We start from the raw sequence: 288,358 nt of genomic DNA on the forward strand, positions 1-288,358 counted from the left end.
AAGATGTTATGTGGACATGTGTCCGGAAACACTTAATTACCATGTTAGAGCTCCTTTTAGTTTCGTCAGTATGTACTGTACTTCCTCGATTCACCGCCATGAATTCATACGGGATACTCTACCTGTGCTACTAGAACATGTGCCTTTACAAGAAAGACACAACATGTGGTTCATGCACGATGGAGCTCCTGCACATTTCAGTTGAAATGTTCATACGCTTCTCAACAACAGATTCGGTGACCGATGGAGTGGTAGAAGCGGATCAATTCCATGGTCTTCATGCTCTCCTGACCTCAACCCTCTTGACTTTCATTTATGGGGGCATTTGAAAGCTCCTGTCTATGCAACCCCGGTACCAAATGTAGAGACTCTTCGTGCTCTTATTGTGGACAGCTGTGATACAATACGCCATTCTCCAGGGCTGCATCAGCACATCAGTATTCCATGCGACCGAGGGTGGATACATGTATCCTTGCTAACGGAGGACATTTTGAACATTTCCTGTAACAAAGTGTTAGAAGTCACGCTGGTACGTTCTGTTGCTGTGTGTTTCCATTCCATGATTAATGTGATTTGAAGAGAAGTAATAAAATGAGCTCTAACATGGAAAGTAAGCGTTTCCGGCCATATGTCCACATAACATATTTTCTTTCCTTGTGTGTGAGAAATGTTTCCTGAAAGTTTGGCCGTACCTTTTTGTAACACCCTGTACAATAAGTAACAGAACATATAATTTCAAAAAATGAAGTCTATTTGTTGATGATGTAATGGGTGTCTCATTACTGAATGTAAACTAGTAATGTTTTAGAGACTATTAGTAGAAGTTAGTTTCAAAATATAATTTTCTTAGTAAATTAAATAATCATATGGCATTATTGGCTGGGAGACCCCACCGGGGACTGTTTGGCCCACTGGTGCAAATCTGTGTAGCTGCATAAAAGTACTGGAAAGTGTCACTTTATAACCACGGGAAGATCACTTCCAGAGGGCAATGCTACCTCATGAGTCCAGACACATTGCTCTCACATAAATTTAGCAGCACAAAAAGTGGTGGCAGTATATCATAGCCACAGTCCAACACCAGTGCAGCCCTGCCAGAAATGAAATGCTACATGTCATTTTTTTCCATCTTACGTTGAGAATACACAGTAAGGAATTAATACTTGAAATATTAGGCACAAGTGGTCTTGTCTCTATTGTAAATCTTTTCTAAGGTGACATAAATGCTTTTCTGCAAATAAAACCATTTTATTAACTATTGATATACTAACTATACCTTTAACAGGGAAAGTTTTGCTGTAGTCACTGTAACTGGATGGTGAAGCTGTAGGCTTTCTGAGTAAAGGGGTAGAGGTTTGATTCCATGTTAAATTGGAATAGTTTTTTTCTCTCCCTATTTCTTCCCTGCAGTAAGAGACATGAACCACTGAAAAATATCCCTCTATTACAATGATAGGCAGTTCATTTTCCATGCTAAAAGGGACAATTTTAGACTGTAAATAAACTTGTGGTACAAAGTATTACAAAACTGATGACAACATTTGCCATTGTTCCACCCACATGAAATGGCTCTGACTTCTGCAAGAAAGTTATGATAATACCAGGTGTTTGAAAATGAATATTGGAGTTTTAAGACTTTGTAGCATTTATTATATTCAACTTAAAGTTATAAATAATACACCAAAAGAAAGAGCAACTCAAAACAGTTTTTCTTACAAGAGTTCAATGTGAGCACCATTCGTTCGTTACATTGCACACATTGAGTTGATAGGCGAATTCTTCCCAGAACTTGATTAGTGTGTCTGGAGTAGTTGTTGCAACATCTTCAATCCTGTTTCTTACGTCGGGTAGATCAGCTGGTAGCAAAGGCACAAACACATGATCCCTTAACTCCCATAGTTAAAAATCACATGCCGTCAGATCGGGTGAATGTGGGCACAAAAAACATTCACATTAGTGGGGTCTCGTTTCAACTGTGCCATATCATGGGGATTTGCTGGCCACCAGATGCGTACATTGTATGAGTTTACATTTCTACTTAGGTGAAATGTCGATTCACCAATGAAGAGAAAATGACCCAGGAAATCTTCATCATCATGCAGCACCATTTTGTTTGCAAAGATGGCTCATACACCATGGCCTGTAGGCTTTACAACTTGTTACAAACGCAAATGAGAAGCATTTAGTTGTATTACCTTAAAAGTCTCCACACAGACATCACAATAATTGCTAATTCACGACTAGCCTTGCAAACTGATTTCTTGAGGCTATGCATGAAAGACTTTCTCACTCATTCAGAATGTTGTTCAGCCACTCCTGGCCATCTTGTACTCCTCCCTTCGAAAACACAACTGGTGTCTTCTGACTGATTATACCATCTACAGATGTTGTTTGGAGGATTAGAATGGAACTTAATAAAGAATGCATGATGCACTGTAACAACAGATTCAGTCCTTGCTAAGCTGTAAAACCTAAAAGCTTTCTGTTCACTAGTTGCTAGTTTTGTTATTAGCACTTTCTAAAGGAAGACGAAGGAAACAGTGCATGCACACAGGTATACAATCAAAACTGCTGGCATTGCTCTTTCATTTGATGATTTATTTATAATTGTAAGTTGAATGCAATATACTCTACAAAGCCTTATGAGCTCAATAACACCTGGTATAACAGTAATAAATTAATCCCTCACAGTCTAGCTGCACATCTTCATTCAACAGGAATCGTCAACCCTTCAAGGCATTTTTAAGGGACTGAAGTTGTGATAAACCCATGGAGAGAAATCAGGCTTGAATGTCCCAATCGTTATCCGTAATGACTGAGGCTGGCCTCCCAGATCGACGGCATTTTACATTGTATCACGACCAGCACAGAATTTTGTATACCATTCCACAATGATGGTTTTTGATAGATGTGAACAAAGCTGACCATCCAGTCTATACAACAGCAAAAGCATGAACACTGAGGATCTATTATGATTATAATACTGAATTATGGCAAGGGGAGGCTACATTCACCAATTTCAATGCAGTTAAAAACAGTGACTGGCAACCACTCAAAGCCTTTTAATAGGGAAGAGGACACTGGGCCTTAGTTTTTGGGAGAAAAAAATAGCAATGCTTATCATTTCATATTATTATCCAGCCTGTTTCTTCCTGGACTTTGTATTGACAATGTGTCAGCTGACAAATGACATAAAAGCATGGACTTATACTTTGCATTAGGTTGCTGGAAGAGGAACATGGATTGTATTGATGAAAACACTTGCATTAATAATTAGTTACTGATTAAAAACTGCCTGAAGGATAAATACAAAAGTAAAATGCATTAAGATTATATGTAGCTGCATAGTATTTTATCCCTACCTACATTATAAAAGTTTCTGTTAGAAGCCCACAGTGTCCAGAATCAGTATGCCAATCGGGCAAAATTGCTGTGAGCACTGGGGCAATCATCTCACCGATACACCAGGGTGAAGACACCAATTTAGTAAAAGACTAATAATTAAAAGCTCAGCATAGCTATATATTTATAAAAGAAAAAGATGACACATAAAAGTACATGTGAACAAAGTCAAAAGAATAACTTAACTTAATGGTGTACACTCCACCTCACATCAGCATGTGTTCGATGGGCCGTGTCCCGTCGCAAACTGCGGCAACCAAACGGTCGCTCGCTTACCAGCTAGACACGCTATCTATGCACATGCGCAAGAAATAGGAAGTTACTTAATGCGCATGCGCATAAAAATACGAGAAAGCCCGTATATTCCCAAACGTGGATCAACGTATACCAAAATTAAAATGGACATAACCCGAGACGAGCTAAATACAAGATAAAACCTAAAGATCAGCACACAGGGTTACTGTATCTCGGAAGAGTAACATACATGATATTGCTGATTATGACAACAACAAAAAAAAAAAAAAAAAAAAAAAAAAAAAAAAAATATTATTATTTTTTTTATTATTAGAAGCTGTATTCATAGAGTTACAGCTATCCCTCTTGCACCAGATGCGGTAGAAGCTGAACTTGTCACACTTGAGAATATTGCTATAAATAATGGCTATAGACCTCAGTTGGTAAGACAGATGTATAATAAGAAAGTAAATGGAAAAAATATTACGTCTTCCACCCTAGGGGATGCGGTAGATGACAAACAGGTGGCAACAATATCTATCCCTTACATAGGCAATATAAGTTACAAATTGGGGCGTTTACTCAGAGCCCATAATTTCAGAATCGCCTATTCTACTAACAACAGTCTACATAGGAATTTAATTCACTCCTTGCAGAGTAAGAGCGATAAACTTTCCAAATCAGGAGTATATAAAATTACATGCGGGGATTGTCCAAAATTTTACATCGGGCAAACAGGGCGAGCTCTGGGTTTCAGATATAAAGAGCATATTCCTACGCGAAGCGGTGACGGTACTAAAGGCTCTACTTATGCGGAACATCTTGTGCAAGCGGCTCATGCGCCGAGCCCTCCAGTTAACATTGAGCTACTTCATGCTGAGGTCAAGGGCTTAAAATTAGATATCTTAGAAGAAATGCAGATCTTTAAGCATCTGCAACATGATAGAGACAATATCCTCAATGACCAACTCCTACTAAGAAATAAAAAATTTTTTGATGGTTTTGCGCCGTTACTTCGTTCTTTTCACTCGTAGTTTTGATTATATGGCGAGCGCGGTTGGCCAAGCTGTTCATCTTCTTTTTATCTTTTTATTCTTTTTACGATGTAGGTGGTTTTAGCCCGGTGAACATCTCACGTTTTATCCCTATATCCTTATCTCCACGACGTCTTTAGACTACGTCCCCACAACCCCCCTCATTTGACTAACTACTGACTATTCATACAGCTTCTAATAAATAAAAAAAATAATAATAATATTTTTTTTTTTTTTTGTCATAATCAGCAATATCATGTATGTTACTCTTCCAAGATACAGTAACCCTGTGTGCTGATCTTTAGGTTTTATCTTGTATTTAGCTCGTCTCGGGTTATGTCCATTTTAATTTTGGTATACGTTGATCCACGTTTGGGAATATACGGGATTTCTCGTATTTTTATGCGCATGCGCATTAAGTAACTTCCTATTTTTTGCGCATGTGCATAGATAGCGTGTCTAGCTGGTAAGCGAGCGACCGTTTGGTTGCCGCAGTTTGCGACGGGACACGGCCCATCGAACACATGCTGATGTGAGGTGGAGTGTACACCATTAAGTTAAGTTATTCTTTTGACTTTGTTCACATGTACTTTTATGTGTCATCTTTTTCTTTTATAAATATATAGCTATGATGAGCTTTTAATTATTGACAAAGGTCTTTATAGACACGATTGAGTTTATTGTTCTGAAGAAGGTGTAGTTATCTACACCGAAACCTAGGTAAACACTAGGTGTTTTTTCGCAATCGAGGCGGATCTCAGTCCATTAATATATTAACAAACAATTGCTGATGCGCTGCAATGTTGAAGGTTCTTTTAGTAAAAGACCGTGTCCTGTTGAGCGAACAAGTCCTAACTGCCTGCTGTAAACCCTCATCCGACAGGAAACATTGAGCCTTCAAGGCCTATTTAAGAGAATAAAAGTGTGATAATCACACGGTGAGAAATCAGGATTGTAGGGTACGTGCTCGACTGTCCAGCTTGTTATCTATAATGAGTGAGACTGGCCTCCCAGATCAAATGGTGTCTTACATCATATCACAAGCAGCACAGAACTTGACACACGATTCCACAATGAAGGTTTTTGATGGACGTGCTACTCCGTACACATTCTTCATTCTCTGATGGATATCTACTGGTATGTGTCCTTTGGTAACCAAGAAAAGAATAAACCAGTAAGTAATGACAGTGCCGACTTCCATATAATAGTAGTAGAATGCTTCAATGTGATGACTGTTGACCTAGGGGCCTAAATGCTAGTGGACAAGACTGGAGAGACTAAACTACTTAACTTCTTTGTAGGACCAATATACTGAAATGGGAAAATCATCCAGGAGCAATTTGTCACATCAGACATTACCCCAAATGCAGTGGCAGTATTCTGCTGCAATGGCTGACAGTTTAACAAGGTGAGTTATGTCTATGGTAGCACCATTTGTTCTATAACAACCAGTTAAAACGCAGGTTTGTCAAACACTTGGAGCATCCTACTTTGGGAGACCAGCTATACTGTATTCACAAGTAATGCCTCATCATCAACAATAAACTACTTGTGACTGCTTCATTGCTCTTATGAAGGAAGGAAATTTTACAGTGATGGAGGGAACTGGAGAATCAAGTAGGCACTGATTTGAAAGTAGTTAAGTTTTGCAATACCACTTTAGCTTGTTTCAATATCATGACTTAAAAAGCCTTTTCTACACCTGAAATCCTACAAATGACATGGATATATTTTTTTTTTTATTTTCACAGATATGTGCTGAATATCAATAAGGCAACATACTCTCAATATTACAAATATCTTTTAAACTTATGAATAGTGCTGTACAAACTGTAATGTGTTTGGCTCCTATGTAACACAATGAGCAATTCAAATTTCAGCAGCTACCACTTTTTGTCCAGTCAAATACACACCAGATCTGGGTAATTCACTTCACTAGCTACAGTTCCATTTTCTTTTTCCTTTCCTCCAAAAGTCACATCTGAATCTGTACTCCATAAGTGACCTTAAGGTGTGGTGGACGGTACTTTTAGTAACACTATATTTTCTTCCCTTTCTTGTTCCACTCATGAGCAGCATGTGGGAAAAATGACTGTGGGTAAAGCTCTGTATGACATCTAATTTTCTTATTATAATTCTCCAATGGGTATGTGGGAGAAAGTAACATGCTGCCCAGCCCTTTTTGGAATGTAAGCTCTCAAACTTCCAACGAAACCTCTTGTGATGTCTGCACTTAACTTTGTTGAGCACATCTGTTACTCTCTCCCACTGGGTAAACAACCCTGTGGCGAAATGTGCCACTCTGCACTGGAGTTTCTCTCTGTCTCTCTCTTTTTAATAAAGAGAACAATACTAAAGAATCAGTCCTACAAGTCTTTTGTAAATCACTTTGTTTGTATTTGAATTACTTTACTTGAAGATACTCCCAACGGATCACAGCTCAGTATCAGGTTGCCCTACTATTTGTTTTATGTGGTCAAGCCAGATGGTTACTCCAAAGTATTTTACGGTAGTTGTGTTCCCAGTGATTTGTCTCTAACAGTGCAACTAAATGTATCACTTCAACTATTTATGCACAACATGTTATACTTATTTACATTCAGTCCACCAGTCATCAATCTTCTGCAGGTCGTCCTACCTTTCACCAGTCTTAAGGCATTGAAGCCTTCCTATAGACAACAGCATTGACCCCAAATAGCGTCCAACATTATGCACTACAATGCTACATCATTAATATAAATTGCAAACAGTAGCAGCCTGGTAACAACTCCCTACAGGTATCTCATCCAGACTTGTTGCCAGTTGAGTAGTTTTATTTGACTTTCTGTTCCACAATTGCTCTTATCTTAATACCTACCATTATAGCTCTCAAGCAGTAATCGAAAGGAGGAACTGTATTACACCATTTTACGGCAAAATAAATTCAAATGACCAAATTCAGTATTTCGACCTTCTCTCTTTCATCCTGTTTTGGTGAACTTGTGCCTCAACAATGAGGATATTGAGTGTAGAATGACTTCACACATTGTCATTCTTATTGTTAAGGTAGGTTATGTGCAGATCTACTTTGTTGCCAGAGCGATCAATTCATTGCCCACATGTCCAGATACTCATAAAAATACCACCACCTTCCCTAAATGTGCCATGTGAAAAATAGAACTCTTGACTGGATTCTGTGCTGAATGCAACAATGGATGGCTTCCAGTATATCTAGTGAATTGGAACAAATGAGAATTTGTAGTCCGAATACATCTAATCAACTTCACTGCTTTCATGCATCAAAGACATTGAACTCATTTGGAATGTTGATGATGATGACACAACAGGTACGAATCACAAAGAAGCTGAAGTCGCTCCTCACATACATCCAGCACTCAAAGTTGCCACTTGAAGTTGAAGTGCTGGTATGGTAGATATGATGTACATGTACAGACAAATAAATGATTACAATTTCAGAAAAAAAAACTATATGTTTTATTCAAGAGAAAGAACTTCAAAAACTGAACAAGTTCATGAAATGTTGATCCACCTCTGGCCATTATGTAAGCACTCATTTGGCTTGGCATTGACTGATAAAGAGTTGCTGGATGTTCTTCCGACAGATATCGTACCACATTACTTCCAATTGGCAAGTTAGATCATCAAAATTCCGAGCTGGTTGGAGGGGCCTACCCATAACGCTTCAAACATTGTTAATTGGGGAGAGGTCAGATGACCTTGTTGATCAAGGTGTGGTTTGGCAATCACAAAAACATGCACTCTTGCTGTGTGCGGGCGGGCATTACCTTGCTGAAATATAAGTCCAGGATGGCTTGCCATGAAGGGCAAAAAAAGGAGGTGTAGAACATTGTAGAAGTGCCACCATGCTGTAGATGATAATCCAAGGGTTCTGCTGTGAAAAAAAAAAAAAAAAAAATAAAAAATGGCACTGCAGCCAATCACTCCTGGTTGTTGGACTGTATGGCAGGCTACACTGTTCTGTGGCATCTCCGGATAAGTCTTCACTTGTCATTGGGGCTCACATTGGGATTCCAGGTCAACAATGTATCTGGAGATGCTCCAAACAGTGGTGGCATACAACCTGATTGTTGGCTGCCATATGACCCAATAATCAGGAGCGATGGTCTGGTTGCCACTTCTTTTCATAGAAGCACCATTACTGCACAGTAGTACATGCCCCCTTTTTGTTACCCTTCATGGCAAGCCATCCTGGTCTTACATTTCAGGAAGATAATGCCCATCCCCACATGGCTTGAATTTCTAATGCCTGTCTTGAGGAGAAAAACCAATAACTCTGAGGGAATAGGATATAGTTGTAGGTAAACAACTAGAATTCTCTCAGATAGAGATTTATTAGCACTTCGCTTCTACACAGATACAAGTCCGGAGGCTAACTGCCATTAGCGTCCAACATACTGCCCAAAGACCTCTCGCCAAAGATAGCACACTTACACACTGAACAAATATCAACATTTATGGCACTCTATGCCACAACTCTATCAATCAGTGCTAAGCTGAGTAATGCTTCTATACGGACTAAAGATGGACCAAAGTGTTATTCACTTGCCCAGCTTGTGAAGCTCTTTCTCTTGAAAAAATCATCCAGTTTTTCTGAAACTGTATTTTTTTTTCTTCTCCTGTACATGTTCCATCACATTCACCATCTTCTGTCCCATTCAGATAATTCCTTCATAGTTCATCATTTGAATGTACTTTATAAAATTTAACTTGAAAATGTGACTTGAGCTACCTTCCCATTACAGTGCAGCAGATTAAAAATAGCTCCCCAACCCATAGAATCTCGGGTGTCAGTTGTCTCCACCATTGATGATGAACTGAGAACCTGTCCAAACAAAGAGCCATTTCTTGCTTCACCAAAATGCAGATTACTTTATAGTGTGGGTGATTAACAAGTTCTTTTCTTGGTGTTAAGAGGTTCTTTTGCAGGTGCTATGGTCAACAAGATGCCTTGGTGGTTTTACATCAACAAGAACCTGTCACATAATGAAGAACTTCCAAATGGCTAGCAGCAGCACACAGGCAGGGTATCTGACTGATTCTATATGCACCTGTTGACAATCTAGCTCCTCGCGGAAGTTAACTTCAATAAGTCGTCTATTATAAAGAAAAGCATTTCTTGTCAAATGCTTGGCCCTGAAACCTCATTGAACCATTCATTTTCAGAATGGCGTTTCTCTTGAACTGTGAATGTAAATACATCTTGAGCATTGGGATATGGACATTTATATGTTTCTTTGGTTACAACCTATAATCAGTGTATATTGCCCACTCCTTCAAACTCTTAATAAGTCAACTCCAGGGCTACAAGGAGCAAAATTGTCAATGAAGTGGGTTCTTCTTCATGATGATACTGACAGTGATAATGCTTAGGATGGTCCCCTGACAAATATTGTGCCCTTGCTTAAACCTGCCTGTCTGTTAGAAAATTAGAGCTGAGGCAAGAACGACAATACAATGATTAGGAGACGGTCAATAAAGCTCCAACAGTGGAGTTGTATAATGATATGCATCAAAGTGGTAACATAGATTTTCTCAACATTGAAAAACATATCTATTGTAAGATATTGGCTTTTGTGGGAATGTTGGGTGGGCTAATAGCTTTCTTCCATATACCGCTGTGAAGAATGAGGTTGGTTTCTTTTATTGGCCTTGTAAGCTGTCAAGATGTGGTGTAATGTATTTTATTGTGACAATGCATGACATAACAAGCCGTGATTCAAATGTCAAATAGGCAGTTTTAGAAATACTCGTCGTCGTTATAATCCAAATAGCCTTTCTTGTCTAGTATCTGTGGTATCAGAAGGATTAATCCTTGCTTGTGTTTCAATTCAGTCACATGTCCATCACTGTCTGCTGAATGTCTCTCTCATTGGATAGAGAATCCATGGCATCTTACACCTATTAACTAGGCACCACCCCACAAATCATCCTTATTGGTCTCCTACACACGTGTAAAACTTTGTTGTACAGTTGATGGTGTTGAACCATCTCATTCTTCTTAATAATTCATGGCATTTTGCTATAGCTACATGTAAAGCTGTGATTACTGAGTATAAATTGTACAGGTTCTTTTTTCGCCACTACTCGATCTGTTTGATGTGTCTGGTTTGGCAAGTGGTTATCCTTTTCTCACTGACTAGTGACATTAATAGAAGGAGAGCACATCAAGAGACTGATGACACACAATTACACACTATTATGTTGCTTGCAATGCCTGACCTCACAGCAGCAATAAAGTGTGTGTCCTGCACTGTGTTTAGAATGCATAGTTGTACCTTTATACACTCAACTGCTTGACCAACAAATAGCATGTTTAGTGGATAAAAATCTCTATTAAGAAGAAATAGTCAAGATAGTTTGCATCATTGATGGTTAATGGAGTAAACAGTGAGGCTTTTAATTAGATGATGCAATGTTCCAGATGTTGAGTTGAGAGTACATCATTCGGTCCTTGTAAGAGAACCAGTGCAGCATGGTCCAATGGCTTAAGACTTTTAACTTTATTGTTTTCTGTGGACATTTCCATTTTGCTGCTGATGACTTTTTTTAACTGTATGTGGGATGAAATGTATGCCTTGGTTTTTGTTTTCTGATGCACTTTCTACTAACAATGTAGGCAAGTGTTTGCCTAAGGTCACAGGTAATGGGACTAATTTATCTTTGGAGTCATACTTGCAGTTTCAGGTACAGGTATCACTGTCACCTGCATATCATTATGTATAGAGCCTTATCTTTTATGTCAATTTCTTCCACTGTTGCTGCAAGACAGGTTGATATTGATAGCTACCTGTAATGCTTTGCATTCCCTCCACACTCTGAATAATCTTGCTTCCATAATTTTCTGTTCACCTAACTAAACCAAGCATGTACTGCTCCAAACATGGTAATCATCATTAAAATTGACACTAGTCAGCACAGACTACCATGAACAAGTTTTGTTCGTCCCGTACATGTCAGTAGGGATGGGAAAAATCAGTTGGTTAAAATTGGCACCAGTGTTTTAGTTCTGAATAACTGATATTTTTTTTTGGATTTGGTCATAAAAGGGGTTCCTCTTCTTTTAGTAGAACGGGAGGGAGGACAACACACACACACACACACACACACACACACACACACACACACACACACACACACACACACACCAGCATATCAACTTTTCAGAGCAGCAGTCTTAAATCTTCTGTTTTTAAATAATACTAAAAAAATGAATAATCTTTATTCATGGAAAATTCACACCACTTTGAAATATTTGATTTTTGTAGAAAATGGGAAAAGTGATCAGCACGGTTTTAATAGCAAGGCCTACGATTAGAAACCAGCAACAAACACTATCTAAGAATTGGTACATCATTGCAGTGACAATTATTTACCTCTTGCCATGTAGTGTGGCCTATTAGACAGTAAATGTGAATGAATTGCCACCACCTGGTATATTTGGTGTTTTTTATTGGTATCCTCGGACATCAGTTGTGTTGCAGAATGGTACCACCCGTAGATTGGAAGAGTTTTATGTAATGTGTTAGCAATGAAGTACAGTGGAACCTTGCATAGTGAGCACAATTTGTCCCAGAATTTTATTGGTGCTGTGAAACACTCGTTAAGCGAAACATTTATCCTGTATAAATTAACGTAAAATGCGATAATGTGTTCCATGCAGTACTTTGTGCTTTATTAGTCACGATACATAACTAATTCTTATTTTACTAGGACTATTTATAGTCATTTATTTCTGCAAACACTTCAATACTTGGCGAAAATACAACACAGCATTACCATCAAATAAATTTGTAGTGTGCATAGCCACTGCTTTAATGGGGCAATGATTTTCGGTGTATGATACAACTGATTCCCATGCTTTCGACATTTCTCTTATTATGTCATAAGACTGCTGCTTTGCTTTTACCACCTCCTCCTCTGAAGAACTTCTCTCCACAACTTCCTGCAGTAAAACACACGACAGCTCTATAAGCTCTTCGGTGGTCATTTCTTGCTGTGATCTCCCACAAGCTCATCGATATCATTGTTATCCAATTCTAGTCCCACACTCTCGATCCAAGACACAATCTCACTGACTTTTCATGGGTACTAACTCAAATGCCTCAGAGTCACATTAGACAACACACTCCAGCCAAAGCTTCTTCCAAGCAGAAGTGCAAGTTCTCTTGGTAACCCCTTCCCACAGCTTTTTGATCATCTTGACGCAGGCAACGACACTGAAGTAGTATTTCCAAAACTCTCTGACAGTAAAATTGGTAGCTACAGTCAACTCAAAAGTAAAGCTCGAAGAGTGCTTTGGTGTAGAGTTTCTTAAAGTTAGTAATCTGCTGACCCATAGGCTGGAGTAATGGAGTGGTGCTGGGAGGCAGAAATTGGACATGGATGAATTGAAATTCTTTAAGGGATTGGTCTTGTAGGCCTGGAGAATGAACATGATCATTGTCTGTGTCAAGCAAGACATAGAGTGCAGATTCATCTCAAGCAAATATTTTTTTCACTGAAGGATCAAACACTTCATTGATGCAATCTCAAAAAAGATCAAATGTCATTAAAGCCTTGTTGCTGGACCTCCACATCACATTTAACCTGCTCTTCTAAACTTCACTTCTTGAAGGCATGTGGAGTTTCTGAATGGTAAAAAGCAGCGGTTTAATTTTCAAATTGCCCCTTGCACCAGCACAGAATAGCAGCGTGAGACAGTCTTTCATTAGCTTGTGACAGGGCAATGCATTCTCCTCTGTTATAAACATACGCTTCGGCAGAATTTTCCAGGAAAGATCCGCCTCATCACAATAAAAAAACCTGTTGCAGCAGATAACCCCTAGAATATATGAGCATCTTCAAGATGATGATAAAGTTCTCTGCTGCCTTTGTGTTGGAGCAGGCCACCTTGATGTGATTCTCCAGTGAAATTAATTCTCACCTTCTCATATGCGATGTTCTTGTTAATAGTGTCACATTGCAATAGCTTTTCACTTACCAATTTATGGAGCAACTTTTCGACATCGTTCAGAATACAAAACTGTTGTTTGGATACTCTTGCCACTCCCGTTGAAGCACCTACCACCTTAATCTTGTCCTTGTTCTCGAGAATAGTGCAGATAGTTAATACAACTGATTGTATGTGCTTGCTAAATCAGCGACGCGGACACCACTTTTGCTTATTTCAATTATTTTGCATTTCATTTATAAGGCCATTTACATTCTCTCGTGGTTGTCTTCTTGCAGCTTTATCTCCTGGGACACTTCTATGAAGGTTATTAAAATTTGCACATAAAAAACATTGTGTTAACACAAGTTTAGAAAAATGTGGGAGCAAAAGCTGTACCAAGATGGGAGCAGAAACAGCACTAAACCAGGCTGCAATACATACTAAAGACGGTGTTCATATACCAGTGCTGACAATGAAAGCTGTCCACATTGTTTAATGTTTCCCCGGCAGCAAGTGAACGGCTGGCGATGTCACACTAAATTGTCGTCACTCGTTATGTAAGTAATTTTTTTAAAAATTTGTTTTGCTTGTTATGTGAATTGTGCATTATGAGAGGAGCCCATTAAGCAAGGTTTCACTGTACAATACGCCATTTGCTTAAGACCTTAAAAAAGGGGTTATGTGCAACCAACTAGTGACATATAAGGAGAAAACACCCACAATGTTCCTAGGAACAAAAGGTAAATCTGATTGATATACCCATAATTTTATTGATGTGCTATCAACTTGCGATAATAGCTGAGCCATTAACTTTTTAGTTGCTTCAGGATGAAAAACTTATATCATCCATAAGTGGTGATACAGAGAAGTCATCAACTTGGGACCTTTCACCCTCGCTGTCGCCTCACCCATCTCCTTCACCTTCACAAACATTTATGGATACAATGAGACCAATTTCTGCTGCAGCCTCAACCTAATATTGACCATGATCTCCTACTCCTTCACCTTCGTTGGAAGTTTTCAGTGTGTGTTCAAAATCTACATTTGTTCCTGGAAGCAAGAAAAAGGTTTGGTTATTTCAAAAACCACTTTTTGAGTGGTTTTAACATTCAGGTTTAACTGGAGATGAAAAGTATCACTGTAACCAAAACCACTTGTTTCAATAACAACCATCCCAACATATAACAGTAGTATAACCTACCTATAGAGAATAGATTAGTGCTTGCTCATGGCATAGCACTTCTATTTGACAAGCAGTGATTCATTTGCACATTATAATTATTGTATATGGAGTTTTTAACACTGTGTTCCTGGTTCCAATGATTTAGTTAACTTGCTTCCACAGTTGTGCTACGAACACACTACAGCAATCAATGGTGTTCATGCCAGTAGATGTATCCCGCCTTATCTATCGTTTTAGACCATCAGTGCAGAAGGTTGTAGCACCCAGCAACACTTCACAGATGGAATATACAAGACACTGGAATATCATAGGGGCTACAGAGACCTTAGGGCCCTGGAATAGGTCAGTCCTAAACAGTGATTGAGGGACTATCCAAGAGGGGTGCAGGAGGAAATACACAGGGTTCATTCCAGTGAGTGGAAATAGACATCCTAACGGAGGGAAGTGAGCTGCATTCCGAGTCGCATTCCAACCGGCAATCCCACCCGAGAGCGGATATCAGGAGGGAGGCATCCGTCATTTGCAAACAGGACAAGGTGCATGGGATCGTCAGTGCACTGTTGAATGGCAACTGACTAAGAAACCAGGAGTTAGCTCTGTCGTATTTATAGAGGAGGAATCCCCACTTCTATGAAGAAACTGGCAACAGGACTAGTGCAAAAGACACCGATAGGCAGATGCACCGCTTATGATGATCAGGGTCAAATAGTTTCAGAGTGAAAGGAGCTGCCAGGCCATAAACCTGACAACCATAATCTAGTCTGGACAAAACCGGGTCATGATAAAGTTAGAGAAGAGTAGCAAGGTCTGCACTCCAAGATGTGTAGGCCATGAGGCGAAGAGCATTAAGCTTCTGCATGTGGGTAGTCTTCAGGCAGTGAATATGGGGCAGCCAAGTCAGCTTTTCATCAAAAATAAGGCCGAAGAAATGAGACTGTCCTACATCATCTAGGTGCTGGTTGTTTTAATGAAGTTCTGCATTAGAGTATGCTGTGGGTCGCCGGTAAAAATGCATAACCTTGGGTTTTGGAGGGAGAAAACAGGAAGCCATGGGAGAGAACCCACATAGAGGCCCATCAGACGGCACCTTGAAGCTGCATTGGATGCAAAATTCACGGACATACAATGTCGGAGTAACCAGAGGCCAGAGGCACAACAGAGTTTCAAGCCCATTGATGGCAATGAGGAAGAGTGTGACACTTAACACACAACCCTGTGGCATACTGTTCTCCTGGATCCAAGGGCTACCGAGTGAAATGCCAACTCGAACCTGCAAGAGCCAGTGCAATAAAACTTGGAAGGGGGGGGGGGGGGGGGGCGCGAAAACCCCAGTCATGGAGAGTAACTAAAATATGACGGTGCTAAGCTGTGTCATATGCCTTATGTAGGTCCAAGAAGACCACAACAAGGTGCCGGGAATTAGTACAAGCCTCTTGGATTGCTTGTTTCCAATCGGAGTAAATTGTCAGTTGTGGATTGTCCTTCCCAGAAGCCACACTGATACAGGGACAAAAGGCCCCAAGATTCGAGTACCCAATATAATTTAAAGCTAATCACCCTCTCAAGCAAATAACAAGGTATGTTGGTCAGGCTAATTGGGTAGTAGGAGTCGAGAGACGTTGGGTTCTATGCCGACCTAAGGACAGGGATAACTACTCTGTCTCACCATTGCACTGGGAAGGCATCTGTGAGCCAAATGCAGTTGAAGACGCTGAGGACATGTTGCCACTGGGTAACGTTCAAGTGTTGGATCATCTGGTTTTGGTTGGAATCTGAGTCTGGGGTTGTGTCATGTGAAGAGGTAAACCCAGCACAAATCCCCATTCAGTGAAGGGGTCATTATAGGAGCTCGATGAGGGATGAAACAGAGGGGCATTTGTTCAACGCAGCATTTCTGCTGCAGAAATGTAGCAATAGAGGAAGAAGACACTGATGCAGTCGCAAAGTGTGTTGCGAGGTATTCTGCAAGGACCGGTGGATCAGTTCACAGACTTATCTATAGGATACGACCCTGGAAAGTTGATTGTCACTGGTGGTCCAAAAAGCTACAGAGCTTGGACCAAACCTGCAATGAAGAGGCATACATTCCCAGGGACAAAAAGTTGCGCTCCCGGCATTCCTTTTTTACTCTACTTAATAAGGTAGTGAGCCTTAGCATAGAGACGCTTGAAAAGGTTGGTCTGTGAATGGTCTCTAAAATCATTACAGCATCCATTGGCGGTCCTGGATAGCGACTGCTACATCCTTAATCCACCCCGATACCGGTCAATGAGGGGGACCTGTGATGGTATTGTCAGCAGCATGAAGAGGAGTGGCAGACACATCTCACATAAATGTAAACAGAGAGAGAGGTGTCGAAGTGCAGAGAAGACAAATATAAAGACCAATTGGCTCTGTACAATGCCCAAAGTGGGGGTTGTCTGCCTGGAAGTGGCAGGGGAATGACTGAGTCACCTGAAAGTGGTCACTGTCAAAGATCATCATAGAGTAACCAATGCAGGGAAGCCACAAGTGCAGGGGAGGAGATCGTGAGATCGACAGCTGAAAAGGTGCTGTGAGTGGCACTGAACTGGGTAGGGGAACCATCATTAAGGAGATACAAGTTAAAATCTGCAATAAATTGGTCAATTAGAAGAACTCTACCTGTTGAAGCAGCACTCCCCCACAAGGGGTGGTGTGCATTGAAATACCCGAGGAACAGGTTTGGGGGGCAGGAGTTGCTGTATTACGGTAGGCAGGTCAACATAAGGGAATGGCCTACTGAGAGGAGAACAGATACAGCAAATGGTGACTATTGGGGTTGTTTGCATTCTTACCGCTATTGCTTTCAGTTTGGTATGAAACGGGATCCAGTCACTAATGACACTGACGCAAACAGAAGTGCACACCCCTCCAGACGCTATCCCGGGGCCAGCATGTTTCCGATAATGCCTGACAGCCATGAAACATTGGAGAGTGGTCATCAGGGAAGTGCATTTCTTGAGGAGCTAGACACAATGCAGAAAAAGAGGAAATGAGTCGTACTTCCGGTAAGTGATGGTACTATCAATTAAAATTCCCCTGGATTATCAAGTGGCAAAAGCCAGGTTAGACATAAAAAAGCCGAGGGGAGGTCATGTCACTGGGTCAATGGTTGTCACTGACAAGGATTGGGTGACATCCATAAAAACTGGGTCTGATTCGTAATGAGCACGAGGGGCAAAGCTCTATGGGATGCTAGGGAAGCCTTGTCCTCAGACTTGCACTGCTTCTTCTTCTTCTACTTCTCCATCGGAGAGACGCAGGAGGTGTTATCAGTGAGGGAATAGGTGGCAGCAATGTTGGATTGGAGACAAGAGGGAAGTCTTTGCTTTGGGGCCCACTGAATGTGAGTCCCTCGTCGGACCCAAGGTTGCAGGCTTCCTACCTTGAGAACACCGGGCAGAGGCGTTACCAATGTGAGGGTTGTCTGCCTGGCAGAGGAAGGACAGGAGTCACTGGAGGGGGTGGGGGGGGGGGGTGAGGGAGGAAAGAGAAGGGCAGCAGGATGGGGGAGGACTGAGGCAAAGGTAGATGAGATATTCACAGAGTGAAGTCTGTCAAACTTCTTCCAGGGCTCAAAATAGCCGAGAGGGTCGAGGATATTTATTTCCTGGATTCTTTTTTCCTTGGTATATGATGGACACGTTGAGGACCAGAGTAGCTTATACAGTTACATGGTTGGGTACAAGGGCTCCCCCCATGAAGAGGGTGGTCACGGTCACCACAAATGGGAGTGGCATTGTATTGTGACGGCATGTGGCCAAACTTGAGGCAACAGAAGCACGCATGGGAGATGGAATGCATGGTTTGACATCCCAGATGTACACCAATAACCTTGACCTTCTCGGGCAGGGTGTCTCCCTCAAATGTCAGAATGAAATCACCGGTGTCTACATGATGGTCCTTAGGGCGTCTCTGGAAATGGCAGACAAAACAAATGCCATGTTGTTCCAGATTAGCTCTAAGTTCATCATCAGACTGGAGAAGAAGTTCCCTATGAAAAATAATACTGAGTCATATCGAGAGACTTGTGAGGAGTGAGATTCATTGGCACGTATTCCAAAGGGTCAGAGGCACAGAGGGAGGCTCACTAACTGGCAGAAGTTATCTTTATAATGAAGGAGCCAGATTTCATCTTGCTTAAGGACTCAAACTCGTCCTTGACATTTCCACAAAGAAAAGGGGTTTGGTGGTAGCAAAAGTCTCTGTTTCATTCCTGGTACAGAACAGGAACTGCGGAAAGCATTTAGCCCCAAGCCAGCGGTCCTGGCCCTCCTCCCAGGGATGTCCAAGAGGGGAAAAGCCGGGAAGGCAGAAACTGGAACACAGACAGAACTTTTCCTAGGAAGAGATGCAGCTGTGGAAGAGAGGCCAGAGAATTTTAACACTTTTCATGTGCCAAATGTTTGCCCTGGTTCCACCCACTCAGAACAGGGCTCGCCTAGTGGGCGCCATCCAACCACAGCAACGGGGCTAGACAGTCGTTGCTGGGAGTTCCGCTCCCTGAAAAGATGAGCAACCACTCCTCAGCTTGCACGAGACGTTCAAGGCACGGGTAATAGCAGTGTGATTCCTATGGTGTCGGGGAAGGGGGCAGCCAGATGGGTACATAACAGCCCCGCTATCAGATGGCTACTGAGCTGATGGCCTAGGTGAAAGGGCTATGGCAGGGAGGGAGGGGAAGGGAGAAAAGGGGGATGAACCCACACCAAAGACATTAGGGAAGGAGTTCTTCCCTATCTGGCTCACACAACAGATTTCAAATTTAGATATGGAGGTCTAAACCCCGAGGGGGACCAAAATAGGAAGGCCAAAAAGGAGGAAGAAAAGCAAACAAACCAAAACTGCAAGACAAAGCAAAGTCAGGGGGATAGCTGGACCTATATAAATCACATCACCATCACAAAAATAGGAAGGGGCAAAGGTGAAGGAATAATAAATAAAAAACAGGGAGGGAGAAGGAAAGGGAATGTAAGCTAGACCAGACAAGAAGAAAGACTGCAAGGACCCATGTACTCACAAAAGATTTGTGAGACTCGGGGGGGGGGGGGTTGGTCTTGCTGAAGGAACGGGTTACTTTGCAGGATGCAATTGGATTCATGGGATCTGATAGTTACTTCAATCATCTGATGGTGACAGATAGTGGTAGACATTACCAAGGGTTCTATCTATTTGTAAGTAAACATTTTATATATGAAAATACCTCCATGCCCTACCTCTGTTGGCAAAAAGGGTGTATAACCTTAACATAGTTTCCAACAAATTTGTACCCTGACACTAATGTTTAACAGGACGTATCTCTCCAATAGTGTGTATCAGCACCCACGCTACCTCTGTGCACTGTCGGAATCAGTATGCAGTGGTAAAAATGTGTGTGTACTTAAATTGCACATGATACTTGCTGCACTTGACTGTCACATCCCAGTTACATGACATGGGAATACCTGTTTCCCTGTAATGATGAGAGTTCACACACACACACACACACACACACACACACACACACACACACACACACACACACACACACACACACACACACGACAATCCTGTCAAATACAAAGTTGCTACGGTTCAATGCCAGGAAAATTGCTAAAAAATATCCTCTTAACTCTATTCTCAGAAATTTGAAATATGTAAAATAAAAGACCATTCATTCATTGTACATGTATATAAAATATAGCTTCATGACTATTTTATATAAAAAAAGAGCTGCCATACTCTATTATACAAGTTTGAATTAACTGATACTTCATATTTAACAGTAGCAGCAGTTTGCACCATTATTCCAGAGATACACTGAAACTGTCAACAATCTTAACACATTACAATAACAGTATATTCCCTCATTCTTAATGATCTAATGAACTACATTTAAAACTTAAATTCACATAAGTGTATGTATATTACATTTTCACTCTAAATACAACAAAGCATCATATGGAAGATACTTTTTACAATTGGTAGAACCACAAAGGCAAAGTTTGTTGCTCTTTACATTACATTCAGCACTGCTGTTACCTCCATAATCAAATGTTATTTCTTCACCAGGCTGTATCACACTTGCAGCAAAGATACCAATTTTAGGAATTAGCGTGTTTGTTCTCACTGGGATGACAACTGAATTCGGCTGACAAGAATGATTGATATAACGACCAATGTTTCCAATCACTGTAGGATCAACACAGGTTTTTAACAAATTACCATTGGCTAAATGTTCATTCAAAACAAATATATAGTTCATGTCACTGTCACTTTGTGACTGTGCTCTACGTTTTGCTTCCTCTATTCCTATTATTTCTCCAGCATATTCACAGATAAATGAACCTACAGCAATTTTCTTTGTTGTCCTGAGTCCCATACCTTTCCCATTACCTGTCATACATATCTCTAGCCCATCCGCTGGACCATGTTGACAAATTCTATTTCCACATCTGGACTGATGTCCACAAAGACACAAGGAGTTGCACTCCATAATACAACCAACAATCCTCTCTGGCAACAAGCACCCGTTTCCATCATAGCTTCTGTTGTAAGATCTTATACATTCACAATCCAATTCTGAAACACAAATACCATTTCTGCAGCTGCATCCCACAGCATATTGTGTTTCAAAGTCTTCAATATTAGCTCCTGGGCCTGGTATGTTACATGGTGTATAAATTAGACCTTCAATGGGATGGTTGTAATTGTCAGCCAGATTTTCTTCATCTCCAGTTAGGATCTCACTGTCCAGTGAGCTAGATAAAACATTGTCACACATAATCATAAAATGTCCACTTTATTTATTTTAAAAACATCATAATTTTCATCATCAATATGTGTAGAAGCATTTCTCTCACACATGCCACTTTGTGTGGTGTTGATAAAACAGTTTCGTTCATATGAACAAATTTTTAAAATATCAGCACTGCTTTTTGTAAAAAAATAGAATCATACAACTATTAATTTGCCTTCATTGCCATCTTCTCATCACTGTAAAAGAAAAGAAATAAACCTGATATTAGAAAAATGAGGCTATGTTATGCAGCACTATAATGAATGCGCAATAAAACACCACTTAATCAAACATACATGCATATTACATGCAAAGAGTAGCTGAAGCAAAATTGTCAGTATACTTTGGCAGTAATAATTAATTTATCTTGCAGTAGATAACTGAACAACTATACTAGTTAACATTTGCTGTGTAACAGATGAAATGAGACAGTGTTGTTAGTTTACCTGAAAAGGTAAATGGCAACACAAAATACAGCCATTCAGAAATGCCACAGAAAACATGCAGCAAATAGCTGTTGGAAAGAATAGCAGCAACTATGAATATACAGGGCATTTCAAAAAGAATGACCCAATTTCGGACAGCAATAATTATGAAACACAGGATGTGCTGGCACAAAAATGTGAACTGTTTGAATGGGCATGGCCTAGAGTTTCAGAAAATCGGTGTTAGATGTCAATCAATAAATACATATTCTCAGTTTGCAGTCAGTCAGAAGTAAGATGGTGTCTATCTGACAGAAGGAGTTGATTGTGTTGCAGCTTGCAAAGACCGAATCAGTGATTTCGGTCCAGTGTGTTTTTTGTCGGTGTTTTGGTACTGATACACCTGCACCCAAAAACATTTCTTTGGTGTCACTAATTTGCATAGACCAGATGCTTATGCAAAGGTTGACCTTTCACTTCATCAGATGGTGGAAAGAATTCCTTTCTTTCTTGAGGAAACCGCAGTGACTGGAATAAACTACCTTTAAATGATGCAAGAACTGACTTTTTCCACAACTTCAGAACGACTATGCTGACATAATTTTGCAACAGGATGGAGCTCCACCACACTGGCACAACAAAGTACACCATTTTCTCAACGACACACTGCCTCAACGCTGGATGTGGCGCACGAGTCTCCAAGACACTGCCCTGCATTCTTGGCCTCCAAGATCGCAAGGCATGACCCCATGCAATTTTTTTCTATTTGGGATGTGACAAAAAGCCTGTTCATCTCCCCTTCACCTGATGATGTAAAAGAAGTGAAGAACAGAACAACAACAAGGGCCAAAACTTGTGTAAATGCTGATACCTTGTGTGAAGTTTATGATGAATTTAGTTATTATCTAGATGTTGTTCATGCTACTGTTGGTGGACACACAGAGCAATTGTGATAGCTTAGTTTAAACTTTTAAGATTTTGTGAGAATTTCACATTTGATCTCATGTTTGTAGTGTGTTTCTATCAATAAATATGGAGTTTTGAAATTAGATCATTCTTTTTGAAACACCCTTTGCCTTCAGGACCATGACCATATCACAAGTCTACAACAAAAGAACATGAATAAAAAACAACTGTGTCATAATTATCATTAAATAACACACAATTAACACTGTGAGACCTGATAATTATTACTGTTATCATTACAAGTCAAGGAACTTGCACAAATTTAAAGTAAAAAACGACATATAATAAATTCAGAAATGCTCTGTTTTTGGGGTTGATACTTTCAGTCTTTACAAATCCCAAGTATTTAAATGACAGGACAAGTTCCAGAACATTACCACAGATGATTTATTCAGATATTAGCACTGCCGTTCGTGAGTATTGTCTTGCATTTACTCACATTTAAGGAAAACAGATACCAGTACACCAACTAGAATACCATTTTAAGTTTTTCCACTTTTTGTTAAAATAATTCAGCAATGTTGTGCTCACAGACACAACAGCACTGTCGGTGAAGGATATGATACTGTTGCCGACCCTGATAAGAGTATGTAGTTCATTTTGACGACAATTTTTGGTGAAAACCTGTCATTCAGCACAAAGAACTGTCAGTGAAGTTTTTCCAAGCCTATAGTGTATTTGAGGGGTAATCCATATAACTATGATTCACTATCAATCAACATTGTGGTAGAGTGCCAAATGCCACTCAGAAATCTAAGACAACCAAATTTATTTCACTATCTTAGGTCTACTTTTCCCTAGATAACATGACTGTAAAAAATGAGCTTGTTTCACCATAAATTATTTCTTGAAACTATATGGAGTCTTTGAGAGAAGCTACTTATCCTCAACAATAACATGTCAAGTCATAGAATATGTTGTAGAACTACTTTAATTCTCACAAATAAGAGTTCTGAATACCATGGTATATATATTTCGAGTTGTTACTTGCCAATCTGTATATGCTGCACCTCATAAAGCTGTCAGGGATATTCTGTCAACATGACACAAACGAATACATTCCCACAAACAACACTGCTAACAACTAACTGCATTCAGTAGTTTGACTGCTTTGGTGCTTGATCCATGAGAAAACTTCTTGCAGTAACTAACAATCAAACTATTTTTAAGAATTGTGTGTTGTTTAAGCTGAATAAACTTTAAAAAATTTCCCAACAAATGAGCTACATAAGTTTACATTTTGTAGCTTTGGACCACAATAACACAGTGAAACCATATATTAAAGGCCTCACCAAATTACATGAATCTTAATGAAACACAAAGAACAATAACAACAATGTGACTATGTAAGATGTTAATTCAAAATTACTGACTGTGGGCAGAAAATGGTGTATGAGCTGCTTACAATCTGTTGTCAGGAAGCATCCCAATATTTGTAGGAATGATATGGTAAAACACACAAATTTTTTGTAAGGTAGGTGAGTAGTAAACCACAGTAGCCATTGGTTTTGTGCCAGAAAAACTTACAAATATTTCAACATTAGAAAAAATATTAAAATGTAAATACACAAAATGACAAGATAAAATCATAATAGTACAATGACATTAACATTTTGGCACTTCTCCCAGAAAAAGGTTTGCTCTCTAAGCCCTACAATATAAACAACATCTAGACCCATACACACACAACTATATTTTGTTCTGCCATTACAAAGTGGTACATCAACATCTAGTTCTATACTCAGCAAACCACTGAAGAGTGCATGGCAGAGGGTACAACCCATTGAGAATTACTTTAACAAACAAGCAATGTGGTGATACGTTGCCAAGCAGACTAGCTAAACAGTAAAAATTCTAACCTCTGATGTTAGGAAACATGAAAATAAAGCAAATGTGTATCTAAAAGTTATATAGTTTGTGTGCAAACATCTTTACACTAAAAAGGGGCGACAATCTACGTGCCCAAATGTATGAATGGGAAGCGTGAAACAGAGTTGCTGAATATATTGGGGAGGGAGGGAGGGAGAGATGACAAACTGGTGCAGAATTGATATTATTCAACTGAAGAGGTCATGAAAGCTGATATGAAAATATGAGAAGGAGAAAACACATACTTATGATTACAGTTTGTTATTTTAATTGAAATCGTGAACTGTGTATCAATTATGTATCCAGTACAGTATATCATATTAACGATATTTTAGGGGGAAAAAACATTACACCATTTTTTGTGTTTTGACGTGTCTATTGTACATTAAAGTCAATTCTTGCACGAGACACTAAACTTCCCATATATTGTAATTGGAAATAAATACAACTGTGACTGCAATTCGATAAACAGTAAATTAATGTAAAAGCACTGGATAAACGGGACGTAATAAATTTATCTTGACCTTGGCGTCAAGGTTCACTTTATCGTAGTATCATGTACTAAAGCAACTTGACATTTAACAGACAGCTTTTACAAGATAAGCCGTAAGTACGGTGGCGTTAAACGACGACTCATTAACAGTAGTCTTGTGTTATTATTCTACAGTTTTTTTTTTTTTTTAAATTGAACTCCACATTTCTGTGACTGACTTCGCCGCCAGCACACACCACTGTACACAATAACTGGCGGGGGGGACGTGTGTGAAAAAGCACAGCATATATGCAGAAGTTGCGCGTCTCCTACTACACATGACATTTCAGTGTTGATTTTACTCCCTGCAGAGGTTGTGTACCGTATATTCCACGCGGAATACAAACGTCATTATTTACTTATTTCACAATGTTTTGATGACATTATGGTTACGCACATTCAAATCACATATACTGCTAAGTGATTGGGAAACACGGTTTTACTGTGTAGTACTGTAAACTTTAGTCTTAGTCCAGACGAAGGTAACGCAAGACACCGCCTCTTCCGAATGCTCTGTCAACTTGAACACTGAAGATAAAGACGACGAAACAGCTGATTTATGAGTGGAATATCTGTGAAGTGAGCATTAAAATGCGCAGAATAGATTTCGTATTCGTTCGGAAATGCCAATACACATTGGCCGGCCTCGATCGTTTTTTCGAGGAAACTGCGGTTTCTTCATGGAGGTAAAAGGAGGACGAAGGTGGCACTACACACTTAAAAGTGTGTACACGACGATCCACCGCGATCGATACTGGTCTAGCGCGACAGCCATCTAGCGGTTAGACGGGTGAAACTACGAACATAAAGCAGACACATAATCCGCGCGCCAGAATCAAGAGCAGTTCTAAACTGTCGTCAATCAGCGCATGCACACCTGCGCAGAAGGCGGCACCGCAGTGTTTTCTGCTAATTATTTGCTTATTGTTCGGTGACTAGAGGAAATTTTCAAATTTCTTTCCACTGGTTGCTTCATATTCTAGAAATGGAATGAAGTTAACAGGCGTTTAGAGGTGTAATTAAGACATACAGCAAGGGAAGGTGTATACATGACCCGCTGTATCATAATAAGGTAATTTGTGAGTAATGTAGCATATAAGGTTACACGGTGATTTTTGATTGTGCTCAAATGGCTCTAAGCACTATGGGACTTAACATCTGAGGTCATCAGTCCCCTAGACTTAGAACTACTTAAACCTAACTAAACTAAGGATATTCCACACATCAACAGACGAGGACTGCAAAACTCTGAGTAGTACTCTGAAAAATAACGCAGGTGCACCTTTAAGTAATGGTCCTTAAGAGTTGCAAACCACTGCAATGCAAAATCCACAACAACTTTTGAAATGGGCTGTGCAATTCTGTGGTTGAAAGTCAGATATTCTCCAGTCGCCAGGAAACTGTTACAGCCATCCAGAAACACAACAAGCCACGTACCGCTATTTTATCAGTGATCTAGGCTGGTATGATAACGAGACGTATAAACATGTGATTTAATTCTTACTTTTGAGAAGCCGAGGTAACCTCCCTTATGACAGTATCGCACTTGCTAATTCCACCTTCTATCATAGACAGCAGAATCTCGAAACAGTGGTGGTTAGTGAGAATAAATTCTAGGCGTTCACAAATTTTTAGATTCAGAAATATTTGACAGAGTGAAATTAATAGCATATGCTGTACAAGGGTTATGCTATGCTTACCACAAAATTTATAAATCTACAGTCACTGCCAACTATAACAACATTAATAATAATGATTGTAATAAGATACAGCAGGCTCCTGTGGCCGAGCGATTCTACGCACATTAGTCTGGAACCGCGCTGCTGCTACGGTAGCAGGTTCGAATCCTGCCTCGGGCATGGATGTGTGTGATGTCCTTAGGTTAGGTTTAAGCAGTTCTCAGTCTAGGGGACCTCAGATTTTAAGTCCCATAATGCTTAGAGCCATATAATACGATGCATAACTTCTCTGAGAAAAGAGTTGTTTTGTGGAATTTTGTTGTTTTGTACATAATTATGTACACTTCGGGGCAATAACGAAATAATGCGTAAGCTTCCACAACTGGCCGTTCCGCATTTTAGTGTAAGTGAGAGTTTTTGTGCTTTTCTATTTTTTCGGGCAAATGTGCAAGATCCCTAAGAGATGTATTAGTCCACGAATTTACTTCCGGACTGAAAAATCAGATAGTTTTACGCTGCACCCATACAACTTAAGCTAACTGTACATTTCCTTGTTAAATGTTCACTTGTAATCACGCTTACTCAGTCAAAGGATAAGTTCTAGGAGGCCGTAGTTCCTTTGCGGTAACTTTTCCTGGTAATTTAATTTTCTGTCCCCAGATTGGGATTTTCATTCTGCAGCGGAGTATGCGCAGATATGCAACTTCCTGACAGATTACCGCTGTATGCCGGACCGAGACTCGAACTCCGGACCTTCGCCTTTCGCGGCAAGTGTTCTACCTAATGAGTTACCCAAGTACGACTCACGGCCCGTCCTCAAAGCTTTACTTTACTGTTACCATTTAAAATAGATTCAACATAGTTCATGTTTACACTTCACATGAAAGCCAAATTACCGCCCAGTAAACAATCAACTCCAAACACAAATTGTCGCAGGCTTAGTGGCCGTGCGGTTCTAAGCGCTACAGTCGCAAGTTCGAATCCTGCCTCGGGCATGGATGTGTGTGGTGTCCTTAGGTTAGTTACGTTTAATTAGTTCTAAGCTCTAGGCGACTGATGATCTCAGAAGTTAAGTCGCATAGTGCTCAGAGCCATTTGAACCATTTTGAACCACAAATTGCCGTTTGTGGAAATGGTTAAACTCAAGTAGCAATGTCTACCAACATAGTCACTTGATTAGAATAAAATGAGACGCTGAGATCCATATGGCTCTAAGGCACACAGCTGTCAGTCCCACAATTAAGCGAATATCAGAGAAACCATTGATACAGCTTTTCGTGAATTTTCATGTATGCAATGTGGGCCCACAGCACAGATAAACCTGACTCACCATAAAATCAACAGATTTCAGAAGCATGAATAAATCCTACAGTCTTACAATGGACGGTGATGTTTCTCACAAGGGAAACTCTCACACACACCCTTCAGATTTAGTGGGAAGAAGTCTCGATAGCCCGTCTGAAACTGGACGAAGATCAAGCTTGAAAATAAGAAGACGGTGTACTGAATAATACCAGGTGATCAAGAAGTCAGTATAAATTTGAAAACTGAATAAATCACGGAATAATGTAGATAGACAGGTACAAATTGACACACATGCTTGGAATGACATGGGGTTTTATTAGAACCAAAAAGTACAAACGTTCAAAAAATGTCCGGCAGATGGCGCTTCATCTGATCAGAATAGCAACAATTAGCATAACAAAGTAAGACAAAGCAAAGATGATGTTCTTTACAGGAAATGCTCAATATGTCCACCATTCATTCCTCAACAATAGCTGTAGTTGAGGAACAATGTTGTGAACAGCACTGTAAAGCATGTCCGGAGTTATGGTGAGGCATTGGCGTCGGATGTTGTCTTTCAGCATCCATAGAGATGTCGGTCGATCACGATACACTTGCATCTTCAGGTAACCCCAAAGCCAATAATCGCACGGACAAAGGTCTGGGGACCTGGGAGGCCAAGCATGACGAAAGTGACGGCTGAGCACACGATCATCACCAAACGAGGCGCGCAAGAGATCTTTCACGCGTCTAGCAATAACGGGTGGAGCGCCAGCCTGCATAAACATCGTAGTTCCAGCAGGTGTTTATCAGTCAGGCTGGGGACGATGCGATTCTGTAACATATCGGCGTACCTCTCACCCGTCACGGTAGCAGTTACTGTCGTTTTACTGTCCAGCGCCATCTGTCGGACATTTTGTGAACTTTGTTTTTCTTTGGTTCTAATAAAACCACATGTCATTTCAAGCATTTGTGTCAAGTTTTACCTCTCTATCTACATTATTCCGTGGTTTATTAAGTTTTCAAATTTATACTGACGTTTTGATCACCCGGTATAAAAAAATAGTGACAGTGAACAGTCCCAGTTAACAATTGCAATATTAAGCGCGAATTCAGAAGCGTGGCATCACGGTGTTTTACGGTGAATCGGGCTAGCCGTGTTCAAAAATCCTTCGTGCCATATGCTTTTATTTTATTTTTCTTTCACACATTATGAACTGTCCGTCCGGTCACTGAAATGTCTGTTCTCTTCCTGTAGTCTTGGCAGTTGTCAAGCTACACACTGGTAACAAAATATGAGTCATGTGGTACGAATACGTTACCGTCGCAAGTAAATGTGATGAATAGTGAGAGCAGGCGAGATACCACATAGACATCACACAGAAATGGAAACAACGAATAAACGGATGTAAACTATGTTACAACAAAGGAATTCAAGAGTCAACACTTCAAGCTTTGACAGAACACAGATAAAGTGTGTGATTGTTAAACGGTTGCGTTCATTTTTTGCAGCTTATGTTTTCATCAGTTCCTTGGGGGTGATCTCCCTCACCAGGAGTACAAATTGGTTGCATCAGTAAGTGTTTCCTATCATATGACACACGTTCTGTCACTAATGCTGTGTATGACACGCCAGGCGTGTTCACCAGTGGAGGATTCGGTTGAGTTTTTACCAACAGCTCGCGATCCTCATTCAAAAGCCACTTGTCTTTTCGGCTGTTAACAAAGCAGTTGTGCAGAATGAACTGTCATAGGTCCCTTCCATACACCTCGATTTCGAAAACGGACGTTACAGCACTACACAGACCAAAATTTGAATACAGCGAACAACGGAAAAAGATTGGTACCCTGGGGATTTGATCACGAGTCGCCTGCTTGGTCGTCGAATACCGTGTGAGCTTGCTCTGTATTGACGTCTTTTCCTTGGACCATTCACAAGTTTTTTTCCCCATTGTCCATTACACCTTCATCCTGTTTTCATACTTGACCTGTGTTCAGGTTTTGACCTGCTGTCCGCTGGGCCCACTTACCACAAAATCGCAGGGGGTGCGATTTATAGTTCCCCTTGTCAGCGACTCAAGTAGATTACCACAACTCATTCAGAAACCTGCAAAATATGTTTACTGTCAGTACAGCTTTAACATATACTGACGACCAATTTGATTTTACAGCAGTATATAACGAGCGGATTTGCGGATCTCAAGAGTGTGCAATCATCTAGCAGTATTCATGCCGAGCGAACGGGAATAAAAGTCTGTCGCAGTGTGTTACCTACCACCTGGTGGCACTGACATACACTTGAGTGGCAACGGCTAGCTGTGCACATCGTGAGCCGTGCACGTTGTATTTGACCCGTATGGCAGTTGCGCATGCCCAAAAACTCCCTAAAACGTGCACAACTGAGGGTGTGCTTGTGACACTGTTGCCAAATTTCATGGTCTTGGCGCGGTATATATTAAGTACTACGTCTTTCAGATTGCAGCGTCTATGTTACGATTAACATCGTTCAAACAAAAATAACAAATAAATCCGCTAAGTGTCGGAAGTTTGGGTGCTCTTACAAAATGAATCTTATTACACTCCTGGAAATTGAAATAAGAACGCCGTGAATTCATTGTCCCGGGAAGGGGAAACTTTATTGACACATTCCTGGGGTCAGATACATCACATGATCACACTGACAGAACCACAGGCACATAGACACAGGCAACAGAGCATGCACAATGTCGGCACTAGTACAGTGTATATCCACCTTTCGCAGCAATGCAGCTGCTATTCTCCCATGGAGACGATCGTAGAGATGCTGGATGTATTCCTGTGGAACGGCTTGCCATGCCATTTCCACCTGGCGCCTCAGTTGGACCAGCGTTCGTGCTGGACGTGCACACCGCGTGAGACGACGCTTCATCCAGTCCCAAACATGCTCAATGGGGGACAGATCCGGAGTTCTTGCTGGCCAGGGTAGTTGACTTACACCTTCTAGAGCACGTTGGGTGGCACGGGATGCATGCGGACGTGCATTGTCCTGTTGAAACAGCAAGTTCCCTTGCCGGTCTTGGAATGGTAGAACGATGGGTTCGATGACGGTTTGGATGTACCGTGCACTATTCAGTGTCCCCTCGACGATCACCAGAGGTGTACGGCCATTGTAGGAGATCGCTCCCCACACCATGATGCCGGGTGTTGGCCGTGTGTGCCTCGGTCGTATGCAGTCCTGATTGTGGCGCTCACCTGCACGCCGCCAAACACGCATACGACCATCATTGGCACCAAGGCAGAAGCGGGGGCGGGCTGCACGATGTTCGGGCGTGAGCGGAAGACGGCCTAACGGTGTGCGGGACCGTAGCCCAGCTTCATGGAGACGGTTGCGAATGGTCCTCGCCGATACCCCAGGAGCAACAGTGTCCCTAATTTGCTGGGAAGTGGCGGTGCGGTCCCCTACCGCACTGCGTAGGATCCTACGGTCTTGGCGTGCATCCGTGCGTCTCTGCGGTCCGGTCCCAGGTCGACGGGCACGTGCACCTTCCGCCGACCACTGGCGACAACATCGATGTACTGTGGAGACCTCACGCCCCACGTGTTGAGCAATTCGGCGGTACGTCCACCCGGCCTCCCGCATGCTCACTATACGCCCTCGCTCAAAGTCCGTCAACTGCACATACGGTTCACGTCCACGCTGTCGCGGCATGCTACCAGTGTTAAAGACTGCGATGGAGCTCCGTATGCCACGGCAAACTGGCTGACACTGACGGCGGCGGTGCACAAATGCTGCGCAGCTAGCGCCATTCGACGGCCAACACCGCGGTTCCTGGTGTGTCCGCTGTGCCGTGCATGTGATCATTGCTTGTACAGCCCTCTCGCAGTGTCCGGAGCAAGTATGGTGGGTCTGACACACCGGTGTCAATGTGTTCTTTTTTTCCATTTCCAGGAGTGTACTATGGGACTTAACGTCTGAGGTCATCAGTCCCCTAGAACTTAGAACTACTTAAACCTAACTAACCTAAGGACATCACACACATGCATGTCCGAGGTAGGATTCGAACCTGTGACCGTAGCGGTCGCGCGGTTCCAGACTGTAGCACCTAGAACCGCCCGCCAATCCGTGCTCTTCGAAAGCAGCTGCCACTGGCCATGTTAGTCCTCACGAGGTTCCGAAATTCTTGCGGATCTTCGGGCTTCACGGAAATAATGTCAACGGATGACGTTCCAATACGTCACATGGTCTCCCTTGTGTTTCGTGCGGTAGAACGAACGGCTTTACAAGAGATACACAGGTCTATTTGCGTTTTGCGCGTTATTACCATCTACACATGTGCGCCAGGTGCATCCCGTGTGGATGGTGTAATATGTCAACGTGAAAACCGGCGTGTGTTATCCATACGCCCGCTTCGAGCGCTGGTGCATAGGTGTACGTTTTGGCGCATCGTGTATAGCTCGCTCAGGATAAGGTGGCCGATGCGCTCTGACCAGTTTCGTCCAAAAAAGAGCTGGTAGAGTTAATTCCTTTGTCAGAAAAGGGGAGGGCGAAGACGGGCATTTGCCGCCTTTCGGCCGGTCGGCGATGACAGAACCAACACGCACGCCCTGCAATCTTTCTCAAACGATTTTACAGGGCGTAATCAGCAAAAAAATTTCATTTTTGCTTTATCTGTAGCTTTACACGTCAGGTTCATTATGATGTGCCCATCATTTCGTTAATGGTCATAGTTATTGGGACATGTTTGCAATGAAAAATAGGGGTCGCTATGATTTTACGTCTGGTGGATATTATGTAATGTGTTGCTGAGTATGCTGACATATTGAATTTTTCTTTAGACTTAGTTGTCACCAATCTTGAGAAAATTGATCTGACGTAGCGCACTCATTTGCGTTCGCACCGCGTCAGCAATAAAGCCAGAGTGAAATATCCACAACATTCCTCAATTTCATAAAAGGTTTGAGATATCGAAATGAGTTTTGGCAAATGACAGCACACAAATGGGACAGTATTTTCCTGTATGGTTATCATGCAAAACGTCATTATCTGCCGTATTATTCCACTAACCACCGACTTTTCCGATGAAAAAATGTAATTTTTATGGTCCATCGATAGCTCGTGAAACGAGAAATACTATGGGTTTTGGAACAACGTAAGTGAAGTCATTACAAATCTATTTTGTCCCTAGAATGCCCTGTTTCATAAGATGCTCACCTTACTTTTCCTCAGTTCGTCACTTATTAAACTTAATAACTCACTGTTTCTGAATAGTTTCGCAATTGCGTCTGCACAACACTTTTGTGGGGTAAGACTGTGTAAACTCTGGCGAGCTTTGGCAAAAGATGCTAATTTAAATATGGCGACCAGATAAATGTATAGGTTTTACTCAAAATTCCCCACTCGTGACTCTTCTCTGAAAGTTACAAATGGTTAACAAACCAGGCGTAAACAAATAACTGAATTTTCGCGAAATTCTTTCTAGGTACTAACCAAAGAAGAGGTGACAAATCATTTTGGATGGTCACCATGCAAGTGTGGGCGTGGAGAGACCCCGTTCAATATTTACCAAAAATGTGAGTGTAGGCTTCAGTTTAGAAGAGCATTTCCCGTACAGCGCTCTGAGCACCCCCGCCCCCCTCAGCACTGATGCTCTCGCGCGCTTCCCCAGCCGACTGCGCATCTTAGCGGCCACGGCATTTTGCGCGCACTGTAATAGGGGCTTATTATGATGCATTCACGCTTGTCGTCACGCAACCGTCGGTTTTTGAGCGTCGACGTACAGAAGAATTCCTGAGCATTCACTCTATATTTCGCAGTTCATGATAGATCGTCATAAAATGACGAAATGTAGATAAAGCAGCTTGCAGTGATTGCTGTTGCACTTGATGGGGAGCAGGATAAACAAGAAAAATGAAAAATGTTATAACAAAAAACGAGGCTGTGAAGGAGAGTTCCATAGTCTCTACAAGGAGCTGGAAAAAAAGGGGGTCATCGTTCTATAAATATTTATGAATTTGTAAACACGTTTTTTTTTTACCTTTAAGCAAGAAACAAATAAAAATTACTAAGAGAAGTTCAAGATTTAGGCGTCCAGTATCAACACAGCAGAAGTTGACTGTTTGCCTAAGATATGTCTACATGGGCAGTTTACTGAACTAAAAGACCGAACGAGGTGGCGCAGTGGTTAGCACAGTAGATTTGCGGCTCAATCCCGCGTCCGGCCACCCTGATATACGTTTTCCGTAATTTTCCTAAAGCGCGTCACGCAAACGGGGGGATTGTTCCTTTGAAAGGGCACGGTCGACTTCCCTCCCCATTCGTCCCTAATCCAACGAGACCGATGACCTCGCTGTTTGGTCTCTTGAACCAAATCGATCCTGAACTGAAACAAACATGCAGGTGCTACTTGCCTGCAGCAACAGGAAACTATCACGTGACTCCGTCAAGTGTGAATCCAACTTAACGCCGCACGTTGTTTTGAAGCCAGAGTGGTCGGAGCCTGCCGCCAGTTTAAGTAGCCCGTAACATTAGCAGACTACTGTTTGCGATCGCTACTTGTTCAATATTTCTGTTGTGTGAGCACAATCGTTTTAAATACTGAAAATCATAGAGTTTACGTGAATAACGTACTGTCAGGACGGCAATTTCGAACGTTTATTTTATTTTATTTTACAGTATTTGCTGTAGTAATGCGACACATTTGGCCACTTTAACGTAATTTGTTTTTTGCTGCTATATTTCGGATAACCAGAAACGTAAGGAAGTGATGAGAGTAGCATGCTTTCGTAGGCCATTTAATTCAACTTCAACGGTATTTTTATCGACAGCAAATTAAACTGGAACTCCGAAACCAATGCTTGTTTGCCTGCTGGTATCGGTACTGCTTCTTGTTCGTTAAATTTTTCAGCTTTCAACTCGTATGCACATTTTGAGTGTTCACGTTTGCAGAAAACTTACCTACATGTTCTTTGCTAGCCCATAACCGTGTGCAATGAGGAAACAAGCAAGGGATTCTATCGTATCTTGTGCATGCCAAAAGTGAATGGTTACTGAAATGTCAAAGAAACAGAACTCCATGCGATAAAGAGTTCTTGTTTTATCAGATTGTCAGTATATTAAAAAATGGCTCTGAGCACTATGGGACTTAACATCGATGGTCATCAGTCCCCTAGAACATAGAACTACTTAAACCTAACTAACCTAAGGACATCACCACAACACCAGCCATCAGGAGGCAGAGAAAATCCCTGACCCCGCCGGGAATCGAACCCGGGCGTGGGAATCAGTATATTAGTCTCGCTGTAGTTTACTCATCTTCTCACTTCGAAATCTTACCTAAGATGCGTCATTCAGCGTGTGTCCAATAATAGCAACTTGCAGGTTTGAAAACGATAGAATTTTTTAAGTATCTTCCACCGTTACTGGATGCTATAAATGTAAGTAAGTGACTGGTCTCAAACGCTTAAAACCCCTTAATGTGGATATTTTGCTTTAACATGTATGTGAGTAACTTTTTGGTAATGATAGCCTAATCTGTGTAAGATGTAGGCCTACCTAAACAAGAGTAGCCTATTTGCTTTTTTTCCCGGGATAGGGATATTTCTCGGCAGTAACTCTGCCAGATTTTCAGGAATAACAAAACACAGTATAATTAGAATGTACGTCTACTTTGATCATCTGCTTGATTTTTCTTTTGAATTTCACTGTGAGGAATTCGAAGTATATAACTCTATACCATGCTTTGTAATATGGCAATAGTTAGTTCATGTTCCATGAATCATTTGCAAGATAAAACGTAGTGATATGGAACGAGCCATGATAAACTGGCAATTTTTATTTTATGAATGTTTCCATGCTGATCGTATTTTTTAAAATTAAAGACAGACAGATATTAGTAATTTCTACACATCACCTTTTACACATTACAGTAATAGATAATCTTAAGCAGTGATAGGAGTTATCAGGGAGTTACGTTTTCAGTTTAGTTTCGAATTTTACTTTGCTGTGTGTCAGGCATTTTATGTCAATGAGTAAGTGATCAGAAATTTTGATTGCAGCATTGTGAACTCCTATTTGCGCTATGGATAACGTTAATGTGGTGTAATGAATGTCATTTTTTCCTTCTAGTATTGTAATTACGCACATCGTTGTTCCTGTTGAAGTGCACTGGATTACTTACAACATACAACAAAGTTAAGGAAGGAATAACTATATTTTGAAACGGATGGATTACTATTCACACACCAAGCACGAGGCGGGCACACGAAAAGACAGTGCATATGAATTTCCAGCCAAAAGCCTTCTTCCAAAAGGAAACACAGCACACTTACACATTCCATCACACCTATTAAACTCACGTACACATGACCGCCGTCTCCAGCTGTTCTAGCCAGAATCTTTTTTAAATGGGGAGGAAGAGTGACCAATGAATAACAGTTATCGGCGAGCGGAATTTAGGCCATCAGATGCTGCCCCCAACAATCAGCGCGGTTGAGTAGCCATGTTATGCGGGACCGAGACCATTGATACAGTGTGGCCCAAATGTCGGAGCGTTTGCGACTTGTAAGGGATGAAAGACATATGAAAGAACGGACACTGAGTAAAGTAAGGCAGATCTAAAGTCAAATGAAAGAAATAAAACCATTACAATAAAATTAAAAGTGCAATAAAAATTCACTTCTACAAAAGAAAATATTGCTTTAATTGCAATACTTACGAATGAAATGTGATTCCTTTATATTTTATACTGAACCAACAACGTCTCAACAAAAGCACCCAACACGTCAGAGTAACGTCACGGAAAAGTATCACCGCGGTGAACCTAATGTTTTGGGCTATTAAGACGGTAGGCGTCGGCATCAAGTTTGTGACGTAATGACACGTCCCTTCTTTTTTTATTGCCATGTTTTTTTTTCGCAAGAAGATTCTCAGCTCTTTTACGCGGAATTGCACATATGTAGGGATCGCTTGTATATTAGAAAAGGAAGACAAACTAGCGAGAAAAGTCTCATTCAATTAAGAATTACTAAAGAGAACACAATGTTACTAGCTCCATTACACCCCACAAAAAAAGGTTTATTTAGGCTTAAGTTTAGCTTCCACTCAAGTGCAGTTTTTTGTGCAATTTTATCAATACCTTTCCCTTCAAGATTTATGGGTTTTCTTTACATTTTGTTTTTGGTTTTTGTAGTTCACATACCTTATTTGTACTTCGGTTCGCTAGTGAAACTACATAAATATTGACCATTAATGCTTGTAAAACTGTTTACATACAATTCTGAGAGCTACTTTTCAATAAATAAGGCTGCCACAAATACATATTTAAACAAACAACCCCAATAAATTACTTGATGTACACTTCACAAAAAAAGCATTTTGCTCTGCTGCAGTGTCTGAAGGTTTCAGCCATTTCTTTATAAAACGTTAAATACAAATAAATTTCTCTTAATAATTTGTCTTAATAATCAACGGTCTTAGCGGCAGAAGAGGAAGCAGTATATTTCCCAACGGTGTTGAGAGTGGAAGAACCGAGGGAAGCAAACTCCTAATGAAATCACATTAAACCCAGGCGCGACGGTTCCCATATCGGGCGGCTTCCTGGTCAGCGTCTGATTCCATGTTAGGGACGGCTGTTCTAGTTACTTCAGGTCTCACCAACTTGGTTTTATTTTTGGGTACGGTTTTACCCTATCCCACAAATCTAAACTCGTGCAACTGCCATCATGGCACAACGTACGAAAACTAGTACCACAGCCGCTTCAATCCGGGGCCAAAATTTTGGTTCAAGTAGGGCAGTGGATTCTGTGGGCCCTACACCATCATGGTTGGATCAGTCGGAGGATCCATCACTCCGCAAACTCAGAAGGAGAAATATTTCCTTGGTACACTTAACACCCTACTGAAAATTGGAAAACAAAAGGAACTGATCAAAGTACTTGTTGAATACAAAATCAAACTTCTAGCAGGCCAAGAAACAAGATTCACAACAGATGAATTGTCAGCTATGGGCAGTTGCAGGATACTGAAATGTCATCCAGCTAACAAAGTTAAGAAAACAGAGAAAACGAAGAATGCAGCGTTAATCCTTGGAACTGCATCCTTCATTCATAATTCTATAACTGAATCTATAGTAGATTTCATATCTCCATCTCCTAAGCTGTCTATAGTAACTCTTGCAAGTGGAAACAAATTATTCACCATACTCAATGCCCATGCGCCAATCAATGAAGACAATAGAAACAACTCAGAGAAGGTAGAAGAATTTTGGTCTCAACTCGAAAAAGAACTGTTTAGAACCCCAGACAAGCATGTCAATATCCTTATGGAGGACTTCAATGCACAGATTGGAAAAGAGAGAAATTTTCGGAGCATTATGGGCAAATATGCAGCTCACAGAAGGACAAATAGAAATGGTGAAAGATAGATTGATGTTTGTGAATCATTTGGAATGAAAATTACGTTCGCCCATTTTAAGATGGCTCCAAAGCAGATGAAAAAATGGCGATTACCCAATCCCATGTTAGAAGAATTTCAGATTGATTACGTAGCGACCACCAGCCCGAAGGAAATAATGAACGGCAAAGTGCAGAAAGTTGCTAATTTTGATTCCGACCATTATCTGACAAGGGCCAAAGTGAAACCAAACCCCGGCAATCGGAGAAAGAAAACCCTCAGAATACAGAAGTACAGAATTGAAAATCAGTGAAGAAATAGTTGTGAAGTATCAGTATAAACGTGACACGTTAAACTCCAACGAGTGGAACAAAATGGCTCAATAGATTCAGGAAGCAGCGAAACAAACAATTTTCCTTGCTAAGAAAAAGAAACATCCATGGTGGGATGATGAATGCGAAGATGCCCTACGGAAGCGTTCTGAAGCTTGGCACAAGTATAATTCTACCAAACAGAATTTCGAAGAATTTAAAACCCAAAGGAGGAGGGCAGCAAAAGTATTTAGGAACACCAAGCGAAGGTTTGAAAGATATCAATTAAAGGAGCTAGAAGAGAATTTCCAGAAGAATAACACCAGAAGCTTATATCTGACATTTAAATCAAAACTTAAGAGGTTACTCATCACCCAACATCTGTTTCAAAATTGATCAGGGCAAATTGATTATGAACAACAAACAGAGTTGTGAACACTTGGCTAGATACTTCAAAGAGTTGCTTAACTGTGACCCACCACCAGAAAAATTAAACTTCCAGAAACCACAATACAAACTTCCTGATCCCACCCCACCAGATGAAAAGGAAATATGAAAGATTATCAGGGGCTTGAAAAACAACAAAGTGTCTGGCAAAGATTCTATTGTTGCAGGACTTCAGAAGTAAGCAGGAGACAGTTTCCCTGAACGACGACTTGAAAGACTCTTTCAAAAAATCTGACTCATGGGAGAGATCCCACCTCACCAGATGAAAAGGAAATATGAAAGATTATCAGGGGCTTGAAAAACAACAAAGTGTCTGGCAAAGATTCTATTGTTGCAGGGCTTCAGAAGTAAGCAGGAGACAGTTTCCCTGAACGACGACTTGAAAGACTCTTTCAAAAAATCTGACTCATAGGAGAGATCCCAGACGAATGGAGAGATGCTGCCATCCATTCCACTGCACAAGAAAGGAGACAAATCCAAAGTCAATAATTGCAGAGGAATATCACTTCTACAAGTAGCATAAATGATCCTTGCCATTGCTCTCAAACATAAAATAGAACACTACATAGATCAACAATTAGGTGAATATCAGGCCGGATATAAGACAGGAAGATCGTGTGCAGAGCTGATCTTTACCATCAAAACCTTAATCAAAACAAAGACACTAGCAGTTGATGAAGTTTTCATGACATTTGTAGATTTTAAAGAGGCGTCCGAGTTCGTTGATAGAGACACATTAATAGAAGTGCTAAAAGAATTTGGGAAAGGTGATACGACAACAAGGCTTATTCGGTAAACAATAACATACACCCGATCACAAATTTAAAATTTTAGAATTGTCAGAGCCATTTGAAATCAAAACAGGTAAGAGACTAGGAGACGGCCTCTCTCCGATCTCGTTCAACTGTGTTTTAGAAAAACTTATCAGGGAATGGCGAAAAGAAATGAGTCAGTTCAACTTTCCAAATGGAATTAGGCTAGGCCGCATGGAAACAGCAGCGAAAGCGCGATTGCAAATATCTTTTGAGAAGACACAATAAATGAACATAAATGCCACTGATCCAGTCTGGACAATGAGGACCAAGTATGACGACATCAAAAGAGTTCAAAAGTTCAAGTACCAGATTCTTGACTCCAAACAACAATGAAAAGGCAGCAATTGAAGAACAGGCAAAAAAAAAAAAAAAAATGGAAATAGCATTCAGACTGTGTTAGAACACATACAAATCTAAATCACTCTCATACCAGGCCAAATTCCAACACTACAGCACAGTCGTCAAACCTGAATGTTTATAGGCATCTGAGACAACAACCAGGAAGGGACTTTCAGACTTGGAAAAGAAAGAAAGGTAATTCCTTATAAAGATGCTTGAGCCAAGAAAAATATCTACTGAATTTACGCTCAGTCTAAGATCAAATCAAGAACTTTAGCAAAGACTTGAAAATATCATCACCACAATGAAGAAAAGAAGACTGTCTTTCTTAGGACATATTAAAAGAATGGAATCAGAGAGGCTCGCCAACAAGATTCCTCTCTTCCAGGAGAACTGGAAGACAAAAGTTCCATGGGTGAAAGAAGTGCACTGGGATCTAGAAAATTGCGGGAGAACGGCAGAAAAAATTGTGAAGAGGCATATCTTTAGGGAAAAGATTGCGGAGTTGAAGGATTTCTTCGAGGAGAAAACGAGGAAGAACAGAGTATTCTCTGCAGAAGAACGTGCACGAGTGAGCCAACGGATGAAGGAGTACTGGCGAAAGAGGAAGAAAGAGAACTTTAGAAAGTGAGGGAAGTTGTGTAAACGTAGCCCATAGATGGTTTTAACGAAAATAAATAAATAATAAGTTATCAGACACTTCCCGCAGTGCTTTTTTCACTTCAAGTTGCAGCCATGTTGCAAACCATTTCACTGTAAAATATTAAATTCGATTCCGGTATGTCTAAAAATCCACTTTATAAATGTAGCACTGGGCAAGTAATTTAGTACGCTCATGTCGTACAATTCAGACTGCTGATCTTTCACCATTCATTATGACAAATTTTAACGAAAGGTAAAAATTTATCACAAATAACAAAAGTAACGAATTACAACTGATATCAACAAGGAAAAGCACGACGAAACCAAGTATGGAGACGAGCGCAAGGTTATGTATCGGCAAAGGTTATTAAAAGGTACGTTAGGTCCGAAGCGAAGCGGACTCCAATTGGCTGGCGTACTGACATCACTATAGGACCAAAGCGAGGCAGCGGCTCTTAAGCACAAGTAACTCGTTATAACTGCAACGAGAGGCAGAAAATTATTTAAAACAGCTAATTTACCTGTATAATTATTAATAGTGGGTGAAGAATGCCACTGCTGGTATTCTCTCTTTCGTGCTGCTGACTTTTGTAATTTCAGTTTCATGTTGAGGAAGCGCATGAGAATGGAAAGCCTCCTTCTGACATATAGTTTGAGAATTTCGGATGAAAAATCGGCATATTTGGTTTGGACAGCAGCACAGATTTGTTTCGCCACATTTTTTCCTTCGAAATACTTCGCAAACCGTTGAATACATTAAAAAGTATTCAAACTGCGATCCTCTACGCAACCAGTCATCTGTCGGTATTGTACGCTCACCGCGAGGTGCAACTTTAATACAGGCAAAATGTTCCACAGCTATGGCATAAGGCCTTAAAATATCACTAATGGTGTACCCAGTGTGTCGTCATACCACTTTTCACTATGCGCAATGAAGTCATCCATTTATCTGAATCCTTCTGCAGAGCAGCAGTCAGGTCCATCTCTGACACCTGATTCTTCTGGTGCAGATAGTAGAGGAAAAGTAATACCCTGCAGTTCTCTTTCACCACCTACCTTTTTTAGTGCGTCGCTCATATTTGGCAAAATTCCTCTGAACTGATGTGACACCAAAAGTCCGTCACTGTCATCTGCCTCTAAGGAAGTTTCATTCGCATGAGTATTGTGCCCGAGTAGCAGCCGTAATCGATGCTGCACTTTTATTGGGGAAGGATTCAAGTGGAAATGACAAAGTCCTCTTATCTGGGAGCAAAGTTTTCCAATGCGTCTTGGTTCAACCGTGCAGTAGGAATACATTTGATCTGCAGAGGCTGAATATCAAAAACAATCCAAATAAAGAGCGAACAGTTGTTTCATGCCTTTCCGGGGGAGCAAACGATTTGTACTGCGCACTTTTTCAGCACACGTATAGTGACATCGTCGTGCATCCCATAACAACATGACGCCCTAGTCTTGTCCTTGAATTTTCGGGAAATTACGATGTTAAATGCGTCGTTTGCAAGTAAAAAAAAAATGTATCTTCAGGTACGGTACAGTATGGCTTTAGCCGTGGTACTCGAAAACGATGCATTGCTAAATAAACCCTTTGACGTTCTCTGCCCTTTACAGTGAGATGAATAAGTGACAGTTTGGGGCACAACTTCATTTCTCTTCTATTTAATGCGAGCAGCTTTCTACAACGGATTTATCATCATTTTCACACTGGAAGTTTTATCACGTCATTTAGAAAGTGGTTCCTCATTGATTTAAATAATTGTGGATCATCTGAAAACACTTAGATTCGTTTATTTTCAAACTGTGGATTTGGAAAGCAGGAATTTTCACATCAAGATCTTTTCAAACAGATCTATCTTTTGTACCGAGATCGCACACTATTGCAACAACATTGTAGCCAACATCTTGTATGGAGCAAGTGATAGTGTTTTAACTGATCAGTTGTTATCTGTGTGTCCAAATCATAGCAGGCTGGTTGCATCCATCCTGAAAACAAACTGGGTATCATAATAAATAACACGCCCGCTATACAACACGATCTTCAACTAAATAGTATCAACACTACTGTCTACTTTCATTTCGTCGCATGAAAGCAGTTCAACTTTTGACAACACATATGACTGGGATCTCATTAGCTGCAAAACATGTGTAAGGACACCAGGAAAGCATCTGAAAGAGCGTGTTCTCCATCTTGTCAGTGTTGATAATCCTGGAAATGGGAAACTGTCTTGGTTTATTTTAGAAAAATTACACTTCCTAGATACAGTACTATGAGTAACTACTTTTTAATGTCCTCTCTTTGCCACTTTGCTAGTTCTTTCCACTTAGCAAGCAGTTTATCTGCGTTCTTGAAAATTTCAGTCACCTTCTTCTGCACTCGCTTCTTAGGATAGTTTTGCTGACGTTTTATTTTCTCAACACAAGTTTTCACATTTAATTTGAGGCATTTCTCACAATGCCCCAGAATTGCACACATAGCTGCCAGTCTGCAGTTCATATATTCTCATTTTCCTATGAGTTTGCTAAGTTCACAGATTTGTTTACTGTCAAACTCGCACACATTTCTAAGCTGTTGTGTGATCTAATTTATTTTTTTCTCTCCAGCCGAGTTACCTCTTACACTGGAAACATTTCCTGGTATATTTACACCCGGTACTGCGCCTGGTTTAACCACTTTCCCAGGTGGTAGATTAAGAAGTTCTGCTCTCATGTCATGAACGTAATCATCACGTATGAAATGTGATGAACACATTGCTGATGTAACACTGAAGCTATGTTTTCGGTGGCGCTTCGTAGTTTAGGCCCTCTGCAGTTGAATATCTCTTGGGAAAGAAGGGTGGATTATATTCCAACCCTCTGTCCTACTGTACGACAGACACCCGGTTACAGCAGAGCTAGGCATTTTACGACAAAACTTTTACTAAACACCACAAACTAAAGTAAACAACACGACTGTGCCCACACGATGGCTCTTTCGTCGTTCTCGTATCCACACGTTACCTCATTTTGCAACTAGCCTGCCGTGAATCTCCTCCTTTGTTTGGGAGCTTGCATTGTGTTTACCGTGATGAAAAGGTGTCAGAAAAAGAAAACGCAAAAGCGATTGTAGGTGAAAAGTATGCAAACAACAGAGGTACGAAAAATACAAAGTGATGACAAAGTTATGTCTGCAAATTTCAGAAGGTGGCCATGACGAGATTTTAGATTTTCTGGTTTGGAAACTGCAGCAATAAGGCTGGCGATAATATTTTATTACGTAGTAACTGGCGACGTACATACTCGTTGGAATTATGTACTCGTTTCAAAACAAAGCATTTCAGTTCTTTCGAAGTTGTAACTTGTAATGTGGAATAATTGTAATTTATTATTTGATTGTTTTATAATTCTTTTCACTGTAGAAAATGCCTGAACCTGTAATTATCAGCATATTTTGTTCCTAGACAAAATTACAATTTGTATCTATAAGTACAAATTTTATGTATAATTGACTCGTTCCATATCCATGCAATGCCTTTGCACACTGGATCAACGTAAGAGGCATAAATAAAAATGATCATTCTTGAAACTGAGAAATACTTAAGGGAGTTTCTTCGTTGTTATGTGAAGGTAACTTTACTTTCAATGCGTCATTTGTATTTAATCATGAAATATGATACGTACATTAGCATCATCGGACCCGACAAATTTGGGTATTTCATAGACGCCCGAATCCACTAGAAAAGTGGCTGTGTTTTTCAGTTTCGATTTTTTGCACCATCAGTGCGCTTCATTTCTATTTGTAGTAGTTTCTTGAGGAGCAAGTCATATCCCATCACTACTTTAGTTCAGATGTCAGGCTCCTCAGTAGCGCTTTTAAGTCGCCGTAGCGTGAATATTCGTCCTCAGTTATCATTTCCACTTTTCATGATTTTTTTCGTTTTTCTTCTCAGTTTCACTACTTCGAAAATTAAGGTATCTAACTGTTTACACAAATGTGTTCAGAGACTTTATCTAATACGTGACGCTCAAGGCAACACATTGCAAATTTTTATTCCAATAGTCTTCAGAAGCGGCACTGCACACTTTTTTTTTTATCTGTAATCGTCTATACACTTAAGTTTGCTTCCTTTGGAGGCAAAAGTGAACATAAATCGCTTCACAGCATAGTCTCAACACACTACACAACCGTAATAGACCACCAGCTGCCCGTCGTCCGCCAAAAAGCGCAAAGATTCCCACCGAAGGCGAGTAGCAATGGGTTCACTCGCAGCCCCCGTTTCCATGAAAATACGCGAGCACAAAAGCTCATGCGTAGTTCTGCTATCGGAAATTTATGCGCATGCGAAAAGTTGCACACACAAAAAATATTTGGACACATCTTACGCGCCTCAATGCGCTTGCTGCGCGCTACCCAAGTGCGCTTATAATGACGAGATGCGCAGAACGCAAAAAGGTTCAGCGAACCCTAAGAAATGAGTGTAACCTAAAGTTCATAAGATAAAGACAGGCCGTGGCTAGGGCATGGGTCTGAAGTGGATATAAATTACATTTTCGATAATACTAATGCGTAGAAGTACGCACACACATGGAGACTAGAATGAGATTTTCACTCTGCAGCGGAGTGTGCGCTGATATGAAACTTCTTGGCAGATTAAAACTGTGTGCCAGACCGAGACTCGAACTCGGGACCTTTGCCTTTCGCGGGCAAGTGCTCTACCAACTGAGCTACCCAAGCACGACTCACGCCCCGTCCTCACAGCTTTACGTCTGCCAGTATCTCGTCTCATAAGGCTGCAATCGTCGTAAGAAATACCACCTTACTTCACTGCCAACCCCCCCCCCCCCCCCTTGGCTCTTTGCGTCATCAAAATATTAAGAGAGATATTCACCATTTGGATTTGGAGATCCTTGTGCTTACCGTGTTCGCAGTTAAAATTGTAGGATGTAAGGTCCGCCAGTTATGCAAAACACCGTTTTTTCCAAGTTCCCAAACATGTTTCTGCACAAAGCGTAACTGTCAAACAATTACACTGGGTTTTGGTGATATGCAAAGTGCTGTTACGACCTTATTTCTGAAAATACGTGTTATATTTACGTGTTGCTGAGACTAAACGGCTTCCCACACGAAAATATGACAAGCTACCTGTAATAAATAATACACAGACGAACCTGAAAAATCATGCACACCAAGTGTAAAGATTAAATAAAATGGAAACGCACTGACGATGGCAAAGTGGTGCTGAAACATGTTTGGGAACTTGCAAAAAAAAGCCGTGTTTCGCACAAGTGGTGGACCTTACATCCTACAATATTAAAAGAAATGTTGAATTTTTCATTATGTTGAATTTATCTGCAATTTCTAATTAATATAACAGTCTTAAAAATAAATTTGCCACGAAACACGTTGACGAGCCATCCTGATGCGGTACGTGGTTACTCACTGCAGTGGTGTGAGAGCGAGCCAGCTCGCACTAGTAGCTGGGATGAACTGTTAAAGACTTCTTAGTGTTCCTGTACCTGTGAAAAGCCGGTTAGCCCGGCAAGAGCCCCGGGCTCCTTGCAAGCGCTCCAATTCCTATTTGACGTGTTAGAATGAAAATATTAGAATTTAAATCGGTATTTACGGCATCGAAAATAACATCCAACATATCACACAGACAATTTGAAACCGTACTTTCAGAACGTGTTACAGACCTAATTATCGGAAAGATGTCACATATTGTTTAACTAGAACCAGAACTGCATCTTTAATGTGGGAATCGGATTCTTTAAACACACCTCTAGTAACGCCTCAAAGACAGACCTACTCGAATCTGTTTTGCTGAAATTATTTAACGTTGTGCAGGCGTACGTCAATAAACCTTCAGTGACTCATTCAGTATACGTGTGAAAGACAAACACAAAGTTTAGTGTAAGATACTCTGAACGCCTAAAGCACTGAAAAGTGGAAACATATACGTGCACATTTGCAAATCACTTCATGTAACAGAATCACAACCCTATAACAAATCCCGACCATCCTGCGTTAAAGACAACGCCGGTAGGCAGTAATAATTTATAGACAGTTGATGTCTACCTACCACAACGCAAAAAGATCCACTGCAGTAACTTCAAGCATCTACAACTACATCTACATGATTACTCCGCAATTCACATTTAAGTGCTTGGCAGAGGGTTCATCGAACCACAATCGTACACTCTCTCTACCATTCCAATCCCGAACAGCACGCGGGAAAAACGAACATCTAAACCTTTCCGTTCAAGCTCTGATTTCTCTTATTTTATTTTGATGATCTCTCTCACCTATGTAGGCTGGGCTCAACAAAATATTTTCGCATTCGGATGAGAAAGTTGGTGACTGAAATTCTGTAAATAGATCTTGCCGCGACGAAAAACGTCTTTGCTTTAATGACTTCCATCCCAACTCGCGTATCATATCTGCCACACTCTCTCCCCTATAACGTGATAATACAAAACGAGCTGCCCTTTTCTGCACCCTTTTGATGTCCTCCGTCAATCCCACCTGGTAAGGATCGCACACCGGGCAGCAATATTCTAACAGAGGACGAACGAGTGTAGTGTAAGCTGTCTCATTAGTGGACTTGTTGCATCTTCTAAGTGTCCTGCCAATGAAACGCAACCTTTGGCTCGCCTTCCCCACAATATTATCTATGTGGTCTTTCCTACTGAAGTTGTTCGTAATTTTAACACCCAGGTACTTAGTTGAATTGACAGCCTTGAGAATTGTACTATTTATCGAGTAATCGAATTCCAACGGATTTCTTTTGGAACTCATGTGGATCACCTCACACTTTTCGTTATTTAGCGTCAACTGCCACCTGCCACACCATACATCAATCTTTTCTAAATCGCTTTGCAACTGATACTGGTCTTCGGATGACCTTACTAGACGGTAAATTACAGCATCATCTGGGAACAACCTAAGAGAATTGCTCAGATTGTAACGTAAGCCATCCTTGTCACTTAAACAAATTATTTTTCCAGGTTATAATCCACATCTAAAATTTCTGATAAAGATTTTACCCACTTGAGGTTTCCAATAAATCTGCGATTTTGTCCATAGATATCTAACTTTATGTCGGTTATGGTTTTTTATGCTAAGGATGCCACAAAGTCCGACTTTGAGTAAACTTATAAGTTTCGTTATGGAGAAAAAAAATATATTTAATGGGTTGACGTCCGAAATATGTACCTTCAGCTGACGACTGCCACTGTGACCGCGCACGTAGTGGCGTACTGATTTGAAACAATTGGTCGTCTTCGATTGATGTCGGTCGTCGACTAAAATCCATCGATATCGGTGCCACTGACATCAGCCTAGGCCGCGCGTTCACAAAGGCACCGACAACGATTTTCCGAAGCCGCTGCCACAGGTCGCTCAGTAACATTGGCCGACAGCTTGATCACGGTGCATCCGATCTTCCTCGTCAGTTTGTGGCAGGGTCAAGGAGGTGAGGTTAGGTTAGGCTAGAATCTGTTATATGTAAGACGTATAGGTTAGATTTTAACCTCCAAAGGTGGGATTGATACAACGCCTTTGTGTTTGGAGAAGAGTGCTTCAGTGCGGCGTTTGCTATAAAAAAAGATAGCGAATGCATGTAAATAAGCTATATCTGCCTCGAAAAGATAGTCGCGAGTACTGTACGTAGTCATCAGTTATTGGAATTAGGCAACAAATTTTATGAAAATGAGGTGAGGTGAGGAGGGAAATGCCATGTAGCAAGAGTTTAAAATGCTTTAACTTTGTGTCAGCATTTTCCTTCTCCCACCACTGATTAGCGTGACAAAGAAGAGCTTACTTTGAATCTAAAATGCCGTTCTTGGTGGCTTTCGTATTTACACGTGTATATTAGGAAAATATGTCGTTTTAACGATACACCGCTTTAAAGCTCTCTCCCAAAGACGTTGTTCCGGGCATGGTTTAGGATGTGAGACTTTTGTACATCAAGGTTTTGCCAATGAGGTTACGAACACACAACGGTTAAGTTACGACGTGAAGACAGATTCTGTTTCTATTGTATGATGCACGGATAAAACTTGTGTGAACGTAAAGAAGAATTATTTAATTAATGAAAGTTGGATCTGTGAGATTTCATGGCAGCTCACTTTATCCTAAAAATGGTGAAAATTAATACAACAGTGGCAGCATATTCAGATAGTCAGATTCTAGAACAGGAAGCTTCTGTGGTCTTTCAAACACTTGCTCATTTGGTTTGAGAAAGGAAGTAACAAGGGTTCTTGTGGCAGTATTATTTCAGCTTTTAATAAAGGAAATCATCTATAACTTACCACAGTGTCTTTTTAGTGAATATGCACAACGCACAGCTTCAAAATTAGGCTTAGTAAAAAATTAACACTTCGTAGTATTTGGGGTGCAAGAATTAAGAAATTAGCTTTTAAATTAGTCTTTAGGGCATCGTAAATACCATCCAACATATCAAACAAAAGCTATGAAATTGTACTTTTCAGAATGTGGTTTTGGCTTGAATACTGGAAACCCTCTATTAGCATAAAAACGGCAGTAAGCAGCAATAGTAATTCGTAGGCAGCTAATGTCCACCTACTACGACACAAAGATCCACTACAGTAACTTTAAGCATAAGAAGCCAGCCTTCTCATTTGAAAAAAAAAAAAAAAAAAAAAATCACACCTAAAATTTCCGACAAAAGATTTTGCCTATTTGTGGTTTCTAATAAATCTTCTATCTCAGTAGACAAATTCCGAACTATATACCGTCTATGATATTTTTATCCTCAGGATGCCACAAACTCATTCTCTCTTGGTTAAATATAGGTTTCATATAGCTCATATGTGAGAACATAGATCGACTTGACCAAGGGACATAAACTGACTGAATTTCACCGATTATCGTACGAAGTCTATATGTTCGGGCGATGAGGTCGATTACAGTATGACCGCGCTCATAGTGGCATACTGATTTGAAAAGATCGACCGTCTTCAGCCACGTTTGCGGAATACACTGATATCGATGCCTTTATGACCGCAGCCTTAGGCTGCGTTCACAGAGGCACCGATAACGGTCGTCAGACACCGTCGCCCGACGTAGCCCGGTAACATCGGCCGACAGCGTGGTCACAGTGAGTCCGATCTCCTTCTTCAATTTTTGGCAGGGTGAAGGAGGTTCTGTTAGGTTAGAATCTAGCCTACGTGTGAAGTAGGTTAGATTTCAATATCGCAGGGTGGGATAGATACCACGACGCCTCTGTGCTTGGATACGAGTGCTGCATAGCTGGTTCCACTGTTAAAGAAACGCCGAATGCACGTGAATGCGTGTTTCTGTATCGTAAAGAATGTGGCGAGTACTATACACTCTGTCCTCAGTTATCGGAATAACTAGACAAGTTTTACGAACATGTGAGACGACGGGAGATACGTTGTTACATAGGTACCCGAGATAATTCATGGCGACCTTCAAAAGCAAATTAAAACGATGTTTCACTGTATTTCTTTAAAGTTGTGCAGATGTACGTCAATTAACCTTCAATGACTGTCACTTAGCACACGAGTGAAAGCAAACATAGTGTAGCATAAGATATTCTGAAAACCTAAAGCACTTAAAAGTACATACCGTACTCCACATCTGCACACCACTTAATATTAAGATTTATAGACAGCTAATGCCAACCTACTACAAAAATGATACAGTACAGTAGCTACAAGCATGATACACCACCCTTTTCACTTGAACAATTTATTTTTTGAGGTTATAATCTATGCCTAAAATTTCCAATAAAGATTTTGCCTGTGTGAGGTTTCGAATAAACCTGCGATTTCGGTCCTTGGATTCCGAACTATGTTCCGATTATATTTTCATGCTCAGGACGCCACAAATTCACTTTTTCTTGGACTAAACTTATCAGTTTCTCACACTCCATATTTCGATCTGACCGAAGAAAGCAAACTGCTTCGAATTTCGCCGATTGTCGACCGAAGTCTGTACGTTCGGGAGATACTATCAGCTATAATGTGACCGCGCACGTAGTGGCGTACTGATTTGAAAAAATCAGCCACCTACGGCCGATGTCGGTCGTCGGCGGAATCCAGAGATATTGGAGCCGCTGTGACCGCAGCCGTAGCCGTGACGCGTACGTCACAGCATGTGCCACTGCAGGTCATAAGACCCTGTAAACGGTAGAACATTGTCAAACGTAACTATGTCTGCCAAATATTTTACCGCGCACAGCGCAGTTTGACGTGTTTGTCAAGCATAGATCGCGCAGGACGTGTTCCAGAGAAATTTTGATTGACAGGAAGATGCTAGAGGTACCACACCTTCCCAGCCGTATATTGCGCATGAAGAGCTTATGAAAAAATCAATATTTTATAACGCATACAGTGACATGCAAGAGGAGTGAAATGAAATACAATAAATCGAAGTTATCTGGTTCTTCCACGGGCGATGTGGGCTATATGTTGCCACATTGCAATGCTTTAATAACCTGTCATTAGAGGACCCAGCAGAAGTGAATAAATAGTCGCAGACTTGAGCCTTCTTTTTCAATGTGAGGGTGAAGTAACGTTCACTGTCCTTCCGCAGAAAGTAGATGTAATAATAAGGTTATGAGTGAAACATTTCCATTGATAGATATCCAGTTACATATTTCTCATTTTAAACCATTCTCTGGACCGGCGTATTGTTTCCTTCTTCTTTAAACACGGTGCCAGATGCAATGTTAGAAAAGCTTTATCTGCTTTTGTAGCCATTCCCACAAGTGCCAAAATACAACGTACACGAAAAGCGTCTACTTCAGAAGTAGTACGCGTACGATCTTGTTTGATACATTCGTGGATAGACAAGAGCGAACTTTACAGTAAGTTTGGTCTTTTAGGAGTTTGTCCACTCGAAGACATTTGTCGTAATCATTGGGTTGTGAGCGTAATGTTTCCTTTAGCGTATGGGTAAAGCTCTAATTTTAAGCCATTCCCTGGACCAGAGTCTTATTTTCTTCTTCTTCTTCATTAAACAGTCCCAAACTGAATGCTAGGACTCCTTTGTCTGCACTTGTCGCCATTCTCTCTACTATCAAAACAAATACGAACACGAACAGCGTCTGCTTCAAAGTGAGGTTAAACTGACACATTGTTTACGTGTACGGGCTCGTTGGAAAATCCGTGGCTAGACAAGAGCGATTTTGTCAAACACTTTTGATCGTTTGGGGGGGTGGGGGTGGGGGGGGGGCTTTTACAAGTGCCGGCAGCAGTCTCCGACGGGGAGCGAGGAACTAGTTCTCACGAGTTATTCTCGACTGCGTGTTTAAATGCAAGCACGCTCTCGATACGCAAGACACAGCTAAGAGGGTAACTACCTTTTCAATTACATAATGACTCCCTGTGAACTCTGCACGGAGTCGAGCGTTTGCCAAATCTGACGGACAAGCCAACTAGTGTGACGTCACAAGTTAGCTGCAGGGGTCCGTATTTCTCGTGCAACCATAACGTCTTTCTGACATCACACGCACATACTGCTATCGAATATCGTTAACGTTCGATGCGGGGTGCTTGGGAAGCATATTGGATTCCGTAACTTCGCATCGTAACTTGTATGCACTAAAAGTATGCCACTTCAAAGCAATGGCACACTAAAGATTTATAAAAAACACATCATTCTTGATACGATTTGTTATAATTAAGCGTCACATAATGACGTACTGGCGGTTAAAGCCTTCATGAGATCTAAGTAACAGTAGAAATTGCAAGGTTTCGCTAAGTCATTGTGGTTATAAGCGTTTAGTTACAGAATGTAGTGTAGCTTTGTAGCAGGTTCGCATGCTGCCATGTCTGCGTATTTTTTTTTTTTTTTCTTCAGCTTCACGCTTCAACAAGGTTCTGGGTCTACCTTACTAAGTTAACAGAAGTATGTTCTGTAATGTACGACGTAATATGAATTGTCAATAACTTTCAAATCAGGCATGAAACACGCAAATGCGAATAAACATTCAAAACACGTTGATTACCTGGTAAAAATAACTACCAAAAGACTAAAAAGAATAGAACGGACTGACACATTTGCAAAAGAATTAAAAGGCAACTTAGTTTGTCATCTATAAAGTATAACAGAAAATTTACGGGCTGGTTCTTCCAGAACACTTATTTGGCAAACTAAAATGTTTAAACGAAGTACATCTTTAACCAGCAATATGACGTTTTTCATAATTTTGTTACAACAAATTTTACCAATAATGGCGCGTTTTCGAGAGATTCTCTTTGTTCTGAAATACCATTTATTCACAGGGCAAAAGATAAATGGGGTGCTGCTTTAAATTGCCTGCGGAATTTCTACTTGTACTTTCTAATGACAGACCAACTTCTGACAGTAGTTTTCACAGTTTTTAAACGTATCTTTTATTGAGAAATCTTGATGAACACTGTTGAATATATAAATTATTGGAATCAATGTTGGACTTCAGGTTTTTTGCTAGTAAATCGGTAGGTCGCCTCATTTTCGGCTTTGATGAAGGTATACAGGGTAAAATAGTGCCACTTTTTGATAAGTTGCGGATTTAATTGTAGCCAATAATTCTCCTTATCCGTTGCCCAGCCACGTGAATGCATAACTTCAGGTTTTTATGAACGGCACAACGTCTTGGTTACCATATACCTGCAGCAAATAAAAAGCATAACCTCTTAGCCGAGTTTCCACACCCAACATTGCCGTAGTCCATTCGGTTTCAGTGCGTTTTCATTTCATTTCTGAAAAACGCGGAAACGGTCCTCGGCAAGTACACTTTCGCAGCTTAACCACAACAATGGCAAACCTATGTTTAATTTTCTGCAGCAATCTGTGGGCAACATTTGCAAACCAGTGAAAGGTCCCACAATCTTAAAATGATCTACAAAGGAGATTCCTTACATATCACTTGCGAGGCCAGTTCTAGAATATTGCTCAAGTGTGTGGGACCCGTACCAAATATGCGTAACAGGGAAATTTGAACGCATACAGAGAAGTGCAGCACAAATGGTTTCACAGGTTTGTTTGATCCGTGGCGGAGTGCCACAGAGATACTGAAGGAACTAAACTGGTAGACTCTTGAACATAGACATAAAATATACCAAGGAGGTCTATTAACAAAGTTTCAAGAACCGACTTTAAATGCTGACACTAGGGATATACTACAAGCCTCTATGTAGGGCTAATGTAGATATCATTAGGATAAGATTAGAATAATTACTACAAGCACAGAGGCATTCAAACAATCATTCTTTCCATGGTACATATGTGACTGGAACAGAAGGAAGCCCTAATAACTGGTACAAAGGATGTACCTTATGCCATGCAACTCAGGTGGTTTGCAGAAAGATGTAGATAGTCAACAGACAGCTCTTTTTGTCTTCGATACAGAATGTGACATCAAAATCATGTCACATTTGTTGGAAGTCTTGTGAACTGTGGGTTACCCAAGAAATGATCTTTGGGGGTCACGTGATCAAAACATATGTAAGCCATAAAAACTTTTTTCCCAGGAAACCTTGACGGTGCCATGATGTAACAAACAGTGTGGATGCCGCCATTTGCGATGTATTACGGATTGTTTTGACAGTCAGTGTGAACTGACCTTAAGGATCACAAACACCATGATCATCCAAATGCTTTCAGCACAGGCATTCTCCCGGTTCCAATGGGTTACGGTTCAACAAAATCTATCCATGTGATGGCCACTGGATGATCACGATTCGACTGACCAGAGGTATTCCTTCTAGTTTAATAACCTTGCTTTGTGTTTTCAGTCTCATAGCATTCTCGTTGATGAAAACAACTGAACAAGTACTGGGTTCTTGTTAGACTTTTAAGGATTTGGTACTTCTCAACCTTGCGAGAATTTAATACATTCTGGTGCAATTTTATTCCCTGAGGAACTTTTCTGCAGAAGTGTGGTCTTCATTTGACTTCTGGGATACTGAAAGAAAAAGGTCTCATTTTCCATAACTCCACTTTCAAAATGAATAAATTTTACCTCTTCCATACAAGAATCAGACCACAAGATCCAATAATTGTTGGACACATACTGTACTCACTGCTATAAATGACACACACAAATTTACTTGACGCACTTTGTAGGGGAGGCAACACAGATAGAAATATATCTGCTGCACTGTTAAATATAATTGTATTGGCAACGTAAAACTGCATATGAATTTCATAACCACTGGACACCTTGCAGCCAGCCCTTACCAACTTAATCAGTGATAATTTTTCTTGAAATCAGTCAGTTTCCAGCATTTGTAATGTTTGGGTATTTACTAAATTGTATTTTATTAACACTGACAATACATAGCAGATAATTAGTACCAATCAGCAACAAAATTTATGTTACCAAAATCAATGAGACAATCTTATCAAATCTGTCACTATCCATACACATAATAAAAATTGGTGTATGTGTTTTCCACATCTCCTAAACCACTGGACCGATTTCAGCCAAATTGGTACAGATACGAGGGCTATGCCTAAAGTTTTTAGCAGCCCGTAAACCGTAAGGTGGAGGACAATGGGGTTGTTCTCATTCGAAAGAGCGATGTTTTTCTACCTTGGGACGTGAGCGCGCAGGCCCTAGCTAGCGGTGATCCCTACACAGCGCGGTAAGAAAGCAAAGGCAGTGCTGAGCTGTCGCGCCATGATTTTTTACGATTATAAAAAGGGTTTAAGTGCCGAAGAATGACATTCTTCTTTGCTGCTTGTTTTTGGTGAAGCTTCCTCTTCTAGGGCCACAATTGGAAATTGGTTTCGCGAGTTTTACAGGGATCGGCAGTCAAATGAAGATGAACCTCGTCCCGGTCAGCCACCAACAGCTGTGACTTCTGAAAACATTGATGCTGTGAGGAAAATCATCAAAGAAGATCCACATCTTACATTTTGCGACATTGAAAGGACCCTAAATATTGGACCAACAGCAGCACATACCATCGTTCATAGTCACTTAGGCCTTACTAAGAGATGTGTCCGTTGGATGCCACATTCCCTGACAGAAAGCCAAAAGGAGATGAGAGTGGACTGGTATTGTTTCATGCTCGAAAAATTCAATGGAGGGATGTCACAAGGCACCTACAATATCGTCACAGGTGACGAAACATGGGTCTACCATTATGACCCTGAAACGAAGAGTCAGTCTTCTGTGTGGTGCTTTCCAGGGAAGGAACCACCCACAAAAGTACGACGAAATCAGAGCTCTGGAAAAAAGATGGTGACAACTTTTGTCACAAAGATCGGGCATCTCACCTCTGTGACTTTGGACACACGTCCTACAGTCAATGCTGAATGGTACATGAACGACTGTCTTCCAAAAGTCATCGCCACATGGAAGTCACAGCATCCAAAGTCCAAGAGTGGGCACCTTCTGCTGCATCATGACAATGCATCTGTGCACAGGGCTGCCAGAATGATGGACGTTCTGGAGAAGGAAAAAGTGCGAGTGTTACCCCACCTCGCTATTCATCTGACCTGGCCCCCTGTGACTTCTTTCTGTTCCCTAAGACTAAGGACAAAATTCGAGGGCAGCGGTTTTCATCAGATGAAGAGGCCATTGCAGTGACATCCCAAAAGAAGCTTGCACTGCCACATTTTCTAAGTGGTTTCAGAGAATGTAAAAATGTATACATGCTAATGGAGAGTATTTTGAAAAGTTGTAAACGTTTTTTTGCAAATAAATTTTTTTCACACATTCTGCTAAAACCTTTCGGCATAGCCCTCTTATCATTTATGGTCTGGTAAGAATTACTGTGAGGGTAAGAATAACCCACTTATCGAGTGGGTAAAAAAGCAGTGTGGCCTACGACGTGAGAATACCCATACTTTAAGTCATCCCGTATTTGAGAATTAGTGACATGCAACGAACTGTACACACAATTTCAAACCTATACGAAAGTTTTCCTTGCTGACAACCCCCAGAAAATGATGAAAGGAAAAATGTTTATTGCTTCCTACTTTTCTGCTGTTCATGCAATGAAAGTACCACTTTTGGCATGATGTTATGATTTACTACTTCTTTACTAATAACTGTATTCGTGATACATTTTACAGACAGTATGCACATATACGATTGAACGCAAGTGCGAAATTATATCACTGTACAACACGCAAATATGGGGATACAACACCATACATAAAGAATAAGGTGTGTGAAAAACTACCCCATCATGCATTTAAATTTATTATTTCCTTGCTCCTGCCTCTATTCGCAAACTGTATCCACATAAGCTACTGAACATACCTACAATATTATATCATTCTATGACACATAGTTCAGAAGATATGAGATGCTTGGAAAACTGCTGCATTGTGCAAGACATTTAAATTTATTATTAACTCCTTTCATTCTTCAGTTAACACTTTGTATCACTGCTGCTCCAAGAAGTGCCAGTCACAAATGTGAAGCAGAAATATTTGACTTAATTTCATTCATCAGAATCAATGTTTCTGGAAAGCCTGCTAATGTAATAATGAGAAACAGCACCAGTTATGTTTTTTTCATGCTTAGCACGACCGATTTCAAGAAGTTCTCATAGTCGTGAGCAAATATTTAGGAGTATTTTGTGTGTTGTGCTGCCTCTCTAGCATTGTAGCAGTCTTTTTGACGTTGCAAACCCTGGTACGCACACAAAACTACAATGACATCACAGCTGTCGGCACATCACAATGGCACTGCAGTTGCATAAGTGAACACCTAGTTTTCAGTGGTGTCCTAAAATGCCACAACTTTTGTCTTGACACAAATAGTTCAACTCAGTCATAGTTTGTGACACCACTTGTCTTCCACCACTGCTCCATGGTGGCTGAATTTTAAACATGAACAGCCAGTTGCAGTTATTGTGGAGTAATTGCACAAGTGGCCAGACAGTATTTGAAAACAAATGATGTACCCCACAACCATGAATGATTGACTTCATATGTAACCAAAAAAGCGTGTCATATAAACCTCATGGTTTGCTAGACCAAGCACTGTACAAATTGTGAATTACAAGTGGGGGAACAGCCCCTGAATGTGATGTGGCAGCTGTTCAACAACAAATTAGTTATTCAACATATCGACATCAACATACGCAATAAGATTATAAAATATTGAAAAAATGGCATGTTTGTAGGTGATGTTTACATGCTATCTGTGGGTTAGTTTGCCAAAGCAGACATCATTTTACTTTTCGAGTTTTATTTCTACTATAAAGGTGTTTCTGGCACCTGATTTATCCCTGAGCGAAATCTATTTTCCGATCCAACACTAGAGTTTCTTCTTCCTTGTATTTAACTCTTATCACAGCTCTGATGCCATAACATGTACTATAAAATTGCATGAATGTGCAAGAGAGAGAGAAAAAAATAGGCTTTACTTGATATTTAGTGTAAGCTTTTGGCTTTAGTGGTAATCCTCAATTGCATTTAAGCTCAATCAATAATTTTCATACAATACTGTCGTGTGCCTCCAACTACATGCTGCTTACATTATGATAGTCATACATTCTGGTAGTGAAATGGTCAGAAGGATCTTGAGTCATTTGTTCTGTCAGCTGTTTTGCTGTCATGTGGTTAATGCTTAAAAAACATAATTTTGCATTGATACATTAAGTTTGGAACCATATGATGATCAATATATCGACAAATGATGTCGTATCTAAGTACATACTAAGATGTGCCTGTGACTGTCAGTTCAGTAGCTTTAAGTAGAGTGGGTAAGTTTCACACAGTGTTTTAAGGGAGAAATCCTCGTTTTGGTTTTAACAATCTGGCCGACAGCTCTCCCTCACCCAATGCTTACTCTCGGCATTCATAGTGCTATCTCCCTTTATTCTTGCCTTCACCACTCTAAAAGTCATGTTTCTATAGGCATGAATTTCTTACACGTGCATTCTCCCACCACTACCCAGTACCCTTATGTGCATGTTAGTGTTTCTACACACCTGAGTTGGAAACACAAGATGGTGACAAGTGAAATTATTTGTGTGGGAAATGAACAGCTTTTAGCTGTTGATGGAAGACTATATGGACCCATAGATGTTGGATATGAAAATCGGGATATCGTAGGAATCATTTGGCAACATCAAATACACTAATAAGAGTTTTCTAATGTGAGCATATTTCGTTTGAAAGGTGTTCTTTAATGAGTAAAATTAATTTTGAAATATTTTTGAGCAATATTTCTTGATATGAACAAAGTATCAAACAATGGGAGCTCCAGGCAGGCATACCAAGAATGTAGGAAAAGGCAGACTGCTACTTACCATAAAGAAGGCAGGTCAAGTTGCAGACAGGCACAATTAAAAGACAATTACGTATAGCTTTCGCCCACAGCCTTCGTCAGTAAAAAACACACATGCACACACACACAACTCCAGTGTCTCGGCCTGAGATGCTGGAATTAGCACGTGGGTGTCATCATATTTCTTTCTTCTTCATTTGAAACAAAAGCTGGTTTTGTCACATGGTATTCAAACATATTCAACCTTTTTCATGTCATTCATCCATAACATCTTATTTTTTCATAACACATGTACTTGTAGGTCTTTTTGACATGAATACTTCTTTAAGACCAGAGCCAGGTATGGGAAACCAGTAGTGAAACAGAAGTGAAACACTTACGTTGTAATGCATTTTGTTGTAAGTCCACTAAAATTATGTCATTTGTTATGAAGTGACGTCATTCGCAGAGTATGTAATTAAGATCTGTTCATTTTTTCTTGTTTATTGCGCAAAGGGAAGCATGCGGTGTGAGGCCAGTAGCAACTAGCACAAGTGAGTACTATACTGTTGGCAGTATCGTCAGAGCTTCTGCTGTGCAATTAAGGACAGCGATTGACTTTCATACAAATGTTTTGTTTGTTTGGAAAAAAAGTATAAATCACCAATGCCTTATTTACTGTGTCCGTATTACATGTGATTGGATATTGGCAAGGTGTGCTTTCTGACATTCCATGACCACGATTTATGGCTCAAAACAAGCAATTTTGAACACACTTTCATTTACTGTAGAGAAATATGACAGTTAAACCCCAAATAATGTTGTTGAAATTCAAACAGTGTGACAAACGATGAAACTGGATAAACAGTTCATGCAGTGTAGTTAAGTAGCTTCAGCTCCAAAACAAGGTTTGACACGTTTTTTCCTGTTATGATCTTTATACTGATATCTACTGAGTATGGCAACACCAAAAAGGAAAATGAAATAAGGGAAAACTGAAAAGAAGCTACAGACAAAGCAGAAAACATTAATTTGTAGCGGGTTGGCAAGATGACGACGAATGTAAGTGGTATTAATGACAGAGCCAAATGGGAGGGAAGCACTCTATGCATATTTCCATGGTGTTAACGCCACTCAAACACAACGTCTCGATTCATGGGACATGACGGGTAGTGCATATTTTACTTATTCTTTATTTATTACAAAGTGTTTTTGTCACTGGTACTGCTGTAGCTGTTCCTGGTTGCTGTATAGGAACTGTTAGGCCATCGTTTGCTTACATTTCCTTTTATTTCTTCATAATAAAGTTTTTCGCTTCTGTGCGAGCTTTCAAATTGATGCACCTTTCGATTGTTGTGTAGGCACATGGTAAAAACTGAGTTGGCAATGACCAACTCCAATGCTTCATTTGTCATGTTTCACAACACCATAGACAATTTCCAGTAAGACACTAGATTCTATACATAATTTGTAATTACAACTTAGTCTCACACTTCTTCATTTACGTGAAACTTTCATTATCTTTTGGAACCATATTAAAAGTTAAGATTTTCCCAGTACCAAAAACCTGCCACCCTGAGTGGAAGCATGGCTCACCTCCTCCTAGAGCTGGCCCTGCTCTGACATTTAGTTAACACATTATAGTCACTAATTCATACATGCAACTCATTTTTCTTTTCTACAACTGCATAGAGAACGAACCCTCACTGTTTAATGGGAGCTTATGGAGGCAGTTGATTTTACTTAGCATATTGAAGTTTTATGGAATAGTAGTTGAAGTAAGATGAATTTCCACAACTACATATACCTGGTTTGTTAGTGAAATTGTTTAAGTGAATGTGTGTTTATGCTATTTGTGTCGAGAATGTGTCATTCTATTTCATGTATTTCATGGTGAAGGCTATACAGTTTTTCGTGCCGTTTCTGGACATCCACGTCATCAATTCTGGGTGGGCAGCTGTAGCATGTGCATCACTGTTGCTGAGTGAGGACTTGCAACTAGCATAATTGTCTTGTCGATGTGCACAACATCAAGTGTCTAGATTACAACGCTCTGCTGAGGCTACAGCTGAGAAGCTGTGTCGGACTATGAGGCTCTCTTGCTCAGATCGCAATGTTCAATACGTTAATAAAGTAAAGAGAAAGGGTGCAGATGTTCCATCAATAATTTATGACCTATGCCACAATGAAAGTGTCTTCCTGGTGCATTTAGATCTTTTAAACAGCTCCTAAACTATCAATAATATTGTGCAATATATTTATGGTGGCTCCATACAGCAACTCGATATTGCGCAATATTAATGTTAAATAGCAAACAGGGCAGAAATGGATGTCGGCTGTTATTTGGCTCTCGGGCTGGCTTTGCACTCATGTATGGAAATAAGGAACAGTGAGGAGAAAAAGTAATGGATAAAGGAGTGCTATAAGAAAAGAGGCTGAATGACGTATGAAAATTTCCTCAGTTACTAGAGGATAGGCGAGTTAAATGATTATTGGTTGTTTCTGAGGATGGGCACTTACTAATTTGATATACTTTTGCAAATAGTTACACCTGCAATTGTGACTATACCTGTGTAATATTTATTTAGATCCAATTTTAAAAACAAGAAGTACACACATTTTATTTAAATTGCAATAAAAATTTCTTGCCCTTGCAAAAAATTCATGTCATCAAAGTACCAAAATGTTTTTCCCAGTGGCTCGTAAGTACCACTTATATTGCACTTTTAATTCTGGGTACATTTTGCCATATTTCAACAACAACTCATCACATTGCTCTGTTTTCCTTTGACCTTTGGTATACTTGTTTGATTTAACACACCATAAAGCTGGCAAAACCCTATATACTTCCAATAATACTAAAATGAACATGCATTCTGCTGACTTCAAAGCCTATTACATTTCACAACATAATAAATTGCACAAAAAACAGTCTGGCATACACAAGTGAGCTGAGAAAAGTGTGCAGTATGAGCCAGATACTATACAATCCAAGCCGTTTGCTTAATAAAATCTAATTACAGCAAATCTGTCAATATATTGCACAACCTTCTCAAATTGACAATCCCACTGGCCACTTTGCGGCAATATTTGATCGCAATAACGTTGCCAGGGAAAGCATACAGCAGTTAGACTGGGATGAGGTGTACCGTGAACCCAATGCCAATTTAAAATATAATTTATTTCATGACACTTTTGTAAATGCATTTGAAAACTGCTTCCCCAAGAAAATAGTTAAATATACTCGTAAGAAACCATGTAACAAACCATGGCTTACTAAGGGTATAAAAATATCTTGAAAGGGAAATGTATCTGACAGCAGAAAGAGTAGTGACCCAGAAACTATCAATCTTTATAAAAACTACTGTGCTATATTAAGAAAAATTATTAAAAAATCCAGAAGTATGTGTATCATGTCTGAAATCAGCAACTCTGATAATAAAATTAAAACAATCTGGAATATTATTAAAAGAGAAACAGGTCAACCAAGAGCACAGGAAGACAGTATTACCATCAAATTGAATGAAAACTTTACGAACAAAAAGTCAGAAATTGAAAATATTTTTAATAATCATTTTCTAAATGTTGCGGATATAGTAGGATCCAGGTGTTCATTAGAAGATGCTAAGCAGTTAATGGAAGAGGCCATACCTATGCAATTTGATACAATTAAAATCTCATCCACTTCTCCCTCTGAAATTAGGAAAATAATAAACTTGCTTAAAAGCAAAAACTCACATTTAATTGATGGCATTTCCAGCAAAATACTAAAAGTTTGTTCTCAACAGATAAGTAAGAATCTCAGCCACCTGTGTAATAGCTCTCTGGAACAGGGCATTTTCCCTGATAGACTGAAATATGCTATTGTTATACTTTTGCATAAAAAAGGGGATAGATCTGACTCCTGAATCTAAGATGGCGACGCATATAGATGTGGTAGTAAATAGGTCCATAAATTGCGAGTATTTAGCGTCAATAAGGTGCAAGTTATGTGACAAAATCGTATCAAGTGGCATTAGAATTTGTTCAGTGTTGCATATTTGGTATCATTCGCAGTGCTTCACGAAAATAAATCAAGAGAACATTTTGTGTACGTGTGGAACAAAGCGTAACGTATGTCTGGCAGCGAGTGAAATGTGCCACGCAAATTGTGAAATCATAGTGCTTGAATCACTGCAGAAAGAACTAAAAGTCACAAGAGAACATGCTCTGTTGTTGGAAAACATTATTAAAAGTCTATCTGACCCATCACATAAAGAACTCGGTCAACTTCAGAAGTACAGTGAAACAAAGAAATGTGCAAAACCTAAATTTGTTTCCAGTGAGTTAAAAAATCGAATTCAACATCTTACTACGGATTGTGACCTTAAAAATGTTGTAACAAGCAACTCACACCAAGACTACGAATCGGAATCGGCGGACAGGAAATTCACAAAGCGTAATAAGTCAGTAAAACGTAACTATCTCGATGTTGCAAACAAAGTGACTCCTAAAAACTTTAGTAGGCCTACAGTTTTGCTTGCTGACAGCCACGGAAGAGGAATTGCAGGAATTCTTTGTTTCCAGCAGGATTTCAATGTTACAAGTGTTGTGAAACCTGGAGCAGGCCTAAAAGAAGTTTTGAAAGACTATAAAAACAATAATCACGTGACACAAAGTGAATGCATTGTAATATTGGGCAGTGCAAATGATGTATATAGCTAATAGTAGCAAACAGTGTGCTAGGAGATGCGCTATGTACAACAGAGGATCAAAAAGTTATTGTTGTAGGCATATCACACAGACATGACGTTACTGAATCTTCTTGTGTGAACAGAGAAATCCAAAAAGCAAACAGGGTGTATAAAAAGATCTACAAGACCACTTCAAATGCTTTTTTCCTCAGTATTGACGATCTTGAAAGACAGCACTTCACAACACATGGTATGCATTTAAATAAATGAGGCAAATCGCTGCTCAGTCAAAAGATCAAAATGGTAGTGGATAGCGTTTCTCTTAGATGTAACAAAAGTGATCCTATTCCACTCCCACTGGTAAAGGACGCCTGCAAAGTATCTTCCCTACCATGTACTCCAGTTGCAGCAGTAACACATCAGGTATCACTGATTACAAAAGAATGTGCCGGGAGAGGAGAAGCTGTAACTACAGTTACAACAGGTAGAACACCTCATTCAGGAACTAAGAAAACATAAACAGTAAAACCAACAAGTGATCCAGCTGTCCATTCTGCAGCAACATTTGAACTACCTACAGTGGGAACCCAGCCACTTAGATCATGCCATGAACAAGAAGAAGCCAAGAGACCTCCAAGAGTAGAAGCAGTATCAAGTGTAACGAGCAAACGGAAAACTGTACCTCCATTATGTCTAAATGATTTTTTAGTAGAAGGCAGCAAGCGGAAGAAGACCATAAGATAAATAGTGCCACAGATTTAATAGCCTCTCAGCAAAATAGTGCACCTGTAAAGAAAGACAGGTTTGATTTTATAATCTGTTATCTTAACTTTGAAGGAGTAAGGGATAAAGAATTTATTGTCAATGACTTTGAATTAGAAAATAAGTTTGATATCTTTTGTTTAAGTGAACACTGGGCTAGTGAGAGTGAACTTACATTTATTAAATTTGATAATTATAATCTAGCCAGTAGCTATTGCAGAAAACTGCATTTAAGAGGTGGTGTGGCAATATATGTTGACAAGTCACTTAGCGGTACAGTCAATAGATTAGATCTAGATTTTCTGTGTGATGAACAGAACTTTGAAGCTGCTGGTATAGTAATAAACAGTTTTAAGTTAGTTGTAATTTCCCTGTACAAGTCACCTAAGGGTATAACCAATGTATTTTTAGAAAAACTGGACCTGCTGTTACATGTACTTACAGATACTAGATGGATACACTATGATATTGTGATAGGTGGAGATGTGAATGCTGAATTCGATGTCACAACACAAAAACTTACTGTCACTGAACTCCAAAAGCTACTAAGACAGTGCAACTTACATTCAGTCAATAACAAGCCTACAAGAGAACATGCATGTCTTGACAATATTTTTGTAAATTTTAAAACAACAGAAGAATCATGGTTTGTGACAGTATTTCCATGTTCTGATCATGATTCAGTATCTTTAAATTAGACAAGTAGGTTCCCCCTTCATAAGAGTAATGTAAATAAGCTTGTCCCAGAAGTTGTGGTCACTAGACCAGTCACAGATGAGAAAATTGACAGGTTTTTTATGTCCCTTTCTAACAGAGATTGGTTTGGCCTGTGTTATGATGTGACACATTATAGTCTAATTTGATAGGTTTTTCAAAGCGTTTTTGGGACCCTTTAATGACTGCATACCAATAAAGTAATGCATGGTAACTGACAGAGCCCTAAAAGCAAAAGTTCCAAATAGACAAAATACATGGTATACAAAACAGCTGTCTACTATGAAAAATCAAGTTATGTTGTTGTACAATATTTATAAAAATCTGAAAAACAACCATGCTAAATTAGCCTATGTTAGATCTAGGAATGAGTACAAAAAAGCAATTGTGGAAGCCAAACAAGCACACAATCTCAGAAGTATTGAGAAATCCACCAATAAGTGCAAAGCAGCATGGACTAATAGATAGTGCCGCCAAAGATAAAAGAAGTGACAAAATTAGTATCTCTGCCCAGGAATTATATGACTTTTTTATTAAATCAGTTGAGGAAGTAGGAAGTGCTATAATTAAACCTGATATTAGCTCATCACAGTTACTGTCAAAAAATATTGCTAGGTCATCAACAAACACAAGTACCTTCAATTTTTTTGAGGTCTCACCTGGTTTTGTGTTAAGAATAGTGAAGCAGTTAAAATTATCAGACAGTGTAGACATATATGACCTGTCTTGTAACATGCTGAAGAAAGTAATAGACTGTATAGTGTACCCCCTAACATATTGTATAAACAAGTGCATACTGGAGGGTTTTTTCCCTGATGAGCTTAAACTGTCTAGGGTAGTCCCAGTACACAAAAAAGGAGATAAAAATTCTGTCTCCAGTTACAGGCCAATATCCATAGTCCCAGTTTTTTCAAAAGTTCTAGAATGCATAATTTACCAACAATTATCTGTTTACTTTGATAACATAGGATTAATAAGTGGATCACAGTATGGCTTTAGGAAAAACCTGCCAACCATTGATGACATAGACAATGTTGTTAAATACATCCATCAAGTATTTGAAGAATGCTTTGCTCAAGTGACTTTTTGTGATCTAAGCAAAGCATTCAACTGTGTAGAACATACAATACTACTCGAAAAAATGGACTTTTATGGTGTTAAAGGTAACAACCTTAAGGTATTAAGATCATATTTACAAAACTGTAAGCAAGCTGTCTGTGTTGGGAAAGAAATATCCAGTATAGAACAAGTTAAGGTAGGTGTTCCGCAGGGATCTGTGCTGGGCCCTTTCCTTTTCCTAATAATGATAAATGACCTGCCATCATTTATTAAATCCGGAACAGTACTCTATGCTCATGATACAACGTTTCTGAACAGCAGTAATGATCTTAAAACGTGTTACAGAGTAAAATGGGCAAGCTTCACTCTGGTTTAAAGCAGATGGGTTCTTGCTTAATGAAAGCAAAACCCAGCAGATGGTATTTAGTTTAAAAGACAAGTTTCCATCAGATGATCCTAGTTGTGTTAAGCTTTTGGGGGTATATTTGGATGATAAACTTTCTTGGAAGCCACATATTAAGTATATTACTGGTAAATTGTCTAGAGTAATCTATTTGTTAAGGCAATTAATGCACTGTGTACCTAAAATTATGTTAGAGTATCTTACTACTAATTTTTCCAAAGCATCATATCCTATGGCATTATTTTATGAGGAAACTCTACTTGTGTGCTGATATACTATTGCTGCAAAAGAAAGCTAGTAGGATAATTACAGGCTCTCCATACAAGGCTCATTGTAAACCTTTGTTTACTCAACGAAAACTCATGACAGTAATAAATCTATATATTTATTATGTTTTAATCTACACAAAAAAGAACTTACCTAAAGTAAGACACAGGGCAAATATACATTGATACAGCACTAGGACAAACAGCTCTATCTATACGCCCTACCACAGACTGTCAAAATCAGTTTACAGTTATGAACTTATGGGCCACAAATTATTTAACAAACTTCTACAAGCTATACAAAATGTACCAGAGCAACAATACAAACACTTTATGACTGGTTAGTTGTAAACCCATTCTACAATATAAAGGATTTCATGACCTGTGATACTAAACTGTAAAGTTCTTAACAATTCTGTTCTTTTATAGCACGTACTGTACTGTATTGTACTATTTGTATGAGTTTTTCTATTGCTGTAATGGTTTAAAGACGATAAAATCTACCGACCAATCTCCCTTCTAACAGCTTTAACCAAAATTTTTGAGAAAGTAATGTATTCAAGAGTAGCTTCACATATCTGTAAAAATGAAGTAATAACATAATGTCAGTTTGGTTTCCAGAAAGGTTTTTCAACAGAAAATGCCATATATACTTTCACGAATCAAATTTTGAATGAGCGGAATAACCCAACACCACCCGCTGGGATTTTTTTGTGGTCTCTCAAAGGCTTTTGATTGCGAAAATCATGAAATTCTGCTAGACAAGCTCAAGTATTGTGGCATGAGTGGGACAGTGCACAAATGGTTTAATTCGTATCTAACTGGAAGATTGCAGAAAGTTGAAATAAGCAGTTCTCATAATATGCAAGGATCAGCACATTCTTCAAACTGGGGAACTATCAAGAACGGGGTTTCACAAGGGTCAGTCTTGGGTCCTTTGTTGTTCTTAATGTATATTAATGACTTGCAATTCTATATTCATGAAGAGGCAAAGTTAGTTCTCTTTGCTGATGATATGAGTATAGTAATCACACCAATTAACTGATGAAATTGTTAATAATGTCTTTCAGAAAATTACTAAGTGGTTCCTTGTAAACGGACTCTCATTGAATTTTGATAAGACACAGTACATACAGTTCTGTACAGTAAATGGTATGACGCCATTAATAAATATAGACTTTAATCAGAAGCATACAGCTAAGGTAGAATATTCAAAACTTTTGGTGTGTCCATTGATGAGAGATTAAATTGGAACAAACACATTGTGATACGCTGAAACGTTTGAGTCCAGCTGCTTATGCAATAAGGGTCATTGCAAAATTTGGTGATAAACATCTTAGTAAATTAGCTTACAACACCTATTTTCACTCATTGCTTGCATATGGCATCATATTGTGGGGTAATTCATCACTGAGGAATAAAGTATTTATTGCACAAAAGTGCATAATCAGAATAATAGCTGGAGTCCACCCAAGATCATTCTGCAGACATTTATTTAAGGATCTAGGGATATTCACAGTAGCTTCTCAGTATACATACTCTCTTACGAAATTTGTTAGTAACAACCAAACCCAATTCAAAAGTAATAGCAGTGTGCATAACTACAATACTAGGAGAAAGGATGATCTTCACTATTCGAGATTAAATCTAACTTTGGCACAGAAAGGGGTGAATTATACTGCCACTAAAGTCTTTGGTAACTTACCAAATAGTATCAAAAGTCTGACAGATAACCAAGTATTTAAGAAGAAATTAAAAGAATTTCTGAATGACAACTCCTTCTACTCCATAGAGGAAGTTTTAAATATAAATTAAGAAAAAAAGCAAACAAAAAATTAGAAAAAAATGTTATATTAACTTAATTATGTTGTTAAAGTAACTTAATTATGTCATGTATTTGAAAATTTGAATTGTTCCACATCATTACGAAATATCGTATTCATGATCCATGGAACTAGTATTAATCTAATCTAATCCACCAACATCTCTACACATACATTACTGCAATACATGGCAATACACTGATGTTGTCCACCAAGGATGGAGAATATTTCATACTGCAGGGCAATGTGACCTTGAGCTATAAATGCTTACCTCTACCTCTCTTTTGTTTCCTACTGCTCTAACCGACCTTGTTAGTCACATGTCCGATAGAGAGTAAAACATATTCATAGAACTCTTCTTATAGCAATATACCATCAGCTATCACCATCATTACCATAGTCCTATAAGACAGTAGTACACCAGAATAAGCTTTCCATACAAGTCAGCTGCCTGTGTAACAAGGTATTTTATTTACCCTCATTGGAAAAAAATTACAAGAACAGACAACATTTCTGTCATAGAAAATTGGTGGCCATATTATGTTCAAATCAACCTGGATGGCTCAAAGACATCAGAAGGAACAGGGTATGAATTCTATTGCCCATTAACAAACCTATGGGGAGATACAATGGAACTTCTATTTTATATTATCTAATTTTATGTTTCTTGTGATTCTACATCATAAATTCGTTGTCCCTGTGAAAAACCTATATGATAATGCTAAAAATTTCATGATTTTGCGTTTTTTTTTCTACAAAGGTTTACTTAATTCTATGTTCTTACTCGACGGCTCACTTGACCTTGTCCCATTTTCTTCCTATTGACACTTCATGTGACTGAACGAGTTATAAGTGGCACAAAAAGACACAGTTCATATTGTGGGTGGCGGCGGAGTTACAGGAATATTTTAGGTCATTGCGGAGAGGTGAGATATGAGAGGAAATACTGGCATATCCATGATTTGTATTGCCAAAACAACTGCCCACATTTTCCTTCACTGCACAATGATTATGGTTTCGGTACATTTCACACTATGTTTTTGCAGGAACTGACATCACTCTAACATGGTGGAGCTGTGAAGGTGACCAGGGACGAAGCTCTCAATATGTCAAGCACTATAGTGCCAAATCAATGTTTATGGATGTGTTAGTGACAGAAGAATCTCAGTTGTAGCAAGAACTCTTTAGGGGAGTATGTTTGTGGTTGCACAATGATCAAAATATTTGGGACAAGGAAGAATATGAATGTCATTGCTCATTGTTTCACTTGCACCAACTTACCCTGTCCTCTTAGATTCCTGGCAAACCACACACTCGGAAACTGCTACATGTTCAGAAAGGAAGAGCAAAGAATTTGTGACAAGAAACAATATGAATTTTATTGTTGCTCATTTCACTTGCAGGAATGTAAGTTGTCCTCATAGTTTTCTGCCTAACCCCATACTCAAAAATCACCACACATTTGGAAAAAAACAGGCAAATATTTATTTCTTTAATCATAAGGAATTGTTCAATAACATAAAATATTGTAGAACATCCATAACAAAGTTCCAGAACGTTAACAAAGTTTCACAATGCTACGTTAAAAAAAAAAAATTATATGCAGCGAGTTACAAGCCTGCAACCTCAAACTCGGCTAATTATGACACTATCCATTACACTACAGCTAATTCATCTGACTTTTGTATTGTGCATTAGTTATCATAAAATATCTTGAAGCCTTACATCATTGATGATTGATTGACATTTAATTATAAGTGTGATGTATTTGCAATGCACTTTCAATGCGTAACTGCTTTGCAATGGCAGACTGCTGACATGTGTCACTCACTATGAAGGAAATGAACAATCAAAATGTACACAGTTCACATGTGGCGTTCGCAAGTTCTCGCAAAAGTAGACAGTCGAAAGCCCACTAATGTCATCACTGCAAAATGTAGCATGAAGCCACATCCACAGTCACTGGAAACATATTTTTGTTGGAAGCACTGTTTGCTAAATTTGTTTCTGACTGCATTTCTTTTTTCTGTTTCTGTCCACACTGGCAGCAAACATTTCTCAGTGTATTCACATCACCTGCAACACTAATTTGTTGCATTGTTTTTGTATAGCCCACCACATCATGTCTAGGGACGAGGAAACTTTTACTATGTGCGTCGTTCAATTTTTTTTTTAAGCGTCTCTGTGTTTCGTTGTTTTACAGAGTAAGGTTGCGTTTATCAAAGAATTTCATAATTGGTTTTAAAACTCGGATATTATTTTGTTGGAGAGTTTGTAAAGTAGTTGGCAATGGCTGATAAAATCAGATTTGTTGTATGAAATTGATTTGCTGGTTTGCATAGGGCCATCATATTTGGAGAGTGAAAACATACTGTACAAAAACTGGTGGGAAAAACTTATTACATATGGGAACTGCATATGGAAGAAAGCTCTTGTTTCTGTAATTTCTTTTGGGTATCATCTATAGATTTTGAATTTCTGGCAAATATGGTATTGCTTTCTTAAATAAATAAATAAAAATTTCAGGAACGCAATTACAATGGGAAATTCATTGCAGAGCCTTGAGTTTCTATTTCACATTTTGAAGTAAGCTACGATATCGATCTTGTTTTCTTCCTCACACAGTCTTTGTCGGTATGTTCTTGTAGAGCTTGCTTCATATATTCCACAAGCAGCCATCAGCCTGGTATAACAATAACATCTCAACAGACTACTGCCTCATCCAATGCAATTTTTCGAACACAAAACACCTAACAACTCTACAACAGATGAAAAAATGACACACAAACATAAACTTGCACTGTACAGCACTGACATGTGGTTGCCGGCTTGAAGCCCTGTTTCCTTTGATCTGTACTGACGCTACTACAGATAGATGTTACTGTGTATCGAAAGATGTTCCTCTCCGGTGGGACACCTCCTTGACGAAGCACTGTCCATGCGGTTGGAGAGGCTTGCGTCTCCGCATGAAGCTGAGGGCTATGCCGAAGGTGGAGGACCTACTGCCACTAAGGCCTCAGCCAACGGATGAGACTACGAGCGTCCCGCAACGTCGCATCTTCCCTATCTACTCCTAGTCCTACCCAATTCCCTTTCCCAACCCACGGTGTGATACGGAAGTGGACGTGGCTCTGATACCAGAACCCTATTTATACAAAGGGGGTGTATTGGGCCTTGATGGCACTGGAGGTAAGCTGATTTACGCTAGAAATCTAAGAAACTCCAGAACATACATCTATGTAAGAAATGGAATTTCAGGCCAATGATGGATTTCTGCTCCAGGGACCTAGTGACCATTAAAATGCAGCGATGTGAGGAAGGTATCACGAAGGAAATGATTTTGGCCCAAGCATACCTTCCTTACGAAGATAACTCTCCTCCTCCTTTGGAGGTGAGGAGACTGGTAGAGGCTTACCATCAACAAGGTGACCAACTGCTGGTGGGATGTGACGCCAATGCCCACAACCTAATGTGGAGCAGCAAGGACACCAACAGTAGAGATGAGTATCATCTTGAATTTCTTTTAGCTAACAACTTGGAGGTTCTGAATAGGGGTAATGAACCTACATTCAGGAATATCAGAAGGGAAGAAGTAATTGACGTAACTTTTGGTTCCATGATGATGGGCAGCTATGTCAAACAATGTCGTGTGGTGTTAGAGCCATCCTCACTGGACCACATGTACATTAAATTCTAGGTTGAAATGGGGATCAGACCGACCATGACCTATAGGAATCCCAGACTGTGAGACATATAGGAGGGACCTTGGCTTAGGATTATCGGAAATTAAAACCTCAATAAGGAATCCAGTAGAGTTTGAGGAAATAGCAGGGGCTATTACCTCTGCCATAGTGACCTCATATCACGACAACAGCACAGTCACCAAGAAATGCACAAATAGGAGTGTGCCTTGGTGGAATGATAATTTGGAAATTCAAAGAAAATAAGTACAAAGACTGTTTAACACAGCGAGACGTAACTGCAAGACGTAAAGGACAATGGGCTAAATATTGTGAGGCCCTTGTCAACTACAACCTTGCAATCAGACAAGCAAAGAAGAACATCCTGAAAGGCATTCTGTGAGGAAGTGGATAGCACGGCTGCTCAAGCCAGACTTCACAGAATCCTCACTGGAGTACCAATCAATCCAGGAGGTATGTTGAGGAAGGATAATGGGGAATATACAAAGAGAACACATGAGACACTGGAACTGCTCCTCAAAACTCACTTTCCTCAATATGCTCTGCCAGACAACAAAGACCACAATGTGATCCTGGAGAGACAATGATTCTCAGCTTGGTTGGTTGGTTCAAAGGCGGGAGAAGGGACCAAACTATGAGGTCATCGGTCCCTTGTTCCAAATAAAACAATGCCACTAGAGTGAGAATAAAATGAACGAAACATAACACAAAACAGAAAGAAAGAAAGAGAAAGCCACACGAACAAAGAGAAGGCAACAAACACTAAAACGAACAAACGAGGACAAGAAAACAAGAGAGATTCTAGGAACAGAAGAGAGTAAAACACGAAATCAGATTACAGTGGCTGGCCAACCTTGAGAATAAAAAGGGAAAGCCAGCCACTTTGCGACACATTAAAACCTCCACCCTAAAAGCACTAGGGTGGGAGGACACAGAGGGACAAAGGACATACACTAAAACCTACACAGAAGTATAAACCCACTCTCATGGATAAAACGTAAAACTAAAGCTGCTGTGGAGGCACTGTCACCTAACACCAAAGGCAGGGTGCAGGGAAAGTTAAAAGTCGGCCTCAGAGTGGCTAAAAGTGGGCAGTCCAGCAAGAGGTGGAAGACTGTCATTTGGGAGCCACAGCGACATTGAGGTGTGTCCTCGAAATGGAGTAGGTAACTATGCGTTAGCCACGTATGGCCAATGCGAAGATGGCAGAGGACAACTGATTCCCTGCGAGAGACCTGCATGGAAGACTTCCACACATTCATAGTCTCCTTAATGACACGCAGTTTGTTGTGCGTGCTGTTATGCCATTCCGTCTCCCAAGGCTGAAAAACCTTGCGGCACAATAATGATTGCAGGTCAGTTACAGCGATGCCGATCTCCAGAAGTGGTTTCCGCGTCACCTGTTTGGCCAGCCTGTCGGCAAGTTCGTTGCCGGGAATTCCGACATGTCCTGGGATCTACACAAACACCACGGAACGGTGGGACTGTTCCAGGGCGTAGATGGACTCCTGAATGGATGCTACCAGAGGGAGATTCTCAGGCAAGGAGTATGTAGACTTTAATAAAATCTAACGGCCGGTGGTAACATTCCAATCATTCAAGTCACCTGGGCCAGATGGAGTTTTTCCAGATCTCCTGCAATAGGCAGGAGAGAATCTCATAAGAGTCCTATGCAGATTATTCAGGATTAGCCTAGCAGTAGGAATCATTCCTAATCCTTGGAGGGCAGTGAAGGTTGTCTTCATTCTAAAGTCAGAGAGAATTAATCATACCAAGGCCAATATATTCGGAAAACTGGTTAATGTATATGTTGGGGAAAGGAGGCTAATTAGGAGCCCCTCTACATTCAAACCAACACAGATATCAACCACGTAAATCATGTGAGACAGCTCTCCACCAACTCGTTGGGAGGGTGGAGAAAGCACTTCACTTCCAAGAAATCGCACTCTGCATCTACCTGGATATCGAGGGGGCCTTCCACAACACAACCTTCGATTCCATGGTAAGGGCAGCAGAGGTGCATGACCTAGGGACCACAATATGCTTAGTGGAAGGAAGGTACAGGCTACCATGATGAATGAAAAGATGATAATTAACACCAGTAGAGGCTGCCCACAAGGAGGAGTTCTGTCCCCTTTATTGTAGAATCTAGTGGTGAACGAACTCTTTGAGGAACTAAATTCCAGACAATGCTTCTCCCAAGGATACACAGATGACCCTGTCATAGTAATACTTGGCAAATTTACTGACACAGTTAGAAATATGGCACAAGGAGGATTTGGACATTGTGCAAGATTGGTGCATTAAACAGGATTTGAGTGTTAATCCTAAGAAGAATGTTGTGGTGCCATTTACGAAGAGACATATCCAACACTCATCACACCAAGGCGTTGGGGCAGGGATGTACGGAGTTCAGCCAAGCATGGAAGGCATCATCTCTCTAGGAAAACTTGCCTCTGTATTCCAAGCTGAATTACTGCAATCAGGGAACATGTGGAGGAGAATATGCATGGGTGCTACAATGACCATAGCATCTACATCTATTCAGACAGTCGGGCAGCTCTGAAATCACTGGCAGCTCCTGCAACAAGATCTAAAATTGTCGCAGACTGCCACAGGACTCTGGTGGAGCTAAGGGGAAGCAATAGGATAAACCTAGTGTAGGTCCCTGGCCACTCAGGGATCTGTGGCAACGAACAAGCTGAAAGATTGGCCAGGATGGGGCAACAACTCATTTACTGGACCGGTACCTTTCCTGACAATCACCAAGGCTATGTTCAAACTAGAACTACGGAACTGGCTCAGGAAACAGCACATAGAATATTGGACCAAGGTCCGTAAACAAAAACATGGTAAGGTAATGATGTCCGAGCCAGGTTTTAAAAGAAGATCTGTAATCCTGGGATTGAAGAGATAAGAGATCAAACTCATTACTGGACTGAGAATTTAAAAAACCACCTACACACAATGGGTATAACGGAAAAAGACTCTAAATGTAGGATCTGTGATGAGAGTGGAGAAACTGCATGGCACCTAATCTTCAAATGCATGGCATTGGAGAGTAAAAATACAGATCTTCGGGACAATTAGACCTGACGAAATTGTGTCTAACAAAAAAATGGCAAAGGGACTCCTTGCACTATTTAAGAGCACTGGTTGGCTTTATTAGATATACAGGGAGTGATACCGCACCCCCAAACTCGGTTTAAGAGTGGGCAGTGGTGGGTAAGACCTAAGCTGTTTTAGCTTCCCTATCAATATCAAATCAAATCAAATCAATTCAATCGAAAGATGTTTCTAAATGGCATCCATTTCAAGTAGCCAGAAACATGTATCAAGCTTAGTGTGTAAGCGGCTTGAAGTCTACTCGACCCTATTAAATTGGCTACAGAAGGAATATACACCCCCACATTACAACGGCTTTCACTATAATTCACAGTTTTTGTTTTAATTTAAAAATTGATGCTCATTACTGTTTGCTTTTTTCTGGGTGAACACAAAGAAAAGATGTCTCAAACGTGTGTTTTAATGTATAATTTGTGGTCAAATGATTGGAAAATAGTTTGATTATGTTGACCCCGGTACCAATTTCAATTTATGACAAGTTTTTACTCGATGTTTACATATCTGTGATTTTTTAAGAACTGATGAAATTCATTACCACATCTTGTTGTATAAACATTGTATTGTACATTGCTTCAATTATATAGATTTTATACAATTATTGGTGAAGATTATGATTTTTAATCATATATGCTAGTTACATATGTTTTTGTTCATATTTTGGTTGTCCTCGGTTCTGAATTTTGCTCAATTTTGTGGTATTAGCATTCATGAGGCTGTGGGATATGAAAATAATTTCCTAGAACATAACTCATACACACATGACCACAGTCTCTGGCTGCCAAGGCAGACTTCAAGCAGCAGTGCATGATGGGAGAAGCAATCTAGGTGGTGGGGGTAAGAAGTAGCCTGGGGCAGGGACAGGAAGGGATAGCAGGGTAGGTGTAGGGAATGATAGAGCTGCTCCCACACGCAGCATTTTACCGTCCCCCACTCCTACCCTCCTATCCCCCCCCCCCCCCCCATCCCAGCCTCCTACTTAACTACACCAGTCAGATTGTTTCTCCCATCATTCGCTGCTGCTTGCAGTCTGGTCTCTGCAGCCAGAGGCTGTGGTCGTGTGTGTGTGTGTGTGTAGTCTAGTTCCTATGAAGGCCATTTTGGCCGAGAATTTACTTGTTTGACAGTATTTTGTTGTGCCTATATCAGGGTATATAGGTGGACAAGGAAAAAAAATATCCCAGATTTTCCCCGGATTTCCCAGTTGAAAATACACTTTCTCCCGAGTGAAAAGATGCTTTTCCGCGTTAAGTGACATTATATTCTTCCTGCAGAACTTATCAATCCTTTGAATGGTTAGGATTTTACACACAGGCGTTGAATTTCCCAGCACTTTAGAAAATGAAACTCAGGGAAAAAGGCACATTTTGGAAATATCTTTGATGTGCAGGAACACGTACACTGCGTATTTTCGTATTACGAAAGTATACATTGGAATTCCACCAAACACCACATGTTACTTTCCGAATCATTGAAATCGAGATTGTGATGCGTTTCTGTAAGCCAGTCATAGATCATCATGTGATCTCGGTAGCCAATGACAACGGATATTCAGAGCATAGGACACGTGACGTAGTCAGTCAACAGCAACATCAGTTACATAGCACGAACACACAAACAGGGAAAGTTAATAGTTTAAATTAATATACATAGTGTTGCTACAAGAAAAGCAAAGCGTTCACAAATAATATTGGTCTCTAAGGTTAATAACCTGCAAGAGAAGCTAAGCTTTCACATATAATGTTGATCCTTTTTTGTACGTGTTACACTTTAAGACATATCACACGACTGGAATAGAAGGGAGAACCGATAGAGGTACTCAGGGTACCCTCCGCCACACACCGTCAGGTGGCTTGCGGAGTACGGATATAGATGTAGATAGATGTAGATGTAGATGTGCCAGTAAAATTTTTAATAATGACACAAATGTTTGATCTTCAGGGTTCAAAAGTCTTCTAAATGGCTCGTCATCAAAGAGTTGATTTTTAAATGAGAGTAAAAAGCTCTGTGATCTATGAAATTCATGGTACATTGTCGCACATAGTTCAACTTACGTAAAAGGAGATTTAGTTTGAAAGTAATGCGGCCTTTCAAACCACCATTCACAATATTTTCCTGCGACCTGCTAGAAACAGATTCGTTTCAGCAGAGAGCGCAGATAACAGGCGACACGGCACTTGTGCAGCTACCATGATGCAGGAAGCCCGTATGTACGTACGTGTAAACACTGAAAGATCATACATTAAGTCATAAAAGAAACAAGACATTGGAGGATACTCCAAGAGCATCGGAATTTTGTGAACCACATTAAAATGTGCACATTCGTATGTCCAGATTCCCAATGAAGTAGACCTCGACCTGATATTAAGCTTTTCAGTGTGGTTTACGGGATGTAAATCTTCTTGGAGCACCGGTACTGTATTATATCAGGTTTGGTTCTTCATTACGGCGTAATGCCATATGTACTAGAAGATGAAAAAGTGCACTTGAAATGCAGCGAACAGTTGAAACTAGCCAATATTGTGGAATTAAGCATTTCGTTTCAAATACATTGGCTGCCTTTGCAGAAAAGGTTAATAAAAGTCAAATTACTTTAGCAAACAGACAAAAATAACTGTCAGAAAGGGGGGAATAAAATAAAATCTGAAACTAATAAGATATTTTAGCCTTCCATAATTGTGTGAATGTATTTTAATTCACTTGATAGCTCCTGGCCACAGATATCCGTTTTGTTTTCATTTGACTTTAGAGCAAACGAAGGAGACAGCAAAATCACTAAATGTAAACATGGGTCACATGGAGACTACCCACTATAGCTCAGACTGCTCTGTGCATCAGCCCCGGATCTACGATATTTGCTAACTGGGTCAACACTAAAAAAAAAATCGTATTTTCAAAAATGTGTTCATCTTGTAGCGCACATCTTTCTGAAAAGTCTGAATCATAAAACATATGTGTTTGAGGGCATGTATTATAACAACGCTTATCATTCGCAAACCCAGTCATGAATTCATCCATTCGGTTTTACTCTGCTCAGCTCGTATAGCCCCGTCTCCTTTTGTCTGCAGAAAGTTTATTTCTAGATGCGAGGAGGATTCTCCTGACAGAGACAGCACATACACTATGCGTGCATTCAAAAATCGACTTATGATTCATTCAGAAACCAACTTAAAATGTGTTCAAAAATGTTCAAAAGCCAACAGAGATGTGTTTCAAAATCATATGAATAATTGATAGACCAACGTGCGCTAGATGCTAAGCGCTTTGTGAAACAAGCTTTTTTTCCCCCCCTCAAGAGTATGAATTTGGCACCCCTTTTTCCCGGTAGCATCTAGCTACTTGCTGCGACTGCTTGCACAGCCAACAGCCACAATCCTGTAGCCAGAAGCGAGAGAATCTACTACTCAAACGCGACTCAACTGCGCATACGCCTGAGCCCACTTGTAACTGCTGAAACGAATCTAATGTAAATAGTTGTGACTTCATGCTCATCGGAGGTAATTTGTTGTTATGAAGCATTGCATAGTCTTCCTAAAGCCTTTGACACATTTTGCTTTGGCGCAATCTTGCTTGAGCACTGTGTGTTGTCGTCGTATATGGCGCATTTCCTTTGAAATTTAAGTTATTTTCCTTTTTTTCTCTCGTTTCTGTTTTGTTGTTGAAGTGTTATTCTGCAGTAGCAGGATACAGCAATACCCTTTGTTAGAGTATCAGTTCTTACTAGTCAAAATTACAAAAATTTAACAGAAAACTAAAACAATGAAAAATTCCCGGAATTCTAAAAAATTCCCGGTTTTCTCCCAGATGAAAAAATTCCAGGTTGTTTCCCGGATCTCCTGGTTGTATACACCCTGTATATGCGACTCAACATTTCTGCTAATTTCAAAATTTTAATCGTAAAGGACTCAAAAAGTACTCTCCTAAGGACAGATTAACTCATATTGGAATGCGACAAATTCTGATTATATATAAGAAATAATGAGTCTGCTTCATACTGCAAAAAAAAGTTGATATCGATATAAACCTCTTGTGTATCAAAAGGACATGGATGCATCTTAGAAAATGAAATAGCTGACAGATATGCTAAAGGAAGTCAACTCAGGGCATATTTCGCCCTGTAAAGATTTTATATGGAAAATGCACCATGAAAGAAGGGATGAATGCAGCAGGTAGTGGACAATTATCTAAAGGAACATAGGAAGTTTCTATGCTTGTATTCAACCTCAAATCTCTAGACAACTATGGTTCAATGGAACTAGAATGAGCAAACGGTACCAGAGCTTGATAATAAGAATGTTATTACCGCATGGATGATATCCCAATCACTTTTATAACAATGAAGTTGTTGATTCTCCAAGGTGCATCCAACAGAGTGAAGAAGCAGCCAACATAGGCCAAGTATTTTTGGCTTGCCCCAAATAACAGCCACAGCCAACAAAATTATATTAACAATGAAAAATCTAGGATGGAATCTACATCTACATCTACATCCATACTCCGCAAGCCACCTGACGGTGTGTGGCGGAGGGTACCTCGAGTACCTCTATCAGTTCTCCCTTTTGTTCCAGTCTCGTATTGTTCGTGGAAAGAAGGATTGTCGGTATGCTTCTGTGTGGGCTCTTATCTCTCTGATTTTACCCTCATGGTCTCTTCGCGAGATATACGTAGGAGGGAGCAATATACTGCTTCACTCTTCGGTGAAGGTATGTTCTCGAAACTTTAACAAAAGCCCGTACCGAGCTACTGAGCGTCTCTCCTGCACAGTCTTCCACTGGAGTTTATCTATCACCTCCGTAACGCTTTCGCGATTACTAAATGATCCTGTAACGAAGCGCGCTGCTCTCCCTTGGATCTTCTCTATCTCTTCTATCAACCCTATCTAGTACGGATCCCACACTGCTGAGCAGTATTCAAGCAGTGGGCGAACAGGTGTACTGTAACCTACTTCCTTTGTTTTTTGATTGCATTTCCTTAGGATTCTTCCAATGAATCTCAGTCTGGCACCTGCTTTACCGACAATCAACTTTATATGATCATTCCATTTTAAATCACTCCTAATGCCTACTCCCCCGATCATTTATGGAATTAAATGCTTCCAGTTGCTGACCTGCTATTTTGTAGCTAAATGATAAGGGATCTATCTTTCTATGTATTCGCAACACATTACACTTGTCTACATTGAGATTCAATTGCCATTCCCTGTACCATGCGTCAATTCGCTGCAGATCCTCCTGCATTTCAGTACAATTTCCTATTGTTACAACCTCTCGATCCACCACAGCATCATCCGCAAAAAGTCTCAGTGAACTTCCGATGTCATCCTCCAGGTCATTTACGTATATTGTGAATAGCAACGGTCCTATGACACTCTCTTGCTGCACACCTGAAATCACTCTTACTTTGGAAGACTTCTCTCCATTGAGAATGACATGCTGCGTTCTGTTATCTAGGAACTCCTCAATCCAATGCACTTACCTTGTTCATTAAACGACTGTGGGGAACTGTATCGAACGCCTTGCGGAAGTCGAGAAACACGGCATCTACCTGTGAACCCGTGTCTATGGCCCTCTGAGTCTCGTGGATGAATAGCGTGAGCTGGGTTTCACCAGACCGTCTTTTTTGAAACCCATGCTGATTCCTACAGATTAGATTTCTAGTCTCCAGAAAAGTCATTATACTCAAACATAATACATGTTCCAAAATTCTACAACTGATCGACATTAGAGATATAGGTCTATAGTTCTGCACATCTGTTCGACAGATGGGGATGACCTGTGCCCTTTTCCAATCCTTTGGAACCCTACGCTCTTCTAGAGACCTACGGTACACCGCTGCAAGAAGGGGGGCAAGTTCCTTCGCGTACTCTGTGTAAAATCGAACTGGTATCCCATCAGGTCCAGCAGCCTTTCCTCTTTTGAGCAATTTTAATTGTTTCTCTATCCCTCTGTCGTCTATTTCGATATCTACCATTTTTTCAACTGTGCCGACAATCTAGAGAAGGAAGCACAGTGCAGTCTTCCTCTGTGAAACAGCTTTGGAAGAAGACATTTAGTATTTCAGCCTTTAGTCTGTCATCCTCTGTTTCAGTACCATTTTGGTCAGAGAGTGTCTGGACATTTTGTTTTGATCCGCCTACCGCTTTGACATAAGACCAAAATTTCTTAGGATTTTCTGCCAAGTCAGTACATAGAACTTTACTTTCGAATTCATTGAACGCCTCTCGCATGGCCCTTCTCACACTACATTTTGCTTCGTGTAATTTTTGTTTGTCTGCAGGGCTTTGGCTATGTTTATGTTTGCTGTGAAGTTCCCTTTGCTTTCGCAGCAGTTTTCTAACTCGGTTGTTGTACCACGGTGGCTCTTTTCCATCTCTTACGATCTTGCTTGGCACATACTCATCTAATGCATATTGTACGATGGTTTTGAACTTTGTCCACTGATCCTCAACACTATCTGTCCCTGAGACAAAACTTTTGTGCTTGAGCCGTCAGGTACTCTGTAATCCGCTTATTGTCACACTTGCTAAACAGAAAAATCTTCTTACCTTTTTTAATATTTCTATTTATGGCTGAAATCATTGATGCAGTAACCTCTTTATGATCGCTGATTCCCTGTTCTGCATTAACTGTTTCAAATAGTTCGAGTCTGTTTGTCACCAGAAGGTCTAATATATTACGCCACGAGTCGGTACTCTGTTTATCTGCTCAAGGTAGTTATCAGATAAAGCACTTAAAAAAATTTCACTGGATTCTTTGTCCCTGCCGCCCGTTATGAACGTTTGAGTCTCCCAGTCTATTTCCGGCAAATTAAAATCTCCACCCAGAATTATAACATTGTGGGGAAATCTACTCGAAATATTTTCCAAATTGTTCTTCAGGTGCTCAGCCACAACAGCTGCTGAGCCCGGGGGCCTATAGAGACATCCAATTACCATGTCTGAGCCTGCTTTAACTGTGACCTTCACCCAAATCATTTCACATTTCGGATCTCCGTCAATTTCCTTCGATGCTATTGCACTTCTTATCGCTATAAACACGCCTCCCCCTTCACTGTCCAGCCTGTCTCTGCGGTATACATTCCAATCTGAGTTTAGGATTTAATTACTGTTTACGTCTGGTTTTAGCCAACTTTCTGTCCCTAGTACTATATGGGAGTTGTGACCGTTTATTAATGAGAGCAGTTCTGGGACCTTTCTATAGATGCTCCTGCAGTTTACTATTAGCACATTAATATTGTTATTCCCTGTTGCATTTTGCCTACTCCTACCTTGCCGCAAATCAGGAGGCGTCTTGTCGGGCCTAGGGAGGGAATTCTCTAACCTAAAAAACCACCATGTGCACTCCACATGTACTCCGCTACCCTTGTAGCCGCTTCCGGCGTGTAGTGCACGCCTGTCCTATTCAGGGGGCCCCTACATTTCTCCATCTGATAGCGGAGGTCGAGAAATTTGCACCCCAGCTCTCCGCAGAATCGTGTGAGCCTCTGGTTTAAGCCTTCCACTCGGCTCCAAACCAGAGAACCGCGATCGGTTCTGGGAACGATACTACAAATAGTTAGCTCTGATTCCACCCCGCGAGCGAGGCTTTCCGCCTTTACCAATTCCGCCAACCGCCTATACGAACTGAGGATGACCTCTGAACACAGGCAGCAGGAGTCATTGGTGCCGACATGAGCAACAATTTGCAGTTGGGTGCACCCAGTGCTCTCTATCGCCGCCGGTAGGGCCTCCTCCACATCTCGGATGAGAGCCCCTGGCAAGCAGACAGAGTGAACACTGGCCCACCCGCCTAACATTGGAGCTCCCAATAACTAATAAACCCCTCACCCCGTGTGCCTGCTCGGTCCTTGCTGAAGGAGCAGCCACATGTCCACTCACAGGCAGAGCGGGCGATGCCACACGGCCAGCCTCCACATTTACCCTCCGCCTCGTGCGCTGCTGAACCCGCCACTCCCCTTGGGGAGATGGAGGCCCAACCGCACCCGGTATCCGCGAAGATGTCTCGACAGCAGGGACAGTCGGTGAAGCATGTAACACCTGGGGTGCACCTTGCGATGCACCAGACTCCCCACTGCCGCTACACTCCCAGGCAGCAGCCTGAAGATGGCTGACTGCAGCCATCAACACACTCAGCTGTTCGTGAAGAGTGGCCAGCTCCTCCTGCGTCCGTACACAGCAGTCACACATCCTATCCATCCTAAGGAATCAATTTACTGAAGAGACTTAATCAACTTTTAACTAGACTGCTAATTCACTAAAGGCGGCTAATTATAGACTAAACTGTGATTGCTAGCCACTTCTTGTAGAAAACAATGAAAATAGCACTAACTGTCTCTGGACTGTATTGAAAACAAACACTAGCACTACTGGCACTATGGCTGACTAAAGGGACTCTCTCTGACTGTATTCAAAACAAACACGAAATCTATGGAACACTATTAATAGCACTCGACAATTAAAGCTTCCTAAAAGCAAAAACACATGGAAGAAGAAGTGTCAAGTAAGAAAATTACATTTAATACTTAAATTAAGGTAGCTCGCTCCACAGCAGACGTGAAGCAGATGGCGGTTAGGACAACACTAACAATATTATGAAAAGGATAGATATACAAATATATACACAACTATTCTGGTCAAACATAGCTAAATACTGACGTCTGTATTTTTGAGGTATGTTACAATAATGTGATAAATCTATTAAAAACAAAGATTCCAAGACTTACCAAGCGGGAAAGCGCCGGCAGACAGGCACAATGAACAAAACACACAAACACACACACAGAATTACTAGCTTTCGCAACCGATGGTTGCTTCTTCAGGAAAGGGGGAAGGAGAGGGAAAGACGAAAGGATTTGGGTTTTAAGGGAGAGGGTAAGGAGTCATTCCAATCCCGGGAGCAGAAAGACTTCCATTAGGGGGAAAAAAGGACAGGTGTACACTCGCGCACACACACACATATCCATCCGAACATACACAGGGATGGATATGTGTGTGTGTGCGCGCGTGCGAGTGTACACCTGTCCTTTTTTCCCCCTACGGGAAGATTTTCCGCTCCCGGGATTGGAATGACTCCTTACCCTCTCCCTTAAAACCCACATCCTTTTGTCTTTCCCTCTCCTTCCCTCTTTCCTGAAGAAGCAACCATCGGTTGCGAAAGCTAGTAATTCTGTATGTGTGTTTTGTTCATTGTGCCTGTCTGCCAGCGCTTTCCCGCTTGGTGAGTCTTGGAATCTTTGTTTTTAATATATTTTTCCCATGTGGAAGTTTCTTTCTATTTTATTTACATCATCATTAATGTGATAAATCCTTATATCACTCATATTTAAGAACATTGTAAGGAATGTTAGCAATTGAATCTTCAGCTGGCTTGATTTTTAGCGTAATATTGATGATATTATGAAAAGAAACATTGCTACTCACTACATAGAGGAGATGTTGAGTTACAGTCAGGCACAATAAAAAAGACACTTAAACACGTAAGCTTTTGGCCAAAAGACCTTCTCCTGGAGCAGACAGCGCGCGCGCCCACACACACGCACACACACACACACACACACACACACACACACACACACACACACACACACACACACACACGTGCGCATGTGTGCTCTCCCCCCCCTCCCTCGACCACTGTCTCTGCCTGCTGAGGCCATACATTTGTGTGTGTGTGTGTGTGTTTGCTTGCTTGCTGCCTACTCCAGAACAAGATATTTTGCTCGAAGGTTTATTTGTTTAGCAGTCTTTTTGTTATGCCTGTCTGTGACTCAACATCTCCACGGTATGGTGAATAGCAATCTATCATTTTCATAAGATTGTCAAACTTTTAATATAAGTTGAACCAGCAGTAAATTCAATTGCCGACATCCCTTACAGTGTTTTTAAATATGAGTGATATAAGGATTTATCACATTATTGGAATATATCTCAAAGACACAGACATCAAATATTTAGCTACATTTGACCAGAATGTTTGTATACCTATCTGTATATCACATTAATGTGTAATTTCAATTTTGTTATAGATAATTATATCAGAATATTTAATCTAAGACTTACCAAGCGGGAAAGTGCCGGTAGATAGGCACAATGAATAAAACACACAAACACACACACAGAATTTCGAGCTTTGGCAACCGGCGGCTGCTTCGTCAGGAAAGAGGGAAGGAAAAGGAAAGATGAAAGGATGTGGGTTTTAAGGGAGAGCGTAAGGAGTCATTCCAATCCCGGGAGCGGAAAGACTTACCTTAGGGGGAAAAAAGGATAGGTATATACTCGCACACACACACGCATATCCATCCATACATACACAGACACAAGCAGACATATTTAAAGGCAAAGAGTACGGGCAGAGATGTAAGTCAAGGCGAAAGTGTGGGGGCAAAGATGATGTTGAATGACAGGTGAAGTATGAGTGGCGGCAACTTGAAATTAGCGGAGATTGAGGCCTGGTGGATAACGAGAAGAGAGGATATATTGAAGGGCAAGTTCCCATCTCCGGAGTTCGGATAGGTTGGTGTTGGTGGGAAGTATCCAGATAACTCGGACGGTGTAACACTGTGCCAAGATGTGCTGGCCGTGCACCAAGGCATGTTTAGCCTAGCCACAGGGTGATCCTCATTACCAACAAACACTGTCTGCCTGTGTCCATTCATGCGAATGGACAGTTTGTTGCTGGTCATTCCCACATAGAAAGCGTCACAGTGTAGGCAGGTCAGCTGGTAAATCACGTGGGTGCTTTCACACGTGGCTCTGCCTTTGATCGTGTACACCTTCCGGGTTACAGGACTGGAGTAGGTGGTGGTGGGAGGGTGCATAGGACAGGTTTTACACCGGGGGCGGTTGCAAGGGTAGGAGCCAGAGGGTAGGGAAGGTGGTTTGGGGATTTCATAGGGATGAACCAAGAGGTTACGAAGGTTAGGTGGATGGTGGAAAGACACTCTTGGTGGAGTGGGGAGGATTTCATGAAGGATGGATCTCATTTCGAGGCAGGATTTTAAGAAGTCGTATCCCTGCTGGAGAGCCACATTCAGAGTCTGATCCTGTCCCGGGAAGTATCCTGTCACAAGTGGGGCACTTTTGGGGTTCTTCTGTGAGAGGTTCTGGGTTTGAGGGGATGAGGAAGTGGCTCTGGTTATCTGCTTCTGTACCAGGTCGGGAGGGTAGTTGCGGGATGCGAAAGCTGTTTTCAGGTTGTTGGTGTAATGGTCCAGGGATTCAGGACTGGAGCAGATTTGTTTACCACGAAGGCCTAGGCTGTGGGGAAGGGACCGTTTGATATGGAATGGGTGGCAGCTGTCATAATGGAGGTACTGTTGCTTGTTGGTGGGTTTGATGTGGACGGATGTGTGAAGCTGGCCATTGGACAGCTGAAGGTCAACGTCAAGGAAAGTGGCATGGGATTTGGAGTAGGACCAGTGAATCTGATGGAACCAAAGGAGTTGAGGTTGGAGAGGAAATTCTGAAGTTCTTCTTCACTGCGAGTCCAGATCATGAAGATGTCATCAATAAATCTTTACCAAACTTTGGGTTGGCAGGCTTGGGTAACCAAGAAGGCTTCCTCTAAGCGACCCATAAATAGGTTGGCATACGAGGGGGCCACCCTGGTACCCATGGCTGTTCCCTTTAATTGTTGGTATGTCTGGCCTTCAAAAGTGAAGAAATTGTGGGTCAGGATGAAGCTGGCTAAGGTGGCGAGGAAAGAGGTTTTAGGTAGGGTGGCAGGTGATCGGCGTGAAAGGAAATGCTCCATTGCAGCGAGGCCCTGGACGTACGGGATATTTATGTATAGGGAAGTGGCATCAATGGTTACAAGGATGGTTTCCGGGGGTAACAGACTGGGTACGGATTCCAGACGCTCGAGAAAGTGGTTGGTGTCTTTGATGAAGGATGGGAGACTGCATGTAATGGGTTGAAGGTGTTGATCTACGTAGGCAGAGATACGTTCTGTGGGGGCTTGGTAACCAGCTACAATGGGGCGGCCAGGATGTTTGGGTTTGTGAATTTTAGGAAGTAGGTAGAAGGTAGGAGTGCGAGGTGTTGGTGGGGTCAGGAGTTTGATGGAGTCAGGTGAAAGGTTTTGTAGGGGGCCTAAGGTTCTGAGGATTCCTTGAAGCTCCGCCTGGACATCAGGAATGGGATTACCTTGGCAAACTTTGTATGTAGAGTCGTCTGAAAGCTGATGCAGTCCCTCAGCCACATACTCCCGACGATCAAGTACCACAGTTGTGGAACCCTTGTCAGCCGGAAGAATGATTATGGATCGGTCAGCTTTCAGATCACAGATAGCCTGGGCTTCGACTGTGGTGATGTTGGGAGTAAGATTAAACCTTAATTGATAAAGCAGAGTATGCCGCACAGTTGGCCACTAAGGAGGATGAAGAGGATGATATACAGTATGGTGCAGGGTGCTTCTGAGTGACAAAAAAAATTAAGTGAGTTACAGCCTTTTGAAACTTTACAAGTCGCTCCTGAAAAGTTACATTTCCTGTTGCACTTTTCCTTAAATCTTAGAAAACACTTCGAGTAGAGTGTTCAAATTTTCAGGGAGTAAAAACATACATGTCTTGAGTCTACTGAACTAAAAGAAGAACATAATGTTCTGTATAATTAAAATTATTTAGGATAACATAATACTGTTCAAGTGTGTGGGACCTGTACCAAACAGGACTAACAGGGGATACTGAACATATACAGAGAAGAGCAGTGTGATTGGTCACAGGTCTGACTGATCTGTGGGAGTCTGTCACAGAGATACTGAAGGAATGGAACTAGTAGACTCTTGAAGATACATGAAAATTATCCTGAGAAAGTCTGTTAACAAAGTTTCAAGAAAAGGCTTTAAATTGCGAATCTAGGAATACACTACAATCCCCTATGTATCACTCACATAGTAACTGTGAGGATAAGATTTGAATAATTACTGCACGTGCAGAGGAATCCAAAACAATTATTTTTCCCGCACTCCGTATATGACTGAAATGCGAAGAAACCCTAACAACTGGGTACAGTGGAATGTACCTTCTGCCATGTTCTCCACAATGATTTGCTGAGAACTGATGTAGATATCATATATAAATATATAGGCAGAAAGGATAAAGGGCAGTGACTTTTTCTTTTTTTCTCTCTATCTTTTTTTTGGGGAGGGGGGGGGGGGTGCTTGGGGTGGGAGCTGGGCAGAGCTATATTGGGCAATTAATGTTAAAACTGATTTCACAAGAAACACACAGTTCTTGAACAACTGACTATAAACAAGCACGGATGGCCATTTTTTTTCTATTTATCAAGCAGCACCACAGGTAAAAAGGAAAAGTACTCACTGTTACTGTTTTCTTTTTATTTCTTCTTGCTCATTTCCTTAACACATTCCTGTCTTCTATTACCCTTCCTTACCTGATTATTTTCTCTCTACAATTTGCTAATTGTTTCATGTATCTCTGATATTGCACATTTTTGTCTTCTTTCTTTATACTATAATTTTCAGACAGCACCTCACATGTGACTTGTCAAACAGTCTATCTGTGAGTTATAACTGTCAAGATTTCCAAAGCTGGTCTGCTGTTTGTCTTTCATTGTTTATTTCACCATCTAATAGTTTTTTGATTAATCTCATTTAACCTTTTCCTCTCTTTTGTGACATGAAGGAACCTCTGTCTCTGAATGCTGCAAAACATCTTAAGAAAAGAGATAAAACATAAAGACACTTTGGCACATACCTTTGTAAGGTTCTGCAGGCTGGCCTTGATTGAATTCAGGCCAGGGACAGGTACAAATCTGGAACAGCCCCAAATAACAAGTCCCACCACTGAGGCTTTCACAGTGAATTTGAGGACTCTACTTGTCAGTGTTGGAGGAGGAATGCGCATAATTGGTGGAATGTCTTCTGGAGATACCTTTCCCCAATTCTGTACAATACCTGGCACATGACCAATGCCAACGACACCTACGACTCGTGATGGTATAATACCTGTAATTAAAGAGAAGCAGAGTCAATTATGCTACAGGAAAGTTAAACAAAACACTCTTAAAATTCATAAGATATGGATTTTAGTATCCATGGAATTTAGCATCTCTTGGGATGTGTTGTGGAGAAAGGGGATGCAGAAGGTGTAGCAAAGGAGTAAGTGAAAAGAATACACTAGAATGATAACAAAGTCAATGTTAGAAATCCGACCATGATATTGCCCTCCCAGTGTGTGTGTGTGTGTGTGTGTGTGTGTGTGTGTGTGTGTGTGTGTGTGTGGTGGGGGAGGGGGGAAAGGTGAGCACACATTTGTGTTTGCTTTGAGAAGTAAACTCAATACTAGCTACACAGCGAGTGCTGTTTCTTTAGTTAAATATCTGCTACACAGCTGTTTTACATTATAGAGTTAATTGTGAGTATCTTTCATAGAATATATGGCTTTCTACAACTACTCAGATCACTCAAAAGCCACAGAGACTGACCGCATAGAAGCAGACCAGCATTATTAGTGTAAGCTTTTTTTTTAACAATGGAAAGTCCAGTTTAGAATATCAACAATACTGTGAAAAGGCTGGAGCAGCCAGTCGTGTGTGAGGTGTACTTGCTTGGATGAATGTGTGTTGTAATCCCCCTCCAGAAGAAGGTTCAGCCAAAAGGTTATATGTAACAGTCTTTTCATTGTGCATGTCTGCAACTCAACACATCACCTTTACAATGGGTAGCACTCTGTCCTCTTTATAATTTTTTTCTTTTCTTAAGCCCTATTACACCAGAAAAATGAAAGTGAACACAAGCAAACTGAACATTCTCAGAACATTCCATTTCACTAGTGTTCACTACCATTTGCATTTGAGTATAAACAGAATACTAGTTATGGTCAAAAGCATGTAGAGCACTTTTCATTTAGTTGTGATTCCAGCCTTTTTTGTCCTCATTCCAAAACTCTGTACATCAGTCAGCAGTGTTCTTTCACTGCCTGCTCACTGTTATTGTACAGAAAACTAGAAGCAATATCAACTAAGGAAAGGCTAGCACTTATGTTATGGTTCTTAACAACTGGAAACAGCTGTGCTCGTAAGTATTTGTTTCACATTTCACCCATTCCCAAGCTTGTGTTCTTTCGACTCCGTTCCCACTTCAAGGGAGCAACTAATAATTTTATTCCCAACTTCTCCAACATTGGATTGCTGAGTGCTTTTCCAATTTTCAATCAAGCACAATTTTCTAGTTTAGCATTTTGTGTTCACAACTTCTTGGTTCCCCAAGCATCTGTGAAATTCATATTCTTCTATTATCAACATTATTTTCTCTTCTGGATCACTCCATTGCTTGCTCAGCTCTTATTTTATAACAAAAGGAGTTCATGGAAGAAAAACATAATACTGTGAAAGCAAATGCTCTTGTTGCTCACAAAAGGCAAGAGGCAAAGTGGAGTGTGTTAACTTACTTTGAAGGACTGGCAACCAGCGGAACAAGCACCACCAAGTGTGAAATGAACATGATCCAATGGTGTCTGCTAATGCCTGCCCATCATTTACATCAAAAAGAATGTTTTATTTGCTGATGTTTGTTCACTGTTGTTCACTGTGGCTTAAGTCAGGTTTACTGGCAGTATAAGAAAACACAGCTAAGCAGTAAGGATGGTGTCAGGGCCCCATTCGATCTCTTGCAACTTCCCCATTCTTCCAACTGATATGATGGGGACCCCACCATTTCCTCTCTAATGCTAATATATTTACCTGAGAGCAGCACTTAACGGTCAATGTCCTCAATTATTTTTTTTATATTTTTCAATCTGTGCTCCCCTACAGTGCTTGTCCACTGCACCCCGCTTCTAGTACTATGCAACTAATTTCCTAATGTCTTAAAATACATCCTATCAGTCTATTCCCTCTAATAGTTTTCCACATATATTTTTTTTCTTGCTAATTATGCAAGGAACATCCTCGTTTTTTATATCAGTCCACCCTTCTGTAATGACACATCTCAGATGCTTAGATTTGCTTCTTTTACAGTTTTTCCCAGTCTCAACCACACAAGTTCACAAGATTGCAGCTGTTGTTGCCATTCAGTCTTACACCTTTAGGAATCTGAATTTCTTACTTGCCCCCCAAATCCTGGTGTCAGTGCAGGTCAGGCATTTTAGTGATTGGCGCAATCTGGAGTCTTTCCTTTACAAAAATGGTGTTGTATGAGGAAGAGTACAATTGCTTTCCATATTATATCACTTACACTGAGTGTTGCCACCTCATAGTAATTTAAAAATGTGCATATGCTCTTCTGATTGCTAATGTTGTATATCACTCAAATAAAGTACATTCTTTCAATCATTTTTGAATAAAAACAGTATTGTTTAACAAAACAATGCATTACAAGGAAAAAAGTAATTTAAAACTCTACACACAACCTGCAGGTGTTGGCTGCTGAAGATCTGCTGCTAGCTGCAATGAATGTGTCAAATAAATGTCTCTCTCATTTACAAACACTGTTGAAAGGGCGGGAAATTCCCCAGTCATTTCTGCCAACATTTCCTCCAACAAATCGCGTTGTTTGCAACGTTCAACCTCTTCTTTACTGCAAAAGATACATAAAAAACTCTTTGTTACTTAAAATATATTAGAAGGAATGTTAATTGGAAACATGAAATCAACTTAAAAATACAAAGACTAGGAAACTTTCTTCCTTTTTTATGTCTATCAATGTAGACCGTTATTTGATGCAGCAATTTATTTTCTGAAGATTCTCATTTTTCTTTCTTTACTTCAGTGCCCTATACTCCTGCTTAAGGTCAGCCTGTATGGCAGAAGCCTGATATGATGTATTTACAGGGGGACATGGACTACCCCTGCATTATTGGGTTGGACTGAAACCTATTCCTCTGCACTGATCAGTTATAATAGTTGCTGAACTTCAACAAGGTTCTGGGTCTACCTTACTAAGTTAATAGAAGTATATCCAGTACCTACTGCAACCTACATCTGAATCTGTTTAGTGTATTCATATCTTGACCTCCCCATACGATTTTTACCCTCCACACTTCCCTCCAATATTAAATTGGTCCCTTTATGTCTCAGAATATGCCCTACCAACTGATCCCTTCTTCTAGTCAAGTTGTGCCACAAACTCCTCTTCACTCCAATTCTATTCAGTACCTCTTCATTAGTTATGTGTTCTACCCATCTAATCTTGAGCATTATTCTGTAACACCACATTTCAAAAGCTTCTATTCTCTTATTGTCCAAACTATTTATCGTCCATGTCTCACTTCCATACATGGCTATGCTCCATACAAATACTTTCGGAAACGACTTCCTGACACTTAAATCTATACTCAATGTTAACAAATTTTCCTTCTTCAGAAATGCTTTCCTTGCCATTGCAAGTCTACATTTTAATATCCTCTCTACTTCAACCATCATCAGTTATTTTGCTCCCCAAATAGCAAAATTCATTTACTACTTTAAGCGTCTCATTTCCTAATCGAATTCCCGCAGCATCACCCGATTTAATTCGACTACATTACATTATCCTCATTTTGCTTTTGTTGATGTTCATCTTATATCCTCCTTTCAAGACACTGTCCATTCATTTCAACTGTTCTTCCAAGTCCTTTGCTGTTTCCGACAGAATTACAATGTCACCGGCAAACCTTAAAATTTTTATTTCTTCTCCATGGATTTTAATACCTACTCCGAATTTTTCTTTTGTTTCCTTTATTGCTTGCTCAATATACAAATTGAACAACATCGGGGAGAGGCTACAACCCTGTCTCGCTCCCTTCCCGACCACTGCTTCCCTTTCACGCCCCTCGACTCTTATAACTGCCATCTGGTTTCTGTACAAATTGTAAATAGCCTTTCATTTCCTGTATTTTACCCATGCCACCTTCAGAATTTGAAAGATAGTATTCCAGTCAACGTTGTCAAAAGCTTTCTCTATGCCTACGGATGTTAGAAATGTAAGTTTGCCTTTCCTTAATCTATTTTCTAAGATAAATCGTAGGGTCAGTATTGCCTCACGTGTTCCAACATTTCTACGGAATCCAAACTGATCTTCCCCGAGGTCGTCTTCTACTAGTTTTTCCATTTGTCTGTAAAGAATTCGTGTTAGTATTTTGCGGCCTTGGCTTATGGCTTATTAAACTGATAGTTGGGTAATTTTCACATCTGTCTACACCTGCTTTCTTTGGGATTGGAATTATTGTATTCTTCTTGAAGTCTGAGGGTATTTCGCCTGTCTCATACACCTTGCTCCCTAGATGATAGTGTTTTGTGACGCCTGGCTCTCCCAAGGATGCCAGTAGTTCTAATGGAATGTTGTCTATTCCCGGGGCCTTGTTTCGACTTAGGTCTTTCAGTGCTCTGTCGAACTCTTCACGCAGTTATCGTATCTACCATTTCATCTTCATCTACATCCTCTTCCGTTTCCATAATATTGCCCTCAAGTACCTCGCCCTTGTATAGACCCTCTATATACTCCTTCCATGTTTCTGCTTTCCCTTCTTTGCTTAGAACTGGATTTCCATCTGAGCTCTTGATATTCATGCAAGTGGTTCTCTTTTCTCCAAAGGTCTCTTTAATTTTCCTGTAGGCAGTATCTATCTTACCCCTAGTGCGCCTCTACATCCTTAGATTTGTCCACTTGCCATCCCTGTTTAGACATTTTGAACTTCCTGACGATCTCATTTTTGAGACTTTTAATTCCTTTTTGCCTGCTTCATTAACTGCATTTTTATATTTTCTCCATTCATCAATTAAATTCAATATCTCTTCTGTTACCCAAGGATTTCTATTAGCTCTCGTCTTTTTACCTACTTGATCCTCTGCTACCTTCACTATTTCCATCTCAACCCATTCTTCTTCTACTGATTTATTTCCCCCATTCTTGTCAATTGTTCCCTAATACTTTCCCTGAAGCTCTCTACAACCTCTGGTTCTTTCAGTTTATCCAGGTACTATCTCCTTAAATTCCCACCTTTTTGCAGTTTCTTCAGTTTTAACCTAAAGTTCATAACCAATAGATTGTGATCAAAGTCCACATCTGCCCACGGTTAGGATATAATAAACTTATTGCTCTTACAAAAACACTAAATGCAGATGGATATGAACATATTTCACAGCATTGTGTATTGCATACATTAGAGGAACAGTTCAGAGATGGGGATTGACTGTATCAGCATGACAATACACACTGACATAAAGCAGTGCATAATGGAACATCTTTGCGATGAGGGGATGAGTTAGAATGTCAACTTCACTTCAGACCCCAACATCACTACCTTCTCTGGTTTTAGGTTTTGAGGAAGAATGGGCTGCCACCCTCCACAGATATTCAGACATCTCATTGAAAGGGTCCCCCCTCCCCCCCCCCCCCCCCAAAAAAAGTTCTACAAATCATAAAGATTAATAGTGGACACGCCTTATATTAATGTCAATAGGTGCCTGTATAATATTGACCAGATAATGTATTACTTACAGAAATATATTTTAAAGAGAAAAGCTATGAGAGATGACACATTATTTACAAAGTTATTTGGCACTACTATACCTGATAGGTTCCTTAGAAGTAAGCAAATGCCAGGTCAAACGGAGAGTTTGCCACCATGACAAGGCAGCCAGCGCACGTTGCAAAGTTATGTGAATTGGCCGGTCCCCCATGTGCAATATGCAGTGTGGAACTTTTTGTGCCTTTGAAGAAAAACAAGAAAATCTATCAAAATAAAAACTTTTCTTGAGTTACACTAAGAAATTTTACTAACTATAAATAAGCAAAAGCATGGTAGCTTCCAAAATCAAATGAAGTAAGCAACAAATCAAAACGTGTCAGACGATAGTAAATGCTATGTGGAAGCCAATGCTTCACTTTAGAAGGCTCTTTTGGCATAAGCTATAAATGTAATGATAATACAAAACAGAAAGGTCTTACCATCAGAAAGTAATAACCGATATGAAGAGATGCTGAGTGCTCATGTGATTTTTAAAATAAACTGATGGAGGCAACAAGTATGTGCTATACCCTAGAGTTCTGTCTTTCACGGTTTCAAAAATTAAGAACTGATACAAAACTTTAGAATTCTATCCTCTTACTCTTTCATTGAAGGCAAAGAAGGCATAAGCAGAAAGAAAACACATTGAAAAATGGAAACGTACAAAATAAGAAAGAAAGCACATACCTACGAGCCCATCTGCAAGCTTGGAGGTAAGGGCATTGTGGGGGCAGACGGAATGAGAGGGAACATCCAATGAAGCAAATAAGAAACCTATTTGGAACAATGTTTAAATGGCACTTTCACACAACTATTTCAGTTGTAATTTAATTTGTTACTTTTTTTAAGTAATATTACAGTACTATGAGATTAATAACAGCAAATGAAGAAAGATAAGATTCTTGTGTCACTTCAAATCACAGACAGTGCAAGAGCTCAGATTGTACAAGACTGTGGCAGGAAAGATGTAACTTTTTTTTCTTTGGGGGGGAGGTGTTAAGCTGGAGTTCACTTTATGTGATGTAGAGAAGTAACACTAAACATAATCTGGTTGTCTGGCTGGAGATTTGAATCCTACACCTCCCACATATGACTCCAGTGTCCAGTACTTTAATTACAGCCCAGATTGGTGAATAAATCGGACAAGGCTTAACTGAGCTGACTGGTGAAGACTATCATAACCACACTAGCTTCCCAAGAAAGCATATATCTGTACTTATACTCAACATCATTGGATGTCTGGTTAAAATGCCATGCACTATCTCCTTTTTGTACTATAGATGCTAAAACTACACACACACTAAAGAAAATTTCAATGTTCCAAGGTGCTTTATATACAGATGACACTGAAGAGGAATACCGATATGTGGCTAAAAATTATTGCTACATCTCTGTATTATAGAATATATCTTGTACTGATAAACAATGAACATGTCTAAATTCCTTCTACATTAAAGCACTCACACAATACACTGTGTATGTACACTGACTCTTTCCACATGATTATGATGTATGATGCAAATGATCCATGGAACATAAAACAAACTAACCAGGTAAGTGAAAGCATTAGTTTGCTTATGAAGAATAAGAAACACACTAAGTAATAATGAGTATGTACAAATATGCCAATTTCTGATTATATCTGGAGCACTAGCACCAGTTTTAAATTTAACTAACTTTCTAACGCGGACTTTACCTACGATACACCCCATACACTACTGCTGCAGCTGCTCTCTCTCTCTCTCTCTCTCTCTCTCACACACACACACACACACACACACACACACACACACACACACACACACACACACACACACACACACACACCGGGAGGGGGAGAGGGAGGGGGAGGGGGAGAGAGAGGGGGGAGAGAGAGGGGGGGAGGGGGAGAGAGAGGGGGGGAGAGAGAGGGGGGGGAGAGGGAGGGGGGGCGGAGAGAGAGAGAGAGAGAGAGAGAGAGAGAGAGAGAGAGAGAGAGAGAGAGAGAATGGCACTTAACACTATTTTATCTATCTTGAGAGTTTATGAAAGTGCATGAACCATAGAGCCCCACTCTCAGATTTCTTTTTTGTGTAATTTCAATTAACATTTTATTATGTTTAAGGATTTACTGTAAGCTACAACATTTCAATAATACTGCAAGGAATTTGTAATGGTCAGAAGGCAAATGAATAAAAGGCTGTAAACGTTCCCTCACACAATTTCATTAATGTAACAAAAAACAGGTGACGTCCTGTCATTTGTGAACTGCTTACCTCAGCAAAAGCTCGTCGAAATTCACCACCTGGAGCCATTCCCAGCTGCTTTGTCAAGTGTGCTGACATGCTTAACAACAGTATGTACATCAGTCCATGAAATAAGCCATTCTGCTTAATAGTTGACCGAATTTTTTCTGTAAAACATATAGACAAAAATGTTTGCACTGTGTTACCATGAAGCAATTGTACTTATAAACAATTACATCACTAAAGTATAGCTTTCAATTTCTGACTAACTTCATTGTCGAGTAATACTTACATTAGTGTGAAATGTGCTTGGTTCAGTCACTTAGGGCTTAATCATTTTCATTATATACTGTAAATAATGATGGCAGCATACTGCAGGTGCCTTATGGATAATTTATACCCGCACTAACATTAATATTATAGAAACAGAAATAGCGGGGGGAACGTACCTCTGAAAAACTTTATGAAATACAAGGCCTTAATATTCACTTGTTTTTGAATGCTCTTTAAGTAAACTTACACATCAATGGTAGACAATAAAAACCTCCTAACTCTATCTGTCTGTGAAAGTTCGTAATTCCAGTAACCAGTCACTCCATAACCAAAGAGAGATTTGAAAGTGCATGGATTTCTCCAATCTGTCAATAACTACATGTAGCGACTTTCTATATCACTTTATTATTTTTTTAAGAAACTGATTCTGCTTCACCTGCAAAACTTAACAAAACGGAGTTACGAGGTTCCCATTGATATGTTATTAAGCTGTACTTGTTACTGTCTGGTTAAAATAACTTGGTAATTCACAGTGAGGACAAATGATCATATAAACAAACATTAATGTATGGGAATTATCTGTAATCAGAATCAAGTCTTGGCTCGTTTAATAGTAACATATTACAATTACAGAAACGACACTTTCAAATGAAATATTTTTTGTCAAAATATACTAATGGGAAACAAAAGCACAACATATCTTACTCTTAAAATACAATTGCAATCAACTACTTGTAATATGGATCTACAGCCTTCATAATTTTTTAAGATGATGCCATGTTTGCTTTTAGCTTTTACAGTTAAAAATATGATGTCATTAAAAGATAAAAAAAGTAACTGCAATGGCTATTATTTTAATACACAGGAATTTATAGAAATTCATTAAGCAAAATTGTTCGTCTTGTTCCTGAGAGATAAAACACTAACACAAGGAGGGCAAAGAAAGCTAGAGAAGCTACTATCAACTGGCTATGTAGATGTGAAATTACAAAATTTTACTATTAATACCTCATGGGGAAGTCATTAAAAACTAAAAAGTTAATTCAGATATCCAATGAAATTCTTTTTTAGCAATGTACTATTTGCAATAAATTTGGCAAGGATTTGCTCTCTGAAAACAAATTATTGAAAGAAGCGTGAAATCAAATAAGAAGAGAATGAATTTTTTTAGTGGACTATACTAAATATTTGGATAACTGTGGAGCTAGCATAAATAATTAAATAGTTTAAGTGTTAAAGACTATTGAACAATAATTTTAAAAAGTTTGAAGATGGCCCATATAGTGACAGACAATAAAAGAAATACTGAAATTCAATTAAAATAATTTTGTGTCTGACATTTCAACTAATTTAGCACTGGGAATAAATATTCCAATAATTTCTGTTTTTATTGAAATGTGCTTGTCTTCTCTAGAGAAACATATCTCATTTAAAATGTAGCAATTTGGTACACTGTGCACCATATGCCAACCCCACAATATCATGCTTCAAATTCATAGTGACAAAAGTTATTTCAATCATATTACATTATCATTATCATAAAATAATCTTAAATTATATCTTACACATGAATATTTATAAAAAGTAGCAAACCTCATTAAAGTGTAATTTGTGTATGAAAACAGATAAGAGTTGAACAGATGAATGGAATGGATGAGCACTCATCTCATAAACAGCAAACTTCCTCAAATACACACTGTACTTTAGTGTCGAGAATACTTCAGAGAGAGAATTATTGTTATTATTGTGTGTGCCTAAATTTCAGCCATTTCTATAGCTATGTCTATTTCATTTCCTTAACTGGCACATATTTTGAAGATATGGACTTTTTATTAAATTCAAAAATTAATGCCTTTTAAAGGACTGTGTAAAAGTAACCAATCACTACTGCACAGTTGAAGTACTCTCTCTCACTTCCCCACCCCCTTGCTACAGTCACTCAGCCAAATGCAGCCCCACTGGCATGGTGAGAGGACCAAGGAAGTTTGGAGGGGCTGAAAAGGAGACTGACAGTTGGAAGGGAAATACAATAAGTGATTGGGGATAGATACATGCCAACAGGATGACCCCTCCTCCCTCTGTAGAGGTGGCAGGGGAGATCTGTATGGTACATGATGGAATGAAAGAATGGGTTTGGGAAGCGAATACAACAGAGAAAGTGTGTGTGGGGTAGATTAATGTTGAGAAGATGGACGCATGAGAACAGAAGTGGAGGTGGGTATGTAACTGGCCTAATGAATATTGAGGCCAGGGGTTCTGAGAAGAAAGACAGTATTGTAAGAACAATTCCTGTCTAAATAGTTCAGAGAATTTGTTATTGGTGGTGAGAGAGAGAGAGAGAGATGCGGGAGAATGGTGTGGCAGGAAATCCAGATGGCCTGGTTTATGAAGCAGCCACTGAAGTCAAGCGTTTTTTGATCAGCAGCATTTTCTGCCACTGGTGGTAAACTTCTTTTTTGGCCATAGTTTAGCAATGGTCATTCATTCGGGTGGAAAGCTTGTTCTTGGCCATGACCACATAAATGGCTGTGTAGAAATTACAGGTGAGCTGGTATATGACACAATTGCCTTCACAGGTGACTCTGCCTCTGATACTACACAAGTTCTCAGGTCAATAGTAAACCGTCTACACTGACAACATCCAGCTGAGCATGCTGCGGAACTTGAGATGAACCCACTTTCATGTCACACATATTGTACCACTAGTATCTCCTCTCAATACACATTTACTTGGAAATGGCACCATCTGATTTAATTTATGCAGGTGTATTACCTTTTGACCTTTTGGCTGCTCCATATTCCCTCCCCCCCTTTTTTGGCAATGAAATTCCTCTTGCCCTGTCAGCTAGTGTTCCACATTGATGAGCATACAACAGCATGTGCTATAAACATTTTACAAAATGCCGTACATAAAAAGAGAGATTTTTCTGGGGATCATAACTCTTCTTCTATTGATAACATGGAGGGTCAAGTGTTTTGTATAGCCCTTGGGATAGGACCATTTGTATATTCAACATAAGGATCATCTTACTGCTAACTATCCTACCACACAGACTCAAAGTTGGAATATTACACACTTCCTCCAGCTTACGCAAATGGAGCAAATCAGTTGCTTCTTCTTGCATTAGACGCAATCTACGGTATGTTTTAAAGGCCTTGTGGGGGCACCTTTAAGTTAATGGTGGTTCCTCAAAAAAGCCTGGAAAAACATTTGTCACAATTTTTTTTCTTTTTTTACTGTCAGCGTTGCGTATCTAAAGAACTAACTGCAACAAATTGCTCAAATTTTAATGGTATATTCTCCAAGCATTTATTTAGAAACGCCATCGTCTAGTTTTCAAAAATATTATCTACTACTGAGAAATACCCCAAAAACACGTTTTGGGTACCAAAACTATGCCTTGTATTCTGAGACAGTTGCGTAGAGAAAATGGTTGACATTTTTATGATACCGTATTTTAAAGACTATGAGACGCACTTTTTTCTTTGAAAAATTGCCTCCAAAATGCAGGTGTGTCTTATAATCAAAATTAATATAAAAATGTCCAATGCTTGATTTAAAATTCCTACCAGTCTTAAAAATGGCCATTTATTCGCTCCCATGGGAAACCTCTCTTTATCAGGCAAGTTGGATCCAATTGGGAGCTGCAGTGCACCGATGTGATGAACAAGAGCTGCAGGGATTCACAAGCTTGCTAACACTGTATCCCTCCTTCCTGCGATCACAAACCCAGAACACTGTTTACCCTATGATGCGTTATTGCAGTCTACGGTGCCAGTGAATTTGAACCGAAAGTGATTTGTGTTTTCAGCAACAATATAATATTTTTGTTAAAGGGTATTTGTATGATGCGGGCTATAACGCTAAAGTAATAGCATATACAAAAGAACATGGGAAACAGAACAGCTGAGTGACATTTCTGCCGTCCACCATTAGCAAATAGAGGACTGAATGCAAAATGGCTGAATCTAGAAGATGTACTGAAATGGATCCACGAACACCATCAAATTGGCATTGGAATTAACACAAAAATGTCAAATACACGCTCGTAAGCTAGTGCAGCAGGTTTATGATATGTCATGGACTTGACAAAACCAAAATATCTCAGAAAATGCCAAAAGACTACGAAGAGAAAATTCAGAAATTTTTAGACAACATAGTTGTGTGGAGATAACAGCTTACTTATAATCAATTATTCAAAATGACAGTCACAATCAAATTCTTTATTTTGCCGCCAAGTGGTTTCAACCCGCGATGGGGTCATCTTCAGGGCAATTACATCATTTGGTCGCTCACTGGAGTCATCTTCCTGCCTGTGCAAGGTTTGTAACTATGCCCTGAACATGACCCCATCGCGGGTCGAAACCAGTTGGCGACAAAATAAATAATGTGATTGTGACCGTCATTTTGAATAAATGATCATAAGAAAATCCATTGCTTTATTATTCAACAACAAAAGAAAACCAGTGTGGAACTAAACCAAATAGTGAATATGGACAAAACTTCTCTGACATTTGATGTGCCAAGAAACAGAACCATTTGCATGGAAGTTGCTAAAATTTTAACTGTAAAAAGAAGTGGACACGAAGAAATGTACTACAATGTTGCCCTTTCAGGTTGTGCTGACAGTACTAAACTTAATCCAATGATCATTTTCAAGCACAAAACTAGGCCAAAATATTCTGAAACACTGTTAGGTGGTGGTGTTCATGTACATGACAAGGGTTGGATAGACAAGGCTGGTATGAAATTATGGATTAACAGAGTGCGAGGGGGAAAAAAAAGAGGTGCTTTATTGAAGAAGAGCTCTCTTCTTGTGCTAGAATAGTTTAGTAGTCAGTTGGAAAATTCTGTGAAAGAGAAACTGAGACAGGAAAATACAGGGTTTACTGTTATTCCAGGAGGGCTTACTCCACAATTGCAACCTCTTGATGTCTCAATAAATAAACCGTTGAAAGTGTATATGAGAGAGGAATGGAAAAAGCAGAAAATGGCTGAAACCCAAAATGAATTCATGCTAAAGGGAGCTTTACAACGACCTACAATCAAACAACTGTGTCAGTGGATAAAACAATCCTGGTCTAGAGGGAGAGATGATGTTATTTTTAAATCTTTCAAGAAGTGCAGTATAAGTAACATTCTCGGGGGCAGTGAGGACCATCTTATATATGACGAGGACAATGATCATGATGAAGAGGAGGAGGGGGAAGTTCAGATGATGATTTTCAGGGAATTTAAAGGTCACTTCCGTTTTATAAACTAAGAATATTTTTATCCAGTTTGGCTTTGCAATCCATTATAAAAATGTTGTTTAAAAAAACAAAGAAAATGCTTAATAATTAAGGTACATCGTGTAGTCTGTAGCATCTTATAGTCCATAAAATACAGTATACTTCCAAGATCATGATCTCAAACAACGTAGAAAATTTTCTTGCCAACTTTACCCACTTCCAAGATACAGAGGATCAGAGTTACCCTAGTTGTACGTGTAAAATAAGATGAGGTGAATGTAGTTTATAAAGTCCGCCTTAGGCATAAAGTTAGTTTCGCGTTATTTCAATTTCACATATGTTAACTATCAAAATTTTATTGACCCATAAATTTCCTTTCATATAAGTGACTTGCCCCACTGTAGAGGCTTATCTCACGAGGAGTAAGACAGATACTGCCCACAGGAAAATTAAAGAGACCTTTGGAGAAAGGAGAACCACTTGTATGAATATCAAGAGCTCGGATGGAAACCCAGTTCTAAGCAAAGAAGGGAAAGCAGAAAGGTGGAAGGAGTATATAGAGGGTCTATACAGGGGCGATGTTCTTGAGGACAATATTATGGAAATGGAAGAAGATTTAGATGAAGATGAAATGGGAGATATGATACTGCGTGAAGAGTTTGACAGAACACTGAAAGACCTAAGTCGAAACAAGGCCCCAGGAGTAGACAACATTCCATTAGAAATACTGACAGCCTTGGGACATTCCTGACAAAACTCTACCATCCGGTGAGCAAGATGTATGAGACAGGTGAAATTCCCTCAGACTTCAAGAAGAATATAATAATTCCAATCCCAAAGAAAGCAGGTGTTGACAGATGTAAAAATTACTGAACTATAAATTTAATAAGTCACAGCTGCAAAATACTAACGCGAATTCTTTACAGTTTCTAGCATTTGTAGAAAAAGCTTTTGGCAATGTTGACTTTCTTTCAAATTCTGAAGGTGGCAGGGAGCAAAGGCTATTTACAATTTGTACAGAAACCAGATGGCAGTAGACAGGGTTGTAGCCTCTCCCCGATGCTACTCAATATGTATATTGAGCAAGCAGTAAAGAAAAGAAAAGTTCGGAGTAGGTATTAAAATCCAAGGAGAGGAAATAAAAACTTTGAGGTTCGCCGATTACATTGTAATTCTGTCAGAGACAGCATAGGACCTGGAAGAGCAGTTGAACGGAATGGATGATCTCTTGAAGGGAGGCTATAAGATGAACATCAACAAAAGCAAAACAAGGATAATGGAATGTAGTCGTATTAGGTCGGGTGATGCTGAGGGAATTAGATTAGGAAATGAGACACTTAAAGTAGTAAAGGAGTTTTGCTATTTGGGGAGCAAAATAACTGATGATGGTCGAAGCAGAGAGGATATAAAATGTAGACTGGCAATGGCAAGGAAAGCGTTTCTGAAGAAGAGAAATTTGTTAACATCGAGTATAGATTTAAGTGTCAGGAAGACGTTTCTGAAAGTATTTGTATGGAGTGTAGCCATGTATGGTAGTGAAACATGGATGATAAATAGTTTAGACAAGAATAGAATAGAAGCTTTCAAAATGTGGTGCTACAGAAGAATGCTGAAGATTAGATGGGTAGATCACATAACTAATGAGGAGGTATTGAATAGAATTGGGGAGGAGAGGAGTTTGTGGCACAACTTGACTAGAAGAAGGGATCGGTTGGTAGGACATGTTCTGAGGAATCAAGGGATCACCAATTTAGTACTGGAGGGCAGCGTGGAGGGTAAAAATTGTAGAGGGAGACCAAGAGATGAATACACTAAGCAGATTCAGAAGGATGGAGGCTGCAGTAGGTAGTGGGAGATGAAGAAGCTTGCACAGGATAGAGCAGCATGGAGAGCTCCATCAAACCAGTCTCAGGACTGAAGACCACAACAACAACATCCTCACATCCTGGAAAACACCTTTGCTCTGCTTATCCACTAAGGATACAGCAGTTTCTTACTTCTTGTGTCCGCCTCTATAGCTGTGTTGTCAACACAACACAACACAACACACACACACACACACACACACACACTGTTGCAGGGAACCAGGGGTTTAATTCTCGATGCTGCCAGGGACATTTCCTTGGTGGGAGGACTGGACCCTATACAGCACCTGACCTTTTTTTATTTTTATTTTTTTTTACAGAATTTCCTTTCATATGCATTTTCCTTACCTTTGTGCACTTATAAAGGATTTCCCTGTGCAACTTATTATTTACTTTGCACTTGGTTATTGTATTTGACCTACAGAGTATCAAAGTTTCACTGTCATTAGTAAGCTGGAAATTACATCTCAGCTGTTAAGGCCTAATGCTACGTTAGCATTGCTTGCTGCAACTGTTTCTACTTCTCCTTCCATTCAAGGTACTGTCCACAAATAAGGAATACTGAAAGCTAATGATTGGGTGAGCAAGGGGAGTGGTGCTCTCCACAGTTGATGCAAGTGGGAGGTGGCCCACATGGAGCATCTGGGTGCAGTGGACATCTGCAGTCTCTACACGTAGTGCTGGAAGTGCAGCGGGAACATATGTCCCCAAAATTGCAGCGCTTGACGCACCACATAGGGGGAGGGATGTATGGTTTAACGTCACAGTGGTAAACCATCACCTTGACCTTTTCAGGCAATGAATACCCTCAAAGGCCAAGATGAAGGCACCAGTAGCAAACATGTTGTCTTTAGGTCCCCTGTAAATGCACCAGATGAAATGAACACCCTGCCGTTCTAAATTGGCACGGAGCTCGTCGTCAGACTGCAAGAGGAGGTCGCTATGGGAAATAATCCCCTGGACCATGTTGAGGCTTTTATGGGGAGTGATGGAAACAGGAATATCATCCAGCTTGTCACAGATGAGTAACATTCGGGAATGGGCTGTGGATGCTGTCTGAATCAAGACTACGCCGTTTCGCATCTTGGACAGCGCTGTCACTTCTCCAAACATATCCTCAAGGCATTCAACGAAAAACTGAAGCTTTGTCGGCAGAAAAGAGTCCCCGTCGGTTCTGCTACAGACTAAAAACCGAGGCGAATATGGCTCTCTCCACTCTGTAGCTCTACATTCCTCCCATGGTGTAGGGAAGGAGGGAAATGATTTAGGGTCATACCTGTCAGCATTGTATTCTATCTTGTCCTTAGAGATTGCTCGTGCCATACAGTCACCAGCAAGAGATGACTTCATTGTGGGTCATCTGCGGGGCTCTCCCCACAGGTGCCACCCAGTCACAGCAAAGGCCAACTGGCATGATGGCCATTGCCGAGAGTCCTGATGCCCCGGGAGGACAGGCAGTATGTGGGCGGTTTACAGCTCAGGCATCAGCAGTGCGATCCACGTGCTGTCAGGGGGCTACCACCAAATGGGTTCATGAAGGCCCCATCACAACGGACTGGCTACTGTGCTAGATATTGGGTGCAGAGAAATCCAATATTGTCATGGAGATGAAAGAGGACAGGAGACAATGGATGATGACATACCCTGAAAAGTGTCCTCACCCAAATAGTTGAATCGCAGGTGGAGATGCAAAGCCATGACAAGGGATTCAGGAGATCGAATCTAATGGCAATCGTGCACCACGCCGTTCCCCATATGGCCCGCACTTCTGTAGAATTTGGAAAGCGACAGGTCAAACCATAGAATGGGACCTGAACTCATAGGGCCAAAAAGTGAGAGATTCCTTTTAGTTGCCTCTTACGACAGGCAGGAATACCTCGGGCCTATTCTAACACTCAGACCCGCAGGAGGGTTACAGAAGTGGTCAAAAAATGTATGGTGAATTATTTAATCGACAAGAACTGGATTTCACAGGAACCACTGACAGCAGTCTGATATCACAATGTGATTTGTAGTCTGTTTCTGCAGAAGAGGGTTCTGGAAGTTAACATCACATTTTACATGATGATCTTACAGCCTCTCTCCTCTTCCTGCACTTTTCAACTGAAATAATACTGATTGCACACTTTGACTTGGCCCCTTAGTGAAGGATTCTGGGAGCAGAAGCTTGCTATCAGCTCGTAGTCCACTGGCTACTGAGACAAGCCCAGTTTCCTTTTCCCAGAGCAGCCAGCTCATAGCTTAGAAAAGAAATGAACATGTAGTGGACTGATGCATTGCAGAAGTGACGCTGAAGTTTTCTCATTTTTATAAATAATATTAGCAATCACTATACACAACAATGCACATAGAACAACACTATGTTCACAATGGCTACTTATTGTTACGGCACACAACACTTTTACACAGCTATGGTTGGCAACAAGCGTAAATATATTGGAGTGCCATGAATACAGTCACCTTCTACCTTCCACCAATCAGTAAAAATGTGCAAGCAGTATATAAACTGCCTGTTCATTAGAGGACCTGAAGATGATGAACTACTTCTTTGCTGAAAAACTGTGTAGTTTCCACAACAGCATACAACACTATACTCGAGAGCCTTCCAAACTGTTATTACAGTCAGGAAACCCTATAACAGTGCCTTTTCTGGTTGTTGCAAAATAATTTGTTGGACTAAGCCATTTATCTTCTATCCAGCAACATTTTTTTTCCTTCCTTCTTTGAAAGAAGAAGGGTCAAACTATTTTAAAATGGTTTTAATTCCCTCCTTGTGAGTATTTATTACAGTCAATAATTTTTGTTTGTAAACACATGACTTCACTAAATACTTCATGTCATTGTGCACATTAATATCTCAAAAAGGATAGTTGATACTCACCATATAGTAGAGATGCTGAGTTGCAGATAGGCACAACAAAAAGACTGTCAGAAGTGAGCTTTCAGTCAACAAGGCCTTTGTTGAAAACACACACACACACACACACACACACACACACACACACACACACACACACACACCTGACCACACAATCTGTGGCAGCTGAAACCAGAGTGCCTTCTGACTGACTGACTGCCACGAGGCAGTTTGGCATCAGCTGCCTGCCAGTGTGTGTGTGTGTGTGTGTGTGTGTGTGTGTTTTGGTTTTGTTGTCTATTTTCAACATAGACCTTGTTGGCTGAAAGCTCACTTTTGGCAGTCTTTTTGTTGTTTCTATAACTCCGACTCAGCATCTCCACTACGTGGTGAGTAGCAACTATCCGTTTCATAATACTGTTACATTACATCCTGGATTTTCCACTGTTACAGCTATGTACAATTTAATTCTGATGTTTGGACAAAGAAGCAAAACAATTCAAATAAATTTTGTATAGTTGCATGTATTTAAGCATAAAAACAGGAAAAAAGAAAAGCATCATTACATCATTACATTTGTCTTTAAGAACAATTACCTTCACTTTCAAAGATGGTACAGCAAGCAATTTAACAATCTCTAGATGGTACAGCAGGCAATTTAACAATCTCAGTATAAGTAGAAGCAGAATTTGAATTGTGCCAATTTCATAAATATTTTAAGGCACAAAATCTACTTTTAAAGCACTGGGAAAGCTTTGCAAACACGTGAACACCCTTCCAGAACAGTGAGATACTGCCCCACTACGATTCACAATTGGAGGTGTGTGTACACGTGTCAACTTTATACACTTTTAAAAGTGTAAATGCAGAAGATTCTGCACATCTGATACTTACTTTTATTTGTCAGTTACTTCTGTGCGTAAAAAGATTGCAGTTGGATTCTGGCATCACAATTAAAGAGAATATTTAGATCACCACCCCCAGTTTTAAGGAAGAAAGATGAAAAGCATTTAATCTAGGATGAGTGTATTAATTTATGAAGGGAAAAAAAAGAATAACAGTAATTTTTTGAAAGTGTTTTCCACAGTAATAGTAAAGTCCTGCATACTGCGGAAAAGAATATCTTACCAAAATTTATATTTTTAGCTTCTTCTAAAATAGTCTTCTCATCCAACTGTAAAATATTGACACGTGCTCTACATAATTCCACTAGAACGATGTGGGGCTGCACAGCTCTTATTATCTACAGTATAAACAAATCCTTATTAGCCAAAAGTTAAAACAAAGTAACAGTGAAATGTGTATCTGTAACATATTCTGATAATTATGACAAGGACAGAAAAAGAGAGAGATTGAATTTCACAAAAGATGTAGTTTACCTTCGAGACATCTTCCTGACTTTCCACACTGAAGTGTGCAGTGCCAATCAGATATACTTTGGCACCAGTTGGTGTTGTCAATAATGTTACTGTATCAGGCAGATTTTTGTCAATGGACGTGTCATATGCTGATAGAGCTGTTGGAAGTATTGGTATTTTCTTAGTGTCCAAATCAGTATCATTGTCTTCTATATCTGATTCCAGTCCAGATGCTACACTCTCTTCTGCAAATGATTATCAAAAATTAGCTCATCGTAATTTTAAGGTAAGAAAGACAGCTGCAGTAGTCATATATAGTTGACAAAATTCGCCCGAGTACATTAAAGAGACTGTAAAATAATCATCTGAGCAGCTTCAAAACAAAGATGGATGAAATCACTACCCTGCACCATTGGCATGTACCTCTCCTAAAAAAACAAGAGCCCACTGTTGATGCAAATATGTTACTTCTTTTTGAGTTTATTACTGTCTCTCTTAAGTTTAAAATCTTATTGACAGAAAGTTAAACTTCAGCACATTAATCATCAGTTACAAAATATTACTTTTAATAAAATTCTTGGTGATAATATAACAAAATAATTTCATGTAATTATAATGCTACATTTCTCTGCAATTCTCAAGACTATTATTCAACTGGCCAAATTCTACAAACCATTGAAATACCAATATTACCCTCATACTTCGTTTTGAAATCAATCTAACAAAATGAAAGTATATGATTTTTTGTGAAATTTGTGTACATCAAGACAAATGGTGGCAATACTCATAATGAAAACCGAAACACCATCCATTTTCTCTATTTATCATCACTGAAATACTTACCAAAGAATAGATAACATTTCCCATCTCAGCTCATTCACTTTATGAATCATCAGAAACTGTATATGGATGGGAACAGGTAATATTATAGCTTTCTTTTACTTGGTGAACTGTGTGCTACTATCATTTTGGCTCTACAATGCATACTGAAATGATTCACTTCTGGGGAACGAGACTTACTGAATCAATGCGCTAGATTAGGGCACAAAAAGAATCTCTGGCTTTCACAGCCATTCATAACATGTGGAAGGGCAACATAAAGTCTCACTCTGCTGCTGCCAACCCCTCCCCCTCCTCCTCCACCCCCAACTTTCTTCCAAAGTCCACGATTATGTTCCTTCGAATCATTTTGCAGAATAACAGAAAGTCAGAGAAAGGCTTATGTAAAGCTTAAGATCTGTTCCAGAAGAAACACATTCACTTTGTGGCAAAGTATCCACTGCAAATGACGTAGTAATAGTATGTACTGGGCATGGATTGAAAATTGCTCTTTCTTGATGATTTACTGTTGCATCTATGTCATCCCATGTATCAAATGCACCAAGATAAGTAATATATTCTTGACAAGTACAGTCAAATAAAATGCTGTGTATTCCAAAGGCCAATCTGGTCTTGAAAGCAAACATACTAAGAAGAAGTGCTACAAGGATATGTGGCAATGAATTCTTGCTATATGCTTGGACACATGGGGTACAGAGGAAATTGATATGCAGCAGAAATAAAAATACTACACTATTCTTAAGCTGTTTCCAGTTTACCTGAAACTATTTTTGGAAATGTTGGATATTCTTAAACAAAAGGTTGTGGCAGATATACTCCAACTAACTGTACAGACAGCCTTTTTTATTTTTTGTTTAAAAAACTCTAACTTCATTAATACATTACTTTCACACAGTTTTCTGAAATTTACAATAGACTTCTAATACCATACAGGGTAAAAACTACATTCAGTACATAAATTAATACTTTAATTACACTTTTTACCCTTGATATGAAATTTTGCTCTTCTATTTTTAAGCACCAGTGGCATCTTTGCTGGATTAAAGAGAAAAGTGAGCTCGCCACTACATTCACTAAAACGTACGCAGGTATCCCAGTTAAGCCAAGGAAGCCTTACAACTTCTAAACAGCTTACATCTATCTCACAGCCATGAGCTTGTATTTCTGTGTGGTTTGCCTACACTCACTCAACTATTATGTTTGGAAGCTTCACCACAAGGTAATATTTAAACATTATGTAGATTGGGTCAAACTTTACATATGAGAGAGAGAGAGAGAGAGAGAGAGAGAGAGAGAGAGAGAGAGAGAGAGAGAGAGAGAGAGTTCTAATTATGTTACTGGATTACTTCTGAATTGATAGTGAATAACCTAGACAATATCTATTTCTTTTCAAGAGTATGAACCAAAAGTTTCTGTCATATCAGAATCCTTTTATTATCTTAGCCAGTATCTTTCTAAGGCCAATGTAGGCCCATGTTCTTGACCAATCTCTCACTTTTCACTCCTTCGTAATTTTGTTTTTCTTCGGTATTCTCTAATTATATAGAATTTTGCAGGTCAAAACCTTATTCAGAAATTAATGAAAACATGCTGATTGCTACCACAAATTGGTTAATAGAAAAAAAATTAGGTGACAGAGGTTCTAGGAAATTTCTGCACAGTTTAGATTAACCCTCGCAATACAAAGGGTGGGGGGAGTACTTTAGGTACACATTTTGAAAATACTGGAATCTAATTAGTTTTTTTATATTTTAAAACTCTTAAAAAATAATGTTTTTAATGATTTCTTCTACCGGAGACCAGAAATTTTTCAGTTAAACTTAACACAAGAAGTGAAGTATTAGTAATATATGTCACTTTTTCCAGTGATGTCATATACGATATTTTCAGCTTTAGGGCTTTATTTACATGCTAATATTTCTTTAAAAAGTATGCTGAGAGTTAAAATGAACAAAAATTAATGAAACTTGTATTTAAAAAATTTTTGTGGTTGCCATAGAACAGTTCGTAGTACATGTTACTGTAAGTACTGTGATACTACTGAGAGTGTGCTAAATGATATTTTTAGTTTTTGTGCCCTACTTTCACATCTGTAACTCTTTGATACTTGAAAATGCAAATCTATAGGGTCCTTTCTGTTGACCTAGAATTGAGCAGTGTGGCAAGCAGCAAGGATTCACAGTACAAGTACAGGAAAAAATCCAAAAATTCTTAATTTTTTATTAGATCACACAGTACATATATTTTTTTTGTCATTTTTTCTGTCTGTCTGTCTGGCTGTTCGTCTTATAAGACTTCTTTTTCTTTCAAGTAGATTGGTGTATCAAGTTCAAATTTGTCATGTACTTAACTCTATGGCCCCTTGGCAAAGTAAAAAATTTAAGGTTATAAGTCAATGCAATTGAAAGATTCAGTCATTTATGTCACATATTTTGGCACTTGCAAACTCACTCATCAAAACCCATAAGGTACTTCTCACTGACGCCGAATCATGAAATTCGGCTAGGAGCAATGATACACAGTACAAATAAAATTAAAAAAATCTGAAACTAATTAAATTATTATATCAAATAAAAATATCTTTCTGCCATTTAAATTTTAGCAGTAACACTACACAAACAGATGTTTTGATATTGCTTTAAGTAGTTCTACGACTTACTGGAGCTATTTCATTTACTTAGTTTGTGCCTTTTCCTATAAGACTTCAGGTTTAACAGAAGTTGATAGAGAGGCAGAATATTTTCTCCACACAATTTATATGAAAGTGAAAGGCATAGAATATCAAAACTCAGCAGCAGGAATAAATAATTATGATGCACTTCAAAATACACCAGAACGATTTTCTAATTCAACATCCTGTACTTCTTTTATTCTTGTTAGTCCATTCTATCATATGAAAATATACACCGTGTTGCAACATTTTAGCCTTCTTAAAATGTAAACCAGTGTTTTGGTGCATTTTCAATAGATCCTTCATAGATCTGCAAATCTAGCTACACATACTTTTTGTAAACGGCAACTAGACCAAGGACTCCCTATTTCTGGACTGGCTGAAAATGTTACACTAAGGGCTATCTGTGTTTTGTGACAGTCAATATTGGCAATCTCAAAAACCACTACATATGTCTACAACAGCCATTATGAAGTTGCAGTCGTGTTAGGCTGCGACAAAGCAGTAAGCATATGTGTAGGCCCAGTACTGTGTGACAGAAGTGCAACATGTTCTGTCTGTGCTTCCACTCTCTCATCAGTTGTCTATGTTTTGTGTCTGACTCTCAGGACAACATAAACAAGGTTCATTCCCAATTAACAATTACTTTGTTTTCAGGTACTCCCTCAAATCAGTCTTCAATATCAATATTTCAATTTGCTATTAATGATGATGTAAATAAAATTGAAAGAAACTTCCACATGGGAAAAATATATTAAAAACAAAGATTCCAAGACTTACCAAGCGGGAAAGCGCCGGCAGACAGGCACAATGTGTGTATGTTTGTGTGTTTTGTTCATTGTGCCTGTCTGCCGGCGCTTTCCCACTTGGTAAGTCTTGGAATCTTTGTTTTTAATATATTTCAATTTTCTATTTTAGTTCAACACATTTCGGAGCTATAATTCAATTTTGAAGGATTGATCTGTTTCGAGAATCACATCTGCTTCAATTTATCATAATTTAAATCAGATTTTCCACATAACATGCTTTAAGTGAAAAAATTCTCTGGTTAGATACTATGGAGGTAGACAGTTCTCATGACATATTTAGGAGAAATTATACAAAAGGTACAGTCAGTGATTTAACAACTCTCTGGGCTTTTCGTTAGTTGGTTTTTCTTTATAGTTGGTCTGGCTCCTGCTGTTCAAGCAAACAGTAACATCCTTAATTAATAGTACTGGGGAATACAATAATACTCTCAAGACAAGGGCTACCACAATATTATTGCTGCAGCAAAAACATAAAAATATTTTTTTTAGAAATGACACTTTGTGCAACACCTAAAGACAAATATACAAGACAGACAGGTCAACATAATCACAGAATTCATCTCAATATTCCAATACCATTTTGGGAAAAAGATTTTCGCTGAGGCTGTTCTCCTCATATTGAAGTATGCTACTAAAGATAAAGGAACCAGTCTTTGTGCAAGTGAAGTCTACCTGTGATCAAACTTATCATGTGACTACAATAACCCAGAAAAAAGTTCTGCATACAGTAAACTTGAGAATTTTGTAATTGTAGCAACAAGGGGACAATCATTTATTCTAAGAGACTATCAAATGAAAGGAATACATAAAGTGGGTAGCATTTGCATCGGTATAATGTCTTCCACACACTTATCTATGCCTAGCAGGTAGGATTAAAAATGTTACTATACTGCACCACCATACATGATGCAAGGCTAATATGCCACAATCAAAAGTCTGCTTCTACAAGGGGAAGTCATAAAATAAAGTCTCATAAAATTTAATATTTTGTTTGTCTGCAGGTACATTTTTTCCATTCTGGTACACACTGAAATCCCCATGCTAAGGTAGTACAGCACACTCTCGAGGAGGCAAAACATAGCACCACAGCCCATCTCCAGTTTATCAGTTGCCTGCCCCATTCTATTTTGCTCCTCTACCAGTGTACTGCAGAACTGTGGCACAGTGATGTCAATGTGTACCAAGACTACAGACAAATAACTACATTACACAACTTGAGTTTTTTGTAAGGATGTGATTAAAGCTTTATGATTATCCCTTGTATGTGTTGAATGGTACAAAACTTTTACGTGTCCACCACAGTACAAGAAGCTAAATAACAATTCCTTTCCAAAGATGATTTGTTTTCAACATTATGTCACTGTCTATCTGCAAGCCCACGTCAGTCAGAGACGTTGGATCACTGGAAATAACTAGTCAAGGACATGCACTCATTCTCTGCAGGAGATGAGAGAGAGAGAGAGAGAGAGAGAGAGAGAGAGAGAGACGTGAAGGCAACAAAATGAGATTTCACACCCCTTGCTGAAGAGGTCCTTTGAAGTAGAGTTCCTTCTTAAATGAAACTATCGACCTGCCCTGGCTTTGCACAGATAGCACTAAGTATATATGGTTGGATGACTTGTGTGGCATAGCAGTAATAATGCACAATCTGTTTTACTCTTTGATTTTTGTAAGTATTCTTTGTATTGACTCATGTTGTTCAGTTGATTCATGTTCGAGCTTTAGTTAATAAAAAGTTATTGCTTGACTAATACATTGTACTTCTTCAGCAGACGGAGATAAGCTGTAGTGACCAAAGTAGTCACCCCGATACAGCTCTACCCCAGCATGTTGAAGGCCACTGGAAACCTCTGAGCTTCTTCTCCAATAAGCTTGTCATCACAAGTGATATGGAGTGCTTACGATAAGGAATTTCTGGCAATTTATGAAGCTGTCAGACATTTCCGGCCACAAATGGAAGCCAGGCCATTCACGGTTTTCACAGATCACAAGCCGATTACTTTCGCCTTCAGTAGGAACAAGGATGCCTGCTCACCACGACAATTTAGACAACTTGAATTCATCGCTCAATTCACAACTGACCTGCAACATATAAAAGGATCTGAGAACGTCATGGCAGATTTCCTGTCTCGGTTGGATTCAATCTCTCGGACTACTGACTACAAGTAGCTAGCTGCGGCACAAGATACAGACCAATAACTCGTCGAATTCTGTTACGACAGTATATGTGGGTTATGTCTGCAGCAAAGACAACCTGCTGGTGAATGTCTGAGAGTTCGGGCGATGTATCACAGGGAAAACCAAGACCTTTTGTACCTACGAAAGTGCGATGGCAATTATTGGCAGCGTCCATGGGCTGGCTCATCCAGGAATAAACACCAGTGTTAAACTGATGACGGACAGATTTGTGTGGCCCAACATAAAGAAGGACTGCCATAGTTGGGCAAAAACATGCTTCGACTGTCAGAGGGTCCAGGTTGGACGACTCATGCACAAAGCACTTGACACAACATTTCACACATGTGCACCTGGACATCGTGGGATCTCTATTGCCATCGGAAGGATACTATTACCTCCTCACTGCAGTGGACCGCTCCATCAAATGGGCAGACACGGTTTCATTACCAGACATTTCCGCAGAAACGGTGACACGGGTACTTCTTTCGACATGGATCACACATTTAGGCTGTGGAAGGGGATTTTAAATCATTTTAGTTCAGTCAATTTGCATAAAACATTAATAAACTATATACACAAATCTTTCTGGTGAACCAGTTTACCTATTAAAACAGTATCAAAATCCCTACAGTAATTTCTTGAGGTGAATGTTCACATACACACAGAAAAAAGTGGTGGTGATGTTAATTTAGTAACATCTATAGATAAAAACATGGCCCAGTATTAGCTGCATCTTTTTCTGGCCTTGTCCTTAGTTTATGGAAGCCATAGGAACACCAAAATTTGCCGTCTGGATAGGAATTTGACATCCGCTCCTTGTAAATGTGAGTCCAGTGTTTTTGACCACTGTGATGTTTCACTCAGAAGATGATGTGATGTAGATGATACCAACTGAGAAGCAACTGCAATGTGTATCCTGCCATTCAGTCATCTAGTAATACGGTTCTGTAGCTGGAAGTTCATATGTCTCAGAATCTGGCGGCAGAACAATCCCTTATAGTCACATCCAAACAACCATACAGTATTCAAACTGGATTACGTCTTTCGTAAAGCAATGGGTCAATGAGAAACAATACCAAATGGAAAACACAATAAAATGAAGAGGCAGAAGGTTTTGCAAATATTAGGGTAGAGGTGCTAACAACTACAGCTGAAGGGGAGTGAATGGAAGAGTTGCAGTGGCAACAAGGCATGGTGTGACGTAGCATATAGCTCTTTAGCATATCTGAACATTCATGTTTCACTGCTTAAAGCTTGTTTAATGTCAGGCGGCTATGAACGGCCACAATGAAACATTCAGGACCCACATTTGCTGAGTCATGAGCAACACCACACAGATGAAATCATCTGGAGCCCTTATTGCTTCAACCTAATTCAATATCTCAATGATTTGGATTCTTTACCCAGCCTGAGTGTCAATATGGAGAACAGGTCAGAGATATTTGGGCTACATACTCCAGCCACAGCTTGCTTCTGGGTTAGGCACTGCCCCTGTAGCAAGCATATCACATGGAGCCATCCACTGATGAGAGACTCGGTGTAAACACCATGGCCTGACACTTGACCGTTTTTGAAGCCTTTAGTTACGCACCTCTGAACAGTAATTCTGATCTTCCTACATTACATTTGTGATTTTGACAGCTCCATTAACTGCTGAATGCACTAAAGATGCTGTCATAGACCTAAGGAATGACCTGTTAGTTCCATTGGTCTCTGCATTACCACCAATGTGAGTGGTCATGAACTGCGTTCTACCTATGTAGAGTAAAACAGGAAGGTGGCGATAATAACTTTCCATACACAAATGAATTACATACATTGGCTGTGTGTGAGCATTGATGTAAATCAATGGGAAAAGTCAAAAATTTGTTTGGGGCAGAATTCAAAGCCGGATCTCCTGCGTACCAGGCAGTTGTTTTGACCGCTAGGCCATCCAGACACAATGGTCATCCACTACCCTAGCATGCCTTCCATCAGAACCAAATTTTCAACTCATCCACATATGATGAATGTATAGCCCCCTTTTCTTCTAACTGTGCAATTATTCCAATGAAGCATGGATTTGAGTTTCTAAAGTTGTGGCAGCAGCAGCTTCAGCTGCAAAAGCAACAACGACTGTAACAGTAATAAAAACAGGGGCAATTTACCCAGCAACAGCAGATATTCCTGTTACAACTGCTGCAAAACCACAATAGTAAGCAGCTGCAGTTTTCTCACCTCCCCCTCTACCATATGCTTGCTTAAATGAGGCAAATGAGACTCGAGAGGTCTATGTACCTCACTTTATTCTCATTGCAAGGCAAGTCAAATAACTGAGCCTGAACAAAAGTGTATGCTCTTAGTGTCTTTTAATAATAAATTTCACAAAGTGGTGCAGAAACTACACCCATTCTCAAATCCTAGTAGTTAAGAGTTTCTCTGAGGTTTGTTGTCTGCGCCACAGCTAGGCTACAGTTTAATCAAAGTCTTAAGCGATGTGAGCAATCCTGCACAACATGAGCTGCTCACTTGCAAGGCATGGCACACAAGTATGCTTTTACCTTTAAACAGTGTGCTGCATTGCATGCAGAATCCTTAATCTCCGATAGTATTAGACATCTTGATGCTCTCAGAGAAGTTGGTGCTAAGGCTTTATTCATAAGATGCAACCCTGTGTGAAATATTGCATCAGCATAAGCTATCTTACACGATTCCTCTGGTATCAACATTGTTAGTTGTATTAGTCATCATTGTGCTCTACAATCAACTTATGACTTCCAATCGACCTCATCATCCAATTTTCCAAGTATCTGCTTGTTCGGTAGTCCAGCTGCACAAGATTCAGTAGTTAGTACAGTAATTAGGGGACCACGGCTCTCATTGTTACTGGACGCACAGAAGCAGGAGCGCTTTGTTTACCCTCAGCATATCCCAAAGCGAGCACAGGCTCATGCACAATTTCCCCCTTACCATCGTCAAAAGGTCCCAAAAAGTTTTTGCCATCAAATTGTATTCAGATTGTGGCACACGGCATCAAAAAAGTCACTGTCCTTTACATGATATCACCCGTTTTGCATGCTTCAAAATAGAGCACCTAACGAGTGTCTGCCTTGGCCACAACAACATTGACTATTAGTGTGCTGCAAGCTATCTTGCTGGTGCCCATACCAGCAGCAGGGAATGCAAAGCTCAAGCTGCAACTGGACATCAATGGAGCAAGGGTTAAATATTGGTTTTGGAATGAGTCTTATTGGTAAGGTTGGTGGAGAAAAAGTGTTTCCACTGCATGGACCAGGAGAAGGTTGTCAACAAGTCAAGCATGATTAAATTTGGGAGTGGAGCAAAAAATAAGACTTTTGGAAGTGACTTATACTTCTGTGGGACTAAGGCTTTTGGAAGAAAGGTTCATGGCCGTGTTTCGAGTCTGTTTAGGTTCTGGATTCTGTATGGTGGTAGGAAGGAGTTTCTGAGGGTGTGTTAAATGTAGTAGGCTTGCAAGGAAGGGTTTGTCGGCTATGAAGGGAGGTGAGGGAGATTTGGAGTCTCTCCAGAGGTGATGGATAGTTGTAATTCAAGGTGAGAGTAGGAGGTGAATAGGTTGGAGATTTTTTTGAAGTGGTGTAGTGCATGCTGCTGTAGTTCCTGGAGAGCAAGAGTTTCACTGTGAGAGATGGGATGCAAGAACTGGGACTGCAGAGCAGAAGAATTCTTTGGATGAAGAAAATGTACTGTAAGCAGGTTTGCGCCTGATTTACATGGTTTTGCAGGACTAGGTTGGTGAGGGCTATGGACTGACAGAATTCAAACAGATAGAGGTCATTCTGGAAGGAGTGGTCACAGCTAGAGATTGGTAATTTGATGATCAGGCCATTTTGGTGGATGCCAAGAGCTAGGCAACAACAAAGGGACAACATGTTGGTTCGAGTTCTAGGTATAAACAGGGAAATTATTCTGTATTTTTATGGATGGAAGAAGCAAAGATCCATAGAAGTAGATAAAAATGTGCAATAATCCATGCGAAATATAATAACTGAATAGATGAAGTTTGGGGAAAATTGAAATCTGAGGGAGCAGTGCTGATAGTGAAAGGTGAAAACAAAGTAAAATTGATGTGAAAACACAGTAAGATCAAAAAGAAAATCATAAATAAATAAGAAGATGCTGTGAGATGCAGTTTGGTGGATGGATATGGGTGAAGAGAGGAGGCAGTAGGTGTAAATGGATTAGATCCTCACTCACAACTACTTCCCTTTTGAAGGCATCACCTACAAACAAATCCATGGTATAGGAATGGGTACCCGCATGGCACCATCCTATGCTACCTATTCATGGGCTATGTAGTGGAATTCTTTCTAACCACCCAGAATCCAATACTTTCACCTGGTTCATATTTATTCATGCCATCTTCATGATCTGGACTGAGGGTAAGAACAACCTATCCACATTACTCCAGAACCTCATCTTCTGCCCCGTTCACTTTACCTGGTACTTCTCAGCCCAACAAGCCACCTTCCTCGATGTTGAGCTCCACCTCAAGGATGGCTAGACCAGGGCCGGTTTAAGGCCCAAGTGACACAAAATGCCACTTGGGGAATCAAGCTAAGAGGGGTACCAGAGACAAAATAGCTGTGAGATTTCCATACAGGACATAAAACAATTAGTTACGGCCACTTGGGGCACTAAGCTTTGAGGGGCACCAGCAGCGGCCAAGAGGAAGGTTCCTATACATCTGTATAACACTTAGTAGTGTAAACTGACATGGTTGTAATGTATAAGGGGAAAAGGGGGGAGGTGGGAAAGAGAGGGGAGGTGCCAAATGATAAAGAGCTTGTGTGGAAAAAATGTTCTCTGATGGGCCCTGGCTACATCCGTGCCTCCAACCATATCAAACCTACTGATCACCAACAATACCTCCGCTTTGACAGCTACCATCCATTCAATACGAAGTAGTCCCTTCCATATGCCTGGAGGAGGGGAGAGGGTGCAGTAAATGTTGTGCAGAAGCAAACGCGTTTCTGCTATCATGCACATGACGTCAGGGAGGGGCGTTTTGTGCCCATATTGGAACAATGGAGGCTGTAGATATCATTAGTGTTGTTGTTTACTTTTAGTTACTTCTGTGTAGTGAGTGATTTGCAAGTGAAAGTGTTTTGAATGTGTGCAGCCAATGCCAGGTTGCGCAGTTGTTGGCATTCTCACAAACATAACACTAAAGGGACTATAGTAGTAGCTTCATGCTTTTCCGTATGATGGAGGCCTCTAAAAGATTTGACTGTCAAACTGCTGCAGAAAAGACTCTGTGAATGTTCCAAATGATAGAATATCCTCTTGTTGTTTCACAGAAACTGATTACGTTATGAGACTTGTGTGCTGAACTGCTGAATTTACTATGAAAACGAGTGCTCAAGAGCAATGCATTTCCATCATGCAAATTGCTTCGTAGTAGTAGTAGTGCCAGTGAAAGCACACCATAGGCAAGAGAAGAAAGGAAGTAATATTTCAATAAACTTAAGATCCATTTATAGAAGCATAGAGACATTATAGAAGCTTTCACCATGGAGGAAGACTGCTGATAAGCATACATTTACAGATAAAGTTGTTTGTAATTTATCAGATACAGAATTCCATATCGGCATTAAAGACAAGAAATGCTCATCTGAAGAAGACGTGCGTGAAACTGTGAGCAAATAATAAAGATCTTTGAAGTCAGTTGTCATCAATGAAATGACATCTTGTACTTTGCATGCTGTTTCACCAAAAAGTTACAAATTTCGCAGGGAAAACCTCTGATGCCCTCTACTTGCATTCTTGGATAAACCACAGTTTTTGTTACCATCCAGGAACGTAAGAGGCTGTTTTAGTTAAGTTATCTAATTCAAAATCTTTCTGCAAATAAGGCACTTGTATAATTTCTTGAGTGAAAATGATAGTGCCCACCTATCAGCAAAGTTAGTTCAAACCTATGATAAATACAAAATGAAAATGTGCAGTTTATACAACTTGTTTACTTGTCAAAACTTACCCCAGAGCCAACTTAGGAATTTGCATGCTCATTTCAAACATTTACTTTGACAGATAACTGCAAAAAAACAGCAGTGTCGGTTAAAAGCTGGACAAGTTACAGAACGTAGCAGAGCATTCTAGTAATAGCAGAATTGCAATTTTTGTTTCATTATTCCAGTAGAGACGACAATATATCACAAACACATTGCATAAATACATGGCCCATATGTTATAGTGCTGTTCCGGAAGTAGATGTTGTTGGCTAGTGACATCACAGCTTCAGCCAATAGCAACACAACGCTTATAGCCGAAACTTATTTTGCAATGCATACAGTCAAGCCACCCACGTAGTGCCACATCTGCTGTGACAAGCAGTGCCTCTTCAAATATGCCACAGGTCCCACTGAAACCTTTGAAGACCATAATTACCCTCACAATCTTATCCAGAAACATATCTCCTAAGCCTTGTCTCTCCAGTCACCTACCATCCCCGACATATCCACTGCCTGGTCACAATGGAGCACTCCTGTATGACTCAATACTACTCAGGACTGGAGCTAATGAAACAGATTCTTTGCCAGGGTTTTGACTACCTCTCATCATGCCATGAAATGCGGAATATCCTACCCACTATCCTTACTACCCCTCCAAAAGCGGTATTACACTGCCCAACCAAGCTACATAATATACCTGTCTGTGCCTACTACACCCCTGTTCCCAACTCCTTGGCTCATTACTCTAATCCCTGCAATAGACCTAAATGCAAGACTGTCCCATATCCTCCCACTACCACCTACTCAAGTTCTGTCACAGGCACCTTCTACCCCATCAAAGAATTGGCCACCTGTGCAAGCAACCACATGATCTGCAAACTTAGCTACATTCACTATCTGCATCCTACAAGGGCATAACCACTAAGAAGCTGTCTGTCTGTATGAACGAACACTGCTAAATTTTGTCAAGAGGCAATTGAACCATCTAGCTGCTAAGCATACCACTAAACACAATGTGCTTCATTTTAATGATTGTTTTACAGCATGTGCCATCTGGATTCTTCCCACCAACACTAGATGGGAACTCACCATACAACATATCCTTTGCGCCCTTAATCCCCCTGGCTTAAATCTTCACTAGCCCCTGTCTTTCACCTATCTTGTATATATGCAGACTGAAACGATGAATGAAAACTTTTAACCAAGGCTGGGATTCAAACCCAGGTCTCCTGCTCACTAGGTAGATGCACTAACCACTATGCCACCCTGGCCTTACATATCTGTGTGGACTATCACAGCATGCCTCCCTTCTCCAAGTTACCATTCATCCCTTGGACCACTTGGTATTCCCCCTAAACTCAAACAGCATTGATCATTTTATCAAAGAAACTACACCTGGGTTTCAGGTAGGATCCTCAATTTCATTTGGTGCTAAGATGCTGTTTCAATACACTTGGCGAGCCTCTGCAATGCTGTTGAAGTTTAGGGAGAATACCAAGTGGATTGAGATGTCAATGGGAATTTGGATTGAGGAGGAGTCATGTTAGGATAGTCCCTTCAGTTTTGCAAAGCCACTGTGCTGTGTTGGTACAGTAGTGTGTGTGTGTGTGTGTGTGTGCCTAATGAGTAGGAGACCTAGTTTTGAATTCTGGTCTTGGTACAAATTTTCAATCGTCATTTCAATCTGCACATATACATCATTATGCTTGAGATTTGGAAAAGTTCGTGGAACATGTAGTTTCACTTGATCCCATCTACTTATTCCCTTCCCTACTCCCATTCCAGCATTACACATGACTTCTATCCTGCCAATACATAAAGGACAGTTATAATTAACCTTTCACTAACTGAGAGACTCACCCAAGAAAAATTAGTGATTACAGGACAATGAAACTTTATGGAGGAAACATTTGTAAGAATACACAGAAGAGAAATAATGACTAAACCACTGAAACACATTTAAATTTCCACATGAAAGTGAAACATTTGTTAACTGCGTACCATGTTTATGTTCCACATTACAATTGTTGCTCAATCTAATGACCACTTGCATAAATGACAGCCTCGAACCACTCTAGAAATTGCTCTACTGCTGCCCAAAACAATGGTGAACCTTGGAATATCAAGCTGTCGTCACATATCTCATGCACTGCTTGTAGATCACACATTGTGTTCAGCATTTTCAAGCATGGCAACATTAACTTCTGCAAGAACTTGTGGCACAATTGTCCATTGGCCTCTTCCAGCAGCAATTCTCAAATCTCCAGTTAATTTGAATCATGTTCTTTAACCATGGTGCAGAAGTAGGACCTCTCGGTACCCCTTTAATGCACCAATACTTTTGAAGAACAGCCGCACTATTGCTGTTGTTTATGAGTAAAGCACTGTTCACCTTGTTCAGACCCATGTCAATGACTGCAACTGCACTGCACACTGATGCTTGTGTTTCAGCTCTACTTTGCCATACCAGTCCCAACATATAATGGCAAGTCATGACACTAACTTTACTACCAACACAAATCCTGCAGTGCAACTCACCCCACTCTTAGAACACCTTCATAGACATCAACAGCACCTTCCCCATCCCTTTCCTACTATCTCGCTCCCTGCCACACACTTTTTCAATACCCCCACCATCTAACCCAGCAAGATTGCTGTTCGCTAGTGGAAGCAGTTGCAGTTGGGCCTTAGCGGCCAGAGATGAAAGTAACCATATGTGCATTTGAGTTGTGCTTGTGGATATGTTTTCTCCTACTGATGAGGGACAAAATCCAGAAGCCGAGCAGTTCTAGCATTCTTTCTCAGTGTGCCTGTTTGAAACTAAATGCGTACTCTATGTGGTGAGTAGCAATCTGTCCTTTCCACATTGTTGTTCTTCCCTCCTGGATTTCCCCTTTTTAAATATTTCATCATACAGCTCTATTCGCAGATTGTTCAGACACACTTCTGTTGTTTACAGGAAAGTACCTTTGCTTGATGACTGTCAAGAAAATATAGAAACAGTTTTCAGTCATTTGAACAGCAAATCCATCAGTGACATTTCAACTGTTCTAAACCTGCCCCAGTCTACTGCTGGTGATGTAATTGTCAAATGGAATCATGAAGGAGCAACCATAGCTAAACGAAGAACAGGCATACCTCATGTACTGATGGACAGGAGCCGTTGGGTACAGCGGAAGGTGATTGTAAAATAGTCACTTTGTGTTCACTAACAGCTATCATTAAAAATTAATAAATATAAGCTAAGGTCCGTAACAATGATAAAGAACCTGATGCCATCTGATTACAGCATTAGCAGTAAACTCCTGAAGACTGCCACATTGCTTAAATATCTAATGGGTAATGTAACAAAATACACTACTGGCCATTAAAACTGCTACATCACGAAGATGATGTGCTACAGACACAAAATTTAACTGATAGAAGATGCTGTGATACGCATATGGTTAGCTTTTTAGAGCATTCACACAAGGTTGGCGCCAGTGGCGACACCTACAACGTGCTGACATGAGGAAAGTTTCCAACCAATTTCTCATACACAAACAGCAGTTGACCAGTGTTGCCTGATGAAATGTTGTGATGCCTCGTGTAAGGAGGAGGAATGTGTACCATCACGTTTCTGATTTTGATAAAGGTCGAATTGATTCCTATTGCGACTACAGTTTATCGTATCGCGACACTGCTGCTTGCGTTTGTCGAGATCAAATGACTGTTAGCAGAATGTGGAATCGGTGGGTTCAGGAGGGTAATACAGGATGCAGTGCTGGATCCCAACGGCCTTGTATCACTAGCAATCGAGATGACAGGCATCTTATCCGCATGGCTGTAACGGATCGTGCAGCCATGTCTCGATCCCTGAGTCAACAGATGGGGACGTTTGCAAGACAACAACCATCTGCACAAACAGTTCGACGATGTTTGCAGCAGCATGGACTATCAGCATGGAGACCATGGCTGCGGTTACTCTTGACGCTGCATCACAGACAGGAGCGCCTGCGATGGTGTACTCAACTACGAACCTGGGTGCGCGAATGGCAAAAAGTCATTTTTTCGGATGAATCCAGGTTCTGTTTACAGCATCATGATGGTCGCATTCGTGTTTGGTGACATCACGGTGAATGCACATTGGAAGCGTGTATTTGTCATCGCCATACTGGCATATCACCAGCGTGATGGTATGGGGTGCCATTGGTTACATGTCTCGGTCACCTCTTGTTCGCATTGACAGCACTTTGAACAGTGGATTTTACATTTCAGATGTGTTATGGCCCATGGCTCTACCCTTCATTCGATCCTTGCGAAACCCTACATTTCAGCAGGATAATGCACGACCGCATTTGCAGGTCCTGTACGGGCCTTTCTGGATACAGAAAATGTTCGACTGCTGCCCTGGCCAGCACATTCTCCAGACCTCTAACCAATTGTAAACGTCTGGTCAATGGTGGCCGAGCAACTGGCTCGTCACAATACGCCAGTAACTACTCTTGATGAACTGTGGCATCGAGTTGAAGCTGCATGGGCAGCCGTACCTGTAAACGCCATCCAAGGTCTGTTTGACTCAATGCCCAGGCGTATCAAGGCCGTTATTACGGCCAGATGTGGTTGTTTGGGTACTGATTTTTCAGGATCTATGCACCCAAATTGCACGAAAATGTAATCACATGTCAGTTCTAGTATAATATATTTGTCCAATGAATACCCTTTTATCATCTGCACTTCTTATTTGGGAAGCAATTTTAATGGCGAGTAGTGTAATATGAAATTGAATGAAAGTGTAGAATCTATAGTGGGGGAAGACAAATTGAAGAAATATTGTTCAAAAGATTTCTGGGAAAGTAAAGTATACCTGTGGAGAATATCTGATACAATATGCAAGAGCAACTATTTCTAGAGTACTGTTTCACTGTTTGTTGTCATTTTCAAATAAACACTACAGTAAACATTAAACAAATTCAGACACACATGGCTAAACTCACAACAGTCACTACATCCCATAGATACAAGTATGATGAAATGCCTAATGCAGGATAGCTGAAAGAAGGGCAACATTTTTTTCCCAAGAAGCCTTGTTGTGTCAATGTAGAGAACTAAGACCTGAGTAAAACTGACGGAATTCTGCTGCCTCAATTTGATTTTGTGTAGAGGCCATGGGAACAAGAGAGATTAGGACATTTACTGAAACAAATTATTGTCATTTACCTTTAGGTTTTGATCTTCTGATGATTTTAATGGGTAGTAAATGACAGCACCATTTCCAAAACAATATAAGAAGGCTGCTCACATTGTCTCCTAAATCATTTACAAAGATTAGGATCAGCCTAGGCCAAAAACACTACTGTTTTACTCAATGATTTTCCATCGATTTCTACATACTGTGACCTTTCTGACAGGAAACCACAAATCCAGCCCGACAACTGAAGTGATACTCCATAGACATGGAATTTGATTTGAAGTTTCTTGTTAGCAATGTTGTCAAAACTCTTCTGGAAATCTAGAAGTATGGACTCAATTTGAGATTCCCCATTGACAGCAATCATCTACAAAATTCCGGACTCTACAAACATTCTTTCAAAGTGCCACACCAGTGAAAATCTGACAGCATCAAGTGTAAGCTATACGGTGGATGTTTCAGCACCTCAAGTATCAGATTACGTAGTGTATGTTTAGTATGTGCAAGTTTAAGAAAGGTGTGCGTTGTCATGGACCACAATGCACGTTTTGAGATATGTCTCCAATATTTTGAATGCATCTCAGGCCTGAACTACTTCACAACCATTTCACTGTGTTGGGCACTATACTTTGATTAAAATTCACTTCACGCACTGGAGCTGCTTTTCTCAAATCAGTGCAATCAACATCACAACCACATTGTTTGCCATTGCCAAACTGCCACAAAAATTGGAGAGTTCAATTCCATTTCCTTGTCTATCATTATTTCTTGATGTGCTTGGACCCCAAATGCTGGCTCTGGCATTTTTATTTCATATTTCACTACACATGATAACAACATAAAAAACAATAAAAACACACACAATGACACTAATAAAATACACAGGTTTCATACACAGCACTAACCAAACACTACAGGATTTTTCTGCACAAGACATGATTCATTGTCACCTATATTGTTATCATAATCACAGAGATCAGCTTACATTAGACAAGCTTCGCACATTTCATGAAGTCGGATTCTTGAAGGCTGCAATTCACAACAGCAACTGGGGATCCACAGTCATAAATACGCTATTTAACCCAGTTTTTTGTGTCGTAGTGCAATGATTAGCATATAAACCTGACATTTAGAAGGCCGTAGGTTCAAATCTCATAAAGTACAGCAAAATATTTTTATTTCCAAATCTGATCGAAATAAATAGTTTGATTATTATTTTTATTCAATTAACTGGTTTAAATGTAATTTTTTTATTTCCAATTCCCTCCCACATCAATTTCATCATCTTATTGACTTTTTTATTTGCTCTTATTGTTCTTTCTGTCATCCTTTTGTTCTTCAAAATCTGCCTGTGTCACCTATAATATGCAACCAAGTGCCAATGAGGACTACTCATTGGCTGGTAACGCAGCAGTTCACGCAGCCAGTGTGAGGATTGTTTCAGGTAACCAAAGATAGTGAGAAATTACAGTTTCCTTTTAGCACTGAAACTGACTTCTTTCTGTCTTGAGTTTACTCATGGAGGTTAGCTTTAATTTCCAAGAACAAAGCAATTATGATTTTAGTTCTAGCACAGATTTCTGACCACCATTTTATTGGACACATTGCACATCACAAGGTTATGGTTAGCTTACGATACGAGTTTAAATTCTGGGTTACAAATTGCATCATCTGCTGCAACTTAGCCAATAGTCACTTAAAATCAGCTGCTGACAGCGCATCTCGTATTTCTGAAATATCTCACAGCAGCTACTTCCAACATTGCTCCATCTTCCACATTAACAGCATTTATGAAATGTCACGTCACGTTTGTGTCTCACCTCTAACCTATTAATAGCTGGCAGCTGATATGGCAACACTGTAGTGGGAAGTGATAGACATCAACGATCAAGTAATTTTGATTAGACTATAGTCACAATTTAGCACTTCTCCGAACATCTGATATCATCAGGAGCAGCACAACTTTCTCCGAGGATGCCTGGGACAAAGTTTTTTTCTTGACTGGAGCCTCCATTTCATGATTTTCTCTTGTACTTCGATAATTGTGCACACAGGACATATCTTCTGCTGTAATTTGTCAAAGGAAAGCATTACCTTCGCCTGCATAATGCTAGAAGTGCTATACATACATTACAGCATACAACATCAGCCAGGCCAGAGCAAATGAAATGCTTATTCTGATGTCCATCCAATCTGCAAAAATATTCTTACCCACCTGCAAGCCACCTATATTTCCGACCTATTGCTAAATGTAATCTGTTCTGCTGCCACTTGATGAGTAGATTTTTTTATCTATCCAATTAAACTATTTTCACAAAAGATTGAGGAGCAAGGTCGCTCCCATGAACTATCATGCTCATCACATTGCGGTCCAGTTGCTGATAAGTTATACCATGTCCCCATCGGAAACAGGTCAAACTGTAACAGTAGCTTTACTGTGCCACCATCACTCATTCCATTGCATAGTTATTTATCTGGACACAATTGTTAATTAGACAACCTAACGTATAAATGGTCACTGATAAACTGTGGCCTATGGTAAGTTTGATCAGCCAATTGCAGAACATGCTGTTCAACACAACGTGACCAATTTCAATTAATCTTTTACAAGTCGTGCCATCTGGGTCATTTCTTATACTGCTGCTGATACCCCCCACTTTTGCTCTGTCATCTCTGAAGTGTGCAACTAGGAAATGCCCCTCCAAGGAATTCTTTTGCACTGCTTATAAGCAAGTTCATGTTCACCCATCACTGACCATTTTGCTGGTTGTGAAGACACATCCAAGTTACTTATATGGATTACACAAATAAATTTTTATACTGGAAACAAGTATTCAGTGCCATTAATCTTTGATAAGTTTGTGGGTGATTTTTCAACCACAATGTGTAAGGTGAAATATCTTATTGATTTAAGGTCAACTTTAGTCCTTGTGTTTTGTGGTGGAAACAATAATTGCGCCATAGTTCTTGCACTTTTCAGCACATAACATGTGTACATAATAATTGTGGTGTGTGTGTGTGTGTGTGTGTGAGAGAGAGAGAGAGAGAGAGAGAGAGAGAGAGAGAGAGAGAGAGAGAGAGAGAGAGAGAGAGAGAGAGAGAGCGAGCAAATTTATTTATTTATTTGTGGGCAAGTGTATTGTTGTTCTCCAAAATTATCTCATAAGGAACAAGTAAGTAGTGTTTTGAAACTGATATGCATGAAATAAATAGAAATTTCAATTATGCTATTCTAGTGATCATGCGTTTCTGCCATTACGCCGAAATCCAGTGCCATCAACTTATGATGTATGATGCAGTAAAGAGTTGTCATTTACACACAATCATTTTGGTAAGTGAAATGGATGCACAACAACTCTTGCACATAATATGTTCAACTAATACGCACAGCACAGTGTAGACAGACATGTCACCTCATTTGCTTACACTGGATGTCATGGTTTGAATGATTTGTTTTCAAACTGTGCTTATTTATGAAACATGTCATAGTTAGGGCCCAGATTTTAATGACAGGTCACATTTTTTCCCTAAACTTTATGGTGAATGCTATCTCAACACTGGAGGTATGAATGGAAGACATAGTTTTACATTATTCTGCAAAGGAAAATATGCTAAATTCATTATGTCTGAATGAGCACTTGAGTAAGGGAAATGAAATTTCTTTTTGTATATTAGATGATTTCCAGTTAGTTAATAGCTTCAACAGAGACCTGCATGTACATGGAGACATGTCAATTCATATTAACCCTTAACTACCATCGACCCTCTCTCAGACTGCTACTAATTTGTGTGTCGAGATATTTCTCACACCCCTGCAAAGCCAAATGGATTCTTCCGTGTACCTTCCGATTGGCTGTCAAGCTACACCTGCCAGCATACTTGCATTGTTGCTGCTCTTTGTTTCGCAATTATTAGCCTTCAGAGGTCTCACATACGTACCACAGTTTTTGTGTGCCGCGTTTTTGTTGCATGCTACTGTTTCTCCGTGGCGGGAAAGCTGGGCCTTCTATGCAACGTGTGTTATGAGAGATAGATGTGGATGTTCAAGATGAAGACTTTGATGACAGCCATAATGACCCTAATTTTGAGATATTTAGTGATCACAACACAAATTCAAGAAAGTGAAGAAGATGTGACAGGTGATGACGATGGAGCTTACCTCTTCGGTAAGAATCGATGTTTTCGATGGAGAAAAATGCAGCCACCAGCTAATGCAAGAAGAAGGCAACACAACATCATCTTGCAGCTTCCTGGACTGCGGCAGATGGCAAAAGGTCTTGGAGAAAACCCTGCCGTTTTGGAGGTATGGAAACTGTTCTTTACACCAGATATTCTAGACGAAAACATCATCTTGCAGCTTCCTGGACTGCGACAGATGGCAAAAAGTCTTCGAGAAAACCCTGCCGTTTTGGAGGTATGGAAACTGTTCTTTACACCAGACACTGTAGACGAAATCGTTCGATGGACAAATCTGAAAATATCTAAGCTTAGAGTACAGTATGCTAACGATCACTTATCATATCTACAAGATGTTGATGTCATTGAATTGAAGGCTCTAATTGGTGTATTAGTGTATTCAGCCATTTTCAAGTCGGAGAACGAGTCTGTTTACAGCTTGTTTGCAACCGATGGAACAGGCAGGATGTTTTCAGATGCACTGGTAGCAAAGAAAGATTTCTGTTTTTATTATCTGCATTATGATTTGACAATATAGATGATCAGGTGGAAAGAAAGAAAATAGACAAATCAGCAGTAATGTCACAAATCTTTTTGTGTTTCATCGAAAACAGTCAACTTTGCTACTCTGTAGGTGCAATAGTGTGTGTCGATGAAATGCTTGTTCCTTTTCGTGGAAGGCGTGGGTTTAGAATGTACATGCCAAACAAACCAGCAAAGAATGGCCTGAAAGATCAGTGTTTGACTGACGCTCGTACAAATTACTTGTACAATACATACATTTATCCTGGAAAAGGCAGTGACGGTCACACCCTTCCCAGCAATAAAAAGGTCACAGTGTTCTCACACAGGCTGTTCTTCGATAGGTGAAACACACTGAAAACACAAGGAGAAATGTTACAGGTAACAACTGGTACTCATCAATAGAACTAGTGAATGAACTTTCAAAAAAAGGTCTCACATACATTGGTACACTGAAAAAGAGCAAAAAAGAGATCCCACAGAACTTCTTACCTAATAAGAAATGTGGTGTGAAGACATCTGTTTACGGTTTTACGAAAGACATGACTCTGGTTTCTTTCATGCCCAAGAAGTCCAAAGCTGCAATACTGGTCTCTTCTATGCACCATTCACTAACAATGATCCTGAATCAGGAAAACCAGAGATCATCCTGTTTTATAATACAACAAAAGGTGGTGTGGACTGTCTCGACCAAAGGTGTGCAGCTTCTTCATCACGTCACCAGACAAGAAGATGGCCTTTGGTCATATTCTTCACATTAGTGGAGATTGCTTTCGGTGTAAATTGTTATGTGGTACATCAAGCTTATCCAAAGGCAGAGGTAATGACGAGATTGATCTTCATGAAGACTCTAGCAAGAGACCTAGTTGAACCTCATATGAAGCGTAGAATTTCTATTGGACACTTGGCCCGGAGTTGAGTGACACCTTCAGAAGAATACTTCACTTACAAAATGAACCTCCTCAGACACCGAAAGAATTCGAAAATCTAAAAACATTTGCCTTTAGCCCTCCTCGTCTGAAGAGGAAAACAAGGTATCCATGTCAACAGTGTGGTGTTCCGATTTGTTTGGAGTGTTCCAGGAAGGTCTGCATGAAGTGTTTGGAGGTGGAAATTGACTGAAGTATGATTCAGTGGCACATGAGAACAAGTATTTAGTTTTTACTTGTGATTTTAGAAGTAAAATGTGGCAAAGTTTTTCCATTCATAGACTTATGGACTGAAATATTCACTCTACATTGCAAAGATGAATCGTAAACTGAAAGCTGACTTTTCGCACGATTTATCGTAAGTCAAGTTGGATTTTTCCACCTACTTATATTGCCAATTTGTAATATAATCCATCTGATGAAAATCTGTGTGGGTGTCGAGAGCTAACTATTTGCTGTTATTTTCATAACTCATAAAATAAAAATATATTCCAGATTTTGCTTTGTTTTAATTGTCAAAGTGTTTAAAATACTGCATTGTTTTTTTTAAAAAAAAATCTAATTTCTACAAAGGCCATCTCTAAGAAGTATAATGAACGACAGGAAGTCAAGACACTATATATATTCTGCAAAATTCTGGTTTGACATATAAAATATCTGTATATATAAAATACCTGAGAGACCCCTCCATAGTAATTGTGTTCCTGTGAATGACCATACTGGTTAAGGGTTAAGAAAGCTTTAATGAATGGTGGTAGTGGATTAGATCTAGGCTTTTTGTGTAGTGAGTTGCACTTTGAAGCTATAGGTAAATGAGTGTTCAAAAGTGTTACTGTATCATTTTGTAGGTCATACAATATGATCCACTAACCTTTTCAGAAAATATTGAGCATTTATTAAATTTCTTCGTAGTCCTCAATCGAGCAATTATAGTACAGTATAGTATAGTATAGTATAGTATAGTATAGGTGGTGACATAAAAGCTCCATTCAATGCAGCAAAAGAGATACATAATGTAAATGAATTTAAAAATCTGTTAAGACAATTTAATTTTAGTTTTACTAACTGTAAAACTACAAGAGAGGTGGCCTGCCTTAACAATATACTTTAAAATGTTAGTAGTGATTTAATGTGTTCTGAAATAGCTGTTTTTGCTTTCTCAGATCATAATTCACTTTGGGTGGAAATAAGTACGTCTAATATGATGTCCAAAGAGCTTACAGAGCCTAAAGTGGCCATGACAAGACCAATAATGCAGGACAAAATTTCTAATTTTATGGTTCCATTCAAGAATTACAATTAGAAACATTTGTTTAACAGCGATAGTCATTGTTCCGCTAATATAGTCTTTGATAGATTTTTTGAGCTTTCTTAAATATTTTTCAGAGCAGCTTCCCTCAGTACAAACGTAACATTCATCCCAAGACAAAGAAGCATAACTATAAGAATGTTCAACTAGCCAATGAAAAACAGATGTTAATATATTTAGATTTTTATAGATTACACAAAACAGACATGGCTAAGCTAAAATACTTACAAGTGTTCAAAAAGATTATAAACTTACAGTCAATGAGGCTAGGAAGCAACATAACTTGTTTATAATAGTCATTCAAAAAGAAATGCAAGAAGACATGGAGTGCAACAAACTCAGTGGACAAAAGCAACCAAAAATAGACTGTAGTAGTCAGCCATTTGAATTTAATAACAGTCTATTAATGAAATTTGTAAAAGCATTGTTAGGCCTTGTGAAACTGGATCTGATCTCATAATTTGTCAAAATATAAGCTACACATTGAAAGTAATCGTTTTTTCTCAGAGATAACACCAGATGTTGTTTTAAGTTACAGTTCGTGCAATTGACTGACCGAAAAGGTGCTTAGAGCTTCACAAGAGAAAAACTTTGTCCAGTTACTTTCTGTGTCCTTAGCAACACTTCTGACTGTGTAGAGCATTATTCTCTTCTCAACAAATTAGTTTATTATGAAATCACTAACAACAATGCTGGCAATGTTGTTGAATCATTTCATAATAACTCTAAACCAATTGTGTGTACTGTAAAGGAGAGATTGCAGATAGCTGAAATTAAGTGCAACACAAGATTTAGCTTTTGAACCTTAAGTCAATATCAGTTATGACTATAATGTTCTTCAAACTATGACTAAAGGCACTCTATCGCAAGTGTCAATCTGGTTTAGAGCTAAAAGATTTTTGGTCAAAGGTGCAGGACAAAAACACAGATAACTCATGTATATAAGAAGGGTAAAAAGGAATGGACCCACAAAATTACAGACCAATATCCTTGACATCGTTTGGCTGCAGAATTCTTGAATATATTCTGAGGTCGAACATGATAAATTTCCTAGGGGCTGAAACGCTTATGTCTGCAAATCAGCATCATTTTAGAAAGTATCACTTGCATGACACTCAGCTTGGCCTTTCCTCACACGATACACTGCCAACTATGCTGAATGGCAACAGGCATATTTCTAGATTTACGAAAATTATTTGACATAGTACACCACGACAGACTGTTAACAAAGGTATAAGTCGTCTTCTCTTTTTTTTTCCAAACACAGTAATTATACAGTCAACCAGTTGCAAATAGCTTTTTGATACAATTGACCTTGGTTGTTACGTCTACTAAGGAAGTCTTTGTCAGAATGAAATTCTGAGAAACCATAAAATTACTTTGTGAGAAAGCAATGATCAGAATTTAGAGCAGCCATTCTCAAGTCAAAAATAAAATAAAATACATTCCAGCCTTTATTTTCAACTTGAGCATAGCTGCTCTAAATTCTGACCACTGTTTTCTCACAATGTAATTCAAAATTTCATTCTTATGAAGAACCCTTAGTAGGTGTCGAAACCTACATCAATTCTACCAAAAAGTTATTTGCAACTGGCTGGTTGTACAATTCCTATGTTTGAAAATTGTATATGGTTGCTGACAAACAGCCATGTTGAAAACTGGAAGGTGCCATTGTAAGGAATAGTTCATAGATATGCGAATGGCTCAATGATTTTTTTCAGTAATGGAACCCAGTATGTTGTCCTCGATAGCGAGTGTTCATCAGTGACAAGGGTATTGTCAGGAGTGTCCCAGCAAAGTGTGACAGGACCACCGCTATTTTCTACACACATAGATTATCTGGCAGGCAGGGTGGCCAGCAATCTATAGTTGTTCGCTGCTGATGCTTTGGTGTACAGGAAGGTGTCGAAGATGAGTGACTGTAGAATGATACAAGAATACTTTGCCAAAATTTCTAGTTGGTGCGATGAAGGCAGCTTGCTCTAATGTAGAAAAATATAAGTTGCTGCGGATAAGCAGGGAAAACAAACCAGTAATGTTCAGATACAGCATTAGTAGGGTCCTGCTTGACAATCACATAATTTAAATATATGGATGTAACACTGAAAAGTGAGTAAAATGGAATGAGCATGTCACAATTGTCATAGGGAAAGCGAATGGCCAGGTTCAGTTTATTGCAAGGATTTTAAGGAAGTGTGGTTCATCTGTAAAGGACAGCACATACAGGACACTACAGGGACCCAGTCTTTAGTACTGCTTGAGTGTTTGGGATCTGCACCAGGTTGAATTAAAGGAAGGTATCGAAGCAGTTCGGGCTGAACAACAGGCAACTCAAATGGGAACCCAAGGAGGGAAGGTGGCATTCTTTATGAGGAACACTATTCAGAAAATTTAGAGAACTTAAAGCTGACAGCAGAGCAATTCTATTGCTGCCAACAAACAATTCGCATAAGAATCACGAAGATAAGACACAAGAAATTATGCCTCATACAGAGGCATATAGACAGCCATTTTTTCCTCGCTTTCTGCGAATGGAAGAAGAAAGGAAATGCTTAGTAGTGGCACTGGATATCCTGTGACACACACCATACGGTGGCTTGCTGAGTAGGCACGCGGATATAGATGTCCATTTGGTTTATCAAGATCAGCCTGTTTCACTTTTTTTTTCTTCATATTATTATATCCTATGGGCTTTTATTTTGGTGCAACAGCACACGTGCTCAAGACATTTCGGTATTTCAAAAGAAAGTTCCTAGGATTATTACAAACTCAGAAAAACTTTCCCATCGCAGACCATTGTTTATTGACAAAAAATATTAACCATAATGAACTTATACATTTACACTGTTGTACACAAAGAAAAACTCATCAGAATACCAGCTTAGGCAAGATTTATGCTCTCAAGGTACTAAAAATTATAGGAGTATTGATGTACATTGCTCCAGACTACATCTACACACACACATTCTGCAAGCCATAATGTGGTGTGGTGGAGGGCACCTTGTACCACTACTAATCATTTCCTTTCCTGTTCCACTCTCAAACAGAGCAAGGGAAAAAAAGACTGTCTATATGCCTCCATACAAACCCTAATCTCTCTAATCTTATGTTCATGGTCCTTACATGAAAAGTACAGAGACAGCTGTAGAATCACTATGCAGTCGCCCTCAAATGCCAATTCTCTAAATTTTCTCAATAATGCTCCTAAAAAAGAAGGTTGCCTTCCCTCCAGTGATTCTCACTAGAGTTCCCGAAGCGTCTCTGTAATACTTGTGTGTTGTTTGAACCTACCAGTAACAAATCTAGCAGCCCGCCTGTGATTTGCTTAGATGTCTTCCTTTAATTTGAGCTGGTGGGGACCCCAAACACTCTAACAGTACTCCTTTACATATGAACCACACTTTCCTAAATTCTCCCAATAAACTGAAGTTAATCACTTGCCTTCCCTGCCAAAGTCCTTACACGCTCATTCCATTCCACACTGCTTTACGTTACGCCCAGATATTTAATCAATGTTACTGTGTCAAGCAGCACACTACTAATACTGTATTTCAACATTATGGGTTTGTTTTTCCTACTTATCAGCATTAGCTTACATTTTTCTACATTTAGAGCTAGCTGCTATTCATCACACAAAGTAGAAATTTTGAACAAGTCATCTAGTATCTTCCTACAGTCACTTAACGACAACAGCTTAATACACCAGAGTACCATCAGCAAACAGCCGCAGACTGCTGCTTATCCTGTCCAGCATCTGGGTACCCCCTTTGTCACAAAAGTTGCAAAACAGGTTTTTTTATTTCGGAGTTTGCAACACTAAAAAGGAAAAAAAGTTTTTATGTTATCTGGTATGTGCACATCCTTGAAATGACCTTGGCCATGTTTCCAGACAAACTTACTAGGTAGCAGAGGTGTGTTCTTTTGTTCTCTTTTTTTTTCTTTTTTAGCCACATACTGTTTGGGTTCTTGGCAGATTAGTTATGGTGACACAATGGATGCGCATTGTGAGCAAAGTGTGAACTTTTAAGTTCTGCAATAAGCTCAGGAAAACTACTTGTCAAATGTGGACAATCATTAAGCAAGCATATGCAGGCACTTTCAAGATGTCGTGTTTTTGAGTGGCACAAAAGGTTTTATGGAGGCAGAGATTCAGTGCAAGACTATCCCAGAGCAGGTTGACACTGGTCTACAACACATATTGATACAAACATTGAGTGTGTAAAGCAGTTATTGCAAGACCACCACCATGTAACTGTGCAAGTGATATCACAAGAACTTAATTTGAATCGTGATGCATGTCATAAGATTTTATGCGAAGATTTAGAGAATTGGAAATTTAAGGCTCAACTTGTCCCTCACGTACTAATAGACAAAAAGAAAGAGGAAATACAAAGAATTTCTGCTGAGCTACTGAACAGAACCAGACAAGATCCCACATTTCTGTCAAAGATTATTGCTGGGGATGAAAGTTGATGCTACCAGAATGACCTTCACAGGAAGCATCAAAACGCTGTACGGTGGAGTCCCGGATCACCAGACTTGAAACAAGTCGAACGATAACCTTCGAGAACAAAGAGAATGTTGATCGCATTCTCTGATAGTAAAAGATTAGTTCAGTCTGAGTATGTTCCTCTAGCTCACACAGTGAATCAAACTCTTCACATCATAGTCTTGAAATGTTTGCTGCAAGCAATTTGACACTGCCACCCAGATTCATGGCATTCTCAAGACTGGTTCTTACTGCATCACAAAGCATCAACCCACAATGTTTTATTGTTACCAAGTTTATAGCCAGACATTCTGTTATTGCCATCCCCTATCTGCTATATTTGCTTGACCTCTTGCCTTGCGACTTTCTACATCTACATCTACATCTACATCCATACTCCGCAAGCCACCTGACGGTGTGTGGCGGAGGGTACCCTGAGTACCTCTATCGGTTCTCCCTTCTATTCGAGTCTCGTATTGTACGTGGAAAGAAGGATTGTCGGTATGCTTCTGTGTGGGCTCTTATCTCTCTGATTTTATCCTCATGGTCTCTTCGCGAGATATACGTAGGAGGGAGCAATATACTGCTTGACTCTTCGGTGAAGGTATGTTCTCGAAACTTTAACAAAAGCCCGTACCGAGCTACTGAGCATCTCTCCTGCAGAGTCTTCCACTGGAGTTTATCTATCATCTCCGTAACGCTTTCGCAATTACTAAATGATCCTGTAACGAAGCGTGCTGCTCTCCGTTGGATCTTCTCTATCTCTTCTATCAACCCTACCTGGTGCGGATCCCACACTGCTGAGCAGTATTCAAGCATGTTCTTGTTTCCACTAGTGGAAATGCAACTGAAAGGAAAACTTCATCAAAATATAGCAGACATCCAACGGGCTGTGATAAATGAGCTTACAAGAATCACAGCTGAAAATTTTCCTGTGCAGCAACTGTGTATGTACAGCCAAGGAGATACTTCAATAGGAGCTAGGACACTTCCCTGAGCCACACCTGAGGGCAACATACTGGGTACTGTTAAGAAGGCTTAAAGCCACTCGTGTACCTGGGCACCTATTCTGCATGCTTTTGCCTTCATTAACAGTCAGCAGCGTGGCACCGTGTCAAAAACTCTGCAGATATCTAGGAATATGGAAACCATCTGTTTCCCTTCATCCATGGTTCACTGTGTCTCATGTGAGAAAAGGGAAATCCGAGTTTCACAAAAGTTATGCTTTCTAAAACTGTGCTGATTTGTGAACAGAAGCTTTCCCTTTCAAGGAAATTTATTATATTCGAACTGAGAATATCAAGGATTCTACAGCAAACCGATGTTAATGATATTTGTCTGGAATTTTCCAGGTCTGTTCTATCCTTCTTAAATGTAGCAGTCACCTGCTCTCTTATCCAGTTGTTTTGGACTTTGGGCTGAGATAGAGTCTCGTGATGAATGCAAGCTAAGTAAGGGCCAATGGCGTTGAGTAATCTTTGCAAAACTGAATTGGGATTCCATCAGAACCTTGTGACATATTTGCTTTCAACTCTTTTAGTTGCTTCTCTACACCAGCGACACTTATTACTTTGTCATCCATAGGGGAGTGTGATTGATGGTCACATAATGGTATGTTTCTATGAGTCTCCTGTGTGAAAGATTTCTTAAATATGAAATTTAAAACTTCGGCTTTACCTTTTGCTACATTCTACCACCACACTAGACTGGTCAACAAGTCACTGAATAACAGCATAACTGGCTCTAGAATGAACAGAAGCTCCATTCAACTTGTTTAATGACAGATTGTACTGTCAGTTATCCCTTAATTCTTTTTTCTCAGTTAATGAATTTATGAATGTGAAAATGTGATAGCCTAGTAGTTATTGTTTGGTAAGTGTACCATGATTTCTTTAGTGTTGTTAAAGTAAGACACCTTGGTCAAATTGTTTCAACTTAAATATTGTACTTTATTGAAAATTAACTCATTAAAGTTTTAGCTTTTATGAACTAATCTTCTTTGTGTATGTAATGTATATTTATATGCACTCATCATAAAAAGTTTTGCATCATCTTGGTTCCGAGAGTTCCGGAACCTGTACAGAAAATTGGAATAGAAATCAACATAAAAATCATTTCCGCCCGTTTTATTACTCATGAAAACCAAATACTGCATGTTGTACCACCATACAGCGAGATCTTCAGAGGTGGTGGTCCAGACTGCTGTGCACACTGGTACCTTTAATACCTGGTAGCATGTCCTCTTGCACTGATGCATGTCTGTATTCGTCGTGTCATACCATACACAAGTTCATCAAGGTACTGTTGTTCGAGACTGTCCCACTCCTCAACGACGATTTGGTGTAGATCCCTCAGAGTGGTTGGTGTGTCACGTCGTCTATGAACAGCCCTTTTTAATCTATACCAGGCATGTTCGATAGGGTGAGAACATGCTGGCCACTCTACACTCTCGTTGAACGATGTCATTATCCTGAAGGAAGTCATTCACAAAATGTGCACAATGGGGGCGTGAATTGTCATCCATAAAAACGAATGCCTCGCCAATATGCTGCCGATATGGTTGCACTATCGGTCGGCGGAAGGCATTCACGTATCGTACAGCCATTACGGCGCCTTCCATGACCACCAGCGAAGTATGTCGGCCCCACATAATGCCACCACAAAACAGCAGGGAACTTCCATCTTGCTGCACTTGCTGGACAGTGGACTGTGTTCAACCTGACCGGGTTGCCTCTAAACACGTCTCCATCTGGTTGAAGGCATATGCGACACTCATCAGTGAAGAGAACGTGATGCCAATCCTGAGCGGTCCATTCGGCATGTTGTTGGGCACATCTGTACCGCGCAGCACAGTGTTGTGGTTTCAAAGATGGTTCTCACCATGGACGTTGGGATTGAAGTTGCGCATCATGCGGCCTATTGCTCACAGTTTGAGTCATAACTCCACGTTCTGTGGCTCCACGAAAAGCATTATTCAACGTGGTGGTATTGCTGTCAGGGTTCCTCCGAGCCATAATCCGTAGGTGGTGGTCATCCACTGCAGTAGTAGCCCTTTGGCGGCCTGAGCGAGGCATGTCATCGACAGTTCCTGTCTCTCTGTACCTCCTCCATGTCCAAACAACATTGCTTTGGCTCACTCTGAGACGCCTGGACACTTCGCTTGTTGAGAGCCCTCCTGGCACAAAGTAGCAATGTGAACACCATAGAACTGTGATATTGACCGTCTAGGCATGGTTGAAGTACAGACAACTTTAGCTGTGAAATTCCTGGCAGATTAAAACTGTGTGCCCGACCGAGGCTCGAACTCGGGACCTTTGCCTTTCGCGGGCAAGTGCTCTACCATTTGAGCTAAAGAAGCACGACTCAAGCCCGGCCCTCACAGCTTTACTTCTACCAGTATCTTGTCTCCTACCTTCCAAACTTTACAGAAGCTCTTCTGCAAACCTTGCAGAACTAGCACTCCTGAAAGAAAGGATACTGCAGAGACATGGCTTAGCCACAGTCTGGGGGATGTTTCCAGAATGAGATTTTCACTCTGCAGCGGAGTGTGCGCTGATATGAAACTTCCTGGCAGATTAAAACTGTGTGCCCTACTGAGACTCGAACTCGGGACCTTTGCCTCTCGCGGGCTAGTGCTCTACCATCTGAGCTACTGAAGCACGACTCATGCCCGGTACTCACAGCTTTACTTCTGCCAGTATCTCGTCCCCTACCTTCCAAACTTTACAGAAGCTCTTCTGCGAACAGGAATTTGGAGGTTTTTTAACATAATCTAATGCTATGGTATTACAGTGTAAAAAAAAAAAAATGCCCGTTAACTTCTGCAGTTAAATGTTTCTCAAAGTTAGTCATAAATCTGGAAATAACTAAGTTTAAGCAACGCTATATTTGTTTACATATTAATCGCTGCAAAATTTCACTGTACTGATAACTTAAGGCTTTACTTTTCTTTACACTCCCACTTATTTCAGAAGAAAACCAGACCAGTACACAACTCTACTAGAATTTCTTGGCAGAGCTTCGAGCATGTACAACATGAAACGCTGGTCCCTGCACGTGACAATATCGTCAAAGCATAACTCGTATCACTTCAGGCAGGGGGGTTACCTTCACAGTCTCTGATGTTATTGAATTTATCACATGTTAAAATTCAGGAGAAAGCAAGAAATGTGCATGCTTTCTCCAAAAAAATTCTTGCCCCGAGATACAGGCCACCAAAGATGACACTGAGAACACCATTTTGAAGATGCAAATTTCAGAAATTTTTTTCAAATGCTTTATTTCTGTAACAGTTCTAGATATTTTGTTAGAGTTGTTTTTTTATTTGAAAGATAATTGGTTTACGATTACAACAGTATCCTCTGTTTGGACATAACTGTCAAAGTTATTTTCATTATGTCTTTCGAATTTTTTTTCTCAAAAATGCCAAACCAAAAAAGTTCAATTTTTTTCTGTTGACTAGTATGATGTAGTACTATATTCTCTATAAAGGAGAGCTTCCATTTCCACGATGAACAGGTTTTATTTAAAAAAAAATCATTTTTTTAACTTTCAAGGGTAATGTATGTCTTCACTGAAGTTGTTTCTTACTAATTTCTTTGTTACAATGTTTATTTCTATTGCCTTTGTTGCAGTTATTTTTTCTCTCTTTCTTTGTTGCACTTATTGCTTTTCACTTTCATTGTTGCAGATATACCATACACTTTGTTGTAGTTTCTTGTCAGTTTCTTTATCATTGTTCACTGCAGGTTTCTGTCTTGTATTTGTTCACTGCTGATTTGTTCACAGAAGAGGCTTCTAATAAATCTGAGACCATCCGGTGAGTTCTGCATTTTCATGAGGAATTTGCCAGTTTACACAGTAGCAATGTATTTGTGACAAGGACTGTTTGAAATGTCTTCTGACTGGGACCACTGACTGGGGCCACAAGAGAGTGAAGAGAGCCGACTATTTGCATATCGTTAAAAGAGCAATATATAAGACAGACAAAAAAAAAAAAAAAAGACTTTGTTCAGGTTGGGAATAAGTGTTCTCATTTGAAGACTGTTTCAAAGTAAAGATGTTTTCAATGACGACTTTTCAGTTCTAAATGTTTTGACAGAATAACAACAGTGATAGTATGTGAATAACGTGAAGCCTCCCATGGTGCAGATGATGAAGATTTTGCATCAATAGAGGAAGAATTAAATACCCTTAATCAGTCAACTACAGACGTAGGTGTCAGTCCTGTTAAAAACCATAGTCAGTGAAGTCAAGTCATTAGCTCAATGCATCAAAAAAGTGCAGAGAAATTAGTAAAGCTATGGATGAATACACTACAGCAAAACTGACCACACTCTTCAAAGTAGAAATTCCATTTTCAGGAGAAAATGAAGAAAAGCACTCTTGCATCTCTTGGCAGGATTTTTTCACAAATATCAATTCAGCTGTTGAATACTGTGCATCCTACAGTGAAAAGGTGCAAGTTTTAATTATTATTCCAGAGACATTTTCAATGAAAACAATTTTTAAACCACGTTCCATCAGACAAACAAGAAATGTGGGGTCTGTAAAAGGAGTCTTTGGAAGACCAGATCCCTATTATGGTCATCCTGTAAAAGCAACTCAAGTGCAAATAGTGTAGTCATTTTATCTGGAAGATAAATGGGACTGTTCTCACCAGAGTGCCAAAAAGAGAAAAGACACTATAACTGTAACAGTTGAAGGTCAAAAAATTGTGGAAGTGAAGTGGTACATGACTCAAAGTATTAAAGAAACTTTTGCAATTTACAAGAGCAACTATACAACTTCATATATTGAAAGATCAAAATTTTATGCACTTCGACCTAAGTGGGTAGTTCCACACCTGCCTAGAGATGTCTGTTTACGTGAGTACTGCATGAATTTTGAACTTTGTGTGGTAACTTCGAAGAACTTACTGGAGCACGTGACATATGACACCTTGGTTGGGCGTGTGAAGTCATTAGTAGTCTGTGACGTAAAGCGAGAGACTTGTTTGTTTCAAGAATGTGGTGACTGCCCTGGAAAGGGAGGACTGTCTTTACATACACTTGGCCTGGAAGACATAGCAAATAACTCTGTAGATATTACATATGCAACAGGGGAGGAAAATAAACTAATTACTAAAACTGTTGCTTTTGACAGTTTCATTGAGGAACATGGTAAATGGTCAGTGAAAGCAACAACACACCAGTATCTGAAGAAATTGCAACAACAAAACATTGCAGAAGTGAAAGGCTGTGTACAAGCTGAAGAACTATGTTTAGTGCTTGACTGTGATTTTGCTGTGAACTGGTATGTAATTCTACCACAAGTAGTAAAAGGGATGCAAGGGATCATTGGAGCAATGATCAGGTTTCAATTTTTACAGGGGTGACATATTTTCAAAACAATACCACAAGTGCTGCAGTTATAAAAGTGATGACACAAGACATGAGTCAGCACATGCTTTGCTGGCAATGCACAAAATTCTTCAACTGCAAAACAGGGGCAGAGAAGATCATCATTTCTGATGGTGCACCTAGTCATTTTAAAGATCATTACCAGCTGTTTGAATTGAGTAAGTCGTTTATGCCAGCTGACTGGGTATGCAGTGCTACTGGTCAGGGAAGGGGCCTTACAGCTGCGATTCAGAATGCTGAGGATTTTACGAGAGTCGTGAAATCTTACACATCCACAGCCCTCATTCTTTTGTCCAAAGAGGAAATCGAAGAATTCCGTGAGAAGGAAAAAGAAGAATGGTCCACGTAAACTACTCCTGTGAAAGGGATTCAGAAGACACTTTGTGGACTCAAAAGTGATGGGCGGACTCGTATTTGCAAGCACTCAAAAGAGCAAGTTTGTTCAGCAAACACCTCAGATTCACAACCTAAGAAGGGGGATGTTTGTGGCGAGTGTGTATGACTGTGACTGGTGGATTGCAGAGATTACAGACACCAGTTATGAGTTAAACAAAATGGTAGTGATCGTTATGCTATCACATGCACCAGCTGCTGGATACAGGTTTCCAGCTGAAGGACAGCAACGACACCATCAGTGCTCACTTCCTGTCGCAATGTTTTGAAGATTGTAAGTGCTCCAGTTCCTATTGGTTCAACAGGAAGGCATCACCCTATATCATAGAAAGATACTGAAGCAGTGGAACAGATTTTTAGTTCACTGACTGGCTAATTTCAGTACAAAACAGAGTGCACAGAAGGTGCTTGAAAAATGAGTCTCTTACTCGTCCTTCAAAACTAAAATTATGTTAAATAAGGCTAGGTTTTGATTTTTATGAGCCTGTTATGCGATAATAAAACAGGTTTTATGTACAGCAAAAATTTCAACTGTTTAAAAAACCTGTTCAACCTAAAAGTGGAAGTTCTCCTTTTCAGAGAATGTAGAACAAGAACAATATGGTACTAACCGACACAGAGAGAGAGAGAGAGAGAGAGAGAGAGAGAGAGAGAGAGAGAGAGAGAGAGGGGAGGGGGAGGGGGAAACAGAATTTTATGGATTGATATATATATATATATTCCAAGACTTACCAAGCGGGAAAGCGCCGGCAGACAGGCACAATGAACAAAACACAAACACACACACAGAATTACTAGCTTTCGCAACCGATGCTTGTGTCTGTGTATGTGCGGATGGATGTGTGTGTGTGTGTGTGTGTGTGTGTGTGTGTGTGTGTGTTTGTGTGTGTGTGTGTGTGTGTGTGTGAGTGTACACCTATCCTTTTTTTCCCCTAAGGGAAGTCTTTCCGCTCCCGGGATTGGAATGACTCCTTACCCTCTCCCTTAAAACCCACATCCTTTCGTCTTTCCCTCTCCTTCCCTCTTTCCTGAAGAAGCAACCATCGGTTGCGAAAGCTAGTAATTCTGTGTGTGTGTGTGTTTGTGTGTTTTGTTCATTGTGCCTGTCTGCCGGCACTTTCCCGCTTGGTAAGTCTTGGAATCTTTGTTTTTAATATATTTTTCCCATGTGGAAGTTTCTTTCATTCTATATATATAAAAATTTCCAAAATTTGCGTCTCCGAAATGATATGCGCAGTATCGGGGTGGGGTGGGGGGATGTGTTCCTTACTTAGTCTTTCATTTTAACATTGCTAAATTCAAAAACATCCAAGACTATGAAGGTAAGATTTTTTCCTAGCCTGGCTCAATTGATATGGACTATGCCTCAACATTTTTATTTATTTTTAATAAAATAACAGGTGTGTCCATCTTACATGCAACACCCAACAAACACACAGTAATACCGTATGACCAAGAAAAAGCTACAGAATCAGTTAGTCAAATGCACATGGTTGTAAATCCAATGTTTACACTTCTTTATTCTTGTTCTGTCTATTTTCTTATATCAACGTCAGTTTAGGTGAATCTTAAGTTTTCTGCTACAAAGAAGAAGGAAGGAATGAAGGTTAGCATTTAACATTCTGCCAACAACAAGATCTTTAGAGACAGCTCAGATTGGAGAATGATGCCACTTTCAAGGGACAATAACTTGTCATTTGGGTCTCAAGGTTCACTGATTAGTTGGCAGAACAGATCCAGGAGATGTTCTTTCACATTACGCTGGGCAGTAGCATGTTAACTACACAGCCAAACCACTTCCTTCCTACAGAAAGATCATTTAAATGCAGCATACCTTGTATGCATTAACATTATGTCCAGGGTGCTTCAAGTACCTGCCATTGTCACCACTTCACCAAATTGATTTGGTCCCCTTCCTCTTTTTCCACCATCTAAGCACAGGTGTTGGATTGCCCTTACTACCGCTTCTTTACCAGCAATTGACTTGTTATGAAGGAAACAACCTCTTTTATGACACACAGCACAGCTTTCAGTGGGGAAACTCAACAACAACAGCAGTACTTGATTTAGTTACAAATTAGGTTGATTGGTGGCTTTAAAAGGGGAGGGGGGGCACCAAATTGCGAGGTCATCAGTCCCTTGTTCCCAGTAGAACAATCCCAAGAAAAAGTAGAAAACAAAGACTTACGGTACAATAACAGGGAAAAGGAAGAACCAGAACAACAGAAGGCCAACAAACACTACAATGGACAAAACAGGACAAGAAAACCAGAGACACACAAGAAACAGGAAGAAGAGCTTAAAAACAAAAAAGCAGTATTACCATGACTGGCTGACCATGAGAATAAAAAAAGGAGAAGCCAGCCACTCTGCAACACATTAAAGCCTCTATCCTAAGAGTCCTGCGAAGGTGGAGGACACAGAGGGACAAAGGACATGCGCTAAAACTCAGATCAAATGATAAAACCTACCCTTACGAATAAAGTGCAAAACTAGAGCTGTTGTTGAGGCACTGTCTCCCAACACAGAAGGTAGGGTGCTGGGAAAGTTAAAAGCTCCCCCCCCCAAGCAGCAAAAAGTGGGCAGTCCAACAAGAGGTGGACGACTGTCATTTTGGAGCCACAGCAACACTGAGGTAGGTCCTCACCAGGAAGGAGGTAACCAGGTGTGAGCCACGTATGGCCAATGTGGAGCCGACGAAGGACAACTGATTCCCTGAGAGAGGCCTGCAAGGAAGACTTCCACACATTCGCAGTCTCCTTAATGACGTGCAGTTTGTTGTGCATACTGTTATGCCACTCCTGTGCATACTGTTATGCCACTCCATCTCCCAAAGCGGAAAAACCTTACGGCTACGGTCAGCTTCAGAGATGCCCATCTCCAGATGCGGTTTCCGCATAGCCGGGTAGCAAGTTACACACACACACACACACACACACACACACACACACACACACACACCACTGAGCGAATGGGTCGTTCCAGGGCAGAGATGGACTCCTCGACGTTCGCTACCAAAGGATAGTGTGGGTAACACTGGACAATAGCTTGATAGCTTGTAAGCTGCTTAGAGAGTCAGAACAGAGAAGAAACTACTCACCAGAACACGAACAGATGTACTGAAGTGCACGAGATATGGCCACAAGCACTGCAGTGAATACACTGCAGCCAGTGGGCAAGAAATGCTGAGGACGTAGGCGAAGCCAACATTACCATCAGCCATCGAGCTATTGCTGTAAACAACTTCATAGCACCAGAACACGTCAGGAATTGAGAGGAAGTGACAGCAGAGAGCGTAGGGCTTAATGGAGTCCTTAAGGTCTACATGAAGCTTCGGCCAAGGTGTACACCATGGAGGTGTACGTGAATGGACCTCTAGTAGAGGAGGTAAACGCAAGGACTCCAGTTTGGAGAGAAGGGATCACACGTGAACCGCAATTGTAAGCACTGACCTGGGCTGCCAACGCGGGAAATGGACTGCCATGGGTGGGAAAAGGAGGCGGTAATTCGGATGCTCAGGAGAACTATGAATGTGTGCAACATAACTGGTGAGCAGTTGTGAATGTCGAATCCACAATGGAGGGACTCCACCCTCCACCAGGACAATGGTCACCGGGCTTCTTCTAAAATCTCCCGTCCGAGATAAAGTTCTGGTTCTGGATGAATGGTACGATGCCGAGAGAAGTGCATGACACACGACTTCGCGGCTGAAAACAGGAAGCCGAGGGCTAGAGCCCATGACTGCGCCTTGTGAATGGCTCCCTGTAGGCGCCACACCAGCAACACCAGAACTGGAGGAGCAATACGAAATGCAGAAGTCATCAGCGTACAGAGAAAGGGATACTGCCGGCAATACAGCTGCTGCTAGGCTATTAATGGCCACTAAAAATACACTGAATACAGAGCCCAGCAGAACGACATTCTACTGAATATGGGGGGAACTATGGGAGGCACCAACAAGGACGCGGGAAGTAAAGAGCGACAGGAAGTTTTGGATAAAAAACCAGGAGCAGGCCCCGGAGACCACACTCACACAATGTGGCAAGGATATGATGTCGCCAGGTTGTATCATATGCTTTATGTAAGTCAAAAAAAGACAGCAACCAGGTTTTGGCATCTGGAAAATGCTGTTTGAATGGCAGACTCGAGGGACACAACATTATCAGTGGTAGAGCGACCCTGGCGGAAGCCACCCTGACGTGGAGCCAGTAGGCCACGTGACTCCAGGGCCCAACCCAACCGCCGACACACCATACATTCCTGCAGCTTACAGAGAATGTTGGTGAGGCTGATGGGCCGATAACTATCCACATCAAGCGGATTTTTACCGGGTTTTAGCACCGGTATGATGGTGCTCTCCTGCCATTGCGATGGAAAGACGCCACTGCACCAGACCCGGTTGAAGGTGATGAGATATCACTTGTAGTCAGATAGGAGATGTTTAATTATCTGACTGTGGAATCGATCTGGCCCAGGATCTGTTGGGGCTATGTGCAAGAGTCATGAGGAACTCCCACTCTGTAAAGTGGGTGTTATAGGGTTCACTGTGGCGTGTAGTGAACGAGAGTATTTCCCTTTCCATCTGCCGTTTGAGGGTGCGAAAGACTGGGAGGTAGATCTCCGACACAGAGGCTCGAGCATAGTGCTCAGCAATCGTGCCTGCTTCAGCAGAAAGTACGCCATTGGTGTTAACGCCAGGGACACCTGTTGGGATCTGGTACCGAAAAAGACGTCTGATCTTCTGCCAGACTTGGGAAAATGGCGTATGGCACCCAATGGTTGACACGTATCTCTCCCAACACTCCTATTTCCATCGTTTTATAAGCAGGTGAACACGGGCACGGAGCTGCTTAAAGGCTATTAGGTGCTCTAGGGAAGGGTGACGCTTATGTCTGTAGAGCGCGCCAATGCTCTGTAACTGCCTCAGCAACTTCTGGCAACCACCAAAGGACTGTCTTTCACCGAGGGCACTCTAGAGAAGAAGGAATCGCGTTTTCCACTAGAAAAGCGATCGTTGTGCTGACCTGCTCAATCACAACTTCAATGGCACTGTGTGTGTGAAATTCAATGGTGACAGAAGAGGTGAAGGATACCCAGTCTGCCTTGTTTAAAGCCCATCTGGGTAGGTGTCCATGGACATACGCTGGGGGGGGAGTGACAGAAAGATGGGGAAGTGGTCACTACCACACAGGTAGTCATGTGCTGTCCAATGGATAGATGAGAGAAGTCCTAGGCTGCAAATTGATAAATCAAAATCAATGGGCGAGTAACTACCATGAGCCACACAGAAATGTGTGGCACCCCCAGTATTAACAGGCAGCGGTTGAGTAGGGGCAGTAAATTTTCGACATCTCTGCCACTGCAAGTGAGCATGGTGCTACCCAACAAGGGGTTTTAGTTGTTAAAATTTCCCAAAAGTAGGAAAGGTTTTGGGAGTTGATCAATCAGTACTGCCACCGCACCATCTGGAGGTGGTGGTAGTTGTTGGGATGTTTAAGGGGGACTGAACAGCTAAGGTCATCAGTCCCCCATTCCAAAAACAGGCGAAACAAAATTTACGGAACAGGTAAAACCCCAAGGGGGGAGGAGACGCCCCTCCCCCCAGTCACTGAAAGAACACCAATGTGGCATCGAACACTAGAGACAAGAAGAGTACAAACGAACACTGCACAGAAAGAAACGGAAGAAAAGAAGAGGGCCGGAGGCTGGTTGACTGACCATGAGAACAAAAATTGGGAAAGAGTCAACCATCCGAATACACACATTAAAATCTGCAACCAATGAGAGACTCGAGGACAAGATACACAGAAAGGGAAAGGGGCAGGTCCCCCCTAAATGGAACCATAAAAAGGACTACCACGGATAAAATTTAAAACTTCGTCAGCCATGGAGGCATCGTCGCATAAAACCAAAGGCAATGTGCCCGGGAGATTAAAAGTCTGCCGGAGGGTGCGCAGGCGGGGACACTCCAACAAAATGTGGGCGACTGTCAACCGGGACCCACACTGACACAGGGGGGGATCCTCCTGACGCAAAAGATGTCCGTGCGTCAGGTAGGTATGGCCGATGCGGAGCCGACACAGGATGACAGAGTCCCTGCGAGAAGCCCGCAGGGAGGACCGCCACACATTGGTCGTCTCCTTAACAGCCTGCAGTTTATTCGGCGAAGTCAGGCTACGCCACTCGTCATGCCACATCTGAAGCACCTTACGGTGCAACGCCACCTGCAGATCACGAGCCGGGAGGCCGATCTGCAAAGTGGGGGCGTCGATCGCCCCTTTGGCCAGCCTGTCGACACGTTCATTCCCCGGGATGCCTGGCGTCCAAACAAAGACCACCGAACGTTCAGAGTGGGTAATGGCAAAAACAGACTCCTGAATAAAGGATACCAGAGGAGAAGAGGTATAGCAGCGGTCGATAGCCTGGAGGCTGCTCAGGGAGTCACTGCAGATGACGATGGACGTACCTGAGCAGGAACGCATATGCTCAAGAGCGCGCAATATGGCCAACAGCTCTGCAGTAAAAATACTGCAGCCAGCCGGCAAGGAGCGCTGTTCAACATGGGCAGCGTGAGCAAAAGCGTAGGCAGTATGACCATCCACCAGGGAACCATCAGTGTAGACAGGCTCACAGCCTGAAAATGAGGCGAGGAGCGCAAGAAAACGGTGACGGAGGGCCACATGCGGAACCGAGTCCTTGGGTTCCCGTGCCAAGTCCAGGCGGACGGACGGTCGGGGCATACACCAAGGAGGCATGGGTGCACGGGCACGGAAGGTTGGCAGAAGAGGGAACGACCCCAGTTCCGACAGCAGGGACTGGACGCAGACAGCAATGGAAAGCCCAGACCTACGTCGCCGGTCGGGCAGAGGGAGGACCCTGGCAGGGAAAGGCAGGCGATGATTGGGATGGCCCGGTGAGCAATGCACGTGGACAGCATAGTCGGCGAGCAGTCGGTGGTGGCGAATCCGCAGCGGGGGAACCCCGGCCTCCACCAGTAGACTATCCACGGGGCTCGTACGGAAAGCGCCAGTTGCAAGCCGAACCCCACAGTGGTGTATGGGGTCCAACAACGTCAACACTGAGGGTGATGCAGACCCATAGGCCAGGCTCCCATATTCAAGCCTGGACTGCACAAGGGCTCTGTACAATCGCAACAGCGTGCTGCGATCTGCACCCCAAGACGCATGACTCAGGCAGCGGAGGGCGTTGAGGTGCTGCCAGCACTTTTGCTTCAGCTGAGTAATATGAGGAACCCATGTGAGCCGGGCATCAAAGACGAGTCCTAAGAAGCGGCTAGTGTCCACCACTTCAAGTAGGTGACCGTCGAGGTAAAGTTCCGGATGAGGGTGGACCGTCCGAAGCCTGCAGAAGTGCATAACTCGAGTCTTGGCCGCAGAGAACTGAAATCCATGAGTCAGAGCCCATGATGCCGCCTTGCGAAAGGCTGCTTGCAGCCTGCGTTCGGCGACTCCTGTAGTCGTTGAGCTAAATGAGATGCACAAGTCGTCGGCATACAAAGAAGGAGACACCGACGACCCCACAGCTGCAGCCAGACCATTAATGGCCACTAGAAATAAGGAAACGCTCAACACCGAGCCCTGCAGGACCCCATTTTCCTGTATATAAGATGAACTAGAGGCGGCACTGACTTGCACCCGGAAAGAGCGGCGAATTAAAAAGTTTTGAAGAAAAGCTGGGAGCTGACCACGAAGACCCCACTCGCGCAACGTAGCAAGGATGTGATGCCTTCCGCAGATCAAAAAATACAGCAACGAGATGCTGACAGCGGGAAAAGGCCGTACGGATAGCAGATTCCAGCCGCACCAAATTGTCCGCAGCAGACCGGCCCTGACGGAAGCCACCCTGGGATGGGGCGAGGAGACCGTGCGACTCAAGGACCCAACACAAACGCCACCCCACCATACGTTCGAGCAATTTGCACAAAACGTTGGTGAGGGTAATGGGACGATAGCTGTCCACCGCCAGAGGGTCCGCACCGGGCTTCAAGATGGGGACGATAACACCCTCTCGCCATTGCGACAGGAACACGCCCTCGCTCCAAATGCGATAAAGATGGTGAGGATGTGTCTCTGGCAGTCCCCGGAGAGATGCTTCAGCATCTGCGCGTGGATGCAGTCCGGTCCTGGTGCTGTATCAGGGCAATCGGCGAGGGCAGCGAGGAATTCCCTCTCGCTGAAAGTAGCATTGTATTTTTCAGAACGACGTGTGTGGAATGATAACGGCGTCCGCTCGGCGCGCTCCTTTAGAGAGCGAAAGGCAGGAGGGTAAGTTGCAGTCGCAGAGCTCGTAGCAAAGTGCGTGGCAAGGTGGTCTGCAATGGTGGCAGCGTCCGTGCAGACAGCGCCGTCCAGGGAGATTCCAGGGACACCCATAGGGGTCTGGTATCCATAAATCCGCCGGATGCGGGACCACACTAGCGACAGGGAGACACGGGAGCCCAAGGATGAAACGTACCTCTCCCAGCACTCCTGCTTACGCCGTGCAATAAGACGAAGGGCCAAGGCACGGAGCTTCTTAAAGGCGATGAGGGTCTCCAGAGACGGGCGCCGCTTATGACGCTGGAGAGCCCGCCTACGGTCACGAATAGCCTCAGCAATCTCCGGCGACCACCAGGGGACAGCCTTCCTCCGAGGGAGTCCAGAAGAGCGGGGGATGGCAGTCTCGGCCGCAGAAATAATTGACGAGGTCAAGACACGGACCACCTCGTCAATGTCACCCTGTGGGGGAGAAGCAATGCTGGCAGCGGAAGTAAAAGCCGGCCAGTCAAACCTGTTGAGAGCCCAGCGGGGCAGGCGCCCGGAAGAATGACACTGGGGCAGTGAAAAATAGATGGGAAAATGGTCACTACCACACAGGTCAGGATGCACTCTCCAGTGAAGGGATGGGACAAGTCCGGGGCTGCAAAGAGAGAGATCGATGGCCGAGAACGAGCCATGGGCCACACTGAAATGCGTGGGAGCACCGGTGTTCAAGAGGCTAAGGTCGAGCTGAGCCAACACATGCTCCACGGCGCGACCGCGGTCATCGGATACAGTCCCACCCCATAGAGGGTTGTGGGCATTGAAATCGCCCAGAAGCAGCAATGGCGGCGGGAGTTGAGCCAGCAGCGCAGCCAAGACATGTCGAGGGAGCTGCCCATACGGAGGAACGTAAAGAGAGCAAACAGTAATAGCCGGCGAGAGCTCAATCCTGACAGCGACTGCCTCTAAAGGCGTCAGAAGGGGTACTGGCGAGCTACAGACAGAGTGGTGAACAAAGAGGCAAACTCCACCTGAAGCTCGTTGACAGTCAGCGCGGTTCTTATAGTATCCTCGATAACCGCAAAGGGCAGGGGTCCGCATTGCTGGAAACCAAGTTTCCTGAAGAGCAATGCAGAGAACAGGGGAACACTCAGAAGCATCCGGAGCTCAGGCAGGTGGCGGAAATAACCGCCGCAATTCCACTGGAGAATGGAAGCAGGAAGGGACTGGGAGGGCGTGAAGGCGACTAAGAGGCAGACGGCGCCGCAGAGTCAACGGCCGCCACTGGGCGAGAGTCAGTTGTGTCCACAGGAGAGGCCCCCGAGGGTTCCGTCGAGGATGAGATCCGCGGCAGAGGCGAGGATATCCACCTCATCCCCAGAGCCAGAACTATTGACAGCAGGCGGTACTGAAACTGCCGGAGCGTCCTTCTTCTTGGACACGTTCCGTTCCTTCTTCTCGCGTCTGTCCTTTGGCTTAGAGGGCTGGGAGAGTTTCTCTGAAGGAGCATCGGAGGCTGACGACGACGCAGAAGCCCTACGACCAGCAGGTGGCGGAACCTTCAGCCACTGGCTGACATCCGGCGGGGTAGGAGAAGAAACGGAAGAAGGGAGGGCACCGAGGGACCCCTTCCACGAGAGAGGAACCGGCAGAGGCAACGCCGGCGGAGAAGGAGGGGGAGGGATCGAGCCCCCTGGTTTTGGAGCAGATGTCACTCCCGAAGCATGTGCGAGGGGAGTGACAGAAGGGGGTTTGCCCCCGACTGCTAAGGGGGCAACAGAGGAAGGCTTGCCCCCAGACATGAGGGGGGCAGACAGAGATGTACGGCCCCGAGGGCCCACTGAAGGCGGCACAGATGAGTCGACAACTGCCGCCCGCGAGGGCGACGATAACGTGGCTGCCGCATAAGAAGTTTGAAGAGGGACAGGATGCAACCTTTCAAATTTCAGTTTTGCCTCGCGATAAGTAAGCCGGTCCAGGGTCTTAAATTCCATAATCTTCCGCTCCTTATGAAGAACGGGGCAGTCCGGCGAGCATGGAGAGTGGTGTTCCCCACAGTTGACACAGACAGGTGGAGGCGCACATGGAGAATCGGGATGAGAGGGACGTCCGCAATCTCGACATGTGGCGCTGGATGGGCAACGGGAGGACATATGCCCAAACTTCCAGCACTGGAAGCACCGCATTGGGGGAGGGACGTATGGCTTGACGTCACAACGGTAAACCATTACCTTGACCTTCTCAGGCAATACAGCACCCTCGAAGGCCAAGATAAAGGCACTGGTGGCCACCCTGTTGGTCTTGGGTCCTCTGTGCACACGACGGACAAAATGCACACCACGTCGTTCCAAGTCAGCTCTCAGTTCGTCATCGGACTGTAACAAGAGGTCGCGATGGTAAATAATCCCCTGGACCATATTTAAGCTACTGTGGGGAGTGACGGTAACAGGGACGTCTCCCAGCTTATCACAAAAGAGCAACGCCTGTGACTGGGCTGGGGAGGACGTCTTGAGGAGGATGGACCCATTCCTCATTTTAGACAACCCCGCCACTTCCCCAAACTTATCCTCCAGGTGTTCCACAAAAAACATAGGCTTTGTCGAAAGAAAGGAGTCACCATCAGTCCTGCTGCAGACAAGGTATTGTGGTACATAAGGCTCCAGCTTGGCACCAGATCTGCCTCGCTTAGAGACGCTGGTGGCAGTGCAACCACCAGCTTGGTGAGATTTATTGCGCTTCATTGCACCACATCCGCCCAGATGCCACCTACTCCGAACGAGGGCTCTCCCCAAGGGCGCCACCCAGCCAAAGCAACGGGTATCTGGCCGATATCTCATTGCCCGGAGTCCCCGTGCCCCAGACAAGATGGGCACATACTCCTTGGCATGCATGGGGAGGAAACAGCTCTGGCATCTGTAGTGCGATCCCTGCGTGGTCAGGGGGCTACCACCAAGAGGGTACATGACAACCCCACCACAACGGACTGGCTACCGTGCTGGATTTTAGGTGTGGAAAGGGTCCACAGATGTCGTGGGCACTAAGAAGGGGATTGCGCACAAGACGAGGAGGCAACCCAGAAGACATGGGGTGTAAATCCCGCCACACGACAATAGATAGCATGCAAGATGGAGGTGAACGATGGACCAATAGAAAAACACCACGTAAGGCGTCCTTCCCCAAATGGCACGCACTAACAACGGAAATTTTGAAAATGGCAGGTCAAGCCCAAGAGGGGACCATCACATAAGGCTGAAACTTTGGAGACTCCTTTTAGTCGCCTCTTACGACAGGCAGGAATACCGCGGGCCTATTCTTACCCCCGAACCCGCAAGGGGTGCACCATCTGGAGGGAGATATATGTTGCAGACAGCTACTTCGTGCATTGTTCATTTCCTGACAGCCACCGCTTCAAGAGGAGTTTGAAGGGGCACAGGTTCACTACATACCAAGTTCAGGACATAAACATTAATTCCACCTGACACACTATTATATTCACTAAGGTTCTTAGATTATCCCTTGTAGCCACGAGGGGCAGGGATCCACATCGGGGGAACCAGGTTTCCTGGAGGGCGATGCAGAAAGCTGGTGTAAAGCTTAACAGTTGCCATAGCTCAGATAGGGGGGTGGAAAAAACCACCACAATTCCACAGGAGGATGACGTGATCAAGAGACTGGGAAGGCATGGAACACTCAATGAGGCAGTCCACACCCTAGAGTCACCTGCTGCTACCGACTTTTTGCCTGAGCTGTCTATATCCATTGCGTCTGAGGGTCTGGTGTGATCTAGGTCCTCAGCAGATGCCAGAATCTTCACCTCATCCACAGACGTAGAGCTTGTAGGTAGTGGTGGTGTGGGTGCCAACACATTTCCCTTGGTTTGGATTTCTCTTGCTGCTCCTTGAGTTTCTCTGGCTGGGAGGGCGTCCATCTCCGGAATGGGGGATGATCGTGAAGACCTACGACCAGCTGCTTCTGGGCTCTTCAGCAACTGGGGGGGGGGGGGGGGGGGGGGGTGTCATCTTACCCACTAGCAGAAACCAGGGAAGGGTAGTGGTCCAAGGGACCCCTTCCTAGTGAGAGGAGCCGAAGAAGACTTACGCTCCTGCAGCTCAGAAGTGGGGACTGGTGCCCCCGATGGTTGGGGGGACAGTACTCCCAAGGTAGTTGGTGCGGGAGGAACAGGGAGGGAACTGCCGCCCCGCCATCAAGGGGGCAAGTGTAGCCTTCCGGCCCTGAGAGCTGATAGGAACTCGTGGAACTGAGGAGGCTACAACTGTTCTCACAGCGGCGGCATAAGAGGAGGTCATACCCAAGGATGTACGCACTCATAATTACTCTTAGCCTCAGCGTAGGTTAGTCGGTCCAGGGTCTTGTATTCCATGATTTTCCTTTCTCGCTGTAAAATCCTGCAGTCTGGTGACCAAGGGGAACGACACTCTCCGCAGCTGACATAGATGGGAAGCAGGGCACTTTGAGTATTGTGATGGGATGGGTGTCCACATTCTAGACATGTGATACTGGAAGTACAGCAGGAAGACATATGGCCGAACTTCCAGCACTTACAGCACCACATTGGGGGAGGGATATATGGCTTGACATCACAGAGGTAGACCATCAACCTGACCATCTTGAGTAATGTGTCACCCCCAAAGGCCAAGATGAAGGCACTGGTGGCAACCTGATTATCCCTTGGATCCCAAGAGAGTGCCAGATGTAATAAACTCCTCATCATTCTAAGTTGGCGCGCAGCTCGTCGCCGGACTGCAAATGAAGGACCCTGTGGAATATAATACTCTGGACCACATTTAAGCTCTTATGAGGGGTGATGGTAACGGAAACATCCCCCAGCGTTTCACAAGTGAGTAATGCCTGTGACTGGGCAAAGGATGCTGTTTTCATCAAGACTGAACCTGACCGCATTTTGGACAAGCCCTGCACCTCCCTGAACTTGTTCTCTAAAAGCTCTACAAAAAACTGAGGCTTCATCGAGACAAAGGAGTCCCCATCAGCTCTCGAACAGATGAGGTTCCGGGGCGAATAAGGTTCGCTGCCATCCTTAGCCTGGCCTTCCTCCCGTGGTGTGGCCAGGGAGAGGAATGATTTAGGATCATACTTCCTTGCACTGTACTGAGACTTGGAATGCTTAAGAGACTGCTGGCGTTTGATCACCACCAAGTGGTGACGTCGTACGGTCCATCGCGCGTCACCTGGCCTGATGCCACCCACTCTGACCTCCCCACGGGCACCACCCAGCCGCAGCAAAGGCCACCTGGCAGGATGGCCATTGCCAGGAGTCCCGATGCCCCAGGGTGACAGGCATCTACTGCTTGGCATACGAGGGGAGTTAATGTTGCAGGCATCAGCAGAGTAATCCCTGTGTAGTCAGGGGGCTACAACCAACAGGTTACATGTGGCCCCAAAGCAACGGACTGGCTACAGTGTTTGGATATGAGGCGCAAAGAAATCCATGGCCATCGTTGGCACAAAAAACGACTTTGCATACTGGATGGAGGAAAATGCACCCATGGAGGTGTCCTTGCCCAAGAAATGGAGGATGAGCAGGACTGCAATGCCTCGACGAGAAAGTGGGCTAAAGACCTCAATGCATGATGGACACAATGCATCATGTAAGGCGCCCTTCCCCAACTGGTTTGCTCTTCAGGAAATTTTGAAAAATGGAGATCAAACGTTACAGGGGACCATCACATAAAAGCTGAAAGGTGAGAAAGCTTTTAGTCACCTCTTACGACAGGCAGGAATACCTGGGCCTATTCTAACACCGGGGCCCACAGGGGTGTTAGTTACAAATTAGTCTGCATCTGTGAAGGCAAGGAGCCTATAGCACTGACATTAAGCAACCTTAATAAGACACTTGTTTATTCTCAAATAAGGCCCTGTAGTCAGGCCTGGTGATCTAGCAGTAACCAAGAGGTTGTGGGACTGAATCCCAGTTGGGCCACAGAATTTTCAGTCTGTGTTTTACCTAGCTTTCACCTCTCAATGATGTGAGGAGTCACATGAAGCAACATGTTGGTTCGGTTTCCACGTTAAACTGTAGGTCTCGTTTCCGCAATTGGACAACTGGGGTGGATTCGGGAAAGACAATTTAATAATAACTGAATTTTATCTAAATAACAGACAACATATTGTATCAGTGCAAGGAGACAAGCAGGCTCAGTTGAAATGAAGTTAAAACACGGTATGCCACATGGCCACGTGGACCAATAATAGTGCCTCTCTTGTTCTTAATTTTCATTAATGACATAAGAAACCAATGGGCATACCTCCAGTTTGCAGAGGAATACAACTTTGTTCTCAAAAGGGGAGAATGTAGTTCAGGCTGTTAGTCAAAGTCCTATTCTGTAGCCTTGTTTTATTATGAACAAGGTGAAAGATAATGAAGGCATAACACTGAGGCTGGTACTGAAGCACTGAGTGATAGCAGGTTTTAAGTTTCTGGGCATTTTTGCCAATACAAATACCCTGGCAACAACACACTACATATGAATGTTCCAAACACTCACAGGTTCTATACCTTTCAAGGAAACTAAAGAATGTAATCGAACTTAGGTAACGTAAGCATTTAGTTTTTTCAGTAACTGTTAAAAATTTTACCAATAGTGAGAAGTGTGGGCTTTGTCAAAAGGTTTGTGAGTAGTGGGTTATGATGTTGGATGTGTTCAAAGTATTTTCATGGGAGGGGGGGGGGGTGTGGGGGAGGGGCAGTGGGGAAGCCAGTGGGCATTCTAGTGAGATCTTCTCCTGGGAATGCGGAATCTGTAGTAAAATTAAGTTGATAGAGGAGCGGGAGTGTAAGATTTGGACCTTTCAGATGCAGTTACATGACACAAAGGAGGAACTACATAGGTTGAGGAGAGTCAAAGGTGCTGGGGAATGGAAACTGGCACGAGAAGAAGATATTCACACAGTTGTACTTTGTGTTTATGCAATAGATGTGACTAACTGTCAGAGTTGAGAGGAGGTGAGCCTCTTGTACGTGTAGGACATATGCAACAGTCCTCAGAAGTTAGGAAGCCTAGTTGCAAATTCAAACAGATAGAAGAAGATTCTGCTGCTAGATAGTTTGCACAGTAGAGGTGTGGGATAGCAGTTGCCAGGAAATGTTGGGGAGTGAGTACCAGGTCACCAACATTGTGAAGCCTAGTGCAGGGTTGGCTCAAGTGACTGACAGCATATGGATGTTATGTAGGAATTTTATGAAAGAGGATCAGGTAGAGATTGTGGGTGGAGCACGGAATAGTCTTGGTAGGGTCGGGGAATATGGTGTATGTGGTGACCTGGTCAATATAGCCACTCAAACCGGTGGCACTATGTGCACTTTGTGCAACTGTTTCAGCACCATAATCAGCATCATCTTAATGTTGCAGGAAGATGTGTTAACATGAGGCTGGAGAGAGTAGTGATGGCGGAGGCGGGAGGGCATGGCTCACATTGCAGTGATGCTAGCTGAGTATCAATAGGTCGAGTTTCACCAGGCATGATATCTGAAATAAATGACCACAACGCACAAAAATTAGTCTACTTTGTTTATTTTCATTTGCTTATGTCGTATGGTATTATATTTTGGGTAACTCGTCCCATTATCAAAGAATATATTTGGCTCAGAAACAGGTAGTTCAATCTGCATTAGGATCGCATTTCCTTGACTTGTGCAGAAAGGTGTGCAGTATACTGCTGCATCCAATTTCAATAAGGTATCACAAGAATTCAAAAATCTTAGCAATAATCCACACGCTTCAAATGAGACTGAAAAATTTCCTTCTATTCTGTCTAGGAGTTTCTTGAAAAATTAAGCTGATTCCTATGTTATATGGTTGATAGTGTTTACTTAAACTTATGGCTTGTCTTTTTTGGCTGTTGTAATTTCATGTACTGACACATTTGATGACCTTGGAGATTTGCTCCTCAATTTCGTCCTATGGAACTAGACGTGTAAAATAAAAAATTAAAATAACCGTATCTACTAACAGTAGCCCAAGCAATGTTCCACAGCTACATTTGCTGTGGCTGTTACTGTGCAGCCATCTGGAGACTGCAAGAATGCGCTTTTATAGAAAAAGAAAGCAATGGGGCGAGTATCTAAAAAAAAGACCACTGCAAACCAGTTTAAGAGATCTGACTCTTTTTCAGTCAATATACTTTCAGTTGTTTTGTTCACTCAAAGACTAGTAATAAGACCCACAGAAAGAGAAAAGTAGTTCATCAATACAGCACTCACTACAAAGATAGTATAGACAGGTCAACATGTCTGTCGACTAAGGCACACTTTGGCTTCCCATTGGTGGCACTAACATTATTCATCCTCTTACTTAACAGTATTCAGTCATTACTCATCAAACAATTTAGAACTTTTTTTGCATATTAAAAGCATAACCACTGTACAGTACTGAAGAATGCTTCTCAGGTAATAAAACAGTGCCTATCTGAGCTGTAACTCAGGTGATTATCAAAACAGCAATTCTGATATTTTACTCCTCTGAGTTCTAATACTGATTATCTTTTTACTGTTAAGTATACTGTAATCTAATTCTTAACTTTATATTTTATAGTGTTCATTTTAATGTCATAGTTTGAACTGCAACATTATATCATTTTATTGTACTAATAATACTGTAAGCTTGATGCTGTCTGTCCAGCTATGGCTGGTGAATGACACAGAATGGGTAATTAAAAAATACACGAGATCTGTTTGACTTTTTATGTTTCTTCTATTACTGTCGCTTTATACTTCACTAATTAGCCACACAATTATTTTGATTGTAGCTTAAGTACTTCCAAACTGTACCACAGTCTTCCTCTGCTTAAGCTAAAACAGTTTCAACAGTCTTTCAGGAATGTGATGCCGGTGCTTAAAAATATTAGCCAAGTGACAAATAAAACTGTGTGTAAAGACATAGCATATATTTAACATGTCTGCTGCCTATTCGCTTTAAACTGAGGAGGACCAAATTTCACTATCTCATATCCGTTATAAACAGAAAAACTATGTATCTAACTACAACTCGCTTACAAATTTCTGATGTTGTCATTTGTGATGTAGAGGCAGAAGGGTTTAGCATTTCCTTACTACAATAATATTCATATATTATTACACAGTGGGTGACAAAATAGGCACTAAACACGACGATACTACATGAACATTTCTTATGCCAACATACAAATCTTTGACACCAGTATTACCAAGATGAGTCATGCAAGGCAAGTATAAAAAATGGAATGATTAATTAACTGCACTAAATGAAATTTTATTACTGATGGCTTCTTTATGAAAAAAGGCTATGTACCTAGATATGCTGTGAAATCGATCATGGGTAGGTCACTAGCTCTATGTTACACGGTCAAAGATTTTTTACAGATCTTTTATGAAAGCTAGGGCAATGCTTCAACTTTTAAAAAAGTTATGATAAAAATACTCCAGTACACTGTCAAAGATGTTCTAAAATGTCTTTTATAAGAAATATTTGATAAAATTCTTTCCCAGTGTAGTATGGGTCTCACTGTTTAAATGTAAATGTGACAATGTATTGGGAGCTGCTCAGTATGTACAGTTAACAGCAGAAAGGGTAATCACTAGCATGTCCATTTTATGTGCCTGCTAGTGAAACACTGGGTATGTTAGTTTTAACATGCATTAAAAGTTTTAATCATTTGGAAGTAACTGTATGAAGAATCTAGTTTGTTACACTGCATCACAATGAAAAAAATGATTTAGCAAGGAAAGGGTAAAGTAGATTAATCCTTTCCAAATTATCTAACAGTAGGGCAGAAAATGAGAAGAAATGGCATAAACAGTAGTGGCTTCCATCACCAAATTCACTTTCATATGAAAATATGAAAGCTTGTGCCATCAACACACACACGTTTTTTTATAGAATACAATTTGGTTTGTTTTTACTTACCTAAAGCAATTTTCCGTTGACTACAAAAATAAAAACATAACACACTAGTAAACTTCCACCTGATCTGACATTTAATTTCATTTATATGGTCCATTTGATTCATTACTTATTTAAATGGTGTACTGAATATAAGACAAGTCAAATTTATTTGTGTGTGTGTGTGTGTGTGTGTGTGTGTGTGTGTGTGTGTGTGTGTGTGTGTGTGTGTGTGTGTGTGTGTGTTTACGTTTACATATATTTTTATGTTGCTGCAATTTTAACTCATTAGGTGGTATCTGTTGAGAGGCCAGACAAACATGTGGTTCCTGAAGAGGGGCAGCAGCCTTTTCAGTAGTTGCAGGGGCAGCAGTCTGGATGATTGACTGATCTGGCCTTGTAACACTAACCAAAACAGCCTTGCTGTGCTGGTATGCGAACAGTTGAAAGCAAGGGGAAACTAAAGCCGTAATTTTTCCCATGGGCAAGCAGCTTTACTGTATGGTTAACGATGATGGTATCCTCTTGGGTAAAATAGTCCCCCATTCGGATCTCGGGGTGAGGACTACTCAAGAGGACGTCATTATTAGGAGAAAGAAAACTGGCGTTCTACAGATCGGAGCGTGGCATGTCTGATACCTTAATCGGGCAGGTAGGTTAGAAAATTTAAAAAAAGGAAATTGATAGGTTAAAGTTAGATATAGTGGGAATTAGTGAAGTTCAGTGGCAAGAGGAACAAGACTTTTGGCCAGGTGAATACAGAGTTATAAATACAAAGTCAAATAGGGGCAATGCAGGAGTAGGTTTAATAATGAATAAAAAAAAAAAAAAATAGGAATGCGGGTAAGCTACTACAAACAGCATAGTGAACGCATTATTGTGGCCAAGATAGACACAAAGCCGACACCTACTACAGTAGTACAAGTTTATACGCCAACTAGCTCTGCAGATGACGAAGAAGCAGTTGGAAGAAGCCTGGAAATACTGACAGATTTCAGATAGATTATATAATGGTAAGACAGAGATTTAGGAACCAGGTTTTAAATTGTAAGAAATTTCCAGGGGCAGATGTGGACTGACCACAATCTATTGGTTATGAACTGTAAATTAAAACTAATAAAACTGCATAAAGGTGGGAATTTAAGGAAATGGGATCTGGATAAACTGACTAAACCAGAGGTTGTACAGAGTTTCAGGGAGAGTGTAAGGGAACAAATGGCAGGAATGGGGGGAAAGAAATACAGTAGAAGAAGAATGGGTAGCTTTGAGGGATGAAGTAGTGAAGGCAGCGGAGGATAAAGTAGGTAAAAAGACGAGGGCTGCTAGAAATCCTTGGGTAACAGAAGAAATATTGCATTTAATTGATGGAAGGAGAAAATATAAAAATGCAGTAAATGAAGCAGGCAAAAAGGAATGCAAAATGGCTACGCAGGGATGGCTAGAGGATAAATGTAAGGATGTAGAGGCTAATCTCACTAGGGGTAAGATAGATACTCCCTACAGGAAAATTAAAGAGACATTTGTATGAATATTAATAGCTCAGATGGAAACCCAGTTCTAAGCAAGGAAGGGAAAGCAGAAAGGTGGAAGGAGTATATAAAGGGTCTGTACAAGGGCGATGTACTTGAGGACAATATTATGGAAATGGGAGAGAATGTAGATGAAGATGAAATGGGAGATACGATACTACGTGAAGATTTTGACAGAGCACTGGAAGACCTGAGTCGAAACAAGGCCCCGGGAGTAGACAACATTCCATTAGAACTACTGACAGCCTTGGGACAGCCAGTCCTGACAAAACTGTACCATCTGGTGAGCAACATGTATGAGACAGGCGAAATACCCTCAGACTTCAAGAAGAATATAATAATTCCAATCCCAAAGAAAGCAGGTGTTGACAGATGCGAAAATTACCGAATTATCAGTTTAATAAGTCACAGCTGTAAAATACTAACGTGAATTCTTTACAGACAAATGGAAAAAGTGTTAGAAGCCGATCTCGGGGAAGATCAGTTTGGATTCCGTAGAAATGTTGGAGCACGTGAGGCAAAACTGACCCTATGACTTATCTTAGAAGGTAGATTAAGGTAGGCAAACCTACGTTTCTAGCATTTGTAGACTTAGAGAAAGCTTTTGACAGTGTTGACTGGAATACTCTCTTTCAAATTCTGAAAGTGGCAGGGGTAAAATATAGGGGGCGAAAGGCTATTTGCAATTTGTATAGAAACCAAATGGCAGTTATAAGAGCTGAGGGGCATGAAAGGGAAGCAGTGATTGGGAAGGGAGTGAAACAGGGTTGTAGTCTCTCCCCGATGTTATTCAATCTGTATATTGAGCAAGCAGTGAAGGAAACAAAAGAGAAATTCGGAGTAGGTATTAAAATCCATGGAGAAGAAATAAAAACTTTAAGGTTAGCTGACGACATTGTAATTCTGTCAGAGACAGCAAAGGACTTGGAAGAGCAGTTGAATGGAATGGATAGTGTCTTTAAAGGAGGATATAAGATGAACATCAACAAAAGCAGAACGAGGATAATGGAATGTATTCGAATTAAGTCGCGTGATGCTGAGGGTATTAGATTAGGAAATGAGATACTTAAAGTAGTAAAGGAGTTTTGCTATTTGGGGAGCAATATAACTGATGATGGACGAAGTAGAGTGGATATAAAATGTAGACTGGCAATGGCAAGGAAAGCGTTTCTGAAGGAGAGAAATTTGTTAACATCGAGTATAGATTTAAGTGTCAGGAAGACGTTTCTGAAAGTATTTGTATGGAGTGTAGCCATGTATGGTAGTGAAACATGGATGATAAATAGTTTAGACAAGAATAGAATAGAAGCTTTCAAAATGTGGTGCTACAGAAGAATGCTGAAGATTAGATGGGTAGATCACATAACTAATGAGGAGGTATTGAATAGAATTGGGGAGGAGAGGAGTTTGTGGCACAACTTGACTAGAAGAAGGGATCGGTTGGTAGGACATGTTGTGAGGCATCAAGGGATCACCAATTTAGTATTGGAGGGCAGTGTGGAGGGTAAAAATCGTAGAGGGAGTCCAAGAGATGAATACACTAAGCAGATTCAGAAGGATATAGGTTGCAGTAAATACTGGGAAATGAAGCTTGCACAGGATAGAGTAGCATGGAGAGCTTCAGCAAACCAGTCTCAGGGCTCAAGACCACAACAACAACAACAACAGGTGGGTGCTGAATAATTTAACTGTTGGTTGAGGAATTGTGCCTTAAGCAAGAGACCGTTGGAAGTTTGTCTCACCCAGACATGTTGCAACACTTTTTTGTGTTATCTTCAGTGGATTACTTTATTTCCTTCCTTACATGAAACTACTGAATGTTTATGTTGGTAGCTGTGGTCTGCTGCACAATCAACAACTTATAATGGCTTTGATGTTGGGTGTTTGTCTCCTTTCTTTGAGGTGTGATAACACGCCGAGTTTTACTACTGTTGTCGTTTCCCAGTCATTTCTGTGTCTTCACCACCATTATGTAAGATTTATTTTTGCACCTTAATAAGGTCATGTAAATCATCAATACAAAGAAGGAAAAATAAAGTTCTTAGCAAAGAGCCTTGTGACACTCCACACTTTGTTGATGATTTATTGGATAGATGGGATGATGTTGATATGACATTTTCTTTAATGTTATTATGCCTTAAAATCACCATCTGCTGCCTGTCTTCTAGGTAAGATCTTATACACTGATTTGGGATCCCTCCGACACCATTTTGAGCTAATTTGTGACTAAAAAAGATAATGGTCAATTATGTCAAATGCTTTTGAGAGACCTACAAAAATACGAGCATCCAGTGCTTTAAAAAGAGCTAAGTAAAAATACATAGCTGTTAGGCCTAATGAAGATTTGGACTTGCTGAAGCCATGCTGTTTTGGTGACAGTAATGAATTTTTTTGTAGTGTAGCTTTGATTCCTATTGTTGAGAAAACAATGAGTTGTGATGCTGTAAAATGGTTTTTTACTTTTTCAGTGTCCCCTTTTTTTCTGAACAGATGAGTTACTTTAGCTGCTTTTACACTTCCGAGAAAGATTTCAGTTGATAAGGATATGTTTACAGTATACATCAGTGGTTTTATTGCATAATGAGAAGAGTTTCTGAATATGCAATCTAGCACACCATCCAGCCCACAAGAATGTTTGTTTTTGACTGACCTCAGTATTTGCTTCATCTCTCTCTCTCTTTCTGACTTCTTGAAGGAACACAACTTAACAATAGTATTTAAATAAATTTGGTAGCCACATATGTCTGTATTCACACTGATTTGCTATAAACATAAAATACATGTTAAACTTATGAGCTACCTCTTTTCGATCTGAGAGTGAGTTATTTTCAATTTGCAGAGATATATTCTTTGGTGAAAAACACTCTGTGCCAGCTTCTGCTCTAATAGCCTTTGAGACAGCTTTCATTTTATTTTTTGCACTTGAAATGTGGTTCTTATTTGCCATCATTTACAACCTTGTTGAATATCCCCCCCCCCCCCCCCCCTCATGCTTGCCAATAAACTTCCACATTGTGTGTGTGTGTGTGTGTGTGTGTGTGTGTGTGTGTGTGTGTGTGTGTGTGTGTGTGTGTGTGTGCGCGCGCGCGGGCGCGCGCGCGCGGCGCGCGCGCGCGCGCGCCTGCAGAAATGAGATTTTCATCTGCACTATTAACACTCTTCATAGCCCAGTACCTCAAATACTAAAGTACACCAGTAACTTGACAGCATTTTTTTCTATGTGCAGAGCCTACAGCTAATTGTTGTATGGGAAAGTGAATGAAATGTAAAGATTTATTGGCAGTCAAACTTCTTGATTTATATACTGGTGTACAAGAGTACGGCGTGAAATAGTATGTGTGGCAGGAGAATGATGGCAGAATTTTGAAAATAGAGGAAGAAGGTACATTACAGAATCTTATTGATCATATTCTCACCATGTGACTTAAATTTTTTGAGCACGGCTACTTTAAGAGAGAGCAATCCAAGAACTATCAGAGTTATAAGCGATCACTACCTTCCGAGAGTGCCAACTGCCATGATGCAAATCTACTTTTCTGAAAAATTTACATGTGTAAGTCAAGATGAAATTCAATCCGCACATTGACAGCAGAATCAAATTAGTATTTTTACTGCCATGATTTGGCAATCAGGTACTTGTCACCCCTACGTGTTGGTATCTGATAATATGGACCACACAAAAAACACTGTCATTCCCTATGTTGATAGATTTCTTGAAGAACAGCCAAAAAATATTAGACAAGATACAATGTGGTCAGATGGTCCTGCTTCCCAGCTAAAAAAAGATATATTGCAGAGGCTATAAAAGTTTTAAGTAAGAGTCATGCCAAAAGAATTACATGGAACTGCTTTGCAACTTCTCATGGAAAGGAGCCATTGGATGGAATTGGTGGGGCTGTCAAATTCCAAGTTTGATCTCATGTGATAAGCGGGACATGTGTTGTAAACAATGCAACAGATTTTTGTAAAAGCATTGTTGAATTATTCTTCTAATGTGACAGCAGTTCTTATGGGTGAAGAAGACTTTAGCCAAAGAAGCAAAAACCTACATCTCTCTGACTTAATCAAGAACTGCAAGCGTTTCTTAAATATTTCTACAATTAATCACTTGTAACTCTATAATAATTAAGTCGTAGGACACACCACTACATCAGCAGCAGAGGAAAACACTAACAGAACAAAAACATCACTAGATATACAAGTAGATGACTGGGGTAGTGGTAAAAATGTGACAATTCATATTTTCCTGGTAATGTTACTAAAATTGGAAATTGTGAGTTTATAGTTGACGTTATGATGAAAGATGGGAAGTTTTGGAACTGGCCTAAAATTATAGATGAGATATACTACACTAAAGACAATCCTGTCAGAAAAGTGAACACTCAAAGTGTTGTAAATTCCCGTGGTTATTTCAAGTTTGACTGTGATCTGTGACAAAGTAACGTGAGTTACCATATGTTGCAATGCAAGTTACCTGTTCATTACGTTTTAATATTTATTTTATTGGAGATTAAATGTTTGGAACTTTGATAAAACACTTGCAAGATCTTCTAGTATTGTGTGTAAGACTTACAAGAAATGTTCACATAAAACAGAGCAGATTTTGTTATTTTATGTATTGTATGCAAAAGCCATTTCTTAGAAATGTAACTTGAGTTACCAAGAATAATTATAAGATATGATTTTGAGTCATTCCATGTCAAAACAACACACTTTAAATAAAAATTTTACCTCATCCTCTAAGATTTTCCTGAAAGTTGGTATACTACAGTGGGTACTGAAACTAAGAAAACTACCAAATTTCAATATTTTACTTCAAACCATTCCTGAAATATGGTCATGTAAACTTTTCAAAAACTGGCCAAAAATGTGTGAATGGACTTTTTTTTAAATTGCTCTGGGAGCTGCCCTAATTGAGCTAGAGAACTGGGAAAGGCAGCATTTTTCATGCTCTCTCCAGTGAAAGAAAAAAAAACATAGCTTCTAATTAATGTTTTTCAAAATGGTAATTAATATTTTGATTTAATTTTTTTTACAAAAGTACATAATTGAAAATTTTCAAAATATTTCCATAACTACTTCATACTGTTGTAAATCACATGGCAAAATATAAATGTGGGATGATGATGGGTTCGATGTTAAAAAAAATAATTATTCCGAACACTTGTTTTTCACTAACGGCCCTAGTTTGACCAAACTGACCTTTAAAGTAGTACTAAATAATTAATGGAAAATTTCATATAAAGATGTAAAAGAAATACTAAGAAAGAGATAGAGGGGCTGACCAGTACTTGCCTCAGCTCAGTACAGCCGACAGATTCACAAAAAACAACCGAAAATTTAAGTTCCTAGCTTTCGCAATAAATGTTCCTTCATCAGGGAGGAGAGAGGGGAAAGAAAGGGAAGAAGGGAAAGTGGATCTAGTTACTCACAACCCAGGTTATGAAGCAACAGGGAACTCCCTGATGAAGGAACATTTATTCCGAAAGCTAGGAACTTAAATTTCCGGTTGTTTTTTGTGTATCTATCGGCTGTACTGAGCTGAGGTAAGTACTGGCGAGCCCCTTTAAGGTAGTACGTCAGTAGAGGACCGTATACATAGGGCTTGATGTCTGTACAATAATTCAGAGACTGGAGCCATTGTTGAGATGATGTAGTCTGCATTGTTACCTTCTAAGGCTTTGTGTGCCTAAAGCATTATTGTGCACTGTGGTTTTAGTGCAAATCAATTGTTACCTCTGTGTTGACCAGTCTATATCTATTATATTTAATAGTTCATTTTCAAGTAAATGTATACATTGAAGGACAGTTTATAAGTGGTTTTTGTATAAATATGGAACCAAGTAAAAAGTGCAGTGCTGTAATCCATTGAAAAAGTCAAATCATTTTATTAGAGACAGAAAAAAAAAAACTGAGAAATATCACAACATGGATGCCCAAATTATTTCCTCAAATACCAAGTGGTGCCATGATTTGTGATAAATGTAGGAAAGATGTAACCAAATTGAAAAAGACACCAGAGCCCATCAGTGATGAAAGTGTTGGGAAAAAAAACCATAATGATTCTTACAGGTCCACCTGAAAAGTGGAGTGTCAGGAAAATAATGAGGGAATTTAATGCTCCTAATTACATTGTTTGGCAGTCCAAAAAAATTTTGAAAGAGAAAGGATTCATGGAAATGATGAAATTAGCAGGGCAATGCCAGGTATTAAAGATTGTGTGACAATTACAGAAACAAGTGAAAATAAAACAAAGAATATCAAAAAGACTTATTTTGTGTAACCTTAAAGAATCTTACGAGCATTTTAAAGACAAGTTTCCTAACATAAAAATATGTTTCTCTACATTTGCTGAGTTGAGACCAAAACATTGTGTATTAGCTGGGCGGAGTGGCACACACACTGTCTGCGTGTGCACAACTCACCAAAACATAAAATTAATGATAGAAAATGCCAAACTAAATACAATAACAAACAGCAGCTTGAACAATTATAAGCATTGCACTGCAAAAATGCTTTGCAACCCATCATCAGTTGATTGCAACATGGGAAACTGTGAATACTGCCCAGGAGAAACTGTCATACGTAAAATTTTATAAGACTCTTTTTCATAAAAACTTAATTGAACAAGTTCAGTTCCGACAGTGGATGTCAGTTTACCGATGTAATCTGGAAATTGTTCAGAAAACTTCTGAAGAATTCATAGATTTATTTTGTAGTAAGGTCTTGATTTTGATTCGGCACGACTTCATTGCCAAGCAACAAGAAACATTCCTTAACTCCACAAGAGAAAACCTTATGGAATCTGAATTTGTTGTCATATGTGATTTTTTAGAAAATTGTCCACTGGACAAGACAACAGATTACCATTCATCCTTATGTTATATATTACAAACAGGAAGACAAAATTGAGCACATGAGCTTTATCATTGTTTCTGATTGCCTGGATCACAATACAAGTGCTGTTTACACCTTTCAAAAGAAGCTAATTTCATATCTAACAAATTTCAAAAGATTCCAAAAAAGATATACTATTATTCTGACAGTTCTGCTGCTCAGTATAAAAATAAGAAAAACTTCCTGAACCTTTGCCTTCATGGGGAAGACTTCTACATAAAAGCTGATTGGAACTTTTCAGCCACAGCACATGGGAAAGGGCCTTGTGATGGAGTAGGGGGTTCAGTAAAGAGACTGGCAGCTCGTGCAAGTTTGCGAAGGCCACACCAAAATCAGATCCAAACTGGACAAGATCTATTTGAGTGGGCAGTAGATAATATCACAAATGTTGATTTTGCATATTCCACTCAAGAAGACTATGCTGCTTCAGAAATAGTCTTAAAAAGCCGACTTGAAGAGGCATTGACAATCAAAGGAGCATAACAATTTCAAGCTTTCATTCCCAACACTACATCAAAATTAATAGTCAAATACTTCTCAGGTGATATGCAGAGTTGGGAGAGGGAAGTAACTACATCACCAGACAAACTGAAGTTTCAAGATGTATCAGGCTATGTCACCACTGTATATGGCAGAAACTCGTGGCTTGGGTGCATTTTAGAAAATAAAAAAACCAAGAACTTGAGGAAGTGAAAATAACTTTTCTTCATCCACGTGGACCAGCTAAGTCATTCTCTTATCCTGCACATGCAGATGTCCTGTGAGTGTCAGTTGTGGATGTTCTCACAAAAGTGAATCCATTTACTCCGACAGGGTGAACATACATTCTTAATGAAAGTGATGTAAACCAAACCCAATCAGCTTTATTAAAATGTAATACGTGAAGTTCCAAGACAATTTATTGGGAAACTGCTTTCAACTCAAAACTTAATTTTTGCCTCAGGTTAGTGTTAATGTATATTTTATAGAAAGGTGTTTCAAAATTATTGTTAGTATCTATTGTGTTAAATTTAGCTATGTGCAGATACCTGTTACTCAAAAACAAGCATTATGTATATAATTTGTTTAATAATTCCATTTCAAACATCATGGACCAGAACTATTATGTAAATACTTGTACTTATTCATACTTTATTTCAGTTTGTAGTTAAATGCTCAATTTCTTGTTTTTGTTCCATCAGTTAATATACTCTTAGTGAAGTTGTATGAAGTTAAAATAAGCAATCAATGTTTTGATATTTCTAATACTTTTTTTACTTACCTTTCATTATATTTTAAAGAAATTCCAGTTTGTTGAAGGTCAATTTGGTCAATCTAGGGCCGTTAGTGAAAACCAAGAGCCCGGAATATTTTTTTTTTTTACATGAACGCATCATCATCCCACACTTTTATTTTGCCATGTGATTTACAACAGTATGAAGTAGTTATGGAAATTTTCAATTATGTACTTTTTGTAGAAAAAGTTAAAATTAAATCAAAATATTAATTACTATTTTGAAAAATGTTATTACTTAGAAGCTATGTTTTGTTGTATATCCCTGGAAAGAGCATGCAAAATGACACCTTTCCCAGTTCTCTAGCTCAATTAGGGCACCTCCTATGACAATTATGGCTGATTTTTGAAAAGTTTACATAGCCATATTTCAGGAATGGTTTGAGATAAAAAAAAAATTGAAATTTGGTATTTTTATTAGTCTCAGTGCCCACTATACGTATACCAACTTTCAGCAAAATCTAAGAGGGTGAGGTAACATAGGTGCATTGATTTGACATGGAATGACTTTTATAAATGTAGTAATGTAACAATGTTTATAGAGCATTCTGTATTAAAGTATGTTTTGAGATGAAAAAATATTTAATAGAAACATTTCCTTCTGTTAATCGTCCAAAACCTATAATATAAACATCACTTTGTAACATGAATTACCACGAAATGACCCAGATACACATTGCAGAAACTGTCAAATACGGTATTCACTTCAGTTTTACAGTAGACATCCTCCCATGTTTGCCCTGACAGTATAAAATTGAACACTCTGATACTGTCATCACTGAACTCTCAATGATCAATTATTTTAGTTCTTGGCCCAAATTTAATGCCAGTGTTTAGTTCAAGGGACAGGAGCTTTGTGAACCCTGTAACCTAAATTTATAATGTTGGTGTTATAGTTAAGCTCACGTAGTCTTACAAAAATTTGGTCAACAGCGTTTCTAGTTGGAGAGTTGCTGTCTGTATAAAACCAAAACTGCTGGCTATACTTAACATCTCATTTCTATAATCGGAATCTTGCAAAAAGACCACATTTAAATCTCCACACACAATCGATTTCATTTCATCACATTTTATATCATTTAGCAATCTTTCGAAATTTTTAACGAAAATTTACCAGCCCAATACCTATCAAAACAGCTACTGATAGTTCACACACTTATTTCTTGTCGGGTTTTGATACTTTTCTACTGCTGTATAATTTAAATTTTTTTTTCAAAAATAGCTGTTCCATCACACTTACTATTGGTTCTGCAATAAATAATTGGCAAGTTTGCATACAGGGAACATAGTTGACCTAACATAGTCTTTGCGAAGCCAACGTCCAGTTACACATGCAATCCCGGTATTCAGTTCACAAATGCAGACGGTAGTAACATTTTTTTTTTCATCGAGACTTAATACCACGTCCAGTAGTAAATTTGCGAAAAGTTGTGTGCAAGAAATGCCACCACTTACATGACTTAGATGTACATTCCTATTATTGAATAAATTACGTTATTTTTCTACCTTTCTTAAAAATAGTACCGGTCAAGGAATTGTCCAGATTTCACCTTGGAGTTTTACTGTCTGTATTCCAAGCTGTCATTGCTTCCTATTCGTTGTAGCACTGGATTTTAACTATCTTTAATTTTATTCTGTTTTCTAATCAGATTCTTTTATGCCAAGCAAGAAATTGTCATTTTGGTTTAGTAGAAGTATATTTCCAAGGCTACCTATTAATAACAAACATCGGTAATCGTATACGTAATTTGTCAGACAGCAGCGTCTTTCGCTTATTAATGTCAACCTAGGTTCGTTTCACATTCTTGAATGATCTTACGCGCGTTAACAATAATCACAAAATGTTCACTAATGTAACCAAGCCCAAACATGTGCCCACTTCCTAACAACCGTTATGGTAAATACCAGTCTTGAATGAGAAGTGTCAAAAATATATACTTACCTTCCCCTTCTACTTCATCAGCATTACTTAAACTCTCTGAACTATTATTACGCTTTCTTTTCGCCGTTCCTAAAGCATCTGTTGTTGCACTTTCCTTCTGAATAAACGCTGCATTTAGGTCTTTCGATGGTTTTCCGGCGGGATTCCGATTGTTGTCACCTTCTGACAAAAGAATATTGTCCACATTACTTGTCGGAAGACTATTTTCCGTTCTGCCTTCTATGTTAATTCTCACATCTGGTGACACACTTGGTACACCACCAGCTGTTCGCTCGTGTTCCAGTAAATTTTCCATGCCGTATACACTATACTTCCACAATTCTGATGGGCTCGTTGAGGCCAGTACCTTTAGAGACAAAAACTTTGTAGTTTTCGGCCTCTTAGTATATTACGAGCTATACAGCCCCTCCAAATAAAAGACAAGGAAACACAGAACTATTTAAAAACTGACAACACCCATGCTTCCGTTCCAATTTTGTCCGTGAATCACTATACCTGACACTGACGTGCACGGTTGGCACACGCATTGAACCACTATCAACAAACACTTTCAGCAGACCTAACAACCAAAGATATATATTTTTTGCTGTGCAAAGATCTTATTATCATTACACAGTGCTTAAGTAAATACCTGTAAAGTTTGTTTTATTTTCGTCTATAATTTTCTGCAAATAATGCGTGGACTTAATATACAAGTAGCCGTTTATCTACAATGGGTTAGTAGTTTAGAGAAATAAAATAATTATTGATAGATTCACCAAACCATGTTTGTCTAATTAAGCATTTATAGCATTAATCCAAGTTAGTTATGGAACTAGAAATCATCATGGATATGTACACAGCAATGCCCCACATAAAAAAAAAAAGATGTTATACTAATGCAAGATATCTTCATTATGCTACCTATAGGACAAAAAGGAAGGAGTTGAAAAGATACAAATAGCTAGTAGATTTTATACTATTGTAGAATTGTGTGTGCACTGCCTTCATTCGCGAATAACTAACAACTATTTTAAATAGCGCATATGACATTTCATACCCTGTGGATCCATCTTCGGATTCTATGGTCTCTACAAAATCTATGTAGATCCTTTTCTCTTCTCGTATCTAAATGTGGTTACAAATTACCTAAACATCTACTTTGGCAGCAGTTTCTAAACATATCTTATACTGGTACAACCATGAGTAGTTTGCAGGGGAAAGGGGAATGACGGTCACATATGGCCATGAGCCCCCCATCCCACAATGCAACCTGTTGTATATTTTATTAAAAGCATTTATATTTCTCAACATATCAATTACAAAAAATCTTAACTGACATGCAGTTAAGTTAAAGTAAGTGTCATCAAAATGACAAGAAATTCCAAAAAATTACAAGAACATTTTAATAAAGGATGCTTTTCAGTTAGCTGCCTGAAGTCTAGTCCAAGTGAGGACTTGCAGCCTAACAGCCTGCAGAAAATAATCAAGCCAGGTAAAGGCACCCTCCACAATGTGACCACACCTGGTCCTGAGAATAAACCTGCCTTAGTTACTATGACCATACATGGTGAACCAGCAATTCACAGAAAGTTCAGTAAGGTGAGACAGAAAGGGAAACAACAACAACTCAGTAACAGAAAGACTGACTGTACCTCCATTTATATGGCCTCGTTGCCTTAATTCGAATGTCTGTGTTGACAGTCTTAATGTTAAAGTGAAATATTGATAAGTATGAGAGTACACATTGATTTTATATCATGTAAGTCATGACATCAGAGTTGAGAGTGTTTGTAGCTATTTTAGTTCTTAAATCAGCATCATGACAAACATACTTCTCAACTTTATTTGTACATGCCATGTTACTGTGCTCTAATGCCTCTGCCCCAGGGGTTTTTCTAGACATGGGATGGACTGTGTGTTTCAGTATTCCTATGGGCTTGTCATCCGTCATTAATTTCAAATTAGGCTTTCCAGCTCTTGCACTTTCTTCTCAAAGGAAAGTGGAAAACTATATGCACACCTGTGCCAACTTCCCAATCTAGAATCACCCAACAGACTGAACAGTATCCGAAAGGAAGTCACCAAAATTGGCCAAGGCAGAGAGACTGAGACTGACTTTTGGTTAAGTTAGGAGTGTGGCTCTGCAAATAAGGACTGGCATAATGCTCTGATTTTATTAAAATGCCAATTAACTGGAGAAAATATTGCAGTGTATCTGGTAGTTACAGCCAAATTATTAAGAACAGGAAGAGATTGTGACGTGACGTGCTTAACACCAAAATCATATCACCAAGTCCACCACTGTATGGGTAACTATGAGGAACATTTCTGAACATGGTGGAAAGTGCCAAGTTACTGAGCCAATTTGAAAGAATAGTCTACAGTTGAACATGAGGAACAACACAAGCACAGAACTTTTAACCGGAGAGACAACTATAGCTGGCCAGAAATCACAATGCCCTAATTGAAAAGGCAATAGATGTTTTTGTTCTGTGAATGAGGAATTTCTTAACTGCTCCTTCTTTAACTGGAAGATGCAGTCAGCATAGTAGATTCATCATGGCAAGGTATCTAGTTACCATAAACTATAAGAGATAGTCAAGTCAAAATAAGACAGACATAAAAAAGTAAGTAAACTGTTTACTATGTCAAAAATAATCTCCGTAACTGTTAATACATTTATTCCACTGTAAGACACAATGGCCAGTGTCTTCATGGAAAAATATTTGCAGTTGCCTGCAGAACCATGGTTGAACCCAGGCATGCACCTCTTCATCTGAAGCAAATTCACAGCCATGGATGTCTCTTCAAGGCTCCAAAAAATATGTAAATCACTTGGGTGGAGAGAGAGCAGGACCATATCGAGGATGAGTAAGGGTGTCCCAGCAAAACATCTGCTGCATACTCTACAGAAGTGTGGCAACAAGTGGGTTGCCCAGGGTTGTTTCAGCTATGCTGAAACCTAATAGGGGGACACACAACCCCTTTCCAACACACCGCGGGAGGCAGTCTTAATGCCACTCCTGGCACTAGGAGAGCACTGTATTTTTGATAGTAGTAGTAGTAGTAGTAGTAGTAGTAGTAGTAGTACCTCACATGGGGAAGTTCTGGAGTGAATAGGGAACTGTCATTTGGTCTATGTTTTTTGAAACCAAACAATTATTTAGCCTGCTTCCAATTGTGGTTAAAGAGGTATCACATGACCAACGGTAACCTGAATACTTGAGACAGTTATACAGCAGACTTTCCTATGCAGACATCACCTAGTCTGTGTATTTTTCAATCTTTAGAAGGCCTGTAATGCCACTTGGGGAGGTGCAACATCCTTGGACAACAAAATCAGTATTGGTGCTGGGTAAACTTCCTCGCCTTTTATGGTTCTTCCTATCTTTTTATACTCCAGATATTGTGAAGTAAAGTTGTTCACATTCATAGCATTCTTTAAGCAACACATGGCTAGTGATAAATGAACAACAGCAATACTGGTACCCAGACCATTCTCTGGATCTCCCAGGAGTTGCACACAATGACACATCAACCAAACAGCAGAAACAGCTCTTCTCAGAGATTATTAATGAGGAACATGGGACCAATTAACCAACTCCCCCAAATGAACTTCAAAAGTATTAGTGAGGCAAGGTGTCACTACTTGTCAAAATTCTTGCTGGACAATGATATTGATATTGTCACCATTCAGGAAACACTTGCTTCCAACGAACAATTCTGAAGTAAATGTCAAATTCCTGGTTACACTGTGCTTGGAGTAACATACCACAGGTCATATGGAGTTGCTATATATGTCTGTAGAAATACAAATGAGGCTTTCCCCAATTAGTGAAAATGTGGAGACAGATTTATACTGTTGTCATAAAATTCTATTGTATCATATCATAAATTTTTACAAACAACCTACGACAATTCTCCGACTTTGTCATTCAGACTACACAACACCCTGCAATTATGCAAAACACTTCAACAGTCACAACTTTTGGAAGTACTTCATCAATGATGCATGCTTGCAGAAAGGGGTGTTTTGAGGCAAACGAATCAAGGTACTTTCAGGTCAGCTGCTTAGAGCACGAACTCAAATTCCACAACATATTTTGTTAGATACAATGAAAAGGGCTTTCCCATAAACATCACAAGACAAGTGATACATGCCTTTCCTCGCAGGCAGCAACAAACTTTTATTATTAAAGTTCGCATCACAGCCCCTGTCATTTGATCAGCTCCACATGCTCAATTAACTTCCAAAAATATGACTAAGAAGTTTTCTGTAGAAACTTGACAAGTGTATTTGCTGTAGCCTTCTATCACAAGACAACTACTAATGCTTCACGGGTTCAACCACGGCAACAGGTAGAATGTTTATGCCAAGAGGATATCGAAAAGACTACATTCTGGGATAGAAAGATGAAAGTGAAACACTGTATCAATACTTCCAGCAAAGTGGGGACCCTGGTGTAGCAACTGTACTTTTATCTAGCTTGGACCTATCTCCGAGACAAAAGTGGGCAGTACAGTCAGAATTAACGACTTTACTCACTTGAGCAGGAAAGCAGAGCCTTTTGAGAAGATCACGAGGAAGTGGACCAGTGTGCAGAAAATTTTCTAAGTGACAGCAGATCACATTGCTTCCTACACCATTACTGCACACCGGTTGTATTAGATGTCAGTTTTATGATCTGGAGACATCTGCATCTCCATTAGAATATGCAAGGCCCTCACAGATCCAGACACTGACTTTGCACAGAAGGACTTCAAACCTTTTAATGCTACTTGATCTGATGGCATACATCCTGAATTCCTGATTCATATGGGAAGGTAAGCCAACAAGCAATCTGACAGAACTCTTTACTGATGTCCTGGTTACTTGTAGCCTTCAATGGAGTTTAAGAAGTTGAAAACAATATATAATTTGGAACCTGGTAAACCTAGCAACGAGGTAGAAAGCTATTGCCCCATAGCCCTTCTTAACTGCTGTTACAAGCTTTTTGAAAGGCTTGTCTATAATGGAATAAATAATGCTGTCCTAGGGAACATTCCAATTGTTCAGGTAGGCTACAAACCACAGTGCAGCCGCTGTGACCAAATTTTGTCTCTTACATCACACTCATGGAGGCAGGGTTCCAAATAAAGCTAAAAATATCCATGGTGTTTGGTCTTGCTGCTGTCTTCTACACAGTGTGCAGGGAAGGCATAATCTATAAGCTACTTCAAATTATATATTGCATAAAGTTGGCATGACTTAACAGCATGCTAAGTGAGCAGTGATTCCAGGTAATCACTGGAAGCAAGATAAGCAGGGAGAGTAAGCTCAGCAACAGATTGCCCCACAGAGCAGTTCTCTTACTATTACTGTTAAACTTCTACCTGTCCTGGACTTCCTGATACTGTCCAGACTAGAACATTCTGCTATGCCAATGACATTGCTTTTGCCATATAACATGAGGGAGTGGAACAAACAGAAAAGATACCGACCACACACATGTTTATTTCAAAATCTAGAGTCCTCCAACCACAAGTGAACACAACAGAGATGCTTCACTTACTTCTGAATAATTATCTGGCAGATGTGAAACTGAATGTAAGTTTTAGAGGCAGGGTTCCTAATCATAACTTTAACCCAAAATGTCTACACGTCATCTTCAGCCAAAGCTGTCCTCCTATGGACACCACCACCACCTGAATCTAGCCCAATATCCTTATCTGTCTCGCGTGTGTCCCCCCCATGAACCATGGACCTTGCTGTTGGTGGGGAGGCTTGCATGTCTCAGCGATACAGATAGCCGTACCGTAGGTGCAACCACAACAGTGGGGTATCTGTTGAGAGGCCAGACGAACATGTGGTTGCTGAAGAGGGGCAACAGCCTTTTCAGTAGTTGCAGGGGCAACAGTCTGGATGATTGACTGATCTGGCCTTGTAACAATAACCAAAACAGCCTTGCTGTGCTGGTACTGCGAATGGCTGAAAACAAGGGGAAACTACAGCCATAATTTATCCCGAGGGCATGTAGCTTTACTGTATGGTTAAATGATGATCGCGTCCTTTTGGGTAAAATATTCCAGAGGTAAAATAGTCCCCCATTCAGATCTCTGGGCGGGGACTACTCAAGAGGACATTTTTATCAGGAGAAAGAAAACTGGCGTTCTATGGATCAGAGAGTGGAATGTCAGATCCCTTAATCGGGCAGGTAGGTTAGAAAATTTAAAATGGATATGGGTAGGTCAAAGTTAGATATAGAGGGAATTAGCGAAGTTCGGTAGCAGGAGGAACAAGACTTTTGGTCAGGTGAATACAGGGTTACAAATACAAAATCAAATGGGGGTAATGCAGGAGTAGGTTTAATAACGAATAAAAAAAAATAGGAGTGCGGGTAAGCTACTACAAACAGCATAGTGAACACATTATTATGGCCAAGATAGATACGAAGCCCATGCCTACTACAGTAGTACAAGTTTATATGCCAACTAGCTCTGCAGATGACGAAGAAATTGAAGAAATGTATGATGAGATAAAAGAAATTATTCAGATAGGGAGACGAAAATTTAATAGTCATGGACGACTGGAATTCAATAGTAGGAAAAGGAAAAAAAGGAAACATAGTAGGTGAATATGGATTGGGGGGTAAGAAGTGAAAGAGGAAGCCGCCTGGTAGAATTTTGCACAGATCACAACTTAATCATAGGTAACACTTGGTTCAAGAATCATAAAAGAAGGTTGTATACATGGAAGAAGCCGGGAGATACTGGAAGGTTTCAGATATATTATATAATGGTAAGACAGAGATTTAGGAACCAGGTTTTAAATTGTGAGACATTTCCATCTGACCACAATCTACTGGTTATGAATTGCAGTTTAAAACTGAAGAAACTGCAAAAAGGTGGGAATTTAAGGAGATGGGACTTGGATAAACTGACTAAACAAGAGGTTGTACAGAGTTTCAGAGAGAGCATTAGGGAACAATTGACAGATATGGCACACAGAAATACAGTAGAAGAAGAATGCGTAGCTTTGAGGGATGAAGTAGTGAAGGCAGCAGAGGATCAAGTAGGCAAAAAGACGAGGGCTACTAGAAACCCTTGGGTGACAGAAGAAATACTGAATTTAATTGATGAAAGGAGAAAATATAAAAAAGCACTAATGAAGCAGGCAAAATGGAATAGAAATGGAATGGGAGATACAATACTTGGTGAAGAGTTTGACACAGCACTGAAAGACCTAAGTTAAAAGAAGGCTCCGGGAGTGGACAACATTCCATTAGAACTACTGACAGCCCTGGGACAGCCAGGTCTCATAAAACTCTACCATCTGGTGAGCAATATGTATGAGACAGGTGAAATACCCTCAGACTTCAAGAAGAATATAATTATTCCAATCCCAAAGAAAGCAGGAGTTGACAGACGTGAAAATTACCGAACTATCAGTTTAATAAGTCACGGCTGCAAAACACTAACACATATTTTTTACAGATAAATGGAAAAACTGGTAGAAGCCAACCTCGGGGAAGATCAGTTTCGATTCCGTAGAAATGTTGGAACACGTGAGGCAATACTGTCTCTACAACTTATCTCAGAAGATAGATTAAGGAAAGGCAAACCTATGTATCTAGCATTTGTAGACTTAGAGAAAGCTTTTGACAATGTTGACTGGAATACTCTCTTTTCAGATTCTGAAAGTGGCTGGGGTAAAATATAGGGGGCAAAAGGCTATTTGCAATTTGTATAGAAACCAAACGGCAGTTATAAGAGCTGAGGGGCATGAAAGGGAAGCAGTGATTAGGAAGGGAGTGAGACAGGGTTGTAGTCTCTCCCCGATGTTATTCAATCTGTATATTGAGCAAGCAGTAAAGGAAACTAAAGAAAAATTCGGAGTAGGTATTAAAATCCATGGAGAAGAAATAAAAACTTTAAGGTTAGCTGATGACATTGTAATTCTGTCAGAGACAGCAAAGGACTTGGAAGAGCAGTTGAATGGAATGGATAGTGTCTTGAAAGGAGGATATAAGATGAACGTCAACAAAAGCAAAACGAGGATAATGGAATGTATTCGAATTAAGTCGGGTGATGCTGAGGGTATTAGATTAGGAAATAAGACACTTAAAGTAGTAAAGGAGTTTTGCTATTTGGGGAGCAAAATAACTGATGATGGTCGAAGGAGAGAGGATATAAAATGTAGACTGGCAGTGGCAAGGAAAGCGTTTCTGAAGAAGAGAAATTTGTTAACATCGAGTATTGATTTAAGTGTCAGGAAGTTGTTTCTGAGATTATTTGTATGGAGTGTAGCCATGTTTGGAAGTGAAAGATGGGCGATAAATAGTTCTAACAAGAAGAAAACAGAAGCTTTCGAAATGTGGTGCTACAGAATAATGCTGAAGGTTAGATGGGTAGATCACATAACTAATGAGGAGGTATTGAATAGAATTGGGGAGAAGAGGAGTTTGTGGCACAACTTGAGTAGAAGAAGGGATCAGTTAGTAGGACATGCTTTGAGGCATCAAGGGATCACCAATTTATTATTGGAGGGCAGTGTGGAGGGTAAAAACCATAGAGGAAGACCAAGAGATGAATACACTAAACAGATTCAGAAGGATGTAGGCTGCAGTATGTACTGGGAGACGAAGCAGCTTGTACAGGATAGAGTAGCATGGAGAACTGCAGCAAACCAGTCTCAGGAATGAAGACCACAACAACAACAACAACAACGTCTGTAAGTTGTGTGTAACTATCTGGCAATCATCAGGAACCACACAGCCATCTTCAGCCTTGAGTTTGGTGACAACACCCAACTGAAAACAACCATGTGAATATACCTGGTGCTTTCAGATCCTCCACTGTTAACAGGTATTACGTCACCTGAATTGTACAGAATTACTGCTCTTACACAACAAGCTAACAATATCTCAAGGAATCCTAATCTGCCCACACATAGTGACCTGGAACTTTTAAATTTTGAAAGACTACAATCATAACATCCTACTCAGTACAATGCTTCTGACAAGGTTGCCAGAGGTTGTAAACCACTTGAAGAATCAAAAGGTTGGTGGTTAGTAGTAACAGATGTGCAACTGTATACAATCGTCTCTGGTGCTAAACTCCCAAGTGGACCTCACCTATCGCACAAGACTGACTACCCTGAAATGAATCCAAATGGAACATGGAAGGAGCAATGGTGCACCCTACAAGTGCAAAACACTGCCCACTCGAGATTGTGTCTGTGGAACTCCATGCCAGACTAAATGACGTTGTCAGCAATTATTGGACTGCCAGTGACCGTCAGATTCAAGCATATCACAGTAATGAAGATTTCCCCACAAGCCACACCACATGATGCGTACTGGATTGAAGAACTGGACATTCAGTTATGAAACACATGTAACCTTGTCAAGTTCATTGTTCCTCATTTGCATAAATGTATACATCTGTAGACAGGTGCTGGGTTAGATAAGTTATGAGAGACAAGTTTGAATAGGTGAATTGTACCTCAGTGATGTGTCCTGAGCATTAGTGCCTCTGCCATTGTGTCCACAGTTACGGAGCCAGTACAGGCCCCTCTATTTTTGGACGATTTAACAATATTTTGCTCTTTCAGTCCTGCAGCAATAGTCTGACAGTTGCAGATGACCATCAAAGAATTTCAGAAGTGGATGGCACACACTAGTTTGAGGTTTACACCTGAGAAAACTGACTGCTTATTTACACTGTTCAAGGCACACCTACAATCCAGCAACACGTCATGTGGCACAATTATGGATTGCTAGGTATATGGATCAGCAAAACCTATATACCTAAATATTTATGGTGGTGATGAATGGTGTCTCTAAGCGACACAAAAGTCACTATTAGTCTCTCTAACTCATGATCAATGAGTCAAATTTCTCCGCATCATACACTGCAGAACAATGGCTCGACTGATTAATACCATGCTAAGTGATCAGAAGTTCCAGGTAATCACTGGAAGCAACATAAGTAAGGAGAGGAACCTAAACAATGGATTGCCTCAAGGATCAGTCCTCTCACCCTTACTGTTCAAACTATACAGGGTGCTGCAAAAAGGTATGGCCAAACTTTCAGGAATCATTCCTCACACACAAATAAAGGAAAGATGTTATGTGGGCATGTGTCCGGAAACGCTTAATTTCCATGTTAGAGCTCATTTTAGTTTCATCAGTATGTACTGTACCTCCTCGATTCACTGCCATGATTCCATACAGGATGCTCTACCTGTGCTGCTAGAACATGTGCCTTTACAAGAAAGACACAACATGTGGTTCATGCACGATGGAGCTCCTGCACATTTCAGTTGAAAATGTTCATACGCTTCTCAACAACAGATTCGGTGACCGATGGAGTGGTAGAGGCGGATCAATTCCATGGCCTCCACACTCTCCTGACCTCAACCCTCTTGACTTTCATTTATGGGGGCATATGAAAGCTCTTGTCTATGCAACCCTGGTAGCAAATGTAGAGACTCTTCGTGCCCGTATTGTGGACGGCTGTGATACAATACGCCATTCTCCAGGGCTGCATCAGCGCATCAGGGATTCCATGCGACGGAGGGTGGATGCATGTATCCTCGCTAACGGAGGACATTTTGAAAATTTCCTGTAACAAAGTGTTTGAAGTCACGCTGGTATGTTCTGTTGCTGTGTGTTTCCATTCCATGATTAATGTGATTTGAAGAGAAGTAATAAAATGAGCTCTAACATGGCAAGTAAGCGTTTCCGCACACGTGTCCGCATAACATAATTTCTTTCTTTGTGTGTGAGGAATGTTTCCTGAAAGTTTGGCCGTACCTTTTTGTAACACCCTGTATATATCTGATCTACCTGACACTTCGTCCAGAAAATACTGCTATGCCGATGACCTGGCTCTAGCCGTAAAACACCAGGAAATGAAGACAACAGAAGAAATTCTAGCCAATGACGTGTCTGCATTAGATAATTACTTCAAAATCTGGAGACTCCAACCCAGTGTGAGTAAAACAGAAGTGTGTTGCTTCCATCTAAATAACCAGTTGGCGAACATAAAACTGGAAGTAAGTTTCAGAGGCAGAATTCTTCGTCATAATTGGAACCCAAAATATCTTTGTGTCATCCTGGATTGTACACTATGCTTCAAACAACACGTTCTTAACTTAGCTCAAAAGTTGAGGACTCTGAACAACATCCGCCATAAGCTATGAGGAACTACCTTGGAATCTTCAGCTCTGGGCTTGGTGTACTCAAGTGCTGTGTATTGTGCACCTGTTTGGATGAACAGTCATCATACATGATACCCAGCTGAATACGACAATGCGCATAATATCTGGTGCAATCAGATCTACTCCAGTTTATTGGCTTCCACTGTTAACCGGTATAATGCCTCCTGATCTAAGCAGATGTACTGACCTTATGAGAGAATTCCACAAGATCTCCAGGAATTCTAACCTACCCGTAAATAGTGACCTGCCACTTTTAAATCGCAAGAGACTGAAATCACGCCATCCAACTCTGTGCGATGCTGCTGATATGGTTGATAAGGATTTCAAACCCCTTGAAGAATGGAAAGGTCGGTGGGAAGCAATGACAGATGTGCACTTGCATATCATCATCTCAGGTGCTAAACTTCCAAGTGGATTCGACCTACCACGCAAGACCTGGACTACTCTCAACAGAATCCATACCTGCCATGGTTGATGCAGGGATGCTTTCTTTAAGTGGAAGAAGCTGCCTGATCCAGCCTGTAACTGCGGGGCTCCATACCAGACTGTTCACCACATTATCAATGAATGCAGGATTCGAGCCTATCACGGCGCCAAAGAGGACTTCCTGCTAGCAACTCAAGATGCAGTGCGCTGGATTGAAGGACTGGATATTCAGTTGTAAAGAGAAACTTATGTTTCTTGTGTGCCAATATGTACATAATATGTATATGTAATTTAATTTCATGATATGTCTGTATTAGGCATACGCTAAATAAATAATGAGTCAACAGTTGACTTTTGCGAGTAATATAGGATAGAGTGGAGTCAAAATCTCTGATCATTTCACACGAAAGAACTTATGAAGAACAGTGAACATAGTATCAATAAAAGACGACTTCGGACATGAGCAGATGAAAGAGAAGCTGGAGAATGTGTATGGGGACAGGTTCCCATGAAACAAAAAACCTGTAGATTGATGCCACACTCTAAAAACCTTTTATAGTGTTGACTTTATTGTCAACAGAATACTCAAGAGTTCCTTTTATAATAAGCAGAGTGCTAAATGAGGTTGTTATTGTCTGCCAGAAATTTTTGATTTTCTTCATTGCTTAATAAACATTTTTCTTTCACATTAAATTGTGATTTATTTAAAAAAAAATCTATTATAAATTTTAAAATGACTGCTGTTTTTTCAACGGCGAATAAGAATAATCATCACAAGGCAATATATTTCTTGTAAAGCTATTAGCATATGTAATTAATTAAACAGTCATCTACATCAAACATTAGTATGTAACGTGCTGTTACCTACCCAATGGTTTGTTTGAAAATCACAGAGCTTTGCCACACTTGGCCCTGTGGGAAATTGTACACCCTTGCCTTTCTCAGACCTTTGAACTGACTTGTCCTTCCAATTATCAGGGACCTAGGGGCAAGTCAGCGTTTTTCACATTATCAGGCATTGCCAAAGCTGAAAGAAGTGATACCTAACAAAAATCCTGGGGCTACCTGGAGACCAATCCCCAGTTATTTGGATCCATACAGCACTTCAATTTTTACTGCTCATTGTTCTGCAATGAATGCTTTTTAATTAGGAAGAAATGTCTGGGGTGGAGAGGTTTGTTAGTCGCTTGGTTGATTCAGGAGAGGGGACCAAAAAGCTGTCATCAGTCCCATTGGATTAGGGAAGGAAGTCGTCCATGCACTTTTGAAGGAACCATCCTTGTATTTGCCTGAAATAATTTAAGGAAATCTTAGAAAACCTAAATCAGGATGACCGGGTGTGGATTTGAACCATCATCCTCCCTCCCTTGGTGGCAACGGAGAGAAGAGCTTGGGTGATTTTAAGAATAGATTATGAAGGCAACAAGGTTCTTAGGTTCAGAATTATGAAAACTAAGATCTTATTAAAAATAATAAAGATGTCACCATTTGCCCTTTCACCTAAAACAAGTGGTGCAAAAGTGAAGTGATCTGTTGGAAAACAGTACAATTTGAAATAGAAAATTGAGCGAGGATAGGGAGGGAGGGGCACAGGGAAGGAAATGCAGCCAGGGAAGGAAAAATGGGCTTCAATAGCTCGGGGCCTCGTGTGCCATGCACAAACTCACTAAAGAACCACGAGTCCCTGGGGGGTCCAGACACAGGGGCCTGCCGCAACTATTGGCACATAGAAGGCATACTTAAACCATCAGGATCATCTGGTCAGTAAGTCATATCAACTGGGCCATCCAATGATGCACAGTCTGTGTCAGTCTTCGTGGCACCTATGACACTGCTTTCGTTGGGCCGCAAACCAACGACCACTGCCTGACTGTCCACTTGTTGCTCGCCACATCCTTGTGGCCATCAGCTGCATGTGCCAGCATGCTATGGAAGCTGGGCCACTGCTACCTTCCACAGGGAATATCTGGATCAGCACATCCACACTGATGTGTTGAGGCTCAAGGATCACCCCATCTCATCTGCAGTCTGTCTGTCTTTCTGATCTGCTGAACAATGCCTGTTCATGTCTGTCAAAGTGTTCTGTCAGCTGATTGGCCACCTTCTTCTCCTGCTCCATCACTAATCTCCAGCAGAGAACCACTTGTCCACAACTTTCCATACAGATAATCTGTTACCATATTGGTGTCAGAATGCCTGCTGGGGTTGGAATTGGTTGTCCAAAGGAGCCTTGAGGAGGAGGTGGTGCAGCAACATTGGGGTTCAGAGTTTTCAAGCAACAAGTGTTTTGTTTTGGGCCTGTCTTACTCTTGTATATATGCAGAAAAAAGTGTTGAATTAAAATTTGTACCACCTCTGTGATTTGAACCTGGTTCTCCTGCTCACAAGGCAGATGCCTAGTGTGTGGGTCTTTTCCCTTCTGTCTTGGGTATATTATATGCTTGTGGTGGTTCCAAGCGAAATGAATGTCCCTGAGAAAGCAACAACCCGGAAAACAGTTCAGCATCTACTAAATGACATAGCTAAGGTTAGAGCTGACAATGAAGTACTGTGTAGAAAAGCGAATCATTTCAAGGATGAAAGAAGGCAAGGGCAATCTTCAGGCATGCCTTCACCTATCATTGATGACACTGTTTTCCAATAAGTCTGGGGAAGATATTTTTGTATTGGATAGTTTGCATACAGCTGAAAAATTAGGGAACTGGAGTGATAAATAGTTGTTAAGTATAGCTCGTCTTAGATTGGTAGGGGATGTCAGGACATACCTGATGTGCATAGAGAAATTGTGGGACACTTGGTCCTGGTGTAACGTAGAAGCAAGGAGAATGAATAGAGAGTTTTGCGGACCGCATAAGGAAAATCAGGGTCAGTAGGTACGAATTAATGAATGGTAATCGTGTCAATAAAGCTACTGCGCAGGAGGCAGAACAAAGGACAGTTACGCGTTTTTGTGGGAACTGTCACCTGAAATGTCATGGAAAGTACAAATGAAGCTTGAACCCTGGACGAGGCAGTGGCAACTGCAGTAGCTTTGACTGAAATTGATTCTATAACTGAAAATGGGTAGTAGTTAACACAGAGATTGCATGTTATAGGTGTGGTGCACTAGGCTACATTCAACATTTCTGCATGAAGCCACAATGTCAGAGTGCAAGCAAGTGGAACATTCTATTCAGAAGTGTCCACAGGTGCATAGGTGGTGCAATCAATGAAGCCCAGGGGCTCCTGGGTTAAACGGGCCAGGAGGGTGGTGTGACACTGTGTAATGCTCCCAGTAAGTTCAACTATGGGACACCTGGTGCAAAATAAGTTTGTTTATTTGCAGTATAAAGGGAAAGTCATGTAAGATGGTGAGTTTCAGCCCACCACATTGTAGGTTAAGTGATATGGGTGGTGAAAGTGTGAATTCTCACAGTTCCACATGTGAGTTTCTGAGTGAATGTGTGTGGTAGTTCTGCTTTCCCTGGGTGTTAGCTATGACATCATTCTGGGTCTGAACTTCCTGAGTAAACGACATGCCAAAGTCGATCTGCACAGCCCACAATAGAGCTGGATGAGACATTGTACTGTCTTGATTTTATGGCTGAAAGAGCCAAACTTTCGCAAAGAACACCTCAGACTTTGGGTAAGCCTGGTGCACAGCATGAACAGTCTTTTAGAATCTACTCGTGGAATACAATATCAAAAGGCACAGGAAGACTGATCTGGGCAAACATAGGAGCTGATCTGCCAGTTAATACTATATGTGTGGTAGATCGCTTGCCAGAGAATGAGGTACTGGATCGGGGGCAATGTTTCGTATGATGTAATTTGTCATATGTGAAAGAGTTAAATGGTAGCCAAGTAGTGTCTATTGGTATAGATAATTTTGGTTCAGAGGTGGTACTTTTCTTGGAGGAAATACTGGTTTTAGAGGATGAATTAGAAAGGGATTTTAGTGCAGAAAGTCGGGAGCGAGGACAGTGTCAATTTAACTACACTGAGGAGAAATGTGTCACTCAAAGGATGTGATAGAGAAGATATGGAGAATTTATTAGAAGTATGTGCACGATTGTTTAATCCACCTGGACCACTACCAGTTACAATTCTGGTACAACAAACAATTGCCGCTGCAAAAGAGCAACCAGTATACAAGAAACAATACCATGTCCCCGACCATTAGCAACCGGTAACGAAGGTGATCATTGACCAACAGCTTCTGGTCAGCTCCAGTAGTAATTGTACCCAAGGAGTTCTCTGATGGGAAAAACATTTATAGATTCTCCTCTGATTGCAGATTTCTAAATCAGTGAAGGTCACTGATGCATACCATGCCTAATATTAGACAGACATTAGACAACCTGGGGATATTCCATTATTTCACAACCTTACATTTATGCAGTAGCTATCACCCAAGACAGCATTTTCAGTCTTAGTTATAAACTTCCAGTATCACCGAATACCTTCTGCCGGCGACTTTCAGACACTTATTAGACGGAGTTCACTGACCTAAAACCACAACGATGCCTAATGTATCTAGATAACATAATACACTAAAAGGTCATCCAGGAGCACATGGTGCAACTGCGGGAAGTATTCGAATGGATTCATGCAGCACATCTGACTCAGAAAATCATCGCTCTATATTGCAGGAAGTCTGCTATTTTGGTCACATTATTGGCCAGTACAGAGTGTGTACTGACCCTCAATTTTACAATGCCTAGCAAGGTAAAAGAAGCACAATTGTGTACTGGGATCATGATTTTCTACAGAAAATATATTCCAAAATATGGGGAAGTAGGAAGACCCTTTAGATATTTGCTAAAGATGGTGTAAAATTTAACTGGATTCCAGACTGTTAAGACGCATGTCAATGGTTGAAGGATTAGTGACCATGATTCCAGTTCTCATTTCTCCAGACTATGAAAAACAGTTGGATTTTGTCTTATGATTCAAACAACCATACCCTCAGCTATGTTCTGAGCCAAGAAGTGGACAGGAAGAAACACCCCATAGGCTATGTTGCCAGGCAAGTGAATAAAGTAGAAAAGAACTATTCAACAACAATAAAGGAAATATTGGTAGTAATATTTGGTATCTCATTTTATGGTTGCTATCTGTATGGGATGTGTTTTGAGGTCATAACAGAAAATGCTGCACTAAAATGGCTTCTAGAATTGAAGGATACAGCCAGTAGGCTGACATGCTGGGCCTTAAGGCTCAGTGAATTCAATTTTGAGGCAATACATCATCCAGGGAAGTCTCATATCAGTTGACAGATTAAACTACAAAGTACATGCGATGGAATGCAATGGAATAAGCACAGAGAAATGGCACAGAGCTCATGCTGTCAACCTCTATTGTCAGCGGTACACAAAACATAAGCAGTTCAGCTCTGGTGACAGAGCTTTACAAGCAAAAATGGTATGGCCTCCACATTGTGTTGCCAGCCTGTTTATAGGACAAAGTATTATGGGAAATTACTGTTCGCTACAGAGGAAATAACACATTGACTGCTACTTAAGGAACTGTATCTCTTGCGCTCAAAGTGCCGAGCTGAGCCACCGACAGTTAATCCCATTGCAAAGACTGCCTGTGGCAGAGAAACCTTTCCAAAGGGTCGGCCTTGACGTTCTTGGGCCTTTTGCACAAACACCAGTGGGAAACATATGTGTTAACTACGACTGATCATTTCTGATATCGCTTGGACATCATCACAATACCAAATCAACTAGTAGACACTGTGACTCATGCTTTCATTAGCCACTGGCTACTGAAATTTGGCACACCAAAAGCAACAACAACAGGCTAAGGCACGAACTTTGTCAGTACGATTTAAGCAGCTATGTTGACTATTGCACATCAAGAAGTTACTAACCAGTGTCCTTCACCCACAAGTGAATGGAAGAACAGAGAGATCTCTTAAGACACTGCGTAAAATGCAAATTTGTTATGTGAATAGTAGCTACGATGATTGGGACACCCTATTACAGTATGTTGTCAGCACATACAATTCATAAGTCTACAAAAACATGGGTAATTAGCCCTACAAGGTCGTTTTTGCTCAGAAAATGCCCTCAACTTTTGTATTACATTGAACTACTGCAGGGGAGGATGTATCCTATGTTCATGATTTACTAAAAGGGTGAAAGGAGTATGACGTCAGGTCAAAAAAAGGAACACAAAGACTCTAGAAAGACAGGAAAACAATCAGGAACACAAAGACTCTAGAAAGACAGGAAAACAATCACAATATAAAATTGAAATCAAGCTATCAAATTGGGCAGTAGATTATGATATCTATATTCCAAAGAGGAAAACAAAATAGTTCATTCTGTAGTACCAAAGATCCCATCAGGAAGTCAAAGCAACATCCCCAGTTAATGCAAAAATATGGCTCCCAACCCATACCACAATTGTCCATTTGAGTAGAATTCACCCATTCCAAGGTGAACCAGAAGCACTGCCTCAACTAAAAGCTGAATTTCTGTATCCATTTATTAGTTACTGGGTTTTTCAATTACGTTGTGTTCTTCCTATGAGAAAGATTATTGGGGTACATTTGCATGCATGTAATATGTTGGAGAACTATTAATAGAAAATTGGTGTGTGTAATTTAAATCAGTTGTTGTGTTTTATATGAAGCTGGTATAGATCAAGATAAACAGACAAGAAGTAAGTTGGTGGTAAGTGAGAACATATGTGACAAACTTTGGCATGTAAGTTTAAGGTTATAGATACTTTTTACAGATGTTTCCTAAGTCAATTCAGTCGTTTAAGATGATGAGGGATTTGAGGAAGTACTACTCTCTACCTTGGAGTCACTGCAGTGCCAAGCCAGTACAAGTCATAGTTTGCCCCACAAAGCGAATGCACAATGTATGTGAGTCATGCAAATACACTCAGTTTGATTCTGTGAAGCCTGAGACAAAGGGCCCAGGGAGGTCATTAAAAGTGAAACCAAATTATCCCAGAAGTTAGGGTCACACTGATTGTGCTCAGTGACATCAATGAAAGTTAACTTAGTGAGCAATTGTCTCTTATGTGCCAGAACATATCTGGTGTATTTCCTATGTAAATTATCCCAAAAGTGTCTGGTTATTACGTATAGACAAAAAATAAACTGCACTGTTAATATAGCTCATTTGGGCCAAGAAACTGTATCATGAAAGCGAGAAAACAATACTATTTTGAAAATATGTTTAGTAGGGCTACGAGAATTCTAAGAAGCTTTGTCACATGCCTGACAGTTGAATATGGCGCTACATGATCAAATACAGTGTAGTTTTCAAAAATCTGTCTTTTAGGGGATGTGTGAAGATATATTAAATCTGGCCTAGATAAACAACTGATAACAGTAATAGTATGAAGGTAAAACAAACTTCTGTTGAGAAGACCCCACTTCATCAGTTTAGACAGCAAAAGACACAGTAACAAAATGAACGTATATTATAACGCAAATGATGAATCAGGAACCAGGTAATTTATAATGAAAACAGTGCCATTCTGGAAGTAATGCAAAATTACAAGAAAGAAGTTATTCTAGGTAGGACTAAAATGGGATGGTATTTCAACAGAAATATGAAAGGAACTTGCAAAATTATTTACAGAATATCTCTGAAGTACTAGGGAGCAAATCTATAACTGTTCTACTTCAGAAGGAGAAGACAAGACATGACAAGAAGAAAGGTAGGTAAGTAAGTAAGTAAATAAATAAATAAATAAGTAAACGCTTATAACAGTTTGATGAGCAGCAGAGAGAATAACACTAATAGAGAAAACTTTAATCAAATGTAACACTGAAAGTACTTCTGGGAAAGCAGTTTGTATGAACAGACTATAAATCTCAGTTTGCAAGAGTACAGTTGATATCAAGAGGCATTTAGAACTGAAATAGTTCAAATAAATTTGTTTTCATTTATTTCATAGGTAACTAGCCATGTTTACTTACAAGGGAAGTAGATGAGAAGAAACAAATGCATACAGAACCAGAAAATGAGAATAAAACAAATATAGATTTTATGTCAATGTGTTCCCTCACATTCTGTATTTTGCATTTACCAAATTCTGAGTTTTCAAGCAGCAGTCCATAGTTATTGGAACACAAAATGACATCACACAACGGAACAGGAGACAAACTACTATGCATCCAGCTGCCTTTCGGATGACAGAGCTGGTGGAAGCTGTAGTCCTGAAATATGCAACTCCAGCACAGACCCATAAGACTGTTTTAATTATAAATTGTTTTGCACAAAAGATGTTTAGTTAGTATAAAATGTTCTCGACAGGTAAATTATAAAACCACTGTGATAGGCAGCTTCATTTATAAACAAGATAAAATATGCATCTAAATGTTTGAATAAGGATTTAAATGACAGGATCTTTTTTATGAAAAGAGAGGATGAAACACAAAGAAAGAACCTGTCTAGTGGCATGAGGGTCCATTCAATAAATGAAGAGACAAGTCTTAGGCGTTGTAGTTTTAAATTAATTTCCAAATTATGCACTGAAAGTGTTTTGGAAGTTATTTCTGTAAAAGGAATGATTTAGCATTAAGATTTTGAGTATGTTTTAGAAGAATCAAACAAGATTACTACCAAATACGCCTCACAAAATGACTGGAGAACAGTGAATGGTAAAGCACCTTAGATTCTTGAATCTCTCTCATTAGTGTCAGAGGCAGTAAGATGGTTTGTGCAATGAAAACTTAGATGTAGCTAAAGTAGTTGAACATAATTGTGCCAGAAACATCAATTAGTATGAATTCTGATTTAAGTTTTATCAGCTCACATGGACAAATATGTGGTTCACACAAGGATTTTCAGGGCATTTCTCCTTTTAGAAAATTACTTACAGACCACCAGCACTGAGATATGATTTTTATAAGTTTATACAAGTTTTGAATTTGATTCGTGAGAGTTGAAAAACACTCTTGATACTGCTGTACAAATTAACTTAAGCAGGCACAAAGTTGGCAGGACTTCGTAAATTTCAAAATGGAAGGGGGACTTAATATATGCATTCAACCAAAGTGTAAAATAACAAACAGTTTCTCTACACACTTGGAGATATAATCTTGAGATAACAGTTTATAATCTGGTAAATTCCAGAATTGAGAGAACATGTCCTAGAGTTGGGTACCAAAATGTGCATCAGCCAATACAAGCTTGGATGGAATTGATATTAGCAGCCATAATGAAAATCATCTAACAAAGAAGTCAAAATTAGTCTTGGGTCACAATGAATCTTGGAAACTATGTAAAGTCTATTCCGACTTTGAATTTCCGAAACAGTCAGCCATGTCTGTTCCACAGTTTACTGCGTTGCATTTACAACATGAGTAAGAAGTATATTTAGCAACTGGTTTAATTTTTTTATTTGTAGTCTTCAAACTTTCTTGCCATATCTGGATTCAAATGTATCTTACCTGGCACTGAGATAGTTGAAAAATTCAAATAATTGAAGACGTGTCCCACGCCACAACCATTGTGCAACAAGAGTAGCACATTGTCAGAAGAGAGAATCTGTTCAATGTTTCTAGCAGACAGAGTTCCACTATGGTACTGAAAACAGATGCATCATAGTGCACAACACAAATGGCATGCCAACTGGAAATGTACTCTAAAGTTGAAGTATGCAAGACTGTATAATTCTTCTGGGCACAAATCTACAGTGCACACAGATTCAACATGGAGTAATGGCAGCATACGTACAGAATGCAATGTCACATCCCATAGTGCATTTCTGTCAATGTGCTGCACAGATGGAGCTATGCTTATTGGGAAGTTGACTTCCTGCACGATGCGATTTCTAACTTTTTGGCATGCTGAAAGAAGACCAATATGAAAAATATTTTCAAACAATGGCATTCACACAGGTGTTATAGAATGGCTCCAGGACCAAGGAGCAGATTTCTATTGTAGATTAACTGAATGATTGGTAAAACATTCCAACTTATTTACTATTACTTGACTTCATTTCTGAAAACCCCTCATACTGGTTTTGTTAATTTTTCAACCACACTTTTGAAAAATACTCCAACCTATCAAATCTAATAAACAGGTATTTATAATGGTTACCTTCCTCTATCGCTACCTTTACCAGCACCACCACCACCACCACCACCACCACCACCACCACCACCACCACAATAGTAAATTGTATGAGCTCATATTTGTTCGCTATGCAAGCGATAACGACTTGCATCTTCATTTTCAACAAGTAGCCATAAGCAGATAAACTGTGATATATGCCCACACACAGTGTGGCTATTAAGAATCACTGATAATTCCATGCATGGAATGGAAGGAAAATAATGTCTTAAGCTCCTGATAAATTAACAGTGGGGGGAAGGGGGGGGGGGGGGTTAGCGGGGGATAATATGGGTGGGCGAGCCTGCCACAGTAACAACTTTCCTTTCTTCTCAACTGAGATGTACTAACCATGAACAGTAGTTTAAACTCAGTTTTTAAACATCAGCAATTTATATGGAATAATATTCATATAATTTACACACTTTGAAGTATTATGTATTTTAAAATTTGTTATTTATAAAACTAAAAACCAAATTTCAATACTAGGTTAAAAGCACAGAATTTCCTGAGATTTTATGAAATTCCCAGATGATGTTGTTGTTGTGGTCTTCAATCCTGAGACTGGTTTGATGCAGCTCTCCATGCTACTCTATCCTGAGCAAGCTTCTTTATCTCCCAGTACCTACTGCAACCTACATCCTTCTGAATCTGCTTGGTGTATTCATCTCTTGGTCTCCCTCTACGATTACATAACTAATGAGGAGATGTTGAATAGGATTGGGGAGAAGAGAAGCTTGTGGCACAACTTTACTAGAAGAAGGGATCGGTTGGTGGGACATGTTCTGAGGCATCAAGGAATTCCCGGATATTTCCCCGATTTTTATAGGTATAATTTTATTTACTGAGAATTCCAGGTTTTCCGGAAGACCCGCCATCCTGGTACACAAAATAATGCTGTTTTCATGATTTCATTCAGATAATAATTCTGTTTTCTTTCCTATAAACATTCTTTACTAAGCAGTTATAAGTAAGATAAAATATTATAAATATTACTCTAAACAATTGTGACAACTGTTCATGTAAGAAGAACACTATCACATGAGTGAAAGCCATATGCTCATATACCGGTAACTACGACAGCACATTATAGTAGAGGAGATATTATCATTCCATGCTACTGCAAAGTTGCATTATTAGTTGGATTTTAACAATTAATTTTGTCCAAACTGCGTAGTAAATAAATGTATTTGTGCCTGTTCCAGCTCATAATAAAAATGTTGCATGATTGCAGCTGTATCATCAATTTAAAAAAAAAGGAAAGAGAGAGAGAGAGAGAGAGAGAGAGAGAGAGAGAGAGAGAGAGAGAAATTCATTAGAAGGAAAATCACATGCTCAGGCTAAAATTTGTTTATTAAACACGGGTTAAAATTCATTTTCATTTATTTATTTACGAGGGTCGGTCAAAAAGTAATGTCTCCTTTTTTTTCTACTTAAAAAAATTAAGTTAAGTGAAAAATTTGAATTTGGCGCCATTCCTCAAACCTTCTTCTGCAATCCACTGCAGTAGTAACTTTCTGTGTCAACAGGTGGCAGCACAGCAGAAGTTTGTAAGATGGCCGACATCGATGTTTGTTTGAGACAGCGATGTGTGATTGAATTCTTGAATGCAGAAGGTGAAACGCCCATACGCATTCATGAAAGACTGAAGAAGGTGTATGGTGTTGTGACAGTGGATGTCAGCACTGTTAGACGATGGGTTCGTCGTTTTAAGGAAGCTGAAGGGCAAACACCGTTGACTGACGAAAAGCGGAGCGGCAGGCCGGTGAGTGCAGTGACTCCACACAACATTCAGCAAGTTGATGACATCATTCGTGGTGACCGTCGGGTGACTGCAGATGAAGTGTGTCGCATTATTTCTCTTAGTAAAGGCAGTGTGATCACGATTATTAAACAATTGGGGTACTCAAAAGTTTGTGCACGGTGGGTTCCAAGAATGTTAACCGATCAGAATAAAGAGGCAAGGAAAACAATAGCCTCCCAACACTTGCAGCGCTTCCGTTTGGAGGGAGATGAGTTTCTGAAAAAAATTGTGACCGGGGACGAAACATGGGTGCATTTTTTTGAACCCGAATCAAAGAGGCAGTCAATGGAGTGGTGTCACACAAGCTCGCCGAGGAAGAAAAAATTCAAAACTGTGCGATCGGCAGGGAAAGTTATGGCAACAGTTTTCTGGGATACAGAGGGTGTGATTCTGGTTGATTTTTTGGAGCAGGGATGCACAATAAATTCTGTTCAATACGTCACAACCCTCAAAAAACTTAAAGCACGTCTTCAGCGAGTTCGCCCAACAAAATCAATGGCAGATGTTCTTCTTTTGCATGACAATGCAAGACCACACACCAGTCGTCACACCTCTGACGAGATTGTCAAAATTGGATGGGAAGTTTTACCTCATCCCCCATACAGCCCTCACCTGGCACCATCAGACTTCCATCTGTTCGGGCCACTAAAAGAAGCTCATCGTGGGATTCATTTTGAAGATGAGGAGGCCGTCAAAACATCCGTGCGTCAATGGCTTAGGAAGCAGAGCTGTGATTTTTACCGTGCTGGGATACATGCCCTTGTTCAAAGATGGACCAAAACTGTAGAGATGGGCGGAGATTACATTGAAAAATGACAAAATGGTCCTCGATGTTGTGGTTTTCAACCTATGTAATTGCATTTAAATTTCCTGACAATTAAACGTAGAAAAAAAAAAAAGGAGGCATTACTTTTTGACTGACCCTCGTACATTACACATAGAAGATTAAGTAACAAAACCCAAAGACTTTATAAACAGAAGTTAATGCAGGTTTGATTTTGGTCAAGTTTATGTAAGTTTACTGTGTTAGAAGTCACGACCTTTAGGCCTAATTTGTTTAGAGGGGTCAGTGTAAACACAACTGCAACAGGTCACTAATACATAAAAACAGCTACCAGTGTAATTAATTATAATAGAACAACCAAGGGAGACAAATGCGCATGTTGCATCACTAATACACAAAAACAGCTTTCAGCTTAATTATTGATAATGGTAAAACTGCGGGAGACAAATGCGCATGTTGTAATAGGTTAGATAATAGTTTGAGATTAATGTGTGGGAGCTGAATAAGGTGGGATTCATAGTGAGGCTGTCCCATGGATAAGTAGGTTATTAAGATGAATAGAAAGAGAGGGGTCTTGCTGCTAGGTAGCACTCAGCCACAGGATAGGTGTATGACAACATCTGCAGGATGTACTATGTTCAAGGTACCAGGCCACAATCATTGTAAAACATAGCACTAGCCTTCGCCAAGTAATACGAGGACATTTAAGCACATTCTAGGGATCTGAGAGAAGATAACCATGTCTTGACAACTGAGGGAGCAGACAACAGCCTGGTCAAAAATAGACAATACAGTACCAGGAATGACCTGGAGAAGCTACGTGCAGCAACATCATGAACAAGCGTGGGATCCAGCAGTGACACTACCAACCCTGGATGAACAAAGCCATCAGGAGCATTTACCAGGAACTGACAAATGAGCTCACATTGGTGCTGTGTCAGCTGCTGCTAGTGGGACTACACAAGACATTGCCTACAACTTAACAGGAAGAGGCAAGACAGATTAGCCATACTGATGGCTGGAAACAAAACAGGTTAGAGGGCGGGGCATATTGTCACCAATGGTAGAATTTATGTGATTAAAGCTGAGAGAGGTAAGCCTTTTTAGGTTAAACATCTAATTTATCACAACGTGTACTGTTAAATAAAATGCCAAAAACAAAAGAAACTTCTTTGAATGACTATCACTATGTGTAAGATCATTAGAGAACTATGTATTATGTCAACGAGGACCGTAAAAAACAGGAATCCATACGTTGAACTGCAATGTCGTGTGGCGAGGGCCTCCCACCAGATAGACCTAAAAGCCTGGTGAAGTCTTTTGAGGTGACGCCACTTCGGTGACATGCGCATCAAATGGCTCTGAGCACTATGGGACTTAACATTTCAGGTCAGTCAGTCACCTAGAACTTAGAACTACTTAAACCTAATTAACCTAAGGACATCACACACACCCATGCCCGAGGCAGGATTGAGCCTGTGACCGTAGCGGTCGCGCAGTTCCAGACTGAAGCGCCTAGAATCGCTCGGCCACCAGCAGCTGGTACATGCGAATTGATGAGGATGAAATAATAATGATGAAAATGACACAAACACCCAGAATCTGCAACCCAGTCAGGAATCGAACCCGACGCACCGCCCATTCCGTATGAAAAATGTGGAGAAATGAGAATTATTGTGTTTGTAATTTAATGTTAAGTTAAATTCTACTGATATCGCCGTTTCTGCTTAGAAAAACAAGTGGAAGTCAGTACTTGTTAACTGATACTACCAGAAAAAGCATCTATAATTATTGAAGTATATAGTACCCCCACTGAAAAACTTTCAAATAGTCTTACAAAAATGTGATTTGTCATTATGCCACCAAGCAGACAAAAGAAAGGAAATTATAGTTTGGGGAGATCTTTAATATTAAATTTCCTGGAATGTTCAGATAAAAGGAATGATTTGGAAACATTACTTAACACTTATAACATGTGTTCTGTTACTCTTCCTACAGTATTAAACAGGAAAGCAAAAACTAATAGACAACATTTTTGTACGTGATCTTAATAACATGTGGTGACTTAGCTCTGTGGAGTCGCCCAGAACAATATCGCTGCCCTGAGGCTGCTAAACTAACTTATCTGGACCTGTAGTTAGTCAGCTCTGATTGATGTTTGTGACAACATGCTTTGTACCTTGTAGGACAATAAAATATATCTGTGTGGAATAGTACGACCTGTTAGCTGTTGTTACATGTAACTGCTATCCAATTGTCATACTTCCTATAGTGGTGCCAGAAATTTCAACCGCGCCATGTTTAAAATGTAAAATCTCTTGCGCCAGTCCATTGTAATGCAACAGCTACCTCCAGCTCAACCTTTCCTACTCCGAGGGATGTCACACTCGCCTCTTCATCAAAGCTTCTGAACTTCACTAACTTTCCTTGCCTTAGTTTGGTACAATTTTGTCAAAGCTAAACAAAATCTCCGATTCGGCAGCGTGTAGTGAACTGAAGAAAATACTCCCACTGTTTCCACGTCTACCATCTCGAACACTTGCCACTTCACACGAAACCGGCAAATGACGTGTGTCGAATTCTCAATGTGTCATTATCAATGACAGCACTGTAATGATGCTGGTTGACTATTTACCTAGCATTTCTGCTACTATGAATGTGATTCTGCGTGCGCAATGGCTTCCTGCCACCCCATTCCTCAGTACATATAGTGCCCTGAACTTTCACGCAGGAAATAATGGCATTTATTACCATGGACATTCCTTTGGTGCCAGTGAATCAACGTGCATTAATATTCCCAGTGTTTTACAAAACTACATGGACATCCACCAGAGTGTCACAACATTTGGCCAACAATGGCCCCACTAAACAATCCTCAAATTGTTTCCAACTATTTACCACATCCTGGGCAAAATAACGTGGGTTTGAGAGGTCGCCCTGGCTGTAAAAGTGAATTACCCAACATGGACTACATCATCAAGCAACATTTGCAATCATCATCTGTGTCGTGATGGCCACCACATCACCTAAGGGACATCACAACTCCGCCACCCACACCACGTTTGCTTGCAGCTGCCACCACTACACACAACGAACAGGCACTCCAACTCCTCCGTGTCGTGTAATGCCACGATTCAATGCAACTGCTTTACTAGATTCATAACCTCATGAGCATATCACATACTCACTGCATCCAGCAGCTTCTGTGGACCAGCACTATAAAACACAACCGCTGATCATGTCTGTCTTCATGCTTGGCTCGTGTCTAACATGCTGCACATGTCTAAGTATGACGCACTCCACCCTGATTATTCTGCATTTCTCTACCATTTGACAAAGCGCCACTTCCAATGCTTTCACGCCTGCTGTGTCGCATATCTCTTCACCACTTTATAGTGCACTGGTCCACAATGCCTCCTCTCCAGCCACATCTACTATGCTGAGCTATGCTCGCATCATGATGGTGAAAGCCTAACATAACTGTGGCCCTTACCATTCTGCACGTCCTCTGTCGAAATGCCCCCTGTTGGACATGGTCTCTCATATGATTCGCACCTAGTGAGTGCATAATGCTGTCTGCAGGCATCACTAAGGACAATGACAAATTTGCAGTACTTCTCGACCACATCGATGATATCGTCAATCTCATTAGTTACTTTCTGCTTGCTGTGCACACACAAACAAAATATGAGACTGTCAAAGCACTTCTGGTTCAATGTTTATCCAGTTTGCCAGGGCAACAACTTCATATAGTTATAAGTGAAACCTCACTGTCACAGTACGCCTTCTGCACTGTGGTGCTAGCTTTGCCTGCAATTTGATACGAACCTACTCCCGGATCATGCCCTGTAAATCTTATGGCTATTATAACTGCCAGAGCGCATTCAAATGGCTATGTTCAAGTACAAGGACACTCAAGTAGATTTCAAACTACACCTGGCTGACTTTGTCAGCACTCCAACAGCATCACTTGTTTGTTAATTCTCTTCATGACCATACTACAGCTGACAAAGACCTCAACTACAACGCTGACAACATACGACCTCGGGCAGGCCTAGCCAATGGCTTGGCAGCAGTCCAAGCCACTACATTGTACCTCCTACCACGCAGACACCGGCCATCTGATGTCGACCTTCACTTGCTGAACGTAGCCAATCTGGCAGAAATTTTAAGACCTATGGCAAGAAAGTTATAGAAGGAAGGGGTCCATGAGAGAGAAGTTACAAGCATTTGGAAACTTCATATAACTTGCTTTTTTCACACTGGTTAACTGAAATAAAAAAACATTAAGTACAAATATGAAATGATTATAAATAATTTAACATTATATTGCTGAGGTCAGGATTAATGTTGGTTCAACATGTGGTCAATCTCTGCTAGTCCCTGCTTATTTTTCCCTGTGGAATCTCCTCCCCACCACATTCCTCAGTCATTCTACACACACACATACTCTACTCTTACAAGCCATCACACCGCTGTATGCAATATGCGCCTATCCCTGCCAGCAGCAGAATGAGCTCAATGATAACAACGTTCTTATCACATGTATTTGCTGCCTCTGCCTCCCAGCAGCCAGCCAATCTCTCTAATTATACTTACATCTACATACATATTTCATAAGTCATTACACAGTGCCTAATGCAGGTACCTTGTACTATTGCTAGTCATTCTCTTTCCTGTTCCATTAACAAATGGAGCGAGGGAAAATTACTACCTGTATGCTTCTGTGTGAGCCTCGATTTCTCATCTTGTTCCTGCGGTCCCTACACAAAATGTGCATTGCTGGCCACCGAACTACCCAGATATCAACATCATTGAGCATTTGTCGGATGCCTTGCAATGTGCTGTTCAGCAGAGATCTCCACCCTCTCGTATTCTTACAGATGAATGGACAGCCCTGCAGGATTAATGGTGTCAATTTCTCCAGCACTACTTTAGACATTCGTCAAGTCCATGAGACATGATGTGGCATTTCTGTGTGCTTGTGGGGCCTCTACAGGATATTAGGCAAGTGTAATAGTTTCTTTGGTTCTTCAGTTTATATGAGCCACACTTTTCTAGAATTCTCCCAATAAACCAAAGTCGTTCGTTCACATTCCCTGCAACCAACCTTCTGCACCTGTTCCATTGTGTGTCATTCAGCATGTTATGTCCAAATATTTAATCAATGTGACTACACACCACTAATGCTATAGTTAAACATTACAGGATTGTTTTTACTACTCATCTGCATGAATTTGGATTTTTCTACATTTAGACCAATATGCCGTTCATCACACCATTTAAAAATTCTGTCTTGACGTCTTGTCTCATCCTACCAAAGACAACACTGTCCTGCAAGGGACAGCAACAAGTGGTGTGTGTGCGTGCGTGCATGCAAAACTCAACACCACTATATGATGAGTAGCAAATTTCCTTTTCATGTATTGTGTATTGTTACATTCCATCCTGGATTTTCCATTGTTTGCACCCCCATCTGTCAGATTGTATATTTGTGTGTGTATGGAGAAAAAGAGCAGTCTTATCACATTTTCTGGAGGCACTCCTGATGGTACCTTTGTCTCTGATGAACAAACCCCAGAACAATATACTGGGTTCGATCACATAAGAAGTCTTTCAGCCACTAACATATCTGAGGATCTATTCTTTATGCTCAGACATTTGTTAACAGTCCGCAGTGTCAAAAGCTTTCCAGAGATTTAGAAATATGGAACATAGCCTGCTGCCCTTTATATATGGTTTGTACGCCATTGTGAAAGAAAAGAGCAAGCCGAGTTTCACGTGAGCAATGCGGTCTAAATCCGTATTGATATGCAGATTGGAGCACTTCTCTTTCAATGATATTTGTTATACTCAAACTTTTAATAAGCTCAAGAATTCTGGAGCACACAAATATGAAAACATATTGGCCTGCAATTTTGAGAGGCATGTACTTCTACACTTTTCCTGCATGGGAGTCAACTGCACTTTCTTCAGTCTATTGGAACTTTACACCTGGTGCGACTTTTCCGATACATGCAAGCAAAGTAATGGCCAACCACAGAGTGTAAAATTGAATTGTGGGTTCCATCTGGACCTAGTAACTTGTTTGTTCTGCACTCTTTCATCTGTTTTTCGACACCAGGGATGCTACTACTATGCCCTACATGTGGGAGGTGCTAAAATTTAGACTTTCACGGCCGGAAATATCATGTTTATTAAACTTATCCAGGCTGTTATGCCGTGGTCGGTTGATGAATTTTGTCTCAATTCCCAACGTTTCGTCTCCGACTGCAGGAGACATCTTCAAGGGGGTCCGTAGGACGATAGAAGGTCCAACACACCCACTGGCTCGCTACTGACTGCCGCTAAATTCCGTCTACGTGAGCTCCCGCGCCGCGGTGTTACGTCACGTGTTTTGAAAACGTCAGTGCAATTGACCGCTGTCCGTCGCCATCGATCGCCGTTGCCATCACCCAGTAGTGGACGGGTGGTACACATCTTCTGTAACACCGGCATCCATATACCGTTTAATTTCACGCCCTCCTCCTTTCGGTTGAAATTATTTGGGTGTTTAGCGATTTTGATTGCCTCCATGTAGAGCCTTTCGTAGTATCCGCTTGTGGCCACTAGTACTTGCGTCTCCTCTAAACGAATATTGTGGTTCCCTGGCTGGAAAGCATGCTCCGCAACAGCTGATCGTTTCGTTTCTCCTCTTCTAGTTTCCCTTGTGCTCTTCCAAATGTTTAGAAACCGTTCTTTTAGTTATACCCACATAATCACCACCACAGCTGCATGGGATCCTATACACTCCAGCTTTTTCCAAAGGTTTGCGAGCGTCCTTGGCAGTCTTAAGGTATTCCTGTATCTTCCTGGTGGGCTTGTAAATTACAGTAATATTCCGCTTCGTCATGATACTCCCTATTCTTTCCGTTACATTTTTAACAAACGGCAGGAATACCTTAGATTTTGCAGTAGCCTGTACGTCAGTATGGTTTCTGCGTGGCTGCCTCAAAGCACGTTTTATTTCGGCGGACGAATATCCGTTCTTCATTAATGCATTGTGGAGATGTTCCATCTCAGTGTCTAGCAACTCATGTTCACAGCACGTGGATGACACGTTTGTGCTGTGGAGACATGGTAGGGAGGAACTAAGCCGGTTTCACGAACATCTAAACAGCATAAACTCGAGAATTCAGTTTACAATGGAGGAGGAGGTAGATGGCAAATTACATTTCCTCGATGTGCTTGTTTTTAGAAACGAAAATGGTAGTTTGGGCCACTCAGTATACCGCAAACCCACGCACACAGACCGTTATTTGCACCGGGATTCGAACCACCACCCACAACAGAAGCGGACAGAGCTAAAAATATTTGTGAACCTGAGTTGCTCGACGCTGAGATGGAACATCTCCACAATGCATTAATGAAGAATGGATATTCGTCTGCCGAAATAAAACGTGCATTGAGGCAGCCACGCAGAAACCATACTGACGTACAGGCTACTGCAAAATCTAAGGTATTCCTGCCGTTTGTTAAAAATGTAACGGAAAGAATAGGGAGGATCTTGACGAAGCGGAATATTACCGTAATTTACAAGCCCACCAGGAAGATACAGGAATACCTTAAGACTGCCAAGGACGCTCGCAAACCTTTGGAAAAAGCTGGCGTGTATAGGATCCCATGCAGCTGTGGTGATGTTTATGTGGGTACAACTAAAAGAACGGTTTCTAAACATTTGGAAGAGCACAAGGGAAACTGTAGAAGAGGAGAAACGAAACGATCAGCTGTTTCGGAGCATGCTTTCCAGCCAGGGAACCACAATATTCGTTTCGAGGAGACGCAAGTACTAGCAGCCACAAGCGGATACTACGAAAGGCTCTACAGGGAGGCAGTCGAAATTGCTAAACACCCAAATAATTTCAACCGAAAGGAGGAGGGCGTGAAATTAAACGGTATATGGATGCCGGTGTTACAGAAGATGTGTACCACCCGTCCACTACTGGGTGATGGCAACGGCGATCGACGGTGACGGACAGCGGTCAATTGCACTGATGTTTTCAAAACACGTGATGTCACACCGCGGCGCGGGAGCTCACGTAGACGGAATTTAGCGGCAGTCAGTAGCGAGCCAGTGGGTGTGTTGGACCTTCTATCGACCTACGGACCCCCTTGAAGATGTCTCCCGCAGTCGGAGACGAAACGTTGGGAATTCAGACAAAATTCATCAACCGACCACGGCATAACAGCCCGGATAAGTATAATGGACATGTGGGAGGTGGTCAAACAATGTTATGCCTGTACAACCCTACGTGTACTATTTTCTAAATACAAAATTTAGAAATTCAGCTTGCCCTTTGCTGTCTTCTGCCAAATCAGATTAGTCAAGAAATGATTAAACAGAAGGCTTCAACACACTTAGCAACTTCATGAAGTAACAATTTTCTAGGATTCTCAGCATGTCATTTTGGTAAACTATGACTGCGGAATTTGTCGTATGCTTCTTGCATGGCTCTTCATGAACAGATGGATTTCTACTAATTTTCGCCTGCTTATGTGTTTTTTTTTTTTTTTAACAAAGACTGAAAAAAATTTTTTTCCTCAGTAATTTTGTCGTTAAATCTAGGTGGGTCTTTTTCATCCATAAATCACTTACTTGGCACATTTCTCAAGAGTACGATCTACACTTTAAATTTAATCTGTTATTCCTGTATGTTCATCATATTAGAACTAAATCACATCTGTTCATTAAGTGGGGGTGTTAATAGCCACCTACTTGCTCTATCCAGGGTAAAACCTCTCCTAGCCTTCTTGATGGATTTAGTAACCAATGTAACCTATACCTTTCTCCTATAACCAGCTTCACCAAATACAGACACTCAACCCAAGTGAACTATAATGTCACTAGAATGTAGCCAGCTGTGACAGTGTAGTCCTGCAGGTGGATGTGTATTCTGTTACTAGTTTGCTCAGGACAGGGACACTGTCTGGAAGCTTAAAAATGTTCTGTGTTGTTTATGCAACATTAAGTACATTCACACATGTGAGTGTGAGAACATGCAACGGGGTATCACTCTTAATGCAAGTCCAGGATGTATCTTATATGACCCATTTGTGTAACACTGTAGCTATCACACTATAGTCTACACTTTTCACACTGTTCTATTGCCCAAGTGACCACTGAAACTATGAACTGATGGGGACAAAAATTTGATAAGCAAAAATTCAAAATAATGGTTTTATTACAAACATACCACAGACTTGATGATCATTTGATCACCCAGTCACATAACATAGATCAAGTTCTATTTACACTAACCAGTACAACACATCTGAAATTTAACATAAAAAATGTTACAACCAATAGCATAAAAAGAGGGGTTGTTGCAAATACTCAGCTGATAATTCAATATTACACTTTACAAACATATTACACAGCTGAAAAGAATATTTCTGGAAGGTTTGCAACAAATTTATGTAAACTTACTCTTAAAAAAATACATACACACACACTTACAGATAAAACAGGTCTAAAAAAATATGACAGATTTCATACCCAATACGAAAATGTTTTTAACAACATATTAACAAAAATAAGCTGCAAAAATATTGAATTAAAGTCACTCCCCGGGGGAAAATTTTCTTCCAGATAGTATGCAGCAAATATACAATGTTAAATTTATCACAGATATTTGAATTTGGATTCTGTTTGGTTAAAAATTGTCTCCAATGTGCAAAATTAAAGAATACCCCTGCACAAACAGGCTTCATGTAAATCACAATCTCTAACTTTGTTATGTCCATACAAACAGTAAATACGAGTAAACCTTTGTACAAGCTTCTGGCACTAAAGGTAAGTTAATCTGATATTATGACTTGTGGAGGAAGGGACCTTAAATTCAAACCACACACATTTACAATCCTCAACCGCAGTACAACAAATATTAACTTAAACTAAATAACAATAAATAAACATACTGTCACTTCAAAATGCAAATTCTTCATTTTCACGACATCTTATGAAATACTTTTGCTTTTGAACTATTATGTATGAACACATTCTTAAGCCGTTTCACAGAAACTGAGATCATAGACCTTTCAATTCAATACTTGAGCATATTTCACAACTACTGTTCTATGAAAGTACTACAATCCAAAATCACAAGAGTCAGCAGCATGTTAGTCACGTACACGTAAGCCCCATATACTAGTGCGACGTATACCAACCGTAGGGCGGGCTACACTTGAGAAAAGGAACTTGTTTATCTCAACATTTGGTAGTTTTAACTGTATTGCTGCAAGTGCTGGCTTTTGAAAGAGGTTGAATATATCCAGGTATGCCAGTGAAGTAACTGATGCTAACTGGCTATATGAAATAAAAAACACACAAACAAAAATATTAGTCAGTGAAAGTACTTTAAACAATATTGAAGAGTAAACTTACTTTGTTCAATAATAAAGACAATTAGTGCCATCCTAATAACAGTATTTTGCATCAACAGAACATTAGGGTATGTATGAGGTTTGTCCAAAAAGTATTGGACCTTTGGTTGGCAGAAATAAATTTATTGGTTTGAAAGTACAGAACTCTCATCCGCTTCAAAGCTCCTTGGTATCATGCACACTTCTAACAGCACAGACACCTGTGTTGGTAACACTGCTGGAAAAGTCTTCTGGAATAATGACAAGTCAAGGCCATCATATTCTGCACAATGTCCTCTCCTGACTCAAATTATGTTCCTTTTAGTGACTTTTCAGATTGGGAAATAGAAGTCACACAGAGGTACGTCATAAGAGCAGACAGCCTGAACAACAACATGAATGTTTTATTTGGCGAGAAAAGTTGAAATAGACGCCCAGAAAGGATGGGTACCAAGTTTTTGCGCCTACAGATCTGACCATTTGCACTGTACAGGACCACAATGGTGAAGAATGACCTTATAATACATTACTTTGTGATCATTTGGCATCATACTCATGATGCACCACCTCATGATTGTAGTAATATTGAGGTCAAATCGACCATTTTCTTACAAAGTTGAAATTTTTATTATTTGTCCTTGGGAATGACGTGTGTCCATTGTGGTGACTGCATCTCTGTTTCTTGGTCATATCCACAAACCGATGTCTATCACCTGTGCACACAGTGTTCAGAAAGTTGGGGTAACTGCATTTTCCAACATGTCCTATGGTGTTTCCAGATGGCATTGCTGCTCCTTCATTGTCAGTAACTTTGGCCCAAGTTTTACAGATGCTCTCCTCAAGCAAAAATTGGTCATAATTGAATGTGGCAGTTCAACACTTATCTCTAACTCATTTAAGTTCTCCTATTGTGATACAGTGTCCTCCACAACCAAAATTCATGCTTGTTCAACGACATTGCCTTTTAGGCCTGTTGGCGATCAGCCTGAATGATGTTTATTGTCCACAGATGGGGCCATCTTTGACGCAGTTATACCACTCCATTACACATTAGTTGCTCTCTGCAACCTCCTTGGAAGGCAGCTGAATATTGCAAGTAGTTTCAGCTTATGGATCACCAAGCTTTTGGCAAAATTTAATACAATACTGCTGCTCCACTTCTTTCCGTTGTATTACAACTTACTGAAAACTGACGAGTGCTCACTACGTAACCTTATTCATAGGCTGATTTCCTGCAAGTAAGACATTCTGCTAGTGAAAAAAATTCACAACACAACTGCACGTGAATATCCATAACTACACCTTGGCCACACAAAGCATCGCTTTACAGAGAAAGAAGTGAATTCAATATTTTTTGAACAAACCTCGTAGTTGTCAAAATGTTCTGGTATTACAAATGCCTTGGAAACCACCAAATTTTCATTTGAAAATCACACCTATTGTATCCACAACAAAACTTAAATTATTTTCCCTTTTACAGGGATTTCAGTTGGCATTAACAGACTGCATTCAGTTATAACCTCTGAGAAATTACAACCAGATTTTACTTGCAGGACCATGACAATTTTGCAATAAGCACAGGACATGGCTCTATACTGAGAGAAGAATAAATACAAAAAATGACATGTTTGTTTAAGACGTCAATATCAAATTACTAATTATGGCTCACAATGGGGATAGTAACAGCTAAAGTTGAATGATAACTGTCACAGCACTCACATGGAATGATTTGGGGGAGAGAAATCAAGATAACTAAGTAGCATAGCTGAGTTATTACACAACTATTATGTTTGAAATTTAATTTTAATAACATGAAGTGGGCTTTAGCAGAGAAAAGAAGTTAACCACGAGAAAAGTTTTCACTTGGTCTTGAAAACAAGATTGTTGTCAAGGACAAATGGTGACTACTGTAAAAGCCCACTTTAAAACATATGCTGTACTATCTTGATAGCAAATAAAAACTTGTGCAGCACATACAGATACCTCAGAGTCATTTGCAGATTAGCAATTATTAACAAATCTCATTGGAGGGGAGATGTATAGTGATCAGGAATAAGTGTCACCAGCTTGTGAAAGCCCCAAAGCAAACTTTTAAACTAAAAATGTCATGTACAATTATACTGGTTTACCCAAAAATATGTCATATGATTTAGGTTCAAAAATGGCTAAGCACTATGGACTTAACATCTTAGGTCATCAGTCCCTAGAACTTAGAACTACGTAAACCTAACTAACCTAAGGACATCACACAACACCCAGCCATCACAAGGCAGAGAAAATCCCTGACCCCGCTGGGAATCGAACCCGGGAACCCAGACGTGTGAAGCGAGAACACTACCGCACGACCACGAGATGCGGGCCATATGATTTAGGGAAGGGAGTATGTGAAGTAAGCCAGTTTACATGAATCACAGGTAAGGTGGAAAATATTCCAATTAAAAAAGGAAATTGCATAAACTTGTTCTGCAAAATGTGTTCATCCTCAATCACTAAAATAATTCACTAATCTTCTTTGTAGATAAGTAAAATGTCATCCATATCAGACAGGTGTGGAGCTGAATGTAATGTGTTATACATTTTAATGTCAGCCTATTAGCCATTAACCAGGAATGGATTTCCAACATGCATTTGGGTATTATTGTAGCCCAGCAGCAAACATATGAAGACCCGATATTTAAGATTCACTACTTGCTCAATATGTACTCTAGTTCTTGTCAAAGAAATTGTTCCAATGAAGTGAGATTTGCAAAGAAAAGAAAAAAAAATAATTTTATGGACTGCAAGCTGAAGAATGTGAAAGATATGCATTAGTTCAGAAAGTAGTGAGACAGGGTTGCAACCTATTCCTCATGTCATTCAGTTTATACACTGAGCAAACAAAGAATGAAACCAAGGAGAAATTTGGGAAGAGAAGCGAAATTCAGGAAGAAGAGTATTTAAGCTTTGGTAATAATTTCATTTAAGCTTTGGTAATAATTTTGTAAGTCTGCAAAAGACTGCAACAGACAGTGATTAGTTTAATGGAAATGAGACTAAGTAGTAGGTAACTTTGGTATTGGGGCAGCAAACAACTGATGACAGAAGTAAAGAGGATACAAAATTTGATTGCCAATAACAAGGAATGCTTTCCTGAAAAAGAAATGTGTTAACACTGAATATAAATGTAAATAGTAAGAGACAGTTACAGCCCAAATCATAGTTTATTTTCATTCTACTGGAGGTAACTGCTTTCAGTTATAACAAGTTGTCAGATTATCTGGGTCCTTTGATAATATAACCAATACCAACTGCCTCCACCAGAATGAAAGTAAATTGTGATTTGAATGTCATTTTTATTTTAATATTGTGTACAATCACTGAAGCACAACACCTAGTATTCATAAACTTGAGAGTTAAGAAGTCTTTTCTCAAAGTATTTGTTTAGAATGTGGCTTTCTGTGGAAAAGAAACACAGAAGAAAACAGAACCCCTTTGGAATATGATGCGCTACACAATGCTGAAGAACGGACAGGTAGATCAAATAATCAACAAACAGGTACTAAAGCAAATGGGAAGAAAAAATGACGTCAATAGGGCACCTCCTGAGGAAGCAAGAAATAGTTGATGGGAGAAGGATCCCATCTTGAGTCTCCTCTGATTAGGGGTTCCGGATGACATTCCTTCCTAAATTTCTCCAGACCTTTTCCTTCACTCTTCTTTCTCCTACACTCCTCCTTCGGGAGGAAGGAAGTGCAGGTTCCTAAAGCTTGTATATGTAAAACCTTTGTGTGTGTTCTCCTGCTGCCACTTTGTGAGTGGACTTTTATCTATCCGATTACTTTAATTACATTATAAACCAAAATAGCAGTAATGGTGAGCAAATACAAATAACAGTTGGTTTAATACATTAAAAGATGACCGCTTTTATCACGAGAATCTTTAATCTAACATTGTGTAGTCAGGCTCCTGGATCAGCAGTTCCTGTATTAAAAACAGCTTATGGAATACTTTCAGAAGGACACACTGTGTATATTGAACATTTATTCACAAACACTGGTGATACATAAAAATTAAGAGTGTGTATTGTAATTTTATGGGTAAAAAATCTACCCACCATGCAGCAGCAGAAGGAAAGGCACAAAAGGTAAGGAAATATGCAAGATTTTGGACCCAGTGGCTCCTCCTCCTGGCAGAAAGATTTAAGACGGAAAAAAGATGAAGGAAAAGGACTGGCAAGGTTTAGAAAATTGGGAGAGTTGCTGAAAAGTTGCCCAGGACTTCAGGTGGGGGAGGGGGGGGGGGGGGAGACTTACCTAATGAAAAGAGAAGGAAAGGCAGACTGTTAGAGACTGCAATGGGCAAGATTTGAAAACATGAGAGCCCAGATGTGGAAGAAGGGTAATAAGCAAGACAGAGATTGACAAAATATCATGCAAGATGTAATACCACACACACACACACACACACACACACACACACACACACACACACACACACACACACACACACACAAGCAGACATATGTAAATGCAAAGAGTTTGGGGAGAGATGTCAGTCGAGGCGGAAGTACTCAGGCAAAGAAGTTGTTGAATGACAGGTGAGGTATGAGTGGCAGCAACTTTAAATTAGCAGAGGTTGAGGCCTGGTGGGTAATGGGGAGTGAGGATACATTGAAGGGCAAGTTCCCATCCCCGGAGTTCTGATAGGTTGGTGTTAGTGGGAAGTATCCAGATAACCCGGATTGTGTAACACTGTGCCAAGATGTGCTGGCTGTGCACCAGGCATGTTTAGCCACAGATTGATCCTCATTACCAACAAACACTGTCTGGCTGTGTCCATTCATGCGAATGTACAGTTTGTTGCTGGTCATTCCCACATAGAAGGCATCACAGTGTAGGCAGGTCAGTTGGTAAATCACGTGGGCACTTTCACATTTGGCTCTGCCTTTGATCGTGTACACCTTCTGAGTTACAGGACTGGAGCAGGTGGTGGTAGGAGGGTGCATGGGACAGGTTTTACACTGGGGAGTAAGAGCCAGAGGGTAGGGAAGGTTGTGTGGGGATTTCATAGGGATGAACCAAGAGGTTACGAAGGTTAGGTTGACGGCAGAAAGACATTCTTGGTGGAGTGGGGAGGATTTCATGAAGGATGGATCTCATTTGAGGGCAGGATTTTAGGAAGTCGTATCCCTGCTGGAGAGCCACATTCAGAGTCTGATCCAGTCCCGGGAAGTATCCTGTCACAAGTGGGGCACTTTTGGGGTTGCTCAGTGGGAGGTTCTGGGTTTGAGGGGATGAGGAAGTGGCTCTGGTTATTTGCTTCTGTACCAAGTCGGGAGGGTAATTGCGGGACGCGAAAGCTGTTTTCAGATTGTTGGTGTAATGGTCCAGGGATTCTGGACTGGAGCAGATTAATTTGCCACAAAGACCTAGGCTGTAGGGAAGGGACCATTTGATATGGAATGGGTGGCAGCTGTCATAATGGAGGTACTGTTGCTTGTTGGTGGGTTTGATGTGGATGGATGTGTGAAGCTGGCCATTGGACAAATGGAGGTCAACGTCAAGTAAAGTGGCATGGGATTTGGAGTAGGACCAGGTGAATCTGATGGAACCAAAGGAGTTGCGGTTGGAGAGGAAGTTCTGGAGTAGTTCTTCACTGTGAGTCCAGATCATGAAGATGTCATCAATAAATCTGCACCAAACTTTGGGTTGGCAGGCTTGGGTAACCAAGAAGGCTTCCTCTAAGCGACCCATAAATAGGTTGACGTACGAAGGGGCCATCCTGGTACCCATGGCTGTTCCCTTAAATTGTTGGTATGTCTGGCCTTCGAAAGTGAAGAAGTTGTGAGTCAGGATGAAGCTGGCTAAGGTAATGAGGAAAGAGGTTTTAGGTAGGGTGGCAGGTGATCAGCGTGAAAGGAAGTGCTCCATCGCAGCATTGCTTTTTGAGAGTCACATTTTATAATACTGGCACTAGTTCTACCTCGAAAGTATGGTAAATAGAACATATTATCATAAAGAATATTGTGTAATTACTTACTAATATCCAGCTGGTGTTATGCCATAGCAACGACTGCAAGCAACATACTCTATTTTACTTAGTTGACAAACAGCTGTTAATGTAGCATCAGTCAGGTTAATACAATCACTTAAATCCAGCTCTACAAGATCTGGACACCTGTTAACTAACTGTTCAACATCTGGAAAATAAAAGCAATAAATCAGTTAAAAAATTTATAGTATTTTTGGTTTACTTGCTAAACACATTTAGAAGTAAGTGTGTGTGTATGGCAGCGACGGCGGTGAACACGTGTGATCATTGGAAAGACCTGAGCCAATGAAACCCACAAATGTAGTTAGTTCCCTATGAACTGAAAAAGAGCACGCAAACCACTCTAACACACTTAAACTTCTGGCTTTATAGGGTAAGGCTGATGTCCGGCATGTAGGTGGGGTTGTTCTGGTGCAGTTCTATGTTAATGGATAGTGCTCTAGTCAGAAAGAGGTCAGGCTGACTGCATTGCACAATAGTGTTGGGTACGATTAATGTGATGGCTGGACCTCACCATGCATGGCTTATTACTACCCACCGTTAGGCACTCCCCTCTGTGCGCACACTGCATGGCAATGCCACACTAATTTCCTAGCAATGAACTACCAGTTTCTAGATAAACAGAATGTCAATATATCATCATCCACCTTAGTCTTTTGATATATTAGCTCCTGAATATTTTCTGTTTCCAGTACTTAAAACAGGGTGTGACTCTTGGAGATCCAGAAAGTTATGATCTACAAATTCTTAACAAAAAGAAGCTTCTGACAGTGACACCGTGAGATTGCAAACTAATACTGCACCAATTATTGTTTCTAATGGATTCTATTTTGTGAAAGTAAGCATTTAAAACAGTTAGACCTTTGATTTTGAATTTGTTAGACTAGAAAATTTTTGACAACACTGTGCATATGGTCAGCATCAAGTTCAGTTAGAATAAATATTCAGTAACTATCAGCAGCAGTCAGGATGATGATAACCATGTTCTCTGTGTTCAGAGCAAGGGGTAATCCAACCGCAGTTTATTTGACATGAAAGGTTTTGAACTTCTCAGGGTTGCGATCAATTGAGAACAGTGAGACAGCAAGTCTGCAACAGGATATAACTAACACAAAAATATATCATCAGTAATCTTTTGTGCGTGTTAAGATTTGTATGAACATTCAGCAACAATTGACTTGCCAATGATTTCCTGCTTTGACATCACAGGTATGGTGGGTACAGACTCATTTGCTGTGCAGACATATCCAAAGTGTAGAGGAGTTTTTCTTACTATCCATGTTTTGTGCCTGATGAATTTTAAAATGTAATATCAAACACAATGATCAACCATTTTATAACTCCTTCTGGTAAGGCAACTAGGGAACCTACTTATTGAAAGTAAGGCCCAGAAAACTAACTGAATCTTTCAAATATGACATGGTGTCATACTCAGGTTTCAGGAAGATTAACAACAATGTCACGGTTAAGAAGAACACACACCGATTTCTCACACTAAAATTTTGAACTGGTTTTCCTTACACATCCAGCCTGCTAGTTGCTAACTACAACTGCCACACAAATGCTCAGAGTAGGAGGGGGGCAGGAAATTTAAAAATCCTCATAAACTAGGAACATTTAATGGGATGCCCACTGTATCTTACGATATTTACAACCATTCAACAAATTCACAATTTAAGTTACTTTAGGAATACAATTCTTGGACATGAAATGAAATTACAAGATGCTATCAACTTAGTAATTAAACAGGGACCATAAAAAGGGATGATGTCACTACAACTTATATGAGGATATTGAGCCTCCAAGCAGAGCCATACTGCTTCTCATGCCTCTTTGAGAAAGCATTTTGCAAAGCCATATCCAGTAGGATCAGGTTATGCCTCGCAGTCTTCTGAATCTACACTAAAAGTGAATAAGGAACTGCTCGATTCCATGATCCAGACAAGGCTGCAACTGACAAACCAACCTAAGGCATTACTCCAAACAAATAGCAAAAGCAGCACTATTCACGATGCAGATATAGGCCCTTCCCAAGTTTTAAGTGAATAGCAAGTTTTGCCTCGTTGTAAGGAGATTGTGTTCCATGAGAGATTAAAAAAATTCTTGGTGAAGAGAGAGATGTCACAGACAGTGAAATTCCCTATCATGTAGAGAAAGAGTAGTTGTAAACTATTTCGTTCTTACAGCTTGTGTGTTACCCACTTCCTTCAGCAATTGTTTGACTGACAAACAGGTCATGGCAGCTGGTAACAAAAAAAGTGCAATTCTTTGTCACTGCCTGGGCAACTTTTCATTTGCTTTCCTGGAGAACCCTACTTCTCATTACACCTTGAACCTATACTGCAATCATCCAGGTGCTCACCCATACAATCAAAGGATTAACTCAGGAACTTTACAGTGCATTGGGATTTCTCTCTCTATCCAAAAGGCTTCAAAACTCTCCACAGTTTTTTGGTAGTTTAACCTCTGAAGAACTCATGCCTGTATCATTCTCGTGAAACAGGTAACCTAGTCAACATCCCAGTGGCAACATTCCACCACAGCACACACAGGTGGACACAAAAGAACACTCACAGCTTATGTTTTTAAATTAATGGTAAAGTTAATTAACTGTCAACTTGTGAACCTCAACTTTGCTACATCAAAACTATCACTGTTTGTATGTTTTGTACTGCTAACTGTATGGCACTGAGGCAAGACATATCGGTAAATATGCTATGGATGTAGCAAGTATTACAATCCATATAAGAAGCTGAAGAAGCCACCACCACCATTTTTTGATGCGGAAAGGTTAATAGCATGTGGTTGGTGGTTTTAATGTGGGCAGAGGTGGGATGGAACCATCAGAGATGAGGTGGTCAATATCCAGGACCATGACATGCAGGATGAGTAGGACCAGGTGTAGTGAATGGGACAGAAGGTGTTGAAGTTGTGAAGTAATGAGGGTAGGATGTCTTTGTCAATAGGTCGGATCATGAAGATATCACAAATGAACCTGAACCAGAGAAGGTGTTTGGAGTTTTGGGAGACTAGGAAGGTTTGTTTAAAGTTATTTCCGTCGTATTAGGACTGCAATCCAGCTACTCTCCTCTACATGGCTCATCAACAGGTTGGTTTAAGAGGGTGCCATGTGGGTGTCCATGGCTGTGCCACATATTTTTTTGTATGCCTTCACTTCAAATGATAAGTAGTTATTTGTCAGGTTCATACAGTTAGTAAGGCATATGAGGAATGTGATGGCGGGTTTGGGGTCTGAAAGACATTGGAAGAGGTAGTGTTCAATAATGGCAAGATCATGGGCATAAGGGATGTTGGTGTGTAAGGAAATGGCATTAACAAGACGAGTCGGAATCCAGGAGGTAAAGGGTTAGGGATGGTGAAGATTCAGTGAAGGAAGTGGTTGATTTCATTGACATGGGAGGCTAGATATCACACAATTTGCTTGAGGCACTGGTCAACGAGGGCCAACATTCTGTCATTCATGTGTGTGTGTGTGTGTGTGTGTGTGTGTGTGTGTGTGTGTGTGTGTGTGTGTCAGGGGGACATGCATTTCATGAGGGTGAGGAGGTTGGTTGGTTGGTTGGTTGGTTGGTTGTACAAAGGGATCAAAGTACAGGGACATCAGTCCCTTTTTCCTGGCACAAGCAAGGCTCAAGGTAAAAAAAAAAAAGGAGAAACATGGACCACAAGACAAGGAAAAGTAGAAGAAGGTATTAAAACCATAGAGCAGATAGTATGGGCTAGCTGACCACAATAATAAAAGAGGATGAGCCAGCCACTCTGCAACACATTAGAATGTCCACACATGTAGGGAAAAGATGACTACCAAGACAAACCGATGCAAAGAAAGTGCGACAGAGTTAAAATGGAGGGAGGGTGGCCACCTCAGAGTTGGCTAAATGCTCTCCCTTAGATGGTACAATAAAAACTCTCCCTCACGGATAAAACAGAAAACTAAGTCTGCTGTTGACGCACTGTCATCCAACACCGAAGGTAGGCTGCTGGGAAGGTTAAAAGTCTGCTGCAGAGCAGCTAAAAGTGGACAGTCCAGCAAGATGTGGAAGACAGTCATGTGAGCCACAGTGACACCAAGGTGTCATAGCAACAGAGGAGGTAGCCATGTGTTAGCTATGTATGGCAAATGCGGAGCCAGCAGAGAACCACACCTGTGAGTGGCCCACATGGAGGTCTTCCACACATTCATAGTCTCCTTAAGGGTACGCAGTTTCTTGTGCGTAACGAGATTATGCCATTCAGTCTCCCAAAGCTGAAAAACATTGTGACATAATTATGATCACAGGTCAGTTACAGCGATGTTTATCTCCAGAAGCCGTTTACACGTAGCCTGTTTGGCTAGTCTGTCGTCAATTTCAACTCCTGGGATTCCGACGTGGCCTGAGAACCACACAAACACCACGCTGGACTGTTCCGGGGCATAGATTGACTTCTGGATGGTTGCTACCAAAGTGGCGGGGGTAGCACTGGTCGATAGCTTGCAGGCTGCTCGAGGAGTGAGTACAGAAGAGAAACAACTCGCGAGGGCATGAGTGGATGTGCTCAAGAGCACGAGAAACGGCTGCCAGCTCTGCAGTGGCAAGCAGTGCTGCTCAATATGTCCTCCATGAACATACACGAAGCCAACGTGACCATCAGTCATTGAGCCGTCAGTGTAAACCACTTCATGGTCACAGTACACGTCAAGAATTGAGAGGAAGAGACAGCGAAGAGCTGCGGGTTAAACTGATGTGAAAGGTCCACACAAAACTACGACCTAGGTTTACATCATGGAGGTGTATGTGGATGGACCTCTAGTATAGGTGGTAAAGGCAAGGATTCCACTTCAGACATGAGAGATCGGACGTGAACTGTGCTCTTAAGCCCTGACCTGGGCGTCCAAAGCAGAAGATGAACCACTGCAGATGCTCAGGAGAATTACGAATGTGTGCAACGTAACTGGTGAGCGGTTGTGCACACCTAACCTTCAATGGAGGGACTCCGGCCTCCACCAGGACGCTGGTCACCAAACTCATCCTAAAAGCTCCCGTCGCTAGCCTATCACCACAGTGGTGCACTGGGTCAAGTAAATGCAGTGCTGAGTGTGCTGCTGAAACATTAACCAGACTCCCATAGTCAAGGTGGAATTGAACAAGAGCTCTGTAGTGGTGTAGCAGCAGAAGGCATTGAGGTGCTGCTAGTAGGGCATTGTGGTGCTGCTAGTACTTCCACTTCAGCTGACGAAGATGAGGAAGCCACGTCAATCGGGTATCGAAAATCAGTCCTAAGAATCGATTGGTCTCCACTACCATGAGTGGACCGTCATTAAGGTAAAGTTCTGGGTCCGGATGAACATTATGACTGACAGCAGTGCATGACAACTTCACAGCTGAAAACTGGAAACTGTGAGCTAGAACCCATGACTGCCTTGTGGATGGCTCCCTATAGGCACTGCTCTGCAACACCAGTACTGGAGGGGCAGAACAAAATGCAGAAGTCGTCTGCATACACAGAAGATGAGACCAACAGCCTGACAGCTTCTGATAGACCATTAATGGCTGCTAAAATAAAGATACATTCATTCACTACATAGCCCTGCAGGACCCCATTCACCAGAATATGGAGGCAACTATGGGAGGCACCAACTTGGAAATGGAAAGTACAGAGCGATAGGAATCTTTTGATAAAAATCTGGAGCGGGCCCCGGAGACCACACTGATAATGTGGCAAGGATATGTTGTCGGCAGGTCATTTCTTAAGCTTTTCATAAATCAAAAGAGATGGCAACCAGATGCTGATGCCTGGAAAAGGCTGTTCGGATGGCAGACTTGAAGGAAACTACATCATCAATGGTAGAGTGACCCTGGCAGAAACCACCCTAGCATGGAGCCAGTAGGCTACGTGACTCCAGGGCCGAACCCAAGCACTGACTTACCCTAAGTTTTAACAGCTTACAAAGAACGTTGGTGAGGCTGGTGAGCCAATACCTATCCACATCATGTGGGTTTTTACCGGGTCTGAGAGCTGGAAGAATGGTGCTCCCCTGCCATTGCGATGGAAAGACACCATCCGGTTGAAGATGGTTAGGAGATGTCACTTTTAATCAAACGAGATATGTTTGATCATCTGTTTGGATCTGATCTGGCCCAGGAGCTGTGTCAGCGCAATGTGCAAGGACACTGTGGAGCTCCCACTCTGTAAATGGAGCAATATAGGGTTCACTCTGATGTTCAGTGAACGAGAGGGCTTTCCTTTCCATCCCTTGTTTGAGGGTGTGAAATGCTGGGGGATAATTCTGACATGGAGGCTGAAGCATAGTGCTCAGCAAAGTGTTCGGCAATTGCGTTTTCGTCGGTAGATAACGTGTCATTGAAGTTAATGCCAGTAACACCTGTTGGGGTCTGGTACCCAAAAGCACGTCTGATCTTTGCCCAGACTTGGGAAGGTGATGTATGGCACCCAATGGCCGAGACATACCTCTCCCAAAACTTGTTTCCATCCTTTTGTAAGCTGGCAAACTAGTGCATGGAGCCGTTTAAAAGCTATTAGGTGCTGTAAGGAAGGGTGTTGCTTATGTCTCTGTAGAGCTCGCCAACACTCATTAATGGCTTCAGTGATTTCCAGCAATCACCAAGGTGCCGAGTTTCACTGGGGGCACACTGTAGAACAAGGGTGTGTTTTCCGCTGCAGGAATGATCATTCTAGTGACCTGCTCAACTACCACATCGATGATACCATGTGGGGGAGATTCAAATGTGACAGCACAGGTGAAAGCATCCCAGTCTGCCTTGTTTAAAGCCCATCTTGGTAAACGTCCGGGGGAATGGAGCTGGAGGAGTGACAGGAAATGGTCCAACACACTAGTCATTGTGGGCTCTCCAGTGGACAGATGGGTGAAGTCCTGGGCTGCAGAGGGATAAATAAATGGCAAAGTAACTACCATGAGCCACATTGAAATGTGTGGCGGACCCAGTATTTAAGAGGCAGAGGTCTAACTAGACAGTAAAGTTTCGACATGTCTACATCGGCCAGTAAGCACAGTGCCATCCCACGAGGGGTTATGGGCATTAAAATCTCCTAAGTGTAGGAAAGGTTTAGGGAATTAACGAATCAGTGCAACCATTACGTTCAGGGGTACTGCACCATCTGGAGGAAGATATACATAGCAGACAGTTATTTCCTGCATCGTCCTTATTCTGACAGCCAAAGCTTCAAGAGGTGTTTGAAGGAGCACAGGTTCACTATAGACTGAGCTTAGGACATAAATGGAAACTCCACCTGACACACTATTATAGTCACTACAGTTCTCGTAACATCCCCTATAGCTGCAAAGGGCAGGGATCTGCATTGCCAGGAACCAGGTTTCCTGGAGGGCAATGCAGAAAGCAGGTGTGAAGCTTAACAGTTGCTGTAGCTCAGTCAGGTGGCAGAAAAAACCACAGCAATTCCACTGGAGGATATCATCTTGAGACTGGGAAGGCATGAAGCATGCAAAGAGGCAGGTTACACCTCAGGGTTACCTGCTGCCACCGATTGAGTGTTTTTATCCATTCCTATTGTGGATGAGGAATCAGTGAGATCCAGGTCGTCAGGGGATGCTGAGATCTCCACCACATCTGCAGGTGCAGAATGGTGGCTAAATGGTGGTGGTGGTGGTGGCACCACCACCGGAGGATCCTTTTTCTTAGCAGGCTTCTTTGTTTGTTTGCTTACTTGCCCTCTCACTTTTCTTAAGGGGCTTACTGAGAGGACTTATCTGGAGTAGCTTCAGGCACTGAGGAGGATTGTGAAGCTCTTTGTCTAACAGCTTTCAGCTCCTTTAGCCACAGGCGAGTGTCCGCTGTGGCATTAGTGAAGACCTAGGGAGAGACGGGCCCCAACAGACCCCTTTCGCATGAGAGGAGCCAGAGGAGGCTGTTGCTTCTCTGGCTCGAGAGGAGGGACCGATGTCCCCAGCGCTGGGGGGATTTGCTCCCTACGTAGGTAACTTGGGAGCAACAGAAGGAGATTTTCCCCTCCCTCCAAGGGGAAGATGTATTCTGGAGGCCCAGAGGGGCCACTGTTTGTGGCACAGAGTGTGGTACGATTGGTAATTGCAATGGCAATGGCAATGGTAATGTAGCTGCAGCATATGTGGTCGCCAATCAAACGAGATATGACCGTTCAAATTTACGTTTAGCCTCTTGGTAAGTCAACTGGTTCATGGCCTTCACTCCATGATTTTCCACTGCTTTTGGAGTACTGTGTAGTCTGGCGAGGAGGGGGGGAGTGCTCCTCTCCGCAGTTGATACAAGTGGGAGGAGGGACACAGGGAGTATCTGGATGCAGTGGATGTCCGCAGTCTTGACGTGTGGCATTGAAAGTGCAGCAGGAAGACAGTTGCCCAAACTTCCAGCACTTAAAGCTCCGCATAGGGGGAGGGATGTATGGTTTAACATCACAGCAGTAAACCATCACCTTGACCTCAAAGACCAAGATGAAGGCACCAGTAGCAACCCTGTTCTCTTTGGGTCCCCTGTAAACACATCGTATGAAATGAACACCCCCACCCGTTCTAGATTGGTGTGGAGTTTGTTCATAACAAACAGAAGGGGTGGTGATGGGCAGCCCTCTATCACCAGTGGTGGCCAATCTATTTATGGAAAGGTTTGAAGAGGAAGCACTCTCTTCAGCCACATATCAACCCAAGTGCTTTTTTAGGTATGTGGATGATACCTTTGTCATCTGGCCCCATGGTAGAGGGAAGTTAGATGAGTTTCTGCTACATCTGAACTCTTGCCATCCGAACATTAAGTTCACTATGGAAATGGAGAAGGATGGAATACTTACATTCTTGGATGTTCTGGTGAAGAGAAAGGGAGATGGCACATTTGGACACAGTGTGTACCGCAAAGCTACGCACACTGATTTATACCTTCAAGCCAGCAGTTGCCACCATCTGGCACAGAAGAATGGAGTGCTCAAAACACTGGTCCACAGAGCACAAACTCTGTCATATCGTGATAGTCTGGCCACAGAAATAGAACACTTACAATCAGTGTTCAGCAGGAATGGGTACTCCTCTAGAGATATCCAGAAGGCACTTCAACCTGCCAAAGGATCCAGAAGAAGAACCAGAAGAGGCAAAGAAGATGGCATACTTGCCATATGCCGGACCTATCTCTACCAAGATCAGCAGGATTCTCCAGAAATATGACATGAAGAGCATATTTTTCCCACCCACCAAAATTGGGGCTATGCTGGGGAATGTAAAAGGTGACCTGGGGCTACGCAAGCCAGGTATTTACAACATACCATGCCAGTGTGGGATGTCATACATTGGCCAGACCACCAGAACTGTGGACATCAGGTGTAAAGAACACCAGAGACATACCAGACTCAGGCAGGCAACTAAATCAGCCATAGCAGAGCATTGTCTGGAACTTGGTCATTCAATGGATTACAATTACACCAAGATTGTGACACAGACCTCAAGATTTTGGGACAGTGTCATTAAAGAAGCAATTGAGATTAAGGTCACAGACAATCTAATCAACCGTGACTCGGGATACCAAATCAGCACTGCCTGGAATCCTGCGCTTGAACTTGTGAAAACTCAACGCAGGACACTCCGGGATTCTGCAAGAAATATAAGTGGAGACCGAGGGATCAGCCGTGAGACAAGGTGTTGGACATTAGAGACCAGATCTGACACACCCTAGATGATGAACTCTACTTCAGAAGACGGCCAGGCCGGGCGCGGACGGCAGAGGGAACACCGGCAACCAGAGAGGCACAATGGAGCCGCGTCTCGCGGGCGCGGACCTCAGATGGAACACACGACGCGGCACGGACCGATTAGGGAGCGCCCAGCATGCAACAGAAGTGGAAACCGTAGTAACAGTCATGAGATAGAGTACCCAACATCTCAGATGGGGTCTGACACACCTCAAATAACAACCACAGCCGCTGAGGACGGCCAAAACCGGCGCCGACGGCAGTCGGAACATCCGCGACTGGAGGGGTCCGTTGAAGCCGAGTCTGGCGGGCGCGGACCACAGATGGAACACTCGACTCGGCGCGGACCGATTAGGGAACGCCCAGCTCCTCCCAGGCATAAATACTGGACTCCACCGACCCAAGGACCAGTCTCAGATAGCACCTGAAGAAGACAGCGAGGCACGCTGTTGAAAAATCGTGCGAGAACGACGCGAAAATCCGGCTGGATTCCCGAATATCCAAGATGTCAACAGATCGCCGGGAAAGCATGAAGAATTACAATATCTACTGATATTGAGAAAACTGTATGCAGTAATAAACTCAAGCACTCAAACTTTGCATTGCAAGTAGATGAATCAACAGATATTACCAACCAATCGCAATTCTTAGTATTTGTCCATTTCATTAATCAAGATCAAATAGTAAATCAGTTTCTTTTTGCAAAGAATTAAATATGTCTACTAAAGGTGAAGAGGTTTTCAAGATTTTAAATGATTATCTTAATAAGTGGCAGTTAACATGGAAGACGTGTGTACCATATTTATTCGAATCTAGGCCGTGCTCTAAGCCACACCTGTAAAATGATACTCTAAATAAAGGAAAAAAATAGTAATAATAATAATAATAATAATAATAACAATAACAACAATAATAACAATAATAACAATAATAATAATAACAATAACAATAATAATTTCCCACATCTAAGCCACACGTGAAATTTGAGACTCAAAATTCAAGGGGAGAGAAAAGTTTTAGGATGCACCTCCAAATCTAAACAAAATTGGTCCATTTTAATACTAGACACAATGTAGGTCGAATGAATGAAGATACAGCTACAGTAGTTTGGTTCGAGTCTTAAGCTTAGTTAAGCTTTACCAGGTAGCCAGGCTCTCCGTCCGTATTTTTACGGGTACCCTTCCTTTCTCACGTGCTTCGTCTGGTTTGAATCTATTGTTTATTTTGCTTTGATCTGACAAGTGCCGTTTTCTTTGTTATAGGTGTTTATGTCACTCTAAGCTGAAAATTCATTACTGTACTGCGTCATGCATTGTTTGTCGCATTCTGATAGTGCGTGTTACGGCCTGTCGCCGTTCGCGGCATGGATTGCTTTTGTGCATGCTACCACCGCTTACAATTTGAAAAAAAGAGAGGAATTGTATCATTAGCGAAACAATGGCAAGAGACTGCTATTTGTTGTTACTTACACTGCTGCTTTCTTTGAGAATGATCACCAAGAACCAAATAATAGACTGCGGGTGATAGAACATGTTCTGAACGAGAGTTAGGTGAAAATTTTTCTCCATTTGAAAATCTTTGCGGCCGCTTCTTTAGTGCATCAAATTCTGGACAGAAATTAGAGTCATCTTAGATTTAAAAATCTAGTCAGTTGCTGTGCTTCATTTCTGACTATCACTATTAGGCATAAGAATAATACGAATATAGACATGACATGTATATTCTTCCGCATTTGCTGGTGTCTCACTCTAGTTACGTAGTTTATTAGGCAGACAGGATTTAAATGAGATAGCAGCAAACACGAAAGAATACATGGCAAAATGTTTATATTCGTATTATTCTTATGGTGAAGAGAATACTGCGTGTGATTCACATTTCATCAGGTCCCTATTAGCAACCATCTCTTCTCACAGGTAGGAATAAATTCAGAACGTAGAGTTGGCCATATTGACAAACGTCCCAAACATTCTTGTCAGTCGGATTTTCATAGTACATTGAAATTCTGCTACATTCAAAGATGAACAATACGGAATTTGTATTTACTTTGTTGGATAATGTATGAAAATGCAGTGGTCCAAACTCAGGGGGGAGGAAAAAAAGCTCGTCTTCCACCTTTTTTTAAATTTATTTACTGACGCAGAGGTTTTGGCGTCAGTATTTATCTTTGTGCCTACAAAGCATGCCTGTGTAGCGCTACATATATTCGACGGCAGAAGTTAGTTGTGGCGGCACATACCAACATTTTTCAGAACTTCCACTTGCTTTGCACTCGAATCTAAGCCGCAGGCGGTTTTTTGGATTACGAAAACCGGAACAAAAGTGCAGCTTAGATTCGAGTAAATACGGTAGTCATTTGTACAGATGGCACCCCTTCAATGGTAGGCTGAGTTACATGCCTTACTTCTTTTGTAAAAAAAATTAATGAAGGTGTTATCGTAACTCATTGCTTTCTTCACACGGAGGTGTTAAAGGCAAAATCATTGGGAGAAAAACAGAAGTCTTCGAGCAAGTTGTTTAGATGGTAAACTTTATTAAAACAAGACCTGTCAAAACCAGTTTATTCGAAAAACTTAGTATCGACTTGGAGTTGGAACACAGATGATTGCTTTTACACACAGAAGTCAGGTGGTTGTTGAGGGGAAGTACTTACCTGTGTGCATGAGCTACAACAAGGACTTCTTGTTTTTCGAAGAAATGGAACATTTACCTTTTTGCAACCTCCTTCAGAGTGAATTTTTGATTGCCATTGTGCAGTATTTGGCTGACATATTTCTGCGGTTTAATATTTTGAACACTAACATGCAAGGGAAAGAAGAAAATATCCTCACATCCAACAAAATTAAAGCATTTCACAGAAAACTACAAATATGGAAGAGGAAAGCTATTCAAGGTAACTTGGAAATTTTCCCACTGGTAACAAACATGTGCATAAATTATATACTTCCAATAGTAGTAGATCATTTAATAAGTTTAGATGAAAAACTGAGCTTATATTTTTCATCCCTCAACATTGAACAGTACAATTGGATTCGAAATTAATTCATGAAAACTTCAGGTAATTCTGTCTTACAGAAGAAGAACTGGCAGCTATATCTTCTGACCATGGACTGGACTGGTGATTAAGCTTAAGGAATTGTCTCTAAGCCTTTTGGATTTCTATAAAAGAATAATGTGTGTCCATATCTAAAAAGTCTTTCAACATTTTACTTCAATTTTCAATGTCATATTTATGTGAATTAGGATTTTCTGCCCTCACCACAATTAAATGTAAAAAAGGGGGGGGGGGGGGGGGGGGGAACTCTTGAATGTATTTATGAGGAAATGAGAGAGTGTCTTTCAAATATATCTCCAACCCTTGAAGAAAACACGAGGGCATATCAGGCAAACGTTTCTCATGATCACTAGAAAGATTAGACGTAAGGTACGTTTAATTTGTATTGCATTATTACTTTTCTCTATAATCTGAATTAATTGTTATTTTTATTGCATTATTTCATTTCAACTCAATAGTTTCTCTTGCCTTTTGTCTTGGCAGGGTAGGAGGCAAAATGGCACTCGGCTGTCGCATTTGGGTAACAATTGTGCTTCATGACTCATTTTTTATACAAAAACTATTTGTTCATATTGTGATATTGCATGGTTTTTATTGATGTAAGTTGTATTTTCTGTAGTCTGTGCAAAATTCAAAATAAAATGCCTTAATTGTTATTTTATCACAGTATTTTTTCCGGTATTGACTACTGTAAAATATTCATCAGAAATGTGTGTGTAGTGCACCCACAATTATCTGCAGCCTTTTGAATGCACCCGAAGCTCAAAAAATTTGAGAACCACTGCTCTAAATAAATAGTATTAGTTTTTTTACTACCACAATATTAATCTCAAAGCTCTACAAGGTTAATCACTTACTTTTATCCTCCATTGTTTTTTTGCAGCCACTTATATTCAGTCTTTGGAGTGATTTTGGTACTTTAGAACACAACGTTTCTAGTGCACCTTTACTGAGATTAGTCCAGGCCAGATTCAGTGATGATAATCTATGGCAATGAAAGAAAGTCTTAATATTAAAATGTGACATCTATAAAAGCAACAATTCATAGTGAAACTTGTAGAATTACACATCACTCTACGGAAGTGAGGTGTATCCCTACGTGTCACCAATGAATGATACAACAGTAATTTATCTATTAAGAAAATAGCAACTTGAGATAAGACATGCAATATCAAGATTCAACTATCTTGCATTATCTTATTTTGTTGTGCATATGGAGAGTTATATTGAGGAACAATGCGCATCTTCAGCATGAGACAGCGACCGTGGGAATTTAGCAAGAAGAAATATCCGTAGGATGCGGAAATAAGCATCTCACGGATTGCCACCCTGTCCTAGAGATACACAGATTTCCCAAGAAAAAATATAGCAACAAAACAGTCATACTGAAAAGGAAACTAGACAAGCTTTTGGGAGAGAGAAAGCTATTTAACTGTGAAATAACATCTCAGCTTTGTTTGAAGTTGTTAATGTACCTTACATATTGACAAATACATCCAATGTTAGACTACAGTTGGTACAGAAATTTAATTTTGAAATTTAGTGTCAAGGAAACAACTTTTTTCATATAAAATAATATATATATATATATATATATATATATATATATATATATATATATATATATACAGCTCTGGTGATGAAGTCCAAAAGATTGACATGGAAGTACATGATCAAACTACTGTTACACATTACTAGCAGCAACTCATGTTAGACAAAGCAGCTGCACTGCAAACTAAAAACAGAAGTATAAACTGCTTATTTATTAAGACGTAACTGAGAAGAAGAGGAGGAGGAGGAGATTAGTGTTTAACACCCCATCGGCAACAAGGTCATTAGAGATGGAGCACATGCTCTAATTAGGGAAGGATGGAGAAGGAAGGCGGCCATAACCTTCAAAGATACCATCCTAGCACTTGCCTTAAGCAATTTAGGGAAGTCACAGTAAACTTAAATCAGGATGGCTGGACCTGGGTTTGAACTGTTGTCCTTCCAAATGCGAGTCCAGTGTGCTAAAACTTAACTACCCCGCTCAGTAACTGAGTGGAACCCAGAAACAAAAGCTAACTTTGATTTGCTTTCCCATTTACTATGTCTCATCCAGTCGGGAAGGTGTTTGAGGATATGGAAATAAGAGATTCCCTGCACAATCATCAGGTTTGAAAGCTTTAACATCAGCTTTTGTCTACAAATACCAATCTGTGATTTTCAGTCACCAGGTATTTATCATTTAGAAAAATGTGGCTGACATACAGCAACCATTGTTTTTTGATTCATCTCATTATTTCAGTACTGAGTGAGATTTGAGAAAAAATGGCTGTTTTTTCACTGCAGTTGTAATGCTACAGACACTGAAAACTAATTCAAAGTGTTTCAGCTGGTATGTGAAACCACATTACCTGGAGGAATGAACAACAGACTGCAAAAGACCACCATACATTCCAGACTGTTTTAATCTGCGTAAGGAAGTTCCTGATTCAGCACCAACTCAGGCAACCATGCTGGTCGGGTGATGGTAACACCACTTACAAATCATGTTCCTATCATCAAATTAAAACTGTCACATACTTCGTTCATTTGTAACCTAAAGATAATAGACTGGCCAAGCTACTTCAATAAAACGATATACAGTTCTCAGAATATCATAAATGAAGTGGCTATGGTTACTGTATTGCAACTTAGTGACAAGGAGTCTGACAGTCTTCATTGAAGGCCACCAAACTGCACCATTCCACTAGTATGTGCTGGACAGTTTCTGATCCACTCAAGGGCTATCACACCAGACAATTTCCAGACCAGGCCAACATTATCTCCATAAAATCAGCAATATACAGAAAAGTTGCTGGGATGATAGACATGTCTAATATTTCTTCCTGTCAGTGGTGTAAGAGGCTAATCAAATACTAAATATGAACAAAACAATACAGCAAATATTCCTTACTTGCCGTTGCTGTTTCCACTACAACAATAAAGCAAACACTATCTAAACTTCACCAACTGACATAAGAAACCTGCAAAATGAAATAGTGAAACTTTTTGGGGAGGACACTTGGTGACATTTACAGTTCCAACATTACAAATAATATGCAACTGAGTCCCATTTAAATACCAAACCATTGTTTTCTTTCAGTGTGAACAAGAAAATTACATGGCAACACCAATAATTGGCTCAAAAATCAGTGCAACACTTTTAGGGATTCGAGAATTTCTGTGTAAATTCCAGAACCACTCAGTCTTCTACCATCTCGAACACATGATATCCTAGATACGAGTGTGGGATGGTAAAATCCTACCTACAGCGCGTCACATGATTGTGTGTGCAGGTTTAAAATCGGTCGAATGGCACCAACAAGTACCTGTCTGGCAACCCACAGAGGTTTTAGTGCATGTGTAAGGAAGAACAATGCAGTTTTTATGCCACTGTGCTTATTGTGTCATTGACTATTGTTATGTGAAACAATAACACTTGAAAAAGTACGCTTTTAGACTTGACTCAGCCTTGGTAGAGGTAAGACATATTTTCTGATTCATTTTAAGAAAATCATGGTCGTCAAGCCAACTGTCTCTTAACTGTAAATCAATATGTTTCTAACATGGGACTGCATGAGAGACTTACTCACACCAAGTCACCAAAATGTTAAAGACACTGGTGAGGAAAGCAGAGCCAATTAATTCAGTGCTCTGAAAATTATTGCCATTAAGTAAAAATATTGTTAAAAATTGTCTGTGTAGTGTCTGAAAGAATCTATACTGCAAACAAATTTAACACTGGTATCTTATCCCACAGGAGGGAAATGGAGAGTGGGGGAGGGGACCATAGAAAAACATCCAGTTAATATAAAGTCACAGTAGTTCTTCCTGAAGACATCTATTAGTCCTCTGGTCCAAACATCATGAACAATTTATTATTGATGATACATTTATAAGGCACTTTGCATCTTCCAAACCAAGTGAACAAAACATGACCTGAGCATGAAGTATGAAAATTATTTACTTTGGCAATGTGAAGAAAATTGTTAACTATGCATGACAGTTTGTCAATTGTAAATAATTTACACTCCGGGGAAAGACCTTGGCAAGAAAGCTTATGGTCACTGCCTCAGCTCTGAAACCATCCTGGTAGTTGGAGATGCTGACCACATTAGACAAGACACCTAGCCTCACATGGATGGTAGAAGCATGACTCCCTTTTGCAGCATTGTACTCAATTGTGATCCGCTGGTTTGCAGTCAAGCAGAGGGTTTAAATCAAAGGCTCAGACAATTCTATGATAATTTCGAATGTAGTCATCTTAAACTCAGATATTGGCTGTACAACTGTAGGGCTCCGTGCAATAAGTCAGATGTACACTACAAAACAGAAGCTGCTACTCAGGTTGGAGTACTATGTGTAGTTAGCTCTAGTAATCACCTCAAACAAAGTTAGGTATTTTTTGTTTGTTTGTTTGCAGGCAGATGTTTCCATTCCTGGTAACCACTGAACTCCTCATGCTACAGTACCACAGCATGCGGCTGAAAGAACCAAAACAAAATGACACAATCAACTGATAAATTGGAGCGTTGTGCAGTAATTCATTTCGGCAGCAGCGCAAATATTGGAGGCTTCTCGTATGACTTCAGAGTAACTAAAAAATTTAAAATTTTCAAAATAGTTAAAGAGAAAGGAAACGGGGATTAAACAGCAGTTATAACAGCAGGGACTACAGTTGTGACAAGGAATGTTAAATAAGTTCGGAAAATAGTTCTGTTTAGAAAGACTGACAGGAAACAAATGCAGAGTATCTGAGCATTCAATGTCAAATATTTGGTTTTGGCTCAAGTTGTGGAAGACAAATGCGTAAAATCCAAGAGTTCTGTACAGGCCACAATGTATGTCCTTCGAACAAGCTTAGTTTACAACAGGGAACGTATACTAGAGACGATGTCTGAGGACAAGTACAGTAACAGAGAAAGACTGCAGCACAGGAAGGAAGTACAGCAATGGCTTGGGGCTCCATGCTCGTCACATGCATACTCAAAATGAGTTGAGATATGCTTGCGACATCATGAGTGTAGATGCCATCAACATACATATAGCAGAATGCTAAATGTACATCCATGAATAGCTGAAAGGTTTGTGCTTTGCCATGACGCCCACATGGCATTCAGGTAAATTCAAACAGACCAAATATTGTGCAAATTGCAGTTCTCAAAATATCGTGCAGAAGAATTGGTACTGGTCGAACGCATGGATAAGTTCAATCTTGAAAATACCTCATTACCACGGATAACTGTGCCCTATTCCTGTGCGACAAGATACGATGATGATGATGATGATGATGATGATGATGATGAGGAGGAGGAGGAGGAGGACGACGACGAGATGGATGAATGAAGAAAATTACAGTTTTAAGGTACTCAATGGCTTGATGATCAGCACCCTTGCTGAATATGGGTGTGTATGTGTAAATTTTACATACTGCGCATACAGTCCCTTCCAAACAAGTGTAGAGCATGCGCGGTTGGACTACTGCTTAGTAAGCCATTCCTGTTTCTGGCACATTGTCTGTGCCTTGCAGGTTGTTGACACCATGTTCCATATGTGATCTTGCTTGTTAGGCCAGTTGTATATCATAAAGGGCATGCTGTGGCACAGCAGCCATATGTGGATGTTCATTGTTCTGCTGAAAGAACATGTCACCTTCCTGTCGAAGAAATGGCAGTGGCATGGGACTAATAGCCTCTGCAAAGTAACAGACACTGGTTAGTTTACCCTGAAGCTGTTCAGCACGAGTATCTACTTTTTAGTGGGGTATAGTTGTAGCCAACAATGAATTATGCCAACACTGTTCACCTCTAAACTTGGCACAGTTACTGCCTGCAGAGTTCAAACTGAGGGTGCCCAGAAAGGCCCCCTGAGCACTATGACTGTTGATGAATCACCAACACAAACTCTTTAGTACACACATATTATACCTCAGTGCTCCTGACCACAGTCCTTGAGCACTGTATTTTTTTCCAGCAGTGTAAATTAGTGTTTTCTGACAGTTTTATGATGTCAGTTTCTGCGAGAGTATGCACTATAAGACATGCAGAGAGCCAACACGCCATCTCATTATCATCATCTTAGTTAAGAAAACTACATTGGATAGGTAACCTTAAAACACAAAGGTTACTTTTTATAAATTTAAAATTATTTATAATTTAAAATAATAAATATATTAAAACAAGAGAATAAAAATATGAATGAGTGGTTGTGGTACCAAGTACACTCAAGAACATGTCCTTCCATGCAAAATGATGACAACATAAAATATTACTTTGTGAAATTAAGGTTAGGTGGGCTCAATCTTTCCTGGTGGCACAAGTGACTAGTTGACTATTGATATAAAAAATATGAAGTAACTAGCCAATCAACTGCTAAATCTGTTCCCTAACAATTTGAGGCAAGCTCTGATTCCTAAAAAATTTTAAAACCCATGCTGCACTCTTAATCATTGCTTCAAGTAGAGAGTATTTCCAGTCAAACCATTTTAACACAGTTCAGCAAACAAAAACTTTCAGTTAAATATGGTGCAATGTTATAGCAACACCTTGTGTTACATTCTGAACACATTTTGCGACTTAGGTGGAAGCTATGGGATGTGAAAGTGAAATATATTAATAAACAGCTTTACTTTGTATGCTTATTACTCCACGAGGTGGTGATGTTTGGCATGAAAGAGTTGTTCAGCTGACCAGGTACAGAAGAAATGGGCTCATTCTAAATGCCTGTGGCTGACTGAAGTCTCACTGAGCGAGAACGTCTAATACTTTCAAATATGAGCTAGCAAAAATTTACATCCTTTCCTCTGAGGTTTCACTTAAAAGCTAAGGAAGCAAAATATTTAAATATAGTTAACTTTATTACTTTAATTTATTGTGCTTTATTGATATAGTGCTGGCACACAAATTCTCTTTTGCTTCAGATAATAAAATGATGGTTCAAAAGAACCAAAACATAGTTTATGATCTACTGCTGATGACAGGTAATGAATATAAAAGTTAATGTTTACTTATATCACTGATATACAGTCTATCTACACAATGCTAAACAAACATACCTGGAGCAACCAGTGATTATACTGGTAATTCCTTTCTCATTCACACCTTCACAGCCAGACATGTTAAGGACTTCCAAACCAGAATTCTCACCAATGGCTGCACAGCAATCAGCATTCAAAACACAGTTCTCTAAACTAAGTTTGCGCAGAAAGTGACATGCTGACAGGAGCTGGGCCATTCCTAGGGAAATACATACAAATCAATTTACTATTGTGAGAAATGTCACATAAAAATCACCACAGTTAACAATGGGGGGAGACTGATTCTTAATGCCTGTAATTTCAATGTAACAAATAAAGTAATTGATAATAGTGTATGGATTATGTAAGAAATTCACTTTTCTTTGGTTGGAAAGTTGTAATAATAATAATAATAATAATAATAATAATAATAATAATAATAATAATAATAGCATTTTCTTTTAGGGAATAACAACTTTATCAAAAGAGTATTAAATCTACTCTTCCTAATTCAAATTCTGATGAATCAAATTCCTCAATAAATTCACTAATTGCCTGTGCTTTTGCAAAAAAGCCTTAATAAATCAAAGGGATCTCGTGTTCTGGCGCACTCAATAAATAGAAATGGTTGTCACAACACATCACTAGGAAACAGGAAACACTTATTCAAAGTCGGTACCTATCTACCACTTAACTGTTCTGGTAGTCTTTCAAGCCACTGCAACATCCCTTTGCTTACTCAACAATATGTAACATCACAGTACATAAATTAGTAGTAAAACTACCTTCAAAGAAGTCAGTCTCTCACAGAAATGCAGTAGCTTATTGGGCCCATAGAACACAAAGTGGCAAAATAAGCCTGATCTACAAGCATATACTGTAACCTCCAATAGGCAAAGTCATTCACTGCTAGTGAGGGGTACCTTGTTAAGAAATAAAAAGAAAAACAATTTTTATGATGCTTTATGGTGAGAATGTGAGCACTGACGACAGTTTATTTAGCATGGAAAAATCAAGTAACTTGGCTGCTGACAAAGATAAGATCTGTGTCATTCTACAGCAAAGGAAGAAAACATGACAAAGAAGGTTAGCACTGTTGCTTGTAGTGAACATGGATGGGTGTAAGAAACTGAAGTGTCTTGTGGTAATAAAAGCTGGTAACTTAAAATAGTTCATGGGTATTAGATGATTTCCTCTGTTATTGCTCCAACAGTGGCCCTTGAGCCTGGACAAAAATATTGGGAAACATGTGAAAGCATGCATTTCCTAGACGATTGCACAGTTTACAATATCCCATCATCTCCAGGTAATGTGATACTGTTTACCCGAGAACCTCTCTCTGAAATTACAACTGCTTGGCCACAGACTAATTCAAAATTTTCAAACTTTGCACTGCAAAGAAGTTGAGGCAGTTGTGTTGGATGGTGTTAAATATGATGTTGAACATAAGTTTTGGCAGTGATGACCATTACTGGTAAGCATGGAAACAAGTTACTGTGACAGTTTTGAACTGTTCCAATAAATGTTGATCATCATCAATGAGCCAAAGAACCAACTGCCACAACAAGAGAGCAGTGAAATTGATTCACTTAATGACACCTGGGACCATCCTCATGATGGGAACCAATGTGACATTTGACAATTCTGTCCACTTTGATGATTGTATGAAAGTCTGCAGTGCCCCAATTGACACTGAAATTTTGGTTGCTCAGTATGACAAGAATGAAAACATGAAGCTGATCAAGAGAAAAAGCAGAGTAAAGTCTGACTCCAAAATGGACAAGATGGTCATTGGAAATGTTGCGCAGCCTTAGAATGTAAGTAGAAGGATAATCGTCACTGCTGGCCAAACAAAGTGCAACACCAAGAATGACCAGAGATATCACAGCCAGTCAGATTTGGGAGAACACACTGTACAAAGATCACAGTTGAAAATACAGTCCCACATGAAGTGAGTAAAATTATGAAATCAATACTGCCTGTTGCCACCATTGCTGGCTATAACTACTGCTGCACACCTCGGCATTGACTCAAATGGGCTTTGGTTGTGCTGATGCAGTGCAGCAATTCATACTGCTTCCACATATTACCAAAGCTGATCTGATGTAGAATTCATTCTGCAGTCATCAACCAGATAGGGAGAAAAGGGAAGCCAAGACAGCAGCACAATCCGATGAGTGAAAGTTATCTTTAACGTTGCATGCCACATGTGATTGTGCATTATCCTGTTGCAATGTGGCTGTCAGCAAGCTCAGGCTCCAGCATTTCAGAGATGTAACAACAGCTGGTTAGAGTACTGGCAATGCAATACTAGGGGGTGTAGGAGTGGAATCAAATACCTCCCCAAATAATACTGGCTGCAGGACCAGTGTGGCAATGCAAGTTTCAACAGTTTCTCAACACAAGCTGTCAAGAGACTACTCTGATCATCATAGTGGTGCAGGCAGAGTTGGGATTTGTCAGAAAAGACAATAATGTTCCATTTTCTTGTCCACATCTGTTATTCATCGCATCATTGCCAGCACAAATGCCTTTGGTGTTGACTCAGTCGTAAACACAGCAATGAACATCCTGTGGACAGTCTGCTCTACTACAAACAATGCTGAATGGTATGTGTGGACACTGCTTGTTGTGCAATAGACTGGATTTGTTTTGATATAGTTCATGATGTGGCAGAGCAATCCATCAATGCCATGCACGCAATATGCCTGTGGTCACGTGTACTGGTGTAACAAGGAGGTTCCACTGGTCCCATCAGAACATCGTTCCTCCCTGCATCCAGCAGTTGCTTGGTTCTGTCTGACACTATCACCCATGTGTCTGAAGGATAAACCACAATCCCTACAGGCAAATATTTCTTCTAGGTCTAACTCCAAAACATGCGCTAATGATGCATGCTGTCTTCTGTGAGGCATACTGAAGCTGCTTATGCAAAACAACTGCATAAAGGAACAATTCCAGTATGTCCACATGTCCATCTATTTCCTCTTTATGTAGAGCTTGCACATGACATTACTAGCACCCATGATGTGTACCTTCGCTGAAATGATAAATGCGTGCATCTCTCACTGCCAGAAACATATACTGCAAATTTTGGTTTTGTTGACAACAGAAAATGCATTTGACCAAGTACATGGGAGGTCACTGAACCAGAAAGAGAACACTAACTTGTTTGCAAAAATAAAAACAAATTTTTTGTCGAACAGCTCATCTGATACCTCTACAGCCAGAAAACTTAATTTCTGATATTTTCGGGAATTAGTAAGTGCCTTTCATTAGAAATGCTAAGATAAATATTTATGAAACAAGTTGCAGTTAAATTAGTTATAATTTAACAACAATGGAAATTCCTGGATGGAGTAATATGTAAAAAGTAATGTGAAAAATAGAAGAAAGGCAGTCACCTTAGACTGATGCATAGAGCATAGAAACATGTAACAGACAACTGCATTAACACTTTCATGCATCTTTTTCTAGCAGAAATACTCATCATCACACAGTCTCTCTCTCACTCCTGTGGCCACGGCACTACTGATCATTGGTACCTGATCAATAAAAGCAGTTGCCTGAACTGAAGGGAGATGGGGAAGGGGGGGGGGGAGGGACAGTAGAGGAGGATACATAAAGGGGGTAGTGGGAAAAAGGCAGTTCTTTGGACAGATGACTCCACATTTGCATAACAAGATGGAAAGAGCACTGAGGATAGGAAAGAACGAGGAGAAGAAGGAGAAGAAGGAGAAGGAGGAGGAGGAGGAGGAGGAGAAGGAGGAGGAGAAGGAGGAGGAGAAGGAGGAGGAGAAGGAGGAGGAGAAGGAGGAGGAGAAGGAGGAGGAGAAGGAGGAGGAGAAGGAGGAGGAGAAGGAGGAGGAGAAGGAGGAGGAGAAGGAGGAGGAGAAGGAGGAGGAGAAGGAGGAGGAGAAGGAGGAGGAGAAGGAGGAGGAGAAGGAGGAGGAGAAGGAGGAGGAGAAGGAGGAGGAGAAGGAGGAGGAGAAGGAGGAGGAGAAGGAGGAGGAGAAGGAGGAGGAGAAGGAGGAGGAGAAGGAGGAGGAGAAGGAGGAGGAGAAGGAGGAGGAGAAGGAGGAGGAGAAGGAGGAGGAGAAGGAGGAGGAGAAGGAGGAGGAGAAGGAGGAGGAGAAGGAGGAGGAGAAGGAGGAGGAGAAGGAGGAGGAGAAGGAGGAGGAGAAGGAGGAGGAGAAGGAGGAGGAGAAGGAGGAGGAGAAGGAGGAGGAGAAGGAGGAGGAGAAGGAGGAGGAGAAGGAGGAGGAGAAGGAGGAGGAGAAGGAGGAGGAGAAGGAGGAGGAGAAGGAGGAGGAGAAGGAGGAGGAGAAGGAGGAGGAGAAGGAGGAGGAGAAGGAGGAGGAGAAGGAGGAGGAGAAGGAGGAGGAGAAGGAGGAGGAGAAGGAGGAGGAGAAGGAGGAGGAGAAGGAGGAGGAGAAGGAGGAGGAGAAGGAGGAGGAGAAGGAGGAGGAGAAGGAGGAGGAGAAGGAGAAGGAGGAGGAGCGCGCGCACGTGCTATTGTTCGAGGAGGTACTGGAGTACCAAGTGTTCCCGGACTTGAAAGTTTTGTTGACAGAGACATTATTGCCTTTCGCACTTACCATATTTCTGAATTAGCTAATAAGGATTTTGGTAAATCTGCATATGTTTCTCCTTCTTCCTTGTCATTGTATACGCGGAACAGGAGGAAAATATCTGTTAACGAATCTGTATTCATTTGGGTTAAAGGCAAAGGTGTATGTGAATATGTAAAATTTGTTGGTGATTGTATTGTATATTTCCATAATTTTTTTTTTTCCAAACTGATCTGTAGCGTAGCTTAGAACCGCCGGACATGGGTACATCTAGAACCGGGGGGGGCTCAAGGGGGTGTGCGCGTGCGTGCGTGCGGACACGTCACGTTGTCATGAACCCGCTCTACTGTTCTGGAAAAGTTATCTCCATAAGGACACCGTTACGGTGTGGCTAATGGTTGCATAATACTTTAGTAGAGCTGGCCATGATATCTCCTTCGTTGATGCTGCTGAGTCTGTTGTCCATGTGATGATTCCTTTGATGCTCTGGGTCCAAGAAGAGGTGCGGGTTTGGGTTTTTTAATTATTACTGGACTATCGAAAAATGACGCAGTACTCCACGGTTTCTTTGTATCAAAAACACATTTATTGCCAAAACTATATATACAACTACACTCAACCGTGGCCAACACTCAAGTGGCCGTAAACCCGTTGTAGACCAAAGATCACGGCTGTAAGCTACAAAGAACATATTATTCCAATATCGATTATTGATCGCAACACCTAACTTAGTATTATCTTAAGCATAAGCTTTTTTAACATGACTTTAGTGTATAATAAAATAGTGTCTATTTGTCAGTTCCATTACAACGTGCACCCATATCACAGGGGAGGTTTAGGCCAAGGGGATTGAGAGTGCACAGGATTTGATAGAGAGAATTTCCATCTGCGCAGTTCATTCAGAGTCACTTACGCTAGAAAGGAGTATCTGTAGGGCCTCCATAGTGAAGCAGCTGCTGAAGTCATTTGTGCTATGGTATGGAGCCTGTTTGGCAACTGGATGGCTAAGTTTGCAGTTTGCTACTATTTGGTGGTGGCCATTCATTAGAGTAGAGAATTGGTTACTTGTCATGCCTGCATAGAATACTGTACAGTAATTGCAGCACAGGTGATATGCTTTCACACATATCCCTGCCTTTTATTGGGAAGGCAAGTCCATGATTGTACTGCAGTAACACATGGTAGGTGGGGGTGTGACAAGTTCTGCACTTGGGCCAACCACAAGGGAGTGACCCATGGGATGCAGAACTGGAACAGTTATGGACAAGGATGTCTAGGTTGCTTGTGTGGTGGAACACTACTTTGGGGGATGCGAGTAGGATATCCCTTTATCTCAGGGAATGACAAAAGGTGGTCTAAACCCTGGTGGAGGATATGGTGAGCTTTTCAATGTCACAGTGATGCTGGATGATCAGAAGAATGCTGGTTGGAGGCTGGTTAACAGGTTTACTGATGTCAGAGGAGCAGATTGCACAAGAGATTTGTTTATGGATGAGCTGACAGTAAAGGCTCTGGTAAGGTTATCAGTATATTTCAGCACCATATGCTTTCCACTGCAGACTATGTCCACAGATGGCAAGGCTGTAAGGAATGTAGCGCATAAACACTACATTATACGGATGTCACTCAACAAGAGAAAGTTAAACCTTACCTCCCATCTCACAACAAACACCACATCCACATATGTTGAGTCTGAGCAGTCCATACGTTTAGCTGTGTATCCAAACTGTTTCACCAGCTGAATATGCATATCAGGAAACCACTGAAGGATGTTTACCATGCTTATGATAAGCTCCACATGTAAATTTCTGAAGCATCAGACTAACATAAGTCAGACTCTCTGAACAAAATGACTGTTCATTAAGTATTGACTGTCAGCATACAAGCTGAATGCCATTAATAAGGAAAGTGCTTAAACTGATAGCAATAAAAGAACTGTCACTTGAGGCATGAATCAGAGTTTTTATCACTCTCTCAAAGAAGTGTGGAATTCTACAAACATGTTCTATAGACTTCTTATAACTGTACACTATCCCAAGGAGGATAACCATACAGTTAAAAGTGTAGTGAAAGAGGCCTGCTGAAGAGATGACTTGGTGGTATTGTGCTTTGTAACACATCTAAGTGGCTTGGCTTCAAAATGCAAGCAGTGAATTATTTATTCCAACAAGTGGTGGTCAGAGCAAGAACTCTGCACGTAACTGTAATACCATTTTAAGTTGTTGAAGATCGCTTATCACAGGAAGTTTTTGATCACAAATTTTTAGCGTATCACACACTTACTGACTGTGGGACTACTAACTGAAAACTAAACAAGATTTAGGTCCTACTTGGGTGATAAAAAACAAACAGAAGCCTTTTAGACAATGAAATGAACAAATTTTTATTCCATTTTCATGGCTTTTCAAGCACTCATCACAAAGTAAGAAAGCTAATGTTCATGGGAAAAGATTCTTACTGAAAAAACATGAACTAGACAGGAGTTACATTTTTTACTTTTTGCTTCCATATCACTATCAGTGGACCCCTAACTTTTATGTCTTCCATTTTTATTACCGTAATAATGTGTTAACAGATGTCAGGAATCTCGGCCTGGTGACCCATTAGACAAAATTCTTATATGTAATGCGATAAAATGTTAGTGAATGAGATGCCTTTCTGTGAAGCCTTCCAGTGGTGCAAATACGTCCACTCCTCCTTGAAATGCCTCTCTAAGTTTAAAATGAGATCTTCCTGGTCTTGAATAAAATAGTGCAAGTTTTCATACAGCCAGCCCAAAAGATGGAAGACAGTTGCAGGAACTCAAACATATTCTTTGAAATGATCCCGAAAATGAATGGTATGCTATGAAGTATCCTACTATCGAATACCAGTCCCTCATCACTTAAATTTTCAGCTCCTCAGCTATCTAATTTCTTTTACCTCATAATACATTTTTTCAATCTCTTCGTCATCTGTTGCGCTAGTTGGTATATGTGTTCACAATGCTGCTCATACTAGCTTACCTGCATTTCTTATTTTCTTATTCATCACTAAACTGACTCTTGCACTTCTCATATTTGATTGTGTATTTATAACTCTGCATTCACCTGACAAAAGTCTTGTTCCTCCTGCCACCTAACTTCACTGACTTCCACTGTAACTTTAACCTATCCATTTTCTTTTCTAAATTTTCTAACCTTCCTGTTTGATAAAGTGATGTGATGTTCCACATTCCGATCCATAGAAAGCCAGTTTCGTTTCTCCTGATAACATCCTCCCGAGTAATCCCCACCTGGAGATCCTAATGGGGGACTATTTTACCACTGGAATATTATGATAATTTGAGGTGAGAGGCACTTGACATCATGCTCATCAGCACCCTGACGAAAAGTCAGCATGCTAATCTCATGGATGGGGACGAAAGCTGTCCCTGCATGCGGAGCAGTGTATAATGTATTAAAGTCTGCCTCCTTTCCCCACTAATTTAGGGATGAGCCCTGACAGTTCCCAAAATTTCACCATTCTTAACACCGGACTCAGTATGTGCGAGGATGGTGGGCAGATCTCCATCGAGACTGAGGGCTACCCTAGTATCAGTGTATATGACATGTTACCACAATGTGATGAGCTGAAAGTGGCATGCTACAAACTTCACGGAGTGGTGGATCCTTCTCCGCCCCTCTCCCCCCTTACTGGTGGCACTTACCAGTCCACAATTCTGGAACCCTGGCGTTGCCAAGTCTGTACTCAGGAAATCAACGCTGAGCCCCTGAGGGGACCTCTTGAATATTTCACTCACGATATTGCCATTATCATTCAACCATACAGTAGAGTTTTTTTTGTTTTTTGTTTTGTGGTTTTAGGGCGCACAACTACAATGGTCATTAGCGCCCTGACTAATTTAGGAATGTACTGCGAGGCACAAAGTTAAAACAGCAACTAAAAGGGACAACACTATAAAAGACGTATTAACAGACATAGGATTAAAAAACTACAGCATAATCAAACGTCCTTAGACAGGTGTGTCAAGTTGATAAAACTAATAACGCGAGCAGCAGCTCCTGGGTCATCCGCTAACATGGCATCCAGAGTACATGGCATCCAGAGTACATGGCAGGCCAAGATCAAGACGCAGCGTAGTAAAATCCGGACAGGACGTTAAAATGTGGCGGACCGTCAGCAATTGCACACATGGACAGAATGGCGCCGGCACTGCCGTCAGCAGATGGCGATGACTGAACTGGCAGTGTCCAATTCGCAGCCGGGCCAAAACGGCATCCTCCTGCCGAGAACGACGTGAGGAGGACGTCCAAGCTACGGGAAGAGGTTTCAAGGCCCGAAGCTTGCTGTCCGTAAGTGCAGCCCAATCGGCATGCCACAGCGATAAAATGCGCCGACAAATGACCGTGCTACAATCTGATTAAGGGACACAACAAGAAGCCATCCGAGGCTGGAGGACCGCAGCCTTGGCTGCGGCATCTGCAGCTTCGTTCCTAGGGATACCGACATGGCCAGGAACCCACATAAAGCTAACTGGAGACCCGTCGTCCACCAGCTGCTGAAGAGAGCGTTGGATCCGGTGCACGAAAGGGTGAACCGGATACCCATCACTGAAGCTCTGGATGGCGCTCAGAGAATCGGAGCAGATGACATAAGCAGAATGTCGGTGGCGGCAGACGTAAAGAACAGCCTGGTAGAGGGCAAAGAGCTCAGCTGTGAAGTCCGAACAATGGCCATGTAGCCAGTATTTGAAACTTTGTGCCCCGACAATAAAAGAACACCAGACCCCGTCATTGGTCTTAGAGCCATCTGTATAAATGGAGGTCATAGTAATGAACTTCGAAGGAAGTTCGACAAAACGGGAGTGGTATACCGAACCGGGGGTAACCTCCTTTGGGAGCGAGCGGAGGTCAAGGTGAACACGAACCTGAGCCTGGAGCCAAGGTGGTGTGTGGCTCTCGCCCACTCTAAAGCTTGCAGGGAGTGAAAAATCAACATGTTGAAGGAGGCGACGAAAGCGAACTCCAGGGGGAAGCAGGGCAGAGACATACAACCCGTATTCACGGTCGAGAGAGTCGTCAAAAAAGGAACGATACGATGGGTGGTCGGGCACTGACAGTAGCCGACAAGCGTAACGACAAAGCAGTATATCGCGCCGGTAGGTGAGTGGCAATTCACCGGCTTCAGCATGAAGACTCTCGACGGACTAGTATAAAACGCTCCGATCACAAGCCATAAACCCCGATGTTGTATGGAGTTGAGGCGGCGTAAAATGGACGGCCGTGCAGAGGAGTATACAAAGCACCCATAATCCAGCTTGGAGCGGACGATCGACCGATATAGGCGAAGTAGGACTGTTCGATCCGCTCCCCACGACGTTCCACTGAGAACACAGAGGACATTTAGAGAACGGGTACAATGGGCAGCCAAATATGACATGTGGAGACGAACTAAGTTTCCTGTCAAATGTAAGACCTAAAAATTTTGTTGTCTCCACGAATGGGAGAGCAACAGGGCCGAGTTGTAAGGACGGTGGGAGAAACTCTTTGTAGCACCAGAAGTTAATACAGGCCGTTTTCTCGGCAGAAAAACAGAAGCCATTGGCGACACTCCAGGAGTAAAGACGGTCAAGAGAAAGCTGATGACAGCGCTCCAGAAAACATGTACACTGCACACTGCAATAGATGGTAAAATCGTCCACGAAAAGGGAGCCTGATACATCATCTGGGAGGCAATCCATTATTGGATTGATCGCTATGGCAAAGAGAGTGACACTCAAAACGGAGCTCTGTGGCACCCCATTCTCCTGGCGAAAGGTGTCTGACAATACAGAACCCACACGTACCCTGAACTGTCGATCCATTAAAAAGGAACGAATAAAAAGAGGGAGGCGACCGCGAAAGCCCCATGTATGCATGGTGCGGAGAATGCCCGCCCTCCAACAGGTGTCGTAAGCCTTCTCCAAATCAAAGAACACAGCCGCGGTCGGGCCCTTCCGCAAGAAGTTATTCATAATGAAGGTCGACAAGGTAACCAGATGGTCAACAGCAGAGCGGCGCCTACGAAATCCACATTGTACATTGGTAAATAGGCATCAAGATTCGAGCAGCCAAACCAAACGAGAGTTAACCATTCGCTCCATCACCTTACAGACACAGCTGGTAAGCGAGATGGGGCGATAACTGGAAGGCAAGTGCTTGTCCTTACCCGGCTTAGGAATCGGTACAACAATAGACTCGCACCAACATGCGGGAACATGTCCCTCAATCCAGATGCGATTGTAAAAACGAAGAAGGAAACCTTTACCCGCAGGAGACAGGTTCTTCAGCATCTGAATATGAACAGAATCAGGCCCCGGAGCGGAGGACCGTGACCGGGCAAGTGCATTTTCGAGTTCCCGCATGGTGAATGGGGCATTGTAGTTTTCACAATTCGAGGAGTGGAAATTAGGTGGCCGAGCCTCCTCTGCCTGCTATCAGGGGAGGAAGGCAGGGGGGCAATGAGTGGAGCTCGAAACCTCTGCGAAAAAGCGGTCGAAGGCATTGGAGACATCCTCAGGGGCCACAAGGACGTCATTCGCGACCGTCAAGCCAGAAACTGGTGAGTGGACCTTAGTGCCAGATAGCTGGCGCAGGCTACCCCAGACAACAGGAGGATTAAAACTGTTTAAGGTGCTTGTGAAAGCAGCCCAGGTGGCTTTATTGCTTTCTTTAAAAATACGACACTGCACACATAATCTTTTATAATTGATACAATTCGCCACTGTAGGGTGGCGTTTAAAGGTGCATAAAGCACATCGACGAGCACGTAAGGCATTTCTACATGCTGCGGTCCACCAGGGGACCAGTACGTGGCGTGGAGAAGAAGTAGTGTGAGGGATGGAATATTCAGCAGCAGTGAGAATGACTTCCGTGAGGTGTGCGGCCTGACTATCGCAGCTTGTGAAGGTTTGATTCTGAAAAGTTGCCCTGGAAGAGAAGAGCCCCAGTCTGCTTTGGAGATGTTCCAACTAGTTGAGCACGGAGAGGGGGTATGATGCAGGAGATGGATAACACACGCAAAGTGGTCGCTCGAATATGTATCAGAAAGCACGTACCACTCAAACCGGCGTGCAAGTTGGGTAGTACATACAGAGAGGTCTAAATGGGAATAGGTGTGTGAGATGTCTGAAAGGAAAATAGGGGCGCCAGTATTGAGGCAGACAAGATTGAGCTGGTTGAAAACGTCTGCTAACAGGGAGCCCGTCGGACAGGATGCTGGAGAGCCCCAAAGAGGATGGTGAGCATTGAAGTCTCCAGTTAACAAAAATGGTGCAGGGAGCTGAGCAATAATTTGCAGCATGTCTGCCCTGGTAACAACAGACGACGATGAAGTGTAAACGGTACAAATGGAAAATGTGAAATTCGGGAGAGTAATGCGGACGGCAACTGTCTGCAGGCCGGTGTGCAATATGATGGGATCATAGTAGGTATCATCCCAGACCAGCAACATAACCCCTCCACGAGTCGGAATACCTGCCACAGGGGTAAGTCAAAACACTCAGAGGTGTAGTGTGCCAAGGCAATTTGATCGCATGGGTGTAGCTTCGTTTCCTGAAGGGCTACGACGAGCGGACAGTGCAAGCGAAGCAGCAATTTCAAGTCCTCTCGGTTGGAGCGAATGCTGCGAATATTCCAGCGAATAAGTGCCATCGTGAGAAGAAGAAGAAGAAGAAGAAGAAGGATACAAGAAGGGGTCATCTCTAAGACCGCTGAGGGCCCGGCTTCGAGCGAGCACTGCCACCACTAGCAGGAGGCGGACAGTCATCGTCCATTTGTTCTATAGGTTCATCGGCCATCTTGTGAAGATGGCCGAGAGGGGGAGCTTCCTCCGCTGGTGAACGGCCAGATGTTCGGCTACCAGCGGTGCGACCAGGCGAATCGGATGACAGGCTGGAGCAGCAACCGCTGGGTGGCGCAGGAGGAGAAATGCGCCGTGGCGGGGAAGGAGAACTGTGCTTCCTATGAGCCTTCTTGGAAGGCCGTTTTGTGGAAGGATTGGTCGATGGCTGAGAGTTCGAGGTACGTAAAAGGTCTGCACGAGACGGTTCCTTCTTGAAGGCCCGTGCATCTGACTTCTGGGTCTTCGTCCTGGCAGAAGCTGATAAAGGTGCTTGTGTCGGAGGGGCGACGGGAGGAAAGACTGAATCTCCTCGTCAGTGAATCCGTCGAGTGATCTAGTATAGACCACTTCAAGAGACGAATTCAAAGTGCGGTGAGCCTCCACCCGGACAGGGAACGTGTACAGGAGTGTGGCCCGAAGCAGTTTTTGTGCCTGAAAGGCGCTCTCAGTTTCTAGTAACAAGGTACCACTACGCAATCTGGTACAAGAGTTGACAGATGGCATCTACGCCCTTCTGGATAACAAAAGGGTTGACAGAGGAAAAATCCTTTCTGTCCTCAGATCGAGAAACTACGAGGAACTGTGGGGCAGGCGGTAGTACTTTTGTCACTGGTGGCTGGTCAAGTTTCCGTTTGTGGGCAGAAGTCGAGAGAGAAGAAGAGAAATCCACTGCAGAGGAATCCTCCATGATTGCCAGCGTCTCCGATGGCGCACTCCTTCCTTGTGGGGACCCTCTCAGAGGGCACTCCCGCCTTAGGTGATTTTTCACACCTCAGGTCACACCTCCCGAGAAACGGACGGATGGACCAATCGGCATGGTCGGAAGGGTCAGCTCAGGCAATCACCCCTTCCTGGGCCTGGCCTTTACTAGGCGGTACGTGCGTGCCTTACTTGTCTACCCATGGCGAAGAATTACGCGTTACCCTGTCAGCGGCTATGCGTGCGAACGCGTGGGTCGGCCTTCAGGCACGCACAGGGAGGAAGGAAGAAGAGAAAAAAGAAAGGAGAGAGGGAAAGGAAGGACATACTGTCTCAGGCAGGTAGGCAAGGAGGCAGGTAGGCAAGGAGGCAGGTAGGCAAGGAGGCAGGTAGGCAAGGAGGCAGGTAGGCAAGGAGGCAGGTAGGCAAGGAGGCAGGTAGGCAAGGAGGCAGGTAGGCAAGGAGGCAGGTAGGCAAGGAGGCAGGTAGGCAAGGAGGCAGGTAGGCAAGGAGGCAGGTAGGCAAGGAGGCAGGTAGGCAAGGAGGCAGGTAGGCAAGGAGGCAGGTAGGCAAGGAGGCAGGTAGGCAAGGAGGCAGGTAGGCAAGGAGGCAGGTAGGCAAGGAGGCAGGTAGGCAAGGAGGCAGGTAGGCAAGGAGGCAGGTAGGCAAGGAGGCAGGTAGGCAAGGAGGCAGGTAGGCAAGGAGGCAGGTAGGCAAGGAGGCAGGTAGGCAAGGAGGCAGGTAGGCAAGGAGGCAGGTAGGCAAGGAGGCAGGTAGGCAAGGAGGCAGGTAGGCAAGGAGGCAGGTAGGCAAGGAGGCAGGTAGGCAAGGAGGCAGGTAGGCAAGGAGGCAGGTAGGCAAGGAGAAGAAGGCAAGGAGAAGAAGGCAAGGAGAAGAAGGCAAGGAGAAGAATAAGTAAGACAGTGAGATGGAGAAGAACAAAGAAAGGAACCAATCAAAGGAAGGAAGAAACCAGAAGAAATGAAAAACCAAAATGAACGCAAATATAGGTCGTGAAACAGTCTGTCTCCGGACGCAGGCGCTAACTACCTCTTTGAGTGGGAGGGACTCCTTTTAGTTGCCTCTTACGACAGGCAGGAATACCGCGGGCCTATTCTAACCCCCGAACCCACAGGGGGGACAGTAGAGCTGCTTGCCCCTTGGGAAAATTATGACTGTACTTTTTCCTTACTTTAAGTCATCCACAGTACCAGCACTGGATGGTTGTTTTTATTGATGTGAGTGCAAGATCAGTCTGTCACCCAGACTGTTGACTCTGCAACTACTGAAAAGCTGCTGCCACTCTTCAGGAACCAACTGTTCATCTGGCCTCTCAACAGATATGCCTCTGTTGTGGTTGCACCTACAGTATGTTTATCTGTCTCACTGAGGAATGCAAGCCACCTCACCAACAGCGAGTGGCAGGGGGAGGAGTGGCAGGGGGAGGAGTGGCAGGGGGAGGAGTGGCAGGGGGAGGAGTGGCAGGGGGAGGAGGGGCAGGGGGAGGAGGGGCAGGGGGAGGAGGGGCAGGGGGAGGAGGGGCAGGGGGAGGAGGGGCAGGGGGAGGAGGGGCAGGGGGAGGAGGGGCAGGGGGAGGAGGGGCAGGGGGAGGAGGGGCAGGGGGAGGAGGGGCAGGGGGAGGAGGGGCAGGGGGAGGAGGGGCAGGGGGAGGAGGGGCAGGGGGAGGAGGGGCAGGGGGAGGAGGGGCAGGGGGAGGAGGGGCAGGGGGAGGAGGGGCAGGGGGAGGAGGGGCAGGGGGAGGAGGGGCAGGGGGAGGAGGGGCAGGGGGAGGAGGGGCAGGGGGAGGAGGGGCAGGGGGAGGAGGGGCAGGGGGAGGAGGGGCAGGGGGAGGAGGGGCAGGGGGAGGAGGGGCAGGGGGAGGAGGGGCAGGGGGAGGAGGGGCAGGGGGAGGAGGGGCAGGGGGAGGAGGGGCAGGGGGAGGAGGGGCAGGGGGAGGAGGGGCAGGGGGAGGAGGGGCAGGGGGAGGAGGGGCAGGGGGAGGAGGGGCAGGGGGAGGAGGGGCAGGGGGAGGAGGGGCAGGGGGAGGAGGGGCAGGGGGAGGAGGGGCAGGGGGAGGAGGGGCAGGGGGAGGAGGGGCAGGGGGAGGAGGGGCAGGGGGAGGAGGGGCAGGGGGAGGAGGGGCAGGGGGAGGAGGGGCAGGGGGAGGAGGGGCAGGGGGAGGAGGGGCAGGGGGAGGAGGGGCAGGGGGAGGAGGGGCAGGGGGAGGAGGGGCAGGGGGAGGAGGGGCAGGGGGAGGAGGGGCAGGGGGAGGAGGGGCAGGGGGAGGAGGGGCAGGGGGAGGAGGGGCAGGGGGAGGAGGGGCAGGGGGAGGAGGGGCAGGGGGAGGAGGGGCAGGGGGAGGAGGGGCAGGGGGAGGAGGGGCAGGGGGAGGAGGGGCAGGGGGAGGAGGGGCAGGGGGAGGAGGGGCAGGGGGAGGAGGGGCAGGGGGAGGAGGGGCAGGGGGAGGAGGGGCAGGGGGAGGAGGGGCAGGGGGAGGAGGGGCAGGGGGAGGAGGGGCAGGGGGAGGAGGGGCAGGGGGAGGAGGGGCAGGGGGAGGAGGGGCAGGGGGAGGAGGGGCAGGGGGAGGAGGGGCAGGGGGAGGAGGGGCAGGGGGAGGAGGGGCAGGGGGAGGAGGGGCAGGGGGAGGAGGGGCAGGGGGAGGAGGGGCAGGGGGAGGAGGGGCAGGGGGAGGAGGGGCAGGGGGAGGAGGGGCAGGGGGAGGAGGGGCAGGGGGAGGAGGGGCAGGGGGAGGAGGGGCAGGGGGAGGAGGGGCAGGGGGAGGAGGGGCAGGGGGAGGAGGGGCAGGGGGAGGAGGGGCAGGGGGAGGAGGGGCAGGGGGAGGAGGGGCAGGGGGAGGAGGGGCAGGGGGAGGAGGGGCAGGGGGAGGAGGGGCAGGGGGAGGAGGGGCAGGGGGAGGAGGGGCAGGGGGAGGAGGGGCAGGGGGAGGAGGCAGCAGCATAGTCATAACAAAAAAGCTGTAACTAGATATCCACTAGGTTGAATGGCCACCGCCAAACATGCCAAGAACAATTTTGATCATCTGGTGGCACAATATAGTAAATTTTAATGGATTGTTTCACAACCCAAGCCATCTGGATCTTTCCTCCACCACAAGCATCACTGAACTATGAAGATGGAATTTACCCTTAAAACACATCCTCCACTTCCGTAATCATCCTTGCCTCAATCTCAGGTAACCCGTTGTTCCTGTGCCCTCCACCCAACACTTCCCCTCCCTACATACTTTCACCCCTTGCCAATTCATGTCGCCTTCAGCATGCATCACATCCCACTGGCCTCTACTATCATGCAGAACATGCCCAGCCCATTTACTTGCTCTCCACCTCCCTCTGTCTGTACTTCTACCTATCCCACCCATCACTACCACCTGCCAAAATACAGCATTGGCACCATTAGTCCAACTTGCACCATGTAGGGGCACACACCCTCACACTTCTTGTATGAGCTGGTTTCCTCCTATCAGAGTACTCAACATAAACATCTACATCTACATCCATACTCTGCAGAAGCCACCATACGATGCGTGGAGGAAGGAACCTCGTACCACAACTAGCATCTCCTCTCCCTGTTCCACTCTGTAACAGAACGAGGGAAAAATGATTGCCTTCATGCCTGTGTAAGAGCACTAATCTCTCTTATCTTTGTGGTCTTTCCGCGAAATGTAAGTTGGCGGCAGTAAAATTGTACAGCAGTCAGCCTCAAATGCTGGTTCTCTAAATTTCCTCAGTAGAGATTTACGAAAAGAACGCTTCCTTTCCTCTAGAGACTCCCACCCGAGTTCCTGAAGCATTTCCGTAACACTCGCATGATGATCAGACCCACCAGTAACAAATCTAGCAGCTCGCCTCCGAATTGTTTCTATGTCCCCCCCCCCCCCCCCCCCCTTAATCTGACCTGATAGGGATCTCTAACGCTCGAGCAGTACTCAAGAACAGGTCGCACCAGTGTTCTATAAGCAGTCTCCTGTACAGATGAACCACATCTTCCCAAAATTCTACCAATGAACCGAAGATGACCATCCGCCTTCCCCACAACTGCGATTACATGCTTGTCCCACTTCATATCGCTCTTCAATATTACGTCCAAATATTTAATCGAAGTGACTGTGTCAAGCGCTACACTACTAATGGAGTATTCAAACATTACAGGATTCTTTTTCTATTCATCTGCACTAATGTGTAATGATTGTATTAAATTTTATTTCAAATATAAATCAACTTTTACTAAGCAAGAATTTTACATTGTATTATTTTTTAACTAAGTCCTCTGTCTCATATTTTACAAGAATTTGTAGTATCTTGCCTTGGAATGCTACATGATTACGAAAAAGGCTTAGATTAGAAAACCTAGATATACTACGGACTCTCTCTTAACTTCCCCTTCACAGAAATATAGAGTCTCTATGCCATGAATCACAAACAAAAATAATGAAAACAAAACATGGAAGTGTCCAAAAGTTATCTATATCAGTACCTGAACTGAGACTGGCACTTTGTACAAAATTTTTCTGCACGTCTTTCACAGATGAATTTAAAACATCTGTCACATCTTTGCAGTTGTTTGCTGTCAGTTTTAGGACCACATAAATATCATCTTCCTCTTTAGTGAGCCACTTAGATTACAAGGGGAATTTTCTAGTCTTCAGTCATTTTGTGTTTCATCAGCTGCCCCTAGAACATTATCTATCCTACTCTTCAAATCTACTGAAAATGAAGAATGCTCCATCTTCCTTTTGGTGATAAACGGTCTTATCAAATTTAGTCCAATTTCTTTTATGTAATGATTATGTTTCATATGTTTACCACCATTTAATGCCTTCTACAATACGAATCCATTTGGACTCTTAACATTCAATATTGCTGAAAAAATTACACATGACCTTTGTCGAGTTCTTCTAGAGACTGAATAATTGGTGCATTTCTGATTTAATGTATCAACACCACCTTTTGTTCTGTTGTAAAATTCACCCATCTCAGGTTTTCCACTGTTTTCATTTCCTGAATTGTCATGGTGCATTGATGAAACCACCACTGTGCTTTGATTCTTTTCTGGGATATAAGATGCCAATGTTTTTCCCTTCACGAAACCGAATAAAGTAGATCCTACTAAGCATTGTTTATTGGCTAAAAATTCTGGTGGTATTTCCCTTTTATTTTAGCACATTATTCCAACATAAGTCACAATTTTCAGTCAGTTCGTCAACCAGCTCCACAGAAGAGGACCAGTTATATTTCTGTTTGTTCCAAATAAAGGTCTGCAAGCTGCAACTGAAAGTTGGTTTGTTTTATTAGTGATTGCTTTGCCTGTATAGATAAAAACATTGTATAAATAGTGTGTTTTAGCATCGCAAAGGCACAATCTTGATGCCATTTTTAGCAGGCTTCGATTTCATATAAACCCTGAAAAGACATTTCCCTCTAAAAGGGCAAATCATTTCATCAACTGTCAAATATTCTGAGCAGCTATAGATTTTTGACAATTCTGAATGAAATTTCCAAATATTGCTGAGATGAGAGCAGTGCGATCATTATTCTTTCTTCCGTAGAATTCACGTCATCAAATATCAAAGCAAATAACAGGAACATAAATCTCTCTACTAACATTGTTATGCTGAATATATCTCTGCCTGTCCTATCAGTTGCCTATAGACAAACTATATCCTCATGGCCAGATTTGAATACACCTGATAATAGCAATCACCCAACAAATGCTCTCATTTCCATGATACTCACATGGTTAGTGTAAGTAACATTAGTTTTATACTTTTTCTGAATATTCTGTTATTTTCTGATAAGTGTGAGCGCATATATGTGCACTCATTTCATCTGATATCAGCAAATACCATGATTCACTTTGTGTCATGTTTAGTTTTTCATGAACTGTACCAATGAGACCAGGCAGGTGAGATGATGTGGCTTCTGACTCTGCACCTATCTGGTGCATGAGTAGACCACTTCAATCGCTTTTTACCTCGAAAATATGCACGACTATCTCGCTTTACTGTATCATCGGACAATGAATTACTTGAATCAGAAATTCCTTGTTGTGTATTTTCATCGTCACTTATTTCTCTTTGTCACAAGGTTGAAAATCACTTACATATTCCGTGTGTGAATAATTTTCATCCAATAATAGTTCACATATTTCTTTATCAGTGAGACTCCATTGCATTGTGGCAATAAAATGCCTGAAACACCACAAAATAAGTCAGTATACACTGACTAAAAAATCCTGTATCTGGAATCGCTGGTCAAATTAGACCCTGGGATGGCACTTGCCTCCACTTCCAGTAAATCTCAAGCAGTGAGCTCCTGGTCCCTGGTGCTCCTCACGATGTACTGAGATGACACGGGTGCGCGAAGCTGAAACTCCACACGTTTCCATTGTTAGACAGTTTTATTGTTGACGGTGGGTCCAAAATGACCCACAATTCTGGTTAAGGGCTAATCCTACAGCAGCTCCACACCTTATTGAATACAGATTTTAAAATTTTTACATGGGTAATTAATAACAGAATCAAACCACTGTTGCTTGAAGTTATTGGACATTACTGAATGAATGCAGTTACGAATCATCATGTTAACACTTTAGCAGAGTAAAGAGATTGTCGTTAAACTTGCGTTGCCTTGATTTTGACAAGGCTTTTCATTGAGTTACCCATATGTTTCTGCTGTAAGTAACGAGAATGCGCTTCAGTGAGAAAGCAACCAAAATAACTGAACAAGACATTACTGGCACTCATTCCAAAATAAAAATAGGCTGATATTTAATACAACCCATCAAGATGAAACAAGCCATAGAACACAGATGCCCATTAGCTGTGACACTTCATGCAATAGCTGCAGAGTAGTTGCAGGCACGCACTCACGCTAACTATGTACACTACAGCAAGTGAAGCAAAAGTAAGTGAAAAGGAAACTCATCTGTTACTTTTAGGGTCGCACAAATAACACATTCTGGTCACAGCAGACAGACACCAGAAAGCAACTGGGAATGGTAATCACTTAGAACCCCAAACGACAAACACAAATCAATGAGAAGCTCAATACTATATGGACAGCTTTCAAGGAACATACTACCAGAACCTGAACTGTATACAGTAAATTTTAGTGACCAATATTTACATGTATAGCAAATTATATTTCACTGCATCCCATACCATGACACTACGAATCCTTGTTTGCACCACTTGGTATTTGAGGCAAGGTAATACCTTCTATGTTGCCTTCAAAACTACTCAACTCAGATGTCATCAAGTATCCAACAACAATGCGAGGCTTAATTCCTCTGCAGAACCACAGATACAACACAACAACCACAGAACGGCACAGAAGATAGAACTGTTTACCTGTGAGCCGCTAGATAAGACAATTCCAATAAATCCTGCCACTATAAATCAGAACTGGACCATGTACCTAAGTTCTACTTACAATTAATGAATTCTGATCCATGTTGTCACCACAGCCAAACTATCTGCTATGCTCACAATGGAATCTACACACAACCCAACTGAGCAAAAGCATTCACACGTAAACTGAAAAAATCTCTGGCACAATATAAATAATCTAATTAGAATAGCGTATTTAGAGCAGTCTCATATGATACAGAAAATGACTTCCACTACAGTGCATGCAATGCCAGCATTTTGAAAACTTGCCACATACTGTATTTTATGGACTATAACATGGATGTTTTCCTTCAAAAAATTGTCTCTGAAATTCACGTTCCATCATACTCTAATATAAAAATGTCCAGTGTTTGATTTTAAATTCCTGTCACTCTTAAAAATGGCCTTATGTTCAATGATGTGTAAAACCTATCTTTATCTGGCAACATTGGATTCAACTGGTAGCAGCAGAGCACCAATGCGACCAACATAAGTTGCGGGGATTCACAAGCTCGCGAACAGTCTCCCCCTCCTGCACTGCCATCAAAGACCCAGAACACTATCTAGCCTATGACGCATCATTGCAGTCTACAGCACCAGTGAAATTGAACGGAAAGTCTACGTTCATCTTTGCAGAGATGGTTGCAGGACTCAGCTGTTTGATACAGAATGTCAAACACCTTTCAGTCATCTAGTTTCCAACTTTTATTTTATTTGGCAACCAGATTCAGCATTTTAATATGCTATCTTGAGGGCTGAAGTGACCGCTACAGCAAAACTACGAATACCAGTATTGCTGGCCTATTTTGATCACAACCGAGGTAGAATCTTCCTACACACGAGTCAGGGGCCTGTAGATGGTATATCAAAACACAAACTGGTTGCTAAGTAAAAAAGGTTTGGCTGAAAGGTTTTTAATTTGACATCCTGAATTGAAAGTGATAGTAGCTACTTTTGTAATGGAAAAAAATAAAAAGGTATTCATATGATGTGGGCTACAAATTTAAATTAATAGCATGTGCACAACATAGTAACAGAGCAGCTGAGTGGCACTACAGCCCTCCACCAGCAGAAAAAAAACCATTCATGATTGGTGGGCTAGCAGAGGAGGACTGAAAAAATTTAGGAAGACTAAATGCGCAAATAGAGCACTGAATCCAAAATAGCCAAAACTAGAAGAGCACATATTGAAATGGATTCAAGCATACCATCAAAATGGCACTGAAATTAATAAAAAAATGATTCAAATACACACTCTTAAGTTAGCACTGTAGTGTAAGGGTGGAGTTAGTTGTTGGTACAGGTTTATGAAGCGTCTTGTACTTAGCATGCGAACCAAAACCATAATATCTCAGAAAATGCCATAAAGAGTATAAAGAGTAATCTCTTTCTGTCACTTTATTAAACATCAAACGAAAATCAATGAGGAACTAAGCCAAATAAATATGAACGAAACTTCTGACATTTGATGCGCCAAGTAACAGAACTGTTGGCATGAAACGTGCTAAAACTATTACTATGAAAAAAAGTGGACAAGAAGAAATGCACTACACCATTGTCCTTTCATGTTGTGCTGATGATACTGATCTTAATCCAACAATCATTGTCGAGCACAAAACTATGCCAAAACCTTCCAAAATACCACCAGGTGGTGTTCACATACATTACATGTACTGGACGGACAAGGCTGCTATGAAATTATGGATTAACAGTTTGGGAGATAAGGAAAGGTGCTTTATTGAATAGAAGTTCTCTTGTGCTAGATCAGTTTACTAGTCATTTGAAAAATTCTATTAATGAGAAACAAAAAGGAAAATACAGAGCTTGCTGTTATTCTGGGAGGACTTACTTCACAACTGCAGCGTCTTTATGTCTCAATAAATGAATCATTTAAAGTGTAAACAAGGGAAATGGAACAAATGGGTGAAACCCAACATGAATTCATGCCAGAAACTACCTACAATCAAGCAATACAACAATGTAATTGGAAAATAAAGCCTACTCACCAAGCGATGGCAACACACACACACACACACACACACACACACACACACACACACACACACACCAAAGTTACACTTACAGAAGCTTTCAGAGCCAGTGGCACCACCTCCTGGCAGAAGGGTTGAAGGGGAAGGAAGAGGGGTGAAGGAAGAGTGAGTGAGTGAGTGAGTGACTTTCCAGGATTTTAAAGGTCAGTTGTGTTTTATGACCTTAGATTTTTTTATCTTGTTTTGTAATCAAATAAAAATGGTAAAATTTTTAAAAATGCCTGAAATTACGATGCATCTTTTAGTCCATAACATCTTACAATCCATAAAATACAATAAATATTTGAATTGAACTCATTTTCCCATATTAGTTTTCTGAATTTTAGATAGCAGGTTGCTGTTGGACATGTACTTTTTTCCCATACAATATAGTGTGTTACGAGAAAATTTTGTGGACATGTTCCACACATTAAAACAAAAATGTCTCAAATATGGACTAAATCAAAACCTTAATAATAACTATGAGCACTTTTTAATCTTTGCTACTGTGAAAAATCTCTTCTATCGAAGTGCTCATAGCTCTGAAGGTGTGAATTCTAGAGCGCATGTTTACTGCACTTTTTGGTTTTCGTATAAAGAACCTGACCCTAAACTAAGTAAATTTTTTTTTAAACATGCTTAATTTTAAGCCTACTCCTCCCACTGTTCCTTCAAGAATTTCTATTTTTTTCCCTGCTGTTTCACTGTCATGGCATGGAACTGCCAGGTTGTCTGAAAAAGCTGAGCATTCAATCCTAATATTGTCTTGTTCCTAATTCCATTGGTTAATTCATTTTTAATTCTGATAGTTTCTGACACACTTGGATCATCATGTTTATCTGAATATAAGACAAGGTTTTTTCCCAAATTCATCATTCGATAAATACAGGCTCATCTTACATTTGCAGATTAAATTATTGCTGCGGATTCTAACATTTTTACGTAGTGTAATAGAGAATATACAGATTGTCTTACATTTACAGATGAAGCTTTGGTTATTGAGGTCACGTGCAGCTTTATTTTGAAGAAATCTGAAGGGCTGGGCAAATGATACTTGTGTTCCAAGAGGCTCAAGATTTTCCGAAGTGCTTGATATAATATCGATGTTGCTCAAATAGTCACACCACATTTGATTCTCATGGCATAGTACACACAATACACAAGAAACTATGAACTAGCCACTACAAAAAATCTATTGATCTGCTTAAAATTCGACAATTTTGTGAGGCACAGGAGGAAATAGCACTAAATTCTATCTCACAAACTCTTGTTGTACCTGAACAGGTTTGGAATAAAAGTTCATACGTCTATGGAACCATGTACAAAAATGAATGCTGCTTTTTAAGAATAAGTAACATTCGAAATTGGAAATAATGTCCTTCAAGAAATATTACTTTATTCTGAATCCAGATCAGTATTTTATTTGTTTAAGAGTTGTTGTTGTTGTTGTTGTCTTCAGTCCTGAGACTGGTTTGATGCAGCTCTCCATGCTACTCTATCCTGTGCAAGCTGCTTCATCTCCCAGTACCTACTGCAACCTACATCCTTCTGAATCTGCTTAATGTACTCATCTCTCTGTCTCCCTCTACGATTTTTACCCTCCACGCTGCTCTCCAATGCTAAATTTGTGATCCCTTGATGCCTCAAAACATGTCCTACCAACCGATCCCTTCTTCTAGTCAAGTTGTGCCACAAACTCCTCTTCTCCCCAATCCTATTCAATACCTCCTCATTAGTTACGTGATCTATCCACCTTATCTTCAGTATTCTTCTGTAGCACCACATTTCGAAAGCTTCTATTCTCTTCTTGTCCAAACTAGTTATCGTCCATGTTTCACTTCCATACATGGCTACACTCCAAACAAATACTTTCAGAAACGACTTCCTGATACATAAATCTATATTCGATGTTAACAAATTTCTCTTCTTCAGAAACGCTTTCCTTGCCATTGCCAGTCTACATTTTCTATCCTCTCTACTTCGACCATCATCAGTTATTTTACTTCCTAAATAGCAAAACTCCTTTACTACTTTAAGTGTCTCATTTCCTAGTCTAATTCCCTCAGCATCACCCGATTTAATTTGACTACATTCCATTATCCTCGTTTTGCTTTTGTTAATGTTCATCTTATATCCTCCTTTCAAGACACTGTCCATTCCGTTCAACTGCTCTTCCAAGTCCTTTGCCGTCTCTGACAGAATTACAATGTCATCGGCGAACCTCAAAGTTTTTACTTCGTCTCCCTGAATTTTAATACCTACTCCAAATTTTTCTTTTGTTTCCTTTACTGCTTGCTCAATATACAGATTGAATAACATCGGGGAGAGGCTACAACCCTGTCTCACTCCTTTCCCAACCACTGCTTCCCTTTCATGCCCCTCGACTCTTATTACTGCCATCTGGTTTCTGTACAAATTATAAATAGCCTTTCGATCCCTGTATTTTACCCCTGCCACCTTAAGAATTTGAAAAAGAGTATTCCAGTCAACATTTTCAAAAGCTTTCTCTAAGTCTACAAATGCTAGAAACACAGGTTTGCCTTTTCTTAATCTTTCTTCTAAGATAAGTCCTAAGGTCAGTATTGCCTCACGTGTTCCAACATTTCGACCGAATCCAAACTGATCCTCCCCGAGGTCTGCATCAACCAGTTTTTCCATTCGTCTGTAAAGAATTCGCGTTAGTATTTTGCAGCCGTGGCTTATTAAACTGATAGTTCGGTAATTTTCACATCTGTCAGCACCTGCTTTCTTTGGGATTGGAATTATTATATTCTTCTTGAGGTCTGAGGGTATTTCGCCTGTCTTGTACATCTTGCTCACCAGCTGGTAGAGTTTTCTCAGGACTGGTTGTCCCAAGGCCGTCAGTAGTTCTAATGGAATGTTGTCTACTCCGGGGGCCTTGTTCCGACTCAGGTCTTTCAGTGCTCTATCAAACTCTTCACGCAGTATCGTATCTCCCATTTCGTCTTCATCTACATCCTCTTCCATTTCCATAATATTGTCCTCAAGTACATCGCCCTTGTATAAACCTATATACTCCTTCCACCTTTCTGCCTTCCCTTCTTTGCTTAGAACTGGGCTGCCATCTGAGCTCTTGATATTCATACACTTGGTTCTCTTCTCTCCAAAGATCTCTTTAATTTTCCTGTAGGCAGTATCTATCTTACCCCTAGTGAGATAAGCTTCTACATCCTTACATTTGTCCTCTAGCCATCCCTGTTTAGCCATTTTGCACTTCCTGTCGATCTCATTTTTGAGACGTTTGTATTCCTTTTTGCCTGCTTCATTTACTGCATTTTTATATTTTCTCCTTTCATCAATTAAATTCAATATTTCTTCTGTTACCCAAGGATTTCTAGCAGCCCTCGTCTTTGTACCTACTTTATCCTCTGCTGCCTTCACTACTACATCCCTCAGAGCTACCCATTCTTCTTCTACTGTATTTCTTTCCCCTATTCCTGTCAATTGTTCCCTTATGCTCTCCCTGAAACTCTGTACAACCTCTGGTTCTTTCAGTTTATCCAGGTCCCATCTCCTTAATTTCCCACATTTTTGCAGTTTCTTCAGTTTTAATCTATGTTTAAGAGATACTATAATAATTTATTAAGTAGGTTGCAAATACAGTGTCGCTGTTCACGTATTAATACCAGGTAAAAATGCTACCAGCTTAGAATCAGCTTTAGAACATTATGGTTACATTCAGATGAAACCATAAGGAAAATTAATCAATAATAAATGTTTAAAAAACACAATAAATCCTATTAACTATGATTGTTAGCACGATAAACTGCAGTGGAAAGACTCGTTGTGGAGATAGTACCACTCATGAGTAGACCACAGAACGAACAAAGTATAAGATCTTATTTATGTATTAGTTGCTGTTGACATATGACCTGCAACCTAGAAGATATTGCTGTTCATGTTTCACAGTTGCTCAAGCACAGCACTACAGAATGGTTGGAGGAGAAACACTGGTTCCAGTTTTGTCTAAGAAGTAGATGAGTGCGTAGAGGGGAGCAGTGAGCTGGCAGCAAATTATGTCATATTACTAATTGTGGGAATCTATACCTGTACTTTGGCTTTTGGGAACATCAACCATGTTTAAACTGCAGTTTCCCTGAATCCATTTCTAGTCTGAATTGACTAAAATTGGACACACAGTCAACAATAGTGTTCATGTCTTTAGGAAACTGCGAAAAATCTAGATAGGGGCCAGTGGTGTGCTTATGTGTTTTGTGCTGCAATGCTGTCGACACTCAGCCGACATATGATGGAAACTGAAGTAGTCTTGTCAGCTGCTGGTTCTATGGAACCAATGAGAGAGTGGTGAGTAGACAATACATTTGGAAGCAAGAGCCACTAACATTCTCATGTCAGTATAGTAGCAAAATCTGATGTGTTCAAATTAAAATAGCTGTGTTCTCTGGTCCCACAGAAACTACAACCTCGGAAATCAACATTCAGAAGAAACAGCCAAAAATTTGGGAATCGAAGATATAAATTTCACACTGTGCTATTTGCACGATGATTAAAAATTATGAAACCACAGATAGCAGGACTGGGACAAATTTAGGCAGATACTTTGTCAAAAATTTTGTAACTGATTATTCAATTCCAAAATGTTTGGAAATTTCACCCTGAATTTTGTATCATTTGGTGTTTCATTAAAAGATAAAGCATTAATTGTCAAGGTCAATGTTTACACATTGTGTAACAGTTGTTCCGGCATCGGCCTTAATCAGACCATTGCAACCTGCAAAGGTATGCAGGCCAGCCACCTACATAATTCTGCAGCTAGGCCCTGCAATAATGCTGCTGTGGTATTCTACAGTGTGGTATTCTACCATCAGCAGTGCGCTCTATTGCTACAAGCTGTGGCACAGTAGTCATCAAACAGCAGCCTGTGGGCCACATATGCCCCAATCCAGTATTCTTGCGGCATGCGGATCTCAACTGTATTTTGTACTGACCTGCATCTATCATCTTTTACCCCATTCTAGAAATGTTAACTAACAATAACAGCTTATTAAAATCACAGTTTTCCCTCATTAAATGCAATTTTCCTGCTCAGTAACAAACAAAAATACTTAGAGACAGTAATATTTCACAACATACTAAATTTTAATTGACGTTAGTGAACTCTGCCATGAGATATGTAAAGCTGGCCACTTACCTCAGAGGTGAGGGGTAAGTAGCTTGGCTACTGCCAGTTTAAAGTGTGCGAGTGCAGGAATGTTTTGTGGTTTGTCCTCCAGTAGAGATCACAGGCGTGTGCACCTAGTACAGATTTTCTGACATGGTATAGCTTTTGCCACAGAAGTCACATGGATTCATGAATGCGCATTACACAAAGTTGTTTTCAAATGCAATACTAATTTGTAGCAAGGAACATTAAATTAAGGTTGTTGCAATAAAATGCAATGTGTAGAAGGAAAGTAACATTTAAGGCCTTTGGAAAACATCTGTGACTGTTTCATACTGCATAATCGGTTTAAAGATAAGTACAGTTGTTATTCTTATTATTGTTACCTAGGTATCATAATACGGTCACTAAGTACTGATGAGCAGCAGCTTAGTACATTAGAATGCAGGGTTCTGTGCAAGCTCTATGGGGTAGTTCAAGATGATAATGGTTTCTGGAGATCTAATACAAATACTGAGCTGGATTGCCTCATGCAAGGAGCAGACATTGTAAGAACAGAAGTAGGAGAATAGCCTGGCTTGGACACATCCTTAGGATGGAAACTGGAAGAACAAGAAGTGTGCTGGAGAGGGCAGAATGGAGGAAGCATGTATAGAGTAGACCTACACACAGCTGACATGCCATAAGAAGAAGACATTTACTGTTGTTAAGTAATTAATTGTCTGCTAACACAGACAACACTGTCTGACAATGTTACAGTGTCACAACTATGGGATCACTAAGGTTGGCAGCAATCTGAAATGGACAACAGTTGACACTAAGTGTTTGGAATGGTGCCAATTTTTAACAATCAGTACTGGCAGGGCTGGATGTCAAGTGCTGCACCCTTACTACAGCTAGTCTATTGTGTGCTCATAACATTAAATATGTAAGTTATCAATTAATAAAAACTCTGCAATATGCAGCTCAAGGTGCCACCCCAGAATGTTGATACTGGCCCCTGAGCAAAATCCTTTGATTGCTGCTGTAGCACAAGCCAGCATTTCCACAGCTGATGATGTCCCCCTTGAGTGTGTAAGAGGAAAGAACTGGTTTTCACGTGATCCAGCTGCACACACAGGGTATAACAGCCACAACAGGACACCTGGACATTATGTCAGGAAATATAGTAAGTGCTTATGGTTAAAACTCAGATGTAAGAATTAAGTGTGTTCAGAGGCAGAAAATATAGTTTTGGTGTAGGTGTTTGTTCCCTTTGTATTGTGGACAAGATTCCAAGGAACAAACCACGAGCAGAACTTTGAGGAGGGGGTAGAAATTAGGTGATCATCATTGAGACAAATAATTGGAGAGGTTACGGGAAAACAATTTAGCATTATGTACGGAATTAGAGAAGATTTAAGGGAGAAAGAAACCAGTCCTAATTATAAGCTGCTGCTGGATCTGTGAAATAAAACACTACTGTGTCTTCATTTTTCCCCATGCACCTAAGGTGAATTTTCTCTCAAACCAGTAGTTATATTCTACAAATTGTCTGTTCTTCACTACACATCACCATGTGATGTACGATAACTGGTAACCCACAAGATAGCGTCAATTTCTTCAAACTTTTTTCTCAGTCCACTGAGTTGGTAGACAGTGGACTGGGAATGTCTTACATTTTGTGACCTGTAGCTTATGTCAGATACATAATTATTAATATGACAATCACAATGGTATGGGCAAATCAGGTGGGCAGATGGCTCTCCACCAATGGACATGCTAGCAGAATATCCTTGATCTGCTATGCAGATACCTCATTTTGCTGGATGTTTATATTGCACAGCATTGTTTGTTGTTAGTGCCTGTCCTTAATTATTCTTCTCTGTTTTGGCCAAACATTTTATCTAGTGCATATGAGATATACGCAGAATGTTTCTGCTCTACAGGGGTTGACTTATGGCCATAGATGAAGCTTGGCTGTTTGAGATCACATGCAGATTTATTTTGATGATTCCAGAAGGGTGGGATAGGTGGCAGTGGCACTATCACAGCTGAATATGGAGAAGGTAGTGGCAAAGGGCAGCAAATTTTGTTGTGTTGCCTGCTTTTTATCAACATATACTGTGTTTCAACTGCAATCTGCCTGCATCTAAATGTAGTCTGAATTGAACAACTTTGTCAGCAACAGTATACATTTTTACAGAAGAAATTAGCTACCAAATAGTTTCACACAGAACATACAAAAGAAGGCATAATGGTTGGATGGGGTTTAAGGGACCAAACAGCAAGGTCATCAGTCCCTTGTTTCAAATGCGGTCCATTCCGCAAGTGCGACATCTCAGGAAAGTCAGAACAATAAAAGGGAAAAGGCTAAAAATGTTAAAGGGCAGTCATGTTTTCAATGGTAAAAACAAAATGAGGGAAATCAGCAAGAGAACGAACCCAACACTATGCTGAAGCAGCAGAGGCAAGACCACCTGTGACTTAAAAGGTGCAACTGCTAAAACGTAGAAGTATGTTTGGAAAAAGGAGACTAACCAATCCTTAAAAAAAGGATAAAAACAGAGTAAAAGGGGAAGAAAAGAGGCTTTCGGTCAGGGAGGTGAGTCGGGAATCTCCAAACACGGATTACAGTGGGAGACACCCCAACACTCACCACCCTGCCCCAACACCAGACACATTAAAAACCTTAAAACTGAGAATAAAAACCACTTTCCCAGAGGAAACCGAGAACCAGAGAGACCATCTGGGAATCGTCAGCCAACATCAAAGATAAAGTGCGGGGGAGGCTGTACTTAGCACGCAGAGCCAAAAGAAAGAGGGCATTCAACCAAAATGTGGACTACTGACGAAGGCTCCACAACCACGAAGTGGGGGTGGCTCATCACACAAAAAACCATGGGTCAGCCTGGTAGGGCCAATGCAGAAACGACTCAGTGTGGTCGAGTCCTTTCGGGAGAGGTGAAAGGAAGAACGCCACGGGCCTGGTGTCACCTTAATCGCACAAAGTTTAATAGATAGGGGAGTAGCCTCCCAAGAGTTGGCCCATGACTGTGTGAAGTGGGATTTGATGTGAAGCTGTAAATCTGCTGCAGGAGGGGTTACAGAGAGGGAGGGGTAAGTGACTGCTCCCCCAGTTGACTGGATCCAGCACGTGCAGTGTGGAAGGAGCAGCTGAACCATAAACTTGACAACCACGCAAGACAGAACTAGAGCGCGATAAAGACAGAAGGAGGGAATGGTCCGCACCCCAAGAGGAGTGGGCAAGGAAGCAAAGGACATTGTGATTACAGAAACATCCTACCTTCAGATGTCTGACATGGGGCAGCCAAGTGAGCTTTTTGTCGAAAAGAAGACCCAGGAAACGAAACCATGGGACCACAGGCAATCGTGCATCGAGATAGAGCTCTGGATCAGGGTGGATCATAGTACGGCGGCAGAAGTGGACCACCCGCGATTTTAGAGAAGAGAATTGAAATCCATTTGAGAGGGTACATGCAGAGGCACGCTGTATAGCTCCCTGGAGCTGCCGCTCTGCAGAGGCCATCGAAGAGGAACTAACCCAAATGCAGAAATCATCCACATACAGAGCAGGGGCGACCAAAGGGCCAACAGAGGCCACAGGTCCATCAATAGCAATGAGGAAAAGGACACTCAAGACAAAACCCTGTGAGATGCCCATCTCCTGGGTCCGTGGAGAACTAAAAACAGTACCAACGTGAATCCTGAATGACCAGTGGAACAGGAACTGGCAGATAAAAATCTAGAGTGGGCCCTGCAGACCCCACTCATGAAGGGTAAGTAAGATGTGATTGCGCCAGGCCGTGTCATAGGCCTTGCGAAGGCTTTTTTTTTTTAAAAAAAAAGAGCCACCTGCAACCAAATGGCGGCGCTGGGAAAAAGCCTGTCAAACTGCGGGATTCCAAGCCGAAGTAAATGATCGATTGGAGACCGTCCCTCTCGGAAGCCACACTGGTAAGGGGACAATGGATCCCGAGATTCGAGGACCCAATTGAGCCGACGGGCTACCATCCATTCAAGTAACTTAGAAACAACATTGGTCAGACTAATTGGCCGATAGCTGTCAACAGATAGGGGGTTCTTACCAGGCTTAAGGACAGGAACCATGATGCTATCTCTCCACTGAGAAGGGAAGAGACCCTGGAGCCAGATACAGTTGAACACCCGGAGATGATGTTGCCGTTGTGGAGCACTGAGGTGTTGAAGCAGTTGGTTATGAATGGTCTCTGGGCCAGAGGCTGTATCAAAAGAAGAAAGTACAGAAAGAAATTCCCACGCAGTGAAAGGTTCATTGTAAGATTCTGACTCACAAGGAGTAAAACATAAGGTGGAAGCTTCGGCCCGCTGTTTCCGGTGAAGGAAAGCAGCCGGATAGGAGGCTGATGCTGATGCCATTGCAAAATGAGTAGCAAGATGTTCCACAAGAACTAATGGGTCCGTACAAAGGCCATCTGGGAGGTGAAGGCCTGGGAGGGTGGACTGCTGATGGCAACCTTGGAGAGAGCGATGTGTAGCCCATACCCGTGACAGAGGGACAGTAGAACCGGGGGAAGAAACAAATTGTTCCCAACATATCCACTTGCTCTGTTATTAAATAACAGGCTTTAGCACGAAGGTGTTTAAAGGTAGTAAGACTGGCTATGGATAGGTGCCTCTTAAAGTGTTGCAAAGCTCGATGGCGATCACAGATGGCAATGGCTGTACTCCACCGCGGGACTTGCCGGCGACTAAATGGTCCAGATGAGCGCGGGACAGCAAGGCTAGCAGTAATAACAATCGCGTCAGACACTTCACATAGGACATCATCAATACAACCCGACAAAGAGGGAGAAAACACGACCTGTGCGGTGTATAGAGGCCAATCGGCGCAGTGGAAAGACCGACGAGGTAACCTGTCGGTAAGAGAGCGGGAAGGGAGGGAGAGAATTAACGGGAAATGGTCACTGTCACAAAGATCATAGTGTGGCGACCAGTGTAATGAAGGGAGGACAGAGGGAGAAGAAACAAAGATCAATGGCAGAAAAGCTACCATGACCTGCACTGAAATGAGTAGGGGAGCCATCATTAAGAAAGCACAAGACGTGGTCTGCAATAAACTGGTCTATGAGAAGACCTTGTCTAGATGGAAATGCACTGCCCCACAAGGGATGATGAGCATTAAAATTCCCAAGGAGGCGGAAGGGCGGAGGAAGTTGCTGAAGAAGGGCAGTTAAGGCAGCAGGTGTAAGAGTCCTGTCAGGAGGGAGATAAAGATTGCAAACCATTACCTCAGAGTCCAGGTGGACCCTAACAGCAACCGCTTCAAATGTAGTTTGAAGAGGTGTCCACGTGCTAGCAATGTCTGTACGTACCAACGTACGAACGCCACCAGAAGCCCACAGGGGTCTGACCTGATTTAGACAGGAAACACAGAACCCACAGAGGGTTGGTGAGTGAGCATCAGTAAAATGAGATTCCTGTAGAACCACACAAGCTGCAGAGTAATACAAAAGAAGGGATTTCAATTCCTAAAGGTGACAATAGTATCCATTACAATTCCATTGGATAACCACAGAACCATTATTTAAATGGGGGCTGAACACGCTAAAGCCAGTCATACCGTCAGGTCACCACCCGTCACCAACAAGGAGGGGGGTGACATCCATGAACGACAGGTCAGAATCCGGTTGTGAAGCAGGGGATGGGGCCTCTGGTGACACCAGAGGCTCTTTGTCCCTGTTCTTCTTCTTTTCAGGCTGAGATCGAGAAGGGCTGTGTGGCATGAAGGAGCCAGCTACAGCAAGATCGGGAACAGAAAGACTGGCTGGGATAAAGGCATCAGTATCAATGCGACTGTCTTTAGGACCCTTCTGGACACGCCGAACAAAGTGAACACCCCGCCGTCCGAGTCTATCCCGAAGTTCCTCATCAGTTTGAAGGATGAGGTCCCTGTGAAAAATCACACCTTGAACCATATTTAGAGACTGGTGGTGGTGGTGGGGGGGGGGGGGGGGGGGTAATGGACACAGGAATTGTGCCAAGATGGGTACAGGTATGAAGGGCCACAGACTGGGCAGCTGAAGCAGTTTTGATCAGCAACAAACCCGACCACATCTTGCTCAGGGAGTCCACTTCGCCAAACTTGTCTTCAATGTGTTCCACAAAGAATAAAGGTTTGGTATTGGTGGAAGTATTCCCATCAGTCCTGGTGCAAACCAGGTAACGGGAGAAAAGTTTCGCCCCTAGCTGACAGGCCTGACCCTCTTCCCAGGGGGGTAGCCATGGAAGGAAAGGCCGAAGGGGCAAGAGAAGCAGCACTAGAAGAATCAGTTCCACGCAGACAGCTGCACAAGAACAGCCAGAATTCTGGACCCGTATGTGTTTCATTTGCATAGCGTCCACCCCAATGCTACCCACTCAGATCAGGGGCTCTCCTCACGGACGCCACCCAGCCACAAAAAGGGCCATCTTGCACTACGGCCATTGCCGGGAGTTCCGATGCTCCAGGATGACAAGCAACCACTCCAAGGCCTGCATGAGGTGGTCACAGCTCAGATATCGGAAGTGTGATCCCTGTGTGTTCAGGGGGCTCAACCAAAAGGGTACATAGCGACCCCACCACACGGGCTGGCTACCATGCTTGCTATGCACCCTAGCATCAGACAACGACGTGAAAGAAAAGGTGGAATGTACTAGGAGGGCACACGTGGGAGACACTAGTTAAGGTGCTCTTCCCCAAATGGCTCACACTACAGAAGAGAAATTTAGTAATGGAGGTCAAACCCCAGAGGGGGAACAGGGAGTGCCAAAAGGAGGAGGTGATTACGCAACAAAGCCAGATTGTAAAACTAACAGACCCAGGAGGATAGCGGGGGCCAGCATAACAAAGGACACCAAAAGAGGGAGAGGAGAGGGCGAGAGGAAACGATCAAGGAGGGGAAGGGGAAGGAAGGGGAAGGAAATGCGGCCCTGGAAAGAAGGAAGGTTTCAATAGCTTGGAGCCCCGTGCTCGCCATGTATGTATCCACAAAAAAGTTGTGGAACTGCTGGGGGGAGAAGGCATAATAAATGAAACACGAGGTACAACGATGGCATAGCAGTTAATGCTTGACAGCACTGTATTTTCAAGGTTGGCAGAAAATCTGGAAGGAAACTGTTCTACATCTACATATATACTCCATTAGCCACCAAGTGGTGTGTGGCAGAGGGCTTTATTTGCACCAAAGTCTTATCCCCCGTCCCACTTGTATATCGTCCAAGGGACGAATGGTGATCATTGCGTGATTTGAAAGTTGGTGGTAATAATATAAATGCTAAATCCTCAGCGAAGATTGGGTTTCGGAATTTAGTGAGCAGCTCCTTCCGTTTAGCACATCGTCTACCTGCAAGTGTGTCCCACTTCAAACTTTCTATGACATTTGTAACGCTCCTGCGATGGCTAAATGTACCAGTCACAAATCTTGCTGCTCTTCTTTACACCTTCTCAATCTCTTGAATCAGTCCTAACAGATAAAGGTCCTATACAGACAAACAATATTCTAAGACTGGACAAACTAAAGTATTGTAAGCAATTTCCTTTGAAGGACTGCAGAGCTTCAGGATTCTACCAATAAACCACAATCTAGAGTTCGCCTTGACCGTTACTTGTGTAATCTGATCATGTCATTTGAGATTATTTTGTATAGTCACACCCAGATACTCGACAGATGTTACCACTTCCAAAGACTGGATATTTACTTTGTACTCTTACATTAATTGGGACTTTTGCCTTGTTATATGCACTAGGTTACACTTACTAATATTGAGAGAGAACTGCCAGTCATTACACCACACATTTTCTGCAAATCCTCATTGATTTGTTCACAACTTTTGTGTGGTAATACTTTCCTGTAGACTACAGCATCATTGGAAAACAGTCTAATGCTGCTGTCAATACCATCAACCAGATTGTTTATGTAGAACGGAAAAGCAGTGGACCTACTACGCTGTCCTGGGACACACCTGAAGTTATGCTTGTTTCTGTTGAAGTCACCCCATTCAAGGCGACATACTGCTCTCTGTCTAGAAAACTTTCTATCCAACCACATATGTCTTTGGACAGACTGTAAGTGCGCACTTTTTGGAGCAAGCAACAGTGCGGAACTGAGTCTAATACATTTTGAAAGTTGAGAAACATGGCATTAACCTGGGAGCCGGTATCTAGAGCCTGTTGTATATCATGCACAAAGAGAGCCATCTGTCTCTCACATAACCGCTGTTTCCTAAAACCTTGCTGGTTTCTGCAGATGAGCTTCTCAGTCTAGAAAGGTCATTATGTCTGAACACAAAATATGTTCCATGTTCTTCAACAAATCGATGTCAGTAAATTGCCAGTAATTTTGTGCATCCGATTTTCTACCCTTTTTACAGATTGCTATGATTTGGCCTCCTCCTAGTCCCTGCTATGATTTGGCCTTCTTCTAGTCCCATGGAACTTTCTGCTCTTCCATTGATCTCTGATAGATGATTGATAAGAATGGTGCTATATTTGTAGAATAGTCAACAGTAGAATAGTCAACATAAAATCTTATGGGGATACTGTCTGGGACAGATGCCTTCCTGGCATCTAAGGATATTAACTGTTTTACAATCCCAGATGCACTAAACACTACATCAGCCACTCTTGTGTTTGTTCAATAACAAAGCGGGAATGGTGCTGCAGTCCTTTACAGTAAACGAGTTTTTGAAAGCTAGGTTTAGAATTTCGGCCTTCTGTTTATCGTCATCCGTAACATTACCTGTACTGTCAGCAAGAGAAGGTGTTGAATTATCTGTAGTGTTCATAGATTTTAGGTAGGACCAAAATTTTTGGGGGTTATTTTTCAAATCTGCAGATAAAATATTGCTTTCAAATTCATTAAGAGAATCTCTCATTGACCTTTTGACAGCTGCTTTCATTTCACATAATTTCTGTTTGTCAGCGGGGCAGTGACTACGTTTGAAACTACTGTGCAAAATTCTCTACTTTCTCGACAACTTCCTAATATGTTTGTTGTACCAAGGTGGTATATTTTTGCTATGCACATACTTCTCTAGCACGTGGTGGACAATACCTTTAAATTCCGACCAAAAACTCTCAATATCCTTGTGTCCTGTGGTGAATGCTTGGAGCTGACTATGAAGATATTAATTAATGACACTGTTTTCCCAAACAAGAAAACTACACTGTTTCTTTGGTTTTTCGCAACTTCCACTGACATAGAAGCCACAACGACATTATGGTCACTAATACCTTCTTCTAGATTAACTACCTCAAAAAGGTCAAGTCTGTTAGTCACCAAGATATCTAATATGTTACCATCTCGAGTTGGTTTTCTAACCAATTGCTCAAGATTGTATGTTGAGAGCACTCTTAGAATAACTTCACGTGAGTCTTTGCTTCTGCCCCCTGTGATAAACGTGTAATTTTCCCAGTCAACAAATGCCAGGCATGAAAAGGAAAGACAATGGAAAAACATGGATTGCAAATGAATTTCCAGGAAGGGATGTTAAGGCATACATGAGAGCTCCATATGTAAAATCGGACACACATTATTTTACAATTGTCAATTTATACACACTGGTGATATTCATCCTAAAAACAGGGCAAGCAGTAGTTTTCAGAACATCTTTAACGTTACAAACACAACTTTTATAAATATAAGTTTTAATTGCAAGCACCTCTTGGAACATTATTTTTGTAGTAATAGTGGACACTAAATATAACCTTTCTTGAAAAATTTATTTGAAATCTAAATTTTCCTGTGTCTTTCCTTTGTGTGTCTATTATGAAAATAATAAATATACTGAGCACTATTTTGGTTAATTTGCAGAGTAAGAAACATAAAAATTCGAAAATAAAAAATGGCAGTTATCCCATAACCCTACGATTAACATTCTATACACTTGCTGCTGCGTCAACTGCTGCATTGGAGCTCCTGACCCACTTGACTCATGTCAGACATGCTATTTTTTCTTAACGCTTGGTCATCCTCTACTCCCACGTCAATCACATGCATATACCACAAATGTGAATAATATCGGTGATGGCGTGCAAATGCGGTTCCCTGGTTAGTGCCAGGGTACAGTGGGACACCCCAGGCACACACCATCAGCAACCTGGACTCTTGCCCACAGGGGTAGCACAACAGCTGTCTTCCACTATTGTGGTGTGTATACTCACACCAACAGCCACTGGGACACTGTCATTCACCACAGCAAGTTTGACAACAGCCTTTGTGCAGTATGAGCTGTGCAATGGGCCCATGCATCACACACAAAGCACAGACATAAGCAAAGCTGCAGGCAGATGTGCAGCCAGCTGTCTGAAAGCTGACTGTCATCTCACTGGCCACCAGGTTCTCAGGTGGAGTGGAGGCTACCAGACACTGATGTAGCACAATGTACGAGTAAAATACAGTGTTAATTTTGAAAGTCAGGTCTCTCTGGGCCTTCACTGATCTGCTATCCTGCATCATAACCATCCCTCAACCCCCAGATTGGCTACAGCAAAAAGGCAGACCCTCTACCTCAATTTAGTAATTAAAGAACTTGTTTGGGAACAATACTTCGTCAGATTCTTATCAGTGAGGTAAGATACCTACACGCCATATATGTAATAACAGTATCAGTACTTAACCATGCAACCATTCTCCACAAGACAGCTGTATTTTTGAACCATTCCTTCAATCTGTGTTTAAGTGCTCATACATTCAAATTAAAGAACAGTATTGTCATACAGGGTGTACACAGGGACAAGGAGAAAAAATTCCCTGATTACTCCCGGATATACCGTATAAAAAATATGCTTTTCCCCAGGCAAAAACACTTTTTCCATGCAAAGTGACAGTAGGTTTTCTGTAGATTTTCCCTCGGAACTGTAAAACTTATTAAGATACATCAAACAAATGTGCCAGTAAATTTAAAATTATGACAAATGTCTGGGCTCGAAATTCTTGTAAGTGGCTGGTCCTCAAAGTGTTCAGTTTGAAACGCTCTGATTTAGAAATTCATCGCACTCTCTCACACGTAACATAATTCATCTTGTGTAAAAAGAAATTTACTTTGAAAGTAACGCTTTTTGAACCACTGTTTGCAATACTATCCGGAGACTGTTAGAAATAGGTTCGATTTACCAGTTCCCAGAGAGCGCCAGAAACAGGCATTATTGCACACGTGCAGCTGTATTGGTGTAGGAAGCCCGCATGTTTGTTTGTATGTATAAAGCACTAAGAGAGCTTACATTACACCATAAAAGAAACAGGGCATCAGAGGATACTCCCAAGGGCATCGTAATTTCGTAAATCACACTAAGAGACATAATTCGCCTTGAAGAGCACATTGGTTGTTTCCAGGTTCACAATGAAGCAGGTCCCATATGATACTCTATGATCTCATTTTTGGTTCTTTACTATGGCATAATGCCATACAGGGCAGAAGATAACGTGCACTAGAAATTCAGCGAACAGTTGGAACTGGCCAATACTGTGGAACAAAACACTGTTTCAAATAAAATGTTGCCCCAGTGGAAAGATTAATAAAGCCAAATTTCTTTAGTAAACTTGCAAAAATAACTTTACTGTTCTGCAAAGCGATTAATGCTCAACTGCTAGTAACTTGGAAATAAAATTAAATCAGAAAACATAACATTTTTCCCCTCCGTAATTATGTGAATGTATTTTAATTCACTTGATAGCTCCTAGTCACAGAAATCCATTTTGTTTTCATTTGACGTGGGAGCTGTAAACCAAGAGAAGCAGCAAAATCACTAAACGTCACTTAACGCAAATACGGGTCACGTTGTGACTAACCCCCTCCCCACTACAACTCAGACAACTCTGCGCATGCACAAATCTGGCAGCTAGGCGTGGGAAAAATTTCTCTCATTTGCATCTGGCTGTTTGCTGCTACTGCCCATACAGCTAACAGCCACGCTTCAAGTAGCAGGAAGTGGGAGAAGGTACTGCCCATATGCAAGTCACCTATGCATGCGCACCAGCCCACTGGCAGTGGTCAAATGAACCTAATGTGAGCAGTTGTGATATCATGCTCACAGCAAGCAGTTTATTGTTGCTAAGAATTACATAATCTTCACCCTACAGCCTTTGACATATTTTGGCTATTTGCAGACGCTTGTGTGGCACAGTGTTTTTTGTAGTAAATTGTGTATTTCCTTTGCTCCTAAAGTTTTATTTTTTTTTCCTCTCTTATATTTTACTGCTGCAGTCTCATTCTCCAGTAGCAGGACACAGTAACATTCTTTGCTAGAGAACCAATTATTACCAGTCAAAATGACAAAAATTTAACTGAAAGCTAAAACAATGAAAACTTCCCAGAATTACAAAAAATCCCAGGTTTTTCCCAGTTTTCTCCTGGATGAAAAAATTCCAAAGTTTTTCCCAGATTTCCCGGGTCGTATACACTCCGTCGTACTACTCCCATAATGAGTACTTTGAGTAGATTTACTTTTTTGTAGACGAGGGGAAAAGTTTCAATATCTTTTTCATGTCACAACAATTAGTAAATCCCCATTGAATGGATCATTTTATGACCATTGTAGGGAGTACAGCTCAATGAAGAAAGATTTGTGCTGAGACTGACAGTCGTGCATTTTCCAAAGCGAGTGGTGCAGTTCAGCTGCACTGGAAAAATAGTAATACTCATGCACAACAGAAGATGGCACAGAGCAGCCATAATGACATAACTCATTTTTATGTCATGGCTATCATGTCTCATTTACATTTTTATCTGCACAACTTAAGGGATCTTCCAAATACTTCACAAACTTGCAACACAAAGATTATAGATATGAGATTTTAACAATTATTTAGCTGTAAGCCAGGTAACATCAGATATATATGAATACAACCTATAATAATATGTTTTGTAGATCTTAACAATTGCTGGTACAGAAAAGGGGAAGAACCGCAATACAAAGGAGAAACTGAAAATGAACACACCACATGTGTGTGATCACAGTGCACATACTTATTGCTACAAGATGACTAGTTTCAACAGTCTTATGCTGCCATCATGCTAAGGGGAAAATGAAGGTGTAATGGAGGGGAGTAGAGAGAGACTACATATAAAGGATATGTACAATATTATATGTACCTTCTGGAATTTGCTATAAAATTACCATGCTACACTACATGAAGTGACTTATGATTTGACTTCGTGTAATGTAACATGATATTATAGCAAGTTCAAGAAGGTAGTGGAAAATTGTATATTTTATGGATTCGTCATATGAATTGTCTCCCTTGCAGTCTGGCCTTGACAGCTAGAGATTTAGCCAGATGAAGGCCTGTTTGGCCAAAAGCTTTGACAGTCTGTTGTGCCTATGTATGACTCAGTATCTCTGCTACACGGTGAGGAGCAAATATCTTCATAATATTGTAATCATTCCATACTGGATTTTCTATTGTTTGGATGACAGATTGAAACTGAAGAAACTCCTGCAGGAAATTATGGTGAATGGACTATACAATAGAGAATTACTGAGAGGCAGTACAGCTGTTTGACATTGACATCATATTTGTGAGGATGGAGCTGTTCCGTTTATCCATCATGATTGAGCTTTTTCCTGGTTTGCTATGCAAATGTCGGGATGGTTCCTTAATCAAGACCACAGCTGACCACCTGTCCTATCCCCACAGGCTACCTGTCCTATCTTCTTAAAGCACATTATGAATGTATGTATGTTGCATCATATTTTGGCCAATTAACTGGCACTGTATTACCTTGACAAATCCCCAATCATTCTGAGGGTCCTTGGATGACAAAAGATAAATAAATTCTGTGAAATAAGAATGGGTCGTATCAAGAGATAAAATAGAAAAGGCAGCAGAGGAACAACTAAGTCAAACAAAAATGTGCAATAGAAACCCTTGGTGAAGACATAGGACACTGATTTCAACTGATAGAAGAAGGAAATACAGAAGGCAGAAAATGAAGTAAGTAAAACAGAAAATTGATATCTAAAATATGAGATTAAAGAAAGTGCAAAAGTGTATATCAAGGACAGTGAGACAACTAATGGAAGACTGTAGAAGCACACATGACTATGGAAAAGATGGACAACACATGTAGGAAAATTGAAGACATCTTTAAAAAAAATAAAAGGGCTGCATAAATATAAAGTTTTCAGATGGCAAGCCAAAACAAAGCAAAGAAGGGAAAGCTGGAAGATAGAAGGTATATATTAAAGGGAAAGGTAATCAACTAAGACAATATTATGGAAAGGAATGAAGATGGGATGGGAGATGTGAAAATTAGACAAAATACTGAAACGGCTAAATTAACACTCTGCCGTCCGGCAATACCACGGTGATGTCGTGAGCATAGTGTCTCTCAGTGGCTGGCGACACCACAGTGGTGTTATGAGCATAGTATCGCACAGTGGCCAGCGACAGCAATTTACTATCTTTTGCTTTCTGTTGGTGTTTTCTTTAGGTAACAATAAGTTACATACATACAAGTTTTTTATTTTTATAAGTATTTGTGCACTTTCATCGTGGCAGATGAAAGAGATGATACAATTATTTACGATGAATGCACAGAGCATAACTTGGAGGTTGCCACTGCATCGTATGTGTCTCATGATCCGGTTGACAGACTTCCCGGTCACATAAAGCAACACCAACTAATAGGCCTCCCTATTTCCGAAACGAAAACACTACCATACATGTTCCAAAAACAAAACATAACAACAAAAACTTACAGTGCAAGTCTTGTGGAGTTGCATTACAGCTTTGAGTGTTTTGTTGCATATCGTAAGAGAAATACTAAGTACCAAAGACAATGCAAATATATGAACCAAGTTTTGTACTTATTTGTGTATGTGTATCATTGAAATTTCATGAAAGTGGGGGAAACAGGGTTGAGAACTTACGAGAACTAACTACGAGATTAGTAAAACTAATTTATTATCTCTGAATGTCAAGAACGGCTGGCAACAAGCCAAGTAATCCAAATTAGCACTGCCAGCACCAAGCGAATAACTTTGAGATGCACCGGCAGCAAAGTGTTAAAACAAGATACCTGGAGTAGGTATTCACTCTGAACTATTTAGATCCTTGGGAGAATCAACTGTAAAACTGTTCCACCTGGTATGCAGGATACATCAATGTTTGATAAGTAAACTGAGTCCAAATTGCATTGTTAGGCCTACTAAAAATACATAAAGGGAGAAAGTTACACTGAACAGCAATGGCAAGTTGGAGAGACAAAAACACATTTATAACATTTGTAAAATTGACAAAAGTTGGCAATGTTTGCTGGAATCCACACCTTGTAATTCCGAAGTTATTAGGGATAAAATTCTAGGAACAAAAGTTAATTTTGGTAAGGTGAAATGTTTAGGGGACATTAATATACTTGTGCACAAAAACTAAAGAACTGCGTTCAACTTTAGACACAATAGAGGGTACACAATAATGCAGTTTGGATGATGGCTAACTTTTTTATCCCACAAATAATGTATGACAATCACTTTTATATCTGCAGGGGTCTACTCTTACAAGATTTTATGTTTCAATAAAACACAGAAAACCAAATATCTCAAAGTACATAAACTCTCACAGCTCTCAATAACGGCTTGCGTGAAGTTTCAGTGCCACTTGACATACAAACCATTTACACAAAACACCTTACATTGCATATATTAAGGATTTAGTCCATTTCTCACTATAAGCAATGAAATATGGCAGCAAGCTCATCAGCTATCAAAAATATTTACCATACAAACAGTTCAAAAATGTCACCAAATTTAACATCCACACAACCACAAGCTGGCTTTACCTTTTTCAGAAACACTAGCCATACTAAGGTCTAAATATTGTAGTCTGCATTCTTCTGTCAGCGGACTGCTGGATAGGAAAACTGGGTCAGGAATCTGAAAAAGAAAAAAATTAAGCTTCTGCAGATACAAAAACAGTAATTAAATTTTTGGCAAAAACGTAAGAAGTATTATCTTGATCAATTTGTGTCAACAGCAATGGATTTTAAGAAATTGTGAGGGGGCACAGTAGAAAAACTTGCAAACTATTCTAGTTTCACTACTGAGTGTGTTTATTTTATAAACTGAAATGTAGTCACAATTGGTATCCAGTAGAAAGAAACAGACCTTCCCAGATCCAAAGACACTTCATCCATATCAACTTGTTTTCACTTTCAAAAACAAGGCAAAAATGCAAAATTGTTAAGTTTTCATAGCCACTTCTTGACAAATTGCCTTTGGTTTCTGTCTTGGATTCTGTGGGCAATGTTTGACGATTATTCTGACATTTCAGCAGCATGAGTGGTTGAAAACGTCCAAGTTTCACTGTCCGCCAATAGTGGTGGACTGCAATAAAGCTTATGGCTTTTATACGGTTGTCACCACTGTGGTTCTTCCCTTGCTACCTGCAATGGTTGTTCACTTCAGCACAGCAATCCAAGCTCAATTCACCTTGAGGATTTCCTCTTGTTGAAGCTATTTTTATGGATTTCTATAGCTTCCCTGAAAAAAATAGGTGTGGTAGCTGTTCTTCATGGCAAGAACTTCAATGTTGGCAAATTTTTTATGTGGTCAGCCTTACAAAGTACATACTCTGCCACAACTGATTTAACTTGTCCCAACCAGCAGCACTGTTTATGTTCAGTGATCCTGGTGTTGATTGATCGTCCAGTCATTCCAACAGACTTTACCACATGTACCTAGTAAGCAGTATACTCCCAACATTGCAAGTGGGTCCCTTTTATCCTTTGCAAATCTGAGACCTCTTATCTTTGACATTATCTTTATGCCTTGTTTATGCAATAGACTGCTGAATCTCTATCTCTGGGAATGTAAGGCAGGCAGTTGGTAAGCAACATTTCTTCTTCCAATATGTCATTGACGAGTGATTTCATGACACTTGTTACATAACTAATGGAGTGCCCATTGCTCTTCAGAACGCTTTTCAGGCGTCGCACCTCACATATAAGGTATTGTGGCTCCCACATTTATATTTTGAGATTGACGAGCATCCCTAATGATGATGATGGTGGTAACGACGATGATGGTTGATGGGGCACTCGACATCATGGTAATCAGTGCGCTGACAAAAAGTCAGCATGCAAATCTCGTGGGTGAGGACAAAGGCTGTCCCCACATGCAGGACATTTTATAATGTATTAAAGTCTGCCGGCCTTCCCCACGAAGTAAGGGGTGTTAATCATCCCTCTTGTCTGGCTCAGGTAGTGGGTGACAGTTTGTGTAGGCATCAGTCCATGTGTGTTAGTTTTCAGTACACACTGCGCTCCAGGTTTTCACCGTCCCTCATCTAGAAAGTTTAGCTGTTGGTCCTTTTCTACCGCAATAGTAAATTTTGTGTTGAGATCAAGACTGTTCAGATGTCTTGGGAACACATTGAGCTCTTCCTCACCATGGTTCCCCACAATGAAGGCATCTTCAATGTATCTGTACCACAAATTACTTTTATAATATCTCAAGTCCAGTGCCTGTGTTTCGAAATGTCCCATGAAGTAGTTTGCCACCACCTGACTAAGTGGACTACCCACATAGACACATTACAGCTGTTTGTAAAGTTGCCATTCTACATGAAATAACTCTTTCATGCATGTCTCACAATGAGAGACTAAAATTAAGGTGTGGAGCAGCTTCGTCGATGATACCTTCCTTGTGTGAAGTGATGGCGAGGAACAGCTTGGTGACTTCTTGCAACATCTGAACAGTCTTTATGTCAACAAAATTTACTTCGGAGGTAGAAAAGGAGCAACAGCACTCTTTCTAGATGCACTTATGATGAATGATGAAAACCGGAACACAAAATGTATCAAAAACTGATACACACAAACTAATACCTGTACGAGCTATCTAATCACAACTAGAGCCAGGAGAAGGGATAATTAATACATTCGTAATGTGCAGAAGACAAATATGTGAGCTTCAGTGGCTCATACACAGGATACAACACCTGGAGAACATTCTGAGGAAGAATGGGTTCTCCACCAGCTACGTAAGAAGTGTCATAGAATCACAAATATAGTGAAGAGAGAAATCTCAAACATGTTGGGTACAGCCTTTTTGTCATACATTCCCAACATCACAGAATCACTCTTACACTGCACAGACAGAGTAAAAACTATTTATAAACCAACAAAAACCAGAGTGTCTCCAATCGGCAAAGGACAAAATGGAGCCACTTTCAGTGTCTGAAATATATTGTGTATCACATACATGTGGAAAAGCTGTGTTGGAATGACTATACAATGAACCGAACTATAGAAATCCATACACGACAACAAGAAAGAGAAAAGCCTCAAGGAGAATGGATCCTGGATTACCATGCTGCAGCAAATTTTCATTTCAGGTAGCACAACTGTAGCAGTAACAACAACAGAAAAAGCATCAGACATTGGCATGCCAGGGACTTGTAATCTGCAGCCACAAATTAGACTAATCTGCCATCAGCAATGGATGGTGAAGCTTTGACAATGTCAGGCACTCATGCAGGCAGATGACACAAAATTTTCAAACTAATTTCTGCTGAAGAAACAGGCAGAAGTGAAAAGGCAATTTGCCATGGTAAAGATGTGGAAAAATATTAATGAGACCATTTAAGAATACTGAAGGTTCTTCCAGCCTAATGGTTCTGAATAATATTTTGATCGTAATAATTTTTGTAGTAACTACAGAAAATCTTATCTCTCTAATGGAGAAACGTTCAAGCACTTCAACTAAGTACAACTTGTTCAGTATGTCTTATTAGAGCGGAGCACCAAACATTTCACTTTAACACATTCTGGCCAGATATACTGTCTCCTTAAAATGTTATATACACGTGATCAAGGTTGCAGCTTCTCTCCAAACTCTGAATTTCATGGTACAGAAATGTTAACAGATACTTATTTACAAAGTTTATTTCTGTCAAGCATTTATTCACTATTAGTCATTATGAGGGGGAGGGGGGGGGGGGGGGGTAAGCACCACATAACTGCTCACCACTACTTTGTCCATGCTTTACTTTTTGCGAAATAATGAACAGCTACTGCAAAGTTGACAGATTAGTTCAAGCACTTTACAATAATGTATGTACAATGACAGCTGATATGCCCAGAAATAGGTTTTAGCATTTCCATCAGGAGTGTCAAGAGTTTAGAACTTTTCAGCATCCTACATATTTTTCTGCCATGCTACCTAAAACAGATCAGAAAACCTAGCTCGATTCAAAAACAAGCTCACATATCATCTTGAACTAACTTCACATTTCATTACACTGAGCCTTTCGATTGTTAGCAACAATATTGAAGAGGAAGTGGATAATATTTACTAGCTACAGAAACAAACAAATGTAGCGAAGATAAATGAAAACTTGAGGATTCTTTTGCACATGTCTGGTGCGTATTTATTTAACATGGGAAGAGCTTTATTGTGTAATAAATGCATAGGCTACTATTTTCAAACAAATTATTGTTCTGGTAATTCTGAAGTATAGAACAAAAATTAATGAAATTGCAAGAATATTAAATACTTACAACTGCCTGTGAAAGACGAAGAATCAAGACACCTCTTTTCATGATATGCTCCATACTTCCAGGCTGTAAAACACGGGATCCAAGATCTATACGAGTCCATAATGCTTCATCTAAGGAAATCCTTTTCCATCTCTTACAGACACGTGCTGTGAGTGCAAGTGTCTTTTTTGGTAGCCAACGGAACACCATTAAGACCATTTCATCTGATAGTTTGTTGAACATATCTACAGCAAAAGCACACACTTCAGGAATATCTGTGTCAAGGCTCACTTAATACATTACACATTAGACATAATCTGATTCCCACAATCTTCACCAATTCTAAATCACAGTAGATAAGGACAAAGAGAAAAAATCTTGTCTAACAAAGGTAAGCAGCATAGTGTAATTGGATAGGTAAAAAATCTACTCACCAAGCAGCAGCAGAACACTCACATAAAAGAGATAGTAATCAGACAAGCTTTCAGAGCCAGTGGCTCCTCCTCCAGGCAAAACAGTTGAAGGGGAAGGAAGAGAGGTGAAGGAAAAGAACTGGAGAGGTCTAGGAAAAGGGGTAGATTTCGGGAAAGCCACCAAGAACTGCAGGGCAGAGGAGACTTATGACACGAAAAATATAAATAGCTTCATTTCTTCCAGTCAAAATAATAAGCCAATCACATTTAAACTGAAGTGTTATTCTTCAGATTATTCTCTAGCACATTTTTAGAAGTGTAATAAATCAGTGTACCTCAATCTAAAACATGGTCATTTTAAAATAGATTACCTTCTCATTGTAACTGATGAGCTACCTTCTTCAAAGAAACCATCTCCCTTAAAAGGTTGGGAGTCTATACCTAGAAACAGTGCACGGACAACATTTGATGGTTTTTGACTTTACTAATAACCCTTTGATCAAATTCCACAGAAGTGCACATGAATACTACACCCATGATTTTGGATCCATAACATGCCTTCTGATTTGCTATTTGAAGAGGACATTCTGTTAAGTTTAAAGTCATGGACCCACAGTGCAGACAAAAGTCATCAAAAGAGACCAACAATACAATGAATCCTGCAACAACAGCAATTCTGTATATGGCAACTGCATCAAGAAGTGTTTCTTAAACTTTTTCCACTGAACTCTGGGTTCCATTGAGATTACAGAAGGGTCCTGTGGAAGTCAAATGCCCTTTTATAACACTCAATGTAACTTCAAAAACAAAAATCAACACCTCTAAAAAATAGAACAGCTAACCCTCACATCCACTTCCCAATTTGTACAGTTGGTATGAATCATGATACTGAACAAGGGTGTATTTTTCAGAGATCAGGTGAATTATGCTTTGTAAACCTTATTTATAAATGAGGAGTGCTTGTACGTTTATCAATTCCTATAAAACTCCCCCTGATCCACTCTTTTAATGAAATCATAAAAGTCAATGCCTGTATTAATAGTTCTCTTTGAGTTTTATATTTCTGCTGTTACAAATTTTGTGAATGAGACCCTTCAAATTTTATTCAACCTTAAAAAATGTATTTTAGCTGAACAGTCTGCAAAAGAAACAGACAGAATCCCCTTTAGGATGACATGGCAGCTCAGTGCATCATAAATTTAGCAACCAATATAAAGTATGAACCTACTATGAACCTACTTTTCTGCACAAGTCATGAAAGTTTCCTTCACAAAAGTGTAGTTAGTCTCTCAGTGTTAATTTTAATTGTCAGGTACCAGCAAAACATCTCATTGCTGGACGTTGGTCTATGCTAGTCTCACAAACATGTAAAACTGGAGGTGAAATGTTTGATTTTCTAAATCCTTTCCTCGAAGAGAGTAAAATACCGCAAGGCAACTGCATTGCTGTACCAGTGGAACAAAGAATGTGAGAGGCATAACTAATAATGTTGCACAGAAAATTAAAATATTACCGAACAGTGGAGATGCTGAGTCGCAGATAGGCACAATAAAAAGACTGTCACAAAGCTTTCACCCAGTAAGGCCTTCATCAATAATAGACTACACACGCACCACTCACAAACACGACTGCAGACTCAGGCAACTGAATCCGAACTGTGAGCAGCAGCACCAGTGCATGATGGGAGTGGCAACTGGGTGGGGTTAATGAGGAGGCTGGGGCGTGGGGTGGGGAGGATAGTATGTTAGGTGTGGCTGACAGTGAAGTGCTGCAGGTTAGATGGAGAAGAGGTGGAGAGAGGGGAGGGAGTAGTGGAAAAAGGAGTGAAGTAAAAAGACTGGATGAGATGGTGGAATGACAGCTGTGTAGTGCTGGAATGGGAACAAGGAAGGGCCTGTATTCGTGATGACAGTGACTAATGAAGGTTGAGGCTAGGAGGGTTACAGGGACATACAATGTATTGCAGAGAAAGTTCCCACCTGGTGGTGGTGGGAAGGATCCATATGGTACAGGCTGTGAACCAGTGACGAAGGATGCCATGTTTGGCAGCTTGTTCAGAAACAGGGTGGTCCATTTGTTTCATGGCCACAATTTGTCAGTGGTCATTCATACAGACAGACAACTTGCTGGTTGTTGTGCCCATATCAAATGCAGCACAGTGGTTGCAGCTTGGCTTGTACATCACATGACTGGTTTTACAGGTAGCCTTTGATGGGATAGGTGATGTTTGTGTCAGCATTCGAGTAGGTTGTGATAGGAGGATGTTTTATTGTTTCATTCCATCTTGGCTTTTCCATTGTTTGAAAATGTTACCAACAACTGTTCTCGTATCCACAGAATGACCCATAAGCAGGAAAAGAAAGTGCTTGATGCCATCAACATAAAAACTACAACATTATAATCCTTTATTCACGATAGTAATGAGGACATGGGAAAAGCATCTGTTGTACCTAATGAAATGGGATCTGCCTGTAACCACAGAAGAAATTGCATCTCACTTTCCATACTGAAGGCAAATGCTTATCAAGAACAGAGGCAAATGCTTATCAAGAACGGATAACTCGCTTTTAAATGAGGGTTGAGGTATGTGGTTTTTAGTGCACAGTTTCAAATTTAAAGCTTATTTGGTAGAAATTGTCCACTTCATGTTACCTATTTCAGCAACATTTTTAAAAATATTAATGAACTTTTCTTAACTCTTAAGACAAGCAAGAAAATGTATTTACAGCTCTCAAAAAACATTTGCTTTCAGGAAGAATATATAATTTTGGACAATGCATGCATTCTAGTGAGAGGAAGAGGTGGAAATAAGAGAAATTTATTGAAGAAGTTATTCGGCACCTGAAATGCTGAAATGAAGTTTTTAATTAGTATTTCCAAATGAAGAGTAGATTAAATGTTGCTGTTGGGGTCTTCAGTCCAAAGACTGGTTTGATGCAGCTCTCCATGTTAATCTTGTGCAAGCCTCTTCATATCTAACAAGACAGTTAAATCTATATTTGGCAACAAATTTCTCTTTCTTGCGATTGCTAGTCTACATTTTATATCCTCTCTGTTTCAGCTGTCACCAGTTATTTTGCTGCCCAAATACTAAAACAACTACTATAAGTGTGTCATTTCCTATTCTAATCCAGTCAGAATCACCTGATTTAGTTAGACTACATCCCATTATCCTAGTTTTGCTTTTGTTGATGTTCATCTTATATTCTCCTTTCAAAACACAGTCCACTCCATTAAACTGCTCTTCTAAGTTCTTTGCTGTCTCTGGCAGAATTACAATGTCATCAACAATCTTTAAGTTTTTATTTGTTCTCCCTGAACTTTAATTCATGCTCCAAATTTTTCTTTGGTTTCCTCTACTGCTTGCTCAATATAAAGATCAAGTAAAATTGGCGACAGGCTACAACAACGACAACAGACTGCACAAGCTGCATTGGCCGCACAACAGACCAACCAACCAGCCAGCCCACCAAGTACCGCTGGCTGACATACCAGCCAATACCTGACTCAGTTCCAAGCACATTGTGAAGTTCATCATATTCACGGTACTGTCAAGTTACAATATTTCCATTCAATTGCGAGAGTCCCCAGTGTTCAGGTTAATTCCAAAACTATTCCCAACAGCCTCTCCCAACGAACTCAATTATGACCAAGTAATAGCTGCATTAACTCAATATTGTGACTAGCAAGTCCAAGTAGTTGCAGCTAGATATCAGTTTTTTCACTTGCAGAAAAGGCTAGAACATACATACTGCTAGTGGTACACAGAATTAACGGGCATGACTAGGAAATGTAAATTTAAATGTAGCTGTGGCAACATTTACAGTGATTTACAGTGGAAAAAAGGCTATGTCGAAGCAGTTTGTTTGCAATAGCAAAAAAACGCCAATTTTGCCCACTCCCAGAAAAACAGGCTCATGCACATGCAGTGAACATTGTGTTTTCCAAGCCTACAACAGATTTTGACAAAAGCAAGATCAAGGTTGAGCCGCCATCTCACACTAGTGCTGTGCAATGACGTTCGAATGAACTATTTGTCTCATTACGAATTGCTGGCCATCATGGGAACTTTCAGTTAGACACAGGTGCCTCAATAACTTTGCCTAATCATGCCACATACAAACAGTTAGGCTTACCAGGCCTTTCTAAATCTAGCAAGCAGCTCACTGCTGACAACAGACAGGAAATCCCAGTGGTCAGACATTGTTTGCCTGCCACTAACAAATCACCCTAGGACAGTGAATTTTACTGTGTTGAAATTCAGAGACAGTGGGAACATTTTTGGTTTAGATTTGTTTGGCCTTAGCATCCAAGACAATGTACTTTCAGTGTCAGCTTTTAATGCTAAAGAATGTCGCTAGCTTTTTTAAATAATCTCCTGAACTATTTTCAGACGCAATGGGAAAAGCTAATAATTCAGTAGTGCAGGTTACACTGAAAGACAATGCACAGTCTAAGTTCTTCCAGGCCTGCCCCGTTCCAATGGCTTCAAGAGAGAAAGCACTCAGTGAATTTAGAGAACTACAAAATAACAGTGTAATCACTCCCATTCAAGCTAGTCAATGGGCAAGTCATCTTGTTTTGTTGTCTAAACCTTCTGGTCACATTTGTATGTGTGTTGACTTCAAGTCTACAGTCAACCCAAAGACAGTAGTGGACACTTATCCATTACCTCACCCTGAGGAACTTGTGGACAGGTTTGGTGCAGGACATTACTTTTCTAAGATAGATATTTGTGTGATGCCTACTTGCAAATTCCATTGGATGAAGAATCACAGAAAGTGAGTGTTATAAACACGCACTTAGTACTCTTAGTTTTTTTTGTGTTTGCCTTCGGCAGCTTCTGCACCCGCAGTTTTTAAATATAACTTGAACAGCAAAAGCGTCATTTTGTTCTAACTGCCTTGACGCTATTGTCTCAGGTTGTACACCAGAGGAACACACTGCCAATTCACGTGTTCTTTTTTGAATGTTGTCAGAAGCAGGACTCGCGTGTTGTCTCGAAAAGCGACTTTTCAAACTGAACTACAGTACTTAGGCCATGTGATAAACTGTCACAGTGTGCACCCCACCCAATCTCATTTGCTTGCAATCTGTGACCTGCCCGTTCCTCGCAATGTTTCTGAACTGCAGTCAATACTAGGCAAGATGACATACTAAATTTGGTTTATACCAAATGCCACTCAGATTATGGCTCCACTGCATCAAAAAATGTACCTTATGTGACCTAAAGAGTGGTGTGTTCTCTGACACCGTCTATATATTTACTTAAATCTGTGTTGCTGGAAAATTCACTTCCAGTTATGCAACACCAGCTGATAAGA

The 288,358-nt window shown here is 41.1% G+C and overlaps 3 protein-coding genes and 1 non-coding gene across 5 annotated transcripts in view; all 4 read right to left on the bottom strand.

Moving 5' to 3' along the window:
- Window positions 1-20,464: 20,464 nt before the first annotated feature.
- On the bottom strand, window positions 20,465-21,596 carry LOC126279104 (histone-lysine N-methyltransferase SETMAR). Its single transcript, XM_049979582.1, has one exon. The coding sequence runs from the start codon at window positions 21,594-21,596 to the stop codon at window positions 20,742-20,744; it is 855 nt and encodes a 284-aa protein (XP_049835539.1). The 3' UTR covers window positions 20,465-20,741.
- Window positions 21,590-175,480, bottom strand: LOC126279093 (traB domain-containing protein). Of its 2 annotated transcripts, none has more exons than XM_049979563.1 (8): window positions 174,903-175,480; window positions 109,264-109,487; window positions 109,013-109,127; window positions 97,688-97,824; window positions 95,495-95,634; window positions 92,355-92,521; window positions 89,700-89,950; window positions 21,590-21,802 (listed from the first exon to the last, which is right to left on the bottom strand). In XM_049979563.1, exons 1-8 carry the CDS (start codon window positions 175,195-175,197, stop codon window positions 21,800-21,802), a joined length of 1,332 nt encoding a protein of 443 aa, XP_049835520.1. In that variant the 5' UTR covers window positions 175,198-175,480; the 3' UTR covers window positions 21,590-21,799. The 2 variants fall into 2 exon arrangements, with proteins under 2 accessions (XP_049835520.1, XP_049835527.1); XM_049979570.1 differs by lacking the exon at window positions 174,903-175,480 and adding an exon at window positions 111,067-111,180.
- Trnat-agu (transfer RNA threonine (anticodon AGU)) lies at window positions 122,915-122,986 on the bottom strand. Its single transcript has one exon. It is a non-coding gene; the product is annotated as a tRNA-Thr (tRNA).
- A 32,894-nt stretch (window positions 175,481-208,374) lies between the features above and the next one.
- LOC126279111 (S-phase kinase-associated protein 2) overlaps window positions 208,375-288,358 on the bottom strand; it is a 124,775-nt gene continuing 44,791 nt past the window's right edge. Inside the window, exons 4-9 of the mRNA XM_049979595.1 lie at window positions 282,643-282,866; window positions 278,923-279,016; window positions 235,447-235,627; window positions 229,223-229,350; window positions 215,591-215,750; window positions 208,375-209,516 (exon numbers count right to left, since the gene is read on the bottom strand). Coding sequence (XP_049835552.1) covers window positions 209,330-209,516; window positions 215,591-215,750; window positions 229,223-229,350; window positions 235,447-235,627; window positions 278,923-279,016; window positions 282,643-282,866 — 974 coding nt within the window. The 3' untranslated portion in view covers window positions 208,375-209,329. The remainder of the gene's footprint in view (window positions 209,517-215,590; window positions 215,751-229,222; window positions 229,351-235,446; window positions 235,628-278,922; window positions 279,017-282,642; window positions 282,867-288,358) is intronic.

This window comes from Schistocerca gregaria, chromosome 1 (genome assembly GCF_023897955.1).
Source record: "Schistocerca gregaria isolate iqSchGreg1 chromosome 1, iqSchGreg1.2, whole genome shotgun sequence".
NCBI lineage: Eukaryota > Metazoa > Arthropoda > Insecta > Orthoptera > Acrididae > Schistocerca > Schistocerca gregaria.

What these genes read in the sequence shown, in the direction of transcription:
- LOC126279093 (XM_049979563.1), bottom strand. Translation starts at nt 175,197, where the DNA reads ATGGAAAATTTACTGGAACACGAGCGAACAGCTGGTGGTGTACCAAGT. An exon ending in TTCGACGAGCTTTTGCTGAG is followed by an intron (nt 95,635 to 97,687) that starts GTAAGCAGTTCA and finishes TTTTCTTCAAAG; the next exon opens with GCACAAAAAGTTCCACACTG. An exon ending in TCAGCAGCCAACACCTGCAG is followed by an intron (nt 89,951 to 92,354) that starts GTTGTGTGTAGA and finishes CTTTAATTACAG; the next exon opens with GTATTATACCATCACGAGTC.
- LOC126279104 (XM_049979582.1), bottom strand. Translation starts at nt 21,596, where the DNA reads ATGATTATGTGTGACAATGTTTTATCTAGCTCACTGGACAGTGAGATC.